Source organism: Lonchura striata, chromosome 1 (genome assembly GCF_050655825.1).
Source record: "Lonchura striata isolate lonStrDom1 chromosome 1, ASM5065582v1, whole genome shotgun sequence".
Lineage (NCBI taxonomy): Eukaryota > Metazoa > Chordata > Aves > Passeriformes > Estrildidae > Lonchura > Lonchura striata.
Genome location: NC_140703.1, coordinates 98,602,852 through 98,836,794, shown reverse-complemented (window position 1 = coordinate 98,836,794; position 233,943 = coordinate 98,602,852). Strand labels below are relative to the sequence as shown.

Genomic DNA, 233,943 nt, shown 5'->3' with positions numbered 1-233,943 from the left:
TATGAAAGGGATCACTTTGTGTAAAAATGTGTGCCAAAGATACATGTATCAAAGATACTTCACTGTGATACACAGAAGTTACCCAAGAGCCTTCTCCTGCTGTGCAGAAGGAGCTATCAGACTTATATCCCCAGATTGCGTGTACCTGCCCTGTGAAACAAAAGCTTTCTGCAATAAACCAGTCTCCTCCCATAGTACTTCATGTCATCCTACTTTGGTTCTTGAAGCTTAATTAACAATTTCAAGTGAAATTTTGTTTTACAGAATTTATTCAACCTCCATTCTTTCTGTTGCACGTATTGCGTATCTGTTCCCTGCTTAGTCTCTGAGATTATGAAAACTGTGAATAAATTACTTTATGGAGGATTTTATTTGGACAGGCACAGTATGATGATGTTAGGGCACAACCTCTTTCACCTTTGTGGCTGTACAAAACATATCTTGTCCTTAAGGCTCAGCACCTTGCAGTGAATTGCACAGGATACCTGCAAGAAGGCTCTAGAATAGGCTGGTTTACTTTCAGTCCTGAGGCCATCCATTGTGCTGGACATTGCAGTGTTGGAGGGCTTTTTTCTTTCCCCAGAAGCCAAGAAATTTGAGAGATGTAGACACTCCTGACTCAGATTTACAGAGGAAAGAACTGAGGTGAGGTAAGCCTTTACAACCTCCAACTTTGTTACCAGCCCTTCCAGGAGCTAACCACCAAACATCAACAGGCTGATGAAGAGACAAAGTGCCTCTGCCTCAGCCATACAAAATCAAAGGCTGATGCCCTGGAGCATGCATAGTTCATTGACAATTTAAGTTCAGATGCCACAAGAGAAAAGCTGATCCATGGTACATATTCTGAGAGAAATACAGGATCATGGAATGGTTGGAAGGGTTGGAAGGGACCTTAAAAGATTATTTAATCCAACATCCTGTGGGCAGGGACATTTTTCACTAGATCAAGTTGCTTAAAGCCCTATCTAACCCAGCCTTGAAAACTTCCAGTAATGGGGCATCCACAGTTTCTCTGGGCAACCTATTCCAGTGCCTCACTATCCTCACTGTAAATTATTTCTTTGTAAATCTACTACCTCTTCATTGCCTGTCCCTTTTGAAGAGTTCATAGCCATTGATGGCAGCCCTCCAGTCATGCAGTTCATATTCACCATGAGTGATTAGACTGTAGCTTTCTAGTTGCACAGTGGCTTTCAGCTCTTTACTGTTACCAGCTCTAATGTCTTTGAAAATTATCATCAGAAAGACCAAAACAACTGAAATAGTGATGAGAAGTTCCTGCAACAGAAGTGGATGGATTTTTTGATCAAGTAGTTCAAGGTTTGTCAAGCTGCTGGCAGTCTTTTGTGGAGTCTGAAAGTCCTGAGAACCTGGAGAAACAGGTTGAGTAGCAGCCCAACAGACAGACATTCTGGCATATCTGGGAAGCAAGAGGCTTTCCTTTGGAAACCTGCCATGCAGCTTCTGATGGATTCAGCATAATCACGCTCTTCTGCAAAACACTTTGATTCCAACAAATTACCCATTTTCCCAGAATGAAAAATACCATGTTGTAAAGTTTTAGCAGGATGTCGCTGATTCAGGCATCTTAAAAACCTTTCCCAAGTGTGTCTTGTTTCTCCAGTATTGCAAGTAAGACTTCATCAGCACATAATTAGTGCTGGAGAAAACTTCAGAAGTTCTCAACCTTTTTGATATATATAACTCAAATACTTGTTGGACTCTTCGTTTCTTTACAATTAAAATAAAATATGTGTTCTTTAGATAAAGCTTTTTATAAACCTGAAATTTGTACAAGAATACCAGTTCAGATGATACTTGGATATTTCTGTCTGCCATGATGATTTTGATTCAAACTTTGTTAAATCTCACTTATTCTCACAGCTTTGTACCTCAGAGCAATTTTCTGAGGATAACATGAACTGTGGAATAAGGCTGAGAACTGATGCTGTGAGTGGCTAAGAGAAAAAACTATGACAATTTGCTAAGAATAATATTTTTGACTCAGATCTTGAGACCTATTTGACCTGTAGACAAGAAAAGTCCAGCACAGACTCCTATAATCTGCAGCCTGCTTAAGGATTTATAATTTTCACAATGCTGCATGATAAAAAGATTGAAAATCAAAGAAAAAGGCAAATCCTCATTTGGTTGCAGAGTTAGAAGACAGCATACACCTAGCAAGAGGAGGTGAATAGGTAACCCATTTTCCCTGGAGATGTAGTTTTCAGCTTGTAGTCAAGTTCGGGCACATGTTAAGTTCTGCCTTGGGGCATAGTCCCTCTGGTGTCAATGTATCTGTTCCTTTTCCAGTTCCTACATTATGTCCCTTAATCAAATCATACAACAACAGCTCTGAGTGCCACTTTACAGAGAAACCAAATAGCAGAGTGAGAGCACAGAGGCTGAAATACTGGTAGATGGCAGTCCATACTGTTTCATTGTCAGCAGGCTGACGAGGCAGCACTTGAACTCAGTTTGGGGGATAATATGGGCCAGGGACCATTAGTGTGAGGCCCTAAGGATGAAGCCATGCTTTTTTAGTTGTGGAAGAGTGTCCAGCAATATATGCATATATACACTATATAGCTGCATTTGATCACATTTATGTGCATTGCAGCTTCATTAACCTGGACATTTTTTTTGCTTCATGAAGTTTCATCATTTCAGTGAAGCATCATTTGTAATGTTTATTCTTGCTGCCAAGTTTCTGATCATGGTATATTAGGGAGTGCTTTTCATTGTCCATCTTCTTTGATAACACACGTTACATGATAATTCTCTGTACAAACTGTGCTGTGGCACTTAGTCTTACATACCATAAAACACTGACCCATTTTAATTACATAGCCTCAGATGCTAACAAGAGTCTTTAATGCATTTAAACTCTGATATCACAACATGTTATATCTAAATTCTGTACTTGAAGATGGTCAATGGAACCAAGATGGTCATGAAAAATGCAAAGGAAGGGTTTCAAATGCTCTTTGTGCAGAGAGTGCTACAAAGGCTTTTAAAAGGTAAGATAAATAGGAAGAGGCCAGAGTATGCATGAGAGCAGACAAAAGCCTTGTGATCTGGTATTTTTCACTTGGACTTTGTCTTCATTTGCTAGCTAGTCCCAAACAGACATTTTTCTGCCTATCAGCCATGTATAAATAAATCTCTCAGTGCTTTCTATAAACAGACACAGATTTTGCATTACAGCTGACCTTTCTACCCTCAGCTTGATTACACAGAACATGAACCATGTCCAGGTGAAGGTCATAGGATGTAGAACCTTGTGAGAGTCCATCTAAGCATGTATAAGGCATGAAGTAAATGTTCTTTTTTCGTTGCAGTGCCATAGGAGTTTGCCCTAAAACATCAGGTGTGCTCAAGAGGCTGCAGTCCAGCAGCAGCACATGCAGGATATTGCATGAATGTGGTGATATTAAGGATGATGTAAGGCTGGTTTGGGCATGCTCAGGAGTCCAGGGGGCAGAAGTTCTTTCTTTCTGTGAAGAGTGCATGCCACCTCTTCACAGACTGCTATGCTTTTTTGCTAAAGGTGTAGTTGTGGTCTCCTCTCCGTTCTGCTAACAGAACTGTTAAGAGTTGACAGTTGATTTGAGGGAATCCTTCAGAATCATACACATGAGAAAAAGCACAACATTCAGATTGGCTTTCCCTGGCTCATGTTTGGCCTAGAAAGGATGAGGCTGTGGAAGGTGCTATTTCCTTAACCTGAATTTTGTGTAAAGCAGACTTATGGCAATGGAACATTATTAATAAAGTCCTGAGCTTTGGGGTGGGGGGTTATTCCCCATCTTCTGTGTTAACATTGATCCTATCGGAACCTCAAAATTTAATTTCTTTAGAAGGTCTGAATTTGTGGAGTATTAAAGGTACACAGAGGATTACTCTCAGAACACTGCTTTTCTGGAGCTGTTTTAGGACCAACCAATTTATTGGAATTGTGCCTACAGGAAATTGACTAATAGAAGTAGCTGATGTAGCTAAGCTGTAATATAAAAGTATAGTGTAGCCATATTGCTCACCTGAAAGGTATATCCAGTAAACTACATTGGATGCTCATTATTCTTTCCACCCTGGATGTGAAGTCCACCTCTGACAATGAAGTAGTGGTCTTTAATCCTGAGGAGCAGAAAAATCAAAAGAGTGGATCACAAATAATTTCTGCACTACAATGTTTCTGCTGCTATTACTGCATTTCCTCTGGATACTCTGAGCAAGCTAAGTTGTGATTTTTAGCTATCTGCTCATTTCAGAGACTTCAAGACAACAATTTGTGGTATAGAAGGTTGCCACTTTACCCATTCTCAGGATGCCACAGGTCTGACTGCTGGCATGCAACCACTGAAGAGTTAAAAACCCCAGTGATATTCATGGGATTTCCAAGAGGAACATTGACTGGTGTCTGTGGTCTGAACCTGGACTGTACATTTTGTCTGATTTCCCTTCAATTACATTTGCTTACAGTGTCCAACCAGACCATCTAATTGGCTATGATACATTGACATTTTTATCAACTTAATAGAGCCTGGGAGAGTTCTTGCACTGTAAGAGCACTGAAGTTAGTGCTGAAGTATATTTTGATTAGACTACATAGCCTGGTCTGAGGACACAGGTTTTAAGAGATAAGTTTTTTGTGCTAATGGGCTTTGAAAATATAACTACTGGGTGGTGGGAGATGTAATCTAAAAGGTCCCACCATCTAGCAATTGTAACAAGGATATAAGAGTGTCCTACCTAATTTAACCTGAGGGAAATTATTCTTCCTTTGGAAGATACTGAGGACAGGATAGACATTCAACTTTTGTAGGTCGGGGTACATGCTTACAAATATTACTATCCAGTTTTCAGTATCACAGTGTGTGAGAGATAATATTCTTTCTTTTCACAGTCTTCTTCATCAATCAGTTCCTATTCAAACTGTGTCTTGTAGTGTGCACAGATGTGGGACAAGGTCTCTTTATTATGCTTGTGCTGAAACTGGGGTATCTTTTTGTTCTGTGAAAGAGTGTAAGGATGACAATGACTAAGGGTGGAATTCATTGAGAAATGATGCTGGCCACAAAAATCCATCTCAGTGCAAGTTCAAAGACTGTGATATTCTCAGCATTGGCATAGAGAATTAGGGATTAAGAATTTTTTCCTTCTAATCTCTAAGCAAAAAATAATTTTCTTCAGATTTGTGGACACATTTTTCTGCTCAGTTATTTTGTACTTAGTCTGTATAAATCTTGTTTACTAATTTAAATACATTAGAGGTGCAGTTTAAAAAATTAATTTGTGTATGTTTCGTCACAAAAGCCAGGGAAGGTAACACTTCCCTGGAGAAGGTATATAGTAAGTCAATAAAGTACAAGTAACTTGATTGCATCTGTCAAATACACAGTTATTTAGATGTTCAAGTGCACACTCACTTAATATATTTATGTTTTTATTCTTTGAGAAAACAAAAAGAACTAAAATATTATTACCCTTATGCAAATGAGATACATTTATCCTCAGCCTTTGAAATTAATACTCACCATCTTTAAAAGTAAATTATTATTTTACAATTCTTAAATTATATTTAAAGAGGGAAGGAAAGTGATACCTCTGTTTTTCTTTCAGTAGTTTTTAATGGCATCAGTAGTTGTTATAAGATGTTACACCTTGACTATCACTATTGTTCCAAGATCCCTAACTTTACAGAAAACTAGAAATAGCAAGAATGGAGTGTGAATTTCTCCATTCATTTCAGTTATGCATTAAGTTAAATGTTTAAAATTACCTTTTAAAAACTAGTACTGATAATTACGGGATGAACATGTCTCACAGTTTTTTCCAAATTAAATCTAATTGCTGGAGATCTGGGTAGATAAAATAAAGAATGGTGTTAAAGCATGTGGAAGATTTGTTCAAGGAACATTTTGCAGGAGCTATTGGAGAGATCATAACTGCATCCATTGAGCTTGAAGATAGCTTTCTTCAGCTGGGAAATGTTACATCAGGTAATGTATAAAAGACTATGAGATCCTGAACTTTATCAAAGTATAGCTTTTACATTTGCGAGGTAACTAAGATCTTCACTGGAATCTGTCAGTCAGTGATGCATTGAACCGTACACATAAACAAAACCAAACTATCCTCTGTCTCTATATCCACAAATTTCCTTTTCCTTTGTAAACCAGTGCTGTAGTCCCAGACTTAATTAAAACAGTGATTAAAGTATGTGCAGCTGCACACTCAAACATAACCCATACCCACACTCCTTAACAACAGAAGTGCATGCCTGTCATATTTTTGTAAACCTGTTGCTTTCCCTTAGAAGCAGGCAAGCCATTGTTTCATCTTAAAGATGGTCACAGACTGGGATGAAACATTGTGTTTTGGGTCAAGAAGAGAGTGAGTAGGTGTTTCTAAAAGTATGGAGCACACAGCTGTTTCCAAAGGAACACAGTATTGTTCTCATCCTTGAGCACACTGTTGCCACTGTCCAAAATCGTGACAGGAGTTTTCAGTGTTGTGCAGTGTTGTGCAGTGTAGTACTTATGCTGTGAGTGTGATTGATTGCTATTTGCAATGCCAGGAGGGTTTTTTTATTAATGTTTCCTGTATGTATGCTAATGGTTGTCTCCAAGCTACGTCATTGGCTTAGTGAAGATCCTGTCTTGGTGCAGAAATGTCTGCCTTTCTCATACACTGGCAGAAGTGGGAATTGTGTCAATAATTTCAGAGGGTAGGGAATTAGGACCTGTAGAACGACGTAAGTTTTGTAGAATACTAAATAAAGGTCCTTAACAAGACAAAATAACTATTCTCCTATTTCTTTCACTACTTTTCTGCTTCCTTTACCTTTGCTCTCAGCTTTTATCTTCTTATTTTCATAATCACAAGAAGCCAAATTAATCTTGACTGTAAGACTGCAAAACCAGCTTTGAATTTCTTTGTCTGTTCTGACTCTATACTTTGGGCCCAGCAATGAGAACCCGAGACTAGCTAGCTCTTACCAGCTGTGGTGTTGCATAGCTCATTAGTTTGGTAGATGCATCTCCCACTCAGCCTCAAATGTTGGCACATTTTAGACACCTCTACTTCTATAATGGTAAGTATCTGCTCATTCACATGGGTCACTTAATTTTCTTTTTTGCATTAGGTATGCTATAGGTCATGTGCTTTGTTTCCAATAAAAACCACATACCCCCTTTGAAGAAACTATAAAATCAAGTCCTGAGAAATTAGAGGAGGGAATGTACCCAGAAGAAGAGGTTAAAAACCAATGCTCCACTCAGGGGAGTAAAGCAATAAAAGGAGGGGGCACAGCTGGCAAAACTGTTGCAAGAAAAGAAGAGGCATATAAAAAATTAATCTCCAGAGTATAGGAGTACAATTGAGGAATGAAAGTAGTTTCAAAGTGGCTGAAAAAAAAGGGAGAGAGAAGTTATAATAATAAAATGGTAAATCCACACGGGCATAGTAGAAGATCACAGTCAAGATCAATGAAAACAAACAATAAGCAGAAAAAGCATAATACACAAAACATTCCTATCTGTAAGCCAGAACAAACAATTAGGATAATGACTTGACATGCTTTTCACATTTTTGAAAGAAAGAAAATAGCAACAGAAATAGTGAAGGGAACAATTTTAGAAACTGATAGTGGGAATGAAAGTCTTCTATTAAACAGTTTCCCTCTAATATTTCAAAGTTTTGTTCTTCTAAGTATAAGCCAAGCAATGTAAATTTTCCTTCAAATCAGAACGAACTTTTTTTTTTCATTTATATGTCTTTGAGTTGTATATGTAGCATACAATGGCTTAATATTAACTAATAATCTGTATCTGTGGATTTTAATTCCTTAGTTCTTTAGTAGCCAGGTAGGTTTCAATGCAGTATCTTATACTGCATTGAAATATATAATATATATAATATAATAGCTTAGAGAGAAATGTGGCAACTCCATGCACCACTGCTCTAGCAAGGGTGGAATAAAGTCTGTGGAGTCCCAGGCTTGTACTGATGACAGAGCCTTGTATTGACAACCTCAGCATGAGTTTGTATTTCTGGAGCAGAGCAATCTGATTTTGCAACCTTGCTATTGTCCCCAGTATGTTTTTGTATACATGATAGCAACAAACTGTAGGATTGCAACATCCAGGTCACTCACCTGTCCTCATCCAAGGAGCAGGGAAATCTCTTTATGCTGGAAAGCAGAAAAACACTTGGCAAAACATTCAGCTCCACTGCTTGCATTTCAGAGTCTTTGATGATGTGTATGCCTAAATTCACATTACGGTCACTGGAGCCTCCTCAGCTCACCTTGCGCATTTATTTTCAGAAGATCTGAACAGCTCTCTAGACAAAGTCTAGACCATAAGCTTGGCTGCCTAAGACCTCAGCTGACTGCAGCAGGAGTCCAAACACCTTGCTGATGTATGGCCATCCGTGTGTAGGAGCCTGGCTTTGCAGGCTGACACCCTGCAGACTATCACACCTCTCTTCAAGTGCCAGCACCTGGCAGCAGGCTGGGTGGGCACACATCAGGCCTGGCAGCTTGGGCTCCAGATGCCCCCTCAGCCCTGCCACCACAGCCCTGCCAGCACTGGAAGGCTGCACAGTCCTGACCAGCAGGCTGATGAGCTTGGTGGAGTTCATTCTTTTGCTGGGATCAAGTGTATGAGGTCTTTTGGCCAATGAGTGCAGCAGGTACCATTTCACCCAGGGCTCCAGATGCTTTCCCTGCTGAGGGCAAACTCACTGTGTTCATAAACACTGCACACAAAACATTCCACTATCATTCAGTAGCTCCTCATAATTTCTGCCAAAAAAATAAGCTATAGACCATTGGGGGAAAAAAAGTTGGTAATTTGTTCTTATAGGGACTAATTATACAATCCATGACTCTGTTATTTAACATGCTAATAACTTTGAGTCTTTTGGCAATGTTCCCTCCTGCATTTCCTGAATGTGTCCCTATAAACAAATTTTCTGGAAGGGTGAGGGCTGATACACGGAGTTTGAGACTTAGTTTATAGGGAGGAAATAATTTTTGTGTTTATGATAGCATTTATTTGCTGCTGTATCTAGCAGAAGCCCTGTCATAAAAGATATTGTCTAGTTTATAAAGCAAAAAAAAAAAAAAAAAAGAATACTGCAGGTCAAGTTCCTGTTTTCATATTAAATCCTTACCAAATTAAAAAGAGAGAGAGACAGAAAAATATGTTATTGAGAAATGCTAAGTCCTGGAATTTTCCCTGTCAAGCTGACCTAATGCAGACAGTACTGACTAAAGAAAGAGTAGATTTTTTTTTTTTTGTGCTTGCAATTTAAATAGGATGAGGTTAATATTTTCTTTCCAAATATAATCTCTTTCTACAGTGATAGGGTATTGTGTTTCTAATTTTATTCATAGAGATTGGTGGGTTGGATCACTAAAACTGAGATTTGGGTTAGAGTGTGGATTTATATCCCTGCTCTTCCCTGTAAAGACTGGGACTGTTTGTGTCTGGACTCATCTTTTCAATTAATTTGAGGTAATTAAAGGGTGCTGTGTGGGATGGGGCTAAAGAGAAACACAATTAAAATTTAATGTTTCCACTTTGGTATCTGCATCCTTATTTATTTTAAATCATCTTCAATGCTCTGATGAGTTTAAGTCTTCCTGTGTCATATAGTGTGCAAGCAAAAATATTTGAGTGAACTGTTGCCAATGGCTCTGAGCGAGCATGGGGCATGTTTCACATTACACTGTGGTTTCTTGTTCAGATCTGATCTCCTTGCTAGGAGAGGCTGAGAAAGGCAGCTCTAGGGGATTTACTTCCAGCAGCAGCAGCAGCAGCAGCAGCAGCACATGATCCATCAATCGCGTGATTCTCACCACTGAGGACTAATGGGGAGGGTGAAGAAAAAGTGAATGCTGCCTTGGGAAAGCAACAGCGTTTTCTTCTGCTCGTGGGGCCTCTCCACCAGTCAGACGTTTCATGGCTTCTCCAAGGTTAGAAACCTACTGCTGCCCAAACCGGGATGCAGCTACACAGCTGGTGATGAACTTCCAGCCTGAAGTCTTCTGTGGAGTCTGCATTGGCAGTGCCTCCATCAGCCTGCTATTGACCATCCTGCAGCTTCTGCCAAAGAAGGGACAAAGCCCACGGAAGTTGCCCAAAGCCTCCTCCTCCTCCACCATCCTTCTCTTTATCTCTATTTGTGACATCCTTGGAGGCTTAGGTAAGTGTGATCTTTATGTCCTTGCCATTGCTGTAACAGGTTCTTTTTGCTCTGAGGTACAGACAAATGAAGCTGGTGAGTGGACAGCAGAGATGTCTGAGGGAAGCATGCTGTTTGTGTTCACAGGAAGATTTGGACTAAGTAAGATCGGGAAATTATGGGTCTTTGGGGAGAAGGCTCTTGTTTAATAGTTATACAGTGGAAGTGAAAGCTCTTGACAAATCTGCACCAAAATCTCTGCTTTAAACCAAATTAAAATCTAGAATGGCAATGCTTCTCAGAGTAAGGCATAAAAGTGGAGGTGAGGCAGCACATTGGAAAATAAATCTGACATCAAATATTTAGCCAATCCATAGAACTGCATTTGAAAACCACTGTCCTCTATACCCTCAAATCCTTTTGGACCAACTATGCCTCCTGCTCATGTGCCAGCTGCTTCTCTGGGCACATCACATAGTCAGAAAATGAGTTTGACTTGCAGCTGCACACAGATCATGCTGGACACAGGCTTTTGAAATGTGAGTAAAGCTACCTTATCAAGGACAAGCTGCTGCCCAGACCCTAGCGGACAGTCTGGAGGAATAAACCAGTGGAGACTAAAACAGCATGCACGAGTCAAAGTGAAACTAGTATGTCTTCAGTTGTCCCATCAGCCATTTGGTAATTCTTCCCATCAGTCATTTACTGTCAAATTTGGTATAAATTCTCATGACATGTGCTATGAAAATACAGGACAAGTTTGCTTCTACAGTAGCATTTCCCCCCCACCCCACCCCCCCACCCCCCCCCCCACCAAATAGGTAATAGAAGAAGGGCTGTTTTGTCTCACTGCTGGGGGCTGTGAGTGAGTCTGTGTGTCTGTGTGTCTTTGTGCTTCATTTCTCTTCCCTTTTCACACCCAGCCAGGTTCTCTCACAGTACCTAATAAGTACCAATACTAAAACAAAGATTATAAAGGAAGTAAAGCAAGAGATACGGAAAATACATATGTGCATGCACTTGGAAAAGGTCCTTTCAGTCAGATGAAGCCAACAATAAAGTTATTTTACTCCCTTCCTCTTTCACTGGCAAACTCAAACTAGTTATCCATTGTTTATGTATTAGACTCACTTCGGTGAGTAGAAAACAGTTCATTCTTGGTGGGAAACCTGGCCATTTTGTTCTCTTTCCTGTTGGTGCTTTATTTCAACAAACCCAGAAAACCCCACGAACAAACTCTAAGTTAATTTTTAAAAAGGGCATTGTTGTTACCTAATTCAGAAGTGCTGCTTTTGCTCAGTCCTGTGACAGAGGAAAAGGGCAGCCTGTAAAATGAAGGCAGAGAAAAGTGAAAAATAACTCTTTTTCTGCAATGGGGGATTTTATAGAGAGGTGAATATCAGTGTATGAACTTATGCTGGTAAACAGTTATTTAGTGTTTCATGTCAATCTGTTAAATGCTACCCAATTTATGTTGGGAAGCATGTGACAGCATCTCTAAATAAGATCCTTAGCTATGTAGTGTTTTAAGTCCCAGCAGCTTCTGACTCTTGGGGCTACTTTCCCTGAATGATCGCACTGACATTTAAATAGCACAATTGTCCCTGCTGTGCTCCTCTGCAGCCATCGCCTTCCTGCAGACACACAAAATCTGGGCTGCGATGTGAAATATGTGGCAGGGAAAAGCATGTGACTCAAATCACACCAGCAGATTCAAAGCATTAATGCATTTTTTTCTTTAGGTATGATCTTCAGGTCAAGTGTATGGCTGGGCTTCCCTGCCTTCATAGCTAACATTTCTGTGGTGAATGGGACTGACGTGTGGCCTTCCACTTTCTGTGTGGGGAGCGCGGTAGGTACCGAGATCATCCCCCCTTTCTTCTGCTCCCAGTTAAGAGTCCTTCCACAGGGGGAATCTGAAAGGAAAACTGCTGTGTCCAAAAGGAAATGTGGCTGTGAGTCAGAGCCTGAATATGATGGTTTCAGCCTCTGCCACACCCCTGCAAGTGCGTTCATGCCTCCCTCTGTGAGCCTGGTCAGGGCGGGCAGGGTGCTGGTGGTGCTGGATGGTGGTGGGGATGTAGGGCAGCTGGGTCAGGCTGATCCTGGGAGTTCTGTGGTATTCACTCCTCGCAGGAGTGCCAGGGGAGTGGAGTACACCAAAGTCAGGGACATGGAACCAAAAGCATATAAGCAACCCCAAAAGGGCTGTGAACCATTGTTTGAGCTTCTGCTAGCACAGCAGCACAAATGCCCCAGTGGCTCCATTGCACTGGCAGCGTGAGGTTATCTGTCTTCTGTGGCAGGAACTGCAGCCTCTGTGGTGGCAGCAAGGACCTCCTGAAACTTGGGGTAGCTCAAATTAGCTTTTGTGGCACGAGACTGTGTGTTTTAGACACAGAGGGACAACAGGAGAAATATACTCATAGCCACAAATCTGCTGGCAGAAGGTCTGTCCCTGCCATGTGGGATTTCAGCTCAAATTGCTGGGCTGCATCGTGACAACTGCACCTGGCCAAGTCTAATTGAGTATCATCTGGATTAAAATGCAAGAATAAGAAAATGTAAATGCATTCCAAAAGTACACATTGAAACTCAGATCCAAATTTTATAATCAAAACACTGGGAAATATAATTTGAGCTTACTGTACAAGAATAAAGGTCATGGTTTTCACCAAAACTTTGAGAATTACAAGACCATCACTTTACCCAGATTCAATAGGAATGTGGGATTGCCAATGAATTAATGCATGAGCAATAGCAGTATTTGCTTTGCAATTCAAAGTTTACAATGTAGCAGGGGATAGGTTGTATGTCAAAATTATTCAGCTCCACTAGTTTTAAAATAAAGCAATATGTGCCAAATTGAACTCACTGTGCTTTATATGCCTATATAAAAGCAGTTACAAACAGGATAGTTTTGTGCCATGGACACAAATATAAATTGTATACATCTATCAATGCTTAATTCTTTCACACCTCTTTAAGTTTTGCTTATTAGATGCAAATGCTGTTGGTTTTTTTTTGTTGACAAAGAACCAAAAATCTCAATATCTTGCAGCAAGAATGTTCTGCTGAAAACCCTCTCCTTCTCATATTTCACTTTCTGGCCCATAACACATAAAAATGTATTTTTAAACATGACAGGGTACAGGATGCAGACTGTTTGTTTTTCATTTGAATTTCAGGTTAGATGGTGAGCAGCCTAGCGGTCTACCACAATTTTTATTTTCCCTTACTTGTGCTCCAGGAAAATGCTGTAATTTGAGTAATTTTAAATTTAGATTCAACTATATTGGAATGAAAAATAACCCTTCTTTCATTCATTTCCCCTAACGTATTCTCATGTGAGTTAATAAAATGTTTCCGATTCTATTTTATTTTTCTTTTAGTACTATTGTTTTATTTCTCTTAACCACAAACCTATACAAACTCCAAATAGTGAAACTTTAGGATATCTCCCTTGAATGGTTTGCAGAGTGCCTTTTCAGACACTGCAGCAAGATGTTTTGCTAAAAAGTAAGATATCATATGAAGCTTTAGGGTTTAAGTACATCTGCTTTATATTATTTTTGGAGACAGTTTTATCTGTGTTGGATTTTCTGGAAAGATGCTGCAGTTTATTTTTGTATATGTGTGTTTATGGGTAGTAAATTGTGCATTTTTCAACTGCAGCAAACACGTAAATGTGATGATGAAGTTACATGCTGAGTGCTATGGGTAAAGTGCATTAGAAGGAAGACTGGGATTTTATTTTCTGCCTCCTGTGCTCTAGGAAAATACCATGATGTTTGAATTAAATACTGAATAATTCATGCCACAAATTACTAGAGGTAGGGTCTACACCCATGGTGAAAGGAAATATTTCCCAGCTTGATTTGCCTTTTGGAGGAAGGACTGCTAGATCTCTATTCACCAACGTTTGGCTCAGTAACAAGTATGTTGATTTCCAGATGTAAAACGATGCTACTATGGAGCTGTGATAAAGGATATTCAGATAAGAACTGAAAGATGGCTTGGAGGAAAGATAGCATGAATATTAAAACACTCCCAGACTATTACAAAGAGCTAGCTCCTATGGGGAAGAAATGTGGAATTTATATACAGTGGCAAAGAAAGGTCACTTTTCTTATGTAAGCCCATGGGAAAAATGCATAGGGTCAACTCAAGAATGCTGTGGAATATTTAGCTTGACTTGAACCTGTTTCCTTTGGATTTTTATTGAAGAAAGCACTTAGGGAGTTCAGTAGGTGTATTCTTCCAGATCATGAGTGGTTTTCTCATTAATGAGTTTTTTTCTTGATAAGCATCTTTTGCATGGAGAAAACACCCATCACATGCAGAACCTACAAATGCATAGGCACACTGTGGTTATGACTGACCTCAGATATATTTTTATGCCTCAGCCACTGAGAAACAACTGCAATTTTAACCTAAAATTAAAACATCCTTGCTATAAATTTCTTTGGGCTTCACTTACCATGTTCAGGTTAGGAACAGAGTGATAAATGACAGGTTTTCTAAATCAGAAAATGAGCTGTGAAAAAAAATGCTGTTCAATTTACCTATGACTTGACCCATAGGCTACAACAATGTTCCTGTGATTTTGAGTAAGATTTCATACTTCAAAATCTCATCTGGAAAATACACAAATTAAAAGAATAAATCACCAGGCCAAAAGTTTGAGTCCTTTCCCTGCCCCAGTGGTACTGGAGAAGCAGCTGTGATGTTTGGCACTTCTTTCCCCTCTAGATGTGGATCCAGTTGTTATATAGTGCTGGCTTCTGGTGGTTGTTTTGCTATGCTGTTGATTCTTACTTGGTGGTGAGAAGATCAGCTGGACTGAGGTACCAGAGTTAAAGCTCTGAATTTGTTTTTTTCCCTCCAACACTGTATGTCTCTGTTTGCAGCTACCTAAGAGTATGAGTGAGTCTTGTGCAACCATCTGACTCTCATATAGTTACCAGGTAATGATAGGGATGTGGTGTTCTAAGTGCTTAAATTGCCAGGGCAATGCTCAGATGCTGATTTATGTACAACTTAAACTTAAATGTAACTGAATTCATTTAACCTGTGGAAAAATATGGAGCAAATTGTGGTCTATAAACTTTATGGCAATGAGGTGACTATTTTTGTCCCTACTCTGCATCTGAAATTGATTTTTGCAGCAAAAATATAGTGTTGTACTGAAAATGAAAATTTGGAGGGAGAAAGTGCTGGACTTCATCCTGTTAATTTCATATGGTTAATTCTGTTTTTTTTTCTTTTTTTCTGATATTTTATTTTAGCAATTTTTCAGCGAGTGTCGTCATTATTGCCCTTCTGATCACACTTCTAAAGTCCCTCATAAGAAAAATATGTATTTATCATATATTCTTCTGCAATGCCTGTAACAGAAGAACCTAAACTCTTTGGAAAGTACCATGCTTTAATGCAAGACAGAAAAAAATGTTTCTAAGTGGGTTGTTAGAAGAGCAAAATAACCTTCAGTTGCTTCTGATAAAAGTGGAATTACATGAATCTGTTCTCAGATGATACAGAGGAGTCAGATACTAAGGATATGGTTCTCTGCAGGTGTAACCAAAATGAGGTTTTTTGAGTTAACTTTACAAAATCAGGTTTATTCTCAACTGTCTAAAGTCCCAAAGTTCTAGTCAAACAGCTGGGACCTGCCTCCTTCCTCCATCCCTGTTAACCAAAAAATCATGTGTATTTGGGTTTGATTCTGGGATCAGAGTAAGCATCAAAAGACTTTCTACAAACACAGATCTGAATCTTCCTAAGATGGGAGCAGTATCCAGCTCTGAATGTTAAATATTATTTTCTACATATCACAAAAGGATGGAGGTGAGGATGCTCATCTCCCTTCTTAAATTTTAATCTGCTAATTTGCTCTCTGCAGGAGAAATGAAAGATGCAGGGTTCTTTCTCAATAGTAAGGGTAGGGAAGAAGCCTTGTCCCCTCCACCCTACAGGCTGGAAGGGACAGGACTTCGACATGCAAGCCTGAATAACTGCTTTGGCTTATTCTTCTGAAGGACTGCCCCCACCCACCTGCTTTCCTTAATTTAATGTATTGCCAGCGTTGTTCTGCACAATTTCCTGTCTGTAAAAATCTTTTTCAGTGAGGATCCTATTTTTAGCTTGCAATGTGGGAAACGTAAGTTTGGATATCTTTAATTGTGCCTGTCGTGTTTGGTGCTTGCAGTACGATTGTGCTGTACCACATGATGACGTGGGGCCTTGCAGTGATGCTCTGTGTGGAGGGGATTGCTCTGCTTTACTACCCCTCTCTCTCCAGGTAAGCAGGCTCTGGAAACAGACTGTGAAATTGGGGCTTTCTCTGGGCATTTGAGTGTCTTTTGGTCAGCTTTAGAGACAGACATTCAAAAGCTGAGCATTTTGATCTCTGCCAAGGATGTCCCACTGAGTCAGTGTTTATGCTTAAAATACCTGCCTGGGCTTTAGAGGGCCCTGAAGAAATATGCCAGGCAGTACAGGCACTTGGGCATGCTGTGATAAAGCTTCTATGAGACACACTTTTCCCATTCCTGATTTTAGCTTTCTTTTCAATTTGAGAAAAATCCACAGATAGTGCATGTTTAAAATCAACTTTATGTCCTATGTGAACTGATGGTAAAGGTCCATAAATTAAAATTTTGCATTTGTTTGCTTAATCCCCCCTTTTTTTTTTTTCTTTTTAAGTTAAAGGTGACATGCATAGACCAGCCAGAGAAGTGAGCTGTGGAGAATAAAATGCATTATCTTTTAATTATTTCTTCTCAGCTGTGAAAATGGCTTGGAACATGCAATCCCACATTACATCACAACCTATGCCCCACTCCTGCTAGTGCTTGTGGCCAACCCAATCCTGTTTAGAAGGACAGTATCAGCAGGTATGTTCCTAATGGCCAGCATCAATCAGTCTCTGTTATTTAGCAACATAGTACTGTAGAAAGTCATGGCTTTGTACTCAGTGATGTGGGACAGCTCCTTGTTAAATCATAAAGATATAGCACAGGGTGGGAAGCAGTTGCCTACGGAGATGAAGACTCCATTTTGATGGGGAATTTGCCCTAGAGACACACAAGATATTCTCTTACTAGCCTCTAACTGCAGGTGGGCAAACATGCTTCCATGTTACTTAATTTAAAGCTTTTGAGGCAATGTACCCTGGATGCTTAACTCTACTGTAGTTTTGGTACCAACCTCGACTTTGAAATGTAATTAATTCTAGCTGGTGAGATCTGAGAGTTTATCTAACTTCTTGGCAGCCCTAGAGCAAAAAATGTAATAAAATGTGATCAGAATTTTGTCACTTCTGAGATTATGAAACAAATGCGAATTGTACACAACTCAGATGGGATCTTGATGTTCCAGTTCAATTTATTACCTACTGCTTGGAAGAAGTGAGGCTGGAAAAAAGCCACAGATTCAAGGCATTCTTTGCATGTAATATGATCATTGCTAGATGTTTGCAGTACCTGAATTCATCTACACATTGATTATACAAAAAAGCTGGAGAAAATCAAGTATTCTCAGTTTAATCTTTATCCCATTCATTCTGTCCCTCAGCCATACTCATTTTCAATAAAACAGTTGTTCTTTTAAGAAGTTGTTCCCATAAAAAAATTGTTCTTTGTATATTTGTGTTTGCATTTGTATATTCCTTGTGATATCTGAACAGCATGTGGCATAATTTTTTTTTGCTGACAATCTGTCTTCATATTTTAGAGGTGTAGCTAATGTTGTATCAATGACACAATGAAAAATGGTGTGCAAAATAAGATAGAAGATTCTATTTAAACATCACATGATAATTATATCACATTATATAGAAGGTACATGCTACCTTTTGTTATGAAATAGAATTACATTGATCATACTATTTCGTATGTTCAGTGGGATTGAGAGAAAAAAAAATAGTGGGATATCTTTCATTTTAGGAATCCAGCTGCGTGTAATTATTTTCCTTTAGTATTAGGCTGTATGTGAGATTCCTTGAAAATGGTCCTTCCAGCTTCTGAACAGCTGCTGGAGACAAATCCATTCATTCCTTTGTTCCCTCTTTCAGGCCTCTATCTTCTGGATTTTTGTGCCTACTCTAACAACATGTGCATATATTAATGAACATAATTGTATACTTTTCAGTTGCCTCTTTACTGAAAGGGAGACAAGGAATTTACACAGAGAATGAAAGACGTCTGGGGACAGAGATCCAGATGCGCTTCTTCAAAATTATGCTGGTATTCGTTATTTGGTAAGAGGTGCATTATTTTGTTTAAAGTGCCTTTTTCCCAGAGGGAGAGAGTCAGGAGCAGGAGTAAAGATGGATGGGTGGCTTCATTTGTTTGTCTTTATGCTTAGAAGGGAAGGTATCTAAGGAAAAAGCAGTTCTAAACTAGTTCACAAAGGAGCTGAATCACTCACTGGCTGTAAGGAAATGATAAAATGTTTAACCAACAGAAAAGCAAAAGCAGCAAGAAACAATAGCAAAAATTTCCCAATAGGTTGGGCATCGACTGAAGCTGTCTGGTAGAGCAGGCTCGCAGCTCTGTGGGCTGACAGATGACTTTCTGTAATCAACATTTCTCAGAGCCTCTTGGCACCAAACACATCACTGAGGACCTGCAATAAAAAAGCTTCTAAGTCTGGCTTCATGGCTTTGACCATGATCACACAATGCAGCCACCTCTGGGCTCTGCCATCTTCAAATGCCTGAAAAACACATGGATATTGACTGGAAAATAAGGAAAGGCCAGAAAATACAACTCCATATATATTTTTTTAATAAATATTTTGTCTTTCCCCATGACAATAGTACGTTGGCATAGGACAGAAAAGAGATAGGGAGGAGGAGAATAGGATAACAAGAAATGGTTCTGGAGTGGTGAAATGAAAAGGCTAAACTTAACACTCTTTAGATCCCACTTAACTTCTTTATACACAGGTGTATTAATTCATATTACATTGCTTTAACAGGCTGAGCAGGAAGAAAGGCTGCCTCTTGTATCTTCTCTTGGCTGCTGTCTACTGGAGTGCTCTGAAAGGAAATTATTTTCTTTTTGGGGGGAATAACAGTCCTCTTGGCTTGGAAGTGAAGTTTCCAACGTGAAGGGTGGGGTAGCCAGTAGAGGAGGGAGTGAGAGACAGCAGCAAGGGATCCTTCAGCATGGCTTCCTGGAAATTGCTGAAATAAGAAGGAGCAGAGATTCAGCCAAGCTTCCAGGGCTGTGGAAAGAAAGAGCCCAGAGGCACCACAGAGTGCATTGCAACCTAAGGAATGGTGGCCAGCTTGATTATCTGGGAAAAAGCATGAAAGGAAAGGCCAATTTCCCATGGACATTGTGGGGACATTTGTTTATTTCCATTCTGTCTCATTCCGGGCTTTCCTAATAAAAATATAAAATCACAGCTCTGGTTTAGGATTTTGCTCTAATAAAACATAAGCTCTGGAGAGTAAAAACTTTCTCAAAGGTTACTGGAGGGAAAGACTGAGGCAGTCTCATCTCAGAAGCATAGGGAAGATTTCCTTCCATCCCAGAAGTCAAATATGGAACGCTTCAGTCAAAGACAGCAGGTTGGGGCAAAATAGGATAGAAGAGATGCCTACAGATTTGGGAGGGGAGAGCAGGAGGTTTTACGTTGTGATAAAGATATAATTGTGCAGAGGACAAATATAAAACCCCTTAGAAAGTATGACATGAATGCTGATAGTTTCTTTTCTGAAGATGCAGTACAGCTATAGAGAAATGCTTCTCTCACTGTTTAGATGTCATAGGAACTTACAGCCATTTGCTATAATCTCTTATTTAGTGTAGAACATACTCAGTTTCTTTCAATGAATGAGGCTTGATTATGCTCATCCTTATTTGGAAACAGATATTACCTTTATTAAAAATAATTGTTAACATTTTGAAGGATTTAAAAGTCAACTTTTGTGTTGCTTTTTGGTGTTTTTTAATGGACATTCTGAAAGTCTTTAATCTGACCCTGAAATTCTAACTTCAGATGGAAATCCTGCAGCCTTTTACAACAACATGTGCATATATCTGAGTTCCTTGTCTGTGAGCACAACTCTTCTAAGGCACAAGGGAAAGAAGTCAGCATGCATGATATTCCCATTATAGATCACATTTCCTTCTCATCTCAGTTTTATTCTGAAATTTACTGTTCTGCAGCAAGTTAAAATTCTCAGATTTTTTTTCTAATATTGATTTATATTCTCTAGGCTTGGGTGAGTAGGTAGGTGTCTGGCCCTTGATTGTTATTTCACAGATCTACAGGTCCCTTCAGATTGAGATTTAGCAAAAAATCCAATCATCTTGGACTTGATTATCCTAGAGTTCTTTTCTACCCTTAATGATTCTATGATTGAAAAAAATCTTACTGCCTTTCAAGTTTTAATTTCTATGTTTTGAAAGCAAAGCATATTTTACATGCACATCCATATGTAACTGTCCTTTTCTTCTTTGCTCCTGCTGCAGCTGGTCATCCAATATTATCAACGAGACCCTTTTGTTCTATCTTGAAATGCAGCCAGATATCAATGAAATGCCTCTGAAAAACATCAGAAGTGCTGCACTGATCACCTGGATTATAATGGTGGGTCAGCTGTGACATTACTTGGGCTTAGAAATCACTGTTGTAAGACTGCTGGAACAACACCTATAGTGTGGGGTTTATGAATTTGAGGGATATAAACACTCTGAAAATCAAGGAAGAAAAGCAGAAAATAAGAGAAAGGAATGAGCAGTCAGTGGGAGTGCTTTTCACATGTAAACTTTGCAAAAAATGTCTTTGAGACCAACTTTTTCTCCCATTTATTGGAGTATGTATTCTCTCTGTAAAAGATCACTCTCATTTCAAGACCCACAACAGATAACTACAATGATTTCTAGCCTCACCTTGCTAAACTCTGCCATAATGCAAGCTTCAAAGTTTTAGCTCACAGTTCCTGAAGGCTTCCCAATTAAATGGGCATTTCATGGGAATTCTCTGTTTGCAACTAGGGTGGGTTTTTTTTATTATTATAAAGAATGATTGCATCTTATGTCATGACATTTGGATCATTATTTGGGAACAAATAGGAGAAAAGTCTTTCACACATGGCATCAAAAATAGCTGTAAGATGCTGGTCTCTTACTGTAGCCTCTTTTCTCCTATTAGAATATTTGACAAAGGATTTTTCAAAGGTAACAGTGCAGGTTCATTTTCCTGGAGAATTTATTCTGGAGTTGTTAAATAGGTGCAAGGCCTGAGTATGATTTATACATTTGAGCAGTTTGGTATTGAAGGATTAAGTGATGCAACGGATGTGATATGTAGTATCCCATGAACTCTCCCACCTCGGTCAATTCCCACATCCTCAGCCCTGGCAATGGCAGTAACTACTCACCACAGAGCCAGTCCTCCTGGGGGGAAAAGCAGTCTCCCATTTGGACTTCTGTGTCAACTTCCCCTGTGTAACTTCCCCTGGTTTCTCCTTTCCTTGTCCCCTCACTGGACAGGTATCCCTGGTGGCCACCCCCCTTTCCCTGGAGACCAAACCCCACTGCCCAGCCCTTAGCTCTGCCCCCACCCCTTCCCCTTATTCAGCTGCCTTCTCCACGTGGTTGCTCTCTTTTACCTTGCTGGGTTCCCTTCAGCGGTGGGTGTTGAGTGAGGGACTGAAGGTTAACTCAATTTGCTTTTGCTTTTCTACAGGAGAGGCTTGTGGGGGACAGATTATAGGCAGCAGCAGCCACTACTCCAACACCCACATTTTTAGTGATACAACCTCCTCCTCCTCTTTTGACAGGAGGTAAACACATTCATGTGATAGGGACCTCGCTTTTGCTCACCTGGAGCAAAAGTCTGGGGAGTGACCTCTGCTTTAAAATGGCTGTAAAAATAATTTCCTTCTTTTCCTATGAGAGAAATAGAAGCATCTAAAGCCATTAATTTGTTAAGTCTCTCATGGCACTGGGAACAGAGACAAAAGTTTTTGGCGATCCCTTGGGATTTTCTTTTCAGTGCCTCTCCTCATTTTTCCATCTCACTTTGATGGACATTTTCACTGGCTCAAGAATCTAAAGCAATTCCAGACAGATCAATTCCAGCTATTTTTAAAAGCTTGACTGTCTATGCTAGTGTCTCCTCTCATATATTTGACTTGGCTTGTAATGAAAAATATATGTGCTTTTGTGAATAAAAAAGTCCAGAGCTTGTGGGGAACATTAAAAACACACCAAAGGATTGACTGGCTAAACTTCATGCTAGAAAATAATTTCATACTTATTGCTTACTGTTATGGCCTCAGCATTTTAGAAGACAAGTCATGATATTTTTCTCTTATTTGTTTGGGCCTGCGATGGCTAAATTTTTATTTGTGTGCAAATAGTGTATTTCAAAGTCAGCAATCATTCAGTGAAAGGGAAGTCTTTAATACATGCAAATCATTTTGCTAGAGTTGAGGATGAAGCCTTCCATGCTGGTGTAACTCCTGTTGCACTTCTCTTTCCTAGGGGGTTCTTAATCCCATGCAGGGCTTTCTCTTCACATTAGCTTTCTATGGCTGGACAGGATGGAGAGTGGACCTGAAATGGCGAAAAAGAGAAATACCCTGGGAATCTATGTCCTCATCAACTGTGGGGGAAAATGCCTATCCCTCACCAGTGAACTACCAAAGCAGCATCCATGATTCCAAGAAGATCTCAACGACTGACAGCCAGCAGACTGATGAGGCCATATGCATGTTGTCTGAAGGTAACACCAGCAGTGATGAAAGATTAACCAGAAGCTCTCCCATCTACCAGGGCTGGTAGTTTCTTTGTGCAGAGCTGGATCTAACTTTTCCTGGATCTAACTTTTCACATCGTCAATACTCACAAAACCACGTCAATGTGTGAATCATTGCATACTCTGGAATTAGGTTTGTGCTCAATGGCTTGATGTAATTTCCTGTAACTTGTGACACTGTGTGAGAGAGCATGTGAGACAGAGAGATATGGTCTATGTCTTCATTTGCCTTCTAGGAGAGATGTAAACAGGTATAAAGGCTTGAACCTTTTTCAGCAGGAGTATATCTCTGCAATGATATTTGTTACTTATGATTTTCACATTCATTTTCTTTTAATCTCTCTTGTAACCTCCTTATGGTAGAAAAGTCTTTTGTTTTAATAAATGGACTATTCATATGTTGGGTTTTTAAATGTGTTGCCTTGCTTGTCTTGCTCAGCATAAAATTCCTCACCCAGAATTACAGCTCTAGGATTTCTGAGGCACCATCGTTTCCAGCATTTGCAGTCTGGTAAAGCATTAGTGACAGCAGACTATAACTTTATTTCCTGTTTGTGTTGACTCCACTGACATAGTCTTGTTTTTGCTTGTGTATGTGAATTTTTGGTGTGGTGTTATCTAGGGAGCTGAAAAGCTTTATTAAAAAAAAAATTGAGCCCAGCACAGGCTCCACAAACACTTCAGAACAAAGAATCCAGTTCATACCAGGTTCAAGGAAAAATAAACCCTCAAACTATTTTTTACTATGGATTCAGTCTGATCTTTATGTGTACTTACCTAACAGGACAGTGGCTGCTGGGCAGGTGCATTAAGAGAAAAGATTTACACAAAACACTTCCACTCTCTGAGTGCTCATCATAAAGCAGAAAAAGTAGAATCAATAATCCCTTCTCTGAGAAGTAGTCTGTTTTATACCTTCATGTGCTGAATGAAGAGCCATTAAATCCATTTTTATCTTCTCAGACACGCCTCTTTTTGTGCAGTGCCCTAGGTACCTACATCAAAACAATTCCCGAGATTGGTTGAAAGTTAAGAATCAATGATGACCATATCTACCCTAAGCTTTTGACTTTATACTAAATATAGAAGTAATCTATCTGGTTGTGCTGGAAGCAGTTTACAGCACAGTTTGTCTGATGGCATGGTAGAAGCCCCTTGAGCCCAAGTAATCGCCCTCCTCTTCTTCAGCATGTGACCAGGCCTGGGCTTTAAATCCTGCTCACATCCACTTTGGCTGAACTTTCTTGGCTGTTTCCACTTTCATTTTCAACAGTTCAGTTTCAGCTATTGTAAAAAAAAAAAAAAATCATAATAGAAATTAAAGACAGCTGAATCATTAATGCAAAAATAACATGAAACTTAACTTCCTGGGTTACTCAGGGAAGCCTCAGGAAGGTTAGAAATTCAAGATCAGCAGAAACAATACTGAAAAATATTGATTGGCTAATTAAAATCAATCAGCTTCTGGAGCCAATTGTTTGATACAAAGGTGTTAAACAATGGTTAGATAACTATTTAGGCAGATCATTACAGAGCTGTGCTTGGTTTGTAGCAAGTCTTTTGCATTGTGCCCTTTGGAAACCTTTGTGGCTTTATGGCTTTTTATTGCTGCTCTCCTTGTCAGAACTACTGGCAGATCACCAGATCCTTTACTTTAGTCACAGTCATTTGTTACCTACCAAACTATGAAGAGACAGCACACTTATGAGCAGATTATACTGAGCCTTTTGAAACAGAGACAATTTTCCAGTGCAATACTCATATCACAACTGGGGTCAAAAGAGCAGGAAAAAGGTGGAGGTGGATTTGTTTGTAAACCTTTTCATATGCTGTGGTGTGGACCAAGCTGCAAAACCTTAAACCACAATAAACAGTCTCTGGCTTAACTGGAATAATTATGAGGCATGAAAGCACTTGGGAGGTGACAGGCTGTAGCAGGAGACCCTGTGAGATGACTGAAAGGCTAATTCCTCCCTCCCTTCACTGCTCCAGGGCTTTGTCCCTGTCCCACACAGGGGCTGTGTGGCTGTGAGCAGCTCCTGAGCAGTGCCAGGTGGCTGCTGGCACTGGAGAACTCCAGTTCTGGGACAGACTTCTGCAAGGGCCAGGCTTTGCTCCTCTCCTTTTCTTGTTCTTTCAAGGTTGTTGGGGTGAGTATGGTGTGTCTGTGTGTCAGTTATCTATGAGATGTCATCAGGAAAAAATAGAACTCATCTGAGAGCCTAAGAAAGAAAAGTGACCTAATTTTGATGTATCTAGAAATTGATAAGGGGCATTGCAGAGTTCACTGACAGTAGATTTTGACTTATAAAAGAAGTGTGTGTGTGTGAGGATCTCCTTACCTGCTGTTCCTAGCCTCCAGTGGATGTACAGGAGGCATTCCTTTACAGCTTAAAATTGGATAATAATTGATTCTATTCATGTGTAACCATGACCACATTTGATTTCACCTTACACAAATCTTGTTCTTGCTTCACTATTCTACAAATCAGTCAAAGAATTGCCTTCTTCAAGGATTTCAGCAGACGCCCCTGCCTTCCTACCAGGAATATATTTTTGGAGTCCATCTCCTGATTGTCCCCACTTCATGTGCTTGCTGCATGCATGTGAGGGAGCAGCCACAGGCCACCAGAGCCAGCTTCATGTTGAGGGAACCAGTGTCCTCCAAGGGTCAGCAAGGACAAACTACAGACACCACATCCTGGACAGCACAGCTCTGACACCAACACAACCACTGCCCTCTTAAGTCTGCCACCCACTGCTGAGAAACCCTTGTGCTTATCAGCACACAGAAACACATCCTAGCTTTCATTCTGATGATGATTTGTATCTGCTCAGCTGTCATGAGGTGAGTGTGGGAAGTGCTTGTCTCTGGCCTGCATATTTGTTTTCCAAGATGAGTTTCAAACGTGGCTTGGGTTAACAAGTGACAGCTCTCAGTACTGGAGTCCATTGGTGCAGTCAGTCTGGGGTCTTCATCTGGCACTGTGGCAGGGACTCACTTCCAGTCACCCAGCTCTTCCCTCCTTGAGCAGGAGGGCAGCTGCTCCTCTGGAACAGCAAGGTGTGACTCAGAGAAGTAAACAGAAGTAAAACTGGATCAGATACTGTCTAATAAAATATATGTAGCTAAAGTGTTGTTTGATGAGTACAGCAGTTGTCAACTATAGCTTCTTGTACTTTGGGTGTATTAGAACTTTAATAAAATACTAATTAAAGCCTTCCTGAATTTATCAAACATTAATTAGAATAAAAAGGTAGTTGAATCCATGCACTGAAATATAATTAGTGTAGTTGAATCACATAGAGAGGATATCTATACATACAGGGTGGTATTGCCTCTATTAAACACTTCCCTGGCCTCGCAGTCAGCTTATCAAATCCAACCACACACAGCAAGTTCTCTCTGTATTCACCAGCACGTGTTTTTAAGCACTCTGTATTTGAACTCCCAGCCTCATACATTTAATTACTATTTTATTTGGCCAGATGCTCAGGCTAATTGCAAAGCTGAAATATGAGCCCTAATAAAATAATAAACAATATGAATAGGCAGATTTCTTGCATACCACAGTTCTGCATTTATGAGGTGCGCCACATGTCTGAGTAACAAAATCCAAACTACATCTCTCACTAAGCCCTTCTTGTAGACCAAATACATGGAGCTAGAAAGTGAAATGTTAAATGTGATCCCCCATCCCTTGGATAACCACACTTGACTTATACTTTAGTGTTTCCCACTGTGTAGCCATGATAATAAGTTATCTGATCTGCAAAAATGTTTTAAATTTTTATGGAATCTCAAGTTTACAGTAATCCCAGAGGAAGATCACTAAACCACATGGTAGTTGACATAAGACAGGTCAGATGATGTCTGGTTATTAATTTTTTAAGGAAAAGACAGGCACATGTGTGAACATTGAAACTGGCAGCTGAAGAATGCAATCTTACTGAAAGGAAAGCAGGGAATGAGGTGCAGTCCAGGAATGCAGGCATGAATCTGTTTTCCTGGTTAATATTCCCTGGTTAATAGGATGTGCTGTGAGCTGTATGGAAAGCTGGTTCTCTTACTGCACCTTTCTAAGCAAACTCTTAATCATTCAGGACACTAAAGTCACATGGGGTTTGTAGGTAAAGTTTTCAAAAGGGTGAGAAAATTCGAGCATGCACCTAAAGGGAAACCATTCAGTGATGAAAGAGATGGCATGACTTTTTGCTGCTCCAGTTTCATACATTCATCACATTTTGGGGTAGCAAGAAGCTTATGAAGCTTTCAGGCTTCTCCATAGGGGACATTTGAGTCCTTGCTAAGCCAGTGCCTGGAGATGAGAAGCCTGGCAAGGTGGTGGCCACTATTGCCCTGGGCTCTGTCCTGTGGCATGTGGCAGTACCGAGGTCACCGTGGGTCTCTGTGCCCTGGTGTCACGTTGGGATGAGATTCTGCCCTCAATTCTATGGGTAGGAAATTGGGTCTTAAGTGGGGGAGATGAGCTGTGGGGGATTGAGATGTGTTCCTTCCTCTGGAGAGTGGAACAGTGACAAGTCTGTTAATAAAGACAACCTTTGTTAATGAAACCTTGTCCTATCCTAGTTTTTCACCAGCTTTTCCATAGCTGAGAGGGACTCAGAGGGTAAATGGAGGTCTTGGATCCTCGCCCTTCAGTTGGCACCACAGAGGTACCCACCCACTTGGGCATCTGTGAACCTCCTGGAAAGTCTTGAGAACGTGGAGAACTGAACACACTGTGGGTGTTACTGTGCTTACTGAAAAAGGCACCTTTTAAAGACATGGGAGTAAAACAGCATGGTGGGGTTGGTTTTGTGTGAGGAACCAGCTGTGTTGGGTGGGGCGTCCTTGCAGCATCCTCCCCCCTCAGAGGGCACCAAGACTCAGGACAGCATGAAAACACTGGCAGCCATTCATTGCAGCTGTAGCCACATGATGGCATCTGCTCCTGGTTTGCTGCTACAGCAGATCTTGAATGAATTTCCTGAAGGAAAAGAGAAAAAAAAGGCAACAATGCAAGTCCCTCCTTAGGCAAAAACACTCAACTGAGCACCACATTTTATGTGGCAATGAAACATCCTTCCACCCTGCCTCTGGTCATGTGGCAGCATGTGACAGGGAGCACAGCATTCTTCTGCCAGCCCTTTCCTCAAGGCACCAGACTTGACTTGCCAAGGATCAGAAGCATTCCCCCAGCCACACCAAGTGCTCTGGGTAACAGCTCAGCTCTGCTCATGCCCCATGTCAGGCAGCCAGCCATCCCCTAGGAATGCAATTACACCCAGAACAATACAGGGGAGGCTAGATAAGGCAGCTTTTTCCTTAGCTCCCAGGGGGTATTTTATAGTCTGAAAGCTGGTATACCCAGGTTCTTCAATAAATTCTGTCAATTTAATATCTGAATTTAAAATGAAATAAAAATGCCTACCTTAGCAAAATACATTTTGCCAAAGACAAGAGACTTTTTAATAAATATCTTCAAGTGTCATAGAGGCCTTTCACCCTTGCTTGCTGGGCTCTGTTGCTGGTGAGTTCCACAACTTCAGTGGAAATGAGGCCAATGCTGAGCAACTGGAAATCTGTGAAAGGCATGAATGGGTGAGCTGAAGGCACTGAGGCAGCCACAAGGCTCCACAAGGAGAATTGTTCCTCTCTTCCAGGTGTCTTCATCATCTCACAGGGAATGGGACAGTGAGAGCTGTTGCTCGTGCCTGAGCTGCTGGGCCCACAGTGTGCTCACAGAATTCATTCTTCACTGGGCCAAAAGAAGGGAGAAATGCAAGCAGTGCTGGCCCTGGTGGCAGGACACCCCTCGCTCCAGTTTGGCAATATTTTTACAGGAGAAGCCCAGGGAGCTGCAGCCCCGTGCTCAGCCTGCCCCTGGCATCAGCTGCGTCAGCAGAGCTGCCTGAGCACCAGCCTGTCAGCTTTGGGTCTGTAAAACCTTAGAAAAAAGGTCTTTGTGTGTTTTTTCATGGCAACATCCTCAAATATGAGCTTTATTGGTACATTACTGGGAGACAAAAATGGCATGTACTGTCTGCATTTATTTTGTGAAGATATTGTACTGCAGATAGTTACTTAATGATTCATTTTATTTCAGATAAGATTCTAATTATACCTGTGAAATTGTGGGATGGCCTTTTGCCTTGCTTCTGCAGACACTTGTGGAAGGAACTGATAAATATTCAGGTGCAACTACACAAAAACTCAGCTGTCAGAGCACACATATATCACAATATACACATATAAGTAGTCCCTAGATTTTAAATTCATAGAAACATCATTTCTGCTGATGGATAAACAATAAATTAATTTGCTTTGTTTTAGAATTTTTTTTGTTTTCTTCTCCAAATGTTATTGCATTTTATTAAAAAACAAGCACCCAAGAAGATACTACCTGAAGTGATGAACAAATATTCTGTTTAAGAAAACTGAAATTTTCATAAAAATAAGGTTTTAACATTCAGTTCACTGCTCACAAATATCCTTCAAGCACTGTCAAAAATTCCAGCAACATTTTCTCATAAAATTGCCAGTGCTTTTCCTTCTTTTATTTTTTTTCAGGGCTGTTTTCCAATGACAGTTGGGGGATTTAGTTGGTTTTATTTTATTTCAACCAACTAAAGCAATGATTTACTATGTGGGCCTCCAACAGGCCAATATATAATATTTGTTTGAGACAGGCACATCCAAACATGAAACAAGTCCAAATGGATCTTTCATTTCAGAAAAAAATCCAGATACACAGCACTTGCTGGGTAATAGTATCTTCTCCAGCCCAAAGCATGCAGGGTATAGCATGGAGAAATAAAATATTAATGAACTAGGCCAAAATAGTACAGGAGAAAGCAAGATGGCATTCATTCTCTCACATTAATTTCATTCTGGGAGCTGATCAGCTTATCATCCCCCCAAAAGAGGAATGAGCACCAACCCTTTTGTCGTTCAGATGTGGGAAGGAGTGGTTCAAGTAGCAATATGTAATAAAATTAAATTTCTTCTTTTCTACTAGAAATGCTGGTGTTCAGTTCTTACTGTAATAGACTTGGCTCAAGAAATAAATCAGGCTGTTGGTGGTTGTTTTTAAAGTAAAAGTTTTGTAGGTTTTGGTGAAAAAAGCTGTGAGACAACTTCTCAGCTTAGAGCTGTGCACAGACTAGTCCCTCTCTCCCCACCTGCTTGCTTCTCTGTCACTGCAAACCAAACACCAGGCAGAAATGGGCTATTTTGTACAGACAGGAATGTTGGGTTTTTTGTTGATAAGGGATCTCCAGTGATGTATGCAGTTAATCTATTGCTCCCCCAGTCTCCAGGGGACTAGTGGAACTTTTACAGTGATGAGAAGTGCTGGTTTTTCCTATACCAACTAACACCTTCAGTTTCCAAATTTGCACCAGGAGAAATACACCTCAATTTATTAATCTTTTGCAGAGTCTGGTACAGAATCCAGAGCACTTATAAAAAATTATTTTGTACCAACACCTTTTTTACCACTCTATATAGAAGGTCTAGGATTTATCTTAAAATCTCATGTTGCACATACATGAATAGATTTTTATAGCTCTTACTAAAGTCTTCATCAATGCCTCTGTACTAAACAGACCTAAGTCAGGATGCCACTCTAACTGTTGGTGGATTAGAAAGGTTACGTTTTTTTAAAATTGCTTTGATATGTGTTCTTTGATCAAGTCATGAGACCTGGACCTTTAATGGGGATATTAAAAAAAAAAAAAGATGTCTGTGAAGGGCTCTGAGTGAAGCACTGGCTCACTGCCTTTGTCATCCTCTGTGGAGGAAAGCGAGTTGTGAATGATTAGACACAGTCATTTTATTGCACACAAATTTCTCATGATCCTCCCCAAAGCAGCTTCTGGGAAAGAAGCTGACAAGCAGCTACTGTCCAGGGCTTCAAGGAAGGAAACACCATGCTGAGGGCTTTTCCATCAGATCTCTATCTTGGCAGTCTAGGTTGCCTGTCATGTGAAAAGGGGAGTTTTCTCAAACCCTTAATGGTTGATTACTCTGTCAACACCCTCGAAGGATTCACATTAACAGGTTACAAAATAATTTTCTTTATTAATGAAGTTGTGACAGGTCAGGGTTCAAGGATTGCTGGGGATAGTGTTTGACTGAAAAAACATATTCAAACCAATATATATTCAAATCAACACAGTGACAAGCTCCAATCCTAACAAAACTTAACTCAAGAAAATCATTCCATGCACATGGAATACAGATCTTGCCCAACAGGCGTCCCCTGTGGGGAAGAAGACAGGTTCACCCTGTCAACTGACCCCAGAAGTTACTCTGGAGACTTCCCCAACTTCTTCCCATTCTTAAGTTACTTTTATACTATTTCTTTATATTTAGGTGGAGATGGAGTGACTTAAGCCACACACCTTACTCACTGAGGGGTGGTCATACCTTGGGGGTGGATGTCAGCAGAGTACCTGGGATAACCTTGGGATGGGGATGTGTCAGTCCAAGGAGAGGGATTTTGCTGTGGTTGCCCATGCAAGGGCTTCTTTTATCTCCCTTGGTTTTCAGGTGCTCTTCAGCTTGGAAGCACCACCTAGTTCCCTCTGCAAACATTTGGACAAATCCTGGCTGTGCTCTCTGCTCTGCTCCGTCCTCTGTTTAGTCCCCCTTAGATTGTGTTGTGTGTGTGAGGTCAGATATGCTCACCATGCTGGTTCCAGGGAGCAGCAGCTGCATTTTCCCTGCAATTTCTGCACTGTTGCCTTTTTACCCTCGTCATCTTTCCACAGTGCCCTCACTGACAGGACTCTCTGCAGGCACTCGACAGCTTTTTCAGTCCAGCTGGCAGGACAATGACTTAAGGATTGCAGGATGTCTCAAATGCCCTCTTAAGGGTCTGACATTTCTGTCTTTGCCTTCAAGAAGATATTCAGAATTTTTCAGGAACTGCAACACAATGTGTAGGGATGTGATGCTCATTTGACACCATGGATTTTCAAAAGCCTAGAGAGGTAATTCTCAGTTTTAGAACTGCAAAATGGCAGTGCTTTGCAGCCAAATCTATTTTTATCTGTTGTGCATTTGACTGTGATGAATTACTCTAGTGAAGGACAAGGATGCCACTTTGTCCCAGTATTTAATGGGAAGGATAGGAAAGTGATGAGCAGAATCTTTTTTTGATCTCTTGTACTGAAATAATGACTAATGAATTACATGATGAAGTCAAGGCCTCTTTGAAGGTAAAAGATGTTAGACCTTGCAGCCATGAAAGAGGATATAGCTGCTTTCCTGCAGCTATTAGGTTTTGTATTCTTTTGGTTTTTTGAATATATTCAAAAGGAAGTGGAAAAAACCCTATCTCTAAGGAAACAAAGATCTTCCTTCCTCTTGGGAAGAGTCAGCAATGATGATAAATTTCTTGCCAAGTGAGTAATTTCTTCACTTAAAAGACTTCAAAGCTTTAAAAATTATTTTTTTATACCACAAAACTTCAATATTAAATTGTACGTGCTCTTAATGGTCAGTGCTGATCTCACCCTTGGCTGGAAATTATACACAAAATAATTGCAGGGAAAGGAGCTATTTTGAGTGAGATGCTGCAATATTGTATCTTCCCAGAACAGCTCTAAAAGTACCCTTAATTGTACTGCACACTGACAGAAGTGAGAAGCAAGTGTTTAGGACTGCTCAATGCTTCCAGTGTTAGTTGTCACACAATTTTCAGGCTAAGTAAATATATATATATATATATATATATATATATATATATATATAAAATAAATGCAGGAAAACTAAATGACAATTTCAGCTTGACAGTCATAACATTGTCATTGAAAAAATAACATGACTAAAAATAGGACCACAACTTAGCATTTATTTAAGAAACAGGTAAAGTGAGAACTTTTATATAGCACTGAAGCTCCAAACCCACTGTAGCTGTCTCCTTAGCTCTTGTATTTTTTATTTTGAGAAGCTGTTATGAAGACAGTGCTGAGCAAATGTCAGAACATGAACTGACACAAGTGTCATGAAAGTGCATTTCATTCTCTTTTTTTGAATATATGATGTGTTGAGGTGCTCATCATCAGCACACTGGCTTTTCTAGCTTTCCAAATGTTATGTATTTATCCTAACTTAATGTTCTGGATCCTTAAACACCTCAGACCTAGATGATGTGACACACAGGACTGTTTTTGTTCTGAGCACTAATTCCTTTTGAAGGCTTTGGACAATCAGCCTTAGCTCAGGTCAATGGTTCAGCCTCTTACATGGTCACAAAACAAGACCCCATTTCATGTTGAATCCCCCCCAAGTACCATGGAAACCATTTTGTGGAATAAAATCCAACCAAAATCTACACAACATTCAGCCTGTTAATGCTAAGCAATCCCCTCCCCTTGCATCCTTTCAGGTCAGTGCCTTAAGCTCTAAGCAGAGAAAGGAGCCCATGGGAGCTCCTGACACAGGGGATGACTGTGATGACTTCAGAGTATTCTCTTGTGAATAGAGAATATTCATGTGAAGTTCTTCAAAAACTTCCAAAAAGAAAAATTAACAATTTACCTTGATCAGAACTAGAGTCTAACTTATTTTATATGGAGAAATGTCCTGTTCAGGAAACTTATTTGGAGGAAACTTTAAAGAGTACTTCAACCCAATCTTACTCAAATTGGTTCCTTAACAGCTGCATAAATTTCCAATACATATAGCATAGGAGGAAATAAAATCAAACAGCAATCATGTGATGTGAACAGCCATAAAGGTGACCTGATTCAGAGGGAAAAAGTATTCAACAGGAGAAGTCTGACAAAATTCTGGGAGAAAAATTGCTGGCCAGCCTGGGAGATGTGAGCCTGGGGACCAGAAGCATTCTTGAGAAGTGCAGCCAGCATCTCTGAAATGCAGCTGGGTACTAGAGACATCCTGAGACACCCTCAGAAAGTTCAAGTCCAAGGAACCGTAACAGTAACACAATCTGAAAAGCTGAAAAATAGTCTGGAAAAGGGGATAACATCCTGAGAAAGAATGTATTGCTAACTTCCACTGGCTGTTTCAACTGTAAGAGCAGTACAAGTTCCAAAACAGAACTGAAATCATAATCTGTCAAGTGTCCCAGGTGAAAAACAGAAATTAACTGCATTCACTGGCTGCTCAAAGTGGTGGTGTCCTGCGCCCTCTTATTACTCTACAATAGAGATGATTTTCTATCTAAATCAGCTTCTCTTTCTTTTCCTGCACTGCACATCCTTGTCCCTTTCCTACACAGGTCTGCAAGACCTTGGACCATTTCTGGGGAAGCCCTGCTGACACCAAACTCTGTGACAGGGATTGTACCTGCATTGAGATCCTGCCTGCTGTTCCACTGCTCCCTCACTCAGCCCAAGTCTGGGGCTGGCCTGTTTTATCCTCCCACCTCTGGGATGGCTGAGTCCCTTCTGAGATCTGCAGCTTGGTGTCTAATCTATACATGTAATTAACCTGTCCTGAGTGTGCCTGCTGTTGTATTGCTGCCAAGTTTGCTTCAGTAGTAACAACTTAGTTGTAACCTGTAATTTATATATATATATATATATATATATACATACACATTTAAGTGCTAGTACTACTGGGTGCTGCTATATTTGATTGTTGCTATAAATTCATTGCTGCTGTATCACTGATTGTTGCTATACAAATGCTGCAGATACTATTCTGTAATAGTTATATATATACACACACACACATATATACACACACACACACACACATATATATATATATATATATGTTTTCTTTATTATAGGTGTACTTGCTAATGGTGAGTTGTGGTGTTTGTGGAAATCTGTAATAAAGTAAAGAAAACTGAGGCTAAAGCGTCCATGCCCTGTGTATTACAAAATCCTTGAACCCATGGTCAAGGTCTTTAAACATCCACAGGCCAGTGACACCACATCACAACTTAAGTTGTGACACCACATCACAGTTTTAGTCACTCAACCCCAGCTCTTACGCACAGAATGCAAAACAGCCAGAAAAGAATAAGGAACAACACGCAGAGAATTCTCTAATATCAAAATATAGCAATTTATTCAAGACACTGAATATGATCTGTTGATTCTCTCCTTAAAACAAATGAGCTACAATACACAAGGTGAATTTGAAGAAAGTGTGGGTGGGGGAGAAACAAAATAAGGGCTGATGTTTCAACAGAACCTGGGAAATGCTTAAATGAGAACCAAGTCTGGCTGCAAGTCTGACACAGACAATAAAAACTGCAGAAGCCAGAATTCAGAATTTCAGTGAGTGGCTGAAAGAACATTTCTGCAATTGACAAAGAACAACATCTTTTAAAAAGGCAGTAAGAGGGAAAAAAAGGAGGAAAAATTAAAAAGGGAAAAAGAAAAAGAAACCCAAAAACAAAGCAGACCCTTACATTTGACAAAGTGCACTTCACTTGGCTCTAAAATTAGCTATTTTTTTCTTTTTTTTTTTTTTAAACAAATTAAAAGGAGATTTCTAAGATGTAGCATGGGGTTAATGTGTGTATAACCCTGTAAGTCAGGCCCTTTATTGCCCCATAAGGGACCCAGCGTTTTATACATAAAAGATTCAGTATCCTTCTAACCCACAGAATATAGTGGTTTTTCAGAAACTGGGTTTTTTTTTTCACTCCCAAGCCAGTTCCAGACAGCCAGCAACAATAAAAATCCAGCAAGTCTCTGGATGGTTTCACAATCCTGTTTGGTCACTTAGGTTTTTCCATTTCTCTTCTGTTACAAAGAGCTATAAACAAAATTCTAGGAAGAAATCTTACGAAGTCCCCTGGGCTGTTGCTTTGTGCAGTTCTGTCGCAGGGGAGCCACGGAGAGGCTCTGCCAGTTGGGGATGTGCCGCTGCTGGAGGGGAGGGAGAGTTCCCAGGAGCTCCCAGGAGCACAGACAGTGCTGCAGGTCTGGGCTGACACATCCACCTTGAACTACAGCCTGGAAAAGGCTCTCTCCCCTCATTGTTGTGTTCTGAAGAGACCACGTCCTTAGGTTAAGATTAACCTTTGCAACTACATCTCCTGCCTTCCTTAACAGCTCTCATTTCAGTTGAAAACGATCTACTACAGCATCTTTCCAGTCTTTAGGATTTTGTGGAAGGCAAGAAAAGTGAATTTTCTCAGCTCCTCACATATGCTGCTTGTAACTCAGATGGTCCATATAGAAAACTTTCTGGAGCAGCAGCCTCTCTCACACATGAGCTTTGCAAACCAATTGATACTCAAATTTTGTCTCTCTTGGCTTCTTACCTCCATGTAGGAAAGCAGAGTGATGTTCTGACAAATTAAAAAAAAATGAAAAAAGGAACAGGTGTCATGGACACTGCCCTGTTATCCACAGTAGCTATCCTGGGAACAGCTATGAAACACATGCTGTGGAGCCAGCCAGTCATGGAGCACTGAGCAAATTAAGCTCTTCAAATTCTGAGGTCTGGCCTATTCAGGTATCACTCAAGGGACAGAGGCAAGGCCAGAGCCCATCAGTGTTGCCCTCCAACAGACCAGCAACTTCAGCTTGTTATTCTCAGAAATGTCACCAAAAAGCAGGGTAGGAATTTAAGGAATTTAACCGTTTACACACAATGACTGCAGTAAAATCATTGTCCAAACAACACTTCATAAAACCACATTACGCCTTTGTATTCAAGTTCAAGACTCTTTGAGCAAGTCCTCTTTTTTTTAAAAAGAAGTAGTGACTTTAAATTAGCAGGTACATGTGGCTATTAGAAAGGAGTGCAAAACTGCCACATGGTGATCTACAGCCATGCTCTTGGTGCAAAAAACCAGCACATAAAATCATTTAACACCAAAATAATCCTTGATACTGCCTGGCATCCAATTATTTGAGATAAATTACAAACAACCCTAACTATCACTAGTAACCAAAATTCCACATAACTGTTTTCACCTCAGGACTAATACTTCTAGTTACTAGTAACTTCTTCCCATTCTTTTCTCCTTTCCAAAGGTGTATCTTTAAGAAATGCAGCTGAAGCTGGCAGTGTCTAGTTGCACTAGAAGGACTGAGATCTCCTACAGATGCAAGCATACTGAGAAGAAAACTCCAGAGAAAAGATGGTGTTCAGATTCCACAATGATGCCCTGGAGCTCAGCAGGTCTCACACCACCAGTTCAGCCCAAGGGCTCTGGATTTGCTCAGATCAAATCACACCTTCAGCAGCTGTGGTCAAACCAAGGGGAAGATGCTGTGTTACAGGGACTTTGGGCAGGAAGGTTCTACATTTGTTAAAAGGTTTGTGGCCTGTTTAATCTCTCCTACAGATCCTAGCCTAGGCTGTAGAGAAGACAGCCTAGAAGACAGAACTCAGCCAGTTCTGAGGATCTGTCTGTCATGCCTGACACCACCCCAAGGCTGCCTTCTAGTTTACAGCACTTTGAGTAAACTCTGCCTATGTGCCCTTCTTTGCATTCGTCATTTCCTCAATTAGAGTAACGCAGTCTTCAGCTGGCATCTGTGCAGGTGTCAGAGCTGCAGGAAGGAAATCTTGTCCAAAGTGGATGGGTGGTGCTTTGGAACTCTCCGTTGTTGTTCTGATCATTCACCCCCACAACTTTATGGTGGTTTACATGTTGAGATAGAACTTATATATGATGTCATAACCTAAAGAATCCACTGTCTTCTGAGCACCACACTGAGGACACCCTTGAGGCTAAACCTGTCTGGGCAGACAGTGAGCCTCCAAGTGCAGATCCAGAGCTTTCCCTGCAGGATGCAGCACACACATGGCAACAGCAGCAATGGCAGAGCCTTCTTCTTGGTGTGTGTGGTCCATGGATGGACAGGAGCTTGGCAAGAGTCCATTCTTCAACAGTGACAGATGCAGTCAGTGTATTTCAGTTCACCTGGTCTCATTGAGTCAGTGGTAAAACCCCACCGACTGACTGGAATAATGAACAGTGGAAGGCAGCACTGCTCAGCAAGGCCACAGGTAGCCAAACCCATATTCTGTTAAAATCTGAACTATCTCTAGAGGAGAGAAGACACACAAGCATTTTCTCCTGGTTACTGAAAACAAACAAAAAAATATAGACTAGAGAAAATAAATGCTATATTTATAGTCTCAGGCTTCTGAATCTCTTTGAATAAGTTTGCATCACCAAACAGCCATAAAAAATTGAATGAGACTATGTAAATGACTGGCTGCTGGAAAAGGACTTTAGTAAAGTACTGTTTTTTCTTGTATCAAACACCATTTTTTCTTACAGCACGTTCTGAGAGAGGAGAGAAAAAGGATACTGTGCCTTTCATGTTCCCTGGACTTTGTGTTATTCTTTTTGCTTGAATTACACAACTGGTCTACATTTTGTGGCCATTTTAGGCTTTTAAAACTGTTTAACATAAAAAATATTTTTTTCCAAAAATACACTGGGTTCTTTCTGTTAAAAGTCATCTTTCTCCTGTAAAAATCTTCCCCAGCACTGCATTCTTATATAAAGCACTTATTACACAATTTGCTGAAAGTGCCCTTGAGACGCTAAGATCTGAAGCATGGAGGATTTTTTTTTCTTTTAAACGGACAGAAAGAAAGGAAAAGGAAGTTATAGAAGAGAGGAGAAGCAGTCTGTCAAAAATTTTCATTGTCATGTCCACCTGGCTGCATCTACTATGGGCATACAGGGAAAAGAAATAAAAAAGGGGGACAAAAAGAAAGAGGAGAAAAAAAAGGAAGGAAAAGTTGGGAGTGGAAGGGAGAAATAAAAGGAAAACAAAAGTTTCATCCTAAGCCTGGGATCCTCCAGGCTGTAATATTCCAGCTGATAGAAAACCACTGAACAAAAAAAGTAGTCTAGAAAATAGAAAGTGTTGTGATTACAAAGTTGAGCATTTCATCAGTACAAACTGGTCTTTGAACGTCCTTTGGGAGAGCAACTGTAGTGTCCAAATTGGAAGGAAAAAATACAACACCGCATGGAGGAGGATTTTTTTCCCTTTTGGTTTATCACAGCATTTTTCTTTTTTTTTTCTTTTTTTTTTTTTCCTTTTTATTAATTTTTTTGGCACAGCTTTTTTTTTTTTTTTTTTTTCCCCAGCCATCAGAGCAAGTTCTCAGATGCAAACCAAACAGTGCAATGCCTAGCTGGTGGCTTCATGCTTCCAAGGCTGAATGTTCCAGGTGGAAACCATTCCCTCCCCCTCTGAAGTGACTGCGTTTTTACTCCTTGATGAAGGTTACGGACAAAATACAAGTCACCTGCGGCCAGGGAGAGTCAGTTTCATGGTACACTCTAACTTTGTTCAAGTTTGTACAGTTCTGGAGCTGTTAAGAATAGTTTTGAAGAGTGCTTCTCCCCACACATTCACTGCTGGTCCATTTGAAATTTCTTCTAAAACATTTCACTTTTACTTCCGCAGATCTAGAACACAAACCTGTGGAGAAAAGACCCCGTGTTAAGAATCATTTGTGAAGGTGATGTGGAAACCCAAACCCCCCTCATGCACCCTGTACACAGGTGGACCAGCCAGATGGATGTTGCACTCCCCAGCTTCAAATCAGCCTCTCTCAAGTACTGGTTTACAGGCACACAAGTAAAGGGACAAACTGACATGGCAGACAGCCCAAGTGAAACCCACACATTTAACACTCAGCTGGGCTTTCATTGGTTTACAAACAAACATTTTGGTGGCACATCTCATAAGATTATGGTATCTATTCAGTTGCCTAAATATCATGTCCACTTCTGAAATATATCCAAAACAGATGCAGGCTTGGCAAGCATGACAGTGCACATGTGCCCATTTGGAGCTGCTACTGGGAGCCAGGCATGGCACTATCTGACATGGCACAACTAAACTCAAACAACTGAATCATGTCATAGGTGTTCCCTTTGTTAAAACCAGTTGAAAAATACTCTCCAAAGTAGTTATGCCAACCAGCCAGGTGTGTCCTGCACAAGCCGATCAGGCTACAATTGAATTTTTTTAGAAGTAACATTAACAGTAAAAAATAATAAGGAATAATCAATATCCATGGCAATATTTCTCTTTTACCACATGACAAAATCTTTGGGTATCATGCTGAAAATTTCCTCCTTTAGTTATTCCTATTCAAAGGAATAGGAACATTCTTCTGTGAAATCAAACTCTGAAAGCCCCAGGGTAACTGTTTGTTACAGAGTTGACTGCTGTGATCTACTCGTCATTAAAGCTGACAGATAATGATAGAAACAACATGACTGCTGTTCTTGTCAAATATGTATTTAAAAGTCATTCTCTTCTTCAGGAATATTCACCTATTCCACAAACATTTTTCATTTCTGACAGGAACACCACCTCCTTTTAAAACCTTTCAAAGCAGGAGCATTTTCAATACACTACACAGCGCTACTTATTTGTGTCTTGAGCTTCCTCTGTCTTCAGCTCTGTCCCCAGGAGGCAAATACAGCATTCTGTTTTTTGTTGATGCTCCCAGGAAAGAAATCTCCACCCAACCTTTGCAGTGTTTGGTGATCCTTACCGATCCGTCTGACGCGCTTGCTCCCACTTTGTCTCCTCTAGCATTCCAGCAGACTTCAAAGATGCCCCCAGTGCCTCTGTAGCTATGTACTAGAGTTCCACTCTACAAAGCAAAACAGCATGCAGAAATTGGATACAGAAGTTCCCCTTATTTTCTCTGTCATGTGGCCCTATGTTAAAAGGGGGAGCTATTCAAATCACCCAGCTATGGCCATATCGTGATGGAAACTTGTTAGTAAACAGTTAGGAAAGTGATCCTTGCAACAGGCTCCCCCAGAAACAGTAGGACTCAAGACATCTGTTTTTGTCAACTCTGTAACAGTAAAGGCTTGGGGAGTTAGGTTGATGTGTTCTCCTCTACCGGTTGTTGCTAATTCAGGTTGTAAATTACCAGTATCCAGAATTACATCTGTAGAACTATGATGTCCCACTTTTCTCCAGAGTATCACCACTCCTCTGCCTGTACATCTTTGTATCTATATCTCCTCTTCACAACATCTAAGCAAGAAGCATCAGATTCACAGCTGAACTCAGTTTGTAACTAATAAAAATATCCCTTATTTCTAATCTGCACCTTTGCTTCTCAAAGCTGATGACCCCAAACAACGTACCTATTTTCATGCATGCTACTTGTTTCAGCATACAAAACAGAATGAGGAGAAGTGTTCTGGGCAGTCACCTCACTGCACCTGAGTGACTCAACTGCCTTGGATTTGTGCCAGCTAATACAATCAGGTTCACCCTGGCAGGCAGGTCATGCATGACCTAGGTACACACATTTTCCATTTAAGCTTTTGCTATTAATGTGTCATCTAAACCAGATGTGCTTCACATGAGGCGAAACAGTACCTGAGTATTCCATATATGGACACATTTGTCAAAGGACCCACTGGCTAGATATTTTCCATCAGGACTAAAAGCTACACTGTAGACAGGCTCTTGATGCTTTGTTAACGTATGGATGCAGACTCCTCGGTCAACGTCCCACAGCCGAACCGTGGAATCAAACGAAGCACTGCAAGAATAATTTGGGTGTTAATCAATTTGAACTATATACTGTAAATGTTATAAGAGAATACCACAGGTTTTCTGTTTTTCCCTTGGCTAAGCATGACATAATGTTTCAAACAGAAAGGCTAAATTGTACCACAGCCTGTATGTTTTTTATCTTAAGAACTACAGTTACAGAACTGAATTCTTGTATGAGGACCCTTAGGGCTGATGTAGGTGTACTTTATGTAGCCCTCAGAAGGCCAAGCTCCCCACTTTTGAGATTCTACCTCCTGTTATTCAGGAAGGTCAAATATATATTGTCATTAATAGGATAAATGGGTCCAGAGAAATCTTACTCCTAATGGATTCACTTTGTTTGATTAATTAGCATTTTACAATTCTCTAGAACTGTGGTTCTTTTCACTTTGTTTCAGTTTTATTTTTGCTACACTCCATTTAAATCCCAAACTGTGGGCTTGAAGAAAGGCAAAGGAAATACTCTGTATTAAAAAAATATTAAAATAATAACTCCAGGAAAGTGAGGTTCTTCCACATCCCAGACTAAGGAGTAAAATAAACAAGTTTTGATACAACTTCTCCCCACACTGCACACACTATTGAACTGATCTGATAAACACACAGTACTACCATCAATTGGCACTCTGCCCGTGAATGTATTTCCTAAGCTCAAATAGGAATTTTGCACAGATTTTCAAGTGGAACTTCAAAGACTATCCAAGCTTTTCTCTGTTAGCTAAGAAGGTTACAAAAATTTTTTCTAACTGCCCAGGTGAGTTGCATGACCCCAGTTAGAAACCATTCCAGCTGCCTGAATCTTGAGAGCACCAGCCTCAAGATTTTCACTCCTAACAACGAGATGCTGGATGTGAAAGTGCAATGCCAAATTTACAACCATTTTATCAAGGCACCTGAAAAGTTAAATACCACATGACTCAATTTTCTTCCTTTGTTCCCCTTTTTTTCAAACACAAATCCTTTCCTTTTGTACTCATCCTCCTGACTTAAATACACAGATACTTTTTAGTGGAATTGCCGGTGGGAACACTAATGGCAAAGTGACAGTAGGTCTACATGTCAGAAAGATTCTTCTTGGCAGACAAGAAAAAGAGGTGTATTTTTTACCTTGCTAACATGATGTTGGAGTTTGGATTGCTGGTGCCTGGTCCTGTAGGGCTCCATTTGATAGTGTAAATCTCTTTGCTGTGAGCCTGAAGATCATGTACACAGGTATCTTGCTTCATACTCCATATCTGAATAAGATAAATAATGAAGAAGGAAAATGGCAACATTATTAATCTCTTGTCAGCTGAATTATTTCAGTTCTATGTTATTTTTACCATTTGTTTATTTGAGATCTCGACTCACTTGAATACACATAAATATAATTTATTAATGCAGGAATTTGTCACATACATTAAAATAACTCCAGTAGGGAGAAGAGTTACACATTTAATAGTATTTATTCAATAGATAAGAGCTAAAGAATTGCTGTACTTCCAAGAGCCTGTAACTATTTTCATACAGAAGTTTAACTATTTGAAGAAGTTTAACCAGAATTTTATTAATACATTGTAACAGCAGTCATTTTAAAGAACAAGAAGAAAATTGCAGCAACTGTTTAGAACACAGCAGCTTTCTCTTATGCTAGTAAAATTTTCCTTTTCCTCCTGAACTCTATTTGTCTCCCTCATATTTTTAACAGTACAGAAAATGGAAGGCAGTCAGCTGTTTCTGCAGTGTTACATGGCCAAATACTTCAGTGTAAGACGAAGAATACGCTCAATAGAGATGACAGATAATTTAATACCTCTTTTCGTCAGCTAACTGAGAAAATAAGATGAAGGAATTCACAGCAGGGAAAAGTCAGTTTCAGAGAGATATTGAAAATGTAGTAATGATTTAACTCAGCTGTTGTAGGTCTGTCCATGAGAATGATGTGCTCTTATGCTGAATTCCCATCAGTGTTACCCGAGACCACTTTTGGGAATGCTACACAAAGCTCACCCATGTTCTATGGCTAACAGGCAGCATGTTCCAAGAAGTTATAGGAAAAGCTCATGAATTCCAAAAATACAGAAGAAAAAAGCTGGAGAGGATTGATTTACAAAGGAAAAGGAAGAAGAATAATTGCCTTAATTTGGAGCATTTGCCATCTCTGTCACTGAAGGCTTTTATAAACAGGTGAGGCCAGGGATAGCAAATCACTAGCTCTTCTGCCAAATTCAGTGGTCAGGAATTTGAACTGCTAACAGCAACACTGAACCATGGTGGTTTTTAAAACACAGCATGCAACTGGGCACCAAAAAGATGTGCTACCACTGGGTCAGGATATTTAAGCAGAGCACGAACAGTTATGCAATAGTGCTTTGTGGCAGCATGACAGGCAAGCTGCTCCCTTTTGCCCGTTTTCTGTAAATTTTCAGCTTTGTCACTAGCCTGCAATAATACATCTGGAATACAGAATGATGAAAACCTCAGTGGGTATGTGGCAAAGACAGAGCAGAAGTCAGTCTACCTATGAACAGGAAATATTCATAATGCTGACATTCTCTTAGCTCTCATCTGCACATTCTGCTGCTGTCTCAGTTTCATGCTAGAAATGTCCCAAGCTTCAGCTGTGTCAATCAGCAGTGCAAAGAGATCTGAGTCTTAATTAACACAACCATACGGCAAGGAAACTATTACTGCTACAATTCTAGCCACAAAACCAAATCCTTCCTGGGATATTTGCTTTTTTTAAGAAACCAGCATAAATCAAAAGTCCAGCAGGAGGGCTTTGCTATAACATCATACAGTTACTCCTATATAGACAGCCTTCATTTGATGTGACTGGAAAAGAAAAATGAGAAAGGTTTTGGGCTGCTGAAGTTCTATACTATTCTATACTTAAACTATGATTTTTTTGTGGCAATGGCATATCAGTCATGTAATACTTATTTGCATAGGATGCCTCAATTTCCCCAGTGTTTGCTTCTCTGTCTTCAATCTTTCAGATTTGCTTCAAGAAATATGGGACAAAATGGAAACTACTGTTCATACAGAGTTCTTCATTCTGGAGAAGACTGAAAAAGAGACAGTTTTTTTTGTCCTTACTTCTTGAAAAACAGGAATGGAAATTGTTTTACCTTTAATGTCATGTCATCAGAGCAAGATGCTAGTAGCATGCCAGATGGGTCCCATTTGATTGCATTCACCTCATTCTGAAATCAAGAGTGATTTTATTAAGCAAATATTCCAGTTACTGCATCATACCGGGCACTCAGCAGAGGGCACTCAAGTTTTATGCATGGAACAAGTTCACCCACAAATTACAGTGCTGGTGCTTTTAGGGGTGAACAAAAGCACTGCTGCCTCCCTAACATGCTATTTAAGTGGCATTTCGGCGTGGAACCATCCTGTGCTTGTGAACAATACACACAGACAATCTTCTGATGTGTGTTTTGGCACAAAGTTGCTCCTATCTTTTTGTCATATCCTAGGATTTAAATAAACCCAGACAGATTGATGATACAGCATTAGCTTCTTTTTAAAACTGGGGCATTTCTTTCATTAATGTTCTGTAGACTTGGTGATACAAGTCTTCAACAGAAAATAATGATACTGGTGGGGTGTTTTGTTTTGTGGACTTGATAATTCTTCATATTGTAGCTCTACTCTACAACAATTGTTGTCTCTCAAAAGAGAGGTTTATGTTTAAATGAATTCCATGATGGAATATTAAACAGTTTAGGATGCTTTCTCTATCAGTCTTTCTAGCACGTTGTAATTAACTAAGCTTAAGTGTATCCCCTTGGTAATGAGTAAGTTTACCATGCTCTTCCACAGCTTTAGGTAATGAGAAAAAAAGTGTTTTACAAAAAGAGAAAGACTATTTTCTTAAAAATATAAATTGGCCCAGGGTCTCAGTGAAAATAATTCTGGAAAATATTTAAATTTTTCTTTATTCATTTTACATGTTTTAGTAATAATTAAAAACAAGTATAGGTATATTTGAAGTGAAAAATTTGGATAATGTACAGAATGGTGTAATTCATAGAATCATAAAAAACACCAGTCTATTGTTAGGAATGTACAACCTGTCATGAAATATCAGTTTAACCACAGACTAAGATAAAGTGCATAAGTCTCCAAGTGCATAGTTCTGGAAGCTAACATCTGAATTATGGGACAGTAAATGATAGTAGTTTTTCTCACAAATGAAACCTAGAAAAAGTAACCTTTGGCAGTCATTAAATACTACCAAGAAAAGACTGGGGAAACACATCTTTAATACATCGTATTGGATTAAATTGATTCTAAAACTGAACAACGGCTGGAGGTAAACTGTTCTCTCCTTATTCATAGCTCTCATTTAGTAAAGGAAATTAAGCCAGTGGAAAACAGAATCTTATTTATGAATGTGCCTTTAGTCTGCAGTTCATGCTACCCAGAAACACTCTCTCTGTTTAAACCTGAGGTGTTGCCTCCTATGGTGATTTAGAACATTTTGTCCCTTCTCACAGGGGGTGAATCACCCACTCCCAAGGAATATACTTTTAGGGAAACAGTGGGGTGTAACACCTCTGCTGCTAGAACATAGTCTTCAAACCCAGCATCTGCTATCATTCTAACATGTTGCTGTGACTTTACCACTAACATTTTGGACTTAAACTTACTGTGTGTCCTTGAAAGGTTTTGACGGGACGATCACAGCCAAGTCTGCATACGTGGATGCACATGTCAGTACTGCAGGAGGCAAAAGTAGTGTTGTTCTGCCAGTCTACATCCAGAGCAGGAGCTGCAAATACAAACAACAGAAGGAAAATCAAAGATCACGACAAAGAAGCAGCTATCAAAAATAATTTTCCTCCCACTGCCTATCTGCATGAAACAGACTACAGGCTAGTTCTTAGTCTGTCACTTGCTGCCAGTTACAGGGGTGATAGGGACTGTCTGAAGAGCACAAAGTATTATTTCTATTCCAGTGGATAATCTGGATACTTTGCACAACATCTACTTACAAGAATCTTTTGGGTCAAATTACATAAAAGGGGGCAAAACCTTACCTCCACCCTCTCTGCTCCCAGCTACGCATGAGTTATGTCTAGCCTTCATCCCTCTGTAACCCAGTTCAGTGAAAAAACTGAAAGAAAACTAACCCAGAAAAAATGTGGATAATTCCATCTGGGTTAGACAAGCATGTTCCTGTGAACGCCAGACACAACACATGGGAAGGGAAGGTGGAGAACAGGTGGCTGTGTCCCTTTGCACTAGAACTTTATACAAACCTATCATTCTGTGCAGGCACATGGATTAATAATACTAAAATTCAATTTCATTTGCTTGGGGACTGGTTTTAGGCGAGTACATTGATCAGCCTCATTTGAAATGAGAGGAGGAGTTTCTGGAGAGGGTTTGGTATTAACTAATACTGAACTAACAAAACTGTGCACAGAGAGCATGTGAGCAGGTAAGAATTGCCTGTGTGCAACACACACCCACACCCACTTTACAAAAAGAATGGGAAAAAATCCCCAAATAACTTCCAGCATGTCACTGCAGACTGCAAGCAGGAGCAGGAGGAAGCTGCTAACAAACAGCTTGCTTGTGTTTCTATGACTGCTGCTTGGGCTTTTTCCCTCAGGATAGAGTTTAGCTGCCCTCCAGAGGATGACATAAGACTTGCTAAAATATAGAAATCTTCACTCTTGGCACACTCTTGTGAGAAGCAAGTGCGTTAGAATGAGACCAGCATATAGGAAACCAAGTTGAATCTCTTCCTGGCAAAAATACAATGCAAATTTATAACTAAATGAAGCCAAGAAATTCCTTACTCAAACATGTTTAGAAAGATACTTCAGTAATACAGAGGTGAAAAGATATCTGTTCTGACAAGCCTGTTACATTTAAATATGTTTTTCCTATTATAATTTTTATGAACTGCAAAACAAAATAGATCCATATCACCATCTGAATCACCAGGTAGCTCCCTAAATGAGAGTGAAGGGCTGACATTGTTTCATAGACAAGGTTTTTTATTCGTGTGAGGAAGACAGACTACTTTTGAGTTTTCCAACAAACATGAATGAGGATCAGGAAACAATAAAAGATCTCTCTTTAACTGCCTGTTTGCCTTTCTTTTTTATGCTACAAGCTTTGTATTACTATTTCAAAGCAAACAAAAAATGTCATAATTAATAGCAACATTCCTTCGGTGCTAATATCTAGTATGATGAGTCAAAACCTAATTTTCAGAGAGCTATTGGCACCTAAAGCTATGTGTTTACATTGCAGCATAATTTGAATCATAAAGTGCTGATAATTAATACTGATTCATTTATTGGTGTACTCAATCATGTGTTTACTGAATAAGTAACTACATAAAAAGGTTAGAAAAAATCAAGCAACATCGTTCTTGATGCAAATAATCTAATTGCCAAAGTATTTCCAAAACAAAAGGATACCAGCCAATTGCAGAAAAACAATTAGAATATCATAACATATCATAATAAAAGCAGAAAAAATCCTTAAAAATTAAAACCAATAAGGAAAGTGTTACAATAATTATCTGGTAATTTAGGCTTTTTCAGAACAAACTGAAGTGTCATTCAGAGCATTTAGAACATAGGATCATAGAATGGGTTAGGTTGGAAGAGACCCTAAAGAACACCTAGTTCATGCCCCCCTGATGTGGACAGGGACACTTTGTATTATACCAAATTACTCTGAGCTCCATCCAAGCTGGGCTTCTCTGGGCAGCCTGATTCAGTGCTTCACCACCTTCACAATGAAGAATTTCTTCCTGATATCTAATCTAAACATTCTGTCTTTTAGTTTGAATCCATTCACCCCTTGTCCTGTCACTGCACAACTAGATAGTTAAAACTGGCCACACAAATACCTCTTTTGCTGTGAGTGTAACAATTTGTTCCTGCAAGCATAGACATCAGTCTGTATCTATCAGTAAATGTCAAAATTGGATTATTAGCTACTTTTTAAAGAAGTAAATTTTATGAATATATATTTTGATCAAATGCCATATGATGATTCATAGCTTCGCAAAAAAATATGAAACCCTAGAAGCTACTTATCTGCATAGTTACATATTTTGACCAAAAAACCTTAAAAATTATGTGGGAACACCAATGACATGGAGGCCTTCAACATCCATACAAAGGACTTTTCCTTATGTATTTTAAGATGGCAGTTTTGTCCATGTGGTGTAGTTGTTGTAAAGAAGCAGACAGTAAAAAAACCTTTTGCTTTTTCCAGGCCAACTACCTCCAGACTTCAAAGAAGTAGGTGTTAAAGGAAGCATATCCTGCCCAGACTAGACTTTTAATTGTTAAAATGCCATCTTTAATCCTAGCGTAGAAAAGGTTTTCAGATTCCAGATATGGAAAGGAATTTGCTGTTCGTTTGTCCTGGTGATGCAAAGAGGACAAGGTGAGGTCTTTGTGGCTTTAGACTTGTGAGAACAAAGTGAGTATGAGAGTCTGCTGGATTTTAAGAAGGCTTTGTATGATATATGCTTTCTCCAATCAAAAATTTCCTTAAAAGCATTTCCTTAATAACTGCTTTACTTCCTTATGAAAACATATATGAAAGAGTGAAAAAAACCCCTAAATATTAACTTCTGCACATCTACACTTCATTGTGTTTCATGTTCCAAAGACAAACAGCATGTGCAGTAAGAATTTTTAAAAAAATCTTTTCATGCACATGGACATAATGCGTTGGTAGATATAGCTGAGTTTTCAACTTGCTAAAAAGGGGATGGGGTGATTTGTCTTTGATACACATCACAGCTAAGACAGCTTACATGTCAGTGAACCTGATTCTGAAGGGGCAACCAAGTTCTGAATCCTCAACTATTTAGATTACTAGTTAGGGATCAGAGGATTAAGAGTCTCATTAACTAAATCACTCTGTGCACAGTTTCCTGTTATGGAACAGTTATGGTAAATAAATAAATGCCACAGTGAGAAAATATGTCAGCAGATACCAACTCCTCTAAATCAACAGCTGCATTAATAAATGAGGGGACAAGTGACAAAAATGCAGAGTATGGATTTGCTGTGCCCATGGACATACTCTTTGTCTGCTGTTGAATAATCATTTAGATTGCTACTGCATTTTATTCATATCAGTGTAAATGTGAAAATAAGAACAGTTTGAGGTGAAAAGCATGTGCAAAATAGTGTTTTAAAATTAGTGTTGAAATATGTTTTTAAACACCATTGTGAAAGCTTGCTGTATTTAAAAATGGATTAGTTACAGCGAACTAGGAAGATGAACACCTCAAGCGTCAGAATCAGAAGATTCTCATGGTTTTAAACTCAGTTTTACTATACCCCTTAAAATTCTTCACTGTGAAAATGTAGCCACTTCAGATCATGAATTCAGCCATCATCTTACAAGACTAGTACCAGGTGAATTTTGGATTATGTTAATGACTGCCTGTTATTCAAGATTATTTAGTATCTGTGACATCTCCTGTCTTCTTAAAACACTTCTACAAGTAACCATCCTCATAGCATTTTGGTGCAGCAAGGTTTTGAAACTCAAGGATGGAAACTAATTTCCAATAATCAGAGAAAGCAAATATTGAAGAAATTCAAGTTAAAATTAAAAGCTAAGAAATTCCGATGACCTTTTTGAGTGCAGTGGTGAATGCAAGGTGCATAAGAGATCTGCCTGCTCCTGCCTCATATCAGCTTCATTGAAACAGGAGCAGAGAGAATTGAAAAGATCCCAGACACCTCCACTGAAAGTTCTCCTAATGAATCACCACCAATTCAAGCACATAGATACCAATAGAACCAATAGCTCAGTTAGGCAGGCATGACTGGTGTACAAACGCTCTCCTAAAATCAGCTTTCACAGCTGATTGTCTCAGAACTGTCTCTTTCTGAAATGAGAATAAACCCACAAGCCATGATATTCAGGATAGTTAAAGCACAAAAAAACTTGATTGAAATTCTTCTCTGACAGATATGGATAAAGTACATTGATAGAATTAAAAGCTGCATTTCATTTTCCTAAGAAGAGTTATGCAAAAAGTACCTGAATGGAAAGGAAATTGCTGTTTAGCTTCTCCTGTGTGAGCATCCCAAATTATTGTTGTCTGCATCCAAAGAAAGGAGGGAAAAAAAGGATTAGTGACTGTTCAGCTCAGAGAAAAAAAACCCAAATAGCAACCTCACTAAGTAGCAATTCTAAATGATGAACTGATAAAATTATTGACTACAGAGAGCCTTGCATGCTAAACAGTGGGAAAGCCAGAAATTACTTCTAGGTATTACAGAATAATAATCTAAGAGTAGATAAAGAAGTATCATGCCTACAAAAGAAGCAATATAACTATGAAGAATGGCATACTCTCTCTGAAAAATGCTAGAAGACAACAACATTATACATTTTAATAAACATATTGAAAAGAATTTTCAGTTATGATCTTTAAAGAACACTTTCTCCCTTTTCAAAAGATGCAAGTTGAATGCTACTTCAAAATGATGCTGAACCCCATTTGTAACAAACCAACAAGTGAAATGTTTTTCTGTCAGCAGAGTACACAACACTTCTTGCCACTGAGGTGGGACACATTCAGGTCTAATTGGCTTATACAGATTTAATCCATACTCACAAGCACATGTGAGTGTATCCCCTGTAGAGCTCAATACTATCTTCTGAGTGAACTGTCAGTTTATTGGGATTATATACTTCCAGAAGATAAATTAAGGATGCATCATCTTGCTGATAATGGATCACCAAAGAAATGCTGCTTTTATGGAGAATGTAAGTTTGCCAGAGGAATGGAATTACAATTGGGAGACCAGTGTAGCTGAATATAAGGCAGTATTAAAGTGGGTAAAACTAAGCTTCCATTTTCACAAGGATATGTAAATAAAGGGATTTACTGAGCTTACAGATGTACAAACCTCAGCTGGACTCCCCTCTGCCAGCTGCTGGGGAGAAGCACTGTCAGTGCATCTCACTGGAATACAGGCCATGCAGCCTATCCCTTAGAAGTGCCATTTTTCTCTCTGAATTTTGTAAAGGAAGCCAAGGATGACACATGCATCTAATTTTTAGACACTGAAAGTTAGGCAAGATGAATTCTGTGTACTTTCCAGTTTCAATTTTAATGGATCAACAGTCATCTGCTCATTTTAATCTCTAATGTGCACTTAGCTGTAACTACTACATTCTGCTTGATTTTCAGTTCAGAATAATTTTTTTTTTGCATATTTCTAGAGGAAGCCATATATATATTTTATTCAAATAAAAGTGTTGCAACAATTAGATGAGCTAAAAGGTGTGGTATCTTTAAGATCACTTTCTTCCCATAAATAGTTAGCTGATAAAACTTCAGATATTAAGCACTGGAAGCTGTTCCTTCCTTAAGAGAGACACACTCAAGACGCAATTTTACACAATTTTTTAAAAGTTAAGTATTTTCTATGAAAATATTATACATTTATGCAGCCTCAAAACTGCAATCAACATGCACTAAAATATATTAAAGAAATGTAAACTCTCCAGGGTCCTGGAGCAGAAGAAAATAATCTTAAGGAATTTAGCAGCACAAGCTCACTCATCAGCATACTTATATGTTAGAATAATGTATTTTAAAAACTCACTTTATCAACACCAGCACTTAAAATATAATTCCCCTTTTTGTTCCATTTCAGGGCAAATATTGGACCTTTATGTTGACCTAAGGTGCTTGCAAGGTTACCTGGAATAAAGAACAGGTTATTATTACAATTTCTTTACAAACTGGTCAAATAACAGCTCACTGCTGTTTGATGCTTAAGAACACAATAAACGCTTGACTTACCATCTTCTGTCCATATTCTTGCAAAACCATCATATGAGCCTGTAGCCAATAGTGTTCCATCACTCTGTTAGAATATATATAAATGGCAAAGGTGCATATGAAATAAAACCGGTTTCAACCAACCTTTTTCTTTCTTTTTTAAGGTTTGCTAATTGTGATTTATCATTCTGGTCCACTCATTGAGACAGATTATGCTGTGATTTGAACTAAAGGTTATTACTTCAGACAGCACAGAGGAAATAAAATCCTCTAACATAGAGTGAAATACTGGGCTATGCCATCAGGTATGACCCATTTAGTCAAAGAGATTAGAAAAAGAAAACAAGATAGAAAAAGTTCTATGGGCTTCTTCCACTTAACAAACAGATAGTACTTCTTAGCCATAAAGAACTTACAAAACATCAACAGATGACCTAAACCCAGACTAAATCCCAGTTCAGTGAAACTCAGGCACCTTTACATAAAAGAAGGCCCTAAGCCACATACACTCAGGGTGGACACCTCAAATGTTATCCACCACCAAGGAATTGCTTTCTACTTGTCTAAACACAGACTCTCATACATGCTCACAGGTACAGCACCATGATGAAAAAACGGATTCACGGACCCCAGTCAGAAGGAAAAAACCCCATGAATCTCATCAGCAAGTTACATGTATTCTGGAAGGAACCCTTCACAGAAGGGTATGTCCTGTGCAACCAGTGAAGCTGGTGTGATTAGGCCAGAATGAGAATAATTAAAACAGAACTTGACTCAGCCATCTGGTGACACTGTTGAAGCTGGATATTTAGTTTTTCAACATTTCAGAACCTGGATAAAGAGTGAGATTCATCCCAGTTATCTCCAGACATGCAGAAGTCAGGAGTTAGTTCAGGAGTGCCATCTAGTCTCCCTCCATTACTAGCTGCATCATGTAACTGCAACTCTGAGGTGCAACTCATGAACTCGTTTGCTTTAGATTATGCCCAATCCAATATGAAGGTGCGTGTCTCTGTCTCTGCTGGCTTAAGGTGAGTCTAGAGGACTAGCTTGGATGGATAAACCAACAGGAGATGAATCCTACCCAAGGTATCAAAGGGCATGATCTGAATACGACCTCCAGAAATAACCTTTCTTATAACCCTTATGTCATGTAAGTCACATAAACCAGAGAAGAACTAACTCAATACCACCTATGTGAATATTTCACAGGGAAATATGACTAATATTGTGGTTCTAAATAAACAATAAATGCAGTTGGCATTTCTATTTTGATGAATAGAAAATTAGAAAAAGGCATGAAATAATCCTTTAAAACATATGCCCACTCCAATCCTCCAAAAACATTGACTCAGAGCACTTGTAAATTTAACTCATATAATAATGAAGCGGGGGGGAAATACCATAACTTAAGGAAAGCTCACTGTAATGTACACTTCTCTGGACTGGTGATGATAAAAAAGGTGATAAAGGACAAAAAGAGAAAAAGAAAAGCTCAGGAACTTAGATATACGGTTTATCCAAATTTGTTGCTGGTAATTCACATTCTTTGGGATACTCAAAGTAAGTTGGAAGCACTTTAAGTGTTTGAATAAGGAATATTTCCCTAACTTAAGTACTAGTACAATGCTAATGAAGTACCAATGAAGTCTGGAGCGTAAGGAACTACTACAGGAAATACTAGAGGATGCACTATATTTTGGACAATTTTTCTCCTAACTGTTCTCCACTCATTGCACGTTTTCCTCTTTCAGTTTCTCTTTTCTTACTCCTAGATGCATTTTTTTCACAACTCTTTTTATTCACTTTAATATCCACAGGAAACAAGTAATGAACATAAGCTTGAGTTTTTATTTGTTTCCTTGACCTACCTCTACTTTGTGTACTATTCACCAACTTCTTCCATTGTGCAAATACAAAATACACAGGGGAAAAGTGACTTGTGCAGTGGCTTTATCTTTTACTTTGTGAAGCACCTAGCTCACCTGAAGGACAATACTGCAGTAAAGATTAATTGAAACTTGATCTCTGGCCAGCAACTGAGACTGTACATAACTGCTGAAAATCCTTTCTGGTATTTAATTAATCTGTTTTCCTATGAAAACAAGACTAATGTGATCACTATGTCCACAGCAAAACAGACAGAATGAAAATTATCTTGAAGTAATTAAGGTTCCTGCAAGGTCTTGTAAATTTTTCTGGCAAATATTAGAGCAGCCCAAAGGCACTGCCCAGACAAGGGATTGTCAACAATACCTGTCCTCTCTGCTCACTTCAAAACTCTTTGTGCAGGAGCACATTATCTAAGATAGGAGATTCTGCAGGATGAAAGTAAAAAAGGGATCAGGCAAGACAGTTTCTTCTAGAAGGTAAGGACACCGTTAACTTAACTACACATGCTCCTATCAAGACAAAGAAAATAATGTGAACACATTTTGCTGTGCACAGCATAATTCAAATGAGAAGATCTGGAGAGTCCAACCTCAGAAAACGTTTCACTGGTGCTTTTATCTCCTTACATGCAAAAATAAAGTAACTATGAGATCCAAATACATTATTAATGAGGCTTCAGTATTACACAGATTGTTTGTTTAATCTTTGTTCTTAAAGCAAGCTAAGTTTATTTTTACCCATGCTCCTAAAATAGAGATATAAATATATCATTGTTAAGCTTGAAGATGGCAACAGTTTTGGAAAATTACAGCATGTAGGAGAAAGTTCAGCCTATTAGGAGTATTTGAAACAAGAGGTCAGTAGGTTAGGACAGAGCTTCTAGTCACCTCAGATATGAAAGATACGGAGCAGCAACTGTAATTGCCTTGGAATTAAATTTAGACAGTTAAAAACCATGCACAGTCTTAGAAGTTAGCTTACATTCCAGTCCAATGAAGTCACATCCTTATTGCTGGGGACATCATGTCCTCCTTCTCTTATGCAGTGCCTCAAAACTAGCTGAGTGGAACTGCTGTTGCTGTTTTCATTGAGATTCCATATCCTGGCCGTTGAGTCTCCGGATCTATAAAGCAATTATGCAAATAAGTTGAAAACTCCTCATGTTGACCTAGCAAACAGTGCAAAAGCCTGTATTTCTGTTTTCATTGAGACAACATTACAGCCTTGCAGAAGATTGGAGGAACAAAAGCTGCTGGTCTGAACTGTAACGGGAGTGTCTGACTGCACAGGGCTGCTCTGGCTCTGTGTAAAATGCAGGTGTAAGACTTTGGTGCTGAAATTAGCAGAAGCTCACCTAGGGGAGGGCCCTATTCCATTGAAATGTTCCAAATTTTGCAAGTAGAAGTGGTTTTGAACCTCCTGAGAATTCTAATGCTTCTCCTGTGCACTGCCAAGTGCATCCAAAGTAGATCCAACCACCTTTCCCTAAACCTGCTGAATTGATCAGGGCATTACAAACCTTTAAGAAACAATTTTTTCTTTCCAACTCTTTCTGCACTCTGTGTACTTTTCTAAAAATGCTAACACATATTTAAATTATACCTGTCATAATAATTTTGTTTATTCAGGGAAGTTTACATGAAACTTTTGCATAAACTCACTGTCTACATTTTGCACTACATACCAAAAGCTGGCATCACCATATCTGAGTTAGTATGGGGCAAGTTACAGTAACTGACTGTAGCCTAGCTGCTTACATAATGTTGTCTGAAAAAGTGGCAAAATAAATACAGCCATAATAGAACAATGTAGAGGCAGCATCAGGATTTTGATCTATTTTATAGACCAATGATTTTCTACAGAGGTGTTTTTAATGCAGGTTGAAACCCTGATTTTGCTTAGAAAAGGTTTTGAGGAGGAAGAGAGGAAGAGGCTATCATTATCTACTTGTAAATAATATATTTATTTTGACTTTGCATAAACCTTTATTCTACTGAATAATGTCTCTAAGATTCAGAGATAATTTGCCATGGAGTGAAAAATATTCCACATTAAAAGTTTACTGGGATTTTTTTTCGCCCTCCTTCATTTTTCAAAACAACAATGACCAAAACCAAGTATCCTGGATTACTTGTTTTGTCAAGAAAGCAATTTTCATTTACATGCAGTAAGTAGAAACTCAGAGCAGATTTAGCATCTCTCTCATACTTGCAAGAATTCATACAGTCTAGATGAAATTTCATTGTGGATACATCTGATGTGTTAGCTTTTCCCTCTTTTTTAAAGTAATGACAGAAAACTTCCTTTCCTATACACTATCAAGGAGAAAAAGTCTTTCTTCAAAGATCCATTTTTGTTTGATAAGCCATGTTTTACTGAAAAAAAAAATCCAGCACAAGAGAATACTAGATTTGCTTTTGGTGTACTAGTAAAGCATTTCAATTATTGATACTAAGAATACCAGGCAAACTTTCAACACTTGACATATCTTCAAATGCAAATATTGACCAAGCAATTATTGAACTCCATTGATCTTTGTGTATTATTTTACTAATAATTTAGCCTAATTTTACACAAACATTTCAACTGTAAAAGCAAACACACCTCTGCCTGTATTAGTAGCTCTGAGCTTTTCTGGGTTATGGCATGCCTGGGGAATGTGATCCCATCTCCTGTGAACCTTTGTGCCAAGCTGAGATGTGATGGCTGGCCAGGGTTTTGAACCCAGCTACTCCTGCAAAGCCACTCTTTAATTTTTGAGACATATCATTCACATTAGTGATTAAGAAATAATTCAGATCAGGGTAATTTTTATCACACAGCTGTGACTGTAATATACACCCTTATTTATTCAGAGGTCTGGAAAACTGACAGTTTTGCATATGTTGGCTAGAATATTAACCAAGTTAATAATGAGGCTCAGAAGTTAAGGAACATTTTTAACTGTGGTAATTAACAATGATGGAACATAAGTCTTTAAAGGAGTGCTTCGTTGGTTAACAAGCTAAGTAGGAAATTCCTTCAGAGCTGGCTTCTCTCCTGTGTAAGACTGCAGGACCGTCCTGCCTTCATTGTAATAATTCAGTTTGTTATTGGACCTTGTGAATAAGGTACTCAGTCACTTGGCTATCAAATACAATATCTTATTTGCTAGTTGTAAAAGGGTTATGTTTTGTTTTTCAACAGTTTTATTTAGTCGGTTTTCTGGCAAGGCCTGGGCAATCTTATTTTCTAGTATTTTCATTTTGTTTTTCCCTTTTCTTCTCCCAAAGCTACATAAGCTATTATGTGTCCCTGCAGAGAGGCTTTATAAGCCTACCAGTGTGCAGCAAGGGTATTTGTGTGTCTTCCTTTTTGTTGCTGGGCAAAAAAAAAAAAAAAAAAGAGTGCAGAGAATGCTCTGGAAAGTATTCTGATTTCTGTTGAACGATTCACTGAACCCTGCCTTATTAGAGGAGCACAGTTCAAGCACAATTCAGAAAGATATTTAATCTCCTTTGCCCACAGAAGCATTTCTATCTACATGATAAAGCAGCTCATTCCAACATGCAAGTCATGAACACTTGATTAATAGGTACAGTCCTCTGCACTGTGGTAGAGTATTGCCAAATTTTAGGAAGGCTATTTCTGAAAGGATTTTATTTCATGCTCTCCTGCCCCAGTATGTTCATGAATCAAGGTGGACAAATGTTTCTGGAATTTAATTTGTGACATATAAAATCACCATTCTGTAACTGGGAGCACAGAGGTTGTTGTAAGTACTGCAACTGGGTGAAGAATTTTGCAAGATGGTTGTTGAACCTTGGTATTCCTAATCTTCAGCTACAAGATTTAAAATCACTGTTATTTTGAGATGCAATACTGCTAATGTGTATTTGCTACTTTAGCTTCAACAGGTTAGAGTTTTTATTATTTTATTTTAAGAAATATTATTAAAAGAATTATGGGAAAAAACTCTCTTCTTTTTTTTTTTTTTTTTTTTTTTTAAACATCTAACATTTCCTTAATAAAGCACATCTCTTAAACTAAGTGCTTACTGTTCCTGGGCAGTTAGTAGAAGGAAGTGCTTCACAGGTGTCCTGATTAAGATCTCTGCCCCACTGATTCTACAACATTACTCCCTGCTACAGGTTATTCAAGTCAACCTCCCCTAATAACTGACCACTTTGCATTAATGGATTTGATGTACTGAGGAAACCAGTCCAAATAGTCCCCTGCTAACAAATAAGCACTTAAGAGTTAGCAGAATTAATATGTGGCACTGACATTGAGGGGTGGTGTCTGAAATTAACACTCTCAAACTCATAAATCAAAAGGATTATTCTGAAAGGTAATTTACAGTAGATCCTAAACCACTGATATGAGGAGTACAGTAACCTGAAGTACTATATATATATGAAACCTAGAAACTATGACAGCAGATAGCCTAGGAACATCTTTTCTTGCTTCCAAGAGACCCAGCCAGAACTGAAAGGTCTTGGACAACAGCTTTTGCAGAAAATTACTTTGCTGACTAGGGAGAGCAAAAGGTGCACAGAGAGGTCTAGAAGAAACAAGTCACAGCCTCTCTGTGTGAGAGGCTGGCATAGATTAGCTGATAAGCAAAGAAACCTACTGTTGGTTTTGGGACTGAGGCCAGGTCCCTCTGCTTCATGGCTGTGTGAATTACTTGAAGGGCAATGATGTCACAGAACAGAACAAACTCTTGGAAGCAGCAGTGGAACGCATTGACAAAAACATCCTAAGTTCAACTGGAAAAGGTTCTGGAGTTCAAGGCTCTAGCAGCCTTGACATTTAGAGTCCATCCACTTCCACACTGGGAAATTCAAGCATGTTCAGAATGCTCTGTGTCACCAGACCATGATGACCTGTGCAAGCAAACTGACAGGTTATTCCCTGGCCAGATTTTGACTTGTATTAATTAGCACTCTTGCTTGAGTCTCTGATGTTCTCTCTGAATAACTTCTGGGCACGGTTACAATGTCCAGAGATGATTCCCAATGTGCAGTTTGTTTGGCAGCCAGGGCAGTTTGCTAGCACAGACACCAGCCTTTCTGTGCCAGCTGGCCTCAGTGCCTAGGAATATTCCCAGGCACAGTTAGTTTACTAATGTGGATGCAGCTGTAATGGATTTCTGTACTACACATGGAACATAACCATCTGCAACCATTTAAATGTGTCATGAAATTAAAACATAGATATTGAAAGATAACTAGCAGAAGATATCAGTCTTTGGCTGGGAATGGCCAAATCTTGAGATTTAACAAAGCACCTCTTTTTTTGGTATTCCTTCACCTGTCCAAACCACTCTATGCAATTATTTGCTTTGGAATGTTGACTTCCTTCATAAAGTGTAGTTAATTATCTTACATGGCTGTATGTACACACTTCATTCTATTATTATAATGCTTCTGTTCATAACATCTAAGCATTCTTTTCATAGGCATCTGGTGACAGTCAGGCCTTTGATAGCATTTACTGGTATTTCTAGTATCCCCCATCCTCAGCTTTAAGCGTTATGTGTGTGGTGGAGGGGGAAGAGCAGCTGCAGAATATATTTTTCTAGCTATTTGATCAGAGAAATTCCTGTCTCTCTGTTATATATTGAAATAACTGTTTGCAAAGCCCAAAGAGTATATATAAGTGTGTATATATAGTCTTCACACACTAAGGAAAAAGCAACTGAGTAGATATGACATTAAATATCAAAATCCCTTTTTCTCAGTGGGATGGTCACTAAATCTGGAAACTAGTGCTCTAGTTTTGGGTAATTCATTCTACATGTCTCTTAAACAGCTTGCTTCAGATTAGGTTCTGAACCTGCATTATTCTTTTAGTTAAGGATTACATCAGGTTGTTGTCTAAACTCCTACTGCTAGCTGTTAGAAAAATCTATTGCCTGTGTAACAAGGCTTCAGGAAAATACTTTGTCATTAATTGAGAATCAATTAGTCACTTTATAAACAAAACAAATATGTTATTATTTCCCCTATTTAATAGCTAGGTTTTAAAATGTGTTTTTAAAGATGGGTACAATCAAGCAGATGGGAAACCCGAAGAAAAGTATTGACTGGACAGCACAATATGGCTGTTACAGAATCTAACAATCTGACACTCACACATCAGACTAACTGCAGTGTTCTTTTTTTAATCATTACTTTGTAAAGGGCAAACAGAACTGCAGTATACTGTGGATCTCAGGGAATTTCTCTCCCTTGCTTAACCGGTGCTGTAACAGGGAGTTGACCTGTAGATAAAAGCTTGCACTGTTATTACACCAGACAAAAGCTTCTTTGTGCAGGGGCATAATCACTTACTCAGCTCTCTTCCTTCAGTTTCACTTTCTTCTGAGCATTCTCTGCCATTTCAGTCACTAAGCTTCACCAGGCACTGGCTGCTGCATCACCCTAATTCCAGCTGCATCCCTACCTTGTTTCTTACAAGCAGGCTAAAATCTGACCAAGATGCACATGGATCTAAATTATTTGCATTGTCATTGCACTGCTCTTAGTCTATGTAAAGCACATGATTGTACTTTGTAAGCACATGTGTATTTATGTGCCTCCACAGTCACTAGCAAAGCTCATTACAAAAGACCTATTACACTGAAGGGTAAAGCTTAATGGAATTGCTAGTGAGCGGGTATTCCGCTGGCTCAGATATCTGACTAATAGTTCTGATTATCATCCTCCAGGTTTACCTCTAAGATATCACAGTCCAGGGATCCATCTACCAATGCTTAGCACCCTGAGGCAAAGTCAAACACACACTACAACACATACTCTGGTTTATGAAGTGCTCCACCATTTAAATTGTGCACACTAGGATTGTGCACCATGGATCCTAGGGAAGCAGTCCACTGTTGCAAACATTGACTTGCTTAAAATTGATAAATAAAGATACTTAGTACTACAGATGCTAAAAGCATTATCAGACCTGGATATTCCAGAAAAAAAAAAAGCATACTTAGCAGGATTCTGGTTTCCAAAATCCCAGTTTGTTGTCTGAAATTATTCTTTTAATATTTCTATCTTCACTCTCTTGGAGATCTCTACTGTTCATCCAACACGGAATTTATTTTATTTTTCTATTTATACTGTTTTCATTTTTCTATTTATACTTGTTTTCATGAACCAAGTGAACAAAGGTAAGAAGACTATTCTGATAATCTTGCAAAAAAAGCTAGAAATAAAATAAGGACTCTCCTCTTCCTTGTGAGGAAAGTATCCTACTACTGCTAAGTAACTTTGAGTGATTTACCTCCTCAAACTTTGATCAGCTTTACTCATGTTCCCAGTTATACTTCTTAAATTTAGTCTTCATGTAAAGGCTTAATTTAAAGCATGAACACAGATTCCACCAATGCCTGCATAGAGCTCCTGGGATATGTTTACAATCATGGTTTTGTCTGGATCAAAAGTGCTTTTGTAAGTGAGTCCCCTGATTATCCCACTTAGGATGCTCTGGTGGTCATTGCAGAGCAGTCCTGCAGAGGATACACTGGACTCCCTTCCAATGACACTAAACCACAGCATCCCCTTAAACCACTACTTACAGTTCAGCTCAGTGAAACAAACTTAGGTCCAGTCTGAAGCACCCCCATCTCCACACTTTTTAAAAAATCTGGTGGATGCCAATGACTTTCTGAGACTTCAGTGTGAATCAATTACTAAGAGCAGTAGATTACACGAGCTCCAAATAGTCTGAGAATTATCCATAATTATTAAAAAAATATTCCCAAAAATTTGCATGCATTTAGGGCCACAGAATTTACATCTTAGATGTACAAATTCTTCATATTTGTCGTTACCTTATAATTATTTAGCAGTTAGGCAGGTATGGTACTGCTGAAAAAACACTGGCTGATAAACATCCCAAATACACTTGCAAGTTCCTGCATCTCTAAATATTCTCTAATTGCAGCAGCTGGTTTGAGTCACTGTCTGTCTTACCCAGATGCTAGCAGGTCACTGACAGGGTTCCAGGCACAGATGAACACTTCTGATTCATGGCCCCGAAGGACTGTTGCTTTGTTAGGAGGGATTTCAACATCCCCGTCAATTTCCATTGGCTTTGAATGATTATCTGTAAGGAGATATATCAGAATAAATAGTTTACAAGATGCAGTTAGGTCTGTTTTAAAATTATTCTAGTTATCCAAGGCCTGAAGCTTACAGCAGCATATACACCAAAATCAATACTCTGTGCTGTGCCACTGACAGTATTACTCTATTTGGTTCCCTCTGGCCATTCAAATTTATGACATTTCCTTAAAATATAGAGCTTTCAAAACATTTTGTATAAATCTACATAGCTTTTCATCCTCCAAATATTCAGGATTTAGTTCAGTGTAGTTTTTATTTTGAAGCTGGCCTCATTAAAAATGACTTACAGATATATTAAAATAATTTTAAAAATAACATAAAGCATTTATATTTTCTTACATAATCTCCTGTAAGTAATATCTGCTCCTAACAGACAAAAATATACTGAGTAGGGGCTTCTTTCCTGAAGCACATCAGGGAAATGGTGAATGATCACCTTCTCAAGGATATTGTAATACATACAAAGGTACCAAATGAGTAATAGATATACTTAACCTGCATGCTGTAACTCTGCAGTTCTTTGGACTGCAGTCTAGGTAACATCACTTTCAGAAACTTCCTTTATTGTCTTAAGCAAGAAAAAGTGAATTTAAAATGATGGATTTCTCTTAGTAACAACAGTTCATTCCAACTTGCATCATGAACCATGTTTTTACTTCAGACTTCCTCTGCTTCTGTATAAATCTTCCTCATTAAGCTCCAGCTAAACTCCCTGGCAGCATTACAAGATTATTATTCTCTGCAAACAAGACACCATCCAAGGACAGGTGACACACTGCAACAGCAGACAGCAGATTTTACACACCCAGGTGTGGCCCATTTTGCAGAAAGCACATCCAAGAGCAGGTAGCAGGCAGCCTTCTGTTACCTAACCAATGCTTTGGACAGCTGACCAGCTCTGACTGATCAAAATGCAAGTTCTCTTTTTGAGTTAAGTCTTTCAGTTAGTCATTATTTAATCACATATGGAGACACATAGGTTTGCAAGTAGAATAATTAACCTCCCTCATTGCTACATGTTTATGGCATTTCAAATCAGCCATCTGTCCTGATAATTCCCTATGTGTATGATTATTAAACTGAATACTGTTGAGATATACCAATACTCAAGATTTAGCCTGACACCAGCAGCTGGGATCAGGCACTGAAGAGTGAAGCACTATTAAAACCCAACAGAAGATACAAGTCTAGAACTCGCAATCCTCTATTGCTCAGCACAGCACAGAATCACCATGCTTAAAGCATATTTTCATGAGAAAAACAGCAGCATGACAATGGCTATGTATTCATCTGTGTCCTCTTCACAATGTGAGCTAGAAGCTTGGGGTAAATCAAGAAGATATTTCGAGCACTTTAATTTGAAAAATTTAAATGAGATGCCATGCTTACGACATAGGATCCTACTGTTACCTGCCTGGCTCTAAGGGCAGGGCTGCTTTTTGCTCTCAATTAAAACCAAATGACAGCTGGGAAGCAGCCTTACTCCAAGGTCCCAGAGTGAAGAGTAGCAGAACAAAGCCATCAGATACTCAGGTGTATTTTTCATTTGTATGTGGCCAGATGGAAAAACCTAGACACACACTTTGAATGCTATTAACTGCTGTGAAAAAAGCCCCACGAATAGTCATGCTGTGAAAAAGAAACCTTGATTAGCTGATACCTGGATTAGTACATGCAAGACCAATTGGCCTCTGGGAACAATGAAATACCTGAAGAATTGTTTCGTATTGTATCTTCCAGTAATGACTTTTACAGAATAGTTTTGGTGGTTTAGGAGAAAAGAGAGGGAAGGATGAGAAGCCTTTCAAAAATAATTTGCCACTGTTCACATTTTATGTGTTTTCTTCCTATTTGCATCAGTAGTCAGGAGCATTCATATTTATAGTGTAACTGTTCAGCACTAAACTTAGAACGCCCCATTGAACAAACAGGACAGCTCATGCCTCTGTGATACTGCCTCAGGCTCTTACCAGATTCAGAAGACACTTGCAGTATGACTGATAAAATTATGGTAACAACAAAAAACTGCAGAAAGCCCTGAGCATAAATTGGCACCCTCTCAAGAGTGACAAGTTCTGACCTCTTGGGAGCCCTGGTCTCACCTGGAAATTTGGTTTTCCTATGGATGCAGCTGCAATGTGTGCATGGGGAATGAGAATGAATAGATAACTGAGATGCAGTAACCATCAAGAGCAGGCTTCTTTTGCTCTGAAGTACCTTCCAAGCAGAAATCTTTCCTTTAAGATCTTATTTGCACAAAATTGCCCTAGGGGGGTTCTCTGGAAGAGAAGGCATTCTTACTAACTGCAGCAGAGCCTCAGGTGAAAAACTAATACTGCAGGTCACATAGGGAAGGACTCTAATATCCAAGTGTTAACACAAAACATTTTCTAAAGGCCAGGGCATCTTTGGTAATGGTCTACATTATATTATAATTATTTTCCTCAAATGTATCAAGAATCTCAAATGACTGGAAATGAGAAGTCATAGTACCCCAAAGTATTAAGACTGAGTGGATTTTTTTAGTGTAAAAAGAAAAATTCTAACACACTAATAAGCAGTGTTAATTATTTCCTCAAAAGAAAAAAATAGATGTTTTAAGATCATATGAGTGCTAACCCTGTTCTATTCTCAGGAAATGTATTTTTTTAATTTTTTTTTTACTTAAATCTTTAAGAGCCCTTTCACTAAAGTTGTTCTTTATGGCTCTAGTTTTAATAAAGGAATAGGGCTTAGTTCTCTTTCCAGAGCTTTAATTTTTGTAAACCTAAGCCAATACTTGCAAATATAATGAAACAAATGACACTAAAAATATTTGTGTTGGAACTCAAACCAAAGTTTGGCTCTATTTCTACATGCTGACTTTTATTTTTTCCTGTAACATTTGAAGTGACTTAAAACTGAGAACATTACTTGGGAAGCAACAAGGCAAGGCAGTGACTTTTTTTATTCAGTATTTCAATCATCTGCACCTCAAACTATTGTTATTGTTGTTTGTCTCTTCTCTTTCTTAAATCTATCCTATTGTATTGGTTATGCCACATACAAAAACTTATCAGATAATATTAAATATTTTGAAACCTTTTTGGAAAGACTTAAGAGTGTCAGGGAGAACTCCATGCCAGAATAAATGCAAACTAGGTAATTTCTCAAAGACATGTCTTCCTCCTGCTCCACCCATCCCACCTTTTTTCAAAGCCTGATATTTGGGTGACTTCCAGGTTATGACTAAGGACTAGCACATTATTTAAACCTGTGCCAATATATGCCAGGTCTGTGGAATACAACAACAGTAAAAATTAAGGTTTGGGAAATTTCTCACAGCTTTCATATCAGCAGTCTTTTCTACTCAGTAGGTCTCCCATGATTATTTCTTTCTCCCAGGAAAAGTCCTTCTCTGCATTCCAAGAAAGGGTCTGCAACTGTGTGTGAAAATCCTTCTATTAAAAACAGCTGTAAGAATTATTATTTTTTTAATTGGAAAATGTCAGATTTGCGATATCAAGGCTTATGGTGTAGCTATAAAAATGAACTGATCTTTAAGCTTTCCTTTTGTTAATACAATAGTAGGTATGTTTCTTTGGATCAGAAGGAAATACACCTAAGTGGCTCTCTTTTAGTGATGAACCAATGATAACAATTTGATTTTTTCTGGGCCTGAGACAGTGAGACATTCCCCTAAAATTTTCACATGTCAGCTGAAGATGTGTAAACAAACAAAATGTCAGCATTTGATAAATTTAACAGTACTTTAATTTCTGTTTGCACCCCTTCACATATGAAATGAGTTAGGTTTCAAAGCAGAGGATTAGTTGAAAGTAAAACATATGCAATCCATAGTCTAAGAACAAATTGGAAGTTTTTAAATGTTCACATTTTTTGTTACATTTGCTTTCTCAAATAAAAATGTTATTTAAATAACTGCAGTTTTACTGGGGGAAACTAACCTGTCCAACTGGAATTCTCTGACGGAAAACCTGTTTTGAAAGTTTTTTTCTCACTGACCCACAGAGGAATCTATTCAGATCAAAGAGAAGGTGGAGACTGATAAAGGTATCTACACTGCAGAACTAATAAAATCTGTTACATGATTACAGCTCTGACCTTGTGTAAGCCGAAGAGCTGTTAGAATTTTCTACAAAAAACCTGCCATGCATGTTCCTCTAGAGTTTTCTTTTAAGACAACTGCCCTTACTGGGCAGTAAGGGCTGGTTTCAGAAATCAGCCAGTATGCAAATGGGCCTTGCACACAGAAACCAGAACCAGTAATCCCATCTGCCCCACAGCGTTAGCACAGTCATCAGGATCTAGTCACACAAACAGGTAGGTCCCACTCCATGCTGGGAATGTCTGACTTTGGGTGATTAATATAGAAGTGCAGTCTCCCTTAGTCACCCATGAACAAAGGTGAATTCAGCGCTCTTGAGAACCAACTGTTCCCAAAGACTCAGGAAGGCAGGGCCTTCAGTTGGATACTTGCAGTGAACTGTATGAATTAGCACATGCTATTAAATAAAAGGTCAAGGAACAATTTTGCTCTGTGCCTTCAAGACAAGTTGGCTGCATCCAAGCTCTTTGCTGGGAATGGTCCTCGGCACATGTGCTTGGCAATGCTGGTCAGAAATGGATAGTTGGTATAGTCCAAACTGGGCTAATGACCATGACAGTAAGGCTATGGATGCTCCTGTGCTTGGCCACACCCTATAAGAATGGAAGCTGGAACATGCCAAACTGGGCCAAGGACCATGCCAAGGCTATGGATGATCACAGGACAGCTACTGCACAAGGCTACGCACTGGTCACACAATTACTTAGAGGGCTTGTAGGTCTGTTGGAGGTTAGGATTACCCCTTTTGTTTTCTTTCTCTCAGGGCATTTTCTCCCTGCTCAGGGACAATAACAAGAGGTACTTAAGAGAGACAAAAGAAGTTGTCACAGTACAGGGAAAGGGTGTGGCTAGCTACTCTCTTAGCTGAGTGATTTCTCTTGGAGGGGCAGAGATAGCGAGATTTGGAGGCACAGGAGTCATATTCTCCATTCCAAGAGAGGTTCCTGCCTCCCTTGGCAGGCACCTGTCTTTCAAACCAAGACAAGGTCCCAGCCTCTCAAACCATCTCTCTCCTGGCCTGGCCAAAATGACAAGCTTCGTCTGCTGCCCACTTTTTATCCAATACCTAAAAGCATCTAGAAGATTGATAGTGAAGTCTGGGTATCCTGCTCCAAGGAGAGAGCATACAGCTCCACTTCTTGATTCTGTCTTCAACTTGCAATTCTGAACATATCTGAAGTTTTCAGATTGTCAGAGACAGGTAAAACACAGCACTGTGATGTGAAACATCATTTTTACTAGCAGCCTTTTTAGAAATGCCCCACCCTCCTAAAAATGATTGCCCTTAGTTCTACCACCTAGCAGAAAGCACATCTTGCACCCCACCCCACAATTAAAAACTACAATATTACTGAAACACAAACAGCCCGGCAGTGGCAGGCAGCTGCACGTTGCCTTACTTATTGCATGTGCCCCATTCTCCTCTCCATTCACAGTGGCTTCTCCGTTCTTTGGTGTGTTCTGCTGGGAAACAGCAGTCGTCGTGGCTCCCGCCGTGGCCGCCGTGGCCGCCGCCGCCGCTGCGGCGCTGGCTTGTTGCTGTGCTAGCTTCTCTCTGAACGCTTGCTGTCGGGTCTGAACGACATCAGGCATCACGGCGTCTATCAGAGACAGGGACTCTATTGGCCTGCCATCAAATACTGTACCATCCTGCAGGGAAAATGAGCAGAAGGGAAATCCCAGGTTAGGACCTTCACCACTCAGGCGGCAAAGAATCACAAAACGAGGTTGCGTGAAGACACTACACTTTGACTTAACCAAAGTGTTAAGTTGACTTAACCAAAGGGCCACAGGACTATGGACTGACTCTCTCTCAGATCTGTGATGGTGGCACTCATGGCACTCAGAAATCTCATCAGTGAAAAAGTAATTGGTTGGAATTATAGAAAGTTCTACCATATAAATGAACCTTTTGCTTTATAGATGCAAAAGTAATTAAGCTGTGTTAAAAAATATGTCTGACAGCTGGAAGAAAGTTTCACTTTCTTTTCTGTTTGAAAAAATAGAGTCATGGCTAAAGCTATGATAAAGGCAAACAGACTTTGGTTAAACTGTTTGTTTTCCTACACTTGCAGGAGCATAGGAATGGAATGGAAGCAGATGATGCATAATGAACCTCAGCCAAAACATGATGTATGCACAAATTCAGTGGTTTCTCACGCAGTGTTTTTCAGCCCAACACCAGCAGTTGTAGCTAATCATACAAGACAGCCTTACCATTATTTTTCTTTTATTCCACTATACTATTAATAATAGTTATGACTTTCATTTTGATTTTTGTAAATTAGGCTTCAGCTTCGAAAACCAATTAAGTAAACTATTAGGGACTGTTGAAGACTTAATACAGGCTATATTGACTTAGCTTTATTTCATTTTCACTTTCCTATTATCTTAAATATAGGGGAAAGATTTTAGTAGTCTTTGCAAAGTGCTATTCTGCCAGTCTTCTGCAAACTCCCTTCAATTCTTTGAAATAACAATGCTCCAGTGGTGAAAGATTTGTTCTTAGAAAGAGCAAGTTAAGAATAGGATACAGATACATAATGTAGCCGATAAACAATATAATCTTCCATAGGTGAGAACAGTTAATAAAGAAAAACAGTTGCTTGCCTAACTGGTATGTTTCTGCTGACCTAGTTGTTGAAATACCCCTAATAATTACAATATTAAGATAAAACATATTTGTTTCCTCATGGGGAAGAAAAAGGAGGAGACAGTTGTTAGAGAAGAAACAATAATCTCTTTCTCCTCAACATTTTTTAATGTCTGCCAAAATTTATTTGAATCTTGACTCAAATTCTTGCTACACAATAAACGTTTGCCAACAGATCCTGACATCTTACATTTTCATCTGTAAATGTGCTCACTGGACTATTTACATGACTGCCCTTTAATAGAGACAAACAATAATTTTATACACACTAGTTTATAGATGCACTGACTACTTATCACTCTTTAGTAATACACATATAAAAGTAACACACGGAAGCATTTATGGTAGCCCTTCCTGGGATTCAAATGTAGCATGAATGGCCTTTGCTTTGCTGTAACTTACTTAACATCTGTTTGAACAGATGTGTCCAACATTCCTGTAGTGGGCAAGGACACCTTCCATGAGACCAGGTTGCTCAGGGCCCTGTTCATCCTGACTCAAACCACAATGAGAGAGCAACATAAATCTTAATGGTGACAACAGCCATATTTTCAGATTATTCTCTCATTTTAGGGAAAGTCTTGAAGCGCAGGCCCCTACAACCTGACCTGATATAGTGCTTCAGAGCTGGAACTTTCTGTGTAGCTCCAGCTTCAGGCATGGGGCAAAATGTTAAGCAGCAGCAAATTGAGGCAGCTTTCTAACACTGGCTTGTTATTACAACTGCATCAAAGTGCAGCTTGGCGTGAATGTCAAATGTTATTGACCCAATTACAAAATAACACATATATAAATCTTATACATGGTATTGAGTCATAAAAAGAAAAAACACACAGAATGTTTGAATAAAAACAAAAGAGTTTCCAAACTACACATTGCAAACAACACAGCCTTTTCTCTATTTTATATTCCTTTGTTCTCACCCATGCTGTTCACATGCTACATTCAGGTATAGAGGAAAAAACAGTAGTTTCTCTGTATTAATATTTACTACAGATGTTTGTCAATCAGAAGTATCTATTGTAAAAATCTTGTAATGCAGCAATTGTTTATCTGTCATGTTTAATTCCCTCTCAAAGCACCATGTCTTTGAGGTCGGCAGGGCAAAACCACTGGCTTTACCCACATCTCTTCTTTGTTTCCACTGTCAGCTGAAGGAGAGCAGAGACATTTTGTGGCTGTTCATACAATATCTACAGAAAACTTGCACCCCAGCCACATTCAGAATTTATATGCAACTGTTACACCATGTAAATGATGCTTCATCTGATATGATCTAGGCCAAAGTCAGCAAAGTCACTCTCCAGTGACCTCTGTAAATTTTTGATCTGGCTTCTCATGGCTTGTGAACAGTGCTGCCTGTTAAGAGGTGTCAGGGGGTGAAGTCTTAACCTGTGCTTCAGGTTTTTCCTGCCAAATTCTACCATGACCTTGAAAACTCAAGGCTGTAAGCACAGGCACCTTTTCTTGTTTGCTGCAAGAACCTGTACGCCCTGGATTTGTTGGCTGGGGTAGCAAAAACACCATGAATATCCAGGTAAGCAGCGTAGAGAACGCCTCCCTGCCACAGCTAAAAAACTGAAACAAGCCTCCATCTCAGAGCTTTCTGCTGAGATCGGGCAAAGTACAAGGAATAAAATTAAACGGGATGAGGAGAGGCTCGTGCTGGGGCTGCTGGGGTGTGCTGCTCGGCACGTCCCAGCGTGCGGCGGTGGCAGCGGTGGCAGGGGTGGTGGCAGGGGTGGCAGCGGTGGTGGCAGGGGTGGCAGCAGTGGCAGGGGTGGCAGGGGTGGTGGCGGTGGCAGGGGTGGCAGGGGTGGCGGCAGTGGCGGCGGTGGTGGCGGTGGTGGCAGGGGTGGCAGCGGTGGCAGGGGTGGCGGCGGCGGCGGTGGCAGGGGTGGCAGGGGTGGCAGGGGTGGTGGCGGTGGCAGCGGTGGCAGGGGTGGCGGCGGTGGCGGCAGTGGTGGCAGCGGTGGCAGGGGTGGCAGCGGTGGCGGCGGTGGCAGGGGTGGCACTTACTTCGTTGATGCTGATCTCGGCCTCCACATACTGGAGCCCCTTCTGGAGGATGGAGATGAGTGCGGCAGGTGGCACTAGTGTTCCGTTGATGTTGGACTGGCTGATGTGGCTCTCGATACCGAAGGTAAAGGCCGAGTGGGAGAAACCTGAGAGCAGGAAAAGGAAGCCATGATATGAAATCTAAATGCACCAGTCAGATACACCTTCACGGTCTAAAAATAATTCTGCCTTGAGATCTAAGAGACGCTGCCGTGGAAGCAGGAGGGTGTGGGCTGGCTGCTCGGAGCTGGAGAGGTCAACGAGCCACCCTGACTGCCCATCCCCCCCATCCCATATATAGGGGAAGCCATATAGAAATTGAAATGCATGCAGAGCAAAATAACTGCACTAGCTGAAACAAAACACAGAAACACCAGCAATCGCCACAAGGGCAGGTCCAGCTAAAAAATGTGCCTCAAATCTCCATTTTCTTTGCTGAATTTCAGTGCTGGGTGTTTGCTGATGCTGTGCACTTAAAGCCCTACGGGCATGCAAGCTGTAAAATATCAACGCATAGATGCAGCTGACACAGAGGAGCCATTCCCTTATACCAGGGAAAATATTTCAAATCCTTTGCTCATTTATTGCTTAGTACAATATGATGGGCAGAGCACTGCTGTTAAAATGTGAAACCACAGAAAGGCCACCCCTGTAAACCTATTTTCTGTATGTGAACAGCAATAGCAGAAGTAATTAACTGGGATCTGCCACACAGTAGATGACAAGCTAGCAAGGTGGCCTGTACTTCAGCCAGAAGTCTTTCTCTTCCCTATTTCATTATCTGATTAAGTAAGTGGCAAGGAAGGTGACAGCACTGAAAATTAAAGAATTTTGGCAGACAAATTTTAAATAATGCTGCCTTAAATTCTGGTTGAAGTTGCTCAGAACAGTTGCTGGGTATGGAGGCGAGCACTGCAGAGAGACTGTACAGAGGGGCAGCTGTGGGAGGGGGGAGGGGGAACAGGATGTAGATATAACTGTAGGAACCCATTTATCATCACGCTGTCTCCAGAGCATTAATCTAACATTAAAAGCCTTGGGGAAACCACCCATGCACTGTCTCAAACAGGAAGAGCTCTCATCATCTCCACCAGCTAGACAAGAAAAAACAACAAACAACAAACTCCCCCCAAAAAAGAAAAAGAAAGCAGCTTTCAAATGAAAATACTTCCGTTAAATATAGCTGTGCCTCTTCCCCTTGTCAACGCTAGTTTCATTTATAGCTTTGTCCGTTAAGGGATTTCCCCTGTATCACTGCAGTGCCCAATTCTGTGCAGGCTGGGGATGTGATTTTGGGCTCGCTCAACAGTAGTGCTTTCTTTATCTCTTTTCAAGATACTTCTCCCAGCTAGCTCAATTATTAACACAGATAGCTAGCAAAAAAAAGCTGAGAAACAGAATGCCCCCCCACATTTTAAACCAAGGTATGTATTTCCCTGATTCTCCCTTCCCCCTACACATTTTATTTTGTTGCTGCTTTTCTCTTTTTCCTGCTAACAGCTTCCACTCTCTCCCCTCCCACCCTAATTTTGCTTCCTGGCACTCTCCCAGTTTTGGGGGATGCTTGGGATGCTTTGGACACTTTTTAGGAAATGGCAGGTCCACCTATGAATAGAATTCCATAGGATCACAAGGCACTAAAAAAGGACAGATAAAAAACCCCTACTGAAAAACTGCAGTATCATTTATGTAATCCTTAGGTCAATTTCTTATTCTGTATTGCTCTTTAAGTCCTGGTCTAGTTTATGAGCTGCTGGACCTCCTGCTGCCAAACAGACTTTAAGATCTGCAGGGCAGTGTTTTTCCCTGTTTATTAGTTTTGTAGGACATCTAAGCACATTACTGGAAACTGCAACGAGGAAGAAAGCAAGCACTGAGCATACACAGCCTGCACCTAAGAGGTCTAGGGCCTAATCACTGAACACTGAAATCTCTATGTGTATCGATAAATACATGGCATAAAACTAAGCAGAATTAGAGAATCAGATCCCCCTTAATTTATATTTATGTGTATTTGAGTTAATCAACAATGGTAACACAACTTTCTTAAAACAGAACTAACTTAAAAATACATGACAGATAAATTGGATAATCTATGTAAGAATGAGAAAATTGAGCTGCTGTCCAAGAGCACTGAAGGTGACTGCTAAAAACCCCAGCAGCTAGTTTCCAAGTCAACAGCTCAGAAAATTTGAACATGGTCTCTGATTGAAACAACAGGTGGATGGCATAAAAATGGCAACCAACAAACATGGAGGGAAAAAGTAAAAAAAGTGGAAAACCATGACTGTGGATCAATGGCAGACATAAATCTAAAGTATGACATTTTACATCTCATTATTGCATTTTGTATCTTACAGACTTTTTAGCTGGCTGCTGGCATATCTCAAGCCCCATCTTTGCCAGGAGACAGATGATTGTGCACATTGCTAAACCTCTTTGTTCAGTCCTGATCCCCAGAGAGCAGCACAACTCACCTCATAGCATGTGAGAGAAGAAACTTTTCAGTACATAACTCAGTGCTTTTGCAATTAAACTTGTTATCTTACTGTTTCTCTGGATGCTGAGAAACTATCACCAAAGCACCTGTTAGATGAGGAAACACAATACTCCTGGTACACTGTCACCGAGGAGCAATCTCACTCACACACCTCCAGCAGCTGTGAGAAGCCTTCCTAAGATTTTATCAGACAAGATCCGATTAACAAAAATCAATGGCACAAAACTGTTTTAGTGAGTGTTGCTGGACACAGTGCTCCTCACACCTCTTGAAAAAATGCACTCATACAATTGTAGTTGAAAAAAACCAAAACAACAGAAATATGCCAACCAGTCCTCCAACAGATAGATAATTCCCTCCTGATTTCTTGTATTACCACAGCAGTTATATAAGGTTCATTTGAAAATAAATGGTTTTAAAACCACCTCACACAGTCAACAAAATTCTCAATGAAGCTGTACCTACATGAGGTTTCTGATTACACTGAAGAATCACCTGAGCTTTACTTTTATAGTTAACAGATGTCATCAGTTCTCTTCAGTGCTCTGCATTGCACTACACTAAATTACACAGCAAAGCTGCAGCTCCATAGTTTAGTCTTACGAAAAGGTGATTTCTGTTAAACAAAGGCAATTTAAAGAAAATGTTAGCTTGTTAACCTGGCCCTCCTTCTAATATAATGAAACTACACTGGGGACACAGCACCAAGACACAAGCACCACCCCCACTTCCAGTCTGTCAGAGCAGCTGGGGAGCGTGAGCAGAGACAGAAGGTGCTCTGCAAGTGGGGATCCGAAGGAAGGATGTGGTGTGGATGACGTGAAATTACAGTAGACAAACTGAAAATGCCGTGGCAGCAGTGAAATGAATGAAAGTTGCAAATTCGTGTCTGTATGCATTCCTTCTCATAAATTCTGTCACTCTGGTGACTGCAATAATCACTCTACAAAACAGTAATTTCTGTTCAAATAGCACCAGTAAACAAAATTGTAGTGCAATACACCCTTCAAATACACGTGCAGTGAGACTATGAGCTTTTAAGGTTAAAAGCATGAACACAAGGGCTTGAAGAGGAGAAAGCATTGACACACACTGAACAGGTTTCATATCAGTGAGCCAGCTGCTATTGCAGTGACATGACCAGTGCCCTAAATGGCATCTTTCAGCAGACTTGAGAGAATGGCTTCCAGGTTTTTTCTGCCTCAAAAAAGATGGAGAAACAGAAACCATCAAACTATGTATAACCTGTAAATACATTATCACATATGAACAATATACCCAAATGAACAGTGCAGATCTTGGGATGATCTTGGTATGAATGGAGGTGACTTATCAGCTGTGGAACAGTTGGACTTGAAGTATTTCACAGAGTATAAAAGCATAAAGGACATAATGAATGGAGAAAACAATTACTTAAATGGTCCCCCAATCTCAAAAAATTTTACACAAGTCAGAAACAGACTTGAAAACTGACTGAAATTACTAATTGAGAGAGTCCCACACTTTTTTTTTGTACTGACAGTGGTAACAGGTCCTGATTCTGTGCTATATCTTTTCCCACACTGAGGTGTCTGTATATACTCTCAGTGGTACATACACAGCCGTTTGGGAATTCTTGCCCTAGGCAGTGCCAAAAAATGCATATGTAGGACTGTGTTTTGCAAAATTTCACTGATAGGTTTTGCTATAACTGCAAAAATGGAGATGATGGAGGGTTTTTCCTTTGGCTGTTCCTTTTTCAGTTAAAATGGCTTCCCTTTGAAGCTAGATTTGTCATTGATCATAAAATGACAAGGTTTTATTTAATGAACATAATGATGCTAGTTGCATGCTTGTTTGATCTGAAGGCTATACAGTTTTAATTGTTTACAGTATGCCTGGCTTACATCAGAAATGCCTGTCAAATGTAGGTGTAGAAAAGGCAACTGGGGAGCCACACAGCTCAGGGAATGACCTTCTCCAGAGATGTGTCTCACCTCTTCTGGGAGCAAAGCATTCCTCCTTTTAGACTCACAACTGGGGTGATGCTGAGTATTCCCCGTGCTGGCTCATTTGACACTCACAGCTCCAGCTGAAGTCGACATCTACCAAGTGTTCCTTTCATTTCCCAATCTCTTTAGCACTACAAAAAGCATGTCTTTGTGAAACTGTAACCTTGAATTGTAGCAGCTACAGTTCCTACTGCTGAATTTGTACAGATGAGGGGAATGACAAAGAGGGGTCTGTGGAAGCAAAGACTCCTTGAACTGTTTCAGCCCTTACTGGTTACTTGGGAGGTACTTTGGGGATGCCCTGAGGAGCAATAGAGAAGTGATCTGTTGAACAAAGTTTTCTGTTTGCGAGCTAAGTGGACTTAGTTTTTTATGGTTAACCTAAATAGTTGGCTGTACAAATAATTTTTAAAACTCAGGTGTTTTTCAGTTATTTGCTAATAACTCGGTTCAATTACTCCCACTGTAAAATCTTTCACTGAAACATTTGCTACTGTACAATGAAACAGGGAATACAGAATTATGAACATCAAATTGTCTTTTTCATACACTTCGGGCATCTTGATGATGAACAGCCTCTACCCCAACACTGAGTACAAGTAACAAGCCATTCTGACAAATCTTTGTAACTAATGCTCAGTATGGCCCTCTTTTCTGGAAAATGGTGACATTTCATATGGAGATCTGTGTCATTTCCTTCAGTAAATTTTCCTATTTCTTTAATTTAAGCAGTCTAGACTGAGGTTTGCATATACAGAGATCTTGAGTTCAATTTTTAGAAATCACTAAATTAGTGATGTCATTACTTTAAAAGAAAGACAGAAGAAAAATGAAAGAAAAGGAATAAACTAACTGACAATCCCTTTTTTTCCTCCAACAACTTAACCATCTCCACGTGGAAATAACCAGCACTTCTTGTTTAATTGATTTCCCTGCCATCGTGTTGTCTTTCTTTTTTGAAATTTCCAATACAAGCTCCTCCAGTCCTCGCCTCTGAAGTAACACAGTGTTCCCCTTTAAAGTATTTGGAAGGCAGAGGAGACAAAAATGAGCAAGGCTTTAGAAATTATTAAAACTACTGCTCAGCAGAATCAACCTGCACCTGATATAATGGGATCCCCCAGATGAAGTTTTCTGGCTGCAGAAGAGCCTGTTTTTTTTAAGGTTCGTCTTGCACCTGGCACTACTGCTGACACTTTGACCAAAGGACAATTCAAGCAAGAATGGAAGACCTGTAAGAACTGGTTATAGCTATGCAGGCTGCAGGAAAAAAAAAAAAAAAAAAAAAAAAAAAAAAAAAAAAAAAAAAAAAAAAGGTTGCAAGGGGCAAAGTAAAATAATCTTTATGACCATAAATGGGTATATGGGCAAAATTCCCGGGAGATTCAGACACATCAAGCAGAAACATTCCACTACATCATGAGTCAAAAGAAAATCACGCGCAGGAGGAGCAGACGTCCACACACAATCCCATCAGCTGCTTTACCATGTTACCAAACCCAAGTCACTCCAAAGCTGCCTGCACAACTGCTTGCCTAAGAAACCAAATGCAAGCAGTGGAAAAACATTCATCCCAAGTTTAACATCTGGGTCCTGGGAGTGCCATGTAAGCAGGAAGGCAAGAAGGGCAGAGTAGTGCAATGTGGTGTTCTGAAATAAATTAAGAGCCCCATCACACCAGTTAAAAGTCCACAAAAAAACCCCAGTGATATATGACCATGAAAAAATAATTTCCTCCAAAAACGAATGATGTACAAACAAAATAGTCAATGTTAAATTAAATTAAGACTTCTGTAGGTCTAGATTTATAGTGTAGAGAAGCAAGAGACATGTACCACTAAGGGCAGATTTGAATGCAATTCCTGTATGCAAAAACCAGAAGCAAACAAGTTAGAGCAACTGCATTTTCTTAATTCGGGGCCTAGCACATGCTAATCCAGTTCCTGAGGCAAGTGATGTGATTTCTTTCCATTGCCTGAGAAAATACAGTGATGCTCTTCACTGTATTTGACTGCAGCTACAATTTAGCCTAGTATTTTTTCTTCTATATGATGCACTGAGTGAGAACTGAGAATGCAACATCGATCTCTATCCTTGTTTATTCTTAGATTTTTGTTTAAATTGAATTAAGTATCCATAAAAATATGGTCATAAACTCCCAGTGTACATATGTGTGAAGGTTGTACAAAAAGGGCAACCGGTTTCTTTGAAAAATGGTTGGTCACAGTAAGCCCCTGGTAAGATTCTACTAACAATTAAAAAAAATACAATTACAAAAAATAACCAACAAGAATCCTATGCCAGATCTTGTTTATTATTCACAGCAGACTGATATTCTTCCTTTGTTGAGACTTTTGTTTCTCAGTAATATATACTACCTCTCTGGTTTTGGCAGTGTCTGCTTATTTTGAAGACCTACCTTTGCAATTACATAAAGGGCTTTACAAGGACACACATTAGCAATTTAAAACAGAGAACTGCAGTTGAAATATATTTTTAGAAAAGTCATCTGAACAATAGGGCTTGCACATTTGTTTCAAGATTAGGATTGCTAAATTATTAAAATTATTTCCAGAACCCTGGGAAATGTGTTCGGTATTACAAGCTCTTGCACAGTCACTGGGAAATATAAAGAAAGGATTCCTAGCTGTAGGTAAAATTACAGTATGTCTAGTTACCCAAAGTTTTACAGTCGAGATTATTCACTAATATTAAACGTTACACTCTTTTTTCTTGGATATTGGACCTGCTCACCTTCTGCCAAGAATTCAGAGTAAATGTCTGCTACCCAAAATTATTTTATTATGTGCCAAAGAATGTTTTTGGCAGGTACTTTTTTTTATTTTTCATGCGGGAAAGTATGTTGGAAAAGATTAATACAACTTGGAAATGATCTTTTGATGAGTGGTACTTGGCACTCACTGTTTAAGCCTTTCTGAGGGCTGCAAATTAACAAAGAGAGAAATACGATACAGACAAAAAGCAGAGCACAAGCAATGGAAAGAGGAACTTATAAAAATCTCTTGAAAACAAGGTCTCAAGTTATCCCGCTTCACTCACTCTGTGTAAATGAGAACAACAACTGCAAATAAATATCAGTACAGATCTAGCAATTTATTGCAACTATGGGCAAAGTTTGAAACAGCTTACGATGGACATGAGGATGAAAATAATCTTTTCCTTCTCAATTAATGGGATGCTGCTACCTTTTAGCCCTGTCTGTGCAACCAAATATCCAAAGAAAGAGACAGATAAATTTGGGGATCATGTGTATAGAACAGACTTCCACAGTCGTATATACTTTCCTCAAGCTATGCTCTTCTCTCTGCTCTAACATATATCTCTAAGTGGTGGCAAGTAGGACACCTCAGCTGAGCCTCAGGGGACATTCAGGAACCTAATACCAGGAAGGGGTCTGTGGCTGATGACTACAAACAGAACCCTAACACAGAATGGGTGTGAGGAGGGTGGTCTGTAAGGGCCATGGCTGTTAAGGCAGAACATTCTCAGCACAGAGGTTATTAGCAAAACTTGCAAATCTCCACTGGGCTTGGAGACTCAAACTGAGAAGCAGTAAAGTGAGAAATGTGTAGGACTGGTTTTATGAGCAAAGTCATCTTGACCTTTAGACATCTGTCTTCTACCCAATATGCTATTTTCTTAATATCCTAAAAATACTGTGTTTTTGCAAGCTTTAAAAAACAGGACATGAAGTGATCAGAATCAAAATTTGTGCCATGGAATAAATTTGTAAAGGTGTAATTGTTTATGTTTGTGTAACTTCAAAATCGCTGTGTTTGCTCAGTGTCCGAGATCCAACCCTGTATGGCAACTTTCAGGCCAAAGAAAAATTGAAATAGCCAAGTTTAGAGAACTGTGAAGAGACCTAGAAGGAAATATGAGGTAAGTAGGCTTTTGCAAATGGCAAAACCCCAAAATACTCAGTGTATTTCTTTCCTTCACATGAAGTTAAAAATTCTGCACCAATTATGGAACAGGGTAAATAGAAAAAAATTTTCAAGCAGACCTCTTGAACTGCACCACAAAACATCTGAAAATATTGTTTATACATTTGTATATAAAGAGGTATCTGGTCACAAAAGTTACAAATCTGTGCATACAAAACCCATAAAGATGGGTCTCATAATACAGACTATAAAATTATTTTTAAAATGTACCAGGACAAAGCCAACAACCTCTTTATTTGTAAAAATATTTTTTCCTCACTATCACAGAACCTGGATTTTGTGAAGCCAACCATCATATACTGCTAGTACATATTTGTTGCTCTATGAAAAAAGTGTCCAATTTAGTTTTGACTTGCATAGGTGCTCAGCTTCATCCTTTCCAAGATCAGTAGATCTTTGTTAAGTTTAAACAAAAATGCTTTGGGAACTGCAGCCCAACAAAGCTCGTTTGCTCCTAATGTTGACCCTGATTTTCTTAAAATGTATTTATTGTTTACAAAGAGAATAAATCTTTACTAGCGGAGAAGAAACTGTGCATAATAATACAGCTCTTATTTCAGAAATGGATTTGTCTTTTCAGCATAATCCATTCTCAAACAATGAAATAAAATTTCAATTCAGAGTTAAGCCCACTGTTTCTGGAATCATACAGTCACTACCTTCCTAGTTTTAAAGAAATACAGAAAAGTAGAGGAGATATAAAAAAGAAGGTGTTGTGGTTTATAAAAATCCCTTATATATCCTTTTGATACACTATTTTACTACAAAAATATTATGCTGGAGGCTTTATATATATTATATGAAATATGTGTTGTTATAGATGGTTTAATGTCATAGAGGAACATTCATTCTGAGGTGACTTCAATGAAATATAAACAATTTTTTGGGTCAAATTCCATAAGTGTTCTTACCCAATGGTCACTTTAACATGTACTATACTCCTAGAACAACACTGTGGCCTTATTTATCTAAAAAAATGCATGAAAACTCTTGTGACTTTTGGTTCTGTGGTTCTTGGCTGGCTCTATAGCCAACTTTCAATAAATCAGAGATTTAGATCAAAACCTTAAATTATTTTATTTTAATTGAGTACGCTGGCCCTAAAAAGGATAATGCATCATATAAATAGGACTGCATGCCCACAAATCAGGTTTGTGCTAAACCATAAGAATTAAAAGTAGTGTTTGTTTTGCTCTGAAGTCTCAGTATTGTACAGTTGAAAAGCTGAAAGAATTTCTGCCTTCAGTTTTAACACCAGTTCCTGAAAAATACAGTTAGCATCTCATTCATCCTGCTTTTAGGGATATATATTAATCTATAAATTCATAAACAGTACTCTGAAATAATCGAAGAAGAATGTTAAATATTGTCCCAGCACCCATGTAGTACTTTTTACTCAGATGATTTCAGTACATTTTAGGACTATAAATATTCAACATCTGCTGAGGTACAGTTCATAGTATTAATTTTGCTTTCAAACAGGAAAATTGAGGGACAAAAACTTTAGGGTGAGGTATAAACACTCAATTTTCATGTATACCCTTGCAAAACGTATCACTTTATTTATTCAGTAATGCCTGGTCAGCACCCAGTTGCAGCAGCACAGAAGGAGCTGTGCACAGGGAAGGTCAGAAGTGTCCTTACTCTGGTGCAGCTGAGGTCAGTCTGTGAGCTACCCTCACTCTGTGCTGCAGGCAGGACACACCAGCCCCAAGAGACTGCAGCAACATGCATGTTGACACAAATAATGCAGCCACAGATTGCTACTGAATCAACACAAAAATGTGTGTTTTATCTTTGCCTGAAAGGCTGTTCATCTCAAGGATGCATTTTTCCCACAGCAAACAAAAGGTCTCCACCACCCCTGCCTTCAGAGCACAGCTGTGTACAGAGCCTTGGGAACACTGCAGGACTGCCCTGCAGACCCTTCTCTCTCTATAGGTTGTATAAAGGACCTTTGAGGCTCTCCAGTGTGAGCAGGAGGTTGGACTGCTTGAACATGAGCCAGCGATGTGCCCTTGCAGCACAGAAAGCCAAGAGCACGCTGAGCTGCACTAGAAAAAGCACTGCCAGAAAGTCACTGGAGGGGATCCTCGCCCTCTACCCAGCACTGGTGAGAGGCCTGGAGCGCCGTATCCATGTGTGGGACGCACTGGAGAGAGCCCAGTGAAAGAGCATAAAGACAATCAATGTGCATCTGCCATACAAGGAGAGGCTGAGAGAGCTGGGACTGCTCAGCCTGGGGAAGAGATGGCTCAACAGAGGACCTTATCCTCTGCAAAAATACCAGAGGGAGGCGCAAAGAGGATGGACAGTTTTTCAAGTGGTACCCTGTGATAGGAAGCAATCGGCACAAAATGAAACACGTGACATTCCACTGAAACACAATAAATCATTTTTTACTGAGGGGGTGATAAAAGCATTGGAACTGGCTGTGCAGTGAAGTTGTGGACTCTCAATCCTTAAGAGATATTTAAAACCCAACTGGACACAGCCCTGGGCAACCTGCTGCAGCCGATCCTGCTGTGGGCAGGGGAGATGGATTAGATGATCTGCAATGGCCCCTGCCAACCTGAACTATTCTGATTCTGCCATCTCTTGAGACACCATCCAGACTGAGCCCTCCTATGATCCTAATGAGCCAAAATGCAAGAAAACATAAAAAAAGGCAAAAGAAAAATCATTATCCAGTGACTCTGCCATCAGTGCACAGTATTGCTTTTACTGCCACACTGGACAATTGCCTTTATTGACCAAGTGATTCATCCTTCTAATGAATTATTCTTCAAGGTATAAATTTTAATAATTTAAGAAAAAAACATGCACTGTTTTGCAAGCACATTCCTCTTCTACCTCGCAGCAGTCTTCCTACACAAAGGAAGCAGTTAGCTTTGAAGCAAATTTAGCTGACCTATATATGCCAATCTTTTATGCTTTGATTAATCTGAATTATTCTCAACATGCACGTCTCTCGTCTGTGACTCAGGGATTCTGTGCCATACACAGTTGCTCAAAAAATACTCTAAACATACCTCATGCAGGCAAAGTATGGACTTCAGAGAAAAATTACACAGGCTTATGTAAGGAAAGACTGTTGCATCAGGCACCAATTCAAAAGAACAGAATACTGATCTTCAGTCATCCCCTACTGCCTGAGAACTTACGCAAGCAAACTGTGATATTTACATTTTCCATAAAATTTCTGAGTTGAAGAAGAGACTTATTCAATAAAAAAGGTAGTTTCCTTCAATTTTTGTTGCTTCCTTTTCAAAAAATTGCAAATGTCAATGGGAAAAAAAGTAATTTAGTACTATTCCATCTATTAATATTTAGTTTCATCACAAAGATGAAATCCCAGAAACATAATAATAACCACATTTTGGATTCTCTCATAATTTCCAAAGGCAAAATAACAGCAAAATGCCTTGGTTGTGGTTAACAGGAAAGGCCCATATTTGTACATGCCTAACTACAAAGGGCTTTGTGATTCACAGAAACCCTTTGCTCTGTGCCCTTGAATAGATGCTTAAAACCTAAGAGAAAATCTTTTTCTCTAGCAAAACAAAATCCATCAACTACGAACCAGGCACACCAATGTGCTGCTAAAATCCTGAATTTACAGAGGGGTAAAAAACCTTTTTTATTAGCTGCCTTCAGTTTTATGGTTGGGAAGAAACAAATGAAAATTCCAAAGTAAAATGGTAAATTGTCCCAAGTCAGCATCTAAAAATGCCATTGACATCTTGTATAGCAAAAACATCTAGCTACTGTTGTTATTGTCATAGATGTGGTACACATTGTACATGGTTCAGATTATACACTGAGGAACAGTTATCAAGGATGTGTCATAAAACATGGAAAAATTCAAATCAAAAAGTAAAAATTTGAGTGAAAATGGGAACTTACATGATCTTAACTCTAACCAGTCATTGCAAGACATTCGTCACAGTAAGTGTTCTACTAGAGAACAGTGTAAAGCCACAGGCAACTGGGGACCTGATTTTCAGACAAGAATTCTAGACTGCAGCATGCCTATAATGCTAGAAAAGGAACACTGTTAAATGATCAATGCATCAAAAATATTCCATTTGAAAAAGCTTGAATAACTGAACTGACGTGTTGGGCTGGGTAGGGAAGGTAATTTATTGTAGCACTTGGACAGAGGACTTGCAGCTTACAACAGATGGCAACACATTTTATATTAAAACATTTGATCTCCCTTTGGTTTTGTCATCCTCCCTCAACTCTTAGAAATTTCCTTGGGATCCTTATTATTCCTCATTGCTTTCTCCTGTCTTTTGTGATTCCAAAAGAAAAACAATTATCTGTTTCTCTTTTGGAAAAAAATGGAACAGGAAAACTCTACATTATGAATGGTGTATTTTTTTTTTCAAAAACTGAAGAAACTCCATAGAAAGTCTATGTCAGCAATGAAGGTGGCTGCTAGCAAAAGCATGCTTCTCAAGTGCAAAGTTAATACAACTAATATTATTATTTTAATAATATATTAGTCTTAATATTATCTACCATTTATTGTAATTAACACAATTTGATGCCAGAACCGTGGTTACTTTGGTATAACTTGTTTCACTTTCTCAATGCACCTGCTTTGTTGACATAACTGCTTTCACCACAGGAGCATTTTGTGTGCTCCTATCTCCACTGGTTGTACCCTCTTAGTGTAGATGGACCTAACTGGGGCCAATATTTCATTTAAAGGTAGACTTTGTATCAAGACACCTACAAAGAAACATAGCCTGACTTTAAGAAGTTTGACCTGTGAGATAAACAATGCTCGAAAGACCTGAGCAATTTTAAAAATGACCCCTTTAAATTGTGCACCAGGAAAGTTTGTAATAAAAAAGGAGAAACTAGACATTGCAAGACCTGATTTTGGATAGGAAGAGAGAATTTGAACTGAAAATAATTACTGATTCTCTTTGTGTCTCAAGAAAGGGGTATTCACAGTTTTCCTGTGGAAGTGGTTAACATGTAGTTACCTTAGTAATGAAATTCCCATGGCATTAAGCTGCAGAGCATAAATGGAAATTATGATAGACTGCTTTGATTTTATAAGCACTGAGACAGTCACCTGTATGAAGAGGCAACTATTTACTTACTTATTTTAATACAGCTAAACATTTAGAGCCTTAACTTGTCCCAGTTCTGTCTTGTAAGGGAGGGATTTGACTGCACTGCCCCTAGATCAGGCATCTTCTCCAGCCTGCTCCTCCAGCAGCAGGCAACTCAGAGCGGTCTCCCTGGCTGTACTTTTTTCTGTTAAATCCCATTATCAGTCAGTATAACTCACCAAATGCCACAACTTACTATTTCATTCCATCTGCAGATGTACTTGGTAATCATTTCGTATTTCCTTCCAGTTAACCAATAAAGCTGTTGAACAGCATTATGCCAAGAAGAGATTCCTGTGAGTTCCCACTAAAAGTAACCCTTGAGATGAATACTCCCCAGCTATAAGCACTTTTCAAGATGCTTTTGTTATCCCATTTTTAATCCATTTGTTAACTCTGGATTATACTGATTTTACTCGTTATTACATTTTGGTTTTAACCACCGTGTCAACAAGACCAAATAAATGTCATAAAGTAGTCTAAGTGTATTAATGTCAGCACAGCTATCTCTGTCAACTTCATTTCTGATCTTGGAAAAAGCAGTATCAAGTATGTTTGACAAGATCTATTATCCATAAAAACTTGCTGGCTGGCATTTGGCATGATGTCCTCTCCTCACATTTGTTGGAGATATTTAGTCTCAGCCTTCCAAATATTGTCCTTGACCTATAGTTACCTGGATCATCTTGTTTAACCTTTAAAAATTCTGGCACAACATTTGCTTTTTCCAGTTCACTGAAACTCACCTCAGAATGCCAAGATTTGTTAAAAAGCAACAATAATGGTTTAGACAGTTCAACTCTATTAATATTCTCCTGTGCAAGGTTTCTGATCTGACAGAAAATTAAGGAGGAAATATATAGTTACTGAATTTTACTTCGAACTTCAAGTTTACAAGAGCTGAACTCCTACTAGAATCACTTGCCAGCATTTTCATAATGAAGTGGAGAGCCCCCTTCAGCATCTTTGCTACAATGCTTCAAAGAATCTCTAGTGTTTCTGTATCTCAGATGCAAAATGCATGAAATATTATAGGAACATTTGGGGGGTTTTTTCCTCCTTTGTTATTTCTCTCTTCCTCCCATCATTTACCTATATTTTATGGAAAAGCCTGGAAGTTTTACACAATAAAATCAAAGGACACATACCTGAAAAAAAAAAGAAGCAAACTTTTGTGCGGTCTTGTAAACAACATTAATGGTTGTGTCTGAAAATTTTGGGTTCAGCTAATATTAACAAATAATCAGTGTAATAGCCCTGTTTTTGGCAAACTCCATAAACTGTAGGGGTTTGAACTCAGACTGTAGTTAAACACTAGCCATTTAAATCTGGCCTGCATTATTTCTGAAGCTGTGGAGTAAATATCTTTCATTTTCTGTTGTGTCTTATGGCATTTATAGTAGCTGGTGGAAAGCCAAAATGCTTTCTTATTGCCTTACTTCATCTGAAAATACAGATATAAAAACCTTTTGGAAAAAACGATGACAGTAGTAAAGAAGGCTCAAACCTAATGTAAGAAGCTTTTTTAAGAGATTAGTGGATTCATCACTGGTTCTAATTCTAGTTTGCTGAATGGAATTCCTAACAAACTGCCAGGTACATCTACATCCATATCTAGCATCTAGATTTCAATATGCTCAGTTTGAAGTATATTGGAATATTTCTTCAAATATTTAACTTCAATTTTCACTCTCTTATGTGTGCAAATTCAACAGAACAGCAAAATACAATGTTTTTGTGTATGCCTTCATTATGTGTGGATCAAATAATAAAAAATTTTTACCCTCTAGGTAAGAATGTAAGAGCAGCACAACTTACCATTAACATCTAAAACTGCATGTTGAATTCCCTGTAAAATGGCAAAAGTGATTGCTTGCTTGTGGGAGATGTTAGCTAGAGTAACTTTTTCCTTACATTTGGCTGATCCCACCATTCTTGATCGACTTTTAAAGCCTCCTGAATCACCACACAACACTAACTCACCTCCTGACGTATCAAGAGGGATAAAAAAGGTTGGGGTTTTTTTCACATCAGGAAAAGGTACTGCATTTATACACTGTTATACAGAATGTCCTACAACCCAAACAAAACAATGTAAAATAATTCTAGGATTCTTTACGCTTTGGTTACATCTTTTGGTGCATGTCTCCAATGTCTAAAAGCTCTTTCTAGCACGGTACACAATGGCTTGTTTTTAAAAGTAAACTTTGTCTGGATGAAATTTTATTTTTGTTAGTTCCTCTTTTTCTTTCATCTGTTTGTGCACCAGATTTGGAAGACTTTTTATAAGCTCCATTATTAGAGAATGTGAAACAACAGCTAACACAGGTCAACTATGGACTCTCAAAGAAGTGTTTCAAAAAACCAAATCATACAGAAGTACAGTAAATCTTCTTAATTTGAGATTCTTTGCACAGGGATTCAGTTTCCCAGGACTGAAATAGTTTTGCAAGTGGAAGAAACAACTCAAAATAATGCATCTAATGAACACCAGTTATAGTGACCAACAGAAGCAGGCTAAAGCAGTACCTTCTACCTGCTGGGATTCTGGTTCTCTGTACAAGACATCTCTTGGGTCTCGAGGGCTTATTCTAAAACTGGCTTCAAGTCTTCTGACAGGATGACATCTATTTTCCACAGGTTTGTTGGTTTGTTTCAGCATGTGAAACATGAAATATTTTTAGTAAATTCTACATTTACCAACACAAAACATAGGGTCAATACCAAGTAAAATATTGGTGATGCTGGTTACAAATCCTTTGACAATGTTTCTCAGTTCCCCTATCAGCTCTAGAGTAACAGAACATTTTCCATTAGCTAAGAGACTTACTACTTCTTGCAGTCGAAGAGTGGAAAGAAGACTATGTATACAAAATAAACCCAAAATGTAAGTTTCAATTTATTTTTTTAAAAGATTTTGAAGCCCTGTAGTATTTTCCAATATGAAAACAGCTAGAGGTGGAAGTGGTATGGAGACAGAGCCATGATGACACTTGCGCAGCTCAGTTTACATACATAATTACCCTAAGAATGGTCTAAAACTTCAGAAACTTGCATCCAAATTTCTCTTTAGAGCCAACATAAACCCAATCTAAACAATTTAATGTACCTAAGAAAAAGAAGATATAAGATACATGTACGTTTTGCCTGTGCTGCCAAAAATTACTTTAGTTGGCATATCACTACTGAAGCATTTGTTAACATAATGTTATTTACTTCTTGTTTTGCCAAACTGCAATGTTTATTTTGTACCTGTGCATGTTTGTACTTTTATGTTCTGAACACGATTTCAAAGAAATGGGGATTTGTGCAAGAAATATTTAGTCTATCAGTCTGAAACACTCAAGGCAACATCCCTAGAGCAGTATCATGCAAAAAGGCAATTTCCCTTTTTCATTTATGACCAGAAGTTATGAAGAAAGACAAAAAATTTACCCGATTCCTGGAGATAGCGATACACCAAGAAATTCACTTCGTCACTGGTTATGCTCATCTTAGCCCAACCTCAATATGATGAGGTTTACGAGAAGTGTGATCCACGCTCTGTTCAAAGGAGAGAAAAGAACAGGTTTTGTTTTATCTTAATTTACTATGAAATGTTATCAAAACAGAGGTGGGAATTGTTAAAGTATTTAAAGATGTCATAAAGTTATTAGAGCTGTAACATCCCAGTGTGAGGCATCCATTAAATATTGTGAATCAAGTACTCAGGCTGTACTGCACCTTTCAGTGCCATTCAGGAGCAGTATTTAACATACATGAGAGAGTCAGAGGGAGCATTTTAGATATTAGAAGACTTGTCTAATGTCAACTCCTTTACTTGTGTGGCTTTCCTACAGGCTCTTCGGAGACTCCTCTTTCCTGTGTGAGCGCTTTTAGAATTGCTGGCAATTACAGTCATATATAACACACCAAGTTGCAATACTTTTGCTGCTCTGAATTTGTAATCCAATTTTTTGTCCAACTGTTCATCCACTGAGGACAGAGACCCTCCTTACTGAACCATGTTATGCAATGAATGGGGCTGGAGGGGAAGAGAAAGAGAGAGAACACCATATATACCTTGAGCCAACAAGGAAGACAAATATCCTTGTATTATACAAAGCTGTAATATTATAATGTCACTGTTCATTAATGTTGAGCAAGAATTAAACTCCAATTTTTCATTTAAGTAACTGCAACCTTTAGGATGACGGTTCTACACTACTATTTTGGGCATATACTCTGGTAATAAAAATGCTGGGTTTAGATGATAAATTTGTTTTGAACGTTTTCCATTAAATCTTGATGATTCACTCCTGTTTGGGAATCTGACTTAAGTAGTTTGGTTTTAAAAGACCTAAGTACTCCTCAGACATAAACTTTGCAGCTGTGTCAGCCACACCATACCCGTGAGTGATCACATACAGCTTTGGCCACAGAGGCGCGCATGCGGCTCTGACCGCGCGCTACGAATGAAAGACCGTAGGCGTGTGCCGGGTGTTTTGATTTCCCGTGTGTCTCTTCTTGGCAAGTGGAAAGGTCATCTTTGTTCATCGAAAACCTCTCCAGTAATTCCTGCTGCCTAAAGTAGCACCTGCTACTGCAGGCGATGGTGATCGACAACGCTTCCCCTGCTGATGGTTTAAACCAGCAGGTCACTCCTGACTGTAACAGATGTCTTCGCATATTTATGTAAATGCAGGTCTTTCGAACCTTTTATTATCCTGGGCTGTATTTCATCAATAGCTTGGATGCTGGTTTTTCTTATGAAACCATAGCTTGTTATTTTGGCAAACATCTTCCTCAAATACTTGAGTCCTAATTGTTACAGTTTACATTTCATGGAGAACAAGAAGAAGTACTGAAAATCATTCAGTCTCCATAAGGAAAATTTCCTGTCTTTTGGAAAGGGTAAATGCTTTCTGCTAAGATTCTGGCTGTGGACAGCATCAGCTGTATCCAGCATCCATCCCTGTCACACATGCCACGTACTGCCCTGGGAAGCCACTCAGACTCTTTTCTCCTCAATCCCTCATCTGTAAAATGGGCTTAAATTTCTCTGCCACACAATTGGGAGACTGGAAGCACAGAGAGTGGTTAGGATTGAAGTTACCAAGGCTGGCAACTTCAGGCAGTGAAAGCACCACTTCAACTATAACTTTATACACACTTTTTCCAGATAAACAGGCTTGGACCTGAATATTTAATAGCCTCCTATGCCCTTTTTGAATAATCATTGCTGTACAATGAAGAACAGGACAGACATTCACAGCAACAGTTAAGGCCAATTTAATCTCTGAGTGCTTAAAATACATCTGTATCGTTGCTATGGCCATGATAGTAATAAATCAAGATAATTTGATCGCTGTGAGTTCAAAAAAAACCCCACTTCTAAAAGCATTTTAAAAATAGCTGCTTCAGAGTTTGGTGGTAGGAAAGTTGGTAAAGATGAAACCGCTTACAAAAATTCAGTTTCAGCAATGACGTACTCTGTGGTAAGATGAACTTTATTAAAAAAAAAAATCAAAACCTTCAAATGCCATTTTTAGGTGCATCCTGACAATTTTAGATATTAATATGGTATTTCCCACATACAGAGGGTTTCTTTGGGAAAGGGGAGGCAAGGGAAAGGAAGAATGCTGGGTTTAGTTTGTTTTTCTAAAGATGACTTTTCTGAAATAAATTAAAATCAGAGAAAATCAGTATGATTGCAAAACAGTCTCCCAGTTCCAGAAAAAAAAAAAAAACAAACCTCTACAGCAGCTACCTTTGTATCAGAATCCCAACTATACCCAGTAATAGTTGAATTTACAATGCATTTTCTCTGAAGTCAGTCAACAGGAATTACTTTGACACGTGTCAGATCATATCTTTATACACACATTGTTATCATGCCACAAATAACCAGATGATCTCCACTTAAATATTTAAGGTTTCTTCTCTCCCACAGATGTCAGTGTAGCAATCAGATACACAGCTGTAAAGTTTCTACCTGTCTGAAGCAAGACATAGATTTTGCCTTTTACCCAGAGAAATCTATTCATTAGAAATCTGGCTGGCCACACTCAATTTCATTAATGCTCTTTTTGATTCCCTTCTTCTCTGCAAATATACAGTACAAATAAAAGTAGCTAAAAAAGACATGGTGGGGAGGAGAGGAACATCCTTATGTTTTGTGTATCTCCACAACTGACTTATAAGGAACAAACAACTAGCCTCTCCCTCAATATATTTTTTTAAATGAGGAAATGTAAACTTCTGTAGAAAATCACAGAAACTTTAAGTCACCACTGTGATAGATTTATTTCTGCTAATTGATAGCCTCCTTTTGTTACTGACAACTGGTATTACCTAGATTAATAGCTTTTTAAAAGAAATGAAGTGCACTTTATAAACATTACTGATGTGCCTTTGGAGACATTTCACATTTAAACTAGCAATAACATCTTAATTCTTCAAAATGTCAAGAGGATTAACAAAAAGCATTGAAATGTGTTTGAACTTTCTTTACTTGAAACACTTTTTCCTGCGGCCAATTACACATAATGGGAAGTACTATTTACTTCAACCTCTAAAAATTTGGCTTGTCATACTGTAGATATTTAAGAATGCTGAAAAATGTGACCTGAGCCAATTAAGACTTCCCAAAGTATAATGGATGCAAAACACACAAACCCCATCAGTGGATGGATAGGTCGTTAAGATAATTGAAAAACACTTATTTTAAATAAACAACTCTTATTTCTATCAGGACAGGTTTGCAGAAATGCTTCCCATATAGGGTTGAAAATCTAGAGTATTACCTCAAATACTACTATTGTGCTTCTAGGGCTGCATGTCTTTTGCTGAAGCAAATGCTTCATTCACCTGGCATTGAGCTGGCTCCAGTGAACTCAGCATGCCTCCCTGTGCTCGGGGAGCCAGGCCAGCCTGCTTCCCAGAGTAACCACAGGACCTGATCTGGCTCTGTGCACCCACATACCACTGCTCTCAAATCAAACCTTCCTGGAGCACTGGGGATCCTGCTAATGGGCCATGCAAGTGGCTCTGGAGAAGGCAGCCTCGCATGTAGCCATGGTTCAGCACAGTGACAGCCAGGTCAGCTAAGAATAGTTTATTATATCCCATCATCCCTTTACTCAAAAGGATTGCTCTTCCTTTGCCAGGAATATTTTAGGACTGCTGCCATAAATAAGGGAGATCTGGCTAAAAAATCAAGGGAAAATGATCTTTTAAATTCTGAAACAGCATCTGAAGACTCAACTCCTCTTCCTCTTTTCTAAACAATGGTCACTGGGTCCCCTGGGGCCATGTCCTGACCCCCAGGCCAACCCCAGGGCAGGGGACAGCCGAGGTTATTTTGGAAAATGAGTTTACATTTGCTACTTGAACCAGCATGCCATCCATAGAGACTAGGAATTACCAGTCAATCTTCCCCTCAGGAAGGCAGAAATAGGTCAGACATTTAGGGAAAACACCTAATCTAAAACCTAGACCTGAAACCTAAATAGGAACTTAAGCACTTCCCATCTGAGCATCCAGCCCTGCTAACAGAAATTTATCAGATGGCTGGTCTGGCTCTTATCTTACATCTTCAAAAATTCTGCAAGCTCCAGTCTGCTTTAACTGAGTGCTAAGCAGTTGTCAAGTTCTTGGGAGAGTTTTTTGGAGGGTTTTTTTGAGTCATTGTGGTAAAAAAAAACACTGTTCCCTTCTTCTCCTATACCCTCTTCGCCTCCAAACCCCAGCTGAAACAGTCACATTTTCATTTATCTCCTGCAGAGGCTAAAATGTCTTTTCACAACTGAAATTTTAATGGTAACAACAACACTGTCATTGAAATGACAGGGAGGAGTAAAGAGAAATTGTGTATTTGCTTTGGGAAAAAAAAAAAGCAAAAAGCAGAGGTTCCGTAAAAATGAAAATCCAGAAAATTCAAACATTTAATGTTGTCGACTTGATGCCCTGCTGCATGGAAACCAGAGTTCACACACTTATGCTCCCATTTTCTCAGCCAAGATGGACCTGTGCACCAAAGAGCATCTCTCACGACCCAAGACAGTCTCCCCATCTCAGAGAAGAGAATGTGGATGTAATTACTGAAACAGACTCTAGGAAGGCACTGTGACAGCACAGCTAAATCAATGTGTTACTGTTTTGTATATGCTCCGCAGTTTAATGAAAAACATTTCCTAAAGCCAGAAGCCACTTCTCACAAAATGAGTCATTTAGGCAATCTCTGTGTTTTCTGTTGAAAAATACTTTCATCAGAAACTTTCAATGAGGCCTATGCTTCTGTATTTCTGGGATGTGTCTTACGTAGAGCCAGAACAGAGTCAGTAGCCAGCAGCTCTTCCCCAAAGGCTAACGAGCTCTGCTTGGCCCCCACCAATGCATTCCTCAGTCTTGGCTTCTATCACAGCTGCCTCTTCTTGTGGAGGAACTCCAGCATGCTGCTTTCTCAAAATGCCAAACCAAGCTTCTGGGAGAGGAAAAAAACACACTCTGCTTCTTCTGCACTCACAGTCTCTCCTGCCATTTCATGAACCTAAAGAGCAAAACATCTTTTCTTCACAAACATCCTGACAATGGAATTGAGACCATTACACTCCTTCTGATTACAAGGTATAAAGTATGGAAGAATGGTTCTTTCCTAACTCCCCTATCAGTGATCAAATTAACAGTGAACCCTGTTCAAAATGCAGCTTGAAGCAAGCATGACTTCCTGATTCCTCCTTGGTAGGCTTGATCAAGACATCTTGCTTCAAAACCACCAAATCTAAAACATAAACAGTTGCCCATTCTAGAGACCTTGCACTTAAGAAAGCAAATCAAGATGTGCTCCAAATAAAAGCTGCACTGTTATTTCCCTGTCCTTTCTTAATCAGGTAAATAAGTTAACTATCTTCACTCTGTAAATGATAACCACATGTCACCCAAACCATTTAGTGACAAAAAGGAGGTGATTCAAATACCTCAGAACTATTGTTCAACGCTTGTTACAGATGCTCACAGATGTCTTTGCATCACTTACACTGTTAATATTTTGAAGCTTTCTTTACAAGAGCAGTAGCATATTTGTTGTTTTGGGGAAAACAAAAGCTGAGATTCCCCAGAATAGAGTGATTTCCTTTGGGAATGGTAATTGAGTTGTTCATTATGCACTATCTCTCTTAGATGTCTGTCACCCATGTTTACAGCACATCAGTAAGGACAGGGACCTCAATGGCTGAAGGCAATAGGCCTGTCAAAAATCCTGCACTGCCAAATGTTAAGCTTGGCTCTTATTTTGGTTTTAAGTAAATTTATTTACAGTGACCTTCTGTTGATTTTTAAAAGACCACACTAAATCAAGACAAAACCAGGGAGCCACAGCTCATTCCTGTTCTCACTGCTGTCTGTAAGACCACACTCAGATGAAAAGATGTAACAACTAAACCTGTACCCAAGAGCTTTAGAAAAAGAATGGCATGGCTATAATAAAAGCCTGCCTTGGATCCTGACACATTAGGGTATCTCATATTATTAGCCAGTGAGCTCAACCATATCAGTGTTCCAAATCTGGTGCCAATCAGAGAAAAAGGAGGAATACCGTCTATAGACATATGGTAGTGATCAATTTACCTGCAATTCTGTCTTCAAGAGGTCGCTCTAGATGAGTCAAATGCTGTATGGGCAAATCTGGCAAAAATGAGGTTTTCATATCAAGAAAATCAAAATGTTGTTCAGGGAGAAGGTTGGTTTACTATGCAATATCTATAAAGAGTTGTCTTTGAACAGATGAATCTTTTTTGAAATTGCAACTGCTCCTACTGTATTGTTTTAAAAATCTGCAATGAATTTTCAAAATGGTTGTTCTGTACTGGAAAAAATGTTAACAAAATAACACGTCATCCAGTAAACTACCAAAAAATAAAATTAAGGAAAAAAGTATCACAAGGATATTTATAAAAATTAATTGGCAAGTTAAACAGTTTGGTGGACATAATTGCAGAAACTTTACTTCTGCATGAAAACTAGTCTTCAATAAATTATAAATTACATTTCAAACTGAAAAGCCATTTGGAACCAAACCCACATCTATTTATTTAAAGAAAGGGCAACAAGAGATATCCCAACAATTTTAAGTGCTATTCAAACATTTTTTAATTAATCAACAATTCCCAGAGCAAAATAACTCATCATCAACAGAAGACAAGCCTTTAATCACCAAATTCCCAGCAAAATTTACTTCCTCTATCAAAAGATTCTGAATGGTGCATCAGATCTTTCAGAACTACAATCCCTTAAGTTTGATCAGGTTGTTTTTCAGTTCTCAGCTGGTTTACTTAATTACATCAGCTTCCAGCATTTTAGTTCTAAGAGTTCAAGTGGATCTTTTCCAACTGTCTTTGCTGCAAAATGAAATGGGTTTTCCAGTACTGATTTTTCCTTTTTGTCTCTTTGCTAAGGGGAAAAAAGGAAAAAAACCCACAACCGCTCTTCCTAATTAGTGCAAGTGTGTTTTACCTCTTTCATAGCTTTGTTCTAAGATGAGGCACCCTCCATTTTTTTAAAAACCAGAAATGTTATTTACACTAATATATTATATGGAAAGCTCTGGGAAGCCAAAGAAAGACTAATGGGAAAGCAATTATTGACAGTAGACCTAGAGCTTGCAAATGAAATGAAAATAACTGTTTGAAAATAAAAAAAAGAAGGAATTCAGAGGCTTGAGAAATCAAAACACATGATTGGATTCAGTTTGAGAACCAAGATACCTCATCAGTCTTGGAACAACTGAAGTCAATTGGGAATGCTGCCACTAAACAGAACCAAGGATTTTCTTCCTTACATGAGCACAAAATTGCAATTAGGACAAACCCAGGGACAATGGTATGTGTCCACTCCTTTCAAACCAATTAGGCCAAAATACATGATTGTCTGCTGGGGTAGTAACCAATGGTCTGTGTGCGAGTGCGTTTCCATGCATGTCATACAACAAAAATGTGCTTTAAATCTTACGAGTAGCACTACAGGCTCAGAAACATTAAAGAAGATTGCAACTTTTAAAAGATGGAGCAATTTCCCTAGTGATATCCCATTTTCTTTAATTTTGGAGAGAGGGCAAATATATTAATTAACTTTTCACTTAATATACCTGGATTTTCAGTAAAACCTCGACAAAACAAAACATTAGCATTTAAATTTTTCATCTTTACTTCACATTCAGAGTTTTGAGGTGAAATGAAGGTGATGGCATGAGTTCCTACCAGAACTAGCTGTACCTGATTCAGATGTGAGTAAAATAACACAGCTGAATTTTTACAATGAACATTCCTCTCAAAAAGCTAGAATAAAGTACGGTTTATTTTTCAGCTGACACTTAATATTAAATATACACTAAAATAAATGTGAAGTATCTTGAGTTCTGAGCTGTTCTGTAAGAATGGGCACTGGCAAGCATCAACTGAGAAGAGACAGGCCACAGCCTAGAAGAGGAAACACTGGCTTTGAGGTGACACCATGTTGCTGGGACACAAAAGGAGCTTCCAGAAACCTCTAAAAAGCTCAGCCATCTAATATGGGCAGTGGGGATTACCAGCCATTTAAATGAGGCAACTGCAGGGCAAGGAACACAAGAGTGATGGGCTTGGAAGGATAAACAAGAGACAGTCTGAAGGATTTGCCCTAAAGACAGAATATCTGAATAAGGCTTGTTTGATTATTTCTGATTTTTATCCTTGCTGCTAAAAAACAGTACAGCTGGTAGCTGGGGTCAAAATCCTGATTTCTCCAAACACATCTGAGTTCACTGCAGAACTGGGCTCTTTCTTGATTGTGCACCTTATTTCTGAAGTGTGAAGTAAGGATAAAACACCCATGTGTGGTATTTTACCATGTTCCTTACACAAACTGTTTCCTATACCACCCTGAGGGTAAATTCTCATTATAAAAACCAGATAACTACCACCTTACTGTTGCAGTGGTGTCAGTGCCCAGTACAGTGGTAGGAATTTCCAGCAACCAAAATGCTACAGACAGGTCGCCTGTGCCCTGCCAGACCACGGACGTGGCATGCAGGGGAGAGAGCACAAAGGTCTTTGAGACTTGGTCCTGCACTTTGTCCCTTTGTCCCACAGCTGCAAGACAACCCCAAAGCTCTCCAGGCAAGTGGCAGCACAGACACAGCATCGCCATCATGAAGGAGGGCCTGTTTGTCCACATACCTGCAAGTTTGTGTGCTCCATCCCTTCACAGGACCCAGATACCCAGTAAAATCTGTTTCAATTCCATGGCTATATGAATGCCATCCTTGCTTAGTATCTTTCAGGACAGCTTGACACGAGTACAGCTGGAAAGAAACTAATAGTGAAAACCATTCTGGTACTACTGTCTCATGACAACACTAGTAACTTGCATTACAGTCTTCTCTTGGACTTAGCAAAGCTCTCCAGATGAACCATCACAAATCTATGCTAGACTAACCAACCTACACTTTTCTAGCCATGCAGGCTGGCCCCACACAGCTCCAGGTTCCTACAAGTAAAGGACAAGAGAGGGACCAGTGTTGTTCACCGCTTGTGGGAGGTGGAGATGGGCACATCCCTGACACCTCACAATCTGGATCTGCTCAGTAAGAGAGAGCCACCAAGGTCTAGAGAGCAGCAGGGAGCTGCAGCAGCTCAGTTAGCTCATGTCTGGATGGCCTCAGGCAAAGGGAATGTGCAGGGATGTTATTAAGGGGGTGTGTTTTTATTAGTTTCTGCTAATAAGCTCAGCAGATGTTACTGGAAAGAGTTTGATGTTATTTTTCCATCATTTTCAACTGCTTTTTTCTCCCCATAGAAAGTAAAGGGAGTAAATCTTGCCACACATTTCAACCTTCACTTGTTCCCCCTGTAGTATTCTTAAAAATGCATCTGAAGATTTTTTTTTTATTTTTATTATTACCATACAAATGGAAAAAGCTTTTTCTCCATTTGTCTTTAATTCCAAAATAGCTGAAAGTATTATACTCCAAATTAATGAGGAAAAATACTTTTCAGAGACACAACATGGAAAATTTAACCCGCCCCCAAAATAAGTATTTTGTAAATTTAAGAATATATAAAAACAAAGAACTATAATGGAAACTATTTCAAACTTTTATTATGGCAGTTCCTATTATAAACTATTTATAAAGATTTTAACTATGGCTATAAATACTTCATGCTTTCCCTTGAATAATCCTAAGAGAATGTCAGTGTTAAAAGATGCAAGGACAAAGATCATAGAGGGTAGCACAGTGGAACAAAAAATATATATACATAAAGTCAGCACTAAATACACTGCTGTGCATTTAGTTCTTAGTGGAAATCTGCTGCAGCAATTTTTTGTGCGTGTGTTCATTCTTTTTTTAAACATAACCATCCAGCTTATATTGGTTTGAGCTCTGGAGAAGGGTTATTAAATATCTCAATTTTATGGAAGTTATAGGACTACTTTCCTTGTTGGAAGGTGGAGAGGGAAGGAAGATGGATGAAAGAAAATAATTTGCTTTTAAAGAATGCCTGCAGAAACTTATTAAGCAATCACTAAAGTAAAAAGCTTGTTTCTAGGTTATTCTTCTGCATTCACATTGCTAAATATTTTATACAGAAACTTCCCATTAAAAATCAATTCAAAGAATTAAGGGTGAGAAATTTCTGTCTAATGAAAACTACCTCAACTACCAATTTTAGACACTGATTTATCTTTAAATTTTCCTCTCGATGTTCTATAACCAGGATTTAAATAGCTAAGAAAAAATCACACACAGTGTACCCAGTAATATAATCCAAGTTGTACTACACTTTCACATATATTATCTACCTTTTCATCCATCTTCCCCCCACTTTACATGCTGTAATAGTCCAAGAGGGGTGAGGCAGCCTCTTTGCCATTTCAGACTTTCCTGGCTTTTTTGGGTGAAGAATGAACACCACAAAATGACAGAGAATCAAATTTCTGGTGGCAGCATAATGAAATCCTACACAGCCCGAATATAAATAGCAAAGTCTATAGATTAAAAGGCAATGCTAAGAGGAAAGCTTTTTAACCTCCTTTTTGAAAAAGCTAAACAGCCTAGAAACTAAGATGAAATAAAAAATCCTTTGGGAGTCAGAGCAGACATGACATAATCTAAGGTTTTCATAAAAAATTTCAGTTAAATACTTCTCAGGAAGGATTTTAATACATTATGACACAGCTATTAGTTAGCTCAGATTAAATATAAAAAGCACTCCCTTGCTTTAAAAAATCAAGATACAGAGAACTGAAGCCTTAAATCCATACATACAGAGTTTGAGAAGCTTTTAAAGGTTCTAATCCCTGGACAAGAATCACTTTATCAAAGAATAAAATGATTCTACAGTTTTGGCCTTCCCTCTAAGAAGGACTCCATGGAAGCTAGAGGTAATCAGGAAGGCTGAAGTAGGTGTCAATCATATGCTTGCTGTTATAGAAATATAAAAGCTGCTGAACAGCAGTAGGATTTTGGGTGCCTACAGGCTCGAGGGACACAGGCTGGAGGGGATCTCAGGAGGTCGCAGGTCCCACCCCCTGCCCAAAGAAGGGCCAGCTCTGAGGTCAGACTGGACTGCTCAACAGAGCTCGAAACCCTCCTCAGAGAGGGATGGCACAGACTTTGGGGTGACCGGCTCCACTGCCTCACTCCCCATAGGAACACCTCAGGAAAAGCTTCTCCTCAAACCCAGTCCAACTTCTCCTCAAGCCTGTTACTTGTGCCTCTGTCTCTCATGCCAGCCTGTGCTGCTGTGAGGGGCCCGGCACCATCTCAAGGACTTCTGTGGGTGCTGGGGGCTGTCAGCCCCCAAAGCCATCCCTTCTCCAGGCTGCCCCTTCTCCCCCTCCCTCCTCACAGTGCTCCAGCCCCTGTGTCCTCCCAAGCCATCTCCAGCTTGCCCACATCTTTCCTGTGTCAGGTGACAGGACCAGATGCAGTGTCTGGATATGGTGTGGCACGAGTCACACACACAGGGACAATCCTTCCCTTGATCAGCTGGAGCGCTCCCACTCACACTGCCCAATTATCTGTGTCTTCCAGTTCACACAAAGAGAAATTACACCAGGCTGTGAAGAGGCAAAACCTCTATATGACTTTAAAATGAACATCAGTACTAGCACAAATTCAAGGGAAACAATTTTTCCAAACTGTAAGAACAATCTTACTCATTGTCCTCTTTACTAATTTTATTTGAAAAAAAAAAAAATTATTTGGTAAAGACATGCAGGAAGGTAGATAGGGTAACACTCCATACTGTCATGCCTATCAGATCTTCTAAGGATACTGTAACCAAGTGGATATTTTAGTCATTCAGCTCCTGGAACATAATTCTCAAAGACTAGCTTGCTATGAAATTCCCTCTACAAGGAATAGGGAGAGTTATGTGCCTGTTTCAAAGATTTATGTGTTTTCCTGTAGACGTGGATTAGACACTTGTCTGAGACTGGGATTCATTGCTTCAAATTTCCGCTCCAAATCCAGGCTCCAATTTGTATTTTTGGCTGTGGAGAACTGACTCAGAACTTTTCTTTGAAAAAAAAAAAAAAATAAAAAAGAGAAAGGTGGCAGTGGAAGTGGTATAACAGATTTAAGAGACTGAAGATTAAAGTATTCACAGAAGAATTAGCAGGTTCAGACTTGCATTTTCCAGCTCCCAGAAGAGCACACTTTACACCTGGTAACAGGTTGCTGAAACAAAACCACTATGGAGCAAAGAATTGAGAGACTTGAAAGGACCAGGAAAAGCAGTAAGGATCTGTAACCCCTCTTAATTAACAAATCACTTGTTTATTGCAAGTATCTGGCTGCTGAATCATGAATCATATACATTTCAATATTTTTCAGCATCAGTGAAAAATTATTTTAAATGTAAGCATTTGTCCAAAGATAAATTTTCTTTCATTTTTTTCACTCTTCAGTACTCTTTTTCACATATGTTTTACAATTCCTTATTAAGAGAAGATAAAATTGGTCTCTTTATTTCTACAGAGACTCAAGGGCTTTTGTAGTTTTATGCAAGGAGTAGACATCAACACCTATATTTAAGCATGACGTATTATAAGCTTATATTATAATTTCTAATTCAACTCTATTTTAATTATTTGGACTGTAAAGCTCCACAGTGAGTCTTTGCCTCAGGCAAATTTTTTTTCTGGAATGTGTAAGCAAAAATAGTTCAGTCATTTCAGAGTGAAGGTGGTGAAAACCCAATTTTGCCAATATTTATACAATTTCAGTGTTTCAATGAGAACTTCCATTGCCTCTGTATTTTGGAGCAGGGATTTGGCAGAGAGGCTGCTCTCATGACAGAGCCTTTGTTGTCACATTGAAAAATCTGTGCAATTTGACTAAAATAAAGCCTTCTGAAAATACTACTTGTATACATGTTGCACAAGTTTGTTAGAAGCTGTAATTCAATTACCAAAATATTTTCCTTGTATTAACTATGCTTCCTACTCAGTAAGGCAGTGCTATCTCTGACAAAGGCTCCTGTCTGACTCCTGTTAGCTCAGAGTGTTTTTGACAGGGGAAACAGCCACAGGCTGATGCCTGGGAAAGGGTGACCAGCACTGGGAAGGGCAAGGGGCATTATGGCTACAGGCTTATGGAAAGCTGAGATGATAGTTTCAGGTGTCTCATCTCACTAGATAGCAGAGAATACCTTCTTCCCAACAAGTATTTCAGAGGAAAATACATTATAATCAAAATACGATTTTTAAATTTCTCTGCTGTCCTTTATACTAATTTTTATCAGTTGCTTATTCCTACAGATCTAGACTGGATGATCTTTAATGCCCTGAACCTCTATTTATTTACATCTTACTTTTTTTATGAGTCAAGGATTCTTCTCCTAAGCACTCAATTATAAGACTTAGCTTAGCTTAGTTTACGGAACTATTTTTAAAAAATTGAAAAGTATAATTTAAAAAACACAGAGTAAGGTTTTTTTCCTTCTCCCATTTCTTTCTTTCTCAATTAAGTACAGACTTTAATAGCATAACTATTTACTTACAATGACCTATATTTTACTTGGAACAAATTTAATTTGAAAATTGCTGAAATTTTTAACTCTTAATAAAAACTGCTAATATCAATCAACTACTTTGACCATAAGAAATGCACATAAACACTGTTCAATGCATACTTAATTCTCAGGGACTGCATTCAAAGACAGAAAAGAAAAGTTGTTCTTGCCAATGCCACTTTTAATATGGCTCTGCTGTCAGTGAGTGCTATAAACTAAAAAAAGGCCATCAAACAAAATCTATCAGTGAAGAACCATCACTTATTTTTTACTGACTATTAACTTGTACAGTGCTGGCTTGGAGCTCTTGAGAAAAGGGATATCCTAAACCCTAATGCCAGCAAAGGAAACCATGAGACTCACAATGATGCAAGAATTGATTCCTTTCTCTCCTTTTTAAATAAATACCTCACAATTTAACCTGATGTTTATGAATGCTTACAATCCCTTAGGTGCAAAAGACAGGTTTGCCACATCAAATGCACTGATGAAGATGATCCTCCTTCCAGTCAAAAACCTTGTGAAAGAAATCTTAAAAACAGAGGTTTCACCTTTTCTACATTTCATACTAATACATCACTGTTACCTGACTCTTTAGGAAAAGGAAAATAAGATTGGAAAAAAGGAAAATACTACCACAGATATTTCCTTAAGAAATTTTCCTTTTTATTCACAGACACTTTAAGCCCTACCCTATGGACAAGTCTTCCATGATTATTAAAACTGCAAAATACTCTCTAAGACATGTAGTCATTAAAATGTAATGGAGACCTGTTAAACAACTTTAAATGGTTTTACTTTATGTGATCTAACTAGTAATAGGACTGTAGCATGTCTCTTTTTAAATTCTCAGCTTTCTAATTTTAAGACCTGACATGGACACTCCAATATCTGGGTGCATTTATCATACACCCAGATCAAGCAATTAAGACTTTTTTGGGGGAGGGCAGAGTTCAGGCACATTTCATTGACAAAGAAACACTGCTATAGTTAGTAATAAATTTTACATTCCTTTTGGAAGGAATACAATATAAAATGTAGCAAAATAAAACAATACAGGGTTTTTGTACAAAATCAATAATGATAATGATAGTCTAAGAAAATAGAAGAGTTTTATGCACATGCAAATGCCAGTTTTCACATTAGGAGATGAATCTCTCACCCCAAAAGCCCCAGTGTCACCATTAATGACTTTTTATTGTTCTGTATTTTGAAAGAACTCTTAAAACATTAACAAATAATCTTAAATGCTTCTATGTAGGTTTTGGTGTTACACAGAGGTTCTCAGGATGTGTCATCCACAGTTCAACCATTATGATGAGACACCACATCCATTCCCTTCCAATGTGAAGGACAACACTCTGCATTTGTGACACAATGTGAACATAAATGTAGAGCATGTTTCAGAAATTCATATCTCTAGCCACTCTGATGATTTCAAATGTTAGTAACAAGAACAAAATAATTTCTACTATTCCTCAGAAAGCAAAACTAACAACAGCCTTTCCAGTTCCACAAAAATTAGGTCACCTGCCTAATAACACCAGTGTAAGAACGACTCTTAATGCTTCTGACATACTAAAAAAGATCAGAAATATTCACCCATGTGTCAGCAGCTCACCTGCCCCCCCAGTCCTGCTTTAACTGAACTTCCAGCTCCTCCTGGTTCTGTCTTGGTACTGCAGCAGCAGCCAGCAGAGCTGCATCCATTCTCTCTGCTGAACTTCCACAAGGCTCTTAATTTGTGTAGAGTGACTGACATGCTCATGGTGATGGCTCAAGTGCTCAATCATCTTCTGCTGACTGACCTCTTGACAGAGTTGCATATTTTTTAGTATAAAAATAAAAGTAGAAGTGAAGGAAAGAAAAGTCTGGGGACAAAATGTCAAATATATTTTTACAAGTGTGGATGTAGAAGTAAATAATAAAAAAAAAAAAATCACTGACTTAAAATGAGTTCTACTGAATCCCATAGCATCATAAATGCATGCATAGTATTGCTGTAACTTCACTAAGTATGGTCCAGTTCTTTATATTATTAAATTTGCAAACAATTCTGTAAGACATATAAAGCCACTAAGATGCAATGGATTCTATTAACAGCAAATGAGACCCTTAAAGTTATTTTACTTCATGTGAGCTAACCAGTGAGAGAATAATATCATGTCTCAACTCTTATAATCACTTTTCTAAGCAAATACTCTGTTGCAGCAGGTGTATTTTTAAACTGGGGCAATTAGTTTATATAAAGTGAAATTACAACTTTTATTTCATTTTTATAAGGATCTTTTTTGCTTATAAATACAGTTACATTTAATTTTTGTGCTTATATGGAGTCATTTAAAAGCCAGTTGCTAAAATGCCTGTGAAGTGAAGCTGGAGGGGTAAGTCATTTACACTTGATGCCTACATTCACTCATCAATAGTACACAGAACCATGTAACACACAAATTACCACAGAGACAAAACACATCATCAAGTATCTTACACTGGGAATGATAAATTAAAGTTGCAAAGGCCACCAACCGGTTCGGCCTCTCCTGCCACCTGTTGCTGCAGTCACTTTTTCTCCTGCCAAGGTAAAACCCACTCCCTGAGCATCTCCCTGGAAACAACCAGCTGAGCCTGAGAGAGACACTGTGAACTTGCACATGGGGCAAGGTCTGAGCCAAGCTTGAACTACAGGGTTTAAATTCAAGAGATTGGTGGCAAACTGCTCGGTGAGAGAGCTGATGGGCAGGACTGAGCACGCGGACGTGGATCTGGGGACATGGAAGAAAACCTTCAATGGCAAGGCAAGAACACGGGCACGGAAAGGAGGAAAAGGCTGCCAGGTGTGGGATGTGGTCCAGTGAAACTGTGGAGGATGAGAATGCCAGATGAAGAGAGAGGCTCCATTCCAAGAACAAAGAAATGCTTTCCTATTTAATTCCTACTGTTTAATTGCACCCTCTAATGGTATTTAGGAAACATCATTTACTTTGATTACAGGTGAGACTATAAAACAGGAAGGTTGCACAATTGCTTCTGCTCCGAGTTGGTATTCCCAAGATTTCACAACTCCTGGAACACCCACACTACATTCCCTCACTTGAAATGACTCAAGAAACTTGTGAAAAAGCCCAGCTTCAATTTCTCATTCCTCACAAGATCACACATGAATGAAGACTTGTATTCAGCAAGTGGAATAAAGGTATTAATTTTTTTTTCACCAGGGGAATGGGTGTCTGTAACTATACCCCTTACATAAAATGACCTTTTTGTCATTTTTTGTCATGCCCATTTTCTTTAGGTATAAGTAGAATACTCACTCGTGTCACTTTCAGAAGTAAGGGATTACAAAGAGAAAAATGGAAAAACTACAGTGGAAGTAAGTATTCCCAAGACAAGATCTGAAATACAACTAATATTAAATGTGAAAACACTATTCTGAAGATTTTGCCTTCATTTAGATAGAAGATCAAACTGTACGAAGAAAGAACAGATTCTTCAACACTAAATCCTCTTATATTTCTGGAAAAATCGAAAAATCCCAAGTTTCTCATGGTACCAACTATATTCTGTATGTTCTTCCACATTCAAAAGAAGTGCAACATTCCTCTTTATACAATTATAATAATGAAAAAAAAAAAAAACCCAAAAAAAACAGGAGACCAAAGAGCTGTGAGTAGATCTCAAATCCCGTGTTAATTCAGAAATCAAATTCCCTCTGAAGTCTACAGCTGTTCCTATTTCCCACAGATCGGATTAAATTTTGGCTGAGTCTGGCATAAGCTAACAAACAAAATTTGCTAGTGCAGGCACTGGGGATACAAAGGCCTGGCCCTCTCAAATCTCTGATGTCAATCCAAGTTTAGCCAAAAGTGTGAAAAAAACCTCAACTGTAGTTAGTTTTTGCTCAATTAATGGGGCACAGCAGAATTCCCTGTCTGTACACACTACTCTGCTGGTAGGTGATATAAACAAGCAACAGAACAAGCCATTTGAGGACTTACAATCTATTTAACAGAAACACAGGTCCTTCAAACTATTACACTGTCTTCAATATAAAATGTCAGTTTTGAATTGTATGGCAATAATTAGATGCTCAATGTTAAACCAGGCCAGGGAGGTGGTTTACAGCTATTCTCTTAATAGTTTCTTAATAGAAACTCCTAGAGTTTCTAACAGCATTTAAAATAGTGCCTGGATTGCCTGACGTGGCTGGAGAGCATAGCTTTATATAGCATATCCATTAACAATAAAAACCCGGAGACAGATGATTATCTCATTAAAACTATGTTCAGAAGCTGCTATTGTGACACCTGTGACACATTAAATGCTCATCAGAAAAACAGTCATCGCTAATATCTCTATTTCTTCTGCTTCATAGAAAGGCTGAAAATTAAGTTTCACTGTTTATAGATATGTCTGTTAATTTAGAATCATCCTGCCAAGACTGAGCTTAAAAAACCCAAAATAACTGGCCAATGTTACCTAGATTTAAGATGTATGTCTTGCATCCCTGTAGGTCAATTAAAAATTTTCAGTCCTCCTTTATAAACCATCTTCACACAAGATCATTATATAAACCATTTGGAGATAGCTGGATAAGGCTGACCAGCATTTGGTCAGCTTTTTTTTGTACAATAAATTGATATAGCCTCATTTAAAAACTTTAAAAAGCCCTTTAAAAAGCATAAAAACTTTAAAAAAAATTTAGATATGAGTAAAACTCTACTATTGCTTTTGGTCTTTCTCAGATATACTAAACCTGAAATTTTAAAATATTAAGAATAATCTTAACATTTCCCACTGCCTGCACTGAACCGCTTCAGTTCACACGGACTCCTTTAGGGTATTTAGAAACCATGTGGTTGAAAGTCTCCTTGTGTATTTTGTTCCATGAGATACCAGGCCATTCCCAAGGATGAAAATAAGCCTGGTTATTTCCCAACAAGTTTGACATTGTTTTGCCGTTTCCTGAATAAGCGTATCAGTCCTTGGCCACCACACAAATCATCCAGCCAGGACAGGCTATTTTTATACTTCCCAGATGGTCTTTATGTACTTTCATGCATGACATGAGCTTCTCAGGATACAACCACTCTGTCGACCTTGGTGCATGTGAAACTGTTCTCTCCAAGTACAGAAAGGTAGGAGCTGTGCCGTACACATGGGTACATCTATTCATAGTTATGTCGTGCACTTCAGCTAGCACTGCATAGTTTCATTTTCACAATGTACCTTGAAATTTGTCATTGGCAGGAGTTCAATTTGTATCATAAAAACCACACTGTCTTCAATTTCAGTTCAGTCTCGTTATCTGCTGCTTCCAAAGGGAAATGTGACAAGGCATTTGCATTCAGGAGTTGACGAGTACTTTTGACCCCAGCTCTATTTCGACAGCAAACACTCAGCCATTATCACCCATTTCTGAAATTATATTGGAGATACTATTGACAGTCGGCATCTAAATAAATTCTTCTAAAAAATTCCCTTGAGACTGCCTTCACATAGTCTTGAAAGTAGTAAGAAAAAAGTCCACTCCCAAATATTTGACCTCAGCATTATTAAAACTACCTGACTGAAACATAACAATCAAATACCTCTAGGAAAAGCCAACAGAAACCATTAATTACATTCCTTTTTGAGGATTAACCAGTTATTCGTATAGACTGCTGCTTAGCAAAATGGGTAACTTATCACCTGCACAGCAATTCACAGAAGTGGATATACACGGTGTTAGTAGATACTATAAAAACAATTTTGACACTGCCAAGATGTTTGTAGGCTCTGAGGGCTCCTTCCACAGTAAAGTGCAGCAAAGCACAGCTGTAGTTTGGGAGACCACAGAGAAGGTGAAGCCCATGGTACAGAAGTAAAAAGTTTATCTACCCAAGAATATCAGATTGGGAAAGAACCTGAGGTGCCCTTGGTAGTTCAACTGCCCTGTTTGGCTCATTACTGTGTAGCTCCAGGCCGTAACTGAAACCAAACCACACATCAACGAGGGGCACTGACACATGACAGAAAATGCCTGAGGACTTGGGCTTGTAACTAATGCAGCAAATAACAGCTTCTGTACAACAGCTATTCCAGGAACTTGCCAGACTGGTTTTCATATTCCACTCCTGCTCTGGACATTACATCAACTTACAACAACTTAAAGAGAGGTTGTTGTTGTTGATGATGAATGGCATGCTGGTTTCAAATACTTTTATATATGGAAGACAATAAACATTCTATGGAGCTGCAAATACACCAAAAATGTGACAGTACGCAAAAAGCCATGAGACACGCACAAAAATGACGCAACATAACTTTTTTCTCTCACTTCAAACAACTTTATAACTTTAGTACATTCCTGCAGCAAAATTCACTAAAGAACATTGTTTTCTGTCTGTGTTAGGAACTCATGGGAAAACTGCTCTGACTGAAGTCCAAATAACATCTTCCAGTATTAAACTCCTTGGTCTATACTTTGACAGAACATTGACATTTTTCTTCACTGGAACTCTCCACAGTTTAAAAAGTACATCTGGTATTTGATACAGCCACACATTAATCTCTCTGACCTCACAACCAAGGAAAATAAATGCCCCATAACATTCTAAAAGAGAAAATGCCACTCCTGGATAGCTGAAGTGTGCCTGTAAACTATTACTGGAAGCACAGACTTTTTTTTTGTTGGCTTAGCTATAGGGACTGAAGGCAGAATGAAGTCCTATGGTTATGTGCTCGCTCTGGCTTGCAACCGTGTAAGAGTTGTGGGCTTCACTGCAGACCTTTGCTCCTTCTCCTCAGCTCTGACCTGCTTTGGCAGGGATGGACACTGGTGTGTGGAAGCAGGCTGTGCCAGACACGGAGCTGTGAGAAGCCCTCAGTCCATTCTGGCTGGGGGCCCCTGGTGTCACTCCTCGCTGCCAAGTCTGAGCACCATCTAAGGTGCTTGCTACCTCACTGTAAACAGCACCAATGGACAGAACCAAGTGCATAAACATCAGGATGCCTGATTCTGAACTCTGGTTCAACTGCAGTTTTGTTCTGTAACCTTGATTTACATCTGGAAAGGTGCATTTTATCAGCTTCAGTCAGCCTAGGCAAACTAGGCAGCCCTGAGGACTCCTGCCATGGCTCTGCCCACTACAGCACTGCTCCTGCCACTGAAAATGTCTCTGCCCAAGTGTGAATATGGTGCACAGGCAGCAATGCAGGTGTAAGTTGTATCTAATAATTAAATTTTAAAATTTATTAAGATATAATATTAAGATATAACGATACATATTACTGATATACAAATTATTTTTCTGTACTTAAGTAAAGAGAAATTATTTTCTAGAAAAAAAATTCACATGGGGTTTACAATCACTCTTAAATTAAATAATATAGTTTGACCACACAAGTTAGTCGTGCAGTAATTGAAGTTCACAGTAAATCCAGAGAGCAATTACTTGTTAAAGCCTATTTATATGAGCTTAAAAATGTGTTGAAAAGAAACATATTTGTTTTCATGCCCTACACAATTCATCTTGCTTTAAAAGCTTGGAATATAGAAAAATTTCATAACAAGCCACCAGCACCGACAGAGAAAAACAGTGTTATCCAGAGATATCATCCTTTGCTACCAAGTCATATGTTTGGATTTTTACACTCTCTAAGCCATTTTTGTGCTAAGTGAAAGAAAAACACCTGCAGCACTGGAAATTGTAAATAAGACTGTACTTTGAGCACTGAAACAAAGACAAAATATTTCAAACTTGTTTCATGTTGCCTTAATGAAGGGTGGTTTGTAATTCAAAATAATGATAAAAACTACACAGTTTAGGCTGAAGACTGATTCCCAAAGATTACATTTGATTCTCAACCCCAACTCTGCAACCTTGGAAAATACAACCCAATCTTTTTACTTAGATCTCACTGTAAACTGGTTCATAATAGTTCACTTAGGGTTCACAGATCTTACCAGTGTTTTGTGGTAATTAGCTGGACAAAACACACAGAAAAAATGAAACAAAATCCCAAAATGATAGGACAACTTTTATCAAACTACACATATTTTAAATTTCAAAATTCTCTTCATCTTCTTAATAAAAAAAAAAAAAAACAGCCTTGACTTTGAATTCAAGGTTGATTGAATTTTGTTACATTCATAACCTTCCAGATCCTGTTAATTCAAATTATTAATTGGCAGATAGCCAGAAGCAGGAGAGGGAAAATTTGTGCATGTGCTTAGACAACCAAAATTTCCCTTTACAATTGCTTATCTCTGTATTCCCTCTGTTCAACTTCCAGAAAAGCAAAAAATAAGAGCAGCACTGCCTTAGTAGATGAAAATGAAGTGCCAAAAGGATAAGGAATTTCCCAACAACTGCAGAAACACACGTTCTTGCCTTTTTTACCCTCCTTGTTTTCACTGCTGGTATTAGTAGTTGCTTTTTAACTCCTGCACAATATGGCAAGTCCCTCTGACAGGAGATGTAGAGCCAAAGCCTCTTTCCCAAAGAACTTCCATTAAAGCTGTTGACTGGAGCTATTAAAGTAAAGGATGAGACTTTATGGCTCTCAAGTGAAGCAGGGGCGTGTCAGTGATCCCAAGGTACTCAGCCTCACTGCTTTCAGCTCTAAGCAAGGCACAGTTTGCAAGGACAAAGAGGAGGGATGCAGGGGGCTACATTTAAGCGCACAAAAAAATGGGTTCATCCACTTTCTAAGTTCACTCTTTATGTCACATCCCACAATTATTTTTGCCTTTTCTCATTTCTTTGTCATGTTTTTAAAACTTCATTGTTTTTCCTTAGTTTTTGGGGTATTCAGAATGAAGGTTATCTTTACACTGGGGTGGCTGGAAACCTTCAGTTTTCTACTTCCAAGACACTGCTGGCTAAATCTGGCAACATTTACAGTATCTGCTAAAATCAATACCCGACTTCCTCTATCTCAAGTAGCATTATTGAGATAACTGACAGTAAAATAAAAGAAAAAAAGAGAAAAAAAGGAAAAGATATGATGATCACTGTCATCTACAGTGATCTATATCTACATTTGATAGCAGTCACATTTTACCACTACCATTGAAAGAGTGAATGGTTAAATCTGGAAATATCTGTAGCATAAAAAATACACAAAAATTCATGCTCAATTTTTACAGGTAATATAGGCAATAGAAGATCTGGAGCTAAAAGCAGTATATGAAATAAAATAATCATTTAGGTTGGAAAAGACCTTTAGGATCATGAAGTCCAATGCACAAGAATGGTATTCATATGCCTTGTAATTTGTTCCTTGCTGAAACCCCTGTGGAGATTGGCAGCCAGAAGCTGGAAGCCTGGAGTGTCCCACCTGTCCCCACAGTGCAGGTGACCCCAGGAAGCTGCAGGACACTTATAGAATGATAGAACTCCACTTTGGGGAGCTCAGCCATGGCTGGGCAGATTTAATACAGCACTGTGGCCTCGCTGCCAGGTTTTGCACTTCTTGCTGTATGGCCTGCAAAGCCTTCTGAACAAATGCTATTACAGACTTGGGATTTTATGTTGCTCTTCATTGTATTACTGCCATAACCAGTGGGAATAAAATTGACTTCAGGAAATCAAAGGTCAACCTGCTGCAGTTTTTTTTCTTGCACATTACTGCTAATAAGAAGTTGTGTCAAACTGAAATTAACTCTAATTTGCAGGGATAGTGCTTCAATACCTCTTTTTGTAGTGTTGTTGCCATAGATACGAACAGCTGTATCTGACCAAAACTTACTCAACCATTTGTCTGTTTCATAGGGAAGGTGTTAGATCTGTCTTTTACCAGCATAGACTATGATTAACAGTCAAAAATGCAGCAAACACTCTCTTGTTACCATGTGCACTAGCAGCAGTATTTGGGGGAGACATATATGAAAGATTTCTCAGCTGGAAGCTATGCTGTTATTTTCCAAAATCTGTATGCAAATTCAAAACCATAATTTAGCCTTTGACGCAATCAAATACCCTTTTACACATGAGGGAAGCAAGTTTGTGTCCATAGGCTCAACATTCAATTAGAATATTTCAAAAGATAGTTCACCATTAAGCACAGCACATAAAAAACCATCTTGCAATTGCTCCCCTTCTTCCCAATTCTTTATGTATTCAGAAATACTTCAACTGTCCTGCCAGCTCCAAGAGGTAAGTAATTTCACTTGGAAAAAAAGAGGCACTCTGTCAACCCTTTCCCAAGCCCCAGGCTTCTGCAAAATCCAGTTCTATCTGTACTATGTACAGTAAGCAACCACGTCTTGCTTTAAGTCTTGCCCTCATCCTTTTACTTCTGTTTCAGCTTGGTGGGCCTAATTTAAGTAGTGATTTACTAATTAGATGAAAAAGCATTAAAAGTGCCTGCAAAACTAATCAATAATCAAGACCCAGTGACTACTTCACTGTAATTGCCTGATTTCTGTAGGTGCCAGATCAAAGGTATTGCAGATGGCACAGACTCAACAGCACAATTCAGATCTGAGGATGGATTATTGACAATTGAATATCACTGATGAGCAAACCAAAACTAAAAAGGACAGCTTTTCAAATGTGCAGGGGAAGAAGAAGGTTCATAAGAATTTGTAATAGCCCAGTTATTTTCTGCTTCCAGGTCTGTTTAGTAAACATTCACTGTACTGATCTGGTGTAATACCACTGGGGATGGAGGAACATAGTATTGACTGGTTTTATTCCAATACTGGGCTGAAAAGCCTACTTAATTATGTAGAGATTACACACTATCCACAGGAAATAACTGTTGTTTTCAAGTGTTTAATTATTATGAGAAAAAGTAACAGTGTTTTCAAAGCAATGCCCCAACAAATTCTTATATATTGCCTAGTACTCATAAGGAAATGAGGTAATTCTAAGGGCAGAATGTTAATTTTTATCTTCTATACTAGTTAAAAATACTACATGGTAATGAAAAGCTATTCTGCATAGTTCAAAACCAAACTAAGAGTGGCTAAATTGATGGAACTGTTCAGATGACAAGGTACAGTGTACAATGCTGTTTTATGCCTAGTTTTCAGGCTCACATAATACAAAAAACGAGCAGGAAAATGTGATCACAGATGTATGAATTTATCTGTTTTATCAGTTCAGTTCTAGTTTAAAGCAGCTTAAATGAGCTTTGGTAATGAAAGGCAATGGGAGCAGATCAAATGGTGCAAGTGATTTGATTAGCTCCCTGCTAACCATCTCGGGCAGATTTAATTTGGAACGGCGCAGTCACGTCTGACTGTGGTAAACAGATCTGCACCTGCCTTCTGAGGTGACACCTTCATAGGACACTGAGAGCTGCTGGGTTTGCAAGGGTTTTAGGAAAATAATCCATTCTAAGCTTGTGGTGTCTTCTTAAGACAAAATAAAAGTTCAGTAAAGAGAATGATGCAAGTTTGCAGAATACTAACAAATCCCACAGTGAATAAAATCTGCTGTGTAAACTCTCTCCAAAGTCACTGAAAAGCATTATTACAATTATGTAAACAAGCCCTGGGGCTGACTTTAGTAGTTAACTTGAGCAACTGGGACAAAGCCACAGCAAAAAACACACACCTGAAAAATTTGATCAACAAATCCACTCCAGGAGTGACAGACTTGCCACAGTACCAGAAATTTTATTTCCTCCATCCCTGTAAAAACAAGGCCACTCCCAATTTGCCTTCTTTTTCAAAGGGACATACAATTCTACTGCATAGCAACAATAGTTTAAATCAATACAAATGCAATCTCATTTGTCTCCAATATTTCTGAGTCAAAATATTAGGAACACAAAATAAATGATGCAAACCACTACCTATCAAGGAGTTCTTAATGCTCATTCTCCTGTGAAACCCTAACCCAAACCAGACTTAAAGAGTCAAGAGAAAAGAGTCGTGTGCCAAGAGACTGGACTCCAACAGAGCTGACAAACTCTTTATCCAAGCTGCTGTATGCAAGGCAAGAGCATGCATTGATTACAGGACAGATGACCAAAGTAAGAAGAGAGCTCTGAGAGACAAGGGACCACAAAAGTGCTGGGGAATGACCGAAATAATATCCACAAGATAAATGGAAACTCTGTGTAAGGAGATTTTGCAAATTCCCAAAACTCAATTTTGATGAAAAAAAGTTAATATAAAGAAAGACGGTTAATTTATAGGGAAAAAAAAAAGCAGGAAGAACAGCTGACAAATTTATATTTATATAAAACTGGTAATAGGCAGTAGCAGCAGGGTTGTCAGACCATTCCCTCCTCTTCTTTCACTTAACTTCCCTGACCCAAGTTCATCCACTGATTTCATTCCTCAGAGCGCAATTTTCACATTGATGGCACCACAAATAGCTTTGCTTCCTTAACTTTTGCTGCTCTGGCCTAGGGTTATTATTTTAAAAACTGATAAAGTAGTTGTTACTTTTCTTTTTTTACTCATCTTTGCATAATTTTAAACTTGTGTTTAATGGGGAGAATTTTTATTCTTTGAGCTTGAAAAGACTGTTTACATTAACAGACTTCCAAAACGTTATTTAAGTAGGTTAAATTCAAAAGATTTGGGCTTACTCTTAAGCAAGTAATTTACAAAGACCTATCAGTTTCTACAGAGAAATCAAATGCATGCATACATTATAAGGAAAAACAGCTCCTCCAGTTTACTACTAAACAATGATTTATCAACTGAAATTGTTTAAAACAGAGTCATCCAACCATGATTAATAGCTTGACATAAACCTGGAGTGCTTTAAAAGAAGGAAATAAACAAAATATTGGAATGAAAGCATTTATCTGGAAATGTTTGAGGCAATGTTTTGTGAAAACATGGCTGGAAAGGCCTCATGTCATTTCAGATACTAAATTTAGACATAGCCATATTTTAACACAGCTGAACTTTTGACTTAAAAAATAAAGAATTTGCAAAAAAAAAAAAAAGGCATGAAACTAGAAGTGCAAAATGAGATTGTTCTAAAACCTGATGTAATTTATTTTAACATAAGATTTACATTTGAGGTCAAATTTTGAAGCAAATTATTGAGTCTTAAATGACCAAAGATATTTAATATCTATATTCAGATATTAATATCTGGAATGAAACCATGTAAGGAACAAGAGGACACACTGCTGTTTAAGGCCATATTACAATGTTTATTCAAAAAGGTGCATTTCACCTTCTTTTGTGCCAGTAAAATAATTATTATTTTTTGTATAATGATGCTTTATTTTTAATATAGAGGAAAAGATTAATCTTAATGTTAACTCCTTGCTACACCTTCATCTGAACAGTATTTCTAAACTAACAGTCCAGAAATTACCAATGACTACTACGGTAGGAATATTTCTTCATACAGACTGCTGTTTTCCTAATATAACCAACTGCACTTAATGGGGATACATTCTGAACACACATTTTGAGACAAACCACCAAAAACATAAGGTTTTATTGATGCATTTTGCAGTTTCAAGAGGCAGAATTGGTCACCAAAGGCAAAATTGTACTACAAAGCTGTAAATGTGACTGTAAATAAATGTCACGTTTTATATATTATATACTTTTCATAATTGCCTATCTAGACATAAGTACCACTAAATGTATGATATACTATATATGTATAAAATGAAAAGAGTAAAGACACCTGACATATAATGTAAATAGTTCAGCATAAAAGTTAAAGCATTATTTGAATTTAGGCCACCGATCTAAAGCAAAGTTTTAATTGTTTTGGCTTTTTCTAGCATCTCACATGAAGCTAACCTTGGGTGTTGCTTGGCACTTTATAATTCAACAAAGACTGAAAATGTCTAGCCGGAGTCCTGGACTCACTTCAATCAGTAAGAAAGATGCCAGTGGCCTCAAACCAGCTATTACTAAAAAGGATGAGTACACAGTACAAACTGTTCAAAGCATGGTATCACTGCCATTGTGTTTACAGAGAGTTCTCTGACTCAGACTGACATTCTTTTGTGTAGCAGAGAAACAAAAATATCTTATACTTTTAAAATTAGTTTTACAATGTTGAATATAATCTTCCTTTAAATATACAAACTAAAAAAATTTTTTTTCTATCAAAGAATGTAAAAATGGTTAAAGTGAATCACTATATCGAGAAACCTTGATTATGGAGGAACTAAGTACGGACTAGAGAGAAATTATTTTAAATTTCTTTCATCAGAGATATACAATCACGCTATAGATGAAGGCAGCTATGATTGATTATTCTGTTTATTAGGACTGCAAGCTGGTTAGATAAAAGGGAAAATTAATTTGTGCATGCATCAGTTGAACTAATCTTATTTAAACTGATTTAGGTTGACGATAAACACAATTCATGTTACAGACATTTGGGATGCTTGCTGAATCACACTGTAGCTCACAGAGCAACCAATAAAAAATGTTAACCATTTCAGATATAACAAAAATCACAAACCCACTTTGTTCTATTATGACATAGATGTTCAGGAGAGTGCTTCCCCTGTTCCTCCAATATTCTCTGAGTAGGTGCCTAATCTCCAAGTTAACCCAATCTCCAGAACCATTTATTAGAAGATATAGCACTATACACCCCTGGCTAGCCATCTCACATGTCAAGGTCTGAACACAGCAGAGATTATTCAAAGGCTATGGGCAAGTCAATAAAAGAATATTTTGAGACATACTGCATAAATGGTGGTACCAGTGTAAAACCAGGCATGCTGCAGTTGTTTGCCTCTGCTCCTTACCTGGAGTTTACTGTCCCTATGAGCTGAACTAGACCTAAAGACTGACTGATCTTTCATTGCATTTTTTAAAGTTATAACTTCCTGGTCATTCTGAGGTATTTCAGTAAGGGATGGGAGTGGACTTTGCACTAAAACAGTCAGTGGACTTGAGTGCTCTGCTTTTGCAGCTCAGGTGTGGGCTCTGTGATACCTTAAATCACCTCAGCTTTTTCTGTGGTGATCACTCACTCTCCAAATATGCCATTACAACAGCTTTACTAATCACTATATTCACATTTGTGAAAAAGATCAAGCTTGGACCAAGGTCCTTGATTACAAAGCCACGTGTGGACTTGTGACCTCAAGTGAGTAAATAAAAACACAGTATCGGTGACAACCATGTTAGCAAATCCATTTTGATTAATTATACCTGAAATATCTCCAGTTTACACTGAGGAACCACACTTAACTCTCACCACTACATTAAGTAAACTTTCAAGAAAAAAGAATAATTCTATTTCTCTTTATTTACATCATTTAGTGTGACAACTAGACAGGAAAATACCAGGTGAAAATGTTCACAAGCTGCTTGAAGATGGAATTTCTTCTGAAATTACCTGATGTTAATCTGTATATCAGGCACAAATTTTTAGCATGTACTATCTATACAACAGTATCTTTATCCATCAATTATATTCATCTTCCATTAAATCAAAGCAGTTCAGATAGGAACAAGGTCATACAAAAATGTAAATGGAAATACAGATCCTGTACATCTCCAGGGCTTAATTAACAACTTATTGAAAAAACAATTACATTACCTGTCCTGTTTCCATGTGGGATGGTTGCATGAGACATTCAAATTATTCAGGAGCATGTTTAACTAGACTGCCTATAGTAATTCCATTTCTACACCAAGATGTGGGAAAATAGTTCAGTTTAAAATAAAAGCTTTGTTTGAATAGACCTTTAAAAGCAGAAAATTCCATTTGTCTTGAGAGGAAAACTGTCCTAGCTGTGTTTGGGAAGCAGCCTATTCCCTGCACACACGGAGTCCCTCATCGGAGGCTGGTGGCAGAGGGCACCGCGTGTCCGGAATGTGCCACACGTGGGGTGTGCTCAGCGCCTGGCCAGAGGAGCAAAACCTGAGCTTCCCTGGGTGCTGCAGCCTGAGCTGAGCTCACTGACCCATGCATATTTCTGCAGCTCTGCCCAGACCAGGTAAGCAGACTTTGTGTGGATGAAAATGCATTGTTGACCTGGGTGAAGTCTTTGCTGGGCAAACTCAGAGGAGCAATTTTGGGCAAAGCTCCACTTCCCCCTCCTTGTGGCACCGTGGCTGCTCATGGAGGTATGAACCTTCCACTGCAGCTGGCACTCCAGCTGAACTAAATATATACTTATTAATGACTACAACACAAATTGCCTTTTTTCACTTTGCATATCTCTTATTAGCACTTTCAAATGACTGGCACGGTGAATGTGGTAGCATAATGTGCTCTACAAATCAAATAGCAGAGTATGGGATTATCACAGTTCAGTCCTACAAGGTCTGAGCTATGCCTGAAATAATCACCAGCTTGGTTTAAAAATCAAAGGATAAGGCATTTTTCCACCTCATTTTGGAATGCTAGCATTCTCTTTACTATCATTGAAAACCTTCCCTGAAACCTCAGCTGTGTTGAAGATAAAAGATTTTTTTTAAAAGGCAGCACAATAATTTTATTCCACCAGTAGGTTAAAACTGTACTGCATAAGAGAAGGTCTCAAAGCAAATATTTCCGAAGTTAGCTATGACTGGAATAGTAGTTTCATCTCTCTACTACAATGTAAAATACATGGGTCCATGTTCTAGCTACATATACTTGTTTCTGACTTAGCTGACAGCCCAAAAAGTACTAATTAATATTTAATTAATAAAATCAGAGTTCAGTTAACCATGATTCACCAAATAGCAAGAGAAATACCAGGAATATATAAATAAAACTCCACTTCAGCCATGAAACAGCTGCAAATTTAAAGAATGTTCATGTTCTTTTAAAATATGTTATTTAAAAAATATTATTACAAGTTAACTATTTTTCAGTGAACAGTTATGATGCCATTAGACTTCTAAGAATAACCACTCTATTAATAGTTCATGTGTACACCCTGAGGTGCAATATTATTTGATGGCGGCACTTGAGGAACGATGTTAGAAAACTAAATCAATACAGAGTTTATTAATTAAACCTCAGAATTATAAAGGATATTGTTTAAAAGAAGTTTGATTTTCTAGTCTATAAATCTAACTGACCAATAAAATTATTTGGTGGGATCAGGTGCCAACAGTAACTTTAGTTAACATACAGAAAATCTCTGTACCCTATGCCTGTGCAATATCACTTATGAAGCTCTAAATAAATTGAAAAAATAATAAAAAATAGTAACTGTAAAAAAATTATAAAACCTGTTACAGAGAAGCATGCATGGAGGTATTACGGTAATTTTCTGAATCATGCATTTGCAAGCAAACTTTTTGTTAATAGTTACTCTTAATTTCTTTGTATAAAAATGCAGTTTTATACAAAGAAATTTGTATAAAGATTTTGTTTTGAAAGTTTGTTTTTATGCAAAAAGAAGATACATGTTTCCTCAAAATGAATATGTCAGTGCTAACTTATGGATAATGGAACGTTCTTCTCAATCACACCAAATGAATGCTTCTGAAAAAATACTGTTCTATAAACTTAAAAAAAAAAAAATAGTATTTCCTTATATTATTCTGCGTCTCTGCACCTCTACCAACAGTCACAACTTGCACTACCACATTTCATTTGTGACACTCCTAAACTGCACTTATTCCAAGCTCTTTGAACAGAAATCTGTTGATATGCTGATACATTTGGTATCTTCTACTACGTCCTATCCATTTTCTTCTTAAATTCAAAATAAATAAACCATACAAGAAACACAAAACTAGGAAAAGGTGACCTGTTTCTTCCTAGGTATCATGTGCATACACCTACTTTTCCTACTTTTGCTAACTGAACTTCCCCAACCTTTCATTTTTTTACATCTAATTTAGCCTCATCTCTTTGCTTTGCTTTTTACAAGGTTTTCTAGTCAAAATACTGTAATTCTCTGTGCATTCATACAACATATCTCACATGATCCCGATAAAGCTGACCTTTTACCATTGTCACACCTATCATACCAACAACAGCTATCAATAGTTATCATCCTAACTGCTGGGGACATCTCCACTAAGAGCCAGACAAAAGTATAGAAGATAGTACTCTGCATTATTAGCACTATTATTCCTCAAAATTACTGATAATTCAGGATGTCAAGGTCTTGAATTCATATAGATAACAGACTAGCAGACCCCAGAAGGATATACTCTTGCAATTTGAGACAAAGCAAACCACCAAACTCTATCAGAGAACTGGATGATCTGCTTAAGTATGTATTTGTGAAACACTAAAAGAACTGTGAAGGTCATTCATCTGAGAGAAGTAAGGTAGAAATGCCATGCAGTCAGTAGTAATTCATCAGCCACTCCCAAATTTAATTGCTAGGATACATATTGAATGCACAGGTCCAGAGTGTAATTATAATTTTGGTATTTGAAATAGTTTAGTTAATAGGAAGCATGACAGTTCATTAGCCTAGTAAGCTAGGGAAAAAATCTGCACTTGGGAGAAAGTACAAGGGTAAAAATGTGAAGAGCTCTCACTACCCCACTGCCACCAGGGACCAAAGGTAATGATTAAATAGCCCAAAAAAGGCAACACGTGGCCCAAAAAAAAAAAAAAAAAAAAAAAAAATCATACTTCCATTCTGGGTTAAGGGTGTAATTAGCTTGAAATACAGATTACACATGAAAATCCAATTAAATTAATTCTAATAGGAAAATCTGGCTAACTGAAACAGCAGAACAACTCCAACTTGGAATTCATGTTTTAAAGGAATACAAACATGCTACAAAAAAACTCCAAACAAGCAACATATACTTTCTTCTAAGTAGAATATAAGTAGAATAAAAGCATTTTTAGAGCTAAGGAGGCTGTTAGTAACCAAAATAAAAGTTAAAAGACAACTTTAAATTAGTACAGTGCATAGTTTGTGCCTTTAGAGTCTTAAAAGTGTTTGTGAAAGGATCATTTCAATGATGCTCATTTTCAATACATTTTGGAGCACCAGAGAAATTCAGTAAGTTTGGTAGCATTTTCCGCTAATAGTTGAGGATGGTAAGCATAGTGATCTCAGTAATTATAGAGCTCTATGCCATTACAATTGTCAGGCAAAATAACCACTGAACTTACAAAGGATAAATTCACTGGGAAATCACATGAACAAAACTGAAGCCAGTCAACACCATTTTATAGAAATTTGCTAAATAAAAGAGAGTATTTTATTAAATCACCTGATAACGTGACAAACTCTGGTCAGCAGACATAATTCCATAAATGAAACACACAGACTTTTGAATGGCATTTACCTTATAGTCACACAAAATTCAGAGTAAGAAATTATTACCAGTATCATCAAATGTGATTAAGACAGACATATGAAAAAGTAGTTGTTACCATGAAATAATAATTGAAAAGTGCTCTACATTCCTCCAACAAAGTCATCCAGTACTCACTCAACCCTATTTAAGAGTGAATATATATCAATATCGTCAATGATACAGAAGTAAATACTGTTGATAGCAGTAATGGCACAAAAATTGTCAAACTGGTCAGTGAAGGCAGCAGAATTGTTATCTAGAATAATATGGATTTCTTTGTATGATGGGGACAGTGCATTACAGCCAAGTGGACCTATGTAGCAAGCAAGAAACAATGCAGGTAATACCTAGAAAATAATGCACAGAAGCCACAGACTTACAAAATACAATCTAACTGGCAAAGAAACCACTCAATACAAGTGACAGCGAAGCCTGACAACTAAAGGGAGTAATAAACTTCCCACACATTTAAGTATATAAGACCAGAGATACTGCCTTAACCCACAGCACTAGCAGTACTGAGTAGTGAATACAGCTATATGGTGTCTGCACTGCTTTCCCAAAATGGCAAAGATCTTGTCCTTTTTCCGTTATTTACAAAAAAAAGAGGAAGAATTCTGTACCTTCTTAACCAAAAGGTTAACCAGAACACCCCACATGCTGCTATTAGCACAGAAAGAGCACAGCAACAATTTGAAAATGCTGCAGAGAACCAATGAATGCTACATGAACAAGAAGCTGTCTCTGATGCATTGTAGGAGAATAGGATTGCTCAGGCCTAAAGTTACAGCTTGGGCAGTACTGACGGTGGAGTAAGTACAGTGGCAAGACAGATCTTATTGTTGGCATGTTTCGGAGTTATTTTCTACCACAGCAATTACTTAAGACCAAAGCTATTTAAAGAATTGTACAGTACTTCCTTTTTTGCTTCATTAATCTGTATCTTAAAAACCAACCCCGAACAAATGCAGATTTTTTGTCAAATGCCTCTGCTCAAGAGAGCTGGACTGGCACAGCCTTAAGTGACAACGCTGGTAGGAGTCCATCATCACCTGTGTACGCAGGACCTGACTGCCTGGGTGACTTCACCAAGGCAAAGCCTGACAGGATAGGAGGTGGCACACTGGAGGTGAGCTCTTATTTGGTGATTCCTTTTGGCTTACCTGGTCCTGAGACCCTTGAGCTGCTGAATGCTGCTCCTCGCAGGCTGCTGTCAAGAGTCTGGGGGTTTGAGTTACCATGGAGATCACCGCATCTGACAGATGAGGGGGCTGCAATGAGACAGAGGCACCCGTCAAACCAGTGTCCATCACCTCAGCAAAACACAAGCACTTGACCTCCTTTGCTTTTGCCCTTCAACAAGGTCTGAGCTCCCAGATTAGGAGCTTTAGTTAAACTGTAAGGAGAAAAAACCCAACATCCATCACCAAAAGAATTAGAAAGGTGAGGGCAATCCCCAGTGACACACAGTATTTGAGCACTTTGCAAAGCCATGCACTTTTTCAGGAGCTTGGAAAGATCCTAATATACCACGAGCTTGACTCAACAATTTTCAGTCTCTCTGGTCAAGTATACCAACAGCAAGCAATCCACCCAGAACCACTGCTGAGCACAGACTGAAATGGCAGTGTGCTGCCTCAGAACAGTGGGACACAAAAGTGCTCCAGCGAGAAACTGATTAAGCATCACCTCTGTGCAAGATATAAGTAGGCAAAAGAAGTCACCTTCTTGAATGTTTTTGGGGCAAGGCTGAAGGCAAGCATTTATGAAAATCAAACACAAAAGACAACCTGGCATTCATCTGCAATAATAAACCTATTTGAAGATTTTTCCAAGCCTGCCAACAAGCATGATGAGTAAACCTGATTTCTTACTGCCTTTGCCATTTGAGCACCACGTATATTGACTAGTTTCTTATTCTTCCATTTCAAGCCTTAAGTCTTAAAGGAATTTTGTCTATTTTTTTTTTAAAGCAAATTTGTCAATATTTGTCTATATAATTTAATAATGAAATGCTGCAAAGTGAAATGAGAAGTCACTGGACACTTTTAAAATTACTTTTCCACACAAATGTCTGACAGCTTTTAAAACTATTGTCCTGGTTTTGTCTGGGATAATTTTCTTCCTAGCAGCTGGTACAGTGCTGTATTTTGGATTCAGGATGACAGTAATGTTAGTAACACAGTGTTTTAGCTGTTGGTGAGCAGTGCTCACACTAAGTTAGGGGTTTTCAGTTTCCCATGCTCTGCCAGTGAGCAGGTGCACAAGAAACGGTGGCAGCATGGCTGGCACAGCTGTCATGGTCTGGCCAATCCAAGCCATGCAATGTCACACCCAGCATATGAACTGGGGGGAGCTGGCTGGGAGGGGCTGTCCACTGCTTGGGGCTGGGCAGAGCACCCATCAGCAGCTGGTGAGCAATTGTATTGTGCACCACTTGTCCTTTTTGGGCTTAATTTCTCTCTCTTGGTTTGTTATCTCCCTTTTAATCGTCATTATCTTTATTAATATTATAATTAGTATTATATTTTACTTATTAATTACTTATTTCTGTTATTGAACTAATCTTATCTCAACACATGGGTTTTACTCTCTTCCTCCCCATCCCACTGGGGTGAGTAGGGGGGTGGAGTGAGTGGCTGCCTCGTACTTAGCTACCAGCTAAAGTTAAAACACAACAACTATGCATTAAGTATAATTTGATTATATAATCAATTTCATAACATATTTAAACACATCATCAGGAAAAGCTTTCATAAATCCAGTTCTAATTCTCAGTCTGCAGTACAACCACACGTTCTCATTTACTTCATTGTGACATAAATACACCATCTAACCAAATACAACTACAGAGGTACATCTATCCTAAGCAGAGGTGAATGACTACACAAGGGACAACACTTGCCTACTGAAGCATCCCAAACTATTAGCAATACATCAGCTGGATATCCACAGTTTTTCTGAGTTAGTCTACTGAATGCATATAAATCTTCATCTATGTGGCTACATATCTATCACCTGTCTAATTCTCAGATGGCATTCTGACTTGACTGTTCTCATTCTCCATCTCACTTTTTTTTTTTTTTAACTATAGAATCATTGACTGGTTAGGGTTTGAAGAGACTTAAAAATTATCTCATTCCCATCCTCCTGCCATAGACAGGGACACCTCCTACTAGACCAGGTTGCTCAAAGCTCCATCCAACCTGGCCTTAAGCATTGCCAGGGTTGCAGCATCAACAACTTGTCTCCCATCTCATTTTTCCTATGAAGCAAGTTATGCTTATGCAAAATACAATATACTCAAGGATCATAACTGTGTGTAAATATAAAATCTGAAAATCCAAGCAACAATTAGAGGATTTCCCATGTCTTATGGGAAAATTGTTAAGATTATTATGATATTAAAATTTTCTCTATTCAGTACACCAACATTATGGTATGCAATAGTAACTAAGACATACTGAGGCTACTCTCATGTCAAATACCAGGGAAATAACTGGCTCATCTGGAATGAAGACTTCTGCAAGATTCATGGAGGTCAAAGGACACTGTAGAATACCAGATACTCATACTAATCATATGGCCCTACCCATAATGTTTTACTCAACAATGAGTTTCTTCAAACCTGATTTCATATAGAAATAAATACTAATATAAGCTTTAAAATAAACAGTAGGCAAAGACAAAAATGTTCTTTTAAACATTAATTGGTAATATTAGCATTACAACCTATAATTACTTACAGTAGGATAAGATCTTCACAATTTACAAGGAAATTGAAAAATAATCTATCACCAGAGATCACAGAAGACAGCTGCAAAAGTGATTAGAACAGTGTAGATATTTAATATGAAATAACTGGAGAGTTCCACTGGTGTAGTTTATTAAAAAAAAAAAAAAAAAAAAAGACAGATGACCTAATTACAGCATCTAAGTATTTTCATTGGGAGAATATACTAAGTACCAACTGGCTTGTTAATCTAGCAAAGAGTATGCAGAAAACAAATCAGCATCTGGAAGCTGACAAGAAATTCAAATGAGAAATAAAGCAAACACTTTCCATCACCTGTGACTAACCATTAGTGCAACTATCCAAAGGAGAATGCAGAGACTCTCCATTTGTTGTTGCTAAGCTTTAGTGGAACTTTCCCAGAAGATGAATTTTTGAGAAAACACAAGACATCCTGCAGTCATACAGAAGTTACTCTATTTCATATAGACAGGCCAAGTCTGCAATACAAAGAAAGGGAGATTTGGTGCTGTAGCCATCCTTTCCTGCTCATAAATTAAATATATTATGATGAAAACCAATTATCTGGTTTTGTAACTAAACTGGGTAGTGATGAGCATTGTGCATGCTGAGCTGCTGGTGCCAGCAAATATTTAGTGACATACATGTGTATACATACACACATATACAGTGAGAGGGAGAGAGCCATGTGGAGTCACACAACTATTGCCATCCTTCCAGAGACAGGCGGACTAAATTCTGCTGCAATACTCTGACTTCTAATTTAGGAAGCTTACTCTGTCCTCCATGAGCTGAAAGGACTCAGTCACAGGAGAGGGGCAGCAGGAGCTCTCTTCACAAGGGTCACTTGGGACATCAGGCAGATGACTGAAGGCAGGCAATACAAATGATGCTCTCTGAATCTGTGCATGGACCAATAAACACAGTGCCTCAGGTTATTAACTACTTGCCAGTCCTGTCCCTCTGGGCAGAGAAACCTTCTTAGTGGGGTATTTCAGTGGGTTAGCCAGGCAGTTCCCCACCTGAGCTAACACCTTCTTAGTGGGTATTTCAGTGGGTTAGCCAGGCAGTTCCCCACCTCAGCTAACATCTTCTTAGTGGGTATTTCAGTGGGTTAGCCAGGCAGTTCCCCACCTCAGCTAACATCCAGGAGCTGCCGTGGCCTCACAGCAGTTTGCTTACAGCCCTCTTCTTCCTGCAACAGCAGGCTCACTCTGGGCACACAAGTAACATGGGCTTCTGGCAAAGGGACAAAGGAAGAAGAAAAGGAAATAAAACCAAGATATAGCCTAAAGGTTACACTGGTGCGACAGTGAGCAAGCCTAAAAATGTTCTCCCTTTAGCAAAGGATAGGAAAGTAATTGGATGTCTTAATTTAGCTAGCATTGGTGCTGTTGCTAATCTGTGCCTTGGGCTGCTAAGTGTCATGAAATGTAACCATGTTTAAATATCAACCAGAAATAACAGTTGAAAAAATTCTTTCATTTTTTTACTAATTGTACATCTGGTACACAAGGTTTGACTTTGGATTTGCACTATGTTTGAAAACACATTAGTTCAACCTATGCAAACATTTTCATTGATCTCCTTATCTCTCAGCTCCTCCATTGGACACAATCTCTGTGAAGTAAAACCATGGAAAACCCTGGCACCACCTTCCATATGGGCAGCTGATGAATAAAGTAAGTCACCAACCCCCCTATGGCTGTCCCCAGTGCCAGCTTAACTTAAAGAGAAGCACTGAGGCCTTTCCTGCCCTGGCCAGGGCAGAGGAAAGCCTCGTGTCAGGGACAGACTGCCCAGAACATTTGCACTGAGAAGTCAATGAAAGGATGCTCCTTAAAGGAGGGCTGAATTTGGTGCTGCCCTTATTGGGCCACAGACCTGCCAGTGCATTTATCCCCTGCTTCACATGTAGATTTCCTTTTGCAGGCACCTGAGGGACTTTAGGAAACTGAAATTGGGGGCCAAATTTATAGGAGGCACTTGAAATTACTGGCTGGGCAGGTGGCTGGGGTAAGGGCACATAAACAGTACAGCAACTTTAAACTTGGAATAACCAGTCACATCATTTTGGAAGATGTTCTAGTAAATTCAACTCAATTCCTCTAAATACATTTGGCTGCTTAATATTTTTCCAATCTGATTTCTGTTTAAGCACTATTCTGTGTAGTTTCAGAGAAATTATTCCATTTATTTTTACTAAACAATACAGATGAGGAGAAACCAAACTAGTGCCATTACTATAATGTTTCAGCATATTTCCCTTAACTTTTTCATAATGAAAAAACATTAACTGGGCAACTAATTTATTATCCCACTCCCTTCTGGCCTTTAAGGGCACAGGAAAGTTAAAATGCTAAATAGGCAATCTTCAAAAGACATTGAATTACAAAAGCAGAGATTGCATTATATCTCTGGGAAAGAAATACAGGATACCTAGTGCACAATATTTTGCATTCCTTTAAATTGATAAACAGCTTCAATATTTTCAAATTACCCCTAGTGGACTATATGACACTATACTACACTATATGACACCATACTATACACTATACTATACTATATGGAAGTATACCATTACTATATGGAAGATTCTAACAGGATATCAATAATTATGCAACCCTTCTGCAAAAAATAACCTAAAATGCACTTTCTAAAGCAATTCCTAAAAAGTGTACAAATCAGTGCACAGAAATTTTCAACATTTGCCAAACTCCTGGTGATGTGCTGGGGTTTTAGTTTCTTTATGGATTAACATAATGTATAAATATAATCATAGCAGAATAATCACAGCTGTGGCTCCCTCGGGGCATGACCAGCAATTATTGTGTACACGGATCGTGGATAACAATGCAGACACCCAGAGCAGAAACCAGGACCATCATTTACAGCACAACACAACGTGCTGGGTTTCTTGATCGTGTTTCCAACGAGTACCTATGCACTGGAACTGCAATCTCTGTTCAGAAAATCCCACACAATCTCTGAATATTAATGAATTTGCCCTAAGGTCTTATAGAGTAAATAAACACCAGTTTATGTCTTGCTATGACAAAAAATTCCCACTGTAGACACTTATGTATCTATTATTGCCTCACAGCTGCTTCCTCTAAAGGAAGCTATGAAAGATTTTTTTATTTTAAATATACCATACATGAAAGCCCAGATTTGAGGAACTAAAGTCATGAATCAGTTAAAAATCTGAACATCAATTTTGAAATAAATATCCATTACAGTGCAAAAAGCTTCCCCATGCTAATATCTAAACCAAAGCAACAAAATTACCCTCAGATATAACCCGCATCTTCCCACAAAAACTTAAAATGCTTAAGCCTTGAAAGCCTCTCCTCAGGTGCAACTCACAGCCTGGGCTGCCCCTTTGAAGCAAGTCTCTCAAGGGAAAACAAAACAGCAGGTGGAAACTCTTCTCATGTTTCATCTTAACTCACACTGTTGAAGTTAGTGGACATATAAAATTAAGAATTTCAGAAGCACTGTCTCGTTAACTTGGCTATATTATGCTACCCCTTTTACACAGGTCCCTCCCAAGACAAGTTAACTCTTAGCAGCCCAAGCAGTGACTGAATCCAACCAGTCTTGGAGGCAGACTGGAACTGACAGCATCAATTCTCAAAATCATTTACCACTGTCACCACTTTGCCTGCACAGACACTTCGACAGCTTCAGCTTTCTTCTGCTTCAGCTGTGTATTTGAGTGTAGAAGATATTTCCTCTACCATGTGCAATAGTTTCACTGGAGATATATGAGTTATCCATCATTATTTAATAGGCCAGAACTTTCAGTGATAACAATGGATTTATGAAAAGCTTAGTTGTCATCAACCAAACCCAGTACTGAGACTGGAAATGCTTACTACAGTAAGAGGACTTTTTGCAGTATGCGGGGAGATTCATGGGTGCTGTGGCGAACAACACAGCAATTCTGATACTTCTTATCAGAAAGATATGTGAGTATCAAATAGCACAAGATTTATTTTACCAACCCTCAGGCAAACCAAATGTCAATTTTCTAATTAACAAGTCCAGATTTCAAAAAAACCAAACCCCCAAACTTCTCTTTTGACAGTAATCATGAGATTTCTGCTGAACTTTTTAAACATGAAACAAAACCCACAGTCTAGGACTGTTGTGGTGAAACATAAAGAAAGGAGTTTAATTATTAATTTTTTGATAGTGCAGATAGGTGGGAAAGAATTATCCCTTTCAGAAGCATTGAACTGTAATACTCTCATTTGGCTATTTAGCTCTACCTCATGCAAAAGCAGAGGAAAAAATGCAGCCTCCTCTACACTACCTTAGCAGTTACCATTACCAGATATAAAAGTGAGTGCAAGCTTATAAAAAAAACCACACAATTTTGGTTAATTCATGTAACTTTTGCCCTGAGTAGATCCATCACTCTAACCTAAGCAATTAACTTTCAAGTCTTTGGCCTGCAGTTGTACAAACACTGCACTGCTTTCAGCATGCACACCTTGGAGGTGCCCAACTGCAGAGCACTACAGTGAAAGGATTTGCTGTTTCCTACGTCTGAATGACCCAAAGCCCATCAGTAATGTGAATTGCAGCCCATGGCAAAGACAGAGACAGTACAATTCTCTTAAACAAGGTTTAATATGTGTAGCCAATATAATCGGTTTTGTTTTGGGTTAGCTGTAGTTTCCAAGAGATTTTGAAGGTGGGATACCATGGGCACCATGGTAATACAATCTTGATGTTGCAGAGGCATCAATAAATACTGCAGGGTCAGGCTTTAGGAGAAATTACTACAATCAACTTTGGAGGAGCAGAGATGGCAGGCGCTTTGGACATGTGGCATGGCATTAGAGGAGCAGCTTGTCCCTAAAAGACCTTTTGAAACTTCACCTTGAATGGAACCTCAGCTACAAATCACTGTAACAAGATGTATATATGTGTGATAATTAAGATATTTAAGTCACATTTTCCCCCTTACATTATAACAATTGTATGAAATGCTCTAGGCTAGAAGTTGCTGAATCAGGAAATGGATCAGAAGCAAACTAAAATGCCTTTCTAGTTATTGATTCCTGCTCTCTGTTTCATGACAGTTTCCTAGAATCCATCCAACACAACCACGAAAGGGTAATGAGTTTCTGAACCCACACTCTAATAGTGCACACTGCATCAAAGCTTTCAGTAATTGCCTGGATGCTGCTTCCCAGCAGTACTAAACAACTTAAATATAATTAGCTGGAAGCCCTATGGGCTTCATTTCCCCACTGGAACACCTCTTACACTAATCCATTTATCAGGCTGACAGATGACTGAATCACTGGTGCTATGGACCCATTCTACTAATAATATTTCTCAAGCCCACATTCTGGTTTGTGCTTTATTTGGTACATTTTTGCAAAGGAAAAGCCAGTGTTAAGAGTGGGGAGAGAAGCAGACACATAACACACTCATCTCTTCCCAGCACTGACCAATGTTATTTTTTTGATTAGCCCAGTATGTATGAAATGCTGGAGCTATCAGGCAGAAAATTAAAATTAAATGTATGCATAATGGAACTGTATGATGCCAAAAATAACAGGGAAGCACAAAAACATAGAAAAGACTTTTGGAAGTTTTCCAGCCATTCTGAAGTTTCAAGAGAAGTTTGCGTAAGAGGACAATTTTCAGCATATACCCCTAAGGATGGACTGACTACAGCTGTCAACCTAAAATTTCTTCATACTACTTACTTCTTGTACAACTTTCTGAACAATAGGTGACAAAAGACATTTTAAAGCTGCCTAGAGTTACACTGAATAGGCGTGAACTGAACATCATACTGCCATTAATCTATACACTTTGCAAGCTGTACAAAAGTACACAAAATTACAAAAAACATTTATATAATTTCTTGGGCAGAATTTTCTAATGTTTAATGAAACCCATTTTATCCCCATAACATTTATTTCCAGACAGATTTCAGTAAGTTGACCTCTGCAGAGGCTGAAATTATGGGGAGGCAAGGTCTTCCAAACTGTGCCACACTGTGGAAATGAAGTAATTGTAAAAATGCTAAATTCTCATCAAATTATTTTAAATTATTAAAAATTTACTCTAGGATGTTATATGCTTGTGCTTAATTTCTAAGAAGTTGTGGGATGGGAAACAAAAAATGATAAAGCTGGTAATGACCAGTAAGAAAGAGGGTTTTAAAAGGTGCCCTTCTAGGATTCATTACATTGTGGTCAATAATTCACATTCTGGCTTGGAATCACAGGATCCAGCTAGAGTAGTAGCATTCTTTCATTGTTTATTTCCTCTGGATGTTCTCATCATGGACACAGAAAATACTGATGATGAAAAACAATAAAACAAGAAACTTGCACTTCTTGTACTCTACATGAGCCTAAACAATATGCTTGTAGTAAAGCCAACAGCCAACATACATTCTCTTAAAAGTAGTACCACAAGTCACAGTTAACTCGTGGACATCAGTCTGAATTTAAAGAGTGAATAGAAAAGCTACACTTGAACTTTTAACAATGAAATAAATAAGTAACATATATTCAGTGATGTAAAATGACTTAGCTGGTGAATCAAGCAGCAGCAGCAGGATGAGGTACAGCCAGCAGTTCTTGGGAGCAGCACCAACCGCCTCAGAACAAGGCCAAAAAGAACAGCAGCTACTTGGACACAACTTGATTTTCAAAAATGCAATCACAGATCTTTACACCACCCGGTAAAGTACTAAGCAGGTTATTAAATACTGAACTGTTTGAGATTTCTTCATGTGAACCCCAGAGCAGAAATCTGTTTCACATGAACTCTCCACCCACTCCCTCCCTCTGGCCTGAAACTGGAAAACTCATCCCAGAGACGCTGACACTTGCACATTAGCCAGTCAGCTTGCCTGTCACTCAAAGACAGCCTCTTCCTCCCCAGCCTCATCTTCTCTGTTCAGTGTATTTTCTACTCCCACAAAGGGCAGACGGTATCCTGAGCAAGGGTTGCCCCAAACCATACGAACCTCAACACTTGTCAGTCATACATTCACATGAAATGCAGAATTTCACACTCCTCTTAACACATACTCCTTTGAAATGCAGTGGTACTGAGCAGAGCAAACATCAGATCTAATCAAAAGAACATTCCGCAATATAAAACGTAAAAACAAAAAAATCTTTTCCCGTTTTTAGTCGTCTTTAATAAAACACATCATGGTCCTGAATTTCCTAACTAGGAAACTGTCTTTGCCAGGCAAAGAACAAAACATTGCCTTCACTTGTGTGCTTTATGAAGAAACTTGCTATACTGCCAGTGAAGCTGAATTTCCTGGGTAGTAACTGCAACAACTTTTATATTCTTGAGGTAAATAGTATCTCTTTAAAGCACTGTCAAAATTATTATATATACAGCTTGTTTCCTGTAAATCAGGGGCAAATGTACAGCAGCTTTATATTTATATAGTTGCACTGAATTCTCAAGGTCTTTTAATAGATGCATCGACAAAGAGTTTGAGGAAAAGCGGAATCATCTAAGAATGAAACAGCTGGAGTCACAGTCCACTAACATCCATACTTTGTATGGCAGGAAGTGAACACTTGGAAGGACATGCCATGTTAAGCAGTCAAACACAAGAATGTAGAGCATTTTAGGGGTGCAAATAAACCCCTGTTCTAAAAAGCATGGCAGAACTGACCTAACATATTGATTTACAAAAAGAGCACCCTTTTATAATACACATTTGAAAAAATGATTTTTATATTCAGTAATTATTGTCTTCAGCATTAGAAAGATAATGAATTTTATTGCAAGACAATTTCTGTGTAGTCTCTATTTTTGGACTCCTGACTAGATCAAACCTAGAATAGCCATAATTAACCTGAAAGCTGGCCCAGCTTTGGCCTGGGTGTTGGACCTTCTAAAGTTGTGAATTACCATAGGATCCTACAATAAGAACCTCTCCATACTAAAATTACATATGCTTGTTGTGCTATTTACATAGAAAATAGGGAGTTTGATAAAAAACCCCAGAGCACCAACTTGCATATTGAATTCAGACAGTTCCAAGGTCTTAGATACCAAATGCGAGGCATTCCTTCTGATCATATAAAGCTTATGCTGCTTAAAGAACTACAATAAAGCTAAGACTGGTGATTAAAGATACAGAATGCTTTTGTTACACTGCAGATTCTCTTTCAACATTACCTTCCCTTTTACCTAAATCATTGTAGAGATATAGGAGTAAAAACTATTTGTATTAAATTAAATTAGAGTTTAGAGGCATGTATGTGAATTTTAATCTACTACCAATTAAAATGCAGGACAGATTAATAGGTTATACTGTCTGGATGTGAAAAATGCAGCTGAGAATACTGGCTAGAGAAATACACTAAATAAAAACAAAGAACACAAACATGAAATCATTTCCAGTAAACATGGCTGTGAAAAAACTGAGGATTTCAAAAGACGTGGATGAAGTAACAGGTCAATGAACATCACACAGACTCGGTGGTAAAGAGCACTGGTCTGAGGAACCCAGTCCTTGGACATGGTCAGTAACACAGGTAATTTCCATACAATGAAACTTTTTAATAAAATATTTTAAGAGTCAGCAGCAGAAGTGAAATTTCAGGGGAAAAAACCCTTCAAAATTACCACCTGCATGTTATATGAAATAACTTTGATAAATTTTGGTCCTGTTGATTTGTTACTCTGATTAATCTGATGGTTGATAGTGGCTGTCTCATCACTGTATGCCATACAGGAGTAAATGGGTATCCACATCTCTACACTGAGACAAAATTCACCTCTTTTGATAGCATATGACAAGTTTGACCAATATACATGTTAGAAAAGTTTGTTTATGTAAAAAGATTAAGATAAATTCCTTTAATGAATTCAATAAAGGATTATTTCTCAATATACCTATGTTCTGTGCTTTATGCAATTCTGACACCATAAATGGTATGATCTATTCATGTTTGGTGTCTTTGATTTCAATTTTCCATCTGCTTCAAGAGGTATTTATCTAATGAAGGGACACACAGAAAACACACTCTGCAATATTTCAGTATTAGCAAATGGTTACCCAAGCCATTCAGTCAATACATTGTTCTACTTCATGGTATGCTCACAAATAGTAAGATTACTAAAGTATTTTGCAAAGCCATGATGAAAAAAATCTGCATCAAGTTCCAAAACTCTAATAAAATCAAATCACAGAAAAACCAAAATAAATGCAAAACCACACCAAATTCTGAAAATTCAACTAATTAGTTAAACTTGTTGAGGAGGGAAGACTTTCGAAATGCAGAAAACTGCAAAGTTAAGTTGCTTTCCTTCTCCCTGAAGCTTCCTTAGCCTTGCTACTCCAGCATTAGGGTCCAAAGGCATCGACCCTCTTGCTGCAAACATCCTTTCTTGAAAACTTGCAAAGACCTTACAAGGAACTCAGAAGTGGAAAGGGGAAAAAGCTTTTATTACCTCCATCATCGTGAAGTATCCCACAGTGTCTAATGCTTACCTGTGCATTACTGTTATTAAATAAATACATTTAGGTCCATTCAATGAATAGTAGGTCTGTTTTTTGAGATGCTAACTAATAAATAAGGAACACCTGAAAGTCATACAGATCAGGACAATAATTCAAATTGCAATGCAGACTATTCATATTTGTGCATATACATGCATGCCCTAATACAGTATTACACCCTCATTGAACTTTATGCAGACAGTATGGAATGTTACTTTTAGTCAGCATTAAAAGGTGATTTTTCCCAGGGTCTCAGAAGTACAACTGCCACTGACTTCAAAACAAAAGGGAAATAGCCTGCAGTTCTGGAAACCCATCAGTCTCTTTTCATCTTGGAAGCCAAACTCTCCTTCTGCAAATTGAGAAAACTATGAAAAACGAGAACAAGTACTTGCACAGGAAGATAGCTAGTTTTATTTGCTGTAATAAATGAAAAAGATCCTTTTTATATCAAGACAGAACATGCCAAGGATGTTCATGCCACTTAACTTTGATTCCAATTTATGTATATGGATGCTGATGCCTAAAGCTGGGTATGAATATTCAGTCTTCATTATAGTAAGTGGTTTTCTTGTATTACATTAGCAGGAAAAGAAGGACCTAATAGCAAAATACTCACTGAAGTAAAATAATTATTATAGCAATGATAGAAGCAAAAAAAGATCCTTACGAGATGTTTTGCATCTCAGTTTATAGATTTTGCTTACATTAAAGTGTTTTAGTGAAATGCAAAGGTGTTAAGTCATTTTTGCCCTGGCCTTTGAAATTATTTAGGAAAATTCTGTGGCATAAGCTTAGAGGCTTAGAAGCTTGGCCTAGAAATTTTGGGGGACAGGTATGAAGAAGTTAATTTTCATCAGAGTAAGTCCAGGTATATTCTCCATTCTATCCAGTGTAGTGTGCAATTTCAGTCTGTCACTGTGCTTCGTGTTGAGTGAAGCTTCACTGGTGTAGCATTATTCCCTGGTACCTCATATTCATTCTTCCTTTACATTCCTGCTGAACATGGCTGCCCCTCAGTGCTTCTGGAATAACTGCTTATGTCCAAAATATTCTTATTAAAGAGTTCAAAGAGTTAGTGTTAAAAGTGTTCAAACTAAGCTAGATTAGAGTGAACGAATCAGGTTAGAGAGTGACTACATGATCAAACAAATCTTGTGGGAGCAACACTGAACAGTTTTGAACAGTGGGGGATGGGAGCCTATTCAGCCAATTCAGTTGCTGCCAGAATGAAATGTGGCAGACAGAAATGCTTTAATGCTTAGCTTTTCTTCCTTTCTCTGCTTTTCCCAATATCTAGGATCCTGAAATTTTTACTCCTGATTCAGTCTACCAAGTTTCCCCAAAACAATTTTTCTCCAGCAGAACCTGTGTCCAGACTTGTAAGGCACATCCACGTGGTAGGTAAAAAACCCACCCAAACTAAATGTGCCCCACCACCTTCCCCCCAACACCGCCTCAGTAAACCAGCAATGAGTTGAAACACAGTCATCCTGGTGTCCTCAATTCACCTTGTTACTGCACCTCCAGTTGCTGCAGCACAGATGGGATGCAACATCTCCCACTGTTTGGGGACTGCCCCTAAAGGTGAGCCATATGTTTTGCAATACCTAGAAACAGCAGGATAAGATAAGGAAATCTCTACAGCCTTAAGGCAGAGTTGCTTTGATTTCACTGCTTTGTGCCCTGCCTCCTACCCACCCCCTCCTTTTTGCCTTTTTTTTTTTTTTTTTTTTAAAGAGCTTTTGTAATTTAATTTATCTCGGTTAAGCCTACAGAAAAAAAATAATCCAAACAAATACTGTGTGTGCATGTATGTGTGTAATGCCTCAGAAATCTCCTGTGTTATCTGTCTGTGTAAAATTTTACCTTCCACTAGACAAATATATTTTTAAACTGTGTGAAATCAAAACAACATTCTCAGCGTTCAAGACATTCTGTCATCACTGCCCATTTGTTGCCCTCTAGGTTTCTCTCAGCTGGCAAATTTCCCATTTAAGGAATTATCAGATTCAACCGCTTAGACAAGGCTGCAAAATAGAATGAAAAGCTGGCTTGTACTAGAGAACTCATATTTTTCTTTCAGGGCAGAAAACCCAGTGCATGAGAGCTGAACATTAACAGCAAATGGAATCAATCTCTCAGACTTCAAAGTTCTACCCCCCTGTACACTGTGAAATTTAGTTTTGAGTAAGATGCTACAATATTTATTTTACTTTTATAATTTACTTCTTTAAATATATTTAGTACCACTTATTATGTTAACCTGTTTTGAAGCCTTATATACTATACTCATTATATGATGTTTATTTTTAAACTGTAGTTCTAGTAAGCATCTCGTGCATTCTGCTGTTTCTGTGCAATTTGTCACGAAGAATTACCAATTGCTTTGCTACCATTTTCCCTACTGCATATTTTTTGCAGGGTGAAAATGTGAAAAAAAAAAAGAAAAAAGGGAGAAGTAGAAAAATCAATAAATTGACAGTTTTCCACAGCAAGATGGCTCAGGATTTACTTGAGTGATGGAGTAGCCTTGATGACAAAGGCTGTGCTGCAAAACCATGCTTGTGTTTCGGGGCCCGCTGGCTGCAGCACCAGGATTTCTGAAGGACATGCCATGGTTCCTAGTGCTGTAACCTTCTAAAGCTCCACACAACCCTTCGGTACTGACATGTGAAATGCTGCTCTTTGCCCCCTAGGCAGAAAGAAAACTGTGGTATGATCTGGAGAAATGTCTCAACACCAACCTTGCTCACTGAGCAGGTTGGTTTTGTTTCCTTAACACGGAGAAGTGAATTCACCAAAACTCCATCAAATTCTGGAATGGGTTTCATGTGCTGAGTGTGTACACAGGTGTAGGTGCACAAAGTTAAGCAGAAGATGAACATTAGAAGAGACATCCTAAGTGATTCTAAACTAATTAACATACCAGCAAACTCATTACTGAGCCAAACCTGCTTTATGGAGACTACTGCCATCCGGTATTGACACTAAACCACCATCTTATGATGTTCGCCCAAGTAAAAGTATTTTGAGGTGTTACATTATTTTAGCACAGTGATTAATCAATTTCTTTTTAGAGCATCCTCTGAGAGCTCAGAAATTCATGATTCACACTATTAGTATTCTGTACAGATTTCTGTATTCTTTGAGTGATATGATTAAATTTATCTGTGGTTGCTAATGGCCACAGTATGAGATATGAAAGCCACCATTCCACAAACACCCAATGGGCATCCTTAAAACATGCTGTGAATCCCAAAGAGGACTGGAAGTGACAAATCCTTTCTCTTTATTCTCACAGGCTATACACTGTTTGTGCAAAAGGCAGACAGGATTGACTTGTGATGTAATACTGCAAATGGAACAAATAAAATACTCCATTATATTTGTCACATTTTAAGGCTGGAAATTAGTCCATAAACTCAGCTGGGTTCAGATCCTACTGACTCACATTTTACAAGATAAAAACTCATCCAAGCTTTCATGCTATGATATAAAGAATACCCAAAAGCATGATGAACTTGGAAAAATGTTCCAGTTCACCACTAAATTGAAAAGTTTTTATACTAGGCTTGAACAATCTTGATATTGCCTTATTTATTTAGATCACATGTTCTAGTAGTTCAGGCTTGGTCATCAAAAAACAGTGAGAACTACCCTTTGCTATTCTGGGCATAAAGTATTAAAAATTTATCAAAGAAATCAAAGTGACTGTCTAATAAGAGTGAATCCATCATCCATAGAAATTGCCAGACATACACACCTATAAATACATTTTGGGTTTACTGAACATCGCAAGATACAATAGCACATAGTCTGATTAAAAGCCAGTAGATAAATACTGAGCCATTCAAAATTACAATTCTTTCTAAAACCTGACATCATGCACCAAATAATTGTGAGATAAACTGTAACATAACAAAAACTGATACAAAGAGCAACATATCCTGGTATCTATCATCAAATAATTATAATACTATTATAAATACTATTAAAATACTATTATAATACTATTATAAGGTTCTAGAAATGTACACCATGGTTGATATCTTAGTAATTTTCTGTTGTGTGCACTGCAATGTATACTCTGCATTGCAATGAATACTCTGGAAGAACAAAGTTCTTCATTACCCACAAGTTAAATTATCTGTTTTTTGTCCTTTATTGTTTCTAGGAGCTGCTGAGATATTCAGAACTATGTAACTCTTTGCTCCAAAGGAGACATTGGTGTGACTTTTCAGAAACGCCACATTAAAAATAAGCCATCATAAAAATAGCACTGTATTGACTCTGTGACCCCAAAAATGTACTCTAGACTGTCACTACCATTAAAGGCAACAAATCTCTTCTAATTAATGGGTGATCAGTTTTTTGGGTACAGGAATTCCTCCATCAATGCATTTCCCTACCTTACTGTGAAAAGGGTGCTTAAATATTATCATCAGATGACAATGCAGACCCACCACAGGGCTAGTGAAGGGGCAATTCATTAGGAGTCTGCTGACAGATGCAAACATTCTGACAAATTCTGTAAAGCAGAAGCATGTCATTAATTTCAATATTTATTACTTTCCATGAAAGATAAGTGACTCAATATTGGGAAGGGTTTTATAAGGCCAATATTTCTTCTCTCTCCAATGCTTTTTTGCTTTGTGAGGTACCTGCCTATTATGAGACTAACTTATTCCAAAGAACAAATTAAGCAGCAAGACACGACAAGCAGTGCATTTGTATGCAATTTGCTTACCACCTGAGGCATGCCAACGGCTCAAGGCCAAAGGCTGAGCAGCTCCAGCCATTCAATAAATGCAGTAATAATCAAACTGAATGCACAGCACTGGGGAACTTATTTCTAGTACAATATGGAATGTCTACATAGAACCAAGTGTGTCTGTGCACTTTGTGACTGTCATTAAAGAAACTATTCCACTGAGAAACTTATTCTAACTGCCATCCTGAAAATACTATCCAAAACAAATGAAATGTAGAGGTTTATATACCATATTCTACAACCAGAGAATCCTTGTGAAATGACACCCTGGACTGGGGGTCCATTATCAGGTGAAAAATATCCATGCAAACCATATATATCCATTTATCTATCTATAAATATTAAAGGACACAACAGCACAGGGCAGAGCAGAAAATCAGTCACTCTAGAGATGCAGCAGTCTCTGCTATCCTGATCATGTAGCAATTAATTAAGGTCTAGCTGTGGAAGCAACAAAGAATTAATTTAAAATAATTTATTTTTTCTAACAGCACTACCTCATCTCATTCTGAAGAGACCATGCACAGATATGGGCTGTGCTCATTTATTTTGCTGCTCCAGCTTTAATGAGTAAAACAATGACATTATTTAGGTCCCCGATCCATTTGCCAGTCACAGTAAAGTTCATCTCTTAAATAAACAGTGAGGCAAGCTGGCTTTAATTTGTACTCACATACCAACAATCGATTTTCCCCATAAACTCGGTCTCTTTTTGCTCTGCCTTGTGACTACACAGTCGGATCCAATTTAACCCTGCTGCAGAGAGCTGCCTTCCTTCTACATTTCTAAAACTGCCCAAGAATTAGCACAACTGAGAATAAAAGATGTGAAGATCAACTAATGAGGTGGAATGACTGGGCAATAAACTGTTTTACAAGAAAGCACAGCACTTGTTTCATTCTGACATCTTCATTCTGCTCCAATGAATCTTAATCTGTAAGGAGGAACTGTTTTTAAAGACAAAGAAGATGATTAAGATGATAATAATAATAATAATTATTATTATTATTATTTAAAAACCTGAGAACAAGCTACTGGATCTTCTTTTCCCATCTTTTCTACCCTACTTCCCCCAAACAAGGGAAAAAAATCTATCCATAATTAAAAACTGAATATGAACCTAAATAAAACCAAAACCCTTTAAACATCAGCACACTGATAGTTTTTGTGTTATTAGCAATGAATAATATCACATCCAAGGTCTCATGTGTTAAAGACAGAAGCATACTACTCTGGGACAGGCTGCCATTGCTCCCAATGCTGAACTACAAATGTTATTAAAAATCCAAACAAGGCTATTTTTACTTTCTGATTTAAGAAGTGACATTCTATTAAGATGTTTCTTACAGTTCAGTCCAGACGAAATGTAACTCACAATCTCATATTAGATTATCTGTTATTTATGTTCCAATTTACACATCTTATGAAGCATTTTAAAGATTATGTATGTCTCGCAAAACACAATTTTGCATAATATACACAATATTTTAAATTATTTTAAATACAAATTAAAAATTAAACAGACTTACTACAGGAAGTCAAACACCCACTTCGGCCAGTATCTCTTCTTTAACTTGACAAAAGTAGCTATCTAATGAACAATGTATGAATGAAGCAGACACAGAGGTATTCTCCCAGTCCCAACAGCCTACAGCTCCGGGACCTCCTCATGATCCCAGTACTGAGATTCACCAACACATCTTTCAGATGAACACTAATGCAGAATAATGCTGCAAATTTGTGGAAGGCTTCATTGGCATGTTATGGCAAAAAGTACCTGTGATTTTAGGGATCTCAGCTCTATCTGCTAAATACAACAGTATCCTTAATTTTTCTATGTCTTGTTCCAAGCTTGAAAAAGATTTTATCAACTCCTTTTGAACCCAGCCCCAATTGAAAACCATACAAACATGTAAATATTTCCATAATAAATTTGCACATTTAAGCTATTCATGAGAACTGGGGATTTTCACAACAAATGTGAAATATTCATATACATCTAGAGGTGACAGATCTATAAACAAATAACCAGAAAAATACTCTTGCCTGTCTTCCTTTTTGAAAATCTGACTTTAGGAATATTGTGCCTCTGGTAAAATGGTGTTCTTTTCATAGGAGTACAATCACTTGGCATTGTGCCTAAGAACATACCCCAAGAATGGAGTTATTTTGAGGACAAGCCCATCACTCACACATTCTCCAAATGTTCAGTCTTTGGATTTCTATGAATTTCCTTCAAGCCAGGAGGAGAGAATTGCTGTGTTACTACAGAACAATTCTTATATTTTAGAGATGAAGTACCAATGACTTATGTTACAGCTGCTGCTGCTGCTGCTGTGCTGTCTTCCACTTTATTGGAGCTGAATAATTAAACACCCTGTAGTCCCTGTGACAGTCCTGGACTCAGCATGGCTGTTAATCAATATCACATAAAAGGGAATTAGGCTTCGGCAACTGTTGCACAAGGCAGGATGGATAAGACAAGATGGAGAGAGATCTTCTCTTTCACACAGAGGACTAATTTTCTGCATTTTTCAAGTCTTGAGAATAGACAATACATACACAGATATGGGGAATCCAAATTAATCTCAGAGATTTGTTACACCATAATGGCAATCAAAAGTCACTTCCATTCTTTCCTAAATCTATTCTTTACATTTTTTTGGGATTGAAAAAAAACCCCTCGGCACCAGCATATTTAAAGTACTCAGTTTATAGGGAGAATTTAACTGCATGGAACCAGTTCTGAGAATTCTACCATATGATTGCAGACAGAAAAAACAACAGGTATTTAATAAACACTATCTCAATTCTGCTCCGTGCAAAATATTTAGGAACACTTGTGTTTCCAACAGTTTGAGGAATAATTTTTCTAGAATCTCTAAAAACTGTCCACAAGTTATGTATTTTTTCATTATGTTCTTGCTCTCTAATGAACCAATAGGTTATTAAGATCAACCTTAGGCTGAGAAAAACCAACAGAAGATTCACATGAAGAGGTGCAGATTTCCCCCATGCTGCCCTGCTTGGCATTCACCTCTTCCCAGAGAAAAGGTGACACAGTTCCCAAGTGTCTTCAACAACTCTTCCTTTCTGATGAAAGTGAAATATGCCATATTGAATTTAGAAATACCTCAAGCTTCCTACTATGCCAGGAAATGAACGCAAAAGTCAAATAGGTAAATTTCAGGTGGTTATATAAATTAATTAATAGTGAAGATGACACCGTCTACGTCATTGACGTAGAGGAGGAAGACTTCATGTACTCTTTACACTCCTCTGCTATGGGTGGCCTCTGATTTTTTTGTTTAAAAACCTAGTGTGTTTATACAACACACTAATTCAACTTTAACCCATGCACATTGTAAAAAACTCTGAGTAAAGAGGAATAGTCAGCAATTCAAATAGAAAAAGCTTACAAAGTAACTGATTACTCTTGATACTGTATTTCCTGAAATGTTTCACTGAAATTCAATTTTGCAAAAAGCAAGAACAGTGTTTTCCCTCCAATCCTATTAGTAACATGAAAAGAACAGGCATGTTTTAGATCTAATTTATTACTTATTCAATTTGTTTTCTATCTCACCAAGATTTGGTTCAAGCTTCAGAAAGTGTGCTTCAGTTAGCACCTCCCTCAAAACGATCCAGAAAACATATTCCACACATGAATCACGGAAAGAACAGCAAAACAGCTTCCAACCAACCTGGGCTTTTCCAGCTTCTCCAGCAGCTTCCCCAGGAGCGCCGAGGCCGAGGAGGGCTGGCCAGGCTCTGGCTCGCAGGGGAGCGATGCTGGAGCGGCCGGCCGCGGCTCTGTGCCCGGCCCAATGCCCAGCGCCACCCACCCCTTCCGAAGGGTGCGAACCGGGTCCTGCTCCTCTTATCTGGCTCTCCCAGAGCTCGCCAACATTCAGCCAACACCCGACATGCTTTGTGGATCTTGGCCAAAGTATCCTGGAGCTGTACAGCCATTTACAACACTGATATTTTCATTATTCTTTTCAGCGTTTCTTACTGAAACACTGATTACCCTATAATGAAATACAATCTTTACATCAAGTTAATACTGCAACTTGCTTACCATGAAGCTGTGTCACATACACATCGAAGGAAGAATGTGTGCTAACTTACATTTACTATTTACTATTACATTTACTATTCTTACACGTAATTTAGCTGGAAAATAATGAATGACCCCTTCTTATATACATGGCCGTAGTTTTTTTTTTTTTTAATGGTAATTTAACTTCAACTAAAATGGGGGAAAAAAAGAGAAAAATCCATGTTATAAACACAATAGGATCTTTTCAAACAGTGTTTTACCAGTTAATAAAGGTTTATGAAAAACATGCATGATCATGTAAACTATTCTACATTTTGAACCAATTCAATACATACAAAAGAAATTATCTATAATTAGAGAAAGTGAGTATTTCTGGTCCCTGTGCCATCCAAGACTTCAAAACCAGCAGATCTCAGCCCTTCCTTCTTGGTTTTCTAATGAAATTACTAACAGAGAGAAAGCAGGGGCTTTCCTGACTAGTAATCTCCCAAGCAGTTTCTCATCTTTTAGCTTTTCGCTAAATTGATAAGCAGAAATAAAGAAAACCTACTGGGAAGGTTACATTTGCCAGATGGGGGTTTTCTACCTTGGTTAGATCTAGGTACACAGTTAAGTCTTCTCACCATTGAGCTGATGACTTTCTCTAAAACTCCAGCAGCAAATACCAAGTACTACTTTCACTAGATCAATGCAAATATAGGTCACAATTTTGCATTTCATGTTCAATTTTCAAAAGAAAATCTGTTTGGTTTCTATCAAACATTCAAATATTTTCTTTTTAAGCTGTTCATATGTTCATGCTGAGTTGTGATTCAGCAGAATCTCCTCCTGATGCAGCTACTGCATGGAGTGGAAGCCCTGTGTCAAGTAGTACTGCTACACTTGCAGAACGTTGATTAAAAAATGTGTCTTAAAAATGTGGTTGTTAAGCACATCTATAAGGAAAGCATGCAGAAAAAAAATCCAAGCAAAAGACTAAAGAGAAAGATACAGAAATAAATGTATAGCTCAGTTCCTGAAATAGTTTGCATTACCAAACTAATCTCTCCCTCTGTAGGGTCACAGCCAAGTGTCTTTCTAGTCATAATTTAAACTGAAGCCAAAACCAAATATGTAACAAAGTAATATTTAAGTTTCACAAGTATACATGTAATTGATTTTCTATGAAGACTTTAAGAGATGTCTAAATCCAAAGTAATTTTTGAAAACTCTGTTTAATAGAAATACCAATGCTTGCTTAAATTTGGATCTCCCCTAAATGCCTTTACTTAATCCTATTTAATCCAAATGATCATAATGTCTAACAATTTAGATGAGTGCACAAAGAGCTTCCCTCAAAACAGACTTCCAGAGAGACTAGTCTGTTAAAGAGAAATCTTCATCACTCTAAACAAGTTCTCCTCTGACCCCTTCCTCTTTTCTGTATTACAGAGGTTCTCTCTGGGATGGAAAAGTGCATGAGATGAGCCTTCTTTAATTAGGGTAGATTGCTAAACCAAAAATCAACAAATACATAACACTAGTGTGACCACTATAGTTGTCTTCGTCTTGGAGGTCTGTTTGTTTGCCTCCATTCCACTAGAACTCAGATGCCTTAATCCCCCATATGCTGCTCACCCTCTCATTTCACTGTATGCCAATTCTTCACACTAAATCTGTACATGTATGGAAGTTTTTTTCTAATTATGTCTCCAACTTACCAGCTGTCAAAATCTACTTGACATTTACAATAGTGTCTGCAGAATAACCTGTCTTTATTCCATTTTTTTCCACTATGTACTGCTCTTGCTCTTAGTTTATAAATACACTTTCTTTGTATACTCATCATATAAAGGTTATCCTTTTTTGTTTACAGTTGTATTATGGCTGAATATGAAATCAGAAATAGAGAAACAGTACATTTTTTATTATGAGGATGAATTGCATAATACGTACTGAACATTTTCATTTTGATAGGCAGAAGATGTCTTCTTGCCTCACTGTTCAGGCATTCAATCACCACTTTGGACTTTAGGAAAAAAAGTTAAATTAAGTTTCTGGTGAAGATCTGCTATATACCTCTGCTATAAAGTAAAAGCTGTATCAAGAAACCAACAGCCAGCTTAAACCCAAAAGTTTTCATGTTTTGCATTTAGGCTTGGATGATAGCTTTGCTCTTTTCCTTTATTGCAGCTCTCAACAATGAACAGTCTCAAGAAATGAAAATCGCTTCTTAATCTGAAAATCATATGGAAAAAATCAACTGCCCTTAAAAAAGGTTATAAATGTCTGGACAAACTTTTCCCAGATTTTCCTTCTTCAGTTACTTAATGAACATATGGTTATTTATAATGTGAGTTACACTTGCAGTATTTCAAAAATTAGTTATACACATGCCTGGAGCTACTTAGCTCCTCCCTTCTGACCTCACTCAATACCCTTTGAGCATTGTTTGCTTTGGCACATCTTTAACAGTGAATCCATGTTCTTATTTGTGTGTCTTCTCTCTGCTTTAAAAATTTTAGTTTTCTTCTCTTAGCAAATACCTTATAGCAATTTTTTTTAATTTCAGAAAGGCAACAACATCAGATATCAATTATGACAAATAAAAACCTTGGCCAGAAGGCATAGGTGATTAAAAATACATATAAAATGAATGCAAGCTCAGCTACATTTTAAACTAAGTATTTGATGGACAGTATGGAGTAATTATTTAGGTTAGTGAAATGTAGCAGAAGATAATAATTGGGTTGATGTCTTTTTGACAGGTACAATAATTGGGTTGATACTTTTTGGCAGATACAAATTATGTCTTTTTGACAGGGTCCAAAGCCAGCTCCTCTGCACCTCAGGAGACAGGCGCACCTGGGGCATGATACACCTGATGGGTGAGACTTCCCCAAGAGGAGAGAGGCCATGTGCTGGAAGCACCTAAACCTGCATCAGGGATGGCTCCAAAGCAGACAGACACCTCTGTTACCTGACATCTATGTAACATCTATGTAATATTTAGGTGAGATGATCCCACCCAAAAGAACACATGCTCTAGACTAGAAATACATGCTTCTACCTTCTTCTCTCATGCATGTATGCGTGTGTGTTTTGCTGGGGTTTTTTTCAAAGAAAAGGAGTTAGGCAGCATGGCCCCAAAAATCCAAATTCATCTTCCACATTTACACAGTTTATTTATCTATGGGGTTTAATCTAACTTTTCATATAAATACACTGATTTGTTCAAAATTTCTTCCTGTTCAATAGATTTAATTACATCCAGTGTATCACTTAACAAATGGCAAAATGACAGGTTTTTCCTATACAATCCACAGAAACTGCAGATGTAAAATGTCTATCAGAGGACAGAAGGGTTTTTCACTCAACACCTAGCACATCCTCAAGTACTCCAGTATACTGTTTTTTCTACTTGTGAATTCAATTCTTCAGTAAAGAAACCAAAAGAAACCACTGACTGAAATATGAACGGTGCATATAACCATAGCTTCAACTGAAAAAGAAGCTGCTTATTTTTACACTTCTTACCATATATGGAATTACTTTTTGTTTTGGATGTTTCTATTCACTGTTAATTGCATTTTACACATCATTGGGGGAATCCATGGAGCTCTGTCCTTGACTCTCTTAGTCTCCATGCAAAAGGGAATCTCATTCAAAACTATTTTGATTATTACTTATGAAAAGATACTCTGTGTTCCAGAGTTGCTTCTTCTATACTGAAGACCAGAATCCTTATCCATTTCTAATGTGATTATTCTCCCAAATTATTCTGAACACTCTTTCTCCCTTTGCTCTGCAGGCCCTCTTGCTACACTGCTTCTATTCTTAAGTACTGCCAACCTCACAGTCATCTTATTTTTCACACTGACTTTCAACCATTGATAACATTACCTTAACCTATAAATTTGGAAAATCTCTAAATTTATGTAAGCAACATTATTTTTCTATAGAATCACAGAATAGCTTGGATTGAAGGGGACCTTTAAGATCACCTTGTTCCAAACTCCCTGCCATGGACAGGGACACTTCCACCTAGACCAGGTTGCTCAAGGTCTTATCCAATCTGGCCTTCCACACTTTCAGGCATGGGGCATCCACAGCTTCTCTGGACAACCTGCTCCAGTGTCTGGGGTTTTTTTTAAGTCTTTTATAGCCCTTTTCAACCTTCTTTGTCTGACTTCCATGCCAGTGCCCTTGCTTACTACATTTCCAAATGGTAATCTGCACATTTTTTTATGCTTTCTTTTCTATTTGGAAAATATTTCCTATGAACATCCATCAAGCTATTTGACATTCTTCAGAACTTTAGAAAAGATGAATATTTTCCATTAAAAACATTGCTTTGGTAAGAAAACCAAAATATTATATTCTAATGAGAAAAAAATCACTTCTTAAATTCAAACAGAACTTAGAGATGTTTTATTCCTTCAGGCATGCCTTCAAAAATGCATAGGAAGAATGGCTGTAGTTAAGGGACTCCAGTCACTTGTTACTGAATCTGTTCAGCCTACCAGTGTTATTCCAGATTCACATCTTGCAAATTCATTCAGGATTTAAAAGTCCAAACAGACTTACTCTGTTATGTCTAACCAAAGTAATTATGATTTTCCACATAAATTTTTTTGTTACCACACCTGTTTTGATTCCATCTGCATTACAGAGGCAGCCAGGATATGGTTTGGCTCTATACTTGGAGTTTAATTAATGACCTAGTTGGTGTCTGATTCAGAAAACAATTTCATTTACCATTCCATAAGCACTTCTGCATGAATAAAAAAGCAGCAGAAGGAACTCTGAATTAAAATATAAGGGAAGTGGGGACATGAGCCACAGAGTAAGATTTGAACAAATTAACCTTGAGTACAGGCTTTCAGTTTCGTAAAATAAAATTTTCAGCCTTTAACTTTTTGTACTGCATGCTCACCTGAAAACAGCATGATTCCTTGCTTGTTCATGTCCTTACCATGTCTGATTTTACGGTATGTTGTTAAGAAAGCAAAACCTGTAATTATATCAAAGTTTTACATTTTATGGCACCATGAATCTCTTTGAAAACCTGGTCTCTCAAACACCTTCACAACCCCCTGAGCTGTTGAAATCAGATTACACTGTTCTTATTTATTTCACATTCAAACAAACTCACTACCAGCAAGGAAGGAATTCCAAGGTGTGGTTCACAAAAAAAGTTCTTCTGACAGATGTTTTATGTTTTTACATGTTTTCCTAAGAAAAACTACAGTCTTGAAAGCCAGTGCAGGCAGCTACGAGCCTTGGGTGGAATTTCTACAAATCCATGTGTGACTTTTTGAGAAAGCTTTTGATCATGGCCATTGGAAAAGACAATAGACCATCTTTTCATCCTCTACTGTTCCTCAAAATTAAGATCAGCCAACCAATCCTCCTCCAAATAACAAAACAAAAAACCCAAAACAAACAAAAAAAGGACAGGGAACCAGGTCTCTATCAGTTTTATTTAGGTAAGCTTCTGCAATGCTTTTAGTAGGTCACAAGGCAAACATCAAAGCAAGCTTTTAACTATTCTTTCATAAGCTCTTTTGCCTTACTCTCAACTTTACTGCTTATTTAAAAGAAACCAGAGAAAAAGCTAAGAGCAAGATTGGAATGACATCTCAAATGATACACTTAAACATGAAATATCCCCAAAATCACAATGGATCAAGCAGATTTTCCTAAAGAAGTTACTTGGTTTCCTCTTTCCTCACAGGAGTTAGGAGTTTTTCCCCCTCTATATGTCCCCTTCTCCAAATGCTGGCAGAAAGGATTAAACAGTAGAAAGGTGAATTGTTTCTTCTGCTCTTTCCTCATCATACATACTGGTTTTATTTGTAAGGCAAGTGTATGACTCAACTGGTTTTTGTCTTCCTAAAAATACACTGGTCAAGATGGAGAAATAAATCCATTAAGAAGATTGACAATAAATTGAGGAATTAATAAGTGTTTTGGGCATTATTAAATACAAAAGCATAGGACAATATCATCATATTGTCACAACTGCAACCCAGACCCTTGGTTTGCTACAGGTTTTGAGCAGGCTTGTGCATGGGCAGGAAGTGTTGAACTGGAAGGAGATTCTGTTTTACTGGGGGTCAGTTATGGAGATTACACCATGAGAAGAAGTACTGGGACACAGACACACACAGCACACTCCCCCTCCTCCTGGATGCTTGTTCTGGGCTTTAAACACATCACTCAGAACTTACACGCATGAAGACACATTCTGCTATAATTGAAATTAGCCCCTTCTTAATTTAGAGAAGATGATTTCTAACATGTTAGCTTAAACTTTTCTCTTAGAACTAGGCTGTTTCTTATTTTCAGTTAAAACAAATACTTTACTCTGTAACTTTACTTAAAAGAATTTTTCTTTCCTCTCCTAAGAAAATGGGTATCATATTTTCAGTTCATGTATAAGACTTTGTGTAACTGAATTGTAACAGCTTTTAGCACATGAAAATCAAAGCTTTTTATGCACTGCAGTGTATTTCATAGTATGATATATAACAAATATTTACAAAATATAAGAAAAAGTACCAATTTATATCCTAAATGGACAACCAGTGGTTTCTTAATGGTACTAAGAGAAAAGGATAATAAAGCAAAAGTGTATCAAAACCACTGAACAGCAATTACTTTGGCCATATTGAAACAGGGATCATCCAGAGTTGATAAAATTCCCTATTTTCCTGCTCTGTCCCCAGCCCTAGTAAAATCTGCACACACATGTCAGACTTCTTTATTCTGGAAGGATAATAGTAGAAATTAAGTGCTATCTCTTATCTATATGCTCTGAATTCACTAGAAAAAAGCTATCAGGCTCCCTCTGAAAAACTGGGGGGAAAATTCCAGAACCCAACTTCTAAATACAATTTTTCTCAGGTTGAAATGGGGTTGGTACTTTGTCCTGTTAATTCCTCACTAGTCACTAACACTTGCTTCAACTGAGAGATGAGCAACATCTGAAATGGTGTCATTTAATCCTGGTACTAACAAACGACAACAGCACTGGTTAACACCTCACAGCAGTGTGGGGCCATATTGTTTTGTTTATTTTGATAAAGACAAGCACATGCAAGAGCTTCCCCAGCCCAGCACCACTTCAAAACAACAACAAAAACAATGACAAAAAAAAAACACAAGAAGAACCAAAGACTATACAAACACTGTAACAAAGTACCAATCAGTCGTACCCTTCAACAAAGGAAAACCTTAATCAAATAATAAATAAGTAACCTAATATCTCCTTCTGCCTTAAATCCTTCCCCATTCCTTGACAACCCCCACTTCCCTTGAAAACCAGATGGCCCCGGCAGTACGCCCTGAAGGTCAACAGATGCACCACGTCTTTGGATGAAGAAAAGGTATATAATGTCTTTAATAATATTTCCAGATGATAAAACTATAAAACACAAGATGAAAAAAAAGCACAAAAAAATCCACAGCATGGAAACAAAGCAAGCACAGTTACTGTGTTAAAATATTCAAGATACCAATGAAAATAAAAGGGAAGTAGCGAACTCTTATTAATGCTATGAATAATAAATAACAAGTGATAAGGAGATTGATATAAAAAAAAAAGTAGTGTAAGAAATTACATAAAGAAAGGATACTAGATAACTCTGGGGACTGGTAATGGATATGGTTGCTTATTTGTCATGGCTGTCAAATGTTATGAATTTCATTATTTCCTTGCTTTTATAAAATGTGCCCCTGTCTTTTGGCTTCACAGGAAACTGTGTCAGTGGGTGAGTCGATGCACATGTTCATAGGTGAATAAACAGGTGAACAATTTAGCCTGGAGTGGGTTGGCTGAGGCCGTGCTCAATTCCAGCGAAGTATGCCTGGAGAGACTCAAATGAATTACATATTAAGCTATTCCAGATTTCCACTGGCAAATGTGAGGTCCAAACCAAGGTCTGTGAGTCTTAAAATGTGAAAACTGATTCTAGTGACATTATTGTGTCTGTTGCTTTCTGTGATCTGCTACTTCCAGATCAAATTTGTCCAATTTAACAGTAAAACAAATTTTTTAACTGCCAACTTTATAGAAAGCCAGGACAATACCTTTCTTCGGAACATCCATGACAATGTATTTAATCCTGCTCCCTATCACAACTGGGAAAACATAAGGGTTTTATCTTTAGTGCATGGGTGTAACTTCTATTATCACTGACAGTAATACGGCTCCCTATGTTGGATCCCAAGACAGAACTGAATTTTAAGGCTTAATAACAGGTTCTCTAACTTACTACCTGTAAAAAGAGAGAGGCATATTTATGTAAATATTCTAAGCTCACAGCACATAAAAAGTAACAGAAATTAACTCAGCACTCTTACCTCAACATGAAATAACTTTTTAACCCCAAGTAATGTGCTCATGTGTTCCTGTGGCAGATAAGGGGCTGATGTTTATTGTATGTCTCAGGCACCGATAGCTGTGGAGCCAGCCAAGGATTGGTGTGATAACAACCAGGGATTTCTGGCAATAACACTGCAAGAAGGAACAGGATGTGGCTGGATAAGGAGGCCATACAGAGGTAGGGCTGCACTTTCCTGGGAGAAACATCCTTCTTCTAACTGGGATGAGGTCGAGAAGAAGGCATGGACAGCAGTGGGGTATCAAGACTGCCAAAGATGCCTGAAGCCCTCTGACACATTTCTAGAAAGGTCTAGTAGAAAAAATTGCACATGATAGCAAATTAGCATAGAAAATGAGAATCTTATCTCCAGAGTGGGGAATCCTATCATTAAAAAGGCACCCAACAAAGCCTAGGGACATATGCAGCCCAGGATCCTGGCCATACCATCAGCTGGATCAATGTTGGAACCAGGACTGGTGATCTCTCTATTCCTTCTTTCTCTCTTCCTCTCTTTAATTAATCTCTGTCACCATCTCTTCCCTTGTGCCCTAACCCTTTATCCACATTCACTGCCACATGTTTATACCTGGAGATAAAGGACTAATGAACACCAATTTCCATGCCAGGTGTGTAAATTACTAATACAACTTTGCCAGCTCTGACAAAGCCTCTGACTTCAGTCATTCCTTTCAACCATTAAGCATCAACTTGGTGCTCCCTTGTTAGGTGTTCCTTCCTGAGGGTAGGACACCACAGTCCTTAGTTTAAAATTCTATGAACTGGGGGAGTTTTTTGGGTCAGTTTTATTTCCTCATGGATTCTGAACTAACAAAAGTACCAACCAACAAAACTTCTCCCAAGCGCATGCATTAATAAAGCACCCTGAGTGGCTACTTTTTAAGAAAAGTGGCTATTTTTACTTAGATTTACACTGCCTTTTGAAATGAAGCTTTTTGAACTTGTAAACAAATAATATCATAAAGCTTAGTCCTACCTGAAAGTACAACCATACAAACCAAAAAGCCTTCAGCTATCTGCTGCTAAACAGCACGAGGCACTGGAGTGTGCCACCAGGGCCAAAAGGTTTTAAGAACCTTTAGGCTTTGAGAGGTATCGGCTGTGCAAAGTAGTTGCCACCAAAGCTTAAAGCCAGACAGCCAGAGTTTTAGTAGGTCTGACCTTCAGACCTGAGGACTGTGTCCATTAGAAAGCTGCTGGCCCAGCAGAGATGCCATGCACACCAGTAGGAAGCATTGCTTCGCCATCACAGACCCACTGTCTTCCCAAACACCACTAGATACAGAAGTAGAAGCAGCCACAGTTTAACAGACATGGCCTTTTGCTGACATTATTTCTGGCCATGATACTTTTGAAGAGGTTTACAAGTCCTGAAGAGTTTTACTTTCCTCTTCCCCCATCTGCAGAAGTCTGAACACACACAATATACTATCGCTTCAAAGCCCAGCTAACAGAGGCCAGAGGAGATAAGTATCAGATTCCATACAACCTAGAGTAGTATTACAAATGTATTCTCTATTTCAAGAAAAAATAGAATAAAGTGCTGAAAAATGAAAGCTATAATCTGAATAATTTTATACATTTTAATAATCCCACCATAGAGACGGAAATCTTTAGAGAGACTTTGCTAGATTTTTTTTGTGTGAATAAGGAATAACCATTTTTTGTGTCAGTGGAGCAGCATTACAAGCCAGAAAAAGCCTATTACTGATGAAATTGAAAAATAAAGCAGCATGCATGTCAGCCCAGCAAAGCAAGCTGCTGATTTCTAGGTATGATAACATGGAAAGGGAGAAGTTATATGAGAATAAAAGACTGTGAAAGCGGCTCCATTTTAGAATGCACAAAATGCAAAACCGTAAACATTTTGCAGTGGGTCAGGTTTGGTGCCTAACATCAGTAGCATAGCAATCACACTGTGTAACAATAATGTCAGCAGAAATCCCCCCGAAGCAGCTCTACATTATCAGTCCACTGAAATATTTATCTAGCAAGATAGAAGATCAATAACATTATCTCATAAGTTTTCTATTTTTATAATATTTGGAATTGCATTATATGGCCTAACACACAAACCATTTTGCTGCAACATTTTTTAAAAAGATAAACAAAACCTCCTAGCCTCATGTGAATTATTTATTCTTCTCGTCAGAATTACAAGCCAGTGAATAACACTATAAAGAAGCTCAGAAGCATTGAATGCAGCAGTTTTCAAGATCTAGCAGGAGACATAAAACTTTGACCAATAACAAAATACCATTATTTGTACTAAATTGCTGCTTAGAAATGCTAATCGTGAATCTTATATGGAAGATTATGTTAAAATCTAGAAAAAGACAAGATAGTTCTTATCCCTAGAAGTTATAAGAATAAAACCAGAGATACAGGCTGGATTCTGTTAGATGAAAAGCATAACAAAACATTGAATGTTTCCAGGCCACACTGCAGAAGACATACCCATAGTAGCTTGAGTACTGCAGGACATGCTACACTCCACAGTTTTTCCTTTAGTAAACTACGACTGGCCCAGGTAAAGAATAGCCCTAAAGAAGCTGCTCTGTTTTGTTAACCATGGTAACTTGTGCTTCTGCACCACCACCCCCCTCTGAGCAGTGTTGTCACAGCCAATAAACAAACACTGCTCAGCATTTTCAGTGCAATAATCTGTTCTTTTTTCTAAAGCAGATAGCTCCTAGAGTCACCTGATTAACCTGTCATACTCTGTCAAGTTATCACAGACCTTTTGGGATTGTCCAAAATAAGGGACATAAGGAAAGCCACCAATCAGGTAACAATCCTGTTCCAAAAAGCACTGCAGTGGATCCTTGCTCAGAGAGCTTCCATGCTGGCACAGCAGTATGAAACAGGTATTCTTCCTAAAGGGCTTTTCAAAACAAAAGCTGTGGTTGTCTTTCCAGTTCCCTTTTCAGACTCTTCTGCCCCAGCTGTTAAAAAAGAAATGACAGTGGCAGAAGAATAACTGTGACTCGAACAGCAGTATCTCCTACAAATAGCATTCCTCCTATTCCTTCGGCACACTCACTTTTTGAGTGCGCAGTTCTTTGAAAAAGCCATTTTTTCGCCGGTACAAAAAAAAGGCTATCTGGACAGCTCTAGAAAATACAAAGAGAAGACAGTGAGAGTTTGATTCACAAGAACACATCCTTTGTTTGATACTGGTACAGCTGCAGTGTGAAGTGTTTTCCCTGGGCTTGCAGTGACACCGAGGCAGCACAGCTGACCTCTGGCAGAGGGAAACAGCTACATGGGCACGCTGGTGTTTCCAACCCGTGTGCAGTGTAGAGCTCACAGAAAGAGCTGTTCCAGCATAGGTCTGACAGTGCTTTGTTTAACTCAGAAAAAGGGAGCCCCAACCCTGGCAGTATTCAAGGCCAGGCTGGACAAGGCCTTGAGCAAGCTGGTCTGGTGAGAAGTGTCCCTGGCCATGGCAGCTGATGTTGAGACTAGCTCACCTTTAAGGTCTATTCCAACCCTTTAACATTCTGTGCTTCTATTAGAAAATGAACAGAGTAACATCACCTTTTGCCTTTAGCACTAACGTGAACTGTATAAATTGAGATTATGCTCAAAAGCAAAACTGGTCCTGCAGAAAAAGCTCATTGCTTATTGTTTTAAAGGGATGGCAGGGAAGAAGAAGAAAAGCCCACTCAAGTGAATACAAGAAACCTATGTACATCAATGCCACAAAACTGGTAGCTAATAGCTACCTGAAAACAATATAGCTACTGGAAACACCGCTTGGCAACTGGTAGGGAAGTCCACAGCTAAAGGCAATGTGCCTGGCTCTGATTGGAATTTTGGTTTGGTTGTTTCCCTACTTTTTTTTCCTCTCCCTTATTACCACAAACAGATGCAGGTGGTTAAGAGCCTAACTGTGAAGAGCTCTGGTAGTTTAAGCCCAGAGAGTCCCCAGGCAGGGCCAGGCAGAAGGGGTTACATGATCTCAAGACACTGCTTCCACAGGGCTCACAGGCTGGATTGCATTTTCTTGAGCAGCTGATGAAGGATTAAGCCCAGCAGATGAGTACAAAGAGTAATTGTCACATCTTAAACCAGCACAGCTAAATCTACCAGCATTTATGAGACAGTAGTTTATGTTAAAGGTCCAAACACCAAAGAAGCTAATCACTCCTTTTAAAAGACTTTGCATTATATTCCAAGTAAGTGGCTTTCTTACTCTCCTAACAGTTTATAATTCCTTATGCCACTTCCACCTTTTCCAAGAGGATACTGAGGGAATGAATTAATTAAAACATCAAGATAATTTGAAAAATTGAAGGAAACAAATTGATGCATAAAGCTAGAACAATTAGCTAAAAATTGTTTTCATTATCCCACTTAATAACGGAATAATGCACTTGAACAGCAGAGAATTTTCTAGTGGGTTATTCAGGAGGAATTGGTTTGTGCAGATCATTTCTGTATTAGTATTAGAACCTTTCTGACCTTGAGTTACTTCAGTGTAAGGGCTGTATGCACTTCTATTTCATGGCACATAATGTCTGCTCTTAATGCAACGCGCTGTGTCACTCAAACCGTGAGAAAAGGAAGAAAGTTGTTTTTAGAAGCACTAAATACTTAAGGAAAAAACACTTCATTAATATAATCACTAAAAAGCAAGTGATTAGATTACCTCAGAAGACAGTCAAGCCTAAAGTTGCACCTTGTGTATACATGCATTAATATGCATATCTATGTAGAGGTATGTGTGCATGCACCCCTGTCTAGGGAAGGGTTCCCTAGGAGTGCAGGTGAGGGCCTGGAAAGGCTCCTTCCCACCCCTCCTCCCACTGTGCTGCAAGGACTAATGTGAAGCAGCTACCTGGAGAGGAAAAGGAGCCTTCATAGCATATTTATAAATGTTAAACGGCAGGGAAAGCTGCTGAGAGATTCCTCATTTTCTCCTGCGTGGCCATCCCTGGGACACGGCTGGAAAACAAGGCAGCCATTTTCTAATGAGCTGTTTCAGTCAGCAAAGCAGATTCAAGCGCTCGATAAGCTGCTGCTCTCTTCCTGCAGCGATCCAGGGCAAAAACAACCCATCACCCACAAACAGGTACAGGCACAGCCATCTCTGCTCTCCTGCCGTGAGCCTGGGCAGGCACGGAGGGGCCAGGCAGGGAGGGATGGATGGGGAGGCCTGGATGTGAACACATCCATATTCCTGGACTGTGCTACCCTACGTCTGTGCAAAACCTTATGGATGTGCAACATGGTGCTGCTTGCTCATGGTTTTGGGTTTCCAAAAATAAACTGCCAGCATGAGAAAATACTTGGCTTTTACAGAACCTGTGTCTATGAGATACTGCATTGTGTGGAAAAAGCCTCCAAACTTCGTGGTCCTTATGGAAGAGTGATTTTAATTGCATTCAGCACATGTATACATGCACCTGTATGCACACACATGTGTGATGCAATTTTCATAAGCAATTTGATTTAAAGTACGTTTTCTCACATGTAAGTAACCTCACTCAAATAACTTTTTTGGGAATCAGACTGTCAAAAACAGTGAGCAACCCAACTCTGTGCAGTGTACAGATTGAGATATTCAATATAATACCACGAGAATAAAAAGGTCTCTCTCTAGATGTAAAGCAACAAGTCATGGCACCTATACTTAGGTTCACTTCTGTCTTCTATTATAACCCAGTTTCTTGTCATTTTTGTAAAGCTCCGTATTTTATAAGAGTGTTTTGAAACTGGGCAGCAGGAACTCCTGAGAGATCCCATTTCAGTCTCAGCAAAATGTGTTCAGCCTTAGCTATGCTCAAATCTGATGGAAAAGAAAATTCCCACTGAAGTTACGTCAACAGAAATTACTAAAATCCATCTGCTGAAGTCCCCCACCACCCTCTGCACGCTGCCTGCCCAGACCCTGGCTCTTCTTTTCCACACAACACCAGGCTCTGGCCAGACCCCAGCAGGCAGGCCAGTCCACCTGGCCAGGCCCAAAGAAGTCCAGAAAGTGGGGTACATGTCCCATTTGGCCACTTCCAATGGCTTCTGCCTGGCTGCCCTGATTGTGCTGCACGGGGCTCCCTCCATGTGGATGGAGGCTTCACAAGCAGCAGGTTTGTCCCTGAAGCCATCGGAGCCCCCAAGCCCCGGGCTCATTCAACCCACACAGGGTCTGGCGTACGTGCCTGGCTTGGCTCTGCGGGTGCAAAGGCACATTCAATTCATTACATCCAGCTCGGACATCTCTTTCCAGGGGCTGCTCCACAAGATAGCAGTACAATCCCATTACCTAAGGCAAGCACTTTGGTCAGCTTTAAGCAAATTTATCACAGGCTATCAGTGGCCAGGAATACCAAAACTAGAACTGCTGTTAAAACCATGTGTTTTAAGCACTACACCTAGGAAGTTTCCTTTCTCTACAGAAAACAGGAGAACAGCCAAGGAGATGACGCACAAATGAAAATCCTATTAAGACTGTAGAAAACCAAAATGTGAGAAAAGCACACCTGAGCTGCCAAAACCAAAGACACTGCCTCTGCTTTGCTTTTCCCAGACAAAAGCAGAGTCTTGCTCTGACCTCTCCCTTCCTATCGCCTTCCTGGGCCATCAGCAGCTCCCCCCACCACCTGCTGCTGCTCCCAGGCTGGGCAAACAGCAACAGCTGAACTCAGCAACACTAACAAGACATTTTGTGCCCCAGTACCTGCTCCAGCTCTTGAGCACAAGCATTAAGTTTGCCCCTGAAAACTTTGCATTTGCAATTTCACACATACTCACTAAGGATGTTAAATAAAAATGGTTCCCAAAACATCATTCCTAATGCTGCAAACTTTTGTAACTGTTTCCCAAAGTTACTACATGGCTTTGCAATGAGCCTCATATAAAGGATGGCTGTACACCAGAGATGATTCTGGGCAGCTTTTTCAGACAATAAGTCAGAATAAACACAAGTAGAGCACTAGTATTTAAAATGTGATACCCTCATCCGTCACCAAAACCACTGAAACATAGCCCTGTTCTACATGATTAGCTGGTGAAGAACATGTTTGTTCTGTGACCATTGATTTTTTACTGGGTAAAGTAATAAGTCTTGTTTTTCTGCCAAGTATTGATGTACCAAGGCATTTTTTAAATATCTTTTATTTTGAAGTGCAGGATAGCTTAAGTTTTAGAATAAAAGTCTCCTCACTCCACTAAAAGTCAAAGTATGTAAAACCACAGCTCTATCGATCATGTAATCTGTGTTAAAAATGCCCTTTTTTTTTTTTCGCCACAAGACTATTATATCATGTGCAGGTGGTAACATCTAAAAATGTATCACAGAAGATATATGTAAAATCAGACTAATCATTTTCTTGATCCAAACAGTAAGTAGAAATGAACCCATGCTGATCTAGCTAATATACCTCTCTGCACTACAGGCTTCTCACCAGACCTGCAACTCTCATGCTCAAACATAGTTTCCAGAAACGAAGCACACGTTCCCTACACCTGTTTCACACCATCAAACCAGATAAAATGGCTTGATCTCTTCCAGCAAGGAAGGAGTTCAGCACTGGATTGAGGAGTCAGACAAGCACCATATGGCTAGAAGGGATGGGAAGACAGAAGTGAGGGCTGCACCACCCCTCTCAGGGGCAGCAAGGCTTACACTGGCTCAGCTGTGTTGTCTAATCAAGTATTCTAAATCAATTAAGAGTGAAGCCAATATGTACACATGAATCTTTGTATTTATAAATGAACCTAAATATTCCACAGTAATACTCCATGCAGTTTATTTCCTGTAGTACATGGATACAAACCATGGACTGACTGAGCTCATTAGCCATGAAAACATGCTGTTTTATCAGGCAAGCTTTTGTCCAGCAATACAAAAAATGAGCAGTGAATGGATGAACCCTTCCTGCCCTATAAAACAATAGTTCCCCATGCAGAATGTCAGTTAATGCCAGTCAACAGTAAACATGCTCTCTCAGTTGTTTGGAACTGGCACCAGGTTTGTAAATAATCCCCATGCATCTTCCCAGAATACTACATTTCTCACAGGTTTTAAAGGAAACAGAAAGACTCTTTCTGTGTGTGGAGAGTATTTTCCCAGGTTTTAATTTAAGCAGTGATGCTCAAGCAGAGCAGAGTGGCTGCAGACACCTGCAGGGGGATGCTCCACAGATGCCTTCCCGCCTCTCCACACAAATGGCTGAGTCACTCCTCGTTCAAAGGCCCAGGACAGTGAGCTATAGCCTGTCCAAGGCAGACCTGATCTGGCCATGGCTTGCTTTACAAAAGGTGCACAGCAAAGTAAAGCATTTCAGCAGTGACTCAGCACTGTGTATTAATAGCCAGCCTAAGCTTATTTAAGAGCCTGTGGTTGCCATGTGTCGGGGACAGACTGTCGAGCTGGCTGGAAGCTCCTTGAGCATCTTTCAGCACCGGGCAGCAGCACAACAGGGCTGACAGCACCTGGAATGGAGCACAGCTCAAGGAGAAGGGGAACGAGGGCTTTTGAATGGGCTCAGGTCAGCTGCTAAGAGTTGGATTCCCTTGGTCCACAGGAGGAAGTGGAAGCTGAGCAGCTGATGAAGTTGTGAAGAATTAGGTGTCTTTATACCCTCTGTGCAAAGCAAGTGGAACAGAAAGCACTACTTAGAAGAATCTTGTATTTCCTGTATGCACATACATACCCACGTGCAGAAATGAAGTACATGCTTTTGGTCATACTGGAAAGCACAGGGAGGTAAGAAATAAAGACAGTCATTGTAATCTGATTAGCTGTGTAATTAAGACTAAACTGGGAGTTCAATGAGGGAAACTATAAGGAGGGTTTTTTTCAGCACAGTATACTAGGGAAAAAATGAGAAATCTGGTGGCAATCTAATGGGATAAAGTAACAGATGGTAGGTGGACACCCAAGGGACATGAAATACGCTTAAAGATGATAATGGCTAACAATATGATTAAGAGTACATGCAATCTCACAATGCACTGCATGGAACTAAAATGTAAGTACTAAGGCCATAATCTCTTTAATATTATAGATTAGATTTACATACTTTTATAGACATCTACCAGACAAACAGGAAGAACACTTGCAAAAAGGTTCTATATAACACAAGTATCTGGGCTATTTAAGGGAGTGGCTTGTGTCGGTGTCTTGAGAAACTGGCAAATAGCTGTCTACAAATATGATACAGGGCCACAGGACACATATAACAATAAATAATTGACTCACTACAGATAAGAACAAGTACAAACCGCCATCATCCAAACAACCTGAGACCTACCTCACACTACATCACTCTACTGGCCTGTAAGGACCCTGGGGGGAAAAGGTAGAGCAAACCCTACCCACCTTTTCAGTCACAAATATACCAGCAACTTCCAGCAAAATCTTCCACATAATGCACTGTTCTCCCAGTTGGTACACATGCAGGAGTAGGGAATGCAGGAACAGGGATTGCAACCTAAAGGCTGGACACACAAGTGGGTCAAGTCAAGATGGCCACTAATGCTCAGGCATTGCTTTCAATTTTTTTCTTGTGCACCATCAAATTTGCTACAGCAGTCTCATTAAACTATGGTGGTACTGTGCCTTCTAAATATTTGCCAATAATTAAATAATACCTATAAGCAATATAGCCCAGGTGTAGAATTGCTTATTTCTCCACAAAATAAATGAACAATATATATAAAAATTCCAGATATACATAGATAGATACGTATGTATACAAAACAGTGTTAAATGGAGTAAATGCAAACAAATGATAAAAAAATATGTCAAACAATGCTGCATTTACTATAACACAGTTATTTATGTAGATTTATTTTAAAATATATCTGATTACACTCATAGCACTGATGAAGACAATAGTAAAGCACAAAGTATCATTAAACACTTAAACTAAAATTCCTCCTTGATCATCCCTACACAACCACTTTGATTTTATTTTGCCATCCCAGGACAAGAGCAACCTTATAACCAGAAGGTCAGAAAATTCGTACTCTGTTATGAGAGCAAACTAAATAATTTCCAAAAGCAAGAGTCCTCTCCCAGGCACAGTCCTGCCTTTGGCTCTCCCATCTCCAACTGGCACTAATTTAAATGAGGGGACTGTAGATTTAGCACTTCAGCTGATATCAATTACTGTTGTATCACGCAAAGCACTCCCTGAAGTAATCAAGAAGTAAGCTGCTTATGGAAGTAGTGTAAAAACTGCACTTGAAATTAAACAGAAGCCAGTACACAGCAGAAACATAACCATCCTCTCTGTAAGAAAAAGAGATTTAAATGGGCAGCTGCATTCTGCATCAGCAGAATTACAACCATTTCTGTGAATGGCTTTAAGGTGCATAGAGAGGTCACTGTGTTCCAGAGATTGGGTTACTGCAAAGCCAACAGATAATGACTACATAAAAGAAGTAACTGGGCACTGGACTGCCTTAAAACAACTGAAGAGAAACAGAATAAACCAGAATGATGCTGACTCTGATGCAGCTTCAGAGCAAGCACCATCACAACTAATTTACTCACAAGTAGCTTATGAAAACTTCCCAGTGTTTTTACAATCATAAAACAAAAACAAACAAACAAAAACAAGTTCCAAAACGCATATCTATTTTTTTTTATCTTAGCACAGGAAAATGGTGGGAGGTAATGGAAGTGGGCCCAATTAAATGTGACGTAAGGAACCAACATGAAACAAACTCTTCAGAAGCCTTAGTTGTAACAGCTGCCTTGCACTGTTGTGCTTTTGTCTGTTCTCAGGATCCCACCTCAATGGGTTCTGCCCAAGGACAATTTTGCCTGAAGGATGCTTAAAGCAGTACTTGTCATATAGGGCAGGCTCACTAGCTGAGGAGACAGCTCAAGTCACTGCAGGCCCCTCTCTCTGAAAGGGCAGATATAGATAGGCTTCCTGGCACCTCTCCATCCTACAATTTCCTACTGCTATTACACTGATGAATCAAATCTAATTTTAACAAGCAAGCAAGCCTTCTACTGTCAGCAGACATTGTTCCAAGACAGAAGGAAAATACTTTAAGCACATTTTCGTGCCTTTCAACATCTGCATTCTTATATTGCTTTTGTTCCTGGAGAAGGGCACAGAAAAGGAAAATAAGGGGAGCACTTCCCAAGATAAGGAGCTAAGATATCAGTGTTGTCACTTATCATTTCCTAAACAAATTAAATTTTTCCAAACAATGCATGGGTGGCAGAAGGGTATTATTCACTTAAGGACTAATGCTTTGAAAAAATCTAAAAAACTTGCTACTGTAACAGAGCAAGATTCAAACCATACTCCCCTAAGAACACATTAAAACAACATTTTTTTTTCTTTTTTCAAAAATAGAAAAATATTTTCCACATACTTTGGTATAATTCAGTCCTACGCAACCACAATACCTTTCTTTTTAAATAAATAAATATATTAATCTCTTCACAGCTAAGTTTTGTGTAAATGAAACTCCTTTACTAGTTCAAAAAGAATTAAAAAAATAAAAAAAATCCTTGATTATATACTATCTCACAAGATGTGACCATTCACCATGGTTCTAAATGCTGGCATAAGAGATCAGAAAAAGGAAAGTAATTTGAACATTCTTTTGCATATTTTTAAGATGGCCTTCAAAAGCCAAGTGAATACAGAATAACATGCTGTGTTATTAGCTGTACAGCAAAAGAAATAATCCCATAAAATGTGCATTATCAGTGAAAAGTTGCAGGGTGTAAGATGTTCACTGAACATCCTTAGTTCTGAAGATTATTGTGGAAGAAGGGCATTATCTGCAGGTCTCCTAAATAAAACAAATGCTGCACTGTGGTGCTGAAATATGCAAGATGTTTTCATTACCTAGAATTCATATCCCAGAAGGTTATTTATACATTTGAACAAGAAATATTTAATAGCAGTTAACACCCTAAAAGGTGCAGAAAATGTTACCTGGGCCATACCCTGCTATACTGTTGTCTCAATGGCAATAGACAGAACACAGGGATCAAGTGTTGCAGTCCCCTTAGACAGACACTGCGTAACCTGCCTGAGGTATTTAATTTGATCTCTTTGTTCAAGTCAGTGACATTTGCATTCATTCACATTCAGCAAGTTATTAATCTAAAAAAGCTAAGGAGTCTTTCATTTCTTCTTGTCTCCAAACTCCATTTGTTCTTCTATAAAATTAATGCCATAAATAAAACGTTGCATTTAGACCTGCTGTGATACTGTCAGCCAATTTTGCTGCAGATAAAGGTCAAGGGAAAATTTATTAAAAAACAAAATAACATTTTTTTCCCAAACTCCCTATATTAAAGAACAGTGCCAAGCATTTAAATGAACTCCCAACACAGGTCAATCCTTAATGGGCTTGTAAGTGAGCTGTGTGTTTTAAGAGCTAACCTTTGGAGCATTTTTCTTGCACAGCAACTACTGTGTTGCAACCGCCCTCCAGAAACCTGTGACCATCATCTGAACTAAATAACCAGCCTGTATGAAAGCCCAAATCCAACTGAAGGCCTCAATAAGCATGAACCCAACAAGAGACACAGTTACCTCCTACCTCTGCTGGGCTTCCTGAAAAACACAAGTTTTGAAACTCAAACACTCAATTCTTGCATTAAACACAATGTAATTGTAATTTAGAAATTCATCTGAGCTGGCTGTAAAAATTTCAGCTAATTCCTTGTCTCAACTTCAACAGTTTTGCCAGCTTTATGAATATTGGGGGAATAACAAAATCTGTTTCCTATTTGAATTCTTCTTTTTATTTCCAGTGCATCTTTTTATTTCCATAGCATCCAAACAAAAAGAGCCTTCTCATATAATAAATCTTCACACGGTTATTACCAGATGATGGCCAACTCATAATTTCAGTCTTCTTTTAACAAAAAATATTGGATTTTATGTTTTCTACTAGAAAATTTAACTCCTGTAGAACCACCAAATTTCTGCAGTAAACCCAAATTCTTTGAGCTCCTGGTATGAGAACCGCTCATCCATGTTGCACTCCCACACCAGTCAAATATCCTCTCTTCCACATGGACAGCAAATACACTTTTTATTTGTTAGTCTTGTAATCTTATGTCAAAACGCCGAATCACTGGATGGGAGATTTTCATGCAAACTGTACAGTATGGCCACAGTGCACCTTCAGGATACACAGACGGCAACTTCTGAAGGAGCTGCAGATATTATGGGCTTGCACAGATTAAAGCAAGAAAACATCACCTTGCTATTCCTCATCACTATGTTTACAACTGAGTAGGGTAACATGAAATAATGAACGGATTAAGAGCACAATAAGAAAATAAGCAAACTGACACCAAAGACCTCCTGGAGACCAAAGCAGGGAAAAAGGAACAAAATACTGATATTTAGCTGAGAAACAGCTCAATATAGCTTCTTCCAGTGACTACAACTGGAGCCAGAACCTGCTGCATTTGCTTATGGATTCAGCCAGTATTTTAGGGACAGCAAGCAGGACAGGCTTCTGTAAAAGTAGGCAAGTACTTCCCATGTGTTATTATCATACAGAATTAGAGACATGGTCCTGTGCATCTGGCTTCAAAGCAGAGGAGATACTGCAACCACTGCCCTCCTCATGGCAGGTGTGCCCCCAAACCAACAGCCTATTTTGGATGGATGCTTAACATTGACTTGACAGGTATGAAGCTGCAGACACAAGGTCTTCGGATTTAATGCAATTAGAAGCAAAAATAGAAATACAAACAAAAAGCAAGGTATGGCTTGGGAAAATGTAAGATATAACATATTTGGTATGAAAAAACTCAGATCAGTAATACGGAAGGTAGGGAAGGAAGGAAGAGAGTGCATTGAGATGCACTCCTAAATGATGTAGGAGGTAATATGGGCAGTCAATCTAGAGAGCAGAATTTTAAAAAAGAAAAGTACTAGGAATCATGATAATAGAAAAAAAAAAATATTCTCTACAGATTTAGGAGAACCTGAACTCCTGAACCTCCTGATTAAATGAAGGCAGGTCTCTCAAAAGCAAAAAGGTGAAGAACTGGCATTTGAATAAAGAAAGCTAATTTTTTTTACAGGTGAAAAATGATAAAGTGGGCAAAGAGCTAGTGGGATAATAGTTTACAAATATCTAAAGGAAGAATGTGCATAGAAAAAGGATGACATTTTCTAACAGCTAGGAAAACTCAAGGAGTACATGAAAAGTGGGGACTTTTTTGGTGGTTTGTTTTTGTTGGGGTTTTTACATAAAGGAACTAGAAGGAAAGGCTTTTTGGAGGGGAACGACTGTTGGCCTGTAAAACTGCCAGGGGGAATACTGCAAAGATGCTGCTGGACTAAGTAACAGAAAATGAACTGATGGGAACAGTCCTGTATCAGAAGAAGGAATGCCTTTGAAAATATATATAAAAAAAAACAATTCACAGTGTGCTTATCTGTACACTATGCATACAACTAAGATATATTACCTGAAAATTTGTGCTCCCTTTTTAATACAACAGTAATGTACTTTATTACCGATTTTAACAGGCTTTAATAGGAGGAAGCATACATTCAATTATTTTATTACATGCTTTGAATATAAATGGTGAGCATCTGCACTCTATAGTTTACTCCTTCCATCCTCACGCTCTCATATAAACAGCACTGGCACATTTTAGAATTCAGAGCAGCCCTCCCCAGCCCAGCCGCTTTCTTGGCTGGTTTGCTGGGATCTATATATCCAATCTAATTATTTTGATTCCCATTTCCAACCCTATCAGTGGTGCAGTGGTGCAAGAAATCAAAATGCCAGTCTCCCAAATGTTTTAGAACCTAAAAGCTAACAGCTACTCATTTGCAGAGGCATCACTGCATGGCTCAAAGCCCCTGTCACCAGGCAATTTACGTTCAGTGTTCTGGATGTGACTCGAGAGGGGTTTCCCAGCACATCAATACAGAGCATTTCATATAACATTTCAGGTATGCTACAGGTTGTTGCATCATCTTATTTTGTCACAGCATAACTGACAAAAAACCCCAGCAACGCTTTGTTCAAATTTTGTCACTTTTTAAAGACTCAAGTCCTCCTTCTTTGTTATTTTTCCCTTTGTTTACTTAAAAGGCAAAAAATAGGATCATACAATCTTATCTTCCCTTAAGTGATCAGAAGAGAGAGTCAGCAATAATCCTGCCAAAACACCTACTACCCTCTCAAATCAGGGGGATCATATGTTCCTCAGTAGCTGAATTTCCCTGTGGATCTTTTCTCTGCTTAGAAGCTGTCCCCTTCTTGAATTACAGTCTTAGATTACTAATGCTCAGCACCACCAAAAATATTCCCATTCATTTCTCCAGCTTTTACAAACATGATAACATGATTTGTGTTTAAATATAAGCGTCACCATTTTACTTTTTATTATGAATATCATATGTTTGGCAAGCTGTCTGACCTTCCTTACGATGATGAATGCTACAGCAAACAATTTGCTGTATCTTTAAAGAAATGGCCAATTCAATTACATTATGCCAGAAGCTTTCAAATCCCTCTCTGCCAAATGTCTTTGCTATATCCTGCCACAGACAGCCCATTTGTATTCCAGCACAGTAGGACACTTGTTTTGTTGAAGCACACAGTTCTAGTTAGGTACTATCAACAGAGCAGTATTTCAGTTCTCCAGCTCTGTGCTCCTTCCACCCCCTCTACCCTCAGTTATCAGGATTTTCAATTTTACTGACCAAACGTGTATGCATTACTAATTATGTGCATGAAATGCAGTAGTTATCAACTGCTACAACAAAATACATTAGTGGCCAATTACAGCAGCTCTTGGCAGCAATGGTTATCATTCTAGTGGATTTAATCATTGCACTTAAAGTGAAGCTTGAGATTCCCTTTGAGATTACACCACTAATTGCTTCTGTTTTGCCAGTTACTGCATGAGCTGTTTGCAAAAAGGATCACTAAAGATGCTTTCTAAATATGGGAAAGCAGCAAACAGATGAAGCCTCCTGCAATGAGTGTCCCCCCCCAGTAAAACCACAGTGTCGATTTATTCATACCACAATGCTCCTCTCAGATTCATATCCCAGTCACCTCCTCTTTCCCTCTCATTTCTTGTTATTTGGGCAGACAGCAGCAGTACAGCTGCACTGCTATTCATGTGAATCATGCCACACACTATCATTTATTTATATAGATACTGAGAATATTACACTGCAAAAATAAAAAAAAAGCTTCCTCCTCTCTTCTGTGTTTGCAGAGAGGATACTACTAATTATTATTATGATTATGACAGAATGTTAAAATGGTCTTACCCCTTAAAAGAAAAAGGAAAAAAAAAAAACAAAAAACCTTAGACAAGTACATTATTTATTACACGTACAATACCATCCTAATAGGCTTCCACTCTCCAGGAATTCCTAAAAACAAACACTCCCCCTCTCCAAAGGAATTTGTAATGTAACATATTGTTCTTTAAAAGCTCACATCTACTTCCAGGTTGTCAGTAGTGACGAATTATCTGGTTTACAGCCTCATAAAGCAAAAGTGTCTATATATTTTAATGCTGAAGCCCACCCCAGGACTTTGGCACCTTTCAAATGTAGTGATATACCACTTTACAAACACAAAAGAAAGACTTCAGGTGAAACAAAGAGAATTGTCAACATTTTAGGTCTGATCAAAATAAGTAGTCTTTCAAAGACAAAAGAATGGAGAAGGATTACAATTACAGTTTTGTTAGCTGAGAACAAGCTATTTTAATCAATACAATTGTTTAAATAAATTTGTTTGTCTCCTTTTCATTAAAAATTTCAGCTACTAAAGCTTTCCATTATTCAAACACCACTCTGTGAACAATAAGGAAACACTCAAAAATATTAAAAAACCCAACAATCTTCAACAAAAATATTCTCATGAGCTTAGAAAATCTCCTATGTTTGTCTCAACAAACACCAACATTTTTAGGATTTCAATAGATGCTAGGTTGATAAAACTTTAATTAGAAACTTAATTGATCTCTGTAAGAGAGATACTGTAGTGAAAGTTTTAAATCCCCAGAGACTTCTACACGAGAAACAGCAGAGCATATGACATCTTTAAAAACTGTCAAAAACCATACACTGTGATTTACAAAAATAACAGCAATCTCTGTGAAATTAACTGCTAAAAGAAGTTGAAAAGCTTCATCCTACAGGATCAACAGGCTACAGCACCAGCACCAGTCAGCTTTACTTCAGCCTCTAAATTCGGCATGGACCTACCAATCCCTGGAAAAGAACAAACCCCAGCAGAACCAGGATTACATCACTGATACATCTATCTTGCTTCACGCCCAGATGTGGATTTGCTCAGAACCCGCTGATCTTTCCAGAACAGCAGGCACAAGAACTGCTGCACACAGGATGCTCTCAAAACCAAGGCCAGTTCATTTTCATGCTTAACAGAGAAGATCTTGCCCCAAGGCACTCAATTTCGAGTCTGAATGAGAAAATCTGTATGCGATGTGGTAACTACAGTAACTGGCAAATAATAAATCGAGTAAAACACCTAGAGATCAATCCTATATTAATGAAGGAACACACTACACAATTCAATTGGATTATCCCCATTTCTTAGTTCACAAGTTCTTGACTTCTACCTTATTAGACAACAATTAAGGACAATTTTCAATACAAAATCTGCCACAGTATCTTTGTCACTATACCTACAGGTCCTCCAGTCCAGCAGAATGACTGCCTTTCTTTTGTATGGGCAAGCTCCTGTCTCATGTATGCAGGCACAGAATCTAAATTACAATTCCAAGAAGACTGCAATTGTATCTGGAATTTCTAGTACTGCCTTTCAAATGAGGAAACAGTAATAAATCAGGAGAAGAAAATATTCCCAAAATGAACAGCTGAGCTTATGCTCAAAATACAAAATACAAAAGGTTGGGAAATAGCTGTCGTTCATCACTGTCAAAAGCAATAGACTAAAATATGCAGAGTACACAGGAAATAAATGAAAACATTTGCTTCATGTTAGTATAGAAGTTAAAAGAAATAAGGCAAAAACCTCTCTCAAAGGTCCCTGCTGGATTTAAAACAGAGCTGTTGAGCCAAATGGGATTTCAAAACGTGCCACTGTCATTTAAGAACATTGAACTTCTCTTCTTTAATAAACCTTACACCTGTTCACTAGTCCAGAGGCCTAATTCCTAAAACCATAGACAGCAAGTGCAAGACAAGGAACTAGAACTTCAATAAGAACTACTAATGCACAGGAAAGCAACCAGTAACTTAATAATACAGTCTCAGGCACGATATGTAATTCACCTAACTTACAAATCAAAGAATGATAACACTAAATGCTACCATGATGTATTAATGAATTAAGTCTTATTTGTGCATAGCTCACAAAGCCTGGCAGATTTTTAGGTTACGTATTTAATTCTCTTTAATATTGAAAGCAATGAGAGACATTTTTGTCTATTACTGTACTGCAGGCATAAACACAGTAAATACTCTAGCAAAATGAAATACACTTTTTTATGCAGTGATGTGATGGATATCAATTTCTCAGTTCATGCACTAAGTAGAAGAATATGAATAAACCACAGCACAGATTTGGAATAAACAGCACTAGTAACAAGTTTAGACCATATTAAATTGAGAGACTTTCAGCTGGTAAGCATTGTTTTCAAAATTTAATGTAGATACCAGTAAGGATATTCAGCTTAGTAAAGCTCTCTAAAACCAAAGATAATTCTTTTAGCATGAGAAATGCCAGCAGAAAGAAAGGCTCCAGCTCTAGCAATTGTTTCAGAAAACTCAATTAACTTGCCCATTTTTAAAAATAAAAACCAGCAGAAAGAAGTTTCATCCTAGAAAAAAGTTATCTCCTCATTAATATTACAGATATTTCATATATTAATATGTATGACTAAATAAATGCATTAAATAATAAGTAAAACATCAAGATATCTTTTTGACATGTAAAATCATTTTTTGCAACCAGATTAATGCTTAAGTTGCAAAGAAAGCTATGTGCATAAATGGAAAATACTCTTCCTGCCTTTCAGAAAACTGTGTAGGCTGAGTTTGGGACTGGGGGACTCCAGATGCCAAGGAATGTCTACCACATGCCCCATCCAAGCTGATGAAGAAAAGCTGTCCCTGTTCTGTTTTAGTGAAAGCAAACCCCAATCAAGGCAATAGGTTTGGTCTCAAAAAACACCTCTTATGAAATGAGCATTCATCCTTTCCAAGACAACCTTCCACAGGGTCATCTTCTCAGCTTTCACCCTCTGATGACCTCATATTCAACCTGGCCTGACCTTCAGTTTGGCTGAGTCTCAGTTCCTTACTATGATTACAAACCAGCAAGATTAAGTTAAGCTTTAACAAACTCAGACATTAGTCTGAAGAAAAATAACTGCAAAGGCAAAACATCAAAATACCAAGAAATCCTGTTTATAAGCTATGTTTCATTCTATGGAGACTTCAAGGGCAGCAATAAAAAGAAAATGTACTGCAAAGCACTGAAGGCCCTATAGCACATTCCCTCCCTTGCAGGTAGCCCTACCACTTCTGGTCTTTGTCAATTCAAAAGCCAAAGTATTGTCTGAAGTTACAACTGCAATTAGGTATGGAGATGCTGAAAAATGTTTCAGAGTCTTAACATTTTGTACATCTGATTTCTACTAAGTATTCACTTACTCAGGTGCAAGAACAGTCAAGGTCCCCAGTTTGCCCCAGATTTTCTCTTCAGGCCAGTTTTATCCTTAGGTACCTGTGCACAGTAAAAAAAAAAAAAAAAAAAAAAAAAAAAAAAAAAAAAAAAAAAAAAAAAAAATTATTTACATTACTCCTAATAAGTTCATCTCATGATTAAATCAACTTTATGGCCCCAATTTAAAAACTCAGATCTCCAGTTTTTCTCACAGGATTATTTCTTATCACTATCATTAACCTGAAGAAAACTCAAAGCTGTTTTCCCCCAATAAAAATACTGAGTTTTATTTGACCTGTGTGTGTGTGTGTGTATATATATATATATATATATAGATTTAGATTTACCATGACCCTAAATGAAAGAGTTTTCTGTAAGAAAACTCATATAAATCCAACCTAATAGATGGTGGGATTGCTTGGTTTAGGTATATTTCATCACCTGTTTTTAGGAGCATAAACAGAGAGCACACAGTTATGCCTTTGTTAGCCATATATTTAAACTACCTTAAAGCTGTTAACATGTGACAAGCAAATCCTACGTATTCAATTACTGCTTCAAAAATTGAAAGAAGGTTCATGTACAGGTACACTGTCACTTAGTTAAGGAGCTCAAAAAATAGAGTTATTCTTTCTCCTGGCACTAGTATGGATTAAAAAAACATTTTCAAAATGTGCCATTCAACCATATGGAATCAATTTTTGCAGACATATGGAGCGCCAATTAAATAAGTGTGGTTTTGCTGACACAAAAGTCCACCTGCACGTATTCAAATTTTCCAGAATTAGACCATCTAATTTAGAGCAGCCCATTTAACAGTAAGAGAGTAGAAAAGCAATGTATTTGATATGACACAACCTCTGTAACCAGTCTCCTTAAATAGTAATTGCAGCCTTACTTCTGACCATGGTCAGGATATAATCAGATAAGATTGAATTAGCTACCCTGAAATACAGCTCCAATTACATCAGATCAAAAGAGAATAATTTTTTGTCTTCTCCTTCATGCAAGTAAATATATAATTGGGAAATTAAGCAAGGTACAATTTTTCAAAAAAGATTTTAGCAGAAGTCAACAGAAATTAGAAAACTGACTGTAACCGTACTTCCTAGATTTTTTGCACATATTTTCCCACAGTAAATGTACAGAAAGCATGCCATTTAAAGAAACAGAAGTCAACAAGCTACACACACACATCAACACTCTAAATAAAATACTAAGTATCATCTAATGGTGTGGAAACTAAAAAAAATTTAATGTAAACTCTTCAGAAGTTTTTTTCTGTTGGGTTTTTGTTTTGTTTTGTTTTGTTTTTTTTTCCCAGGATTTGCAGTTAATTGGGCACCCTTGTTCAAATCTAGTTTGACTGACTTTCTATTAGGTGATAATGCACAGGTTTTTCTCCACAGGACCTCAATCACATTTGGTGAATACGGTAGCTAGAAGAGAGTAGTGAAACTCTACCCAGTGGCTGCATTCCACATGGTCACAGCACAGCTCTGCACACGCACTGCTCCACGTTACCCTGTGCTTTCCAGAACTGCACTCTGAGGACAGAATGCCCGTTCTCGGACAGAGCTCCCTTTGCTGCTGCCCGGTAACAACAGACCCCTGCCAGGGGCATCATGTCATCCCAGAGACAAGAGAACTTCAGAATCAGGAGCACTGCAAACTTTACTGTCAACCAGGTTCCTAAAATTAATTTTTCAGAGTATTTAACTTTTTATAATATCTTAACTAATTCCCTGGAGAAGCTGTATCCACCCAGTTTCCTAGCTAAGGTGCCACACGTCTCCCCTCGCTTGTGACCAGCCCATTCACTATCTGTCTTAGGATTTCCACAACAAATAAAAGCACGTTTCCAGATATCTGTCCTTCTTTGCTGCAGTCTTCACACATCTGTTCCACTTGGAAAGACCGTGCAATTCTGAGATCATAGAATTTTAAACAGTATCATAATGCAAATGTCCAGGCAAGCTCAGTTAACATATTTTAGACAATCTTAATTCTGTGCCTTCCCAGCTTTGCAGGACTTGCTCTTTGTAGCTCTTTCTGTGCTTGGCTTTTTAAGATAGTAGCCATTGAAATGGAAAAGCTCCATCTTGCTCAACACAGATACTCAGTCTCTCTCAAAACTTCTCATCCAAGCCTTACTATTGCCAATCCTATGGACATATGCTACTGCCCCCATCCACTCTCACCTTTAGGCTCAGTTTCCTATCTGGGATCCCAGTCCTGCCTCCCTGCCTCTTTTCAGTGACCACTTCATTCCAACAGTTTCATTATATGATATATTGCTCCTACCCCGTAACCAGAGTCCCATTAGCTTCCAGCTCTCCTATACCAGCATTGCTTTTCATCTCTCAGCTTTCTGCACCCTTCACAGATCTCTTCGTTTTTCCATATCGCTTTTCACCTTCCAATGTTTCTCCCACTTCTTTACTCCCCCACTCACTTCCTGTGCTTCCCTCTTGCCCTTGCAGTTTCCAAATTTTTTCTCAACAACTAACTCCATGTGTTTTCCTAGTTCCTACGCAGTCTTTGTGATTAGCATGCCACAGCCATGGCTGCTACGCTTTGTGCAGAACTCACTTCTAATGATGGGTGTTAAAGAGATCTGTACAGAGGCTAATGAGCAGGAACACTTAATTTCAGGATGCTAGAAGAACTGGGGCAGAAGAAAAGCCAAACCAGGAGTGCATAAATAGAATTTTAGGCATTTAAATACCTCACTACAGAAACCTATATATTTAGATGTTAAGGCAGCTGTATGAAGGCTTTGTGGACTGTAGCTACTTCTGTCTTCCTGTTAGATTAACATCATCCACACTTCAAAATTTAAAAACAAAATCCTTCTACAATGAACCAAAATTAAGTTACTTAGAGTCTAAGTCTCAATCTAAACTCAATCTACATCTCAGTTAACAGCAAGTTACTCATACTTTTTTAAAACCTTTTTTTCCAAAGAGAAAACAGACCCTGATTCAGTCAAATATATTAAGTACTGTGAAGGAGGGGAAAGGGGGTTTTAATTAAAAACAGGGTTTTCTTGTGACTATTTACCAAGGATAAGTGTTCTTATCATTATTCTACAGAAGAAAGTAGATAGTAGCATACGTTCATCTATTTTTGCCCAGAAGTATGAGCTAACCAAAGACATCTTCCTTTTCTGTCTCAAACTAACCTGCCTTTGGTGCGTGAATGGGTTAAGAGCCCTTTGGTTGAATTTAAGATTATTTTAGAATATTATAGAATACCAGATTGGAAGTGACCTATTGAATCATCTGATCCAACCTTCCATGGCAAAAGCACAGTCTAGGTAAGATGGCCCAGCACGCTGTCCAGACAAATCTTAGAAATGTCCAATGCTGAGGAATCCACAGCTTCCCTGAGGATATTATTCCAATGGCTGATTGTTCCCATTATAAAAAATTTTCCTCTTGTGTTTCAATTAGCATCTCACCAACATTTAACCATTACCCTTCATCATTTCAATGGGACTCCTTGCAAAAAGGGAGTCTTCACCATCTTTGTAGCTACTAAGCCTTCTTCACACAAGACTGAATAAAGTCCATTCTCTCAGCCTTTCCTCACATGGCAGGTTCCCAGCCCTTTGCTCATCTTTGTGGCACTTCTCTGGACCTCCTCCAGCCTGTCCTCACGTTTTTGTACAGTAGGGACCAAAAAATGAGCACAGCACTCCAGGTGTGGCCTGGCAAGCATGGAGTGGGACAATGACTTTTAACTTATTTCTGCTGGTGATTCCCCTATTGCTGCAGCCCAGCATCCCACTGGCATCCCTTGCCACAGCAGCAGACTGTTCTCTCACATGGAACTCGCTGCCCACCAGAACAGCCATGTCCCTTTCCACAGAGCTGTTTCCCAGGTGGGTAGATAAATACCTGCACTCCTGGATCATGAGCAGATCCCTTCTATGCTACCACTGTATTAGGACTACTGTGCCATTGAATAAGAGCATACTTTCGTAATGAGTACAAATGAATGATTCAGTGCTAGAAGTTTGCTGAGGAGAAATTTCTATTATGTTTTGGTTCTTCCAACACTGAATCTAAAAAGAAAAAATATGTCCCTGATTTAACTGAAAAAAATCCCATAGACTAGTTGTTTTTTTTATATTTAAACAGCAAATTATCAAAAATATTTAGGTCAACTACAACAACATAACCCTCCAACAACTTTTTGTGTCCAACATATAAAAATTAGGTATAAATTTAATATCATTAATGAACATAGTATTTACAAATAAATCACCCATTCCTCTGTTGAGCCACACTGAGTTAAGTACACTTTAATGCTAAAGTGGTATCTAATTATCTTTATTTGATCCCAAATGCAAAAGGGAAATAAAAATGTTCAAAATACTTAGATCTTGCTGATAAGTACTAAACACTGAAATGTATGCTGGATAATGGATGATGGTATTTTTTCTAATTTCTTCTAAAGAGGTCTCAAACAGTCACATGAATATATTTAATTCATAGAACTGCTCATTCCTTCATATCTTTTATTTCCTGCTGCTGCTGAGGGCAGAAAGAGATTTAGTTATCCTGACTCCCATCCCCAGTATTGCCTGACCCAGAAAATTCACCACTGTCACTTCCCATAGAGAAAGGAGGACAGTCAATATGAATCATGCTCTGGGAACTGGGCTTCAAAACCTAACTAATGCAACAACTACAATTCATACAGAAGCCAATTATCACTTGTGATCTAAGGCATTACTCCAAAGCTGGCACTCTGAATATCCTATTAATCAGTATATTTAAACAGGTTTGCTAGCTAGAATAACAGGAAACTAATAACATAGCTATTAGTAGTAGATTGATTCTGAGTTAAATAAAGAACAAAAAAAAAAACAACACATACACAACATGAAACCCCTCAAAATACTAAAAACAATCACTGGTAAACTGATCAAAAAGCCATAAAACAAGTCTAAGAATTTGCCTCCTTTTATTTTCAGAAATCTTTCTACTCTGATTTTTTCCCCGTCCTCACAAGTTCCTGGCATCCCTTGTACCATTATTGTTATATTCTAGTTTCCATCACCAGTGACATGAAAAATACACTTAGTTCACACCCACACAGGTGGGTGTGGGTCCTTGCCAGAAAGCTCAAGAGACTTATTTACAAATGAAGGTCCATCATTTTCCCCCAAAAACCAGAAGTACAAAGACAAGAATCACCTCTTTCCCCACCTCCTCACAATCAAAAGTGCCTGTGCCTCCCTAAAGCCTGCAAGAAGGAAAATAATGATTCTTACCATCTAATGGTTTCCTGACATGAAAAAATTACCAGTGTAATAGTGACAGAATCATACAATGAACTAGTTCAAATCTTCCAGGAAAGGATCTAGTGGGGAGGGTCTGGCAATAAAAAAGTTTTTTGCTTAACAATCTTCATCCAAAAGAATCCCAGCTCACCTCAGAACATCTCCATAGAGCAAGTAGATTTTAGCATTATTGCTACAGCTGTTATAGTCTGGCTGGTGCTAGTTAATTTGGTCACACAGTTAAATCCTAGAACATTCCAGCAAACATGTGATCTGGGATCATACTTTATACAGCCTACAGCCAATATAGTTAACATTTCTTTGATCCTTGAGCTTTACACTTCAGAGAGCTGAGGGAGAGAGAAGGTGTTGATACTTTCAGGAACCACTAATTACAGGAATTCACCATGAAGGGCATTGCTAGAAAGTAGTAGAGATGTTTAAATACAAACAGCGCAGTTGCTGTCACACAATTGTCCATGAAAGGTTTCACTGCATTCTTCCACCCAGACTGATGATCCACAAGGCGTTGAACAGAAAGAAATTTTCCACAGTATAAATCAATCTCTAGCACATCTTTTGCATTTGATCTCAAAGTAAATTGCAAGTCAGATACATTTTAAGTTTAATGTAAATGTTATGGCCAGAATTTTTTAAAGATTTGCTATTACATTTAGTCACACAAGTAGAAATAGAGCCTTCTGAAGTCAGTTCATTTTTGAAAGAGAATTCATCCTGAATGGGAGCTACTGCTTTTTTATGGTAGAAAATAAAAGTGACATTCAACTGGCCTCAAATATAGCATTAATGATCTACTCCAAGTTATTTGTCTCCTTCTGAAATACGTGTAAAACCACATAGCAAGTAACGAGTAGAAGCAGGAACAATATCCTACTTTACTAGTTCTCTTCCTTGAGAGTGCTTAACCACTGCCTAACAAGGTATGTTACAAATACCCAGGCTTACATTATAGCCATTCCCTAAGATTATTTTTAAATTATAATAGTCACATAAAGCATAGAGCCTTTTCACAGCTAACTGAATGTCTGGTGGTGGCCTGAGCTTATCAACACCAGGAAGTTGTATCTTACTTTTTTATCTGGCCCTCCAATTAGACATTGAAAAGAAACTTTCCCTTAAAATCCTGTCTGGAATAAAATCTAGAAAGCTGGAGCCCATCCTTTATCAGCCACTTTTTCAATTACTAATTTAAGAACAACACTTCCTCCTGTTGCACACTTACCAGGAAGCAGCTATGCCATAAATATATTATAAATACTATGCCCCTCTCAGGCTGCAGCTTTCTGAAAAAAACAAGACAACCTAATGGAAGAACTCCTTTTTCTTTGCTTCCCACCCACTTTCTGGTTACCTAATAACAAATGTAGAGCTTTTGAAAGAATTTCACATCTCATTTTGCTTCTGTAGTTCCCTTCCTGAATCTGAGGTCACTGATGACATGCTGACTTCCCTGCCAAGTCCACCTTCTCACAGAAAGGCCAAAAATGCAAAGGCAGAGTGATAACTGAAGACAGCACTTACTGAAAACAGGTCTTCTGGGCTACAGGAGATGACAAATAACTGTGAAACTTCTCTTCACCGAACAGTACAGTTTGAGTAGCAGAAAGAATGCAACACCTCCACTGGACCACCAACCAGCATTTCACTGTGCCTCAGCACAGCTCAGAGACATGGGATGACCCTTTCGGGATGAACAAGCAACTGCAGCAACCACACAGTGAATGTTCAGTTCTGCAGTTTCCATTGTCTATCTGCTCCACGTGTCCTAAACCCCACAACATGCTTCTCAATACCCCACAAAAAGCAAAACATCTATAGGAAAGGCTACAATTGCACTACAGCTTTACAACTTGCTATTTCCTGTGTTTTTGCAATAGCTGCATGTTTTTAGCAATTGCTAAGCAGCAACTTCTCCTAAATTATCATGGTAAGTGGACTGTGTTTTAACGCCACAAAAAAAAAGAACAAAAATATCTATTGTATGTTCTCTTTCCTGAGGGGACCCATTCATTCCTGACCCCAGATCTAATAATTGGTTCCATGATGAATGTTAGAAGGTGGGGACTAGAACAGGGTCAAGTAAAATATGATGTTATTAAAGAGTTATTAAAGAGTTTGGAAGAAGAGCAGAAAAAGCATACTTCTCTTATCCATTAGCAACCACTGGAAATACTGAAGCATGTTGTTAATGCCAAATAAATATAATCAAAACAAGCAGTTTCAGTCTCCCTTCAGACCCCTTGGAGACCTCAATACTTCAAATCCAAAGACTCATCTCATAACTTAACTTTCTACTGTCATTCCAGAATCAATCTCCTGTGCAGCCTATTAAACTGTCTTTGCACATGCTCCAATCTAAGTCCATCTTTCTGCTCACTGCAAAGAAGGATCATTGGACACAATATTACAAATGAGATCTCAGGAAAGCTTTACAAAATGCTATTAGCATTTCTCTCTCTCTCTCCAAAAGTATCAAGTCTAATGCATCGCAGAAACACATTAGACTCACAGAAGATCACACTGGTGGCTTAGAGCCATCTTAGTGGCATTATCACATCACTTTACCTAGTTCAGACTGCTACAACCATTAAATCATTTACACAACCTCTTATGATCTTAACAGATGTTCTTCTCATTTTAGATATTTGCATATTGAGGTAAAGATTAGTGTGACCTGTCTCAGACAAGGCACTGAGGGCTTGCAGAGCTGAATTAGCAACTGAAACTTTCAGATTCTTAATCCTAAATATACATCTCTGAACTCCAGCAGCAAGCAGCTGAACCACACAGTGCACAGTAACAAGCACTCCTATACTCCACACCAAATGCCTGTGCTTGCACTCAAAAATAATTTCTAAATGGATGGCTCTACATGGCCACTTGTCCATCATGTAATTACATCAGCCTGCTGAGGAGCCACGCAGAAGATACCCAGAAAGGCCAAACCTCCACTTACTTTGTATCTGTGTCCTCAGCCAGCAATAAAAGTGCCTTTTTGTGGCAATTCCATCCAGACAAGTCACTAGGTGCTAGGCCACCTCCTCTCACACATACTTGCTCTTAGCTTCCAGAGCAAAAACTGTTCAGTGATAACCACTTCTACAGAAGCTCACATCAACACTGATATATTGTCCTGAAAAATGTATACAGGATTCTGAGTTTATAATTTGAATGCTCTTTTTGTTCAAAAATTTAGATCGTACTGGAAGTATCAGTCTCCTGGATTCACAATAAAAAGGCACAGAAAATATAAAAATGCAGGAGCACAAAGTCAAAGAATCATGATGGACAAAGGGACTAACTGGTTGGTACAAAACAGCTTGGTGGTGCTTACATGAGTCAGTAGGTTTTGGCTACTCACATCATAGTGTTAGTTCCACTATTACAATTAAATACTCCCAACAAAATCCTATCTTTGTGGAAATTTTGCCCAAAACATGAATATAACTAGAACTAGACAAAACAAGAACTACTTTCCCCCTAATGCTCAGGATCTCTTGTTTGCCAAGAAATGCCATGAATGTTTCACGGTCACATTCCAAAAAGTATTTTTTCTACCAAGCAACTAGCAGAGCCAGAACTGTCCTGTGACCTAAGGATATGGGAGCTTTTTTCTATAAATCAAGCACTCTAGCCAAGCAGAACACTATCTTCTCAGAAAATAAGTATCTTAGCTACACTCAAACTTGATTTCTCTTTTTCACTCATTGTCACATATATACCATAACTATTTCCTGTTTACACCCAACTTCACAGAGTAACCTACTACTGGTACTGGAAACAGCTCAGAAATAGCTAAGGCAGACAGGATAACTTCTGCTAATAGCCCATGGTGTAGAATTCAATGTTTATAAAATAAAATACTGCAGCTGTGCACTACCTCAGAGAACCTGTAGACAATTCACTACATTTCTTCCATAGACGAAATATGTACCTTCTAGATATTTATGTTTTCAGAGCACTTTCCTGCATCGCTGAAGGAAGGTATGGTCTATAAACAACTGAATTGGCATGACCCAGCAGGTTACTGCTGGCCAGCTGAGCTGAGTCAGCTACAGGAAGAGGTAGATATCCTTCACAGCTGCCTCACTGCCCAGCAGCAGTGAGGGCAAAACCTTTGCATGCTGGCTTACATTTCATTTTACAACAGGAGTGATGAAAATCCATCCTACACCCAGCTCTCCCAAGGCTGATCATGACCCATCTCATACAAAACTGCAGCGCCACTCAGCATTTTATTAAACTGCATTAGTGTAATTTGTCCCAGCCTGCAAAGATGGTTTTCTGCCCTCTGTGCTCATTAGCAGGATCTGAATGTATCAATTTGGCCCTTTGGCCTGATATGGAAAAGGTTATGCTTCCCTGAAATTGCAGATAAATATCAGGCACAATTCTGGTGAGGTTCCGGGTCTATGACACCTGGAATATGAAATACACATACTTTTGACCGAGTGCATGCTTGACTCATGCTGACAAGAAGTAAGGAATCTGAAAACCAGGACAACTATTTCCTGATGTTTCCAGTTGGGATCTATGTACATGATATTTATACATCAAAATTTCAGCATCCATACAACAGATACTAAAATGGACACATCCTACTATCTATACTAAAAGATACTACTTTTTACTTCTAATATGGAATCTCCATGCAGAAAACTAGCCGCATAGCCAGAAGATTCAAAATTTACTTCTATCTGAATACAAATGTATGTAGCTCTTATAATATCCTACAGTAAAATCCACTCACATTCCTAATTGGAAAATATATTTGTCAAGATACAGTTGCAAATAAGGCAGACAGTTTGCATGTATACAAACAGATACTGAGATCTTTGTTCATATACATACAAAAAAGAAGCATCACAGTTTGCAAGCAAAAATGAGCAGGCAGTGTTTAAAACTGACAACGTGATATAGTGCTATCAGAAAGGACAAGAATCACAGTGATTTACAGTAAATTACCCTTACTGGCCAGGGATAATACACAGTTATGAGACTAAATTAAGGAAGTTTGCATTGCTGCCTTAAGGTGCTTGATCTTTCAATTAATGTCTCAAGAATACTGAGTTATCTATATCGAGCAATGTTTTTGATGTTAGCATGAAAGAAAGAGGTTTTTCAGTCTCAAAAATACTGAATTATCTATATCTGAGCAGTGTTTTTGATGTTAGCATGAAAGAAAGTTTTTTCAAACCACAACACACTTGGACAAATTCTCATCAATACTTTTATTTCTAGTCACTAGGTACCACTCATTCCTTCTGACTAACCTTGCAACTTTACTTTTTAATCTTTATATCCAAATTGTCAAAAAAGAAAATAAAGCATAAACCCAACACAAAGCCTATGTCTACATTAGCAAGCCTAATGCCCTTCAAATCCAGGGAATCTAAAGCTCCTAAACATATTTTTATCTACAGCACACTCCTTTCTAACTCTGAAGAGTGTCTTGCGATTAATGTATTTTGTAGATGCAGTGTGCATGTGCATGTATGATATGAAAGTACAGATCTAACACAGGATAAGGTCTCAGCACATGCAGATGTCAGGTGGGATAATAACCTGCAAACCAGAAACAACACAGCCATAAAAAGGAAGAAAGAAACTACAGGAGGAGCACTCAAAAATGTCATGAGTGGTATTTTACCAGGTTTGCTAAGGGCATGACTTCAGTAATGATTTTGGCTTGAGTCTCCTAACTTTGATAAATTTACAGTAAACTTAAATTTATTCAGAAGATCAAAAGCAAAACACACAAGACCAAAATTACTTCCTTCAGTTTACTCTTTTGAATTTTGCATCAAAGCAGCAGCACAGCAATTAAAATTTCCAAATACTACTCATTCCATAAAAACCCACTGAATTTCTCCACACAAAGTAACCAGCTGGCCACTCAGACACCGAGCAGTGGACTATCAACTAGAGTTCCCATCATTTTTAGGACATTTATGACATCCTAGTGGAATTATCCAGTGTTATCAAGTAAATTAATCACAGAATGGGTAAGATTGGAAGGGACCACTGGTAGGGACATCTGATCCAACAGGATTCTGTCCAGATGGTTCTTGAATGTCTCCCATGAGGGAGACTCCACAACCTCTCTGGGCAACCCGTTCTAGTGCTTGGTCACTCATGTAGGAAATAAGTTCTTCCTCATATTCAGCTGGAACTTCCTGTGCATCACTTTCTGCCCATTGCCTCTTGTTCTACTGCTTGGCACCACCAGGCAAAGCCTGGCTCCATCCTCTTGACAACTCCCTGCAGATACCAATAGACATTGTTTAGGTCCCCTGTCAATTGTCTCTCCTCAAGGCTGAACAGATCCAGCCTTTCCTCATAAGCGGCTCCTGTCCCTCAATCATCTTTCTTTCCCTCCATTTGACCAGCTCCAGGAGTTCCATATCTCTTCTGTTCTGAGGAGCCCACAACTGGACACAGCACTCCACATGTGGCCTCACCAGGGCTGAGCAGGGGACAGGATCACCTCCCTGCTGACAATGCTCTTCCTAATGCCCTCCAGGATTCCATTGACCTTCTTGGCCCCCAGGGCACACTGCTGGCCCATGGACAGATGGTTGTCCACCAGCACCCCCAGGTCCTTCTCCCCAGAGCTGCTCTCCAGCAGGTCAGCCCCAGGCTGTCCTGGCACAGAGGGTTGTTCTTGCCCAGGTGCAGGACCCTGCCTTTGCTGAATTTCACACAGCTCTTCCCTGCCCATCTCTCCAGCCTGTTGAGGTCCTTCTGAGGGCTGCCCAGAACTCTGGGGTATCGTCCACTCCTCCCAGCTTTGTGCCCTCAGTGAACCTGCTGAGGAGACATCTCCCCTTCATCCAAGTCACTGATGAACAAGTTAAACAACACTGAACCTTGTGGGACACTGCTGTTTACAGAGAGGCACCACTGGTTCCAGGTTATCACAGGTGACACTCGGCAAGGTTGTCCACATCCAGAGTCTGAGACCAAACCATGCTGAACCTCTACACTAAGCAAACCCAGTCTCTTAAGAACAGCTGAGTACAAGGAAATACATTCAAAGTACAGGGGATTCTCCACAGAACAGAGTACCCCATATTTAGCACATGAAATTGGTTGTTGAGATACAAAGTTATATCTCTGTTGAAAGATCTGTAAAAATATTTTAATTACTTAAAAACTGAGTAACTCCCAATATTAATTGGCTGGACCTAAATACCTGATACCATTACTGAGCCAAATGGTGCTGAGTGTTAAACTAGGTTATTGTCATTAAAAGCAAAAAGTGGAAGAAAAAAATTTTATTGTGATACAATTTTATATTACTCCTGCAGCGCCTACTGATGAAGAATTTTTTTTTTTAATGTAATAGCACAGGAATTCTAATCTATGTATATTTTATTTAATAGAATCCTATGGTGCATATCAGACTAAACTGCCTCACCAAAGCCTCTGAAGATTGGCCTAGATACAAGAAGAGGTGTATCCTGCATAGTAAGACCTCTGTAAAGGATTTTAAAATAAACACTGGAGAATTCTTGTTTTCTCTGATAAGACACATGGGAGTGCTTTCACTGAAGTAATTCTTTATATAAAGATAAAAAATATTTTAAAGCTGACAATTGTCAGACACCCTCACACTTCTAAGAGCTAATGATTCCACTCAAGGATTTATTACTACATGCAGTGAACCACCGTTCATCTCAGCAATCTCCATGTCAGTAAAAATCCTTATCTGAGAAAATTTCTTGCCTGCTTTGGTGTTTGCAGAATTATATTTTTGGTTTGCAGCTACCTGACATATGAGTCAATTATTTATTTAAAAAAAAAAAAAAAAAGAAAAGGCCAGAAAAGATTATGCTATCTACTTGGAGCGACAGGAAAAGGATGCAATATACTACTATATATACTACTATTTCCTTTAAGACCTCTACACCTTCCTGATGATCAAGCATGCTAAATAAAGTTTACATCCCAATTATCCAAAATATCAACACAACAATAAAACAACCCATGCTATCTGAAAGAGCTATGACTCCCTGCAGTAACAGTAAAACATTTCTTAAAAGTATTAAGTTCACTAAAATGTTGGTAAATAACTCAAGATACCTTCAGGGAGTGGTAAAAAGGGGAGCCTTCAAATTTCTACCTGTACCAGTGACCAGCAGTCAGACACTGCTCTGTGTCAGTTCCACCCAATCCAATCCTAAGTCAAGGTTAACCACTACAGTACCAAAAGAGAGTAAGAACATGAGTCAATGTTTTTTGGGTCACACTCTCAATGAGATTGGGAAAGGCACATATGAGAGAGCAGAAAGACTCCACTCCGAATTACTGCAGGATATCCATGTATTTCAACATACCCAGAACACTGGGATTTTTCAAGGGAAACTTATTGAAGTAAAAGCAATCACCAATGACATGTTTTTTTCCATTTAAATTACTTCTTCCAAAACTTTTTAATATTTTAGAGTACTATTTTTAATACCTTTTATTCCAGTTTTGCATGCTCACCTTTTAAGTTCCCTCCTTTCAAAGAAAAGGAAGAAAGGAAAGCGCTTAGAAAAAGGGTAAGACAGAAATTAAAATCAAGAGTCTAAGTAGTCTATCCTGTTAAGCTTAAGGAAATCAAATATTTTTTTCTATCTTCAGCCATTTTATTCTTTGCAGCAAGTCTTTTTGCATGTTGTCAAAACAGCCCTTATCAAAATATTTGCAACGTAACAGTCACATTGAATCTCTGCAGTTTGAAGGAAAGAAGGAGTGAGTTGAGTTCTGCGAAACACAAAAGTCAAGACTCTAACTATGCCTGCAAAAGTCAAACAGAAGGTAGAAAAGTATAACCAGTTTTGAAATAACAAGGTGATCTTCACCTCAAAGGAGGTGCTTGCATTGTGGTTAAGATCTTACTGGGCAAATAGAAATGGAGAATTTCCTGTGATTTCTTATGCTTAGCTTTCCACACGTTTTTGTCAGTATTGCATAAAATCGTTGTTAAATCTCTCTTCAGAGCTGCTGCATAACTCAACTGACTTCAGGTCTCACTGTGGCCACCAGTTAAGATGAGCTCCTTTGCAATGAGGCACAGTTTATCCTCTGACCTACGCTGACAGCAGGTGGTTGAGCCCAGTAAAACACTAAATGAATTGCCATTCATTACCTAGCAGCTCTTCAGAACAGTAGTACAGCCCAGGAAAGTATCTGGAGAGAAAATGCAGATTCAGTCACAATGGTCATGAGTTAAGAACCAAAAGTTTACCAAGAAAGGCAACCTCACAGAAAAATAAGTGGTACTGTTAACATTATACATTAAATGAGCACTGCTTTACATATTTCTGTGACATTGTTGATCAAGACATGGTATGTGTTTATATAGAACCACCAGTTAAATCCCAAATGGAAAGGGAAATGAGAGGTACTTGTAAACATCATTAACACTACACACTGCAGCATAATCATTATAGATTTCATAAAAGCAATAGTGGTTCTGACCAAAAGAGCTTTTGTTTTCAGATCAGGCCAAGTTAAGAGCCTTTCTTTGTCTCACAGCAACATAAATATTGCATGTGCATTCCTGTATTTAGCCATCTTATGCAAGAGAGGTAAAAGGAAGCAGGTAAATATTGTCTGTAAATGAAGAATTTTCTTGCCCTTGGCATAAAAATAAACCAAAAGAAGCCATAGTGGAGAAGGGGAGGAAATGAGTTTTCCTCTTTCCACCATTTAATCCTTTTCCTTTTTTTTTTCTAGTACAAAGCCTTGACAAACCCAGTATAATATTATCACATCACTCTGAGTGCAGGCTCTCAATTATTTTGGTAATGAGGTATATGCCAAGGGTTCAGGGAATCTTGGAAACTGAAACATACACATGAGGTTTATCAACCTATCTTCTCTAATTAGCAACTACCAATGAACCAACACTACACAATTTGAGAACACTGAGAGCCTACAAATATAGCCATGATCCCCTGAAGTGAAGGAGGGATACCGAAATGGCCAGCCCTCCCAGGCTGAAATGGAATATGACCTCATCCTGAGTTCAGATAACATACAATGGACAGATTTTTCAGGCAAACAGGCAGCTAGAAACTATTCTACCTGCAAGATGACCCTGGCTAAAGCCCAGGAACACTCACCTTTAACAAACTGACAAGGCAGCCTTCTCCTACCCTGGCATTTTCTAGGAGTGGAGATGGAAATGCACAGAAGCCAGAGCAGAGAGCCCCCATGGCACCAATCTTTCACTATATGGCCCTGTCTAAGAAACACATCCTATGTCTATAAATTAAAGCAAACTTCAGGCCACTATGACTTACAATTACGACAGACACTGCACAAGAGGCGCTTGCTGCCTGGAGTTCTGACTATCCACATGGTGTATCTGCTGCTCCAGCCAGGTACACCTCAGTGGCAGGACAATGCCTTACATCAATCACATTATCTTAAAATAATTGAAAGAATGATGCTTATCATGAACTACAACTAATTTGAAAAATAATTCAAATGAATGAAGTTTACATTACAAAATAAAGGTAACAAAACTACATTTCTTTCTGGACAGCCAACAAGTGAAGAAGTAGCACATCTCCTGGTTTTAATTTTCAGTTTCACTACATGACACTGGGAAGTTCTGATTTAGTTGTAAAAGTGCTGCTGTCAGATCTGGGTTTGGCAATTGAGGGAAGCTTGCTTGTGTACAGAGAGCAACCTATACTAGATCTCTCAGTGGACCAAAAATAATTTTTTGTTTACTTGCATCTTTGTACTTTGCCAATTTTCCATTTCCTAGTGCTGGCCCAGCACAGAAATGTTTTATTCTGGGATGACATTCTGGTTCCAACATCCCAAGTAGCTCCCCTTTGGACCAATAACCCAAGGAGGGACTACAGCAGCTCAGTAGCAAGTACTGTGCCCAGATGTGCCAGAAACCACGACATCCCTATAGCTCCAGAAGGAGAGGTCACATTAAGTACTTGTCCCCATTTCTGTAAGCAAGCAGCAGAATGTGACTGTCCATATGTCATAATGCTGGGGTCCAACTGCACTCACAAAAGCCCCAGCACTTCACCAGGGTGGCCCCTCTGTGGAAATTAAGGTGAAAGAGCTGGTGCCTGTGAAGTTCCCACCTAATACGGGTCAGGAGGTGTACGAACCCAGCTTCTACTGCACAGCTTGGAAGTAGTCCTGGGCCACTGCATCATCGCAGGAACTTCCTTTATAGGAAATGCTTAAGTGCTCTATTTACTCATAGCTTCACTCCTGTTTTCTCCCCAAATACATTTCCCTTTTTTTGGTCTAACTTCCTAATTGCACCCTTTAATCCATCACTTTGGTTTCCTGTTCCTTGCCCCACAGGTGCGACTAATCCTGATCACTGCTTTTAGCTTCCATCAAAAGCACATATTTCATGTAAGCATCACTGAAAATTTGATTTGTTGAAGACAGTCCTTTTCAGTCACTAAAAGTCCTGTCAGAGGCAATCACATAATATATTTGCCTTCCAAAAGTGATCAGTTGCATCATTACTGATGATAAGAAGCCAAAATCTGCAATGGAGTGGGAAGGAGAGGGAAATTTTTTAGAAGAGAAAACTCAACACACTTGTTTTTAAGGTTTTCATCTAAAGATGACTGAAAATGCATTGTGCCCAAGGGCATCTGATGCTAAGTCAATTAGCTCTCTGCACTGTCTCCATTTCAATGCCTCATTGTCATCAGCAACAAGATTTTCATCAGAGAAAAACACTAAAAAATGTCAAGAAACATCTCAGAACAGAGACCGTCAAAGAATTCTTCATGAATGGAAGCTGCTCACATGAATAAAGCTGTAAGGTATTCAGATGCTATAGAAGAGGATAAAACACACACACACACACGATTGTGCACACATACCATGACCACTTCCAGTTAAAAACACCAATTAAAATCATTTTATAAATGCAAATGTATCTACACCAGAAACTCTTAAAAGCAACTATGACTGGCAAGACTCTAATTCAACTATCAGCAGTAAGAAAATATACGTATATGCTGCACATTCTCAATGCATCAGACACAATACTAAATTTTATAGCCCATCAAATAACAAAAGCCAGGTATCAGCCATGTAGTTGAAAATTGAAGATAAACAGAGGCTTAACACACATGGATTTTAATTTGTCTAGAAAAGCAGTTCCCTTGCTTTATCATAATGGTTTGAGAAGCGGTAAATATTTAAATATTATTAGCAAAAAGCCATTATTTAACTGACAGTTATAAAATCATACTCTGAATGTAAAGTCTTTGAGACAAAGTAATTCTGTTCTAGCATGGCAAATGTTCAGTTACTAGTGAACACACAGAACAACAGCAGAACACTTCACACTTGGCAAAGTTTGAAATAATATTATTCTGCTTCACTAAGAATCTGTAAGTAAAAAATGAGATATTTAGCAAGCTATGGAGGATTTATTACCTTTGAAATGTTACTCTAATTTGCAAGATATAATCAGGTTTCCAAGGAACAATGCTAAAATGCAATAAAGGATCCAGATCTCATTCCTTAGCAACTCCTTCCATTTAATCATAAAAACAAGATAAATCCAGTTTGCCAAAAATGAAAAGATGAACGAGATAGATAGGAAACAAATCAGTTAAGTACAGGCATCAGAAACTACAGTATGAGATGGCATACAAATCCTGTGGTTGACAGAGATAAATCTGTCAGAAAAATTCAGAAGAATTAGAACTGACACTAAACCTAAGGTTTGAGCAGAAGCTAGTACCAGTGCACAACAGGAAGAACAAAGCAGAGATGTTTCAGACTTGTCCCTGCTTTGAAAATCCCCTAGCTTTACTGATTTTTGTCATCACTTGATCATCATTTTTACAATAACATATTTCAGAAAATACCATATTCCCATAAACTGGGATCACAAGAACTGATAGTATTTGCATTGTCTGATGGTGCATTCTGAAAAGTAACACTATTGCAGTGCTCCTGAGAAATATCACACATAGGAAGTTCAAAGGAGACCTTACGTAACATGCAATAATCAAACTTTCTCTGAACACAAACTTCATTTCTGGCAAGGGATGATGATACAATTTCCCTGCACCTCAAAATAAGGCACCCCTGCCGTATCAAACAAGGGGAATATTTTATGTGTCGGAACTACTATGCAAATTAGAAGTAATACAGAAATCACTTGTTAATGAAAGTATTTGTGAGCCTGTTGCACTTTTTTTTTTCCATCCTGGGAGAGCAACAAGGTCAAAAAATCTTGAACAGCTACTGCTGCTAGGGCTTGCCAAAAAAGATGTTTTTGCATTGTCTGAAGACCATGGCAACGAACATCCTCCAGGCACCTCTTTTCCCACTAAGCCTACACAGGCATGTTATGGTTTGACAGTAGCTCACCTCAGTTCTCACTGCCTCTCACATATGAGGTGTAAATAACTATTCCTCCATGACTCAGAGAGCAAGAGTGCAAAAACTAAAAAACCAAGTTAGTTACCGACAAATTTTAAAAAATCAAGGAGGTTTTTCTTGCAATATGCTTAACCATCACAAGGAATAAACTGTAGTGGCTACCATATTTACTACCTCATTTTGTCAACCTATAATGTCTAAGAGATTGAACAACTAAACCTGTTCCTGTCAATGCAGCCTGATGATCAAAGGAGACGAAGAGAATTTAAGAAAGACACATTAACAACTATTTGACAAAGGGGAAAACCATCAAGGTATGCAAAAAAGTGTAAAAACCTGAATGTTTATGTTGATATGCCTGGTGTAATTACAAAGACTATACATTCAGCATTTTCTACCTCCTCCTAAACACCATGGTTTTGTTACAAGCAATGAGGTATTACAAGCTCAGCATTCCAGCACACCAGAGGGACTAATTAGGACAGCACTATGTGGTCCATGAGCTTCGCCAGACCAAAACAAGCACCTCCATGTTGGACAATTTCTTTAACTATTGTTCAAGTGGAAGATCTATTTATGAGTTTTTTTGCACAAAACTGATTTCAGTATGATCAGGTTATGTAAAGCAGCACTACGTTTAAGTATTATTTATCATATATTTAAAAGGCCAAAAATGACAACAGCATTATCAGATCTACTGAAATGTCACATGAAGAGTTAATGCACTCCTACTCAACTACCTTAATTTATTATTTGAAGTAACAGTCTTCTGTTTATTACAATATTTATTTCTGTTTCAGAAGAGAGAAAAAAACATCATGTGCCAAATTTTTTATGCAGCCAGATTCCTACCTAAACCAGAGATAATCTTTAATTCAGTTTGACATACTGTTTTCATTACAACAAGCTTACTTTCAGCGTAATCATAACAGGTAAGGATTATGTTAAACCTTTTTCTCGGGTGAAAGCCTAGCTTTTCTTTAAGTGATGTCATGACCTTCTCCAAATAAATTAACCTGTCCAGTACGGATGCTGACATTTAATAAGAAGAAAGAGAACCACACTGTAAATAAAGAGCTACAGAAATATGTGTCAGCAGTGACTTGGCAAAGGTTTAAGACTGATGCAAGTATTTCTGGTATGAAAAACAGAAGAAAGCTGCAGGTGTGAAGAATGCTTCTGTGAAGAGGAAATAGGGCAAGCTGACACTTTAACACTTAGCCAAATACTGTATTTGATGAGAATGCAAAATATCAGTTAAAATCTTTGAAGCCACTACATTTTAGAGAGCAAAGCAGGAAGAGAATACAGAAGAAAAACAGTTTTCTTAAGGAATTTGGTCTAGGATGCTTTTATATGTTTATGTGTGTGCATGCACGTACATGTGTCTGCATGTACATGAGTACACACGTTTGTGTGTGTGTAGAAAACATCTCTGACCAATCAGTTCAAACAGCAAAAATAAAGTACAAAAATCAGTTTGCAGCAAAAATAAAGTACATTGCACTCTCTCCAAAACATACTTCAAACAAGAAACAGAGGCTCAAAGACATTTTGTCTTCCCACTCTCCCTAACACACCAAAACAGCAGAAGGGAAAAACAAATTTGAGTATTCACAGCAAATTTGGCAAAAATACAGAACTTCCATACTCAACAAAATTCAGACTAACACAGTACAGCAAACATTCACATTAGATTTAACTTGAAAGAGCTTAGAAAAATAAATAATAGATCTGAAGCATTATTAGCGAGCGGTATTAGACACACAGCCCAGCCTTCTGCCTTGGGATTTTGGGGGAAGGCTGGCCGGCCCTTTCCACCGTTTCCTCTTGTGGCTTTTTGCAGAGGAAAACAATCTACCAAGGGAGCCCAGGAGCTGCTGGTGAGGGCACCCAGAGAGCTGTGGGCAGACACCTACAGCACCACTCCGCAGCTCCCAGGGGAAGCCCACAGTGTAGAATGGAGTTAAAAGCTGAGGAGCAGCAGGGGGAACCTGTCCAACCTCAAATGACATATCCAAGTTAAAACATGGGGAAATACACTGGGGACTGTTTCCAGCTAGCAATCTAAACTAGTCAAGAAAAGTATTGTTCCTAAATTCTTCTAAGATGTTAATTACTAGTGCCTTGTATGAGAAACCTTCTTTGATTCTCTTCAAGCCAGAAAATTCCAACTGGACTTATTTCTGTTTTATCTTCTGGGGAGTTGACAGAGAATTTTTTTCTGGATAAATAGTTTCTAACTATGGAAATGAGAAGCATTATGTGCTACAGTAGCAAGGGAATAAAATTATACTGTCCAGATATTCCACCACACCTGCAAGCCTGTTCTATCAACAGCATGAGAAAAACTTTACAGAATGAGCAGAACTCTGAAACAAACTGCATTACCAAAACTGCCTGACCTCATAGAGCCTTCCCTATTGAAGGGAAGTGTTAGAAAAACAAAACTCTTTGTGGTCTTAGCAATAATCAAGATCATTGTAATAACTGTAAAATGTCTTCATGGCTATTTTCAATGGCATTTTTTGGTCCTATTTTCAGTGGGATATCTTGTTGCTCAGTTATCCACACAAAAATAGGGAAAATGGAGTTAAACAGCTGATATACCTGGCATAAAGCTAGAGCTTAGCAACTGTAAATGGCCTCCAAAAGAGGAAGAAAATAGTTTCTGTGAATCATCCTGCTATTTCTTTTATTAAGTTGTGATTTGTATCTTTTCTAGAGATAGGAGGAAGGTTTACTGCCTCCAGTGCTGGAACTAGGAGGCTCAATATTGACTCCCTAGCAGAACCCAGCTGCACGTGCAGCAGAGACAGGCGCTGCAGGTCCCTGGCAGCTCTGCACACCTCTGCAGCGCCGCGGGCTCGAGCCACTGAGCACACCAGTGCTGCCCCTTCCACACGGGGGAAAAAGCTGTGTGTTTAATTTTGCTTTTATTTTTGGTTCTATTTTTCACACAAGTAATTTGCATAACTGTTAAGATTGCAGAATAGCCCTGGCAGTTGTAAATCATATTCTCACAGAAATATTTTAAAGTAGTTTGTGAACATTATCAGGGTATTAGCACTGCTGCATTTTTTTCTGCATTGTTATTATTTAGGCCCTGAATAGTTCCTTTTTCCACAGACTTTTGCATACATGGTCTCTCATGGAACTGTATCTTTTGCTATGTAAAATTAACTGGGAGAAGTTAGAAGAGCCCTCAAAATTCTGTAAGATCAGGCTGGGCTACAGATGAGATCTGTTTTATCAAACATTCTTATTTTTCATCAATGAGGGACTTCTATTAAACTGACAAATTTTCTAAATTTCAACAGCTTATTTGAATTTAAATGTATTTGACCAAAACAGTCAACACCAATGCCAATGCCTAAAATACTTAGGTAGCACTGCTACAGAATATTTATTTTGGAAAATGTGCATAAAATTTCCAATAAATGTTCTGAATATCCTGCTGCTGATAGGCTTTTCTTAAAAAAAAAAAAAAAATCTTTCAAAGACTTTCAAAGACCAAGACACAAATAGTATTAGCAATTTTTTCCCAGGCTTTCCTAAACCTTCACCTGTTTTTATCTTGGTTTGCTCAGAACTGAAAACCCCACTGTAACTGTGATGTGTTCCCATCTTAATCAAAGATACAACTGAGTGATCATGCCAAAGGTAGAAAAAGCAGATCACAACACCAAAATGCCACCCAAATAAATCTAGTATCTTTTCTACCTTAACCAAAGATAAACACAATTCTCATCAGCAATGAACAAACCAACAGTAGATTTTAAAAAAAGTCATGTTTGTTAAAACACTGAGCCATTTACTTACCATTAAACGTGCACAATTTTTCCCTTGAAGTGCTAACTCTATTCAAAGACCAGAAATAACTGACTTTAAAATTAGCCTTTTTTTGTAGGAATGCACTCAGTTTTCTTCTAGCCCTCTTTGACTTCTTCTGACCTCTTCCTATGCATCTGTAACACACGGAGCAGCTGCAGGGCTGCCATTTTACAGAGTGCAGCAACCTTGCTTCCTGCTGCAGCTGTACTCGGGCTGCCCAGAAGTGCAGCAGAGCTCCCTGTAACTCTCCAAATTTCACACTAGGTATCTGTTTTGCCAGCCTTACAGTGCCTGTAGCTCAAACTGTCAGCTCACTGCACCCACATGCACCTCCTGCCCTTCAGACTATTTCTGCTCCTCGTGCTATAGCGAAGTCTACCCAAGCCCTCTTTTTTCAATCAAGGACACACAAAGTGAGGTCAACTTCTCCTTTCTAGATGTGAAAGATGGAGGAGGGGTAAAACACAGGTCCAAGGCTTTATTTACTGTCCTATACCTGCAATCAGGCCTGAGGAAGCAAGGATCAGCTGGGGAGAGGAAAATGGAGCAGAACTGAAGACACTTATTTTTTCTATGAAAAGAAAGACTAAGAGCACCATTTCGTGAAGTAGCTTAGATCAGCTGCTCTCCTTTTAGTCAGTGAACAAACGTGACATAATAGCTAAATCAGAGAGGAATCTTCACTGTTCTTCCTCCACCTGGCAAAAATTAGGAAGCCTGAAAAATCTGGAATTACTGCAATACTGCCAGCTTCTGCAAAGAAGCAACACGTGATAGTTCACCAAGAGGGTAATACAGATGTCCATGAATGTTTTAGTGAGTTAAACATTCTACTCAACTCATTTCTATATTCATGGATGGAAAACAACTTGATATAAGCGTATTTCTTTTTTTTTTTCATGTGACAGTACAACTTCATTCAAAATTCCATTTGTGAAAGGACAGCAAAAAATCGGCAACAGGCTCTCCCCACATGACTATATACAGTAAGTAGTCTTTTTACAGGTAAATCCAAAGACTGGAAAGATCAAGTTCTTTCATGAGCACTTAAACCTGTTCTGCCAGTGACAGTTTTCTTCAGCACTCAGAGGATGCCGCCGTGCTGAAAGCACTTCAGTTCAGCCCTTATTATCACTGCTATGCAAGGATGAATGTAAGGCATGTTATTCCCCACTTCGTGATGAATGCATCTTGAGTACAGGGAGCTTTAGGTTTCTTAATAGCAAAACTCTGGTGGCCTGTGTTATGCAACATGTACTAATACATCCAAATTCAAAAATGAGCTTTGCATGTCATAACTATGAAATTATTACATATTGGTATGATCAAATAGAGTTTTATGCTATTTTTTAAGTCAAATCACTTTTTGAGGAATCAGCCAGTAAATTACAGGGTATGACTTTATATTCAGTTGTAAAGCACTGGTATATTCTGGAGTAAGAGAGATACTTTATTTTGGACTTAGAAGACACATGAGCAATCAGAAGCTTAAAATGCTTTACCATTGCCACACTGCATTATTTTTTAGCAAGTTCTTTTACATTAGCTCTCTGCTCTTTAACAGCAGCACCTGCCAGAAGCATCTGACAAATTTGTAAAAAAGCAGGAATAATTTTCCAAGTGATTCCTGATAACTGAACAACACCCATAAAACCAGCAAGGCTGAATGGCCCAAAACCACTTCCAAAATTCATACAGTTCACTGTTCAATCCACAGGGCACAGAGAACAGAGTGCATAAGATGAGACAAATAAAATCAGAAGTCACACTTTTTAAAGAGCTGCCCACAACAATAAGATCCACAGCTCTGTGAAAGCAAATCATGTAACACAAAACTTTCTATTTTTCTCTGTAATGCACTTTAATGTGCAGAACACATGGAAATCGCAGGGCAGCTTTATATTTTTTGTGAACACTTATCTATACCACTCATAAACATACCAAGAGGTTCTATGGCATCTCAGTCCATAATGGAAGCAGACAGGTTTTAGATGGATAGTGTGTGGTACCTTGCTGCCAGGAATATTTCTTTTATTACTATTATTCCTGGTGTCAATGCAAAGTAGTTATTCAAATGTCCATAAAATGAAAAATCATTTTGCTTTTAAAAGAACTGTAAGTACATAAGAAAATTCGATGGAAGAACATTTTCCATAAATACATAGGCTAAACACATTTTGGAACATATCCTGCAGAAGTGTGATGGAAGAAATACAGAAATAATTACAAAGATGTACAATGGAAATCAAGTTGAAATTTATGTTATAGAACATATTATATTTTTAACTATATCCTTTAAATTAGTACCATACATGCTTAACATTGCAGAAACAGCCAAAGTAATCAACATGACAACTGAGACTGCTAACCTGACTAAAAATTAAGCATTTTGGTTGCCTCCTTTTTAGTATTGACTTTTAAAATATCATCTTTACATTTCAATTCACATTAATAAAAGAAAAGAAAAACAGCACAAAAAGTTAGCATTCCACATTGCGGTACCTGCTTGAAAAACCTGCGTTTTAAAATGGGGATGGGGCATTAAAATCTTTGGCCTCATCTGGCCCACAGGATGGTTTGGGTTGTAGATGGACCTTGAAGTTCATTTTGTTCCAACCCCCTGTCACAGGCACAGGCACCTTCCAATAGACCAGGCTGCTCAGAGCCCCATCCAGCCTGGCCTTGAACACCTCCAGAGATGGGAAATCCACCACAATTTCCCTGGGCCACTTGTTCCCATGTCTCATCACCCTCCCAGCAAAGAATGTTTACCTGATATCTAATCTAAACTTACTCTCTTCCAATTTGAACCTGTTCCCCCTTGTTCTGTGACTACACGCTCTTGTCAAAATAATTTAATCCCAGTACATTGAAATTTAGGATAGAGTCTTCAAGAAAACAGCATGGTTAAAGATGGGATTCATTACATCTGTGAGGACAGTCAGATAACAGAGGCAGAATTGTGACCCAGAAAACATCAAGAAGAAAAATGGAAGGGAAAGTATGCCAAGAGGAAGGACAACAGTAATTACGTATGATACAGTATCCTTGGATCTTGCAATTTTCTTCACATACTGCTATAAATCCCAGGAGAGTTGAGAATGTTGCTCTCCTTTCCCCCAGGCACACATTTCCCAGGATGATGGAGACTGACAGACAGGTTAGTACTGAGGTGGGAGAGAAAAACAGCTGCCGACATTGAAATACACCTGCATATGAGAAATTTTTTTTCAAAATAAAATACACCACCAAATGTATTATTTGCACACAAAATTCTGCTGTGGTCTGAGAACAGACACAAAAAAATATGGAGGAAAAAGCTTATTTCTTTCTAGATTTTTTCCTTTCCCTCCCCTTTCCTTCAAATAATGATACAGAATCTAAGGAACCTTTCTGGTAACATTAAATTTAAAAATCTGCAGGTTTTTTGCTTATATTGTTTAGGTGTAAAAAAAATACTTCTGAGCAGAAAAAAAATAAGTCCTATTAAGTCAGAAGTATTACACAACTGAATATAGCATTTTAGAGCAACTTGTACAACCACAGCTACAGATGTATTTACATGTTCCACCTCTACTAACTGTAACACTAATGAACACTGGCTGTTGTGACAAATGCACAATATACACAATATTTAGAGGAAAAATCAGCCAAGGCCTAAAAACACACAGACGATCATCCACCATCTATACATGAGTACACACATGAGGAAAATCTTCCCCATTGATCACATCAGACAACAACAGTAATGCACAGTTCATAGTTTGAGTTTGCCTCTAAAGTAACACCTAGAGAAGAAAAGCAGAGTCTTGTTTCACCTGGGACAAGCTAAAGAGGCTCTGAGCAATGACACAATTTTGACCTGGTAGCTGAGTCAGTTCAGGTTTAATCAGCCACAATTTCTGTGTCCAGCTGCAGGGCTGAGCCCTTCAGCACTGACTCCAAACATCTGCTGAACACTTTTATAAACACACTAGCTCAATATTCTTATAATTTGCCAGACTACCACTATTCATAATCCACTTGGAACATTTCTCTTTGGTTATTAAGAGTTCAGAACAGGCTGAAGGCAGGACCTGGTGTTATTTATTTGCTGGTAGCTTAAACAATTCTGGTTTCACAGCTCTCGCAGCACTGAAGCTCCAAGAGTTCATGTATACACACACAACATCATGATTTACGGGTTGAATTTTTTGTCATGCATCTGTTGGGACAACGGAAGGCTTGAGGGTTTTGACATTGAAAGACTGACCTAATTAAAGTTGAATCACTCTTCCCAGCTATGGAGCAGCCAAGTTTTGAAGCACCACACCCCAACATATCATGAGGGTGGAAGCAGACTAGAACCTTGGAACAACTGCTGACAAGTTTATACCTGAAAAATAATTCATTTGATATAGGATAGCAAGCATGCAGCTATCCTTGAGAAAATTCAAATTGAGAAGGATTAGTTAAACTCTGTTTAGATGCATATGTATATTTATTTATATATTAATATGAAAATTGCTTACATGTGAACTTTCAGATCCTATTTCCATGCCCTGTTCCTTCAGTTTCAGGTTTTTTTAATCTCCTCCACATTTTTGTATTGCTTTTCTGTTTTTCCTGTTTTGTGTAACTATAAGCACTTTGCTCGAAAACACTATATTGTGTAGTGTATTCATTATTTAGTTCACTATTTGCGTCCTGCTACTAATATAGGAAAAGACAGCACATAATGAACATTTATGCAAAATATACCATAAGTTGTATTACTTCTTTAATATATATTTTAATGGTAAGAAATGGCACTAAAACTTTATTCTCCAGCATCAGCATATGGCACTTCTTAATACAGAAAAAATATTTTAATTTCCATAGAAATAACATTTATATATATACACACACACACATATGTATTTTTAAATACATACATAGGGTATTTTACTGATTCCATAAGTAAGTTGATGCATTTTTAAAAGTGAAGAGCAAGACTACTTGCTCTTCCTTGAGTCTATTTCTAGTATGTTTTACTCTATCACACATTTCTTTACTTCAATCTCTCTCCAGAAAGTTCATGCCACAGTTCATACCAGTCTCACCTATTTGATTTTTCCTGAGTAGCCCATAAATGAATATGCTTGTGTTTCACTGGATTATTAAAAAAATAACTTATATTTTTCATTATGCTGCTGTTCCCTTTTTGGACTTATAAAATAATTACCAAATCCACTAACTTTCCATCTCAGTTTCCACTGAATTTCAGTTTTAGGATTGCAGGTACTAATACAGTTCCTCAAAATCAGAGCTCAGGTAACAAATGTAAATTCTTTAAACAAAATGTAATTATCCTGAATTTGGAAAATTCACAGAACCATTGCAAAGGACAATACAATCATAAAACAGCCCTACCTTGAGATTTCTGTAAATGTATTCCATAAAAAATCTAGTGGCAGAACTAAAACATGTGACATTATTCCAGTTTCTCCATCTATAAAATCAGGTAATTATATTTAACTACTTCACTGAATACTCTTAAACCCTTTTTATAGATAAAATTTGTGAAGCTTTTAAAACTGTCAAGACATGACAGAACAGGAATCAGAATAGAGGGGCTCTATGATTCTCCCATTTAGAAATAAACACAGAAGTTCAGAGATTAACACATTAAGAAGGCTCAAACAGAATACAATTCAGCTTTTTATTAAGCTCAATACCTTAAACAAGGAACCTTTTTACTTAAGAGTTCTTTCCACCCTTTAATCTTACAACTCTTCTTTGAACCTTCATCTACTTTCTCTTTTATCTGTAGTCACTAGAACTAGAGAAAACAATCCAGCCTTATACCTCGCAGAGCCAGAGTTCCATCTCCCTTCCCATTCCCACACTTTCTAGCCTACACACCCAGAGCTCCTGCCACCCTGCAGCTGTAGATGTTTTACACAGGATGGAGGCTACTGAAAGCAGCTCTACGTCCTTGACCCTTCAGGTACATTTGCTGTGTTAAAGCAAAGACCTTGTTTTGCCCAGTTTGACAAGCACAATCACTCATCCATTTCCTCTAATAAATTATTTTCTTGATCTTTGAGTATTCTATAAACTTCTTAACTGATTACTTTAACATGAGCCAATAAAAATGTTCAAGTGTGGAGGACTGGCAGCCCACTGGTACACACAGATACTCAAGGATCATCAAAATTTTCCCTTAGGTCTAATTCACCTACTGCGTGTCCTCACTGTGCATCATTCTTGACTCTTCACAAAAATGCCAAAGAGCACCAAGGGAGTAAACTTATGGAAAACATGTATTTTTACACTTCTTCCTTGTCAACAGCCCAACATATATAAACAGCTCAAAAATATAGCAAGAGTGGTTAGTGTTACAGGGCCTATTTTTAACAAACTCATGGTGACAAGCATTAGCAGTATCCCGCGATTCTCCTCTGTCCTTTACTTACCAAGCCTGGGACAGTTACTCCATCATTTTACCTGGATCATAACCTGGGCTTGTAACTACCTCAGTTATCTAGTCTCCTGTGCTGGTGCTCAGCCAAGTTTCTCTTGTTCTGATCTGCCAACATTTTTGTAAATCAACAGTGAGAGTCCAACATTAACTTCTTTGTCAGCTCTGTTTGGATTAAACTATCTTCAAACTTTGAAACAGCCATACTGAAAACTGGACTTCCATCTAAGTACCTGCTGTCCCTAACTATGTGCCTCTGGGAAGCAACAATTTTTTTTTCCACATTATTCTGCACTTTAAACAAAACACATCCTTCCTATACAACCAACAATCTGCTCTCAAGCAGGAAATTCAAATACAATCAACAATATGTGATTTTCTTTCTCACCTAAGCAGTCCATATAAGCAAAGGTACCTCAAAAGAAAGTCCTACCACTGCATGATAAGAGAATAACTGCAACAATTACATTCTTCCCACTGCAGGCTTGGTTTATTCCTTCTATATACATATGACTGTAACATAACAAAATAAAAATGTTAGCTGGACAAATGGAAGAAAGAGGTGCTTTAATATGTTTGTAGAAAAGTCAGAAATGTTTCTGCCCAAGGAATATATGTCAGAAAAATTCAGAGAGAAGACTTGATTTAAAATATGTATAAGGCAATGTAAGAGCCAATCTTTTGTGCTAGCTTGCATCAACATTTTAAAAATGAAGGAAAAAAAAATTCTCAGAACAAATATTGATCAATTGCTCTGTCAAGCAGATGCTGAACTCAGAAACATCGAAATGCTCTGCTTTTGAGAATCCTCTTTGATATTTATGTTGCAGATAACCAGGAGTTTTGTTTAATTAGTGAGTGGGTTTTGTTGCTGGGGACTCGGATGGAGGGTCAGGGAAGATGGGGGGCGGGGGGGAAGAAGGGAGATTTCGCCCATAAAAGCACAATTGAAGATCAGACTAAATGTCATTTAAAGACTTCCAGTAAGAAACCGTGATCAAGGCTTAAAACACTCAGAAGAAGCAGCTTCATCTTGAACTTTGGGAGCAGCTGTGCTCTCACTGCCCTTCCCCCAACACAGGAAACAGACCTAGAAACAAAAATAAGACAGGAATGCTCCTGTGCAAGCTAATGTTGTTGGCTTCTTAAACATCCACTACCCTTGTGCCAAAAAAAATGAAACCCAGGAGGATTTAACACTTCAAAGGATAGCGAGACACTGCTCTAAACATAGAATTTTCTACCAGAGACAGATATTCTTTCATTTTGCAAACAAACTGGAAGAATGTTATCGTGAGTGCATGTTGAGACTGATTTAATTTATATTCCTGTACTGCTTATGCACAAATACACCACTGCATATTAAACTTTTACCCATTTTAGATTACAGTTACTGCTGTACTAGGGTTATCTCCCACCAGGAAAAAAAAAATGCAGCAGTTGAATCTTCTGATACATTCCCAAACATTCTATTACAACATGTAGTTTGAAAGCTTAACATTACAGAGAAATGTTTGACAAAGAAGTTCTCTCCTTATTAAGCAATGATACATAATTACATGTTCAAGGAGAATGTAACATCTTGCCAAAGGAACGTATGGCCACAAATACTACTCACAGGATTTCCAACTACAAATTATAGTTATGCTTTCACTTGTGTTATTAAGAACTTGGCCTTTGTTCAGTCTATTAAATTTTCTAAACAAAGGTAAAAAGATGGGAAGGAAAGTAAGAGGTTGGCTACATTTTCTGTCTAACCTAAAAAAACCAAACCTACAGCTTTATCTAATTTTGACGAGTACAAACCATCTCCATGGCTTGCTCTGCTTCACTCACCACAAACAACTCATGTTTTCAACACTTAATTTAATATTTTGCAGGCTAATGGAAACTTTACATAATGCATTCTCCCTCATAAAGCTAAAATGTCAACGCAAATGGGATTGAGATCTTGATATGGAGAGAAAGCAAATGTTATCTTTTCAAAATCTACAGGCTAACAAACATGATGTGGAGGATGGGACGGGCACTGATACAAAACAAAGAAGGAGCAAAAAATAATCTTACTTATTTTAGAAGGGTGTCTTTATCTTTCTGAGCATAGCACCCCCCAGCCACACCTCTCTCAACAGTGTTTTAATGTTTGATTAAAATAGTTTCTTGAACCCTACTCATTCTGCTAGTGTCCTCCCTCTGGTAGGACAGGGAAAACAGATTGAAAAAGAACAGCTGATGTGGTTATTAATATTTACATTTCACTGTCACTGAAAATTCAGTAAGTATTGTCAGGTTAGTCCTCACAAATTCCAACTCCAGTGGTTTCCTTTTATTTAAAAAAAAAGAAAAAGTATGTTTGATCTTTCTTTGTGCATTGATAGTTCAGGGCAGGCAGCACTCATGCCTTCAGCACCTGTTAATAATTTCTCAGTAGAACATACAGAGCAAAAGCAGGTGAAGGCTTTCAAGTTTTAACCATTCCATCCATGTACCTCATCCCATCCAACCATATAGTGAGGTCCCTCCCGTAAAGCACCACTTCTTTACAGCTATAACTAGCAAGAGGGAAATGACTTATTGTGGGTGCAGCATTTTAAAAAAACAGTGCAAAGTAATGTAAATTATTTCCAGTTTCAGGGGATTTTGTTCTAAATACAGGTAATTAAATCTCAGCATAATGAGAAAACAAAAGCAAGCACTGATCACACCCTGGATGTGTCAATCCAGGAAAAATCATCATCAGACATGGTGAGTTTAACCCTGAACAACCTGTATTTCTCTTGAGCTGTCTTTCAATTACCAATATAATCTATTTCCTCCAGAATAAAGAATTGGCAATTTTTTTTATAATTTTCTGAATTTTCAAATTTTCTCAGTATCTGCAAGCTTTCAGAATGCTCTGTTCATTACACCAAAATGGAACATACGTAGCAGCTAAGTTGTCCACTTTACTACTATTTCACAAATCCTATCTCACTGTTTTCCATAAAGTCATATCTATTACATTTTCTGTAACAACTGCTAAGAATAATTACCTCATCATTAGAGAAGAGTTTTATAATCTAACACAGCACAGTTCAAACCACTTGATACTTGCTGGGTTACAGCAAGGGGATAGATAAATGGACTAAAGTTTAGACAAGTTACAACAGAATTATAAAACAAAATAAAGAAAGAAAGATGGCAGCACTTTTAGAGAATAACTCCACCAACACACATGGTACTGGGCTATTGCACTGGTTTTTACACTGACATTGCTGGAGAATAAGCTTCTTATATCTGTAAAACAGTATTGAGAACGGATCGTAACAAATACTTTTACTTGACTCTCCAGAGTGGACATTCCAAAATAACTGAACCCACACTCAGAGCAGGCTTTCATGAGGTCCAAATGTAAAGGAGTGCCTGGGTACCTTTTTTTCCTTCTGTTTTGCATGGCTACAGTATGTAAGTTCAGCCTGATCTGATACTAAGCTCTACAGGTCTAGTAACAAAACAGGAGGAGCTTCACAGCTAAAGGATAGCTAGAACAGATCTCAGTTGGAAGGGATCCCCAACTCTCACTAGTCCCACCCTGGCCAGTTCAGGACTAGCCTCGAGTTAAAGCATACTGTTAGCCTTGAGGCATTGACCACCACTCTAGGAAGCCTGTTCCAGTGTCTGACCACCCGCTTGCTAAGGTGTCCTAATGCCAAGTCTAAACGTAGCCTGGTCCAGCTCTGAGACGTTCCCACACAACCTTTCACTGCCTTCCAGGGATAAGAGATCAGCACTCCCTCTCTGCTTTCCCTCCTTAGGAAGCTTCCTAAGGCTCCTTCCCAGGTTGCTTCCCAGGCTCCTTCTCTCCAAGGAGACAAGCCCAGAGTCCTCAGCTGCTCCTCTCAGGACATGCTTTCCAGCCCTTTTCACCACATTTGGTGACTTCCTCTAAACACATTCAAGGACCTTCACATCCTTGTTCAGTTTTGGGCCCAGAAGAGCACACAGTGCTCAAGGTAAAGCTGAACCAATGCAGAATACAGAGGGCAAATCACCTCTTTTGAGTGGCTAATGATGCTGTTTGATGCACTCCTAGGATCAGTCTGGATAAGAACTGTACCAAAAGTAATTTCAAGCAATTTATATATTAACGGAGATAGGAATTTTGTTACATATAAGCTATATTTTGAAATGTCAGCTGGACCATAATAAAAAACAATCAATTAAAATGTAATGAAAATCCACATTCCTATTGTAGGTTAGGGTGAAAATGTGGTCTACAAATAAATTAACTTTTATGTATTGCACATCACAGCCCAATATCATAAAAGACATATATACATGCTTTTCTACATAGCATAGTAGTAAAAAGTCCTCGTGCAAGTGTCACAGAAATTAATTACATAAGAATTCTTAATTATCAGCATAACTTCTCTAGCTTTATTATAAATAACAAATTTATACAATAATTCTGCAGACATTTAGAATTGTGTTACGCTATAATGATATACCATTTGACAAATACTGTACACCATTAGATTTAAAAACATCATATTGAAAACAGAAGGTTTTAAACTTACAGCTTACAAAGCTGCTTTGTACCTCCAGCATGTGGTATATGTTCATTTTCATCCAGCTAAAAATACCACATTTGTAAAAATCTAATCTCTGGAAACATGACTAGATGGCCTTAAAATAGTCAGTTTGCTGATGGATTTATAACTTTATGTGCATTTCACAATTACACTCAAAAATGTGTTTTAAAAAAAAGTTCATGCCCCTTCCACAAATAGGCATTTGCAACAGGCTTTGAATTAAGTTCATACCAGACTGCAGCTCACGTAATGAATAAGTATGCTGTTCTATAAGCAGCAGATCTAAAAGAATCTGGGTTTTGACACTTTGATACACCAGGCCTGCTGAAGGGCCTCACAAACTCCTGCTATTATCCAGAGGATCCATGTGCTACCTGGCCAGTCAGTGCTGCCCCATGGAATGAACCACAAACTAGCCAGGAGCTCTTCCCATTGTGTGAAGGAGTGACAGGACTTTGGTCTCCTTTACCCCTTCAGCCACTAATCCTTACAACACCTGGAGGAATTCCTTATCTTTGAGCACATTAACACTGTGGAATGTGGCTGATGCTTAACAGAGCCAAGTGCTCTATTCTGGGAGGAATGGAGTGACAGACAATGCCAATTTGCACATTAGGAAAAGGCTCTTCACCTGGAGGTAGCTGGGCACTGGAACAGGCTCCCCAGGGAAATGCTCACAGCACCAGGCCTGCTGGAGGAGGCATCTTGGATGACAGCTCTTAATCCTACAATTTAGTTTTAGGCACTCCTGTGAGGAGCAAGGAGTTAGACTCCTTCTGGGACCCTTATACTTCAGATGTTCTATGATTTTATGAATCCAAAGTATGGATTTTGTTTCTTAGGAAAACCTCAACAACGCTTAGACAGGCGACATACACCTACTCAAGATGCCTGAACTCCCATGTAGCTCATGCTACCTAAGGCAAGTTTGTGGGCTGACCTACCTTTTAGTTTTACCATATAAACTCTGGATTTGGTTGGCAAGTGCTGAAATCAGACGGAAGTCACTCTAGCTGTAGCTGTTAATGTCCCCAAACTGATTATTTCAGGGTTTTTTTCCCTCTCAACCCTTTAACACTCTTACATTCAGGCAGTGGGAGCTAAGATCCAGTGAAATGGCTCTACTTGTGCCAGCAGAGCAAAATGTCTCAGTAACATAACACTGCACAGCACCAGAGCCAGGCAAGCCACTTCACAAGGGAAAAGCACGGTGCTTTACAGGCACTTCCCAGTTACACAAAAGTACTGTATTCCAGTCTGGTATTCTGGTATTCCAGGCTAAGCAGCTCTATTCTTAATAGATAACTGCCTTTTTCATTTTAAAGGCAGTAATATGATATTTTAATTAATTCATAAATAGGAATTCATAAAAATAAAGAGTTATTTGCACTGAACTGTGCTGGTGACTAATATGCCTATTGCTTGATGTATCGTACTTTTGAAGCTACAAACACATACAGTAAATGAAGCTCCGGATGATGATATTTAGCTGCCTTGAAATTTCCTTTATGTTCTGCCAACTTCAATTCTGATTTGGACTAGAATGGTAACTCGTAAACAATAATCTGGCATGCACTCATTAGCAGAAAAACAAACAATATATTTTTAAAAGTACAATATACCAGATAAATTTCCATTTCACAGTTGAAGACTTCAGCTTCTAGTCCAATGTATTTGCTTCATTTTGTTGCTGACTGCAAAATGGCATAAAAATACTCTATTACACATTAGGCCTTCAGCTCTAAGGCCTTCCATTTAGCTATTGTCACTTGTTTTCTCTCCCTTTCCCTCCAGTTTAAGAGACACCGTCTCCGCAAAAACTTCTCAATTTCAAACAAGTGGGGTAGTTTCACAGGTTAAACCAGTTGTAATTCTTATGTTTGCTTTTATGGATTTGAAAATTATTTCAAGTTACTATTTAAAAAATACCTTCACCATGGGGTAAAACACTCAACAGACTAAATGGGAAAAACAGTGACCTTGGAGGACTACAAGGACACTGAACATGACAACAGTGTCTCAAATAAGCAAGAGACAAAAAGAGAAGGAAAAAAAAAAAGTAAATTACATAGATTTCTTATACTGATCAGCTATCACTTACCAAAACATTTTTAGTGAAAGTCTATTTTTAAATACCTACAGGTAGTTACAAATGAAGAAAGTATATATTGTTTTAAGCTTACAATGCTTAGCTTCTAATTAATAGTATCCTTGTTATTTTAAGAGCCTCATGGGTATTTAGAGGGCTAAACTGCAATAAAACCAAGATACATAAATGAAACCCATCTATTAAGGTTGTCTTGGTCAATAAAAAGTAATTGCATCAAACAACAGCCGCAGATGATGGACGGCCCTTGCCAGTGGGCAGAAGAGGAGGAGAGCACATCCTACAGCCCCTAGCAGCCAGGGAAGGCTGTCATCCATCCCTCTTGCCCAGCTCATGTCTCCTCCAACCACAGCCCTCTTGCCCACCAGCAAGAAGCGATTTGGCAGGAATATTTCAGCAGCCATATGGCAGCGCCAGGCAAGTTCGGCCTTGCTGCCTCTCACTGCTGCTGCTCACCTCCTCCCTGCTTCCCAGAACGCCTGCTGGCTGATGCCTTCTGCCACAATAAACACCCCTGGTAAAGTCTTCTTCCTCATATTCTCGGGGGAGAGGCACAGAGGCACCATCAAACGTGTTACACTGTCCCACAAGAAGCCTCACCCGGGTCAGCAGCAAGCCAGAGGAGACAGGCACAGCACAGAGCAGTGCCGGCGTGGCATGGAGCAATGGCACAGAGCAGTGCTGGTATGGCACGGAGCAGCACCAGCCTGGCACGGAGCAATGGCAGAGCAGGGCTGGCATGGCACGGAGCAAGGCATGGCACAGAGCAGGGCTGGCCTGGCACAGAGCAATGGCACAGAGCAGTGCAGGCATGGCACGGAGCAGCACCAGCCTGGCACGGAGCAATGGCACAGAGCAGGGCTGGCATGGCACGGAGCAAGGCATGGCACAGAGCAGGGCTGGCCTGGCACAGAGCAATGGCACAGAGCAGTGCTGGCATGGCACGGAGCAGCACCAGCCTGGCACGGAGCAGGGCCAGCAAGCAGGCAAGAACAGACCCTGCCAGGGTGGGAGGCTTGTCCCCAGCATTGGGGACACACGGCTGACACAGCCCCACAGGCTGACCTCACAGCAGTCCTGGAAAATATTGCAAACCACGTCCTTTAACAATACAAAAGGCATTCATGTTGTTTTCAAAATGGCTGGGTAAATGAAGCTTAGTGCCTGCCTTAGAAAGAAAGCTTCTGAAAATCCTGTTTTACACAAGCAGGAAAAAGCACCTCAAACATTTATAAACTATCCAAACTCTACATATATACTGTCTGGGAACTCCATGAGTCCCCTTCTTCCTACATTATAAACCAGACTGCATATTTACAACCATTTCCTTCATCTGACTAAAGCTACATCTGCAATCCCAACACCTGTCTTTTCATTCTGCCCTTTGAATACCACTACCATTTATTCAATTCCTTTGGTGACAGGCCTCCTTCATCTCAGAAGAGAACATTAACTTCTCTAAGGATTGTAACACAAGGAACTAACCATGACTAGACAATGTTCGAAATGTACACTTCTTTCATTTAGTTACAGAATAAGTCTGCATTGCTGGTGGATATAAAATTCAGACTGCAGATACAGAGATAACTTGAAAGAAAATTTCAAAGCACAATTCTACACTGTATGTCTCATGAGCAATTAAGAGAGTTGCTAACTTTCTCATTACTAAATGCTGTGTTATTTACACAGAAGCCTCACCTAAGAGCATTGTGGGCAGCAATCAAACATTCCTCTGCCCAGCCCTCACTGAGAGGGGGCTGGGGGTACCCAAAGATTAAACATGAACCACAAAGACAAACCAGAAGGCCCAACAAGATGGTGTTCACTGTCTATGGAAAGCTCCTAGTTACCTGGTAATGTTTTTAAAATCGACGAAGTAGAAGTAAGATGGATTTTAAAACATTTCAACTTCAGAAGGGAAATTCTTAGGAATTATAAACTAGCAATGAAGGTCAGGTCCTAAACATATACACAAACACACACACACACACAAGGCTTTCTGCACACAACTGCTGCTGTTAATTCCTGTGAAACCATTGTGTATGCAGTTAAGCACAGACATAAATATTGAACACCTACAGCCTCATCCTGTAAGAAGGAAATGTCTGGTCTACAATAAAAACACATATTTCATAGAAATATTAAGTACATAAATACATTTGTAGGAGATTTCCCTTTCTGTTTTTTTTTAAGTTTAACTATTTAAAATTCAACTTCAGTGTATTCACAGAATCATAGAATGGTTTAGGTTGGAAGGGATCTTACAGATCATCTTGTTCCAACCTGTCTGCCACAGCCAGGGAAATACCTCCCATTACACAAAGTTATTCAGAGCCCCATTCAATGCAACCCTGAACACTTCCATCAAAATACAGCTAATAGCACTTTGGTTTTAATGTTCAAGAACTGAAAGTCTAGATATTAAGGGGGAAATGGCTTTTTTCAAGTTAAATTTTACACTGAAGTAAGTTCAATGAAGAAAAATACATTTGTAACTGGCAAAAACATCAGTTCTCAGTTATAAATGCTCCTTTCTGGATCAGTGTCAACTTGTACAGTACTGACCCACATACAACAGCCAAAATAGTCTGCAAACTACTGCAGAAAGAATTAGAATAAAGGTATATATGTTGATGCAAGGAAGCATGACGGGTAATGTAAAAATTTATGCCTAATTCTGATCTTGATACCATTAGGCATAATCAGTTCCTTTATATAAATGTTCTTTTTATCACCTGTATTTTAATTAATGTGACTGAAATTATAATGACAAAATTTAAAGTTTTTTTTATTAAATAAGAAAGCTTTTTTTTTACTGGAAAATTAAGTATATCTGTCCAGCAGACAAACAACTGGGTATGATCAAAAGACTACATTGCTTAAAATAAGTCAATTTAGAAGATGTGAAAATACTAATATGTGATTTCCCTTCTCCCCAAACATATACCTACGTGTACCAGAAGAACCACAAATAGCACCTGTTCTTATGAGAATGTTTTTCATGAAAAGTTCATTTTACTACCCACACACATCAAGTTGACAATTGAGAATCAATTCAAAATGTAAGCACCTATGCAAAAGGCAACCTATCAGCACTCAACTGACAAGTATGTCATCTGCTTAACTTTGTTTTGGTGGGGGATGTTTGGGCTTGTTTTTTTTTCATTTGTTTGGGATTTTTTTTTTGGTCAGTTCATTGGTTGGTTTTGTGGATGGGGTTTTTGTTGTTGTTTTGGGGTTTTTATTTCATTTTGTTCTAGTGTATTTTCATGGGGTTTTATTTAAAGATTCATCAACAGAACAATTTGTAGTAATGTATTAATGCTTGCAGAACCAATTTTCTCTTTCAGAAAGGCCAATTCTCAATTAAAGGTTGAAACTGGTGCTGTGTAAATTCTTCCCTTCACGGGATCACTCTCTTTAAGCTACTGTTTTGCTACCAGCTTCAACCAAACCTACCATGGAGAAGAATCAGGGAGATCAAACCTGGGAAAGCTGGCATGCATGCCTCTACGTCCAATAAAACCACGCTGTATCAGCACTGTTGTTTGCTTCACTCTCTCTCTTGCTCCCTCTCCCCCAAAGGAACATTAAATGTAGTAAGTGAAGCAAGAACTGCAGGATGAAAACAATTTACTTCTCAGCAGCATGATGTGGCACACATGAACACCTCACCAAACACCACTTTTCACAGGAAGCACCCTAGCTGAGAATAGACTTTGAAACTATCAGGTTCAAAAACTGTGAAACCAATGGTGAGAGACCTTCTGGAAACAACAATTGCCTAAGATCAACAGAAATCTGCCAGATAGGTGAGGGTTCCTCCTGCAAAGCCCAGATTGTGTTCCTTTTCTCTAAATTATTATGGTTTACTTCTTATCATTCCCCTATGAAAGGTCTCTTGAAACAGTAGCTTGCTGATGTACTAGAAATGCTGTTATGTTTCAATCACTAGAGCCAAAGAAACAAATTAAGTACTATAACAGCCTCTGTCCATTACAAGCTGCATGCCTCTCTGACTGCAGGCTTTTTACTGCGTCAGCCAGACTCATAACTAAGATTTCTAAGAAAAATTGTTAATAAGGAAAAAAAAACACTACTAAATAATAATTCTAGGGGAAGCTATCAGATTGTACAATTTGTACAATTAACCCGACTGTTTTGCTAGGTCAACAATTTGTTATATTGATTTTTGCTGTTAAAGACTTGCTACCAGCAAAAAAGGATGCAAATCAAACATTTAAATGTATGTCTATATTTTCATTTCATATTTTCTGTGGCTTGAAATTAATGGTCACTATTTAAACAGCCTACAGTATGCTTCATACAGACCAATATTCTCAACCTACACAAAAAGAGAAAAAAATAACAAGTCTAAGCTACTGTCTTGTAGCTCCTGAACTCCACTGTGGACCAGAACAGTACATCACATTTTGTTCTTCACATCAAATTACTTCCAATAATACCTTACACTAAATTTTCAACCAGCTTAACAATACTTCTAAACTAGAGAAAAAAGAAGGAATCTTCAAGCCAGTGTAATTTGCATGTAATTCTTACATAGTACAGTTCACTATTTGATACTAGCTATTTATACACATAATAAGTAAATCTGCCTAATTTTAAGAAGCATTTGGGTCTTTATTTTTTTATTAGGTCATTATACCACATATTGGTGTTTTTTTTAAAGAAGAACAAGATTCCCAGTTCCTACTGTTTCAACCACAACAAAAGTTCACATGGTTTTTTAGTTCAGAAATATTTGTAACAAATTGTAAATTGAATCACCACAACAGTAATAGTACATCTTCTCACTGCATCAAATGTTACTAAATGAAACTAAATTAAACCAAACTAAGCAACCTTGGTACCAATTTATAACAGAGACCCCCTAACCTCTACACAAACCATATTCCACCTGCACAGTCACCCATATATTAAATGTGAGAAGCTGTTGCTAAGAATCAGTGTCAAATTTTTCCCTTTCAATAAACTTGCAACTGGCAAAAACATCAAATGGGAAAAAAATCCACCTATCTGCATACAGACTGATAGTTGTCACTTGGTAGGAACTTTTTCTTTAAAATATTTTTTAACGTAACAGTTTAATTAACATAGGGTAAAGAGATGAAGGTCATCTTTTGTTGTCAGAATGTTATGATGCATCCCTGTACTAAGACAAATTATTTATCCAGGCACTAAACAGCACCAATATCTCTGACTTCAACTGGAGCTGCACCTACATAAGGCTTCTGATAAACAAGCCACTTATTTAGCTATTTATATTCAAAAATGTTGGCTTCTAAATCACACAGCCAGTACACATGCTACAGACACCAATTATTACCAACATAATCAGCATGAGCCATAGCCACTATACAAACAGTCTCAAGTGTCTGTCATAAAAGCACAGAAATAATGAGGCACAGGTAATGTCCATGTTTACTTCCATTTAGGTTAAACTCAACAGTCTGATCTCACCTGACAGCAACCCCAAAAACCTCTGGCTTTAGATCCAGGTTGCTACAGGATGAGAACAGCACTTTTTTCCTAAAAACATAGTCAAGAGAAACATTACCACTTTATCCAATTTGCTGGTGGTGTAGCTGAAGAAGCCCACAGCTTTTCCAAAAGCAGTTTAATGCCTCTAAATGCAGATTAGATGCCAGTCACAGCTATGCAAGAGAGTTTTAAGCCATTGGCTGCCTTTGGAAAAAAACCCAACTATATGGTCTGAATTACCTTTTGCACTGTATGTGCTAGAATGGTCTTAAGACTGAAGGTAACAGCTGTTACCTCAGTGGGAGGTGTTTTCTGTGTTTGTCAATATGATATGGTAATATTTCTGGAGGGCAACACATTTTGTTTGGAAAGCGTTTACAACAAGAAGCTGAGCCATGTCAAGTCCTCATGACAAAGCAAGTTGCTGGAGTGACAAAGTGGCATTATTGCACCACTTGGAATAAAGCAATATTTTCACACACACCATACAGTTTTAAGAAACCCAAGAAAGCAAGCTTCAAGGAAGGAATGGCATGTATACAAATATTTATAGTAAATAATAATAAATAGAAGGTCTGTTCATTACATTATGCAGAACCTGGAAGAAATAATTATTCATCTGCTTGCCCGCATAGTCTATTTCAGTCCAGGCTGCAGGAAATAATTTCCAATACTGGAAAGAAAAAAAAGACATGCAGGTGGATGGCTTTCTGTATCTGATTTCATCAGGACTCCGAAATATAAGTGCTGGAGACCAGAATGATCAAATGAAAGACTACAAAACACATTAAGCCTACCACAATATAAATTTTAAAAATGCATGTATATACACACATTACATGGAAATGAGAAAAAGGGAGTCATCCTCAGCTCCTTGACGCAGTGGTTATCATGCCGAAAATAGAAAATCTAGTTAGCAAAAATATTTTGATTAGGTAATTTTCCCTTTAGAATAAACTAGCAAGAAGAAAGGAGTCAAATTTATTTTGTCCTTTTATAGGCAACTCTTGAAGAAAATACAGTAATAGTCCTAACTTCCAGTATTCCTAGAAATGTCATATATTAATTATAAAGTGCAGTTAATATTTTCTTCTTATGCATACATACAAAAAGGTAAAACAGTTTATTACATTTCAATCTAAGCGATTAACACATTGCTATTTACTTTTATTGGCAGTGTGCCCAAATACCCCTGATCTGCAAGACTGATAGTGAAAAGGAAAATATTTCAGGCCTCAAAGAGAGCAGATCTATGGTTGCCTGGAATGTGTAAACAGCCAGAGCCTGTTTTACTTCCCACCCCCACTCTCACCATACACACCTCCTCTACCTCACCCTTCCTAACATTAGCAAGGAGTGCTGCTCTCAAGCAAAGGAGAGAACACAAATGTAGTAACATCAAGTAACAACATTCTTGACGTTTTAAGATGCAAGAATTTGGATTTACTGAAATCAGATGTTGCCATATAAATAGCTGTAGTCTAAAAACAAAACCAGTACTGCACAAGATCCTGAAAATAAAGAAAGATCAGTTGAGCAGGCTTCCTATATGACAGACCTGGTAAACATAAACTAAGGGAATCCAAATGCTTCTCTACAGATTATTCTTTGCACAATTAAGAATCAGCCAGGTCTGTATTCTATCAGAGAAAGTATAGTTCACAATCCTACATAAGAGAAGGGATATTTTCATAAATATCTACACAACATAACCAAACTGATACCAAAACATAATGTTAGTATAAATTATCTTCTGTGAAAACAAGGATTATTACTTGCATAATGATATCTACACCCACAAAGCAGTAAGTCATAAAAATAGTATCAACACATCCTAAAGAGGTTTACAATATAATTAGACCATTTTTTAAAACTCTCTAAATTTGTGGACCAATAAAGATACCTTGCACAGTAAAACTGAACAATGACAACAGACTTCCTTCTTTTTCTTAACCTCACAGCTCTCTATAAAAACAGTTCTCTATACCTTAGTAGCTTGCAAGCCATGATTTGAAACTACAGAATTACAGAACTGGTAAATATTACTGTTGTTATTTACTTAGTAGCTTTTGTCTTCAAAACCAAATCAAGCCAAAACATACAAAAAAAAAAAAAAATTTAACATTGCTGAGCAAATGGCTGCCTATGATGGGAAGCTCGTAAAACTCCAATGAATAAAAAGGGAAACATGGGGGGAAAAATAAATGTAGTATACTATGGTCAAACACTGAAAGGAAGTCTTATAATGTTGTTTACAAATAAAAGGTCACAGCACTCCCACTTTTCCTTCTATTAATTTTACCAGTTTTATGAACACATTTGGCGAACATTCAAAAGAACACATCCATAAACTAATGAGGGCAAAATGCTGGCTCAAAGGAGACGTGAGCAAATGCTCTGTCAGTAGGCTATTTGCAAACAGTTGAAATCAATAATAAATTCAACATAACCAAATGCAATGCATACAAACAGAAATTAAAAGACTGAGGAAATTGGCAAGTACATGAATGATGTTTCAGGCCACAGGGCACACTTTCTCACATACGTTAGCACTTTAAATAGGCTGGCAAGACATTGGCTTCCACTTGGGGCACCAGAATGTACCATAGGTACTTCCAAAACCAAAAATAACAAGACAATGCTAATGGCATAAGTAGCTAAATATTTCTTTAAGACAATTATTGGTAGGATGCTGGAGTCATCAAATGAAAAAAAAAGTTAGAAAACTTATATTTAAGGTGAAAAAAATAAATGTCATGATCCTTCCGTGTAATTTGTCTGATCTACTAAAGTCAAACATGGAGCAACTACCTCAGAGGAAATCAGTGAATTAGAATAAAAAAGGTTGAAAGATCCTCTCCACAAAAGCTATAGTGCTTGCAGCCCTTACACAAGACAAGCAACCAGTGCCAGTCCCGAGCTGTTGGGCTTTTTATGTGGTAGGTCACATCTGGCAGAACAGTTTTGAGACTACCAATGATCCAGACAGACCATGAGGCCATCCTGCCGATGCTTGCCCGTCATTGCTAGAGTTTGTTAAACCTCATGATGCAGCCTTGCCTGAAAAACGCAGGGCACTTCACAGACAAAAGGTCACAGGTCCCAACCACCCACCAATGTCCAGGTCACTTTTCAAAGTCTTACACTTTATACTGCAGAATATTAAGCCCAGAAAATCTCAACATAACCAACACAGCTCCTGCACATTTTGAAGAAACCAGGCTCTAAATCTCACCTTCATGTCTGTCATTTACAGAAACTTCCAAGAACATGGAGATGATTCAGATAAGAACAGTACTCAATACAGACTGTGGAAGTTATGCCATACAAAAAACTACTTTTGTGGGCTAGGGGAAAGGAGAGGGACACCACAATCTCAATTTCATTACAGGAATGCTGCCTGTCAGGACTAAAGCTAAAATCACACACATCATCTGCTGCTATAAAAAAGGCTCAGAAATGTTTACTTAATCAGTCAAGAATCTGTGCTGCCATCATATAAGGCCTGACCCTAGAAATCTCCTGCACAAGCGAAACACATTTTTGCAACATCAGACCATAGATACAACAGGCTTTGTTGAATGTTTAGAACACAAATTGATCACCAGCTCTGTCCTTGCTGGAGTTAAAGACTGTGTCACACAGAAAATATGCATTTAAATGAAACCTCTTAAATTTCATTGCAAATCCCAATAGATTTTTTTTTTTTTTTCTGTGGTGGAGGGAGGTAATTAAAAGAAAGGTTTAAAAGCAATTACAAAAAAGTTTGAAGAAAAAAAAACAACAAAGTCTTGTTCTGAGGCAAACTAATACCCTAAACCCAACTCTGTTAGCCAGGAAACTAACTTCCATATTAATAGAAGATTAACAAAATAAAGCAATCATTACTTCTAACTCTAAACTGAACACTGAAAGAGAGAAAAAACTTTTTGTTCCATAATTTTCCTTTGATACTTTGCTATTCTAATGGATAAGATTATAGAAAAATGGGATTAAACTTCATTAAGTAGAACTTTACATTCACATTTTCATAAACTAGCAACAAAATAAACTAACAATGTTCTTTGCTGTTTAAAATTCTTCAAAAGTACTCATTCATAAAGTCCTCACAGTAATTCTGTAGTACAACATTGCACTGTAAGTTGAATGTAAATTATTTACCCAGCTGTGAAAAGGTGTGCCCTATCAACTGCCCTGTGAGGTTGTTAAAGGAACAGATATTTCCTTCCTTTTCACAGATACATATATATTCAAATTTAGATTAAAAAAGGAAAAATAGGTTTTCAAAGGCTCACGGCAAAATAAATACAGGAGCAAACAACTACAAAATCATTCACTGCAATTATCTGAGCACATTTTAAACAGGTAGAAGATGCAGGTCACTATATTATTTTTAGAAAGAGGAAATTAAATTTCTTTCACACTGGACTCCATTTACACAAACATCTGCTGTGCACAACAAATCTTATCTACAAAGCCATCGTTCAGTGCACATGATCAAACTGACAATATATAATTGCATTTAACATGTTGTCATTAGAGAACACAGAACCCCTTCCATGTTTCAAGTGGTTTTTAAACTGAAAATACATGCTGCTGGTAACATAGTAGATACCATGAAGAATTTATCACTTGGCCTACGCGAAATTTAAAATAAAAGATGTAATCCAGAGTGAGGCACGTATGCATACAAATATGTTTGTACGCATTACAAAAACCAGGTATGCACAAAAAGCCATTTCTGCAACAACAAAATAACATACTATAAAGTACCCACATATAATACCAATATACTACCATCATAACATAAGAAATACACAGGAATAAGTGTTTTGAAGACATGCTATCTTAGCCAAGCAAAAAAAAAACAAAAAAACAAACCTATAAAACCAAAACAGTTGTCCATGGGCAGCAGGTTAAACCAGTGAATCCTAGCTTTTGAGGTAGCCTACTCCCACTCATCTTCCTCTTCCTTGTAAACTGCCCATGAGGGCTTAAGCTACATTCCACATTTTTTCTAACCTCTACCCAGCACTACTGGACTAGATAGTAAAGACAGGATGGTGGTCTCCCAGAAAAGTAATTTTCATTCATCAGCAATGAGGGAAACCATTATGTTAATGCTTTAGTAAATTTGAGCTGTATGTAATAAATAGTTTTTTTCCTTCCACTCTAATACTGCATTTTGGACCATCCTTCTAGCTTCAGTGGTTTTTTTCTTCCCAAGCACATCAGATCCTGTGAGAATGAAGCTTGATGAATTTTTATGATACACTGTCATGCACTAATTTTAAACTAATTTGCTCATTTAAATTAACTGATTATGTAAGACATTTACTGATACTAGCAAAAGTATCAGAGCTGAGAGTGTTTGGGTTTTTCAGTACAAAACAAGATTCCTCCAAATACAAATTAGCATTGTTATTGAGTTACAACACCAGCAACCCAAACAAACCCAGTAGTAGTCAAAATGAAAATAAAGGAACCTTGAACAGTTTTCACAGAATGATATAAAATCTGTCTTGTGAACATCATGTAACGTTACTAAAAATGCACTTGCTTCTGCTCCTTACTTTCATTTTTTGAGAACTGGCATAGGAAGGAAGATGTTTTCCTCATTAGAATAATCCTCAGGCATGCCTTTTATCTGTGCCTCCCAGATTACAGTATTTTAGTTTAAAAGTCACCAACTGAAAAAGCAAAATATATGACTACAGAAGCTCTTGCATTTAAAAAAACAAATCACCCAAAAAGTAAAATCAAAACCAAACAAGAAAGTTAAGATACAAGGAGAGATATTTTAGTCCACATATTCAGCAGCATTACCAGTATCTTCTGAAATATTTAGAAAATATTTCACATGTTTCAACCAATTCCATATCCAAATTCTTAGAGGCCTAACTCATGCATGCACATAAAATAGGCATTAAAAGGGTTAAAGTTTGTTTTGTGACTGTAAAAAACAACAGATAAATATCCTTGGAAACTAATCCCCCCAATAGGAACCGGCACTGTCTGTGCTTGGATTCCCAGCCCTAACTTGTCAGCAAGGCTCACCCTATTTGTGAGAACACTATGGAGGAGGGCAATTTTACCTCAATCTCTCTGTCAAGATTGGTTTACATTTTACTTCTAAAAGCAATCAAAAAACAAAACCAAAAAAAATTATAATAATAACAATTTTTAAAAGGAGAAAATAATGAGATAACATAATTCTGATATTTGAATGCATGTCCCAGCCCCAGCTGTCACCTCCTGGTCTCACCAGGCTCAGTCAGAGGTACAGCACAGTTTGCACTCCTGACCTTGCCACATCTCAACAAGCACATAATTAAAGGGTACTGCACTTCTGCCTTCTCCCAAAACCTGACATCCAGCCTGGCCCAGCCTACAGTCATTTCACTGGCTCTGCAACACCTCAGGTGCTGCTGACCTGAGCACATCCTAGTTCAGGGTGTGAGAGTCAAGCCACTGCACGCTGGCACTGCTCTCCAGTGTCAGAGTTACACCTTTCTTTCTCCAAAACTTCTTTTTGGACTACCTCAAGGTTATCCATGTACGTGTATATACGTGCACGTGCATGCACTCACACACAACAATTAGTGTAGTTCATTTTAAACAATTAATATTTGCGAAACTGATTCCTGTTCAACAATCCCAGCTGAGACTGTGTGCTAACACAAGTCTTAATACTAATGGGTCTCTGGACACATACATATCCTCTGTCAGTAGCAACCAGACTAAAACCATTGATACAGAGAACAAGCAGCTTGTAGCTGCTAAATGACACTGAAACTATCATGTTGTTATAACAATTCCTCATTCTGCTACCAATACACATGAGTTTACAAAAGAAAAAAATCCATATTTTTACTTCACTTTATAAAAATCTCCTGTATTTATTAACTGCATACTGTGAAGGTCAATTCTTTTGGAAGAACATCTTTCCAATTATTTTGCTGTAGGCTATGGGGTTGTGTTCAAATCAGCATAAACTCAGCAGTGGACACTCCTAAAAATGAAGCAAAACAACACTGTATACATGTTAATCACATCAATGCAACTGCTCCCTTTCAGTGGAGCCTCTGTAACATGACTTTGATTTAAAAATATAAATCATAAATAGTTGGCTTCACTCTTGAACTAGAGAATAGTCTGCAGGGTCTCCATTCAACAGCAAAGGATTAATGAAGAGCTGATGGTTCTACACAGCAAAATATAGCAGAAGCCAAAGTTTGTCACTGTACATCCAGTGCAGTTTGCTGCCTTCAAAAAGTACAACAAATGCATTATGCTGCAGAATGACAAAAGGAATCTATCCAGCAAAGTAAAATCCTCTTTTTTTCTTGAGGACAATGTCAAAGCATATTTTCCAAATAATTTAAATGTCTAAGGAAAAAATGTTACTTTTTTGCTCTATCAGTAATTTATTGGAAGTATGGGAAAGTTGTGTTTCCATAGGAAAAAAATCCCATAAAATCATGTTACTACATTTTTTCATTTAATAGAGTTATGATTTTATGTAACAGAAGACCTTCTAATGTCTCTACACAGTGGTAAGAGGTTAAACTGTAACTAAGAATTAGCAGCTTAAATGAAACTCAGGTCAGTAAATGCAATCACACTTTGAATGGCACTGGAGTGATGTATAGAGCAACTGTTACATACTAATGGAGAACACTGGTCTGTAAAAAGCTTTTTGTTTCACCTTCCAATAGCAAAGGGTCAATCAAACCCCCTACTTAATTATATGAGAGTATTTTGATACGTATATATAGAGAATTATTAGACATTATTAGTACTATTCATCTGCTCAGGAACAGGCCATAAGTCGTGTCATCTAAGCATCAAGGCACTGCTCGTCCACACGCTGAGTGTGCTGTGTAACTTCGCCTAGCAAATGACTAAAGTTCAACACCCAAGGCAAAATGTAGTTATGCAATGCACTTAGCTAAAATATTAAAATAATTGTTTCTTCATACTACAGTACTATCATCATGATTTTGTACTGCATGAATAGCACAGGGTTCTTTTTGTACTGCATGAATAGCACAGGGTTCTTGGCAGAAATTTCCACTGTAACTTCACACAAAATTATGATGTTTTACAAGCACTCCAGTTTGAACAGGACACATATTAATTATTCACACTAACAACAGAGACAGTCAAGAAATTAGGTTAAGCATCATGATGCCCCTTTAATTGCATAAAGTGGACAGGATTATAAAGATGGAAGCCACATCCTGAGATGCACCCAACCCCAAGCTGCCCCAAAGTATAGACAGGGACTGGTGGCTGGGACCCCAGCAGAAGGTAACAGAGGCAATATATTCTTATCTTCTCAAACAACAAATTAAGAGGTGCAATAACTATTGCTAGAGGCCAGTATTTTTAGTATCACTTAAAATAAATACAAATACACATAGGAAAAGTGGCTCAAGAAAAGCAGCGTAAAAGGCCTGTGGCACCTTTACCTTCAAAAACTGTCATATATCCACTGTGGAGTTAAACTTGCTTTTGGTTAAGTTAGCAGAAGCAAATTTATATTTCTACAGAATTACTAAACATTAATAACTATAATTTATAGATCTCTGTCTAGGACAAAATCTCTACACACGAAGACAACTGGTAAGAAATTATGATGTTTTCTTAATGAACAACCTTTTTTGACTGCTTCTAGCTTTTACACAGCTCTAACTTTGGGAGACTTCCTGTGACTGTAAAACAAAACACTATCAGTCATCCTTAAACGAAATTCCATTATATTAATGATCAGAGAGCACAAAAAAAGGCCTATAAAATATTCCCTTGTATACTGAAGAAAAATAACCTAAATTGTATTTTTCACCTTTGTAAGCTTGTTTCAGTATCATTAAAATGACAGATTTTGTACTGACAGGAAAGCTGCTATTCCTATGTACAGCGGTAGTTCCAATGTTTTTGTTTAATTTCAACCAACTTGTCCAAGTAGGCCATTTGGTAGAAACCTATAAATGGCACCCAGGGGGTCTGGGTTCTTGCTGTAAAGAGGTCAGCTATTTCCTCCTAACTAAAAATAGGCAAGATGAGGGAGGGGAAGAGGGAGTGTAGTTTTAATTTAGCAGCTGAAAAAGGAGTTTACAAAATTACTTCCATCTTGCCTCATAATGAAGATTATAAAAAAAAAAAAAGAAGCTGTCCCAAGAGTCACAAAGCCTGGATCACTTCATAAGCAAGCTGGTGTACATAATCTAAAATATTAGGAATTAAAAGATCAGTAGTAAAGGGAATCCAGGATATGGATCACGTTATGCGCCCACCCCTCTTTGGGCAGAGCAGACAGATTTACCAGCAGCAGTGCTGCCAGGTGTTAACAACTCTCCTCTCTCCTACCAGCTGAGATCACACCGTGGTCCAGCAGATAAAGCACTACAATCAGCTGCCGTTCCCCTGAGTCAGTTTTTTCCAGCATTTACCCTCCTGGCTTTTTGTTTCCCTCACTCACATTACAACCTGTTTAGGGTGAGAACCACCGTCTGTAATATTCCCCAAATGACCCTGATTTGAATGGGGGCCCCTTGGCACTACTAAAATACAAACAGCATCAGTTTGATACAAGATGAATTCTTGCTGTGGACTCCTAGCAGCAGCAAAAAGCAAGAGGTAGCGGCACTGAAGTGTGCAGCGACCCCGCTACCTGCAGCAATCACCCAGCAACCTAAACCTAAACCCTGGGATGGCTTTTCCAGCCTCATCTCCACAGAGAACCAAACCGAGCACATCGCTCAATCCCAAGCATATCACACTGTGACTTCTCTCAGCTACTGAGAAATAAGATCCCATCCACACTGAGAGACATTCTTCTCTGCTCCTTCCAGGCAAAGGGATGGCAGGCCTTCAACAGCTGCTGCTGCCAGAGGACAACTCTCCATTCAGGAAGCTCTTCCAGGAGCCATGGCACACTGGACATACCAAGCGGACAGCACGTCTACGTCTGGTCCCCGTCATCACGAAAATGAGAAAAGCCCATCCAACAGTCAGTGACAGGACCAAAACAGCACGAAGCTGAATCAGGGGAGGCTTAGCTTAGATACCAGCCAAAGGTTTTTCACTCTAAGAGTGGCTGGGTACTGGAACAGCTTCCCCAGGGGAGAGATCACAGCACCAAGCCTGGTAAGAGTTCAAAACATGGTGGGATTCTTGAGGCTGTCCTGCACAGGGTCAGGAGTTGGACTCAGTCCTGGTGGGGCCCCTTCTAACTCAGCATATTCTATAATTTGGTGAAAACTGGGCAAACTGGTGGAGCAGAAATCGGACAATTCCAGGTACCCCTTCACTAGCAATGATTTAACTTATTTTTGCTCTTTAGATACTTATTGTGGAGACTATCTGCAATAATCAAAAAAAAAAAAAAAAAAAAGCAATAGCATAACTCACAGCAGTGACATAGCAGAGAACAGTGGAGTCATCTTACTCGGGTGGGGGAAGATATATTCAGATGCCAACTTATCTCCCAAGGGCTTTTTTATGTCCTAAGAAACCTGGACAGTTGGATTCCCAGCCCTAACTTGTCAGCAAGGCTCACCCTATCTGTGAGAACACTATGGAGGAGGGCAATTTTACCTATATGTAAGCCTGTGCTTACATATACGTGCAATTTTTAATCCTCTTTGCTTCTAAGACATGCTTTTTCATCTTACAGGGAGAAAAAAAAACAACCTTAAAATCACAGAATATACTGAGTTGGAAGGGGCCCACAGGGATCATCAAGTCCATGCACTGGACATCCCAAGAATTGCACCATGTGCCCAAGAGCATTGTCCAAATGCTTCCTGAACCCCATCAGGCTTGGTGCTGTGATCTCTTCCCTGGGGAACCTGTTCCAGTACCCAACCACCCTATGAGTGGAGAGCCTTTTCTTAACATCAAACCTAAACTTGCCCACACAGAGCTGCAGGCCATTTTCTCGGGTCCTGTCACTGGTCACCACAGAGAAGAGTGCCTGCCCTTCTGATTCCCCTCATGAGGAAGGTGTAGACTGCAATAAAGTTTCCACTCAGTCTATTTAAAAATGAATAAGCCGAGGGACTTCCACCACTCCCCATACTGCTTCCTCTCAAGGCCATTCACACCTTCATGGCCCTCCTTTGGAGACTCTGTAACAGCTGAATGTGTTTTGTATATTGTATACCCAAAACTGCCCCAGCACTCAGGTGAGGCCATCCCAGTGCTCCCCTGCCCAGCTGGCCCTGCTGTCCCTGATGCCCCCAGGACAGGGCTGGCCCCCCTGGCTGCCAGGGCACTGCTGAGTCACATTCAACTTGCCATGACAAAAGCCCCCAGGTCCCTTTCCCTTTCCACCCTCTCATTCCCCAGTCTGTACATCCAGGGCTGCCCTGCCGCTGATTATTGCATAGCTCACTGAAGGTGTTAAACACTGAGACAACTACAGCAGCTCCGCTCAAATCTCCTGTTTTTATCATTATTACATATAGCACAAGAGAGCTTTAACGCATTTTTAATGTGATAGCATCCTCCCCCTCTTGCTTTCCTTTTTCCTCCCACCTCCTCTACAAATCTTCTGTGGGAAAGCTTCCATGTTTTACTATTGCTGTCGTTGAGATGTTGCAATTATTATCTGTAATTGTTTAAAAAAAAAGCCAAAAAAAAAAAAACAAAAAAAAAAACAACAACGCCAAAACACACACTAGTACAAATCTGGCTCTCTTTGCCAACAACATCTGCTATCACAGAATGGATATATTTAATTCAAAACCTGCCCAATGTCTCTGTACATGACAGAACACTGACTGCAGGACAGGGAAAGGCCTAAATCCAGTATGTGCAGTCACATGGTACACAAGGTAAATGATGTTAAACCTTATACATCCACACGAGTAGTCTTGGTTAAAAGACCACTAATAAATGGGTAAGGAAGGAAGATACGACATTTTATTTGTCAAGAGTAAAGACCTTGTATTTATTACCTACAATCAAGTCTCCCTCTGGCACAACATTAGCCTAAAACACTAGCCCCGAAATTTTCATTTTACACTCCCTTTTATTTCAAATAATCAGTCTTTTCAATGGAATATTTTAGGTTTCTGCAACATTATGTGGCAATATTTTCTTTTTTTGGAGGAGGCGGCGGGTGAGCCCCTCCCCCACCGCACACATCCACATCCACACTCCAAGGCTCGTGCGTCAGGAAGGGAGAAACGCCGTACGAATCCTCGTGGAGAACAGCGAAGAGGCATGTTAAGGCAACACATAAAGGGCAGCCTTTATGTGTCTAAACGCCGACTTTGAGGAATTAATCTGCGAGGCGAACTTTCAGGGTGTGGCTCGGTGTTTTTGCCCCTTGTTGCGCTGTGCAGGATGCCCGCCCGAGAACCCGGCAACATACCACTAAATAGGTCAAGGGTCATTCCCTTTGCATCGCACCGCACCGACGTTCGGCCACGCACCGAACCCATCTCTCAGCCCCACCGCCCAGACTGAACGCGCACCGCAAAATGGGGACCCTGCCCGGCCCGGTGACAGCGCCGGGGGCAGGGCCGCCCGCCGCCCCGGGGCAGGGCTCGCCGGCCCGGGACGTGCAACAGGTCGGCGGCCCCGCAGCTCCGGCCCCGGGGCTGCCCCGCACCCAGCCCCGCCGGCCGCGGCGCTGGCAGCGGGGCCGGGGCAGCGCCGCTCCGGGGGGCTGGGCCCGGGGTGGGGGGCGAGGAGAGAACTTGTTTACCTACTTGGAAGTAAACTTCGATGCAGGGGAGCGACCGGCCCCTCCGCCCGCTGCTGATTCAAGCCCTGGCGATGAATGGGATCCCCTCCCCCACCCAGGCTCTGCAAACTCCACACTGGAGCGTGAATACCTCGCATTTCTCTCTCCCCCTCCCCGAGCATTTTTTGTTTTTAATAAACCCCCCATACGTTAAAATACTGGCTCAAAAGTAGGGAGAAACTGCCCCGCTCCCCTCCCCCACGCCCCGGGGTCGCTCTGCCCGGGGGCAGCTGCAGAACACCCGCCACGGGTACGGCAGCCCCACACGCACACACATCACCTCGGCCCAAAGAAAACACCCCCAAGATCCCCAAACAGACCCCAAAACCTCTGGGTTCAAAAAACTTCGTCATAACAAGCGGCGGTTGAGCGACCCCCTCCCCCCCGGGTGGGTCAGGCTGCAGAGGGGACGCCGGGGAGCAGCGGGCCCCGGGCTGGGCTGGGCTCGGGGGCTGCGCCGGGAAGGACAAGCGTTAAGAAAAGGGGGAAATTAAAAAAATAATAAAAATAAAATTAAAAAAAAAAAAGACGGGGGAGAAAGAAACCACAACAGGGTCCCCGAGATGAATAATCCGCCTCGAGAACTCACCTCGCGGCGCAGCGGGCGTTAAAGGCACAGCTCCCGCTCCCGCGGGCGGGGAGAGCCCCAACTTCTGCGGGGGGCGGCGGCGCTGCTGCTGGCGGAGACTTTCCCTCACTTGCCGCGCATGGTGCAACTCCTCTTCCCCCGGGGTCCCGGCCAGCCTGCCAGGAGGCTGCGAATCCCCCCTCGCCGCCGCCGCACACGCCTCCTCCCCCCCTCCGCGCGCACGGGCGGCACAAGGAAGTCCCGGAGAGTGGGATGGGGGAAACGGAAAGTTTTGGGGCGGAATGGCGGTGAGGGGGGGCTGGCGGGGCCGGTGCGGACGCGCGGCGGCGGGAGCAGCGCCGAGGGGGAGCCACAGCCGTGCCCGGGGCCGCCGCCACCGGGCGGGAGCGAGGGAGGGGACGGCGGGGGATGGGGCGCACCGGGAGGGCCGGGGCGGCTGGGGGCGAACCGGCCGCGCCCTCCCCCACCTGCGTCGGTCCCGCACGCCGGGACGCGCGGCTCGAGGAGGCGCCGCCGCCAACGCCCCCGGGGATGCCCCGAGGTGCCGCCAGCCCTCGCCCCGCCTGTGGTTATGTTGTGCTTTGACACCCCCTCCGCAACTGAAACCCGGTGACAAACCGGGCACCCACACGGAGGGCAGCCCTGTCCTCCCCTCCCCCGCCCGCCGGGCAGCGCCGCGCTCCCCGGTGCCGGCCCGCCGCGCGGTGCCCGCGGCCGCCCTGCGTGCCCCGCGCGCTCGGCCCCGCGGCCGGCCCCGCTCGAGCGGCCGCAGCCGGCGCTGCCCGCGCAGGGCCCCGCGGGGCGCGCTGCGGCGCCCGGGACGCGCCCGCTCGTCCCGCGCAGCGGCGCGGACGCACCGGCCGGGCGGCGCTGCGGGAGCGCGTCCCGCGCCGCCACCGCTGCCCCGGCGCGGGGCGGGCGGCGGTGCCCAGTCAGCGCTCCGGGGCGCGGGGGCCGGGCGGGCCGTGAATCAGCACAAACGGGCTTTATCGCATCTCGCTGGGGCGCGACGCCCGCGGGCGGCAGCGCTGCGACTCTTTAGCCTCCAGCGCGGCCGTCCCACGCGTGTCCCCGTGTCCCGCCCGTGTCCCCCCCACCCCCGGGCGGATGATGCAACGCGGCTCCATGTGCTTCCCCTCCCCCGCCCGGCTCCCGTTTTTTTTTTGCGCCTGGCGGGTCACCCGGCGGCTGATTGATTCTCCTTTCGCGCTGCGCCGTCACCGGCGCTGAAAGTAAATAACAAGTTGACATCATTACCGCGCTCCGCAGGGCCCCGCGCGCCGCTACCGCACCGCCGCGAGTAGCTGCGCACGCCAATCCGCGCCGCGCCCAGCCCCCGACCCAGCGCGGCGGGGCCCCGCCCGGCTGCGGCCGCACCCCCGGCACGGCCGGGAGGGGCCCGGCCGCCCGCCCGGGCCCGCCAGGATGCTTTTGGCGGCCTTCTTCCCTCTTCCCCTTCCCCACCCCTCCCCCCCCCCCGGCCTCATGGCTAATGTCATGCAAATAATAAGATTATCGGGATGTTGCCGGGGTGTCTGCCTCGGTGGGCTCATCACGGTGACAGCCAGACTCAGGCGGCCTCAAAAGTCATATTTATTATTGGATGTTTTTTCCATATGACCTTTCCACTCTTTTTTCTCTTTTGGTCTTATTTTGACATTAAAGGGAATTTCATGCTCGTTATACGTTCAGCCCAAAGCCTACAAATGTGCTGTCACCCAGTATCCTGATGGAAAAATATGACATCACCCAAGTCAGGACAACAAAGATCATTGCTACATACATTCATATCTGTGTTGAAAGCAGAACTCTCAAAACACTGGGAAATGTTGCGGCCTGATGTGATTCATTTTCATATTCAGAGCCTCGAGACTGCAGTGCAAGGCCATCTGCGCTCAGACAGACAGGCAGACACGTGTCTCCCTTTCTAAGCTCCCATTCCCCTTATTTTTCTCTAAATGCAAAATCTATATTACGCTTTTATTACTCTGCAATGTAAACAAACAAAAAACACCCTCCAGATTCGTAGCAAGATGGGCCAGAATTTTTAGCTCCTGTGGGTTTTTTGTTTGCTTGCTTGCTTTTAAAGCGCTGTGGGCTTACAAATGAGGTAAACTCATCAGAAAATGGTCCCTAGTCAAGACTTGCAGAGCTTCCAAGGCGCGGTCGTCCAGCAAGGACGCTGAGACTCGCTCCTTGCGCGCTCCGGGGAGAGCGATGGAGCTGTCACTGCTGTGTCAGGTCCTGTCCTTGTCCCCCGCGCCACGGCGGTGGCTCAGCATGGCCAGGAGGGCTGTCCCCAGCACGGCCAGGAGGGCTGTCCCCAGCGCGGCCCGGAGGGCTGTCCCCAGCACGGCCAGGAGGGCTGTCCCCAGCCCGGCCCGGAGGGCTGTCCCCAGCCCGGCCCGGAGGGCTGTCCCCAGCACGGCCAGGAGGGCTGTCCCCAGCATGGCCCGAGGGCTGTCCCCAGCCCGGCCAGGAGGGCTGTCCCCAGCCCGGCCCGGAGGGCTGTCCCCAGCCCGGCCCGGAGGGCTGTCCCCAGCATGGCCAGGAGGGCTGTCCCCAGCACGGCCCGGAGGGCTGTCCCCAGCCCGGCCAGGAGGGCTGTCCCCAGCATGGCCCGAGGGCTGTCCCCAGCCCGGCCCGGAGGGCTGTCCCCAGCACGGCCAGGAGGGCTGTCCCCAGCATGGCCAGGAGGGCTGTCCCCAGCACGGCCCGGAGGGCTGTCCCCAGCACGGCCAGGAGGGCTGTCCCCAGCACGGCCAGGAGGGCTGTCCCCAGCATGGCCCGAGGGCTGTCCCCAGCATGGCCCGAGGGCTGTCCCCAGCACGGCCAGGAGGGCTGTCCCCAGTGCGGCCCGGAGGGCTGTCCCCAGCATGGCCAGGAGGGCTGTCCCCAGCACGGCCCGGAGGGCTGTCCCCAGCACGGCCAGGAGGGCTGTCCCCAGCACGGCCAGGAGGGCTGTCCCCAGCATGGCCCGAGGGCTGTCCCCAGCATGGCCCGAGGGCTGTCCCCAGCACGGCCAGGAGGGCTGTCCCCAGCACGGCCCGGAGGGCTGTCCCCAGCATGGCCCGAGGGCTGTCCCCAGCATGGCCCGGAGGGCTGTCCCCAGCATGGCCCGAGGGCTGTCCCCAGCACGGCCAGGAGGGCTGTCCCCAGCACGGCCAGGAGGGCTGTCCCCAGCATGGCCCGAGGACTGTCCCCAGCCCGGCCCGGAGGGCTGCGCGGTGAGGGGCAGCGGGACAGCGGCATGCCCGCAGCCGCAGGCTCGGGTGAGCGCAGCGCTGCGGGTCTGCCCTGGCAGCCGTCCCAGCCGTGCGGTGGGGTTTGCGCTGCTGAGGAGCAGCACACGCTCATCCTGCGCTGCCTGGCCATGGACCTACCGCAGTGTTGCAACCTCCAGCCTTTCGAGAAAGCCACCGTGTCCCGGCCGGGCTCTCGGACAGCTGGTCCCAGCCTGGCCAGGCCTGGCCGCATGCTCTGCTGAGCGGGCAGGGAGACGGAGGGAGGCAAGGAAAGCTCGGTGGGCAACCGAAGGTATTGTGATGGCAAGGAAAAAATTAAATTGCAACATCGTACGGATACAAGGAAATTACTTTTCCTCTTTTCTAAGCGGGCACGGCCGCCGCTCCCTGTCTGCAGGGAGCAGGACAAGTCTGGAGGGCTGAGTCTGCCCTCACTTTCTGAGCCGGTGCTTTCGTACAGCTGTGTCGCAGCCACCCCCGGGGAGACGGGGTTAAATATTGACGTAATCCTTGCCGAGAACTTCAAATGAAGGTTATCGAGGAAGGCGCTTATTCCAGGCTGTGCTTGGCTAAGAGGAGCTGCACAGACCCATGATAAAGATTTGGGATTTTTCCAGGTAAAATGAAAAATAAATCCCAACTCTAAAGTGATGGTAGAGTAAAAGATACAAGAGTGAATCACTACTCTGGCCATTGCAATAATTTTGGCCTTTGTGTAAGAGAAGACCCCAGAGTGACCATGTATAAAGAAGTCACTGGTTTTTAAGAGCCTTGTTTTTTCAGTTTCATAACGTGTGACGCTGCAATGGTGATCAGCAGCAGTGCCACAGCCCTGCAGCTCCAAATGAAGGGAGCCAGAGCTGAGGTTTCTTGCCCTCATTAAAATGGAAACCCTAACCTGAAACAATCAAAGTCAAGGGCCAGCAGGGTTGGCCTACTGGGGAGATAATGGGATCATACGGCAAAATATTTTGTATTTTACAAGATTAAACCCATTGTTATTTTTCTAGTGCTTCATTGTATTGTGTTGGTAACTGTTTTTATGTTGTCCCCTTATCCCATGTTTCCCATTTTCTTAATAAAAGTAAGTTCTCTTGAAAAAGTGAATAATTACAAAATAAATAATTGCTTCTTCTGTTACAATACTTTAGTTAAATAATTCTTACACAAAAAAAAAAAGAGCGTCTGAAATGCAGATTAATTATTTACTCCTGTTATGGACTGAATAAAAAGTATCTGCTAATTTAAGTTTTTAAGACAAATTCATATGCAAACTTTAGGTACAATAGGGAAAACTGAACTTGAATAGATATCCCCACACTACTGGGACAGAGGGGCACTATACCATTCTCACATTGCAGCAGGTACATATTCTATACATGGAAATGTGTCATGGTAGGCCCTTGTTCTGTCACACTTACAAATATGTTAAATCCCAGCTTTCCTATTATGAGGTGTCCTGCTGGACTATTCATGGAGGGGAAGTAAAGATTTCTAGCACACTTTTATCACTTTTTAGCACTTCTGTAGCAGCAAGCTTTTACTTCTATTTTGTAAGCATCTTTACAATATTTGATATTCTTCAGGTAAATGTTCTGTTGGAGTCACTCATGTGAGCAACTGCTTCTTCGCAGCATCAAAAAATGTTTTCTAATTTTGCCACTTATTAATAGTGAGAGTTTCAATTTTAGAAGGAAATTCTGATTGACTAAGATATTTTCAGGAATTGAGACCATTACTGTTTGGTTTTTTCTTCACTTATTTCTTTATTGATATATTTGGACTAGACAGAAATATCATGACCGTTTGTGCAAGTAGACCTCTTGAGTAAAACGATATTATCAGAAATAAAAAGTAAAGTGGAAGACTTTGTTTCAAAGTTTCTGCAAGATAAAACTGCCAAAACGTTTTTGACTTTGCAAAGCAAGCATGATCTGATCCTTTTTCTATCCTATTTCTCTCTATAGATGGATTCATGTGACCTGTAATACCTGAAATTTCTAGTGATCATTTTTAATCCACCATTTTGAGATGTGAAGATTTAGATTCCTCAGGCTTTAACAGAAATTCAATCTAATCTAATAACCTCTGATAGGAATTCTGATGCTGTTACTCTGTTACAGAGGTTGTAAAGAGGGATGCACTACTCACAGTTCCTTGCCCATGCCATTCATTATATATCCAGTGCACATCTGCTGCTCAGGAACACTATGTATTAGGTAGGCTTCACACCAAATACGTTTTTGCTTCTTTCTGTAAAATCATAAGAACAGATTTGGTGATTCTTCCAAAAACCTACGTAAGTTAGGCCAACATTCCTATCTACTATATGGAAAATATTTAGTATGTTGAACACGTACTTGTTATTACTTAAGGTAAAATAAATCAGAAACTTTAATGTATGTAATCTACACTCCTCTGATCTATTTAGTGGGCTGACACGAAGGGTTGAGCTAACAGTATGGGTCCCTTAGGATCCTCAGATGGAACAGAGATTTTTTTTTTCTGTTGCTCTAATTTACTCTTAGAGCCAGTTTGGCCTCCTGCCAGTCTGGAATAGAAAGAAGAGGGTGCTGATCTCTTTTCTTTTCTCTTTCCTCATCCATGCAGTGTTACATGGCCCCAGCTGTGCTGAATTAATGTCTGGGACAGTTTATCATTTCAAACCTTTTTTTCCTCCCATGAAAGATTTTAGAAGAGAAAGTAGCTCTACCTAGGAGTTGGCTGCAAGAGAGTGAAACACCTAGAGAGTGAACAGGATCAGTTCTCCTGCAGAGAAGCCAGACTCAGCAGGAGGTTGTACTATGGATGTGAGAGATGTTAACTGTGCATCATCACCCCTAGCTGCTCAGGGTTTCTGGAGGTGTATGAATCCTGAGTTTTGTGAGGGTGCTGTCAGATGTCTCCCCTGGTCCTGGGAGAATTATCTGACCCTCTGAGGCCAGCAGCAGGAGCAGCTCTGCTTGCACACTTCTCGAAGTGGCTAAAGTGAGGTGGGAACAAGGAGCCTGCCCTTGGGAAGATGTTCTGAAGAATTCTTATTAATACTGGTCTTTGGTCCCCAGTAGGGACGTTATCAGGACAAGGGCGAGGGGAGAAGGAGAGCCCAATCCCTCTCATGGGGAGTGTGCATGCAGAGGAGCAAACAAACAAGACACAGACATGTCTGTGAGCAGTGGACAGGATGAAGCAACATCAGCATCCAGGTGCCTCCTGGGGCTAGGGGTGTCCAGCCTGAGGCTGGTCCTGCAGGCTGCCTGACAGAAGCACCTTGGACATGCTCTCGAGGGGCACTGCCTGGGCTGGTTTCACCCAAAGGGAAAGCAGTTCTCATGCTCAGAATCCACTCTGGTCTGTGTCCCAAAGCTGAGCATGGGGCAAGGGTCAGGAGATCACTTTCAGAAGTGCACTCCTGTTTTAGACTGAGAGTGGTGTAGATGCAGTCTGTGACAGTTCCCTGTTTATATTGACATTGCATTGTATAATATTTTACACTTTAAAAGGTTTCACTTAATTCACTAGGATTACTCAGGATTGAAACCATGATTCACTGTTGTAAACATATGGATTGCTTCCCTTGCCAAATGCAGAAATTTTTGGTTCAAGAATTCTAAAATAGTTTTTCTTTACACAATCTCTATGGCTACTGAAGCACACAAGGTATGCTGTATCATTTCTAGATGCAAGCTGCCCTTTTTGGGGAACAATGAATAGAGAGGAAAAGGATTCTGAAGAAACTCATATATGTGATGGTAATACTGGAAGAAAATTAACCTTGTGTGGTGTCATGGCGCAAACAGCTGCTGTAATACTGGGTACACAGAAATGGATGTGTCGGGAAGGAGAACAGAGTCTGAACGATCTCTGCTTGGCACTGCTGATGTGATGTCTACTAAAGCAGTCCCATTCAATTATCCGCACTTCAAGAAGGATGATGGAGGAACTACAGAGAAGACTACTGATAAAGACAAAGGGATTGTCTTATTTTTAAAGGGGTGATCCATTTAACTTATCAATGAAGTAACTCAACCCTCTGGAAGAATGAACATGAGGGAAAAGAGCTATCAGAGAACTTCTCAGTTCATCCCACAAACTTAGGGAAGTTACAGGCAAGTGTCAGGTTTTTAAGGAAACTGACCAGTGAAGCAGCTGGTGGGGATGCCCTTTGACTGGAATCTTAAACCAAGTATGATTACTGAGCCTCAAAAGGCAGCAAGAAGTCCTAAGGCTCACATTATGACATGATATGTTTAGAGAAACCATCACAATGGTGCTTTCTAGCCAACCTTCAAGCCCAGACCTCTGAGAAGCCAAAGTGCGATTGGCTAAATATTTACGTATTGGTTACTTGATACAAATTTTCATGAAACATGTTGTTAATACCATAACAACAAGAAAGTTTTACTTTGCTTTCCCAATTTGCACCTGTGTTACTTCTACAGATATGTGTGAAGTGGACTGTGTTTCTATTTTTAACAGGAATAGCTTTTTATAATGAAAACACTTTCTCTGAAGTTTTTGGCTTAGGGGTTTTTCTCATATTCCAAAAGCTCTTCCTAGAGCCTTATTAAGGAGAGAGGAAACCAAGGATAATCTCCAAACCATTTGCTCTAGCCGTATACTAAACTATTACACAGGCAATGAATCAATCTTGCCTTTCGGTCCTAATTTCTATATGGCTGTAGTTGACCTGGTACAGATCAGAGCCTCTCTTCCTGAGGCCAGTGCTCTACATGGGCACAAATGAAAATACACTAGAGGGAGAAGAGACATGGTTAATTTTTGATTATTAAATTAAAATTTAAGTACTAAGAAATGTTTAGAAGACAGTATTATGATATACAAAATGAAATAAAAATTAATATTTAACTTTTGAAAATATACTTCTTAATTCCATACTTTGGCCAGCTATGTTTAAAAACTGGGTATTTAAACTAAGACATTCAGGGATAAAATCAATTTTTAGTTTCTGTCTTGTTCCTCTTGAAACCAAAAGTGGGTTTGCTGCTACTTCCTTGGGAATATAAGAAGACCCTTAATTTTCAATACCTTAAAAACTACTGGAAAAACACTGTATGCAGTAGGGATGAATGCACCCCTAGTGAGTAAGGGTTTGTGGGGTTTGTTTTGTTTTGCTTTGGGTTTTTTTGTTTTTGCTTTTTTTTTTTGGTG

The 233,943-nt window shown here is 39.2% G+C and overlaps 2 protein-coding genes and 2 long non-coding RNA genes across 12 annotated transcripts; 2 read left to right on the top strand and 2 right to left on the bottom strand.

Moving 5' to 3' along the window:
• The first annotated feature begins 7,893 nt into the window (after window positions 1-7,893).
• On the top strand, window positions 7,894-28,846 carry GPR143 (G protein-coupled receptor 143). Its single transcript, XM_021527770.3, has 8 exons — window positions 7,894-10,218; window positions 11,940-12,049; window positions 14,950-15,044; window positions 16,406-16,498; window positions 16,984-17,093; window positions 18,349-18,457; window positions 20,685-20,802; window positions 22,704-28,846. Exons 1-8 carry the CDS (start codon window positions 9,975-9,977, stop codon window positions 23,001-23,003), a joined length of 1,179 nt encoding a protein of 392 aa, XP_021383445.1. The 5' UTR covers window positions 7,894-9,974; the 3' UTR covers window positions 23,004-28,846.
• A 6,159-nt stretch (window positions 28,847-35,005) lies between these two features.
• On the bottom strand, window positions 35,006-231,050 carry TBL1X (transducin beta like 1 X-linked). Of its 8 annotated transcripts, none has more exons than XM_085584307.1 (17): window positions 230,923-231,050; window positions 171,006-171,078; window positions 122,040-122,147; window positions 88,123-88,230; window positions 71,058-71,203; window positions 67,786-68,035; window positions 62,125-62,257; window positions 55,154-55,295; window positions 52,301-52,364; window positions 52,101-52,198; window positions 50,524-50,584; window positions 46,134-46,255; window positions 44,604-44,678; window positions 42,601-42,728; window positions 41,314-41,479; window positions 40,466-40,567; window positions 35,006-39,378 (listed from the first exon to the last, which is right to left on the bottom strand). In XM_085584307.1, the coding sequence occupies exons 4-17, from the start codon at window positions 88,178-88,180 to the stop codon at window positions 39,352-39,354; spliced, it is 1,572 nt and encodes a 523-aa protein (XP_085440433.1). In that variant the 5' UTR covers window positions 88,181-88,230; window positions 122,040-122,147; window positions 171,006-171,078; window positions 230,923-231,050; the 3' UTR covers window positions 35,006-39,351. The 8 variants fall into 8 exon arrangements, with proteins under 8 accessions (XP_085440433.1, XP_085440420.1, XP_021383418.1 ...); XM_085584294.1 differs by lacking the exon at window positions 230,923-231,050 and adding an exon at window positions 226,784-226,843; XM_021527743.3 differs by lacking the exon at window positions 230,923-231,050 and adding an exon at window positions 225,527-225,674.
• On the bottom strand, window positions 93,054-122,033 carry LOC146768787 (uncharacterized). Its single transcript, XR_014956546.1, has 2 exons — window positions 94,200-122,033; window positions 93,054-94,156 (listed from the first exon to the last, which is right to left on the bottom strand). It is a non-coding gene; the product is annotated as an uncharacterized LOC146768787 (long non-coding RNA).
• Window positions 116,725-138,499, top strand: LOC146768786 (uncharacterized). Of its 2 annotated transcripts, XR_014956539.1 has the most exons (6): window positions 116,727-117,602; window positions 126,230-126,312; window positions 135,445-135,544; window positions 135,675-135,731; window positions 136,231-136,334; window positions 138,322-138,499. It is a non-coding gene; the product is annotated as an uncharacterized LOC146768786 (long non-coding RNA). The 2 variants fall into 2 exon arrangements; XR_014956536.1 differs by having other exon boundaries at window positions 116,725-117,602; window positions 135,445-135,731.
• Window positions 231,051-233,943: the final 2,893 nt, after the last annotated feature.

Coding starts and splice junctions, on each gene's coding strand:
- GPR143 (XM_021527770.3), top strand. CDS start 9,975: ATGGCTTCTCCAAGGTTAGAAACCTACTGCTGCCCAAACCGGGATGCA. Junction 10,219..11,939: donor TGACATCCTTGGAGGCTTAG/GTAAGTGTGATC, acceptor TTTTTTCTTTAG/GTATGATCTTCAGGTCAAGT. Junction 16,499..16,983: donor TACTACCCCTCTCTCTCCAG/GTAAGCAGGCTC, acceptor ATTTCTTCTCAG/CTGTGAAAATGGCTTGGAAC.
- TBL1X (XM_085584280.1), bottom strand. CDS start 142,890: ATGGCTGTACAGCTCCAGGATACTTTGGCCAAGATCCACAAAGCATGT. Junction 68,036..71,057: donor CCGAGATCAGCATCAACGAA/GTAAGTGCCACC, acceptor TTTTCCCTGCAG/GATGGTACAGTATTTGATGG. Junction 46,256..50,523: donor GCAATTTCCTTTCCATTCAG/GTACTTTTTGCA, acceptor TTGTATTTGCAG/CTCCTGCTCTGGATGTAGAC.